Consider the following 247,005-nt stretch of genomic DNA (forward strand, 5'->3'; position numbering starts at 1 on the left):
CAGATGCTGGAAATAAGGATTCAGAGCTGCAAAACCAATGCATCATGCATCTGCCTGTAGTCCCAAATGACATTCCCCTAACTGCAAAACCCATCTCACTGATGGTGTTGCTCAGCAGATTTTTACATTGTTTTATGCAGTCTTGTTAAGATCATGAAAATTGTTACCATGGGAACAGAAAAACGGGAGCCCATTGTTGAGGTAAAAGCTCCACGGCGATGAGAAAATGTAGACAATTGGTGACATGTTTAAAATAGAAGTTTGTAACAACCAATGCTAATGTCTGCATTTGTTCAGCTTGACTGGGGAAATAGAAATTAAAAAAATAATTATATAATTATATGAATTGCCTACAAGTGTTTTTCATCTAAAAATATGTTTAATGAAATAGTTATAGTTACACACACACACAATCTTTTGGATCAGCCCTTTTCCACCTAGTGCTGATGCTTTTTTTTCTTTTTTTTTTACAGATGTCCTGCTTAAAGCTAAACCCGCACTTAACACTTATGCTTGAGTCTTGATTTCAGATACAGCTGGCCAATGTTAGCTACATGTAATTGGTTTCTATCAGAAGTACTTGATCAGAGACAATAGCTATGAAGGGTTGGCTGAAATCTCAATTGGAACAACCATTTCTCCAGAAAGAAGAATTTACTTTCATCTCTTTAAAATCCAAACAGTATCTGGATAACGCCTGCTGTTTACACCTTTCATATTGAACATGGTTATTTTTTGTATATTACACAAGTCAGCTGAATTTTTTTTTTTTTACTGCTGAGCTTTATTATAAACTAAAGGGTACCTGTAATCTGATTAAACCTGAGAGCTTAAAGAGGTTAAGCAACATCCAAAACTTTAAACATCTCACAAAATCAGGCTTAGTTCATCACTCCAAAAACGAAATAATTCGGGATAAATGGAAAACTACCTAAAAGTACAGAAAAAACTAGAAAAATGATTTGTAGACTAATGGAGCTCAACGCAGAAAAATCCTGAAAGGAAACCTGTGAAAAGCTGCAAAGAATTAAGAGTGGTGCTGAGGGGCCATCAGGACAGATTCATGCATTAAAGAGGTCCAATTCAGGTTTACACTGTAATTCAATTGAGAATATATCATAACATTTTTTTAAGTGTTATTAAACATTTATCCCATTTGACTCAGCATGAGGTCATCTGTAAAGAACACTGTAAATTAAAAATATGCTGTATATTGTACTTAAGAGTGAAATGTTTAAATTCAGTTTATTAATAGGGTTTAGACTAAACCTTTCTGGACAACATGTTGGGATACGTTTGGAGACTGAGTTACTTACAGTAATCCTTAAAGTGCATCAGCTGTTCACTTGTTTACTCGGCACAAGTGTTCAAAACAACAATTTAAAGCCACTGCTGGCTAACATTCTTGCTGTCTCAACTATAAATCTTAAATATCATAAAACCACACAAACTATAAAATGGGTGACTCTTGGTGGCAAAAGCATAGAAAAGTTACTATCTTGAAATGTTTCTTTACTGGCTTTGGTACATCAGTGCAACAGTCCAGACTGACTGCAGCAGCTTTGCCTGAGATCAGCAGTGAGAATGGGAGAAAACCTGATCAAACTGATGTGGTGATTAGAGAAAATAAATAGCAAAAACTGTAACCACATTATTTATTTTTTCTCTGCTCATTACAACAAACAACTGCTTCATTTAACATGTTCACTTTAACTGCTCCTTGTAGGTGAGGTTAGGGCAAAAAAAAAAAAAAATCCAGATTGTTCAGAGGAGTAAGTTGGAGAAGTAAGGCCTGTACTGCACATGATTTTGTAATACATAACATAATGGTGTGTATACCAATAAGGTACATGTAGCTGGGAAACTCTTACACATACAGATTTGTCTACAAACAGGCTGATAATAAACTTAATTCAAAGCATTTTCCCCCTTCACATTGTCAACAGCCAATCACATTTCTGATTCAGCTTAGCAAATCACAAAGCTCCTGATTTTTCAGATATTGTTCTCTTAGATTTTCACATTAATTGTTCTCTGTACTTTTTGAATTCTCTGTGTTTTAAGAACAGCAAAACATCAGTTTCATCTTAAGAAAAAAGAGGAGGTTACACTACGGCGTAGCATAAGCATTTATTGGCTAGCAGGACACTCTGCAGCAGTAGCCAAATGCAAATGAAATGTTAAAATGTTTACCATGAGCAAAACATAACTTCCTCTTGGTTCTGCTGAAAGAGGCAACACAAAGGATGATCATGTCTCCATTTATTCCTGCTCTGTAATGCCGTTTCAGCCTGCTGTGCTGGATGAAGGCTTACAGACTCAAGATTGTTCCTATGTGGACCGACGAGTGAGATGGGAGGAAAGCAGGAGTCGAGGCAACAGTCTTTATATCTCCATCATCCGGATGTCTTCTGTTTCTGTAGTGTCGTCCTTTGTCCATTTTCCTGTATTTGTCCACAGTCCAGCCTCTAAACAGTGCTTCCTCTTGAATTCAGGATCCTCCTAGAAGTCAAAGGCAAGCAAAAGAAATAAATTGCTGAAACAATAAATTCTGTAAGTATTGCATAGGCTGAAACCAACAAATATAGCTCTGAAGTATATTTTACACAACCAGAAACGGCTAAAAATAGTGCTATGTGAGACACGATAAAGAAATAAAAACATTGAAATCCAAAAGCAGGACCAGCTTCAACTTCAATAAGCTCAACCATCTTGAGAAACAGGATTTTCTATTACGGAGTTTATGTTTGGCTGCTAATTAAGCTGTGGGGCCGGCAGCGGGGGATGTGGCCCCCTTTCTCTACCTCGCTTACAAAAACCTTTTCAAAACAACAATGAAAAGGTTTGCTGAATAGAATGTGGAGAACTAGCTTATTATTGGTTCTCTGGAGATGTACCAAAGGAAACTGTCTAAATGTTAAAAATTCCACCACAAAGTAAGTTTTTTTATTTACACATTATTTAATATTTTCAACAAAAACTGAGAGCAGCTCCTCAATAACTGTGAGTTATTACACAACTGCTTTTCTTCAAAGTGATAGAGTTTGGAGAACTCCATCTATATTGCGGTGTTCTCGCAAAGTAGGTTTTTTATTAAGTAAACAAATGGGGAAGAATATTTGAATGACTCCCACCAATCAACATGAAGCCTTGGCAGCGTCAAAGAACTAGATTTTGTGAATCCCATAACCTTCCATAACTACACAGGGAGAAGTCAAAATTTTAAAGATTGTCATGAATCTCAAAGCTCTGTCTACCAAGAGCATTTAAGCTATATGAAGTATTATATAAAATACATTTCCATAATCAACCACAGACTTTAAAGTAGCAGACTAGTCTACTTTTAACCTAAAACGGAGGGGCAAGTAAAAAGACTTTCAGATTAATGGGGTTTTTTTTACCAATTGTTTGATGTGACACCTGACACTTATTAGAAGATTATTAAAGCTGTTTGCCTCAATAGCAAATGATCCACAGCACCAAAGCCATTGAATTGCTGAATCATAAATAAGTTTAAGACAACTAAAATCAACCGCCTGTTTAATAGAGACGAACCCCATCGGCTGTGAAGGACAGGATTATCTGACTGGACTCCAGAAGCACAGAGCCCATGAGAAGCTAATCGAAGAAGACAGGACTTTGCTAACAAAGTGACAGGAGAGCATTTAATCCATCACTGGATTACAAGAGTTTATGTTTCTATATTTTGAAAACCTATAATTTGCTTTTTAAAGTGTAAAAACTGGCTAAGGAGTGAATTCCAACTGAAAAGGACTTGTTCAATAAACCCATGATAACAATAAACAGATGTGTTTATTGTCAAGATAAATCATTTAAAAAACAAAGTAGGTGAAATACGTCCACTGAGATATTTAAGTGATAATAAAGACTACAGGAATATATAATAATATGTAAAGTATACATTTTTAAATACACCTTCATTTGTAGCACAAAGGAGAAAAAAAAAGCCTTCCTTCACTTACATTTTTTTCATTCAAGCTAAAAAATTATTAAAATTACACAGAAAAACAAATACACAGAAAAAAACAGACTCCGATGTGTACTTTTTTCATATCAAACACAGGAATATGCAAAACTAAGGTTGTGTAGAAAAACTAAACACAGTTGGAATCCCAGCATATTCAATTCCAGATCAGATTACCTATTATCCGAGAAATTAAACATCGTACCCACAACTATATCACAGATCTGAGTTCGCATGCTAAAGTGACCAAAATATGAAAAATGCTGAATGCTGTTTGGTTGGAAAAGATGGCAAGAGCATTATCTTTTTTTATGTCTAAAAATAATAATTTTAGACAAACTTTCAGCTCAAAAAAGCAGAAGGTTTCTAGGAAAGTCTCCTTTGCAAAGATGAAACCAAAGCTGAGATGCACTGCATTCTTCTTTGTTCAGTAAATAATGACACTGTGACTCCACTAAGGTTTGATTTCAGTCATTTTAAACCCAGTAAAGACCAGATCATCCTTAGAAGAGCCGAAACACAAAACTCTAGACATGAAAGAGGGTGTACTTTCTTTTTCCCCATGACAATGTGTTGTGTGTACATTGCCCAACACCTGCAGGAGTAAAAACAGCATTCATAAAAAAATATTAGTCAATACACTACAACTTAACAGAACGTATTTCCCCTTTTTATCATGAGTAATATAAAATATGAAACATGAAGTATTACATATTGCCTAGGATGAAGGTACCGGTACTGTTATTTTATCTTTCAGGTTTGTCTAAAATGTGCATTAATATATTTTTATTTTGCTTATATGTGCAGTATTTGTTGCTCAAAACATATTCCTTCCATTTATAGTTGTAAGTCTAATTTTAAATGACCTCATAATACAAAAATGTCTGATTTATTGAGGCTTAGACAGATAGGAGAAACTTTACTATGAAAAGTTTTTTCAGAAAGAAGTTGTTAAAAAGACAGACTGAATTTCTGCAAAGATCTGCAGCCAAATGCACTATACTGAACATATGCTGAGCATTTTTTGGCAATGTTATAACAAATATTCTAAAAATATATTTTTTAAATTGGCAATTTTTGGCAAGACTTGTACCGACTTTAAAACAACTGCTTTTTAGTGCCATCTATCAGTTGACCAGGGTAACCACAAGAAGTCACAAGATTTAGTGACGCCTGAGAACGCAGCAATGCTCACCTGTGATATAAAGTCTGTTGTTACTTTGGTGTTAGGTCTACAGTTTGTGTCGAAGCCCTGATGATCAACGTTCAAAGCGTCATTTCTACATTTCGCTGCATATTCTTCAACTCTTTGTTTGAAGGCGTCAAGTTCTGCTCGGAAGACTTCAAGGTAGATGTCCTGTCCCTCCTGCAAAGCAACATGTAAAATATTTGTTTATAAAGCCTCGGGTCATAGTTGCAGTATAAAGATAGCAGATATAGATACATTATACAATATATAAACTGTCTGTGGCTTACTTTCGCTTTGTGGAAGAATTGCCTGAAGCAGCCACGAGGGTCTTGTTGAGAATTTGAGGCCATTTCTAAGATAAACTGCATAACCACGGCTTGGTGCGCCACCTGCTCCATCAGTGCTTCTTTCTGCAAGGCCAAACACAGAATTAGCATTAAGAGGGCTATGTTTAATTCACGTTTGACCTCCTGAACTGTAAACAACGTCAAAAAATGTTTTTATTTCAGTATGCACTGCCTCTTGCTTGGAGACGACAATGATGAAAATCTCAGGGAAGTTTCAAATGGTTATAAGAGAGGACCTGAAGACCCTGTTGTGTAAAGCAAAGGATCCCCTTAGCATCTTTTTGCTTAGTCTCTTTATAACTGTTGAATCATGAACATCAGCCTAAATGAGTTCTGGAGGACTTTTGAAGTTTTCTGAGGTTTTTTTCTGTGATGTCAAAATAACACCTTCATCATATTACCCCTTCTTGCTGTAGTCGAATGCACCACAGGACTAAGAAATTTGCTGTTTCCTCACAGATGAGCTGCGGCATGTGTGAAAGGAATCGCTGGCTGTCGTCCCATCTCCGTAACATACCTGAGACAGGAAAGTCATGTTTTATCAAAACTTGAAGACAGAAAACACAAATTTGGAAAATTAGATAGTCTAGACATTTTTAATATGCAGAAAAGGAAAATAGCAAATTTAGAAAAAACTGGCTTTATCTGGAACTTTGATTAGCCTGAACAAGTAAAAAGAACAAGTAAAAAGAAAGGGATGTATCCTTTACTTCAAAACTAAAAGTTTAGTAGTGAGTGCCTCACTTACCAAAATGCCTGAGCTCTTGTTCATATTTCTGGAGAAATGTTTTGCAGGTGTCCTGATCCATTTCCACAGGTTGATGATGCAAATTAATAATACTCTAAAAGCAATAAAAAACAATGATTATACCAACACATTAAAAAAGCAGACAGGAGAAATTAATTATTTTTCCAGCAATATGACATTTTTTTTCTTTATGATACACCTTATCAAAAACGTCCCAACTTCCAGTGGCACCGAGGACGGGACTGCGACTGGGCTCTGGGCCTGCCAGCATGCTCTCCTTGCGACGCCACTCCTCCTCTGTGTTTGTGAGTTCAGTCGGGCAGACGAGGGTCCGCGCTCGCTCCTGTTCCATGGACTCAGAGCTGTGGACCCCCAAAGAGCACATCTGATCCTGCGCTTCAGCCAGCCGCCAGCTGGAAACGATGGAGGCTTTCACACAGCGCTGCTGGCTCTGGCAGAGTGACGCCATGGGGCAATCACAAAGGTGGGACGACGGTGACTAGAGAAATGTCAACATGGGAGAACTTACATTTTATTCTACTTCAAGAGAGTTCCTAAGCAGATGCAGCAACTTATCTTTCATAAAGTTCATAGAGAAAAGGTGCATATTAAGCCCTAACTTCTAATATTCTATATTGCTTTATTTCACTGAAAGTTAAAAAGCTAAATAAAGAAAGCTACACCTTTCTTTGCAATGGTCAGGATTTTTCTGGCTGAATTTTATTATAGTTCTGTGTTTTTTCGTGACGACTATCACAAATAACAGAATAAAAAAAGTGGTTCAGTTCAGGTTCTATGAGTGGTAGTAATTATCAATCCAAAATAAAGATTATTATACAGTTATCTCCATTTACGTATCAAAGTATAACTTCCCAAACTTTAACTGACATTAAATAAGTTCATCAACATATAAACTCTTAGTTAATGTGTTAGAAAACCCAAATTGGTGGTGGTTTTTTTTTTTTTTTTTTAGCTTTGATGCCTTTAACAAATAGCTGGGGAGAAAAATCAGAGTTTAACTAGCCGATCGCTGATCCAGATCTAATTCCAACCTTTGAGCGATTTGTTCGTGCATCTCTAATAACGGGCCCTCTATATGCAGAACAGAGAAAAGTGAGATGGATACAAATATAGAATAAAAGAGCAAAAAATAAATAAGACCTCTGTTGTGTCACTAATATTTAGCACTGAAGTAAGCCTTTGGATTGTTTTAATCATTTTTATGCCACCAAACATAACAGAGCTTTTTTTATTATTAGAGACTGCAGCTGTCATACCACAGAGGTGTGCTCATGATTTGGGATGTGGATGGATCAGAGCTGGAGAAGTTTGTGAAATTTGATTTCACTAATCATGTATTTAGTCCGCTTGTCACGTTTTCTATTGTCATGTGAACTTTTAGAGAAATATCAAAGTGAAGTACAGCACACGTTTTTTTAGACAACGCTGTCTTTGATTTAGTTTAGCTACTCCTATAGCACAGCAAATAAGCTATGTTAAGTGCTGTAAACTCTTTCTGAAATAATTCAGACCACTAAACGTCACAAAAACAGGCCTTACCCAAAAACCTACTTCTTCATGTAAAATTAGTGTTTAATTACTAATTACTCTGAAAGAATGTTAGCTTGTGGGAAATTAAGTTGAATGCTAACACATCAGCTAATAATTAGCATTAAAAGTTCATTACCTGGTGGCTGGGATGGACACCAGTTAAAGTCCTCGCTGGCGAATTTGGGTCGCCATTCTGCTTATCGTTTGTATGAAACGGAGCTCCGTGTCCCATCCACGCCATAACCGCAAAAGCAACTCTCAAGAGTACCGTGCCCGTTGGAAAGTGCTAGCCTATGCTAGCTATGTTTGAGGAATCTCACACAGTTTTGCCTCTTTATGCTCAGCTGTCAGCCACGGCTATATGAGATATAAATAGCGACCTGAAAAGCCAAGGGAGGAAAAGTGGAAATATGATTCGGGATAGCAGTATGTCGGCGCTACAAACAATAACAACAACCGTTGCTCTAACTAAAGCAGGCTGCAGCTGTTTTGGGACATGACGTATTGGGTACGTAGTGACTATGTCCCACGTGACTGTGTACCACGTGACATAGTCAGAGGTTTCTCCAGGATTCTATTTATTTCTAGCAAACTTTTCCTTAGGTCAAGGGCAATTTAAAATGTTGCTTCGTGGAATTTAGTGGTTCGTTCTTTCTTTCATTATGTGCAATTAGCAAAACTATGAAAAAAACCTGCATTGTTTCAGGTTAGTATTCACACTTTGTACTTGGTACTGTTAATCATGACGTTGCAAAATGTTGAAACCTTTCAAAAACTTTTAGACCAAAATAGGTTTGTTTTAGTTTTTTATTTTAGTTCTAAGTTTAGATTTTAACTTAATAAAATGTCTAGTCTCAATGTGTAGTAGTGTGGTTAAAGGGTAAAAAAGGTGAAAAACAACCCCCCATACCCCATTAAAAAAAAGAAAAGAAAGAAAAACAGCATCAGCCGCCAGTTCCAGATTCTCCTGATGAATTTATTCCAATTTTGGCTCTGACATCCATTCTGAGCTTCTGACATTTCACTGTTCTTATATTGTATTGGCAACACACGTGCACTTAACTGGACTAAACCACAATGAAACAGGTCAAACCGAACAGCAAACTCTAACAGAGAAACAAGAATAAGATTATTAATTTAATTTACAAACTCATCTACATAATTTAAAAGTCTGCAAAATAAACCATGTAATACAGGACAACTCAAAAAGTTACTTTAAAGAAAAAACAAACAATGTATTACACAAAAGAATACCCTAATACAGCTATGCAATCAGTGACATCATCCAGCCATTTAAGCAGGAGATACTTGGCTGGCCCCTCCCATGCATCTGCCCATGCTGCAGAATTTACAAGGGACAAACAATGGTGAGTATAAAGGAAAACAAATAATTTACCATAAATATGCCTGGGAACAAAAGAAACATATTCATCTAGTGGTCCAGACGTGTCAGCTTTAACTAAAACATTAGTTGTAAACTGCTACCACATACAAACCCAGGATAGCGGGTAAAGCAAAGTTGTAAAGTAATGTTGAAATTGAAGAATAATGACCATCAATAGAAAGATTAAGTGAATCAGAAATAAGAATAAGGGACACAAACTGGACCACTTTGTCCAGAATCTACTATCCAAATCTACTGATTTTCTATTTAAAAAATAACTAAAAACAATTAGATTTTACATATTCATTTGTATTGTAATTATTTTTCTCAGAGAACAAGTTTATTTTTGGCTTGTTAAGGATGAATATACAATATTACCCAGAATTGATTTTCGTTTGCCTGCATTTACAATGTTCCACCAGAAGTGGGAGGTAGAGTCACTGTAAACCTAGGGTAGCAAATTTTTTTACCCTTATTTAGACTCACAGGCATGTGTGTGAAAATGTTTCGGTAAAACTGTCGTTTTAAAGTATTAAAACATGCATGGGCTTGGACCATACTATTCTTTAAAAAAATTTTTTTAAAGTTAACAACATTCAAGGTCTGTTGGACTTGAAAAATCTCCAAAATGTGAATAATTGTGTAAGAGAAAAAGCTGCCTGCGAAACTAAACTCAGGGATAACCTGGAACCTTACAGACGCGAGTGAGCTAGAGAAACAGAACGGCTCACACTTTGCCAGTCTGCGTGACGATTTCTAATTAACTGAGCAAACTAGCCAGTGGTGAGTCTATTTAGCTTAATAATGACATTTCTAAACTGTTGGAATGAAACCATTTTGAGCCGGTTGACACTTTTAAAACAACTGAATGTTGAACTGAAAACATGTCAACCTAGCTATCGGGCTTTTGAGCTAGCTTATAACGACACAGGTGTGTTAACGAATTGAAAAACAACGGACTTTGTAAAGCTGTATGCCTTTGTTTCCGGAGAAGCTAGAAACCAATACGAAGAATCACAGTGTCTGACATACAGTACCTGTGACAGACAAGTTAATTCTTGCTTACAGAAAATAGTAGGACGATTTCCTCACCACGAGGTGGCGTTGCAGGCAAAAAAAGACTTGTCTTTATTCCCCATCAACAATTCCCCTTACCGTGCAGCAAAGACGGTGCGCTGCCAAAGGCCATCCAAAGCCTGCAGACAGTCAGACAGAGAGAAACAACCAGACTTAAGGCTTTTAAAACATCCCCAGCCTGAAATCAAACTTTAGAGCCAGCTGGCATCTTGCCCTTTCTCAGGCTTCTGTTCCCACAGTTGTTGTTTTTTCCATGTAGCTGCTTAAAATTGCAACACGCATTTTGATGCCTTTGTTGAGGCTTGATTTATACACACTCACATACACACGCGCACACACAAAAATACTGAACATGTGACAAGTCCCTCAAGATATTTTGGCATTGCTGGATAAACACTCCAGGTTCAGACTCACTGTTTCGTGCAGCTAGAGATTATATAAAAGTGACAGTTAAGGATAATATTAATGGGAGAAAACTGTTTATGTTCAAACTAGGTTTGAACAGAAACATTCAAACATAGTTTCCTTAAATTGTGTTGTCCAAGGAAAAGTATTGTACTAAATAAAATACGTTTTTGTTACTGTTTGAAATTTATTAATAGTTTTATAACTAATATAAGTGTATTAGTCTTGAAGTCTGTTGGTGTAATGACTGACAGCTGTTTAGCGCCAGTATACTGGTCAGTTCTGGGTCCTTTCCAGGCATTTAGCCCTACAAAATCACTGATGTATTTAAGTCTGTGCAATATTAGAAAAACATGCAGTTTTAATATTATTGTTGAATATTGCGATGATACATATCTGTATTGACTAACCCACATTTTCTCTCTTTAACTTGGTAACTTTAAATCTTACGTATATACTCACCAGTAAACATATTTCGATGTAATATGTATATACTGTGACAATTTGAAATAGTTATAGTGGAAACCTCACAATCTGATCTCTGTGCTTCCGTTCTACAGGGTGACAGCAGAACATCAACCTGAACACAGAAATGAGCCTTACTTCTCTAGAAGAAAAGGGTTAGTAACCCAGTTTCATTGCACATGGTAGTTTTGTAAGTCCAGACATGTTTTACACATTTGGGATAGAAATAGTTTTTAGAGTGGCTACAAACATAACTGAAAGCATAAGTGATACTTGCAGTAAACAAAGATTTAAAAAAAAAAAAAAAAAAAAGAAAAGTTGAGTTTATTTTAAACTGCAATAAGTTGTGGAGGAGCGGCACTAATATCTCTCACTGAAAAAGTATGCTAGTTATTTCTCTATCCCTTTTTAAGTTCCACAAAGGAAAAGCTACTGCCTAAAACAATCCACACTAAATAAAACCAGCATTGGTTGGTAATAACACATAAAAGGTTCAAGTCCCATATTCTAGTTTTTGAGCAGGAACGTCGCTTCTGGTAACAGGGCAACAGTGGACTGTGAAAAGTACATATGTGCATTCTCTAAGGTAATATTGTAGCATTTTATGCCAAGTCAATTGTGCGTTTCTTCTGTACCTTTATTATTAAACATAATTTCATTCAAATTGACACCCACAGGAACCGCCAGATACTAAATAAACTCCGCAAGTTTCCTAAATCCAAATCAAGGGAAATTAGTATTTTTATGTACCGTACATTTAAGTTTTAGATAAATTAATTTTGTGTTTGATATGTGGGCTATAGAGTACTATTTATTTCAGAGAGAATGGGGGAGTTTAAACATTTTTAGTTTTAATGTCAGTTTATCTTTTCTCAACAGTGACTTGTGTATCCCCCCCTCTTACAAGAAATATACTGTATAACATTGGAATGACTCAGCAGTGTTAGTAATGCTAACATGCGATAATCCTGATCTATAAAAAATAATAATGGTTGCTCAATGCAGTAGAGAAAAATTTACCTGTTCCATTCAAATCCAGCTTAGCCCTAATTGATACAGTTCAATCAAATGACAACCCTCTTTCAAATGGACATGTCATTGTAGATTTATAAGAGATTTAAATCCACTTGAGCTTCTAGTAGGTCAGCTTTAAGTGGACAACTGACATATCAACAATACTTTAATGGGCATGCTAATTTCCAAATGCTGCCATTCTATTCATTTGCTAGATTGCGTTCTAGCACCTTTGACAATACACAAAAGAAGAGAAGTACTTGTTGAAGAATGTTGTGGCATTCGTCCAGTGGATTTGAGCCATTTGCAAGACTTCCAAGTCACACTGAAGCCCTTCTAGTGGCTGTAGTAACATCAAATGCCTCAATTAGATACTTGATCTTGGTGTTTCTAAAACTTTGGCAGCTGGTTGACAACATTCAGCCAGAGCTGCCTGTTGATCTTACCTTGGTAGATATTTCTGCAGATGTTTCACAATAGTTGGAATAAATTAATGCTGAGTCTGATTACAGTGAACTAAACAAAAAAAAAGACTTCATCTTCCCAGAGGTGAATGAGTTCATGCACTTGATGGTTGTCGGTGTAATTCAATGTGGTGATAGGGTTATTATGTTGTAATGAATGAGGGTGCCTCCAGCTCTGTCATTCGCACTTCAGCCAAGACCGTAAAGAAGCTACATGCTCAACATTCCTCTTCTCATGCAAACAGTGGGGCTGAAGTGGGTTGTGCTGTTTGTGTTTGTGTGAGTCCCTGTGCACATTATAGTCTATGCATGTTTGTCAGAGGGATGAATGGGCTGGAGTGGGGTGTAGAACAGCAGGGAAGCACACAGCAGGGCAAAGGGAGCCTTGCAGCTATTCAGCCGTTTTAAATTGAACGACATTTGATGGAACCGTGATTGTGATGTTTCAAGATGCCCATCTTTGTGAACTTGATGCATAACTACTTTGCTTTGCAGCTTTCCATTGTGTGAAGTGATGTGGTGTGACGAGTCATGCTACTCTAAAAATCTGTTTCTTACACAAATACCTAGTTTTCCATTTATATACATTAAATGCAAAATGTACATATTTCTTGTACAGTTTTGGCTTAATTGCTACTCTGAATATGTTGTTTCTGCAAATGACCTTTTCTTTGAGTCTGTATACGCTAGTTAATAAATAATCGATTACTAAATTATTTGACAATTATTTTAACAATCGATTAATCACGATTAATCTGATTAATCGTTTCACCCCATGTCCATCCATCCATCCATCCATCCATCCATCCATCCATCCATCCATCCATCCATCCATCCATCCATCCATCCATCCATCCATCCATCCATCCATCCATCCATCCATCCATCCATCCATCCATCCATCCAATCTTCTAATTGTCAGTCTGTCCATCTGTATATTTGTACAGTCCATTTGTCCTCCTGTTTGTCCATCTGCCCATCCCATCCATCCTTGTAGACTGAACATTATGTAACTTGTCTAGAAATATCTGCAATAAATCCAGAGTGAATTTACTTATTCTTTATATTGACTGAGAGCCCTGAGCTCTGCTAGTTTGACTTTGGAAAGTGGAGTGGTACTGTAACCATTCAAAAGGATTAATTTGTGCTGGTCAAAAAATATTTAGTTATTGGACAAAAAAATAATTTACTTACAAAATGTTCAACAGGAGTGTGTTTTTGTTTCTTTATTTTATACTATATTTCTCCTTAAGCACAGAGTTTGTCTGGCTACGATGGATTAGAGGCCAACACAGAGAGGACTTTGGGCTTGCTTTCCCAGGCTGTGTTTCAGGAAGGCAGTATTTTTTACAGCATGACCAGCACATAGCCGTTTTCCTGGGGAAATCCGAGACAAAATCAAGAAAGGCTGGTGCAGGGAGGGAGAGAAGAACAGGAAAACTAGCCCTGGGAAGGAAGGGGGGAGAAGGTAGGCTGGAGGCCACACAGAACGAGAACACACAGAACAACCAAGAACGAAGCTGGAGCTTCTGGGAAGGATCAGTGAAATATATAGGCATCCTCACTTCTAATTCTGATCCCAAACTCCTCCATTGGAAGTAATTTAGCCTAAAATGTGCACAGTGTCTTCTGCCGGCAGTAGCAGATTCAACTGGAATGCAGAGCTAATGCTGGGTTCCTCTGCTGCCCAAGCTGCCTCAGCTGTTAATCCACAGTTATATCTGCTCTGTTATGCTTGTTCAAGAAATTATATCTGACGTCATTTGTACTTAGCTGTGCCTTCTTTAGCAGCAATGAAGAAACATTTTCTTTTCATATCGCATTACCGATAAAGTTTGATTAACAGCTTGGTGGAAGAAGGGAAATATTTGAAGAAAACCGCCAACAAATTAGAACATAAATCTACATGACTTGGAAATAAAAGTAAAGGTCAAACAAATCCTTGTTTACAAGCTTTGCCAAGCCTTAATCAAACAGTTATGTGGGGTATTATAGAGCAACTGCTAAAATTGTGCATTGATTAACACTTATGTTTACAGATAATTGAACAAATGTTGCATTTAATTTCTTCAATTTATAGCTTGTATTAGTTAATTTTATTTGTGAGAAATTAACACAACTTCAGTAGTCCCAAGATAATCAACAGTGACTGTATTTAGTGATGAACAATGGAAAAGATAATTACGTTTTTTACTTTAGTGCTAGATTCTTCTTCTTCTCTTCTGTACTTAAATATTACATATTGGGGTTTGTTTTATATGTTGTCTGTCTGAGATGGATGGAGGAATAACTTCACGTTGTCAATGAGCCTAAGAAACATCTGTCTCAGCCAGATCATTGCAACCTTTAAAAATGTCAAACTAAAATTATTATCCCTGACCAAAAAAAAAAAAAGTGGAAAAACATGTTATTCAAAATGATTCAAAATAATTGGTCAAAGCACAACGCCTCGTTTTAACCTCTGTATTATAATAATAAATGAGGAATCAACTTATTGCGTAATTGTTGACCTTTATTTACAAGGTAAAGTGTTTGGTGCTGCAAATAAGTGCAACTATTGCAGATTTTATTTGCAAATTTGCACTTTTTTTAAAAATTAGACAAACATTAGTGTTGAAATAAAGCTTTAATGAAAACCCCCCACCTTTGTGTGTTTTATCCCTTCAGGGCTTGACCCTTTAGTACTCAGTGACCAGTTCTTTGAGCTGTGGAACCAAAATAATCTGCAGATGGTAAGAGTCACCTTCACATTGTCACTTTCATGCATGAATGAATGTATGTGGGTTTAATAGGTCATGTGTGTTTGCATGAAGCACGGGAAGGAGCAAACTACTGAGAGATCCCAGTATCTTTAACTGAAGTGTGTGTGTGTGTGTGTTTTAATGAGGAAAGCAGAAGGAAGGAATTTGTGTTGCTCTGAATGAACTTGAGAGGAGGTTATTGAGTGGATGACATCTGTTTTGTAAATTAAGACACAGTTCAAGGTATTCTCACACAGATATCGTTTTCTCTTGTTGGAATTTCCTAATGCCAAGCTTTGGATTCTTATGCCAGCATCCCTTATATGTCCCAAACCTCTGTGTCTGCTTGGCTCAAAGAGCATATGTGTTTCTCGTATTCTGAAATAAAATTCACGAATCTGTGTTGCAAAACATTTTCTTATTAGAAACAAAATCTACAGAGGATAAAAGTCCGGAACTTCACTTAGGTATTTTCCAGGTCTGAAATCTGGAAAGAGGTGTGGACAAAGGAAAAAAAAAAAACGAGCAAGGAAAATAATTTTTATTGAAAGACTTTTTTTAGACGTCCTTCTATTTATCCATATGTTTGTGCTCTTATTGATCGAACAAAAGAACAAACAAAATCCTATCTACACTTTGCTCTAAATCCCTAGTTTGGTTTTCTATTTATACTCTAATTCAGCAATTCTTAAAAAATATATGAACTTTTGACATGCAAAAATGTTCTCACCAATGTGTATAAGTCAGTCTTAACTACTTTTGCATGCAGAAATAATAAAGAGCAACCAAGGAAAAACCAAGACTATTGCATAAAAATATGTTTTAATCAACTGTGCATCTGTCAGTTGATTTTGTCTTAGAGCCGTAGCAAACAGTAAGAGTGATCTGAAAGACGTGAGTTGTTGAATCTACAAGCTGTGGTGTTCCTATCATAAAACATATAGTTTTAACTTTCCGTCCTCTTCTTTCCACCCACAGCTACATTTGGCGGCTATCCAAGGATTTTCAAAGCTGTCTGAGCCTCTGGAGGCCTTACTAACAATCCTGGAGAGCTGTCCGGGGAAACAGAAGGGTCGGAGCCACACCCTGGGCTATCACATTCTCATGGAATTCCAGACGTGGATGAAGGAACGTCCTCAGGTAGTGGAGCCAAGTGTTCAGCCCCTTGGCTCTAGATAAGACTGTAGCTCCAGTGTGACTTACATTTAATATGTGAGCAGCAAGTATTGATTTTGAGCTGTTCACATACTGTTTGTATTTCCACTGTCTGTTAACTGTTACTGTGACAATGTAGACCAGTTGCATTCAAACCTTTTCCTACATGTTCCAAAATTGTCAAGCAGAAATTTCTTTTATTTTAAATTAAAAAACAAAATATAATTTTATTGTTTTTTTTGTCTTATTTACCCGCTTAACAAAAGACTAGACATGTTACATTCTAATGAAACAGACTAGTCAGATTTTTGTACAAGAGTTATCTGATATCACATTATAAGAAAAGCGTGCAATTTTCTAATTTTTTTGGTTCAATTATTTTCTATTTTCTTTGTTCTCAGCAATAAGAATAAGGTAGTGATCACTGTTTTTTCCAACAATGTATCATTTTGCCATCTTCAGGAAATGGTTGCACCCAAGTCTGCATGAGTAAATGCTATTTACTACAAAAGGAGTGGTTATTAAAAGACAAATACATGTGTTTTGCATTCTGTTTTGTTTCAGGATTAAAGAAGGTATAAAGTAGCAAAACCAAATTTGTATAATTCTGTTTTATAAAATTATAATTTGTATAATTACAGTCTGGGTCTGCACAATAACATTCAAAGGGCCATGAATGGCCTGTGGGTTGCACTTTGGGCAACCACAATTTAGATAGTGTTACAACCTCAAAAAATCCCTCTGTGTCAATGTATATTGCATCAGTTTTTTCCATCTTTCATTCGTGTTTACCTTTCCAGGTGAGCCTGAGCTCTTTGGCTGAGGACAAAGCAGTGGAGCTCCAGCGGCGGGCTCTTGGTCTGCTGACAGACACCCAGCCCAACTTTGTAGACACCCTAATCAACATCTACCAGCTTAAGACTTTGGATCCTTCCATACAATGTATGCAAATTTACAAGCTCCAAGCTTTGAACTGTTATAAAGAGGTGAGTGAGTGATTTGACTTTTGATATAATAAAAATTCCATTAGTCCATACAATTTAAAGAGGCAACTAAATTTTGGCACTTGTTTAGTTTTGTCTGTTTTCTTCCCACAGGCGGTAACTCTCAGCATAAAGCTCGGATTGCAGACTGAACTAAATATAGAGGAGGTAAGACTAAGATTTTTTTCTTAATGTAGAATTAATTTTCTGTCTACCCATGCACAATAAACTATAAAGAAAAGCTTTAAACAAGTTCAAAGTTAAATTCTCAGATGATCTTTTTTGTAATTCTTTCTTCAATTCTATCTATTTTCTATCCATTATTATTTTGCAGATGCTTATCCCTCTGATTTTACAAGACAAGCTGCCTTTGGCAGAGTCCTTTGTCAAAGGACACAGACAGCTTGAAAATCAGCTTGTTATGTTACTAGACTCTTGGTGTCACCCGGACTTCAATGTGGAAGACATAAGAAAGTACGCTATGTGAATTCGTAGGAACTGGCTATGAACTCTGCTTTTCATATTTATTGGTGTTGCTCCAACGCCTCCATAGGATGGTGATATCTTCTCTGATAACTGTTGATGAGTGTTGGTGGCATGGCTGAAATATTAATATATCTCATGTAAGTTTTAAGATCTGACTTTAAATGACGTCACATAAACAAAATTATTCATGTTTAATTTTAATTAAATTTCTTATTTAATGGAAACTCCATAGCTGTAAAATTGTGTTTTTCGAGCAGAATATCAAAAACATTTTGTGCACAATTGTAATGAAAATCATCCTTATAATTTCACTATATAAGTTTATATAACTGTATGTATTTGTCCTTCAACAGGAAGTTTCCTTGCCTGTCTCTGTCCAAACACTACATGGCACAGATTCAACCCAAAATGCTCACCAGACATGTTGTACGGCTCATGGAAAAATTCAAAATTGACCAAAGTGGGTGACTTAACACGTGTCACTTTGTTTTAATGTGTTTTGTTCCTTTTCCACATACTCACACTCCTACGTCTTCTTGTCAATATAGGCCTCTGTCCAAATGCTCTTCACAAGAGGAGACTGGACTCTCTGCGTTACCTTGTGTATAAGACATTTGGGGACGTAAGTGATGCAGCAGAGTCTTGCAGCCTGCAGACTTTTAAAGGCATTAAAGTCACTCTTAACATTGAGCTTAACTGTCAATTTCTGCACAGATTATAAAATATAATGACAATAGTAAACCTTAGGTTTCTTTTGTGGGCTTTTTTTTGGTAGAAAACCATGACAGAGGAGAATTGGACAGATCACATGCAAGTAGGTTTCAATCTGATTATGCTTATTAGATTCTTTTTTCTTGCACCACCACGTTTTTAAAGATGTTCAATGTTTAAGTTTGTTTCATATGTGTACAGTATGTGGTGGCAGATGACCTCGAGCTTCAAGTCCATTTGGTGGAGCTGTTGGTGAAGCACAGCAGTCTTCAGAAAGCCTCACAGTGGTCACTGAGATACAATATCCCTAAAAATCGACTTTCTCAGGGGGTATGGGAAATGCAGCAGAGTCTGCCACCTGACCTACAGTGAGTTAATCAAAAATATGCAAAGACACATCCTACAATAAAACTAAGTGACCTATCTTAGTTTTATTGTAGATCACTTGCAATAATTATTTTTTAGTTTTATGAAATAATTAAAAGAACTTCCAGTTCTTTTATTTCATACTTTCTATAGATAGTTTGTGCCCCCCTCCCCCTATTTTTCATATTCCTTTGCTGTATCTTAGTTGCACACGTTTTCTCTTTGTGCTCAGACAGAGATGTTTGAACGATCTCACACAAGAGGAGGAGTGGATCCCACCTCAGTCTCACTGCCAGAAGTTCTACCAGGCACCTCTCACCAAAAACAAAGTCCACTTTGTAGATACGCTGGAAACTCTGCAAAGATGTCAAAGCATTGTCCTAAAGGTACAGAGAGCTACCTGTTTTTAAAAAAAAATCTATATGTTTTTTTGTATATTGACACATTCTTTTTGTGTGTCCTTTTCCAGGAGAGTGGTGTAGTAGGAGTTGACATGGAGTGGCAGCCTACGTTCGGCTGTGTCGCTACTCAGAAAGTTGCTCTGATACAACTCGCTGTTCTTGACCAAGTTTTCTTATTAGACCTTTGCGCAAAAGGATTCTGTCACCAGCCTGATCTAGTTGGTTTCATCAGGGCCTTGTTTTCTGAACAAAATATTCTGAAACTGGGTAAGTAACAGCCAAATGAAATGGTAATCAGTTTTATACAGGGAATGAGTTTAAATACAAAGAACATCTCTTAATCTCTGTACAGGTTATGGTATGACCGGGGATCTCAAGTGTCTCTCTGCCACCTGGCCTGAGTTATCGGAGGAGCCACTGAAGATGGAGGGAATGCTCGATCTTCTTAGAGTACACCAAGAGGTGCCTTTATTCCATCAGTCACGTAATTTCTACAAACTCAACTAAATCAATCAGTTGGCCAAACAGAATATCCCTTTATTATTACAGGTTTAACATTTCTGATGTAATCTAATGGTGTTAGCAATTCTAAGGCTGTTAATGTCCAGTTATATCAAACTTTCAAAGTAGAAACTCTTCTTTTGAACAGATTCTACATCTTAACTTCAAAATAATTTCTAGGTTTCCAAAAATCTATTGCGGTGACTATTAGAGATAAAACAATCAGTGATTTATGGTTTATTTCCCATCTCCTGTTGTAAATTGTGCCTTTCATTTCTCTTTTAAAACTAGAATTGACTGTTTCTTTTTTTTCTTCTCGCATTTCTTTCTTGAGTTGTCATCATTTATTTTTATTAGCAGTAGAGGCAACTTTACACTGGGTGCACAAGAGAACATGCGCTATTTTTAGACAACAAAACAATGACAGAACTGAAATTTCAAACTGTATTTAGCACCTTATATTTGTTATTTTCACAATATTTGGAAGTAATATTATTACCTTAATACTGAGATTTCCAAAAAGCTGCAGTCATTTCTAAATCCAGCTTGTTCTTTTCACCAAAAAGTCAAGAAAGTCAAGCTAACAATGAAAAAGGAACCAGTTGAGGTGCTTAGGACGTGAACTTTATGGAGGTTTCATGTTTCATGTCTCTGGGGCTGACGTAGAACTGGACAGAGATTTAAATTTTAGCCTTTAAAACAGAAGGTAAATTGGCTTCAGAGCTTTTGATTTCAAAACAAATAAACAATTAGTAGTTCATTTAGACTTTTCTTAGCTCAGTAACATCATCTACACTGAAGAAGGTTAAATTTCTTTTTGGCTCTCTAGATCCAATACCTAAAAAGATTAAACAAAACTTTTTCATCTGTAGGTAATATTCAATCTTCCGACACTACTGGTATGTTTTGTGTTTTACCCATTCAGATTCAACGTGGAAAGGTGAATCGAGTTCAAAATGCCCCTAGAGAGGTCCTAGTTTGTGAGGACAGTTCAGAGAAAGGTCTCAGTTTGCTGGTGCAGCAGGTCCTGGGAAAGCCTCTGGACAAGACAGAGCAGATGTCTAACTGGGAGAAGCGTCCACTTCGCATCAGCCAAATTAGATATGCAGGTATGGCATTATGCATGCACAGTCAGACAATAACAGAGAGCCAGATGGTCGCTGCTCTCCTCTCCATAGAACATCAGAGATTATTTTGTTATCCCCTGACAAAATGCAAACTGATAATTCACCCCCATTGGCCCTGCCTCACTCTTTCTCCTTTTTTTTTTCCAAACTCTTCTCTAGTGGCAGATGCCTACTGCTTGCTAGATGTGTACTCGGCTCTCTCCAGCAACCCAGCGAGCTTTGGGCTGCCTGCTGACCTCCGCAGTATCACTTCAGGCCAATCAGAGATGAGCAAAGACAAGCAGAAGGAGAAAAGGGGCAAGAAGGCAGCACAGGATCCTAGGAAAGAGGTAATGCCTCAGCTGGGAGTTCTGTAACTACTACGTATTGCTTATATTTGGGAAAATATGTTTCTTTCTAGTCTATAACGTGAATGATTTTCACAAGAGCATGTCACCGAATATGTCTAAGAGCAGTTCATCAATACAGTTCTATTTCTAAATGTATAGTGCCACATTTTATGATGCCACTTTAATTGATGTTACCTTAAAACAGGTAAAAAGCGTAAACATTCCTCCTGCTTGCATTATCATAGATGGTCAGATTTTTTTTGGATATCGAATTAAAGTGTTTTATAGCTATGCTGTTGACAAAGTCATGTCAGGTTGCAAAAAGAATTGCCAGAATGTGAAGCTTAATGATTTTTTTTTTAAACCATGAAAAATGTACAATGTTGTGTTATGAAATAGCATAAATATATACAAATATAACTTCAATTTAAATTTAATTGATATAAAACAGTCTCAAATGTTGAACAGGAGTTAAAAAAGAATTTTTTTTAGCAACATTACATAATCTCCACGCAGATAATATCTTCCTTTAATAATATTTTATTGCATGAAAAATTTCATGCAATAATTTTAATGAAATATTTGATAACTCGGACACAAGCATCATAGATTATAAATTTAGCTTTCACTTATGACATGAATTTCAAACTTTGAAGGTTTTTTGTAGTATGTCCACAACTACTGGATTTGTAAACCAGTTCTGGGTGAATTCAGGTTTTTCTGAAGCCCCCAGGCCAGCAGGGGGCCCTAAGCAACAGCAAAGTATGCTTATAAACTCAGCAAAGACTGGAAATGGCAGACATTCCAGACATTATTCCTGCCATCCCATCTCCCTATAGGGAAGCAGAGTGTAAAGAACGAAGAGCAGACTTAAACCCTATGATTATCTTTAGGCTGTCTGTAGGATGTCTACTTAGTGACACTTTCCACTGAGTCTTACAAGACATATTTGATTTTTAAGTTGTTGTTAAGTTGTCATTGTTCTGAAATCAGAACCCTGATTAATTAAACCCAGAAAGACTGAATTAAGGATCTAAACCTGTCTGAGACGTTCCCTGATTGGGATAAATTCCAGGAATAATTAAGGATTTTTGATGTTGTCTATGCAAAAAGGTTAAGTGCAGTTAGCACATCTGTCCTGCAGTAGATACTCTCTTGGCATCTCATTTAGTCCTTTCTTATGAGCCTTTAGCCCGTCTTCATGTTTTCATATGAGGATTACTTACACAGAAACCAGTGATTATTTACATAAAAACTGAATGTAGGAGGCGGCGCACCACCAATGATCTTCTCATGTGAAACACGTTTTGAGAATGGAACATGTAAAGCATCTCCAGGATAAATAACAGATTAAGTTAGCTTTATTTTTTCCATTGTGCAATTCATTTGTAGTCCTACAGTGCACAAATGATGCCTAAATTGCAACCCCCAAATCAAAACCCAGCAATATGCCTAATAGGAACTGTTTAAAATCTTTATAAAGATCTTCAGATTCATACTTGGATATCATTGGAGGAAAGGCAAGGCATAGATTTTTATTAGTATTTTTAAATGCATATTAATGGGCTACTTAAGCACTTTAAAAATCGATATGAGAGTCCCTGCTAATTTAAAACTAGCAGTAGTTTTAAAAGGATGACAAAACACAATCAAATACAAATTTCATACAGATTAATGATGGATTAATGATATGATAGATTAATGATTCAAAAAAATCAAATAATATTGATAAAAATAGGTTAATAATAGTGGTTATCATCATGGCAACATTTTAGGAAAAGTGTCAGAATTTCATGTTATCCTGATGTTGTACTGCTCTAAATGCTGCCAGTGCAGAAAAGTGAGAAATTCTATTACTGTGTTTTGTATTTTGAATTGTGGAAATGGCTTTAGACCATTTATCCTCCTTAGAGTTGGTGTAGTGCAGTTATCTCAAATCCAGACTATAATCAGAAACCATAACCTGCTCTATTTAAAGAAGAGCAACTGTGCTAATTTGACAATTCTTAATTCTGTGATAACCTGTGACCTTTTGTGTGACTTTTGTGAAAGAATAAAGGCAACCTCCAGCTGAAGGCCCTGGGTTTGAGCATCCAGCCTGCAGGGAGAGACAATGAGCATTTGACAAAGGCCCTTCACTAGTTCCTATCAGCTCCAGGGGTGCAGTTGTATTACTCACCCTGTGCTTTGACCTCTCTGAGCTGAGGTGCAAGTGAAAAGAAAATCCCCCTACAGGGATCGGTTAAATATCACATTATTCTCTGTGTCCATTTAGGAATGTCAGGGGGCTCAGAGGGTCAGTCCCCCTCATTCTGACACACTGAAAGGCCTCCTGTGTGGCGAGCAGCCCTCAGAAGACACTCCACCCCTAAACCCCCAGCAGTTGCGGGTGGTGTGTGACAACATGCTGCAAGGACTGGGAAGATATCTGCGGTGTTTGGGAGTTGACGTGGTCATGCTGGAAAACACTGATGATCACAGAGTGGCAGCAAAGGTTGGTTAGAAAGCTATTAAGAGGAAGTGCATTTTCTTTTTTTCACAAAGAAGAAAAACTTACAAAAATATTTTTAAAATGACCAAAATACCACAAAAAATCTAAACAATACATCTGTAAAGTAAAACCTTTACCACAAAAGTATTTTTTTTTCTTAAATATAATCCAGGTTTTGGACAGACCAAAATCTACTGATCTTGTCCAAATGTTGTAATATGATCAACACCCAGTTTACACAAACAGCCACTGATACTTGCTTTTTAGCCACAATCCAGATTCTTAAGTGACACGTTTATAAATCTTTTGCGCTGCAGATACAGGTTGTTTGAATTTGTGATGTCATACTTAACCACAGAAAGTCTGAATGTCCTTTTTGGGCACTTCAGGAGCTTGAATGTTTCCACCTATTGTTGGAAAAATGTTGGTGACATCATCAGCTACACCATTTTATTGTGATTTTAGAGGTCTCTGCGATTGTGTGATTCAGCTGCTAAATGTAGCTACAGCAGATGTACGGCTTGTACTTTTTCCCATTAAGTTATCCATCCATCCATTCTTTCACTTTGTTGTGCGTCCATTTACTTATAAATTTGAAATATTTTTAAAATCATGGAATTTTAACATGAAATTGTACCTGGATCCAGGTAAATATCCAGCATTCAACACTTACAGTTACTTCAGACTAATAGAAATCCCAGCTACTGTGCAGTAAATTAACGGGAAGGTTTTTTGTGTGCTTTCAGTTGGCACAAGATGAAGGCCGTGTCATCCTCACATGTGGTCAACCGTTCCAAACTGTAAGTACATGCAAAGTCAAGTGCAATGTAAAATCCAAATGTGTTTCCGTGGATGCACTCCTGATTATTATCCCTATTTTTTGTTAACATGCTTCAACTGTCTTCCAGTTACGTTCCCAGGTGGGTGAAGGTCGCTGTCTGTCCTTAGACTGTTCAGAGAAGGCCAGAGACCAGACTATTCGAGTCCTAAGACACTTCAATGTCCAGCCTACTCCCAGTGACATATTCAGCCGCTGTCAGGTATGTTTCCTTGTAATTTTGTTCTCCTGTAGTCTAGTGCAGTGCAAACATTGTTTAATGGTTGACTTCTTGGTTTTTCTATTAATTGCATTTAAACTAATTTACCTCTACCCAGACACAAAGCCTTACTTATACATAAAAGTTGACATTTGGTCTCCTCTGACCACAGCAGAATACCTTTGCAATGAACAGTAAGTAGCACATCATTAGGGCTTCAATCATTAGAAAATGAACCAAATGATAAGCATTATGACAATCATATTAGTTGTGATAAAATACACATTTTCTTCACATCTGTCTTTTGTATCCATGCCAACCACTGTCTTCCCAATGTAAGGTTTTGCATAATCTGCATAATGATAATATGGGCAGATACTGCATTGAGACGACATCCAGCAATGTGAATATAAACAGTCCTTTTTGTTATTAATATTCCACAGATTGATTTTGCTGGGACAAGATATTTTTGATGCATTATGCAGTTCTACATGTCATAAGGATGACACAGGGAAAAACTACATTTTTTCATCCTAGTATAAAGATGCTACACAACTGCATGTATACAATACATTTATTTAATCCTACATTAAGTTGTAACTGTGTTGATATAACATTTTTGTTGTTGTTGAATCAAACCACACTATGAGAAAGAGGAAAAATATTTCTAAAAATGAATAATAAGGAAGTACTAATGTGGTTTTAAAACTTGTTCAGCAATCACTGAGTTCTCAATTTATATTAACAAAATCTGTGGTGGTCATTCTTGTTTCAAATGCAAAACAAAAGCAGAACAGATTAACTTGCAAGGATGGGAAAGCTATCAGAGGAGAAACTGTCATTTGTGCTGAGATGTTTGTGAATGGGGAACATGTTGGACTCTCCTGGAGATAAAAACCTAAAACTATGCAGAAACACATTGCTATGCAATGTTTTACTTTGTATACACTACTGGGTCTAAAACAAGCTGCTGCATAGCTGTTAAGTTGACAAAAGTTTGAGTAAGATGCGGAAAAGATGGAATGAGAAAGTGATTAGTGTCTTGTTGGCAGTAAATTGGACAGTACAGTGATGTTTAAAGGTCAAAAATAGCTCATTTTAAATGATTAACTAAAGGAACAGCTTTCGTGTGGAAAGCTATAGATTAACGTCTTGGTATATCTAATTAGTATACCTCCTGGTAACCTCCTTGTGGAGGTATTCCAGGCATGTCCAGATGGAGGGAGGCCCCTGAAGCAGACTCGGGAGACACAGAAAGGGATTGCATTTCCCATCTGGTCTGGGAATGCTTTGAGACCCACAGCGGTGACTGGAGGATGTGGTAGGGAGGACAGACGTCTGGATTACATCGTTTGGCTTGTGGTCACCAGAGCTTTGAATTGTACTGGTGCTTAACAGTGGAAGGAAATATTCTAAGCAGTTGTCAATGATTTGCTCAATATAATTTTAAGGACAGCATTTGAGAAAAATGGAAAGAAAGTAAGCAAAGAAAGCATGTATATTTCAGAAGATTTTTGAGAAACACGTATCTTTTTCACAAGTAATTTCATGTAAAAAAAAAAATCTGCTTTTTGTTGTTTAATTCTACAGAAATTATAACAGTTCAAACCTAGAGTACTCTAAAGAATCCTTATCCTATCTTAGTCAGTGATTTTAAACTATTAACACAGAGGCAGTGTTTTTAATAGTTTATTTTTTCACAGAGTTTTTACAGTTAAGTTGCAATCAAATAAAGAAATGTAATTTATAATGTTGCTGTTGATGCACATCATTGAACACTAATTCTTTTTAACTACCTGTATGTTTGCCATGTTTGTTGAGGCTGGAGAATAATTCAGATATCGTTATCAGTGTATTAGTGATTTATGCTACCTGACCTGCAGATGTCTCTGTGGGTGGCTGTTTAAGGAACTGTGTTTGCCGGTGACTGTGTTTGTGTGTGTGTTTGTTCTTGTGGTTTCAATGGGAATCTTTGCGAGAGGGTTCCTAAACCTGGGTGTTCTGGCCTGCTCCTGGAGGAGGAGACAAATGTATCAAGATACGCCACAAACTGTGTCTCTGTCAGGCTTGAAATGTTACAAATGTGGACCACCTTGATGCTTCCTTCTGTCCAAACTCAGCTAAACAACTATTTACAATAAGGTAGAATATGGTTCACTGCTGAAATAACATAAAGAGAGGCAAATTGTGTCTCTAAATGAATTAAATGCTTTATTACTCCAGTACAGATGCAAACAAAGCCAGAGAAAGAAAACGTTTAATGGTGGATCTCCTTCATCCTTAGCTCTGACATAACTTTCTTCATTTGCACATCTAGAATCTCTGTTAAGGAATTTATTCTTTCCTAGTTTGTCTTATACTATTCTCCTACCGTAAAATTAAATTTTGATTTTACTTTTTCTCCTTAATGTGACAACTCTAACACAATTTGGTACCCTGCTATTTGTCCTTATGTGTTACGCAGATCTAGAGAGGCTCACCCTTGTTCTGCACTGTGGCCCACCCAGGCAAACTTAACCCCTTTGTTGTCTGATTGTAAAGCTTTCTGATTAGCGTTGGACTGGTCAGTTTCCCTCCCTTGTCACTGTTTGTCTTCTTCTCATTCATATACACCACTGATGATTGTCACATGAAAAAAGAAAGTAAAAGAGAAGAAATACCAGATTAACCAATGACTTAATGACTTTATGATTTTAGAGGCATTAGGAAATGTGTTTTTGATGGACGTATTAGAACTCCCTGGAGTCCAAAAGTATTAAAGTAATGCTGTTTGTCTTCTTACTTCAACAATAAAAAATACTGCATTTCATTTATTTTTCCAGTAAAATACCTACTTGTGTTGGAATGTTTTGTGTTACATTTACTATGAACAATCTCACTTTGAATTTAATCTAAAATAAGAGGTCTTTTGAAACATTTACATAAGGAAAGTCATTTTAGTATTACCTGAAACATATGCCATTTATTAATTTAGAGACACTTTTATTTCTAATTTCTAAAAAAGAATCACAGCGCAATGATTAAGTAAGAAACTTTATTAAAGTTGCAGCTACATTGTGCAGTTTGTTTTGGTTTGTAGCAAGCTGTATTTTGAGGTAACTGGTTTGGGGTTTTGTTTAATTTTATCCACTTTGTTATTGCAGTCACACACTAACAGACAGGTCCTTTTGAAGCCCGGATTAGCCCAACCATTCCTGTTTGTTTTTCTGTTTTTCTGCACCTTTAATCAGATGCTGGTGTGTGTTTATATGAACTTAAACCAAAACAGAATTATTTCTGTGATCAGTAGATTTTTTTCTGTTGGTTACCAACAGACAAGTAATGAAGACAAATGAAGTTGAAGAATCTTAATATAAAGTAACTGGCAATATCCATGCAAGTGTGTGTTTGCACTTGTAAACTAAAGTGGAGGAAAAAGAAAACTTTGTTCTTGGACGTTAGCCAACAATAGAAGAAATACCTTGGCTTCTGAAAAGAATTTACAGCCCTGGTGAGAGCAGATCAGGTATCACTTTAGGCATCCAAAGTACCATTTAACTTAGTTATGACTTTTTATGATCGATTATAATCAATTAGTGAAGGAAAATCACTGTTTTTCCTTCAGTAATTGCATTCTCAACATGCAACAGAAAGCTACCGCTTGAAAATAGTAAAACACACAACTGTTTTTCCCTCAGAGATTTGAAAGCAAACAGAAAGCCAAATCAATAATGAAATAAATCTAATTTTAACCTCTGTTGTCTGTAGTGGAGTTGACAAAGTAGCTAAATATACAAGTATATGTAATATTTTCAATTGTTTTTTTCAGAAAATGACTGATAAAACTAAATTTGAACTTTTGAGCCACAATTTTAAAAGGTTTGCTTGGTGCAAAAATAACAGTGTGTGCCCCCAAACGAACAGCATACTGACAGTGAAACATGGTGGTGGCTGCCTCATGCTCTGGATTGAAAAGGTGGATGGATTTATGGACAAACATTTAGGTATCTGATTGAAAAGCTGAAGATAAAATGTAGGGTTTGCTTTTCAACTCTACAGGGTGTGAAACGTGTTCAAATCAACAAGTTGAGATTGTTATAGATTCCTAAAAATACTGAATGCTGAATATAAATAAAAATATAAATAAAAGCGTCATTCTACAAAAATTAAGTGTTTGCATAAGTATGAAACTAAGTTATTACAGCATATTTGTTTTTTACATATTGTCCTCATCACATTTTCTTGTTTTCCTGTTGACTTGGACAAGGTATGTCTCATATTAAAGGCTACAAAGGTTTAATATTTGCCTATCATGGTCACATTTATTTACATTATATGAAATGGCATTTTAAGAAAGGTGTGTAAACTTTTGAAACAATGTTAACATTGCACAGCCTATAGTTGCACAGTTGCTTTGTTTTCCCACCACTAATGCCTGCTGCACCTAAACTTTCCATGCATGTACACACTTGCACACACTTCCGTTGGGTTGTGCAGCTCCATGAAATGTGACCACTAGCCTTTTATAGACGCGTTGAGATCGACTGTGAGATAAATCCAACAGACACACAGCACAGTGATGCATCTGCGCAACTCAGATCTGACAAACATGCACAGATAACATCATACTGTACACAAGGCACCTCAGAACCTTCAAAGGCTCAAAAGGCTTGGTCGCACTTCTGTTCAGGCTCAGCTGTAGACGCTGTTGCAGTGAAAGCGCTGGTTCCCACGCACTGCACTACTGGGGAAGTGAAAACAAGAGCAACAGGAACCGCCAAACTGTGAGAGGGAGGGGCAGGAGAGACGGAGGGGGAGTGGGGGTATGGGGGTGAGAACAGAGGAGATGGCAAGGAGGTAAAAATGATGGGAACAAATTTAACCAATTGAGAAAGTTTGGAGGAAAAAGAGATGTAAAGGGAAAAAAGGCTGGAATGGATTGCTTTTTGGGCAAAGGAGATGAGAGTTAATTGAATGAAGGATAGCAGGACGAAGAGAGAGTGAAGGATAAGGAGGGGTGGAAGAGAGCAGGGCAGTAGAAAGGACTCGTCCGTCCTTTGATCTTCTTGGAGAGCCGCAAGCTGAGAAACCGGAGGAATGTAAGAGGCTGAGACACAGTTAATGCTAACCTTCACAAGCTGTTAATCAGTGTCAGGATGGATGGATATGTCAAAGACTGTCATAAACAACCTCACACCTTTAAATCAGAATTACTGTGATTAGATTCACATGGCTCTGGTTCACATCAACGCTTTTGTTTTTGGTTATATAAACTTTAAAGACTAGCATTTTCTCAAATCTGAACAAGTTTCTTGTTTTGTTCCATACATGTGCACTGCAGTGACAAAACTGAGGATCGTATCTGTGTATCCTCCACACACCCCTTTTCCTTCATAGATGGGAGGAAGAGACAGTGAGAAGGGGGTCGTGGTGGAGAGATGTTGGGGGGACGGGAGGCATTCCATACGCAGACCAAGACATTCCGAGAGAAACCATCCCAAATATTTCCCACTGTGTGTGGTGAGGGTTTCACATCTCCTGTTACACACACATAGAGTTTCACAAAGTGTTCAGAGTGAATCCACACACTGACTTTGCTCCTCTAGGAAGCACGTCAATCTTTCACTCATTGTGTTTGGCACCCACACACACACAGCCCTACACACACCCCCGCACGCACACCCCCACACGCCCACACGCCCCTACACATACAGTAATTAATTGAAAGAGCTTTGTCTAAAGTATGAAGCCCAGCATGCTTTTCGTATTGTGGGTGGCAAGTCAGCAAAAGTCATTGTGACTGTTTTGTCACTTTTGATGTACGAGTTTTAGAATTGAAAGAGGCATTACCACAAATTTAATGCAACTTTGCTGAGGTTTTGCTGGGAATCATGTTTGTTGTGGATATGACCTCTTCAGTTTAATGAGAAGTTGACTCATGGAGACAGATTATTCATCACACATCACAAAAGAACTTCACTGGAAGGGGAAGCGTTTGCCAACATTTTTTTTAATTTATGTGTCTGGAGTATTATTTTTTTCTTTAGCTTGTAAGCCTAAATCTGGCATATTTGCATGATGGATTGGCATCAATAATTCATCTGAATATTCTTCTTAAAGGGGCAGTATTATGTATTTTCCAGGCACATGCATAGTTACTTGATTAATACAATCAAGTATCTATGTTACCTTAGTTGTTATAAAAAATGCTGTTTAAATAACTTAAAAGAAATTTGACTTTGCAAATTGATTGTTTGAAATTGGGCTTCTGTATTTTTAAGAAGCTCCTTTGCTTTCTGATACTCCGCCTTTACCACATCATCACAACAGTGCTTCTCATTATGCCGTTTACAGCTGTTCTTAGGACCATTGGACTCAGAAGTAGTTTGTATGATAAGCTCAGCAGATGCACAGTACCACTATGTATTTGCTAATTGCTGCTGCTGCTAGTCTGGAGGAGCGGAGTGGGGAAAGCTTAGGGGAAAGGTGCTCTGTGAGGCTAGAGACTGTCTCTCTAAACTGGAGCTCTCTAATTATTGGCGGGGCTTTGTGGCGGCAACCATCTAGGCACTTTGAATTGCTGCCACGAAAGATTAAAGGATTTCTTGAACATATATGAAAGAATCAAAGCAACAATCCAGATATGGTTTTGATGAGGGGGATAACATTATGAGAAAAATGTATTTTATTTAACACCACCTCCCTTAAAACAAAACAAATGTGTTATCGTAAAATACTAAAAAGTACATAGGCAAAAGTCACATTCATTAAAATTGGCATAGATGGTCAGAGATGTTCAAGCTTACATTACCCATGTTCCTACATTACAATCAAATCAATCAGTAAAAATATTTTGTCATCATTTTCTTGCCACAAAATGAGACAAGATTGCTATAAAAATGTCTTTCAAGTAGTAAAGATTACCTGTGGAAAACTAGCAAAGTAAGTCTAAGCTTTCAACCAGAATTAATCTTTAGACCTACCTTGCTAGGGTTCAAAGCTTGAAGAGTCTGGCTGAAAACGAGATATCAGTGATTTGTTAGGGGAGTAGCTGGTTGCATCACAATAGCAACTTATGATAAAGCACAATAGCAACTAAGTGCATTTGGTGTTGCTTTCATGTCCTCCATCGTTGTGTTATTGTTGCATATTGATCACTTAGCGCTCCTTTTCAAACTCTATGACCGCCTAACTATACGATGACTCCACTACAGCTGTTACTCAGTTATAATGAAAAGCCATCCAAAAGATGAGGTGCTAGTGGAAAAGGGCCATAAAATACAGTGTAGGATTTTCACAGCTTGAGGCACAAAGCTGTGTAGCAGTCCGCTGGTTTTTCTTTTGATTTTCCAGTAATGTTTGCCTGAACGCAGTGCGAACAGCCTATGGAGAAGGTGTGAAAATTTTCTGATAATGTCCAGAGCCTTGTTCCTTAATCTGAAACAGATCATGGACGCATTCTGCGTTCGAGTTTTCTTGAAAGTCAGTGTTATTAAATTTAGTCACACTTGAGCTGTGAGTGTTATGGTTGAAAGTGAAATATGGTGGGATTTCCTATTTGTTTTGTGAGAACTACTGTGAGAACTTAAAAGTATTCACGGTAATGTTAAATGTAGCCATTTTGAAGACTGAACTTAGGGTAAGTTGACTGACTCCAACTATAAGTCAGAAGTCCAACTTCAGTGTTCTTATTTTGTTTTTTTCATGTCTGGGAACTCGGAAAATACCCCTCTTGAGTCCCACACAAATGTACAAAGAATGTTGAGATAATCCACTGACACTTCTAGCTTCCCTCACTAAACTTTGCTGAACTCTCTTGTCTGCAATGCTGCTGCTGGAGCACCAAGCAGAGAAGCACTATGTTAACAGTCTAAACAGCAATGATGTAATGATGCTGGTAAGGAGTAATGTTTTTCCAGTTTCCACTGAAAGTGCCCTTTCTTATAGACATTTATATTAATAGATGATTTGATTTCTGTTCATCATGTGATGAACAGATGATTTGTAAACTGTTCATTTCAGCATTTGGCAGTAATTGATTTTGGTCTTTCTGAAGTCAAAAGTAGAAATATTGATTTTAGCTGTGCGGTAATATTTGAAACCTGAAATTTCAGATGCTACCCCAGCATACTTGTCAGTGATGTAGATTAAGACCTCATTAAGACTTCTAAAATAATCTAGAATTGCACTTCCTGTTAGCTCCTGCTAAGTTTTTATCAGCTCAAACCAATCTGCCTATCTTTCTCTGACAACTAAGCCCTCATGTAAATGCAGCTGCTGTCTGGTAGATATTTTCTCCTTTTTGGGTCATCCTTTAAACCAGTGATATGACTGTATGTGAAAATCCTAGCAGCTTTACAGTTTCTGAAATACTCAGAGCTGTCCGTGTGTCATCAATGACCTTGCCACTTTCAAAGTCACTTTTATCTCCTTGGTTACACTTTCAGTCACTTGGTTTTATCTTAGCATGTGTAGATGTGATTGAATGATTTGCTGTTTTTGTTACCAACTATTTATACAGATTTACCTTATAACCTGTCCATTAACTGATTTATCATTTATTCATTCATTACTTGAGCATACATTAATTGTAATCTTTATAATTACCTTAAACTTTAGCAGAATTTCACTCTCTTAGTTTAACTAAAAATCTCTCAAAAGATAGTCCGCAACCATTTGAAAGTACAAAGCAGCAGACATTAGTGCAAGCTGTTGGATACGAAAGAAGATGAGCAATCACTCAGCAAGCATTTAACAAAGCAGATCTGCCTCTTTTTCCCACAGTCAAGTTGGCCCCAGGTTAGCATAGCTATGCAATGACACCTGTGTGTGCATGAGTGCGTGCATGATAGAAATCTATGTCTGTCTGTGTGCCTGTCTGAGACTATAGGTGCTCAAGCGTCACTTTTTTCACTATGGGAAACAGGTGGATGTCTGCTTTTTAGGATATTAAATGTATGGAAATAGGTGCTGGAATAAGAAATGATTTCTTGATTTATTTCTTGATTTATTTATTGACCGAACAGTTTGACTTTGACAAGTGGAGAGTTACATCTTTTGCAGTAATGCTCCACTTGAGATATGTCTTTGAGAGCATTTCTATACTTTATATTTTCCATATATACAGTATATACTGTGTATATATATATATATATATATATATATATATATATATCCACAGTTTGGACACACCTTTCTAATTCAATGGGTTTTCTTTATTTTCATGACTATTTATAAGGCAAGAAATCCCACTTATTAACCTGACAGGGCACACCTATGAAGTGAAAACTATTTCAGGTGACTACCTCTTGAAGCTCATCAAGAAAATGCAGAGTGTGTGCAAAGCAGCAATCACAGCAAAAGGTTGCTACTTTGAAGAAACTAGAATATAAGGGGTATTTTCAGTTGTTTTACACTTTTTTGTTTAGTGCATATTTCCACATGTGTTATTCACAGTTTTGATGCCTTCAGTGTGAATCTACAATGTCAATAGTCATGAAAATAAAGGAAACTCATTGAATTAAAAGGTGTGTCCAAACTTTTGGTCTGTACTGTATATATATATATATATATATATATATATATTATTTTGATCACATCATTATATAATGATACTGTGATCAATGTAACTTAACCTCAAGTTTTTATATATTTATATATAAATAAAGAACTTGCCTTCCCCAGTGGCACATGGGGGGTGGGATTATATTTGAACCCACAACTTTCAGTCATAGTCATATAATTGTAATACTGGCATCGCATGATTGTCAGAGTAGCCATCAAACGATCACCATGAGTAAGGATCGTATCTGTGACTCCAGCATCTCTCTGCCTGGCTTTCTGTCCACATGACGAGAGAGAGATTTTAAAAAAAGCTGCAAAAGCAAAGGATGAGCATTACCAGTGCTTGTCTACAACTGATGGTGTCATCCAGGACATGTTTCTGTGAAATGTTGTCACAGTATTGAGCTGTTAGCACGTCATGACACGTAAGACTGTCATGACACTATTGCAACAGGGGCTTCTTCAGATTCATTGCAAGACTGAATTCTTATCAGAAATCCTTTCTGCCCACAGCATCACTAGCCTGTTAGCTATTTGGAAGTGTGGCCAACATAGACTCATTGGCTTCCTCTGCTGCCATTGCCAAACTACCCATTATATCGGCAGACTACAATTCTTAAAACAGCACAGAAAATTGACAAACGTTCACAACTCCTCCTGTTCACTGATTGGCTCAATTAATGCCTGGTTAATTGAGCTCAACGGGAGAAATCCCAGATGGAGGACTGAAGGGAGATGAGAAACAAGTGGAATAGCATAGGAAGGCTATGGCCAGGGTAGGCATCTCCATTCACAAAGACTTTTTGAAAATGCTTGAATGATATGAGTTACTACAACATTTAGATTCCCTTTGGGATTAATTAAGTATTTTGAAATTATTTGAATTGAATGATAAAATAAGACAGCTTTTAAGGGAATCCTTCTCTAAGCGCCTTTCCTTTTTAAGATCTCAGTGCAAGTTCAACGCTTCTTTCACCTAACTGTATCAGTTTCTTCTCCTCTTCCTTTATTTGGCCTTCTCACTTTCCATCTTTGCCGCTCTCCCTCGCTCCCGGTTCTCACCCGGCCTCGCTGTTCCGCTCCGCTCCACTCCCTGTCTCACTCTCCGTTTCAGATTAGCCAAAGCGAGGAATCCGGTGCAGCCGGCAGCTGGAATGTCCTGTTTGTCTTGCTGTGTTTGCGTGTATGTGTGTGTGTGAAAAGTTGGTGAGGTTGGTGCTGTTTTTTGATTTTGATGTGTTCCATTGTCTAAGAACCAAGCTGCTTCCTGTCCCTGCTTTCCCCAATCGCCTTAGAGAATCAAGAGAGGACAAACAAAACGATAGGGGGAGAAACTGGGAAAAAGATGGTGAAGTGGGGAAGAAAAAGGTGGGATGCAAAGGGGCAAAGCTGCAAGGAAAGTGGGGCATAAAGCAGGAAGTGATGGAGGGATGTAGAAGGGATGAGAGTTTGGCAGAGGAAGAGAGGTGAAAAGGAAGTAGAGAGCTTCAATAGGGCTTTTCCTCCAAACACCAATACAATGAAGTAGTGCGTAATTTCCCATACACAGTACCACTACCGCCGCCTCCACCGCCACCACCACCCAAACACAGAAATACAGTATACAAAAAGTTTCTCATAGCAGATAAAGCTTTATTCTCTCGGTTTGAGCTCTTATTCTTATTCTAGTTCTCTCTCATACATTATCAGTGTTTGGGAGGTTTATGTGTGTGGTCTGACACTGTGAACTGCAGAGGCTGCACTGATATGAAAGGGTGAGAAGAGAATGAACAAGACAGAGTTCTAATGTTTGCAAAGGGAGATGCAGGGGAACAAAATCTGGGCAGAGAGAAATTAAAATGGCAAGACATTTCTTAAAGTGGTAAAAATAAATTTATTTGAGCCTGCATTGTTCACTCCGTTATGTGGAAAAATGTGGACGTGTATAAATCACTTAACATGTGTTAGAGAGTGTGTGTGTGCGGCAAGGGCTTTGACGTGGCAGAGCGCAGCATTCCTGCTTGGTGGTGATGTCATGAGAACTAGATCTCCACTTGCAGACAGAGAGCCCTGTTTATGTTCCCCTCCAGAGGAGAAACCACACTGTGTGTCTGAGAGCAAGTGTGTGTGGGGGTGTATGTGTGTGTGTGTCTCCCTCTGTCTGACTGGGATATTGGCTCATGGGGGAGGTGGGGAAGCCAAGAGGCACTCGAGAGGGTCTACTTTCCCCTGCCGCTCAGGGAGAGGGAACCACTTACTGATGCCTTCCTCTCAAACATACCAGAGAAAGAGGAAGTTTCTCATGTTTTGCCGAGCACGGTAGCTGCGCAGCCAGACTATTCTGCTGTGAGTGATTGCCCTATGCTTCAAACAGTCCCCTAAGGGAGGTTGAATTCTTTGCAGTATAATAACAAACCTTGGGTCAGCTAATGACTACAATACCACACAGAGACACAATCCTACAGTATTATTTTTGCATCATAAAAACTACTCATGTCGGTTTTTCTGAAGGTGAAAAAAGTAGGTCAGTGACTTCAGATTGAACGCACGTGTTTTGTGCATCCCTATCGATTTAAATTGAAATGAAAAAAGGTATCGCTTTAGAATTGTTGTGAGAACAAATCCACACCATCATGCTTTTCTCTCCCAGAAACTGCTGGTATGATTCTCATTGTGTCTGTGGTCATGGTTTAATGGTTTCCCTTGCGATAGTGAAATGTGATCTTTGGTCTTTTCAGCTTCGTGAATCGTAGATCATTCTCCCACACTCTGCACCCACCACACTATAAGCGAGACTTCCAAGCTCATTCTGCCCCATGCTGCACTCGCCTGAGGATGATGAAGAACTCATGTCAGCTGGGCTAATACCTGCCAGAGAGAAATAGCTGGGAGGTTTAGGGCTGTTATTATCACAACTCTGGCACACGAGCCCACTTTAGTAGATAAAGTAACTCCTACCATGCATTCATGTGCTTTAGGCAGCTCTTCTTGCTCAAATGTAATACATTTTTTTACTCAGATATTTTTATTAAAATGTTCCACAGATGAGGGATTTGGGGGAGGTAGGTAATTAAATGATTGCTTGACAAAGTCGCACATGGCCTTTTGCATTTACTTTTAAGAAAATTTTAACTTTTTCATGCCTGTGATTGAGCACTGTTGAGCTGATCCTATGTTGTTTATCATACCCAAACCTAAGCATGATTTACATGTATAAAAGCATAACACTACGGGAAAAGAGAATGTGAATAGGAGACAAGAAATAGAATTAAAGAAGTAGAGCTGCACAAATCAGACATCTGATTTCTGTACTCTTATTTATAAAGCTTAGACCAACAAATACCAGTTTTGACTACTGACTACTGAAAGTCTGGATAAAAAATCAAACTTGAATAAGTACAACATGATAAAGCAGCAAAGGAGATGACTGCTCATCTTTTGTCGATAAACACTGAATATACTTCCATAGAAAATAAGAGTAGTAAAATATGCATGCTCAATGTAAAAAAACAACTTGTAGACCAGCATTCACATTTAATTTGAAAGTTTGACATTTTTATGTTTTTGAAAGTCACATGACTTGATAGACTACTTTGGAGGACGTGTTCTGATTTGTACAATTTTATAGCCTTGCGTTGACATTTATTTGCCCCAAATTTACCAAACTTTAAAGAATTTGAGATGCAAAACCATATCTTGCAATAATTTTCACTATGCAAAATGAAAGAGTTGTGGTTTGTAATTGACACAACACAAGGAGAGACACTCTGTCCTTGACTTTGCTTATAGTAAAAACATCCCCCCTTGGTGTTAAGAAGCTGTTGGGGGTAAATTATCTCATCCTCCCCTACTCCTGCTGTGTTTTCCTAATGTTAGGTTACGAACTTCATAATTTCAGTTACAGTTGGGCTCATGATTGCTGTCTCCCTGCATGATGAATGTGTGTGGTCTATTGTCTGTGCTTATTGTCACGAAGGAGTTAGGATGTTTAAGTCCTGTGGTTGCATCTGTCTTCCGGAGTTGTGTTTCCAGTTTTGGACTGTTAGGAGGGTACCAGTGAAAGTTATGACAGCAAACAGATCTATGATAATGCATTTAATTAAATCATGACCTGATTCACACCTTCTGTATTATAGGCTGTCATGTTAAACCTGCTCCCACATGAACAGAAATTACTGACCTACATACCTTTGACACAGTAAACATAACTGTACTCAACATACAGTACATGCAGGCTCTATTAAAGTGCAAGCTTGATGTTTGTGAGAATGAGTTAACAAATCTAAACTTCATGTAGACAGATAATATATGGTAACCCCCCTCAGAGTTTGTGGCCTGTGAGCTGAACCACAGAATTCTGTGTGACTGGGTGTTGTTCAGAGCTGATGCTCCTGCAATGTTTTGCTCTTACTTGTTTCTCATGAGCAAAACTGTGACTATCTGCGTGTCTGGGTGTGCTTACAGCACTGAATGTAGATCCGTACACATTGTGTACATAGTTTTGCAAGTGTGATCTGTTTCTGTGTGGAGCTGAGGTTTTTGGAATGTGCACCTAGTTCATACCTAACATGCTAGGCTATGTCTTGCTTTGGTTCCCCTTCAAGCTCAGTTTGTGTGATGTGATGCAATCTAGGTTTGTTTTGCATGCTTCTGATCGCCCAATAAGCATTAATGCTTATTGGGCGCACGTTATCTTTTTTTGTACTCCGTTTCTCATTTCTTGCTCTCAAGTCAGATTAAAGTGAAAGTCCCTGTGGGGTGGGAATAGTCAGAGGCACAACCCCTCCTCCCCTCACCCCTGGGAGCAAAGGGGTACAAGGCTGAAGAGGTCATGGTGCTTGGCCCTGGGAAAGACCTTTTTTTTTTTAAAAAAAAAAAAAAAAAAAGAAACCATTTAGGGTGGCGGATCACTGATTAGATGTCTTGATAGAAATCAAACAAGAACAGAATAGATGCAACCGAGAAAAAACAGAGAAAAGTGATTCACAGCGAGCACAGCTGAACTCAAAGATTAAAGTGGAAACATAAAAAACTTTACAGGGATATGTCCATGACTTCATTTGCATGTCAAGCCAACTGAAGTCCAGAATATAAATAGAGTGGAAAATTTGACTGACTAGGTTTCTGAAAAAAAAAGAGGCAGATGATGCACTGCTTGCGTCTTTTCTCTATTTCTTCCTCCATCTCTTGGAAGTAAGAGTCTAATCTTTCTCATCGGAACTTTATCCCAGTGTTTTAACTGAAGCCGTGCAGTCTGAGGGGGTTTGCATGCATCCATTTGTGTGTGCGTACTCTCTGGAGACTGCAAGGATTATCTGTGGACCAAATAAAAGTAAATACCAAGTGCTGTACAAGCAATCTTGATGAATTGGGCTGCTGTGGCCCAGGAGGTAGAGGAGTCAAGCGGAAGGTCAGTTGATTGATCTTTTGCATCTTCCCATGTTCAAGTGTCCTTCAGTGAGACTTCATGTTCTTGGTAGCATGTATTTGATTAGGAAAAGTATTTGTAACAATAAAGATGTACAGAACCTTACAGAAGTATTCATACACCTGTAACATTATTTTGCATGTTGTCATGTGACACCCAAAAACTTAAGGGTATTTTAATGACATTTATGAGACAGGTCAAGTGGAAAAAAAGGGTACGTTTTATAAGCACATTTCCAATAATGGCTGCAAGCCTCTTGAAGTCTACATGCTTTACTCATCTAAAGAATGACATATTTTCGGTGAAATGGGTTGTTTTGGTGAAATGTTCCATGTTCAGTCAGATTAGATGGAGAGAATATGAACAGAAAGACAAAATCCATTCCATTCTAGCTCCGGCTGTATGTTAAGGATTACTTTGCTGTGTTCTTTGAGGATTCTCTTATATTTAGCTAGAGTCAGATCCTAAGTTCTGTACCTGAAGAAAAGCTTTCCTGCTGCATGATACTGCCACCACCAGTGTTTAAGGTGAGGTTCATTGTAGAGTTTCAATTAAGGCTAAAAAGTCAGACCCATCCCTACCTGAGGCTGTAGACTGGCCCCATCTGACTCGACTAAATTCACTTTGATCATAGACTCGAGTCCAAAGTGAACCCAAAATATCACTTTAACTAAAATTTTACTTTTTTGTTTTTTTTTAGCGTAATTTGAGAAAACAGTGTTTCTTCTCCCGTTTTTAAATTTTGCTTGTTTTTGGGCCATAAATCTAAACTCTACTTGCATTGTGTATGTTGGACATAAACTTCAATTTGTTCACTAGCAAATCTCTAATACCTTCATAGAAAAGTGGATTTATGCTGAGTGTAAATCAAACAGACACTCACTGTTTAATAAGTAATAGTTGGTTGTTCTGGATTTTATTTAGGGGTATCAGAGTAAAGATTGCTGAATACAAATGAGACATTCTCATCTAAAAGGAATATCCTATTCCTAAAAACAGCACCAAATAAAGTATTTTGTGATTGCTTCTATTAATAGTTTATTTGCTCAAGTGCTGACCAACCAGCAACAAGAAAAACATAATGAAAGAGAACTTGTGGTAGATGACATAACGCTGGTTGGAATCCAAATGTTTAGATGTTTACTCAATATTAGAAAGCAGTTTGTTGTGTTGAGGATGATCTCCACAGCATTTCTTTTCTTGACCAATCCAGTCATCATAGATTTCATGGGACTGAATCCTTTCATGTGCACATCTTTTCGAGGTTTATGGCTGTGGGTGTGTGGTGGTGTAATATTACTACGGTGTTTGGGTGTGCGTGTCTGTGGTAAGGGTGTAGCCCTTTTTCGCATGGGACAGTGCTATCTAGTAACTGTGGGATTTTTTTTAAGTGTTTGTATGTGAGTGAGAAGACAAGCTGCAAGCATGTCCCACCAGCAAGAATCAGGCCTGCATCACTGTTAATTACTCAATGTCACAGTTCAAGCCACCCGGCATCCCTCTTTGTTGCCGATGGAATCTAGAGGTGAGCAAAGCGCCTGAGTACCTGCCTGTCCCAGTGATCCCATAGACCTCCTACCCACACAAGCAGTCTCTCTCACAGGCCTCCTCAGACGCAGGAAGCCCTTTTCTTTCTTTATTTCTTTCCCTCCATTTTCCTGCTGTCTATTTTGGTCAACTGGTGGCCTGTTCCCACAGTGCTGCTGTTCCCATGGTTATCGCCACAGAGATAGCGATTGGGGTTGGGGAGGGGGTCGGGGTGATGGTGGTGGGGCTTGACAGAGCGGGAGAGACAGCATCGCTCTGTTCGAAGAGATAGGGGGCCTATGTGACTGTAGGGGTGGTGGGAGAGACGCTGAATGGGGGTAGAGGGGGGCAAGGGATGGAGTGTGTGTGAGAGTGTGTGATGTGCAGCTCCCATCAACGTCACAGGTGGCCAGTGAGGATTTAGCCAATATGGGGTTTAGGTCGATTTTTAATTGACTTTGGCAGCGATGCAATTCTTTATTTTAGATTGACAACATGCAGACATGATTGATGTGAAAATGCTATGAACCCCATGTGAAACATTTTGTAATGTTTGATGCCACTTCCTGAGATACAAAACTTAGGTGTGGTGCAAAAATTGAGGTGGCAGAGGAAGTGGAGGGGAGGGGGGGAAACCGCAAGTTGGTTAGGGGGTGGGCGAGGGCCAGCAAAAGGAGAGTGAAAACGAGCGAGGGTGAGAGGGAGGGAGGGAGTCCGGGGCTACGAACGAGGGATGGATTCAGTTCCCACACTTCTAATTACTGTGTCACTGGAGACTGAAAGGGGACTGCCCCTGGCCCTAGGGAATTCACTGGGGCCAGTCGCAGAAAGGGTGCAGAGATGGAAGAAGGGCAGGGGACGGCGGAGAGGAAGTAAAGGAAGGGTTGAGCGACATTCTCTCCTTCGTCCTCTCTCTTGGCTATACTTCACTGCACTCACACCACAGATGAACCCCTTCAGCGTGAGTCCCCTCCACCCTTGTCCCTGTACCCATACACCCCAACCTCTCATCCCCAGCCCACTCCTCCTTAACCCCTCAGTCTAGTCTCTCTTACGCCTTTGTTCTCTATCTTGTACCACTTCCTTTTGAACCCCCCACCTCCCTGCTTTTCTAATGCCATGAGCCTCTCCTGCATCTCCTGTTGACATGAACAAGGCTCCCAGAGACACTTTGATGTGAGTTTGAATTCACACAGCCACACACATGCTGGTGACTTATCCAGTATCATTATTACCACTTAACCCCATGCCCTTTTTCCTCTTTTGATGCTCTTGTCTAACTTTACAATAGGCGGTCTTCTGAGTTGTACACATCCTAATAAGGCTGTTGGATATGACTGTGAATAAATTATAGCTCTCCATTTGTCCAACCATGTTCTCATGCGGCATGAACATTTGTGTTTCACAGTCTCATTAAAAATTGACCATCCTGAACAAACTTAGTGTTTTGCATTAACATTCATCCCAAGTGATCTGATGATATCAAATCCCATTTACGGTCCCTATTTTACCGGTGCATCCAGATAAATGAGAGTATCAATTCAGAAACTGAAAGTTGTATTTCACACATTCATTACACATTTAATTTAATATTTGATGCATTTATTTCTGTCCATTTCAATGATTAGCTAATAAAATCTAAAAAAATCACTTTATCTGAATATTATAATATTGCATAAGACTAATACAATGTTTTTAATAAAGAAATGTCATGAAATGTAAGCCTCTATAGGTCATTGTTAAAGAAACTGGCTGTTCAGTGTGCTGCATGTCAATATAGCAACCAGTCATGTTAACAATTGCCACTTGTTTCTTGCAGCTTAAACTACTTCTGCAACTACTACTGTAACCATGACTAATTGGCTATTAATGGATATCTTGAGGTCTTTTTATGATGATTTCTCTTTAGCAGGATCCTGCTTTTGTAGATGCAAAGCCTCCCATTTTATCATGGAAAGCCATTCCCATTTGACTATGCATCTTTGCTATAGATTGCAACACAGTAAAAAAAACAGGTTAGAAGACACTGTGTATAACACTGTGAAATCACTTCAGAAATCATTGTAGTTATAATTGTTAAGTACAGTTCTATTTTTGCCTCTTTATTTCCAAGGATTTCATTCAAATCCAAATTATTTTACATTATATGTTGATCTCCTTTATGGTTAGTTTCAGTAATACTGCACTTTCAGCTGCTTTACTTGGCACTTCTCAAACTCTTATTTGGAAGTACAAACCTATGCTGGTACTAACTACTTAATCAGCGGACCGGCAGAGCAACTTTACAAACTGACTTGGTGGTATCGCTCTCTAACATTGACACTTTTTCTGTCAAAAAGCCATGTGGGAGAGTTGCTTCATCTCTGTTCTCTCGTTGCTCTTCCGGAGCGAACAGACCAGCAGCAGTGGCCACCCCTGTCAATATTTACAGTCCTGAATGAATCACTCTGAATTACAATAACATTCCCTGCATGCCTTCACATCAGCAAGAGATTTGAAAAAAGAAGTGAAAGGAGGGGGAAGGAGGAGACCTGGAAGGGTGAAGTATGCAGCAGCAGTGATAAAGGTTGATCGACAGAATCTGCCTGTGGCTCTCCCATGACGAGGCATGCGCCCGCAGAGTCGGCTTGAGCTGATTCGTTCGATGGGTGGAATTTCAGTTTGAGTGTGTGGGTGTTGTGACAGTTTGAGAAGTGTTAGCGCTTGTCCAAGAAAGTCGTGGATGTTGTAATGGTTGGTTGATTGGCTGCAGTGAAAGCATGGGAAAAATTGGTTTATTTAGGCTGTTCGTTGTGTAGGAACATGAGTAAGACTTATGTTGTTCAGGCAAGCAGGAAAGCCATTTAGATAAAGCAAATGTTAACTGACAGTTGAATGGACAGTCTGTATTTTAATTGTTCTTTTTACTACCACTGAGAAAGCACCTAATCAGAAAAGGAGACTGAAGCAATTTTCTCACTCAACACAATGCATTTTTTATGTTCAGTGTCTGTCACAGCATGACTACAAAAATTGTTGTAATTTACATGGTGCCAGCCTGCTGAACAGAAGCCAATAAACACTAACAAATTCTCGGTCCAGCCCTTTTGGTCTGATACACAGCCGTACCAGAAAATATATTTAATTTTATATTTTAAACAACCCTCTGATTTGATGTCAGTGAGTGAGAAAATAACTTTACCTGTCTTTCTGTGCAGTGTTTGTAAACATCTGGTTCCTATTTTCTTAGCTGTGCTATGTAGTATTATTGTACAGTATCAGGTCAACATGTTAGTGTGATACTATTGCTGATAGTATTGCGATAATGATTACAGTTAACTTTTTTTTTCTTTCCTTTTTCTTTATCACAATGCCGCCAGTCGTTTTGAGCTGTTGCATCTTGACTCCAAAAACATCAGGTGTGAACATGCAGGCATGGCACTAAAGATATGATATCCCAGGGAAAATTACATCCAAGTAGTCTGTTGCAGTTGTGATATTGTAAACACTGATATTGCATTCATAATTCCATATATTGTGCATGTCTAATATAGCCAGGATTCACAGGAGATAGCGATCACAAAAACAGCTGAAATTGCAAATTCTTGGGACGCCACTAATCATATCTGCCTTCATAGCTGGCCAAACAATAGCGTGGCAAAACATATGGCGTCTAGGTATTTTATCTTCCCAAATTGCCTTTTTTTTTAGTATTTTACACATGCACACATTTATTTTGTATTAAAGGAATAACAAGCAAAACCTAAATAAGATCTGCTAATATAAGATAATAATTTAATCGCATTTTTAGTTTTTTTTTTTTTTTTTTAATTAGTTGTTTTTGTGTTTTTAGAATAATTTTTGAGTGAGTTTAATTTTCAGCAGGTCACTTCAGCTCTGGTTTTGTGAAGTGTTTGTCTTAGAGGAGCCTCTTCTAACTGGTGTCTCATGAGTACTGAAAAAATAAGCACTTTTGTAAGGGAAAAAAGAGGTTAGAGGTGAGGGGACAGCCAGATAAAAGACACTGAAAAAAACACAGAGTGGGTAGATGGAGCTTAAAGAAAGAGAGAAGACAAAGGTTTAACTGGAGATTCAGGGAGCAATAGAGGTTAAGGTTGAAGGTTGAGTGTGTAAAAAACAGAATAAACCAAGCATGTCCAGCCAGGAGAGAGCATTGCTTCTATTTGTGTCATGGCTAGACTGTTATTTACCAAGGTTTGACTCTTATCCTCTTCATGACTGAGTCGGTAAGCACCAGAATTATGTACTGGGAGAGAAGAACAAACAAAAAAGTTGAGGCCAAAAGAGAGCAGGAAGTATGGTTGAGTAGTAAAGCAAAGAGCAAGAGGAGGTGAGATGAGCAGATAGTTTAAGAGGTGAAATGACTGTACAGAAAAAAACATGTGCAAGAAATGTGAAAAATGTTGAACATTTCTTTACCTGTTGTTAAAGGCCATTAGAGATGTTCTTTTTGTTTTGTTGTCTTTTTTGGAAGCTAATGATTAAGTACAAAACGAGTGTGTATGTTAGGATTTTAGTGCGTTCAGAAGTACAGCATTTTTTCTCATTTTTTATTTTTCCTGTATCATTTTTTAATTTATTGTTATTCAGTTATTTTTTTCACTTTAGACTGTCCAACTGATATTTATGGGTTTTGGTTAAATTAGTAGCACACATTTGATATGTACATAAAGAGATGGTTTATCTTTTGTAATGTCTGATCATGGCATTATATAGTAGACTGCATTGTTTTAGACGTAGGCTTCATGTTGCCATTGCTGAGAAATAGGGAATTTTATTTTTAATAAAAATAAGTGTTGGCGTATTTTTGTTTATTGCTTCTTAAAATATACTGTTATTGAGAAAATGGTGTCCTCATAAAGGACATAAGTGTAGTTTAATTAATAATTCAAAAAAAGAAAACATCTTCATTGAAGAACTATGTCTTAGCTGAAATGAAATTGTGCTCGTTAAATTTGTAGTGCCTTCTTTACACTTGAGAATAATTAGATAATTGTTGTAATAAAATGCATACTTAGTCCCTTAGGCTCTTCTTGGTGACTTGTTTCCCTGGGAGAAGCCGGAAAGAAATGACTGCTTCATACAGGTGAGATGACTGGGTGCATGAGTCAGACAGGGAAGGGTGTGCAACTTTCCTGTAAGAGCTACATGCTGATTTTTTTTTTTGCATCTTCCGAGTTACTGATAGGTATCTGAGTGTTTGTAAGTGTGTGAGTGAGGTGTGTCAGATGGAGGTGTGTGTGATGTCAAGCCCAGACAGGCTCCACTGTGGTCCAAGTTTAGGTTGCAATGAGGTCAGTTTGTAGTGATTAGTTAACAGAGTTAGTAATTACCTCAGACTGTCAGGCTGAGATACAGACCAGATACCACTAGGTGCTGTGGGAAAGTGCATTCAGGGGGTCATTTCACTATCTCTTTCAGTTTCCTGCTCTAATTAAAATTGACCTGTAGCTGTAAGGAAACTACACCTTCAGGAGGAATTTATATTGAAAAGATATTTATGGGGTATATTTCATGATCTAATCTCTCACTAAAGAGAAATCTTTTTCTCATTTTACTTTTTAAGGTTTCTTTATTTCTTCCAATGCTGTTTGTATGAATTATGGATAGTTGTAATTCTACAAACGTTTCTTTATGGGATCAGAAACCTGATCTGGCTTCGGGTCTCTAAATCCATCAAAAAGGCTTTGTGGTCGGTTATCCTGTCGCAAGTTCGCAGAGCTTCTATCTTTGAGTTACTTTTAGATCCTAAAAAAACTTAGAGAACATCCCATAGGAGCTGTAAAAACTAAAACAGGTTATCAACCAGAACACTATAGATACTAGATAACTATGGACATTTGTCTTTTATACTCTCATTGTTTAAAAAGGTTAAACAATGAGAGGGAGAAAAACAATACAAACACCATCTCATTAGTGGACATCCTTATGCAAACCATTTTTATGGCTGCTCATAAAATGCAATTTTTTGGGCAGTATTTAATTCAGTTTAACATTCAAAAACTGTATCTGTTGCACTTTGCAGAACAGTAAACGCAGCACAACATTTTCTCTGATATCATGCTGATGTGTCCTTTTAAAAACTGACAATCTATGTTTTTAAATATGTTATTGTACAAAAAGTACTAAAAAAATACAAGTAACAAAATATACATAAAAAACTTAATTGTCATCAGCAATGATAAGTTATTCTATCTTAAAATGATTCTCATAAATTCATACACTGAATTCCTCAATTTCTGTATTAGCTGGTAGCAGATCAATCTGTTCTTTATTTCCCAGTGAGGCAGACAACACCAAGAAGTAAATCCTGTACATCATGTGTTTCTAATTTGCATCTCTGTGTTTTAACTCAAATGAAATGATTCCACTTCGTATAGCTTGGTACCAGAAGCAGCCCATCCCTACTGTAACTAAAAGGAGGCACCTCAGTAGAAATACCAAAAGCTTTTGTCGCTGCTGACTCTGCAACACTACTGTGCTATTTTAAAATTTGAAGTGCTCTTCTGCCCAATATGAAGAAGCAACAGCTCCTTGCTGGACAATGAAGTGATGCCTGTCTCGGTAGGGCTTGTAAATCTCAATGATTTCACTGCATCAGCAGAATTTTCTGTCTCCTCAGCAGAATAAATCAGTGATGGCACAGTTTCCCAGACATGAGCTCATGGGAACAACCTTTAATTTTTTTTTTTTTTTTTACAATTTTGTCCTTTGCTTTCCTGGCAGCACAGTTGCAGTTTCTAGAAATTTTTTTTATGTTTTATACTGCAACGTAACCTTTTATGTTGTGTTGCGGTATGCATTTTTTAAACCTCTTTGTGCTTAAAATTTGCATACAAACAGAAGTTGAGGGAGATTTCCAAGGAAATAGAGGTGCATTTTTTTTCGCTCCCCTCTTTTTCCCACCGGTTCCCACGCTGCCCCTTACCTGACTAACCACAGTTTGAATCGGTTTTCCAGCTCCTGATTGGTTGGTTAAACCATGTGACCAATGGAGCACCGCCTTTGGAGATTGGTGGAGGATTTTCCCATGGGAGCTGCCTACAGTGCAGAGAGAGAGTGTGTGTGTCTGTCTGTTTGAGCACGTTAGGGGGGAAATAATCACCCACCCCCTACTTTTTCTGTCTCCTTTCATTTATCCCCCTTTTTTCCCTCTTTTTTTGATCAACTTCTATCTATTTAGACTCAGCATCACACATTAGTCACAGTATGACTATACTGTGACTTGCTGAAGAAGCAAAAAATGTGTAATATATTTTAAAGCAGAAATGGAACGACATTGAGTACTCCTTATGTTATACTAATAATACTAAATTAAAGCCATAAGTAATATAGCTTAGTTTCTATGAAATAAAGAGTGATTCAGGGGACACATGCCCTTGGAGAACATGGAGCCATCACTTCTATTAGTCGTGTCAGGACCGACAAACTAAAGCCACATGTTGGTTTCAGACATAATCTGAAGTATGTGAAGACATCCAAAGTTTGACTTTTTTTGTAAATAGGTCTGACAAATCTGTCCGCTCAGGTTATACTAAAGCTACATAGAAGAAAACAATGTGTGTTTTAATGTGCCATCTCATGGCAGCTGCATGTTTGGACCAGACCGAAACTCTGTAAGTAGTCCACCAGGGTTTTGTATTGGGTCTCAGGTTTAATGTTCCCAAGTCTGGGCCTTTAAAAGCCTCACATATGGGCAGATTTTCCAGACTCTTAAATTATATTCTATTACGGCTTACATGTATGCATTTGCTTATTCATTGCTTCTGTCCATTTCTACTGATAAAACTGTCTTATTGCATTTAAAATCTTTTTCATGTTATTGACTACCAGCTTCTTCATCATGAGAGAAACTATATTTGAAAAGGTTTGACCTGGATTTTCTAAAACAACTATGAAGTTAGGGCTGTAAAAGCAAGTCCCAGAGTCAACACATTTCAACTTAGTTTATTCTTAATTTAGTTTATTTAATATTAATGATAGCTTATTGTTTCCTGTTAAAGCTCCAGCATGTGCCTTTTTATAATTTTTTTTTCATGTTTCTTAAAACTATCACCGTGTTGTGATAGTATAACATGAGACAAATAATCTGTAAATAAAAAAGCAGAAAATTGAGCTCCTCTGCCTCTTCCCTATGGTCCTACTGGCATCCTACCATACCAGAGCCAGCAGGAAGGTCTTAATGTTGCTAATCAGCTACATGTATGTTTTGCTCAATGTGCTAATGGCAGAGAAACAACTAGAAACACATCAATAGCAGATGAACAGGGAACTGTTAATTCTCAATCACCAAAGGCCAGGCTTAATTAATAGCCTGTGCATTTGTGGCAGGCTTCATTGTGGGGAACTAGCTGTAGTGCAGCAGAGAGCAATGGAGAGGTTGTGAGCATTGTGTACTCGGGGTGATTGACAGCGCCAAGTCCTCCTGACTCTAATTAGTTGTTTCTGACAGAGCTGCGTATTTCTGCAGATTACAGATGGACCACAGGGAGAAGGCAGAGGAGCTTGATTTTTTTTTTCTTTTACAGATTATCTGTCTCATACTGTCAGGACCAACTGATGGTTTTAACAAATGCGTAAAAAAAAAAGAAAAAATCATACTGTTTATAAACATTACATACTGCAGGTTTGAGTAAGTTAAAATCTATTAAGTCACTCTAGTTTGTGTTCAGTTGAAAAATAATTTTTAAAAGTCCTAAATTTGACTAAAGCATGTAAAATGCTAAAGACCAACACCAGCTGTAACCACTCTTTATTTGAAGGTGTCTTTTAAAATGACTAAGATGACGTGATTAGTTCTAATTAAAATAATTTCTCTTCATACTGAACTTAATTGTGTATTAAATCACTCCAGGATTGTAATTTTCTTGGTTTTGAAGAGTTACAGAGTATGGGGGTTGCGTGTGTGAGATGATGTGTGTTTGTCTGCCAGTCTGTGGTTCAGCCTTCAGAGTTCAGAGCAGGTTCTGGCATGCTCCAAGCTGGGAAACTTTGAGCTGAACAAATAGCTCGCTCTGTCGTGCTGGTCGCTGCCATCATGTCCATATATTTGCGCATGTGATGCAACTTTTGAGCCCCTTCTCAGCTCTTCTGGTTGCGTTTTTGCTGGTTTGTGTGTGATGTGAGGCAGAGTAAATAGGATGCACCAAGGGAGAAGTAAATACAAAGCAGACACCTCTGCTGTTCCCACACCTCCACTGTCTCTTACAGCTTTCTCATGTCCTGACCTCAGTCACCACAGAGGCAAACACCGCTCCGCATGTGCACACAGAGGAGACGACCTGCTTTTGTGCTGAGTGGGCGTAGTCTCCGGGTTCGCTCCTGATTTTTTTTTCCCAGGTAAAGAGTGACAAGGATTAAGCTGGCCTGTTAAGGATCTCTCGTATGAGCCAGATTTGATTTACTGCCCACTCCTGACTGGAATGCTGTTTACAGGGTGGAGCTCAGGTGTTTTGACAAGGCTTTTAGCACTGAAGTGCTGTCAGAATGGCTCACAGACAAGTGTGTGTTCGTGTTAGGAGCCGGCAAGCAGGAGGTCACTAATGTCCCACCAAGTGAGACCTTTACCATGAAGAAGGACAGGCCAGAAGGAACGTGTGAAAATCACTCCGGCGTAAACGGTGTCTTTACTGACACACTAACACCCCGACTGGATCTTTGAGTAACACTTACACCCTTTCACACCGGAGCAACAACCTGGGAAAACGTCTGATTGCTATCAACGTGAAAGGGTCAACACTAGTGAGCGGGCCATGCAGTCTTGCTTCCAGATAGTTTAACATGCCTGACACTTTGCTTTGAAGCTAAGAAACATCGCTGAGCAGAGCCTTCCTGCTACTGCTGAATCTGCAGGAAGATTTATCTTTTACATCAGGCTGTGTAAAAAGTTTTACACAGATGCTTTCAGGTTCCACACAATGAAGATGAACCACTGGCTGGTGATATTTTTTTCTAGTTCTTGGCTCACATATCATTTTACCGTCTCCAGTCGATTAACATACATTATTTTCATTTTATTTTATTTTACCACAATTTGGTTGAAATTGATAAAGCTGTGATGATGATTTGCTTTTTTGATGTAGAATTATTGAGAATTCAATAAACTTGGATGTAATTTTATTTTCTTTCACATTTCTTAAGATTTTTTTTTTTTTTTACCTTATGCATCAATCAGTCAAACTTTATTTAAAATGCAGCATCAACAATTGTTTTGCAGTCAATGAAAACGAACTTTATCACCATAAAGTGGCCCATCAAATAAATAAAAAAACATAATGACAAAATATGAATTCAGGTGATAGATTTACATAATCATTTTTATGTATTTGTTACCAATGAACATTTAAATGTCCTGATTAAATACCAGCAGGAAACACTTTCTTTATTATCTGAGGAAATCCTAAATAAATACATTTCAGATTGTAGTAATGATCATTATTGTATAATTTTATGCATTGTTTGTATGCATCAAAAATAGTGAAGAATAAAATAATTCAACTAAAAATAAAGATGAATGTAATTTAATAAAAAAATAAAGCAAATTAAAATAGTGTGTGATAAAATGTGTGTGAGGGAAATATAGTTGTAGTCTTAAAACGTGGTCGATAAATTCATAAAGGGGGATTAAAATTAAATGAACTAAGCACACATATAATGATATTTCTAAAAATCATTAATTATTGTTAATTAATTAAACCTGTAAATAATTATTACAGGTTTTAATATGAGCCAAATTAAAACCTGAGTAAAGAGCCAATTTATCTAAAGAACTATTCTAAATGTGAAAGGAAAAATTTGTTTTCAGTTTATTTATAAAAACTACAACACACTCAAAAGTCCTCAGGTCAGCAGATTAAAAATCTGCTCCCGTATGATCTTCAGGTTCAGGACAGGTTCAGGTTAAATAATAACACTTCTGATAAATAAGATGGACTGGACCTTTTGAGAGCTTCATAAAATGTTGAACAGCAGCTATAGGAATTAACTATTTAATGACCACTTTGTATCCCACAAAACAATCAAAATACATTGAATTTGGAAAGATAAACAACAGGAATACGTGAAATACTGTATCCTTTTACACCAAGTTATCCCTGGTGCTGGAAGAACTAACTAAGGAAAACTCATAATATTCTGTCTATTGTGCTGATGTATTCTCTATTTCTTATGTTGTTTAAAAATATTGTCCCTTTATGTGTTTGATTTGTTCTTAAAAGCAGTTTGGATATTTTATGTCATTGAAGAAATAAAGCTTATTTAATGTTAATAAAATTGACCACATAACAGTATTAGGGTAGATCTTACCCTAATACTGAATTTTTCATGAGAAAAACTCAAGTACAAATAAATTTTTTACTTAAGACAAAATGTTAGCTTTTGTTTGTTTTTAGTTTAGAGATGAAAATTAGACCCCAGTTTTTAATTTTTATAAATATCTTACAAATAAACACATATATGTGTTCCTGTGGTTTTGATTAATTCTCTCCTATTTCATATCTGTTGCTCTGCTTTTTATCCAGGCTTGTAACAGCGATGAATATGTGTCCATTCCCAGAGCTGACATGGAAACAATGCTCAAAGAGAAAGGTATACTAAATGCAAATGGAAATTTATTAGTGTTTATATTAGGATTATCTGCATGGAATTTAAAATTTAATTGTTAATTCTGTTTTTCTTTTTCAGGATTTCTGCAGGATCACAACACCACTGACCACATGCTTGAGAAATCCTGTCAACAGGAAGAGTTGAGGCCCGATGACACCCTGACCCCCAGCGTGACCCCTGAGCCCCCCAGGTACGCCGCTCAGTGTCGCTGGGCCTCCCTTTCAGGACTGGACCGCGACACCATGACCTTTCCCGGGGGGTCGCCCATTCAGCTCCACACTGTGCCCCCCGCCTTGCTGCAGAGGATACCCCTGTTCTATGTCTGCACCAGATGTGGCAAGGTGTTCTGGGAAGGCTCTCACTTTGGCCGTGTCCTCTCTTTGTTCCAGGAAGTCCTACACATAACAGAAAAGGATCACATCTCAGTTGCCGGGCCATTCAATTGATGCAGAGCTACTCATTTTTATATTTTGTATTAAGTTTTTATTTATGTTATTTGTTGATAATTCAGTTCTCTGCTCAGGTCCATGTATTTATCTTTCATGCAGTCTGTGTCTGATGAAGGAATGCCAGCAGTTCCAAGCCTTTAAGTCACGTTGTTGAGTTTTGACGAGAAATTGTGCCAGGAGACTAATTCTGGCACGGTTTCTTTGTTTTTATTATTTTTATTATTATTATTAGTGCAACAAAGACTGATGTGTTTACAATCCTAGCTATTTCTTCTGTTGTTGTTTTTTTAAATCTTAATGTTTTTATTTTTGATTGTTTATAATCAGATGTGTAGAATTTTGCTTGAATTTGAAACTTTTTTTCACTTTAAAAGGTATAGAAAGCGTACTTTTCTATTGGGGCCTAAAGATTTAAATTAAATTAAAATATTGAAAAATTAAGCCTTTAATGGTTTCTATTCAGTTAAGCATCCCAAGTTCAGAACTATATACATAATTACATGAATCATGTGTGTGTCACAAGTATTTGACTCCCTTCTGTTGGAGAAGGTTAGAAAATACAAGGATGAATATTGCTTGGTGTTTCCTATTTTGGACAAGATCATGCACGGTCCTTAGAAACGCTTCTCTTTAGCTATAGGATTCTCTGTTGTATTAAAGTTAGGAAACTGAGATGACAATGAAAGAAAGCTAATTTTATGTTTCCAACATTGGCAGAGACTGAATTTTTATTTGAAACTATCTCTGTTTTTTTAAGAGTCCTTTATGACATGGCGTTTAGAAAAGAAACTGGGACACAGTATCACAGATCCTCCTTCATACTTCAAAGTGCTCTGCAGGTTATTAATAAATAACTTTTGTTTCACAGAAGATGCAACGCAAGTATTTGTTGCTGAAGATTCAAATCTTAGTCTCGGCTGACCAAAACAGTTCCAGTTAAAGTCCCACAAGAGTTTATAAAACTCCACCTTTAGGTTTTGTTGGTAGGACAGAAAAGGCTGTTTCTGGTTAACATGTAGATTGTGGTTAGTGGCCGTTACATGACCATACTGCTCACTGTGCGTGGTGGTAAAAAATAAAAGGAACTGTGGTAAAAAAGAAGAGAAATTAGTTCTTGTCCAGCCTCAAAGTTTATTTTGTCAAATTATTTTCGTTTTTTTCAATTTAATTAATTTGTAAATTATCTTGTTTTTTCCATTTTGAATGGCATTTGTGTTATGTCATACTTAAACCAGGTGAAGAGGGAGTAGTGGATTACTAAACAAAAAATGCCATATCAGGTTTTTAAGGAGTTGGTTCTTGAGCTGCGGAGAATAGAAGCTAAATATTGGCACATCTAGACATCTCAAGTCTAGATGTACCAGTGATTAATTAGCATTACATGATTTTTTTTCTTCCTCGCTGAAGAATTCTGCTTAGATTAAATGTTTTTTTTTACAAATTGTGTGTGATAAATAACTGCTGTTGGAATGCAACACTTTCAGTAAGTCTGGTAACTGGATGTTTTTTCACATTTTCCATGTTCTGAAAATAAGTCACATGGACTGATGGACTGAGAATGGGCAGACTGATGAGATCTTCTAAGGTTTGCTGATATGTTTCAGGCATAGCACCAACATGGGGGAGTTTCTGGCAATAGATGTGTCAGATCTCATGGAAGAAATCTCCCCATACCAGAAGAATCCACTCATATTTTCTGCCCTCTTTCCTAATCTCATTTTAAATTTGTGTGATTGCATGACATGAGCCTTTATCCAAAACGGCCCAAAGAGAGTGAGGTTCGTGCTGCTAGAGATTTTCTGATATTTTCTGTAAATGTATATGGTCTGCATTCTGTTAAAGCTACAACAAAAGGCATACACCCATAAAATGTAGGAATCTCTAACGATAGCCAGATGTGGGCTTTCTTCTATTGATCACAGGCATCAAAACGGCCGCAGTGGTTTTCAGACAGCTCATAGTCACTGAGGTAAATTAGTGTTCAGTTTCTGAATTTAAGCTGCAACAGCTGCAGGACAACATCTGGGGTTTGAGATGCTTATATTGCTACTTAAATTAGCAATATAAGTAGAGCTGTCATAATTACAGTTAAGCTCAGTTATAGAAATCCTCAGTGTCCTCGTGTGTCCAGATGTTTTTGAATCCTATTGATATATCTTTTAATAAGCATGAGTAAACTAAAATATTTTAATCGTGCCATAAACCAATTAACAAATCATTTAAATTTTATTATTATAAACGTATATGTATTGCTGTGTGGTCACTTCCTTTTGTGCTACACTGCAAGAAATTCTCTATAGAAATTATTACAGATATGATTGCTATCATGTTCCGCATAACAATTTTCCCATCTAATTGATTCAAATTATATTTTTAAGGAAATTTCAGCTACATTAGACATGCCATTTATTTTTGTTTGTTAATGTACTTCACCTGTTGAAGAGACTTCAGCTACAGAGATTTTAAAAAAGTAACTGTGTCTCTGAAGATGTCACAGAAAAATGCGGGAGACACGGATGTGAAAAATGTAAAGGGGAAACATTAAAAATGTCCTCCTAAATGCACAGGTTAATAAAAGTTAGTCCAAATTATAGTAACATATGCAAAGTTCAATTAATAAAAAGTCCATTGACTTTGTTGAAAAATTTGTTTTATAGTTTAGCAATGAGTTTCCTAAGAACGTTCAAGCAAACATTTAATTTTTTAATAGCATATCCACTTTTGAGTTTTGATTATTGCTCCCAATTAAGTCATTAGAAATTATCTTTAATGGTCTGGGAAAAGGTTGATGAGAAACTAATGTGCGCAGCGCTGTGTGAAAAGATCCCAAATCTGCAAATCATTGCTTTACAATAAAGATTTAGCTCATGCAAACTCATTCTGCTCTGTCGCACAGCCTGAACCACACACACACACACAAGCACACACACACATTCGCATCTCGGCTTACAGCCATAAGCTTTCATAAATAAGACTTTATAATTGCTGCAGTTGCATTAAGCTCCCCTGAAATATTTTATTGGTATGGATAAAACAGACATGATGCGGCTCCCGGACTGTCCTTGTCCGGGTGGTCGCAGCTCCTGTCTGCACAGAGCTCTGCGCTGCAGCGCCGTGTTATTTGATCCACGCTCTTTCTTCGCTGGGAAGAAAAGCTCGCCTCTTTCCCACGCTCTGAGGACACGTGGTGTCCGGAATGAATTGGATTCAGAGGACCCTCCCTCCTGGTTAAACGTCACCTCCTTCTCACTCTCTCTCCCTCACATTCACACACACACACGCATTCTTCTTTTTTTTCTATGTATGTGAAAGAAACTGGTTATAATAAAGAAAAAAGGATCATTTCCTTCATGGTTTAATTCTTCTCTGTGAATGAGAAGCCAACATTTCTGTGGGTTTTTCGTTTTCTTTTTTTTAAAACTTTTTAGCAACATGCATTCCGGGAGAACGGGGAGTCTCCTCCTGTCTTGTCTGGCCCGGGTCCCTTCGGCCCCTGGGCACCAGATCTCGAATCAGAGCTCCGAGTTGCCTCGATTTATCCGACGCCCCATTCACAATCTTGAACTTATGACTCTCTATAAACAAACATGCATTTTGCTAACAAAGAATGCATCTATATCTATAGCTACTCAGCTATAGAGGCCACCGGTTTACATTCGAAATATCCTCAGTGAGCTTTGGTTACTCTTATTACTGTGCGCATTTACGCACGCGTAACGCGCGCATTTTATATTAAAAAGTTTTATTTTCCGTCAAAGTATGTGTGATATTAACAGAAGGTGTGAAGTTTGGAAAAACAGAGTGGGGTGAAGCTGTATTTGGGGGAGAAATTCATCCAAAAGAGAAACTTTTGGCTCCTTCAGCTTGTGCACACGCTTTCCAAGTATTTAAACTGACTCCAACTAAAGCTGTGATGGCCGACAGATGTTCCTGGTTTTCTAGAAAGTGTTCTGCAAAGACCAAGGGAAAAAAGGAAACAAAACACAAACTGCACAAAGGTCTTACAAAAATCTTTGCGCTGAGAAATTAAAAAGTGTTAATGAATTCCCGATCTTACGTGAACTGTGTTTTTATTTTGGAACTGGCACAAACTTTTCAAAGTCCCTTTGCGCACATGTAATTTTAAAGCGATTCGTTTGATATTTTGATCCAGGAACCCTGGAGAGCACGCCACACTTCTTTCTCTGCCGTTTCTGTCCATTCATGTGATCCAAAAAGTGGGGGTGGGAGGTGTTGAGAGCCATCTGTTCTATGTTTGTGATGGTCATGCTGCTGCTGAGTCAGTTTGGAGACCAATCACAAGACTGCCCTAACTTAAAAAAAATGCACCACAGAAATGCTTATGATTATGTTTTCCAAAATCAGAAACTGCAGCACATTCTCCCTATGTTTATTATAGATTTAATTCAAGAAAAGTCAAGGCAAAGAGAGGGGCCCTTATAGACTATAGAGGCTATGCTGAATGTGAACTTATCTTCTTCAGCAAGCATCATTCTTTTGGGGTCCATATGGGATTTTCCACAGGTTACATAGACTCCCATGTTATATTTACTTGGTTGATGTGGAAAAAACAAACAAAGCAAACCCTTTGGATTAAAAGTAGGAAACATATGGGTCCCAGATGTTTTGGGAAATGAGCTTAAATGAATTTAAGCTCATTTTAGTTTGTGAGACATAGCAAATACATTCATAGGGTATTGTTAATGTTGCTGGTACTTGGTAAACCCAGTGAGCTGCAAACATGAAGCACATTGGCACAGATTCACTTGGGACCCATCCAGCTTGAGCAAAATCTGCGAGGGGAAAGTGGCTGAGAAATGGGTCCATAGGACCGTGGCCACAGGTTAACAATGACTCCTGTTAACTGCCTTCACATATAGCATGTAAAAAAAAAACTGAGCTTATGATTTACATGCTAACCAAATGTTCACAAAAACATTTGGTTATCAGATGACACACAAATAAATGACTGCGGTGCAAGTGAAGTGGTTAATCAAGCCTGTGTGACCACAAAAGGGAAGTAGGCGAGCATTACTGCACAATTAAAAGGAACTATGAATTCAAAAGTTAGCTTGTTATCTAAAATGTGGTAAAGTTTTAATTTTTGAAGGCGCAGAGTTTTAGTTATGGACAAAAATGAACCGATCGCGGTCAGCTTCCTCTCATTTTAATAGACACATGTCATGTTTGCAGTCATATAAAGAGTGCCGCCCCATATTGAAATCTGTACGCGCGGGGCTCCTTCATCCGTGGGATCTCCGCTGCAGTCGAACGACTCATACGCGCACATCACAAGTCAAAATGTGCGCCAAAAGGTACAGTGCAGGGTGTGGGAAAATTAGGACAGTGTGAAAGCATTCGAGCAGCGAGCTGCTCAGAAAGTGTTACACAGATGAGATAAATTCCGGAGCCGCCAAACGGAGCTTTCTGATTGAGGCAGAGATGTTCCTTCTCCGCGGTTTCTCTTACTGCTTGCTTCTCGGCGACTTTTAACACGTATTCTCTCCGTCTCACCGTGTTTGCGTCTGTCACCACCTCACTCCCCCTTCCTCCCCTCCTCGCCTCTCTCTCTTCTCACACACACACGCAGACACACACAGGCGCCCGGTTCCCACGGTGGCGGGGGCAGCTGAGCGGCGTGTCAATCTGCGCACAGCGTCACCTCTTTTCACTTGCAAAAAGGAAGTAGCGCAGGGCTTTTGTTATTTGAAGTCCCACAGTCTAGTCGCTTTAAAAACAACTGGACTATATCCGCCGTTTATGATTTAAACAGCCACCTATAATCTCCCCATCGGAGGTGTTTTTACACGGGGAGCCCGGGCCCGTTTGGGGCTCGTTTGACTGCTATTTATACCTTTTGGTTCCTGCCCATACACACTGATAAATCCAAACGTCTGTGCCGTTTGGACCCCCTGGAACCAAGCATGTGCCGAAATACGCACCGGTCATCCCCATATTTCTCGCATTACACTTACAAAAAAAAAAAAAAGCATTATTTTGAAGGGAAAAGAAAATGATACATTTTTGAAAATTATTTTTGCAGTTTTTATTCTTAACTCTCGTGTCCCTAAATAAAACGTTCATTCATAAATCTACTGCTGAATAAGTAGAGGCTTGTAACATTAAAAGACAGATTCATGATGATCAATGAATACAGCAAACAGCACAGAAGTCTAAAGCAGGTTTTGGTTCTGAAATAATATGCAAAATTACTAAAATCTTATTGAGCACTATAAACCATCTGAAAATGGAAATGATATAATACAATCGTCAAGAGAGCCACAGTTTAGGGGCGTACAGGTGCTGTACACTACACAAATCTGGTCATCTTGATAAAACAGCAAGAATAAAGCAATGTTCACAAGGAGGCGATAAGAAGTAACGTTTATACACTGCTCAAAAAAATAAAGGGAACACTTAAACAGGTGTTTAACACTTAAAGTGTTCCCTTTATTTTTTTGAGCAGTATATTTTGTCACAAGCCTTATTGTGTTGAATTTGAGCACACCATTCTCAGGATGCAACAGGGTGATGGCAGTATCAGGAACAGGAAATAATCATGATAGACACAGGAACCAAGTTTCACTTTGAAAACTGCTTTATTAAAGTGCGACCCAAAGTGACAGATTAAATGGGATGAAGCATAGTGGAGTTGTGTTGGGAACTTCCAGTCGCCTGGCTGAAAGTCTGCAGCAGCGCTTTTCCCTCGCTAACGATTTTGTGGCTGCGAAATGTTTTTGATAACAATAAGATGCAGATAGCTATGATCTGATAACTAAAAGAGCGGTATCCTGTCGATTTTAAAATGCACATTACACTACATTTTCTTTCAAGTATTTGAGAAAATTTTCTCCAGCTAATTTTTGAGTTTCTTTCCATAAAAAAAAGAAAGAAAAAAAATAGGAATAGGGGGAATTCGCAAAATACTAAACCACAAAAGGTTGGGATCCACTGAACTTCTAAATTTAGCAGGTGTTCTATATTTCTTGGTTCATATATATGTATTATTATCAAATAATAAATAGCTGTCATGTATTGGACTGATTTACGATCATAATCAATGTGCTGCCTTAGGAGTAGCGAAAAATAATCGTTGCTTTTCTGTTTTAAAAAAAAAAAAACACATCATGTTGTACATTTTTCCAGTAAATGTTTGTATAACACCAAGAAACCATAGTACTTTTACTTACGTTTATCATACAATGAGACATTCAAGTACGGATGATTAAAATGAGAAATAAGTTGAGCTGTGGTATCCAGTCTTAGGACCCCATATAATCTTTATCCGGCCCTGCATGTTGACCATAATACCTCATCGGTTGTTATTGAGACACTCAAGACAGAAACATTCTGTGGCAACATTATTTGGACCTCCAACCCCCCACCACCAGCAACACTCTCTCTCTCTCTCTCTCTCTCTCTCTCTCTCTCTCTCTCTCTCTCTCTCTCTCTCTCTCTCTCTCTCTCTCTCTCTCTCTCTCTCTCTCTCTCTCTCTCTCTCTCTCTCTCTCTCTCTCTCTCTCTCTCTCTCTCTCTCTGCTGAAAACCACGCCGCCCACCCCACAGACACACAGGCAAGGCTCTGATCCCTCCCTCTAACCCAGCCGGCAGCCTATAACCTCCGCGCTTCTCCGCCCATTCCTCCACAGTTGATTCTTCGGGAAGGCATTGTCATGCAAATAAAGGACGCGTAAAACTATTCCCCCGGAGCACGGCGCAGGGCAGAGACTCATAAGGACCGCGAGGAGGAGGAACACACGCATCCCGGGGCCCCGCAAAAGTGGTTTATCTGTAGCCACAACACGGACCCGTCCATCTGACGCAGGTAAGTCAACGGATTGCAGTTTGGCTGCGGGACGCAAGCCTGGGGAGATCCGTGCGTAAACCTGTGCGCACAGAGCTCTCCTCTACTCTGTCGCGCTGTCTCATTCTTGGATGTGGCGGAATGTGTGTAAGGAATTTGGATACATGCGGACATCTTTTGTGATTTTTCTTTTTCTTTTTTTTTTTTTTTGAAAATTATTTTTGTCTCTCTCAGACGTCTGCATGGCCACATGAGCAGCCACATATAGCCAGGAAGCTGGTTGGACCGTTGGAGGAAAGCCGACGGGGACCCAACAACGAGGAGGCTGCCCTTTGGTGATTGTGGTCATACTTCCAGTCTCCCCTGTGAAATCGGAGGTGTCTCTTCTTCATCTCACTGTCCAGGCTACCTGCTGCTGCTGCTGCTGCTACTAGAGAAGAAAAATTACATCCAGAGACCCCCGGAGCGCTCCTTGACACTTTGATGCTTTAGGGGATTTAGGATTTCTCAAATATTAACGTTTTTGCACACCAGGTGTGCCGTTTTCCCTCTTGTCCTTTTTTGGGATATATCCAGTGATCTTCCACCGTTAAAAGTGCCTTAAAACTGGGTGTAATCCAGCATAACTGTGGCACTGTTACCAGACCAGAGACGCTCGACACAGTCTTAGAGCCGAGGCAGGATTATTTCTCGTTCCCCCTCAAACTTCAGCGAGTTGCCACCATGAGCCAGGCGGATGTGTCGACTTGCTCCGCGCCGCAGAGGGTCTTCCAGGAGGCAGTGAAGAAGGGGAACACAAAGGAGCTGCACTCGCTGCTGCAGAACATGACAAACTGCGAGTTCAACGTCAACTCCTTCGGGCCGGAGGGACAGACAGCGCTCCACCAGTCCGTCATCGACGGCAACCTGGAGCTCGTGAAGCTGCTGGTGAAGTTCGGCGCAGACATCCGACTGGCTAACAGGGAAGGGTGGAGCGCTTTACATATTGCCGCCTTCGGGGGCCACCAGGACATTGTGCTATACCTCATCACCAAGGCCAAGTATTCCTCTGGGGCCCGGTGATCTGTCTCTGCTGTCAGGTAAAAGTAGAACATTAAAGAAAGAAAGAAAGAAAAGAGCAAAACACATCAGCAACAAATTCAATCTTAAAACTGCAACGCAATTAAAGAAAACATGTTCTTTTCAAAACATAGCTGCCATTATTTACGTATTTGTGCCAAAATATATGGAAAGGAAATAAAATTGCGCAAAAATCTCCCCTCTCTGTAAACCAAACAGGGCCATCTGTGCGCACCGCATGGTTCTCTCAGACCAGAGCCGGCCCGAGGTTTTAAGGGGCCTTTAGCAGAATTTGATGGGGGGGAATACTTTTTCAATTAATCACCAGCAACCATGGGCAGAGCTAAATCAGGTTTCTGTGAAGATGGGAAACATTTGACTGATTGCACTGGGATGTTTCTAGACCTAAAGCCAAACTGATGCAGACGATCTAAATGCAAGCATCCTGGAAGTACGATCTTCTTGTAATATTTAAGCTGGCTGTGTTTTTCAGCACTTTATGGTTTAATATTTGCAACTTTTTCCCAGCCCACAAAAGATAAATAAATTAGCCTTATTCAAATCCAGTTACAGTGTGCAAGAATTATAATTCAAGCCCAGAAATAACAAAAACAAAACATTTAACTGCACTGTAGTTATTTACTGTTAGTCCATTTGCTGTTCTTTTTTAAAAATAATTTCTAATCTTTTAAATTAACTTTCCTGAAAAAATCTAATCAACTATAAAACTAAACTAATTTCACTATATAAATCTGTAATTTTGAAATGTATATTCTTTCCAAAATTTGGGCCCCCTTCTGATTGTTTTGTGGCCCTCTTTTTCACTTATTCCTTGGGCCGGTTCTGTCTCACACACAGTCACGCAGCTTCATTATGAATCTCTCACAAAAAGCACCTCACTCCGGTGAGCTTGTTGGTACTTAAAGCTTTCGTCTTGAATGTTCATACAACATCGTGTCATTATAGAAGAAACTGTCACACCGTATCTGCGTGCGTGCGTGCGTGTGTGTGTGTGTGTGTGTGGATAGTGCAGTGCAGATGGCCCAGTTTTTTCATTCAAAGTGAATCGTTTCTTTGTGGGAGTGCAGATTTGACCTGTTGCTCCTCATTGTCCTGTAAAAATACCCACATTTTTTGTAAGTTATTTTTATGTGAAACACGGCACTTGATGCTGCTCGGCTGCATGCTGGAATATCTGAAAGGGAAGACACACGAACAAGAGGAGAAACCCTCTGTTGGTTTCCTGAGGTCTCTCTTTTTTCCTAAATTAATACATATTATAAACTCAAAATGAGGATCATACAGCTACAATTGTATTTTCTATGTATTCAGGGTTCCTGCTCATTTTTCTTTTCACAACTCCACATGTTTCTGGACTCACACCAACAGAGTTCTCATTTTGCAAAGTTCGCTCTCTACTTCCTTCAGACATTTTATTTTATTGAGGTCAAGCTTTGGAAAAGGAAACCTGCAAAAATCCCAGATTCCAAGCACGGATGGATGCAGCGTTTAGACAACGGGACAGTGAATAAAGTCTGGAGACAGAAACGTTTTTCCAGAGTTTATTTAATTTTTCCATACAGCGTAGGAACCCTGTGAGTGACTCCATCGTTGTTGTGAAGTACTGTACACAATAGCTTTACCTTTTTGACAGTAGCTGAATGGGCTCTGCAAACACACATTTTGCCATTGCTGGTGTCCCAACCTTTCAGGCCAGTGCGACCACTCTGCCCTGGTGGTCATCGTATTAAGAACCGCTGCTTTCGCTTTGTATGTCGTTAAAGAAAAAAAAAAAAAAAGGAAAATTTGGATTTCACTTTATAATCTCCTTTCAGTATTCTGTTAACATCCTAGTCATCACTGTGAAAGCAGGCTGATTTTATTGTTTTTTTTTTTCTTTTATATTTATGAAGGTACATTGAAAAGATGCATTTTTGAATATGTTGTGGTTCTACTTTTTAAAAGAAAAACACCTGTAGAGTCAGAGTTTGGTGGGTGACTCAAGCTGCTTCAGACTCTTCTTTTTAATTTTTAAATTTTTTTTTTTTGAGTGCAAACCTGCAACCCCCCTCCTCCTTAGATGACCCACACAGCTTTAGCCTGTTGACCCTCAAGAGGACTTTCAATTAAACTGACTTTTCTTTTCTTTTTTCGTTTGGTTGCCCTTTTTCCCAGCTACCTCGTCTGTAAAGTATTCTCAAGCTGTTTCGCCTTCTCCCAGCTTGCCCTGCCAATCATGCCAGTATCTGTCTGCTATGTAACCTTAACAGAGACGATGGACTTCGGTGCAGAAGATGCAATGCATTCCTCAGTCAGGACAGTTTATGTTACACTACAACCAAACCAGTGCTGACTACAGCATGAGCCCCCCCCTCCCTCTGAACTCCACTTTACTCTTTCTTCCTCTCTCTGTGTCCTCATCAGCCTGTTTTATTTTATTTTATTTTATTTTATTTTATTTTCGTTGTATAGCATGACTTATAAATGCAGGGAGTTTTATTGCACAAAAATACAGAGCCTTGCGCACCCCTAGTGTTCAAACGGGGTAACTTCAGAAGGCTTTGGAATATTTTCTACTACTGAGCAGGATTCTTCTTACTGATGGATGATGAAGACTTTATGAAAAAAAACTACGTATGACTATTGCAGGATGTCACACAATAAATAAAAAAAGGAAAATTGGATTTTGTAAGCTTGCCTGCTACATTTTGAGAGTCATGACACCCTAACTGTTTTTTTTTTTTTTTTTTTTAACAATGCTGCTTGTTTTGTGTCTTTTCTAATTGATGATCATTTTTTTAAAGCCTACTGCTTCACAGCAACACTGGTCTAACTCATGAGAAGCTTTTTTTTTTTTTTTAAAGTGTCTTTTATTTCTGCGTGAGCCTGACATGTGTTTGTGTTTGCTTCTCATGGGGGCCCGTGTGGCTTTTAAACAGTCATCAGCCAGACTGAGAAGCTTCCCTGGAATAATCATCCGGAATCCTACAATAAAGCTCCACTACGACAAGGTATAGATTCACATCAGGCAACAAATAAAATATGCATCGCTTGTGTTTAAACTTGATCTTTCTTTTTTATTTTTTGTTAAGAAAAAAAAATTGCACTGATGACTGTTGTTGAAAAGTTGGCTTTTATGTGTCAACATTTAATTTTTTTCTGAATAGAAAAAAAACAAACACAACAAAATACTATTGTATATGTATACGCTCCAGGTGATAATGTCATAATGTATGTTTTACTTTGTGGAAAAAAAACATGTTTTTCAACAAAGATGTGTGTATCTCTGTGATTGGGTGTATGTATATATACATATGGATATATATATAAATGCTGATGATGATGATGATATCTTGGGGCACTTTCTTTTCTGAAGTGCTGTCTTCCTGTTGTGTCGTTTTAAAAGGGGGAATAATACATTTGATGGTAAGATCATTGTAACGTGGTTAAAAATTGCACGCTTGTGTGGTTATACGGCTCACCGAGTCATAACATTTATGACGCGCAGAGCCAGCTGTCGGAATGGTGTACATGAGTGAGATGATATTTTTTTTTCTAGAAAAAATGGAGAAGAAAAAAAAAAAAGAAAGAAAGTGAGTAAGTGCAGATATTTTCTTTTGGGTCAGTCAGCATGTGTTTCTGGTCTTGCTTCATTTCAAGCAAAAGGAAACAGATGAATCTTTAATGAGTGATGCAGATGTTCCATCTTGTCTGTTTTATTATTTTTTTTGTATACTTTTCTTTTTGAACATTTGTAACACTGTGATGATGGTGACGTGACGTCACATTGAGATGAGTGCTGTATTATTTTTGTACGTTTGTGTACAAGCCAGTAAAGAAATCATTAAACTAAAAAAAAGAAGAAAAAAAACCAGATCTTGTGTATGGATGAGTTTCTTCCTCTTCGTCCTGCTGGATTTTGTTCATGGAAGGAATTGGTTTTGGAAAATGCACCTCCCCTCCCACCAACTCCCAGACTTCCAAGTCGGGCACAGCCCAGATCCCAGTTCTCCCCTTTTGTCATTCATCATGGCCTCATCCTTTCACTGCTGGGATAAAGGAGCCTGGTGCATTGTGGGTAGGCTCAGTTTTAAAGTAGGGTCCCCTCCCCTGTGTGTGTTGTGGGAGAGATGGTTTTATGTTACCCACGAAGACCCACACACACCCCCCCGCACGCCTACACACACGCACACCCACACAAACTTTCCAAAAAACTCTTCCCTTGTACAACTTTTGCACTTATTCAGCTGTTCTGACCTTTCTTTGGTCTTCAATGCGTTGCTTTTCAGATTATTTTTGTGTCAACAAAAGTCTAAACTTGTGATAAAAAACACAATACTCAATTTAGTCACATAATTTGTTTAAAACACATCACTGTTTTCACCTCATTTTGTTGTGGCTCTGCTTGCAACATATAGAATGTCTTGTTAAAATCTTGCAATAACTTTCAGTTCAAAAATTAGGGAAAAAAAGAGACTATCATTGTTGACTGCATTTGTTAGCCACAAATGTCAACGTATTTCATTGACCCTTTATGCTTTAGTCCTACACAGGTTAATGTATAATTTAAAAAGCAGAAGGAAAAGTAAACGTGACTTAAAATGTAAATAATTGAAACTCAGTCAGACTGGATAGTAACAGTGATACCACTGTCCTGCTGGAAGGTGATTCTCCACCCCAGACTTTTTATTTTATTTTTTTTGCAGTTTCTAACAGGTTTTCTTCTTACGCTGTTCTCTGGTTAAAACAAGCATCCTCATCAATGTGTTCAGAGTAATGTGGAGTGTTAGTTTTCCCACACAAAGTGTTTCACGTGTTGAGTAGAACGTTTATTTTTGATCTCATCTGAATAGAGCACATTTCTCCACATGTTTGCCCTGACCTTGCAGAGTGAACTTCTTGTTGCTTTGTTTTTGAAAACGTGACATGGATGACTAATGGTTGTCCTTTCAACTGATTTTCCCCACCTGAACTGTGAATCTTTTCCCCCTTCTCTAGAGTCAAGGCAGGCCTCTTGGCTGATACTCTCATGAAAAGCTCTCCTCTGTCATGTCTAAACCAACATTCATGTTTGGTTTAGACATGTGACATTTTTTTCTATCGCTGCATAATGAATTGAACTTAGTGAGATGTTCAGAGTTTGTTGTTTCGCACCTAATCCTGCTTTAAACGTCTGCACAGCTTTGTCTCGGATCTGCCTGGTGTGTTAGTTGGTCTTCATGACGTTGTTTATTCTGCAATGTTCTCCATTAACTCTCTGAACCCTTCGCAGAACAGCTGGATTCTGGCTAAGATAAAGTTACAACACGGTTGTACAGTTTGTGAGTGTAAGGATTAGGAAACACCAGCCGTCATGTTTTGTTAAGATTTCGGTCTTGGTTTCTAATGTACGTGCTGGGAATTTTAGGTTTCTGTTAGGTAATTACCGTAGCTATTTTTGTTCGCGAGCCTCATCAGTTGCATATTTTGAAATTCAATGCTTATTTGAGTCAGGTTTGACATCCTGTACTGTATGCGATATTGTGCTGCTACATAAATAGGTCGTGGGAAAAGCAGCAAAAGATTTCACATGATTGAGGTGTTTCTCTTGCGACACTTTCTGGGTGTTGGCTGCGTTGGTTTAAAAAAAAAAAAAAGAAAGAAGAAAAAACACGTTGCAACTGAGATGGAAAGGATGGTTGTGGTTTTTAGGGAGTTTTCAGTCAAGAAAGGAGTACCGTTTTTCTTTCTTCTGGTTTCTCTGACACGTAAAAAGCGTGTGGTATCGGTTGAAGCAGCTGTTGAACCCTCTTGTCTGAGCTGCAGCTGAACTGCTCTTAACCTCAACTCAAAGGTTTCCAGCGCATGAACTGCACTGACCTGATGCATTTTCTCTGTCAGATACAAACAGGAGGCAAGTTAGCTCCTTTAAAAACCAGCCCTTCTGTGTTTTGATACCGTTGCAGCCAAGTCGGGTTATCTGGCCTGCCTCTCCCTCCCTCCCTCACTTCTGCAGGATGTTTTTGTTGAGCTGGGTTCCCATTGTTCACACACTCAGTTGGCTGGCCTCCCAGAGTTGCTGCTGGCTGCTAGGCCCCCTAATAGGTTCTTCATGTGCCTTGGCTTTCCTCACACATCTTAGTCTTGGCTTTGCGTGGTGAGGCCTGTGTCATTGAGCCAGGCAACACAGAGCATGTTTTGAGAGGAAGGTGGCTGGGGAAAGAGAAAAAATAAGCTTGTAATTTGTTCAGGGAAATGCATCTGTTCCAGAAAATAAATAAATAAATAAGAGAGCAGCGACAAAATCAATTTCACGAGAGTAACCAATCCAATCTGGCAAATGCAGATGCCTGGTGTCTTCAACAGTAGCAGCACAGTGAAATGTTTTCAGTGGGTTTGTGTTGCGGCAGCTGCAATCAAGTGCATCTGTCCGATTATCTTCCAGCTCCATTCAAAAAGGCCATTGTTCAGAGGTTCATAAAATATTCATAACCTTGCTCACACCCCTAAATTTGAAAGGCCTGCAACACATGAGATTAACTGAACATATTGCGATACGTGTAAAGTGCAAGTTAAACTGGTTTTGCAACAAATTCCCCATTTCGTAACGGCACCCTGCTCGACATGTGTCCAGCGGTGTGAGCCTTGATTGTGCGATCAAGTTTATAACTTCCTCCTAAGTCCACTGGTTTTCACTTGATTGCAGTCTGATTGAGCCATGGTGAGCAACGGACGACTTCTTTGAAAGACGTGTGATAGGCACACAGAAGAGGAAGAATGTGGAGCAATGAAAACCACAAAAAGAGGAACACTGTCTCCATTTAAGCATGGATATGTTTACAACGTGTAGGCAGTGCTGTATTAAATCGTGCTCTTATTGGTAAAATTGTATATTTCCCCCCCCCCAAGTTGTCAAAATATATATTTTAACAACTTAACGTCAATTTAAAGGTTCAACAGGCTCCAAACCCGCAGCTGGCTAAAATTTTGCGACTTGAAGGATTAAGTCTCCTGCACACTGATGACTCACCTGCACAGGTGACATCACTTTCATTTCCTGAGTAACAGAGCGCGCACCTTCTCGGTTGATTTCCGTCCGTCACTCTCTGTTAGTTTTCATGCACATCCAAGGGTGAGACTGCTCACACTGTTGACATGATTTTAAATAAAGTTTGAGTTTCCAGTTCCCGTCATCCACCTGCCTTCTAACCGACCAGAAAACCTGTCACATAGATTGAGGGGCCCACAGGACCATAAATGTGTTGATCATTCATCATCCGTGCAGCTGCAGGAGAGAGATAAAAAGCTAAAATATGGACTTTTGACTCCAAGTCGTCCTTTTGCTTAGCCACACTATATTTATATAAATATTGAATCCCTGGCCTTTACACAAATGTGAATTTTAATGACATCCCATCCCAGGCTTTAATATGGCACTGGCCCAGCCTTTGTAGCTAAATCAGCTCCAACAAGTCTGTAGACTTTTTCAGTATTTGTGAGGTCAAACACTGATGTTGAATGAGAAAGGCTTTCTCAGAGTCTCCACTCTTAGTCTGACATGTGCTTGATCAGGTTGAAGTCAGAACTTTGTCAAGTTTCTTCACACCAAACTCACATGTCCATGCCCTTATGGACGTTGCTTTACTGGGAGGCCACTTCTAAACTGTTCCCACATAGACAGGAGCTAAAAAAAAAAGTCCAAAATATCGACATTGGTTGCAGTATTACGAGTTCCTTTCACTGGAACCAACAGGTCGAACACAATTCGTGAAACAGTCCCACACCATCATTTCTTTTCCAAGACTTTGAGGCTAGTGAGACCAAGATCAAACCACTCCTAAGGTCACAACCATAATCATAATAATGTTGTGTTGCTGGAAATGTTAAAATAACAACTGCCCCTGAACAGCCCAGTAACATGCTAACCAATAGCAGGACTCCAGACAAACTGGTGGAGTTGGTGTGCTCCACCAGTTACCACTAATTCAAATTACAAACTGTCTCTTAACTGTAAAAAAATACCTCTCTGACCTCTTTGTTTGCTATTCGACCACAACCCTTAGGGAGAATGAAACTTGCATGTAAGCAGACCCTCAACTAGGCCACTTGTCCAATAAATCTAAAAAATATGGTGACAAGTTAAACAGATAATTCAGATAATTCTGAATGAGTTCAGCTAAGATTTGGTTGATTTGCATTAGCCTCAGGCAGAGTGAGCATGTTCGCTACAGAGACGAGACAAAAACTGGCCTTAAGTAACACAACGACATCTCCCAGACACAGAGACATGACTGACTTCTAAAAGCAATTGGCTGGACTAGATTTTATTAAGTGGGTGTCAGAGTAAAGGGATCTGAATAAAACAAATTAACACCACTTTAGCAGATTTTATTAGTAAAAACAAAGGAAAAACAATGGATTTTTAAAATTCCTTTGAAATTATGATGTATTAATCAATTTTATAGCATTCTGTCAGGTTTACAGCAAAGCGATGTTCACAATAAGAGGTAGAGCGCTTCTCGCCTCAATTTGGCATTGTCAAAGGATTATTCTGAATCCAGCTGGAGGTGCTCAATGTGTTGGCAACTGACATCTTACCACGTAATTAACATGTGGCTCTGCTGCAAAAATTAAACAATCCCAACCCCCATTATTCTGATGCTGTACTGCATCTCTGAGCCAACCCTGGGAGTGCAACAGTTGGTTACCATGGAGAGTGAACACGGGCTAGAAGAGATGCATTGCTGGCCAAAGGGCACCAACAATAACAAACTTGTTACATTTAGGAGATCCACGTTATAGTGTGAAGCACATAAACTCACTCAGGTGAGCTTAAAATATTTATTTATATTTATATATTTATATAAAATTGATGGCAAATTTTATTTTTCTTTTTTTTCTGTTTAGCCAATGATAAAAGGCACAGATTGTTTCTTTTTTTTTTTTTTTACAGTTAGAGACAGTTTATAATTTGAAATAGTGGTAATTTTACAAAGCTCTAGGAAGCACAAAGCCACATCTGATCTTATGACATTTAATTTATTTGACATTACGCCAAACAGAATTATCTCAATGTTTTGCCCTGTGATTTTTGTTTCTTGTTTGTTTTAGTCAGGGTGCAACCAGTCACAGTCACACTGGCTAACCAAAGCACTCACCAACCCTTGTAAAGTCCAAAATTAAAGGATTAGCTTGTGAGAATTGTTGTATTCACTGAAACTGCCAGCAAGCAGAGTGATTCACTATAGACTTAAGTTTATTTATTCTCTCATAAAGTTTACAGAGCGAAGTGATTTTGCTTAGTTTTAGGGGTGCGTTTTATGCAACCTCATATTCCATGGTCCTATTTTCACTTTTTATGCATGCATTGTCAGAAGCAAGCTTACGCTACCCAGTCTTTTACTCATTTGAGTTTATTTGTTCATGACTCAGACGGTGAAGTCAAAGGCCTCCAGCCCGGGTCCAAACGCATTTAAACCTGCACAGACTGATGCAGGCAGATTGACAGTGGGCTTTAAATTCTGCTGATACCGCACTTTCTCCCTGAAAACAAAAACATGTCTGTCGCTAACCACAACCAGCACGCCACCGTCCCGCCCCCTCCCTGAAGTTTGCCTGAGTAAGAAGGGGAGTAAAAGAAATGGATAGAGAGAGAGGCAGAGAGACAGGTGGTCGGGCTGGTCTTTTCCTTGCCCTCAGCTCCCTTTTGAACTCTTCTTTCATTCTTCCAGTTCATTCTGTGCTTCTTTCCATTGCTCCAGTGACAAGGCGCTCCATTCACTGCCTTATTCTTCCACCCCTCCATCTCCCTCACACACACCCCGACCCCATCCCCTCCCCTCCTGGCTCTTTTGTCTATCTTCCAGGGGCCTGCTTTAGCTGCTATTCACCAGCCAGACGGACCGCCATTGACTGGACCACCCCCGCCTCTCTTATTCATCCCCCCCCCCCCTCCCTTCCCTCTGAAACATCCCTCCCCTCTGCAGAAAAACACTCTCACACACATATGCACACCCCAACCTGGCCATTCTCCACCCTACGCCCCGTATCAGGCAGCTGCTATGCTAATGGGGAGGAAAGGACGAGGAGGAGAGATGGAGCAGCCAGCCTATAGTCAAAGGACAGAGGGAGGGAAGAGCAGGGAGAGTGACCCCCGCTCCTCCATCTCCATAGCCATGCCAGGGCAGCAACAGACCTCCTGTTACACAAAAGGGAGTCCTCACCCCACCCTATTCCTCCCCTCTGTTCTTCTCACCCTCCTCCCTCTCTGTTCTCCTCTTTCTCATTCAAATCCATTTTATACCCCAGTGGTAAAGGGAGCTGTAAGTGCAGTATGTAAAGTAACCTTACTCCTGCCCTGCGGGCGTAACCATTCAGAGCTCAGAGATCTGCCTCTGTGTTTGTGTGCATGTGTGTGTGTCCATTTGCCTGCTTTGTTTATGACTGAAGCCCATACCTCCACACCCACACACAACAGAACAGACACCTGTCTCCGCTGCATCTCCCTTCAGAGACCCAGACGCATTAGAGGCATGCTTGCCGCCTTGCACACTCAGCAATCACTGTGCAATTTATAATCAAGTACAACCACTTTCCCTTTCATTCACCACAGTTAACTAAAACAAGCACAACAGCTCTGTGATGAACTTCGTCCTCAGTGAAACTGTTTTATGGAGGTGTTAATTGGGCTCGGTGCTCATTTCGGGTAGGCGGCAGTTTGGCGTTTTCAGCTGCAGTTGGACATTTTCAGGTGCGACTGGAAAATGTATTTTCTCACCCAGTTGGAAAAAAGTCTCATAAATGCCAGAAGTAATATATGAAAAATCTGAAACAATCTGAAATCAAAAATGAATAGAAAAACTAATATTTATATTTTCTTATCAAAATGATCAAACTTGACCGATGCAGCTCTAAATGAGGATATTTAGATTGCTCGTCCCTCGTGATTACATCAATAAGACAAGCTAACAGACAAACGTGATATATTTCCATCTCATGTAAAACAACAAAAATATAGTAAATTATAGTCTAAGATGACTCATAATTAGAAATTCTCTAAAGATAATTTAAGAGTGAGAGATGTTGCATACAAAGACAAATTTTATGCTGTAGAAAAAAATAGATTAATCTTTATATCTGTTTTGATTCTAATTTTATCTTTTCATATTGTCACATTTATATTATTAACTTAAGTGTATTTATTTTGCAGTTTAAGCTGTTATGTAACCATAATTTTTCTGTCCTATTACAATCGTTTGTAGCTTTTTCACAAGCTCCTGTGAATGCAATGCATATTTAACTATTAAATATGAAAAAATTAAGACTTGACAGTAATAATTGATAAATATGTAAGCATTTTTAAAAAAATCGAAATGTTTAAGAATATTTACTGATTCTAGATAATTATTTAGAGCCACATCAGCTGTATATTAAATATATTATATTATAGCTTGAAAAATAAGCTTTAATATGAGCACAGCTTGTTTTGCATCCCTCACATTTACATCAGTAAGAATGACAGCGTTAGAAACAAACACGTGGTTATTTACTTATAAAATGATAAAAAGAAGTTTCCACAATCAAATATTACTTCAATATTTTTTATTCTTTATTTTTTATTGTATCGCTTAAGAGAAACACCATCAGCTAGAGTTATGTTTATACTCTTTGACAATATTTTTTTCAGTTCCTCCATTGTCAGCAGAGGAGTTGAAATGTATTTTGTATTTAAAATGTATTCCTATTTTAGCTTTTTGAATTTATATTTTTGTTTTCTTTTTATTTCTTCATTTTGCATGTTTTTCTCAGCAATCAATTTGTTCTATTTTTTATTATTATTATTATTATTACTTGCCAGAATAATAAATGTAATGCTATGCAGAGAGCCTGTGTGTTGGCATGTTTTGCACCACCAGCTTTGTCTCTGGCACCATGTGTGTGCATCTTTTTTGGTGCATTTAGGAGGAGGGAGCATTTAGGGGGGGGCAAGAGGGTTTGTTGGCAGGAAGACATTTTCTCCTCTTTCTGTCTCCCCCTCCTGTTCTGTTATTTGCCCCTGTGCAGTGTGACCCTGTGCCCCATCAGGCAGGCACGTCCCATTTGACATCTGCCTGTTTTCGGGGGTGGGGAGGGTTGGGGGAGGGCGGTGCCCATATGGAGCTTCAACCCACCCACCCCCTCCAAACCTAGCATTCCCCTGTCCGTCACACGCATGCATGCGGCTTCAGCACATCTCCTGATGCCTGCACTCTTTGTTGCAACTAATATTTACTTGAAATTTTGAGAACATAAAATATAAGAATTCATATATTTGTATGAATTCTTAGTTTGACCATGATTTTTTGAAAAAGATTTTATTCTTGTTGCTGCCTGTGCAGATGCATAAGCTGAGATCTTCTGAGTTTCACTCTACTCGTCTATCCTAGTGTTGGAGTAGATGATCAACATGATTTGTTATTTATGGTTAATGGAAACGCGGCTGTTGTTGAAAAAAACATAATTTTTTTTTTATCACAATTTCATATTAAATCCTACAATCTTCCTGGTTAGGCGATTTTTAATGAGCAAAACTGTTGCTATTTGCTCAATTCCAGAATAACAAGAAATCAGTTATTTGAGTTTTTTGTTTCTTCTTTTTCTACACACACAAACATTTCTGTCTTTGAAGTCCTGCTGATGATGAGGTAGTTTTGCAAACTTGTGATATGTTGATCCAACAGTTGAGTTAAAATTGGATGGAGTTTACATCCACCTCAGACACATTATTGCCCTGAGTAACATCAAATTACATCCAATTACATATAAGTACAAACACAACAGTAATTTTCTGTCATCACACTAGCATTCTTTCTTTTTGGAAAAAAATGGGTTCCATTTCCCAAAGATGAATGTGTTTTGGTGCAAAATGTGTGTTGATCCCAGAACCACGTCAATGCTGGATGGTTTATATTACATCATCTCTTGGTAAAAATGTATTTAACAGACAGAGACAGTGCAAAATTTGGTATAACAGCAACATCTATTCAATTAGGTCATTTCTAACAAAAAATGAGGCATGAACACATAATGCCCTAAAATTTAGTAGATAAAGTATGTGCATACAAACATGAACTTGAAAAAAAGCTTGGGTTTCTAACTCATCCACTTTTAAAAACACTGACAAAATTTTTAAGAGAATTTAGATGTTTATAATTTGTACAACTTACATCACAGAAATGGATTTTATCTATGCCGAGAATAACCTATCTTTTGATGCGGTGTTTATAGTTAGAACCTATTTTGTTTAATTTGAGGTTTATTCTATTGACATGACAACTCAAATTTGGTGGAAAAAAAATAACAGTCTAAAATGTATCTGAAGTAGCGAAATTGGTGCATTAGAGGAAAACAGTACAGCAGTCACACAATTGAGCAACTAGAATCTTGTATCCAGGAGAAATTTGCATACTTTTCCAATTCCTCTTGCTGAACAAAAACAATTAGCGTCCTCAGTTCCTAATCTATTAAATTAATCTAATACTTTTGATCATCGCACAGATGAACGGTAACAAGAACTGAAGAGCTATCTAGATTCTAGATAGCTCTTGATTTCAGTTCTTGTTACCGTTCAGCTAGCTAGCTATCTAGCTAGATAGATAGATAGATAGATAGATAGATAGATAGATACTGTAGATAGATAACTGAACAGTGAGTGGTTTAACTAGACATGAAAAAACCCCTTTCATTAGACAGAAAAAGTCCCAGAGGTACCGGTGTTTTTTCCAGCTGTGAGTAGCAGATTCGTTCTGCTCTCCCCCTCCCACACCTGTTTCTGTAGACTGCCAGACTCTCCTACACATTTTACTTGCTTACAGGAGAGTCTGTCTGTGAAGTAATATTAATTTGAAGAGGAGGTCAGATAACAAAGACAGACGTGTGCTGTTCACTATCTATGTTGAAATCCTAGTGTCAAAATCATCATATATCATGTTATAGGTGAAATTTATGTATCTGAAATAATCACTTTATTGAACAACAATAGGGATAATATTTGCTTTCCAGTTTAGAATGAAGTTACATCAAATCTGTTTTTTCAGCATTATATTTAAGTGTAAATACAGTGAAGCTGTGCTATTTATGCTTATGGTGAGAATCTCATGCTAGGAGTGACTGTTGGGTTTAAATGCCCCTCTATATCTGCACCATTCAGCAGCACTTTCTCTGTCGAGGCCTGCTGCCTCTGTCTGACAGGTGGTTTCTGGTAATTCCTCTAGTTAAGGGGCTTACAGTGAATTAGGTTGTTAACACACAGTGTGACACAGATGTTGCAGCAATATTTATTTATTACAGCAGAGAAAATAAGGCTTAAATGGGGTTGGAGATTATAGTGATTAGACTGAATCTTTTCCCATCCTACTTTTAGGCTCCATGCAATTGTAGCTAAGGCGAGGTTTTAACATGCAGGCTGACGGGTTCAAGGCTAAAACATTGTCATATTGGCAGAAAAAAATAAGACTATTTGTATAACATATTTGTCTACATGTTTGTATGAAGCATATACATTATTAAAATTCATAAGTATAATTTTTAAATATAATCATTTTGTTTTGTTTTATTTTATTTCCATCCAGAAAGAATACATTTAGACAGAACTCCAAACTGTCTAAGTTAACACACATTGGTGTTTATAATGCAACATACATGTACACATCAAGGTACATAAGCAAACAAACAATATGCATTTGTATATATGTAAATGTGTGTGTGTGCCAAAGTGTGTGTACGTGTGTATCAGTGAGTAATTATGGAGAATAAAGGCCCGCTTGTACAGAGTGAAACTGTGGGGTTTGAAGTGAGATGGGAGATGATTTTCTGTTTGGCTGAGCAGGCTCAATAGTCCCATTCAGCTAGTCCCCTTACTGCCTATTGTCCTCCCACCACCAGTCCGCCACACACACACACAAGCATGGACATGCTGGATTTGAAGTGGAGGCCTAGGGGCGAAAGAGAGATGGGGAGTTGGCGGACAAGGGAACTAAACTTAAGAGAGCTGTCATAATGGTGAAGTGAGGAAAACGGGGGGCGTAGATATGACATCATCCAAACGTCATTTTTTTCAATCTTTCCATATAACCGTATTGATCTGTAAATGCACAAAATATGTATCAAAATACATTTTGATACTTAAAAATCTATAAATCGTTATTTAGAGCATATTTTTGCTGAAACATACGTCCCATTTTTTTCACTATAGGACACCTCTTGTATGGTGGTTAACCAGGTCCACATGACAGAAATACATCTCTCACCACACACAACCCCCCCCCCCCCCCCCCCCCCCCCCCCCCCCCCCCCCCCCCCCAGGCACACAGGTCATTCAATAGTCTGTCCTGGTAGAGGAGGACCTCACACCCATCAGGGGTTAATAATTGTCTGCCGCTGGTTTGCAGCCCATTAGGACATTGATCTGGCTGCTTCTTTTCTGCCACCTGGGGAAAGGAATGTCCCGACTCCTACGGTGGGGTGTGTGTGTGTATCTCATCTGGGAGTGTGCTGAGTGGTCAGCTACACTCTGTGTGTGTATGTCATGGAGAGGTCATTCAGAGCAGAGTGGGCCGGAGTGTCACACTGTGTAGAGAGACAGACGGTGGAGGGCAGAATATTCTATTCTTCAGGTCAGTCGGTCAAGGGTCACTGAACACAGAGGTGAACGCTGCATTACTAGAACCACATATGAGTCATCCCAAAAGAGAGCTCAGCATCTTTTCACAGCTGTTTGAATGGTAAAGTCCACAAGAAATCAGTAAAACAGACTCCTGAAAACCCCATTCAACATGAAGTCAGGCATAATTGTGAAATAAAAGGAAGCAATTTAACATTTTCCTAAATTTTGGTGAGCATTTGGCATGCATTTACACTAACCCGGACATCCTTCAAATTGATACTCCTGGATAAAATCGAGTGAAACTTTTAGAAGTCCTCTAATAAGTAAACAAAGCTCACCTTTGTAATCTCATTATAAATGCTTCTCTACATACAAAGCACATTTTGGACATTTGTGGCTCATTCTTTCTGTCATGATTGACATTGCACAATCTTTAAAAGGTGGAAAGTAGATTAAGAGCTTCATTTCTGTCTTCAACTCAAAAGTCCAGCATTAGATGCTTTACTGCACAAAAAAAAAAACATTCGTCCATCAATAATCACTAATGACAAGATGCAAAGGTACCTAAACTCTTCCACTTGAAATTAAGTGGAGGAATCACTCAACCCAGACCGTCACCCAACCCAGAGGGAGCAGTCTACTTTTCTCCAGTCAAGAAGCATGGTCCTTGAAAGTATCCTTCAAGACCCTGAAATATATAGCCAGCCTTGTAGATCAAAGCATGTTCATGTGTTGGTGTAGTCAAAGCAAAATCCAATCAAGAATCTGCTTGTGCTTCCACCATTGTGGAAAAAGGTCTATCTTTAGATGTGCATAGTTGGTAGAGATATCCTCTACCAAACTAGCAACTGTTGTTCCAGTAAATGTGGTTCTATTCATGGTTGAATGTAAATGCATGCCTCACTTTTCAGTGTGATTAAATAAGATGAATCTTGGAATTAATGTTTTTATTTTTCTGAATATGTGAGAACTTCTTCAGTGATGCTTACAGGATTGCATTGCATACCTGTTTAGTTTGTTGTGGCACTTGGAGAATTGTTTGTGTTCTTTCTTTGTACAGATGCTCATTTTTGCTTGCAGACACTGACTTCTGTAAATGGTGGATATTTTTTCTTCACTGTTTATTTAATGCATCTTTATTAACTCTTTTATTTCAGCAAAACTTTTGTCAACAATACCATAATTTATGAAAAGCAGCAAATGAGCATTAGGTTGAAACATGCATCCTCTGTTTTTCAGATTTCTCCTTTTTTCTTTTGTCTGGATCTTTGGCAACACAAATCCTTTCTACACACAGTTGTGTGTCTCATGCCATACTCATGTTTTTCGCATTTTGTTCCCAAAGCACCAGGCCCTCTGTCAGGTATTCACTGATGTCTTTTCTCCCTGTTACTTAGTCAGTGTTTTGAAATGCTATTTGTCTTTCACAGGGTACTTGTCCTCCACGTCGACATTTCTAATTTTATTAAGCATATTGCCCTAAATGGTTTCAAACAAATTAAAAAACAACTAAACTACAAACAAAATTTGCTAAATTTGTGCTATGTAAATGCACTGAATTAAAAATGTAATTTAAAAAGAGGGTCTTTGAAGCCAAAGTATATAAATGAAACAGTCTTTAAATAGTTTTGCACAGCAGATTGTAGTTTAGAGCGGAAAACTGACCTATGTGTCTTGCACGTGTGGTTTGAGTTTAGTACGTGTAACGACCGAAGCTTTCTTCAAATGCTGATAATATCTGCAGGGAATATGTCAGGCTTCAGTCTATGTGAAATATTTACCCAATTACTTCTGTTTCACTTTGTTTGGTCAAAACCACAGCTAGATTTTAAGAAAGATGTGCACAAAATGTGTTTTGATTAAAAATAAAATAAAATGAGTAAAGCCAGTGCTGAACAAGAATTGTCATACCTATGCAGTAAAAAAAGAGGGAAATGTACTAACAGAGAAACAGAAAACAGCATAGTTTGTGAGGATTGCAATAAAAAAATATGTGCCTTTAATGATACTTGTGTCACAGAATGGTGTAGCACAGGACCCAAATGCAGTGAGGAGGTACGGGCGAGGGGGAAATTACTAGCATTACCAGAGAAGGGTCATTTAACATTTCTACCTTTGGAGCCCAGAGAAGGGTCGACTGACCTGAAGGATTTTAGCTAGCTTTTGCTTACACTTTTTGCATGATTTTCCACTCCTACCTTCTGGCCTGACGGTCAATGGCCACATTTACAATTGAAGAAGGGATGCTAATTTGAGCCATCAGAGTCGTCAGTTTGGACTCAGGGTCTTTTGACCCTCTTTCGGACTTCAGGGGGGAGGTCGAAAACCCTGGTAATGCTAAAGAAAAGAACTACAGGAGCCCCAGAAGGAATGATGCAGGTAACAGTAGTTTCTGACAATTAACTTACTGAGTGTTGATCACTGGACAAGGAGCGATCAACAGGCTGATTAGAAACAGGGTGCAGCTGTGAGAGGAGAGGCAAAGAACTGAAGCCGAAATGAGGACATCAGAGAAATGCTTGAAGAATACACAAGGAACAAGGAAGCAACTATTTGAAATGTGAACAAACCAGAGGCACAACTTAAAATAAGAAATGATCAAGACTCAGACCAAAAAGGTGACAAAAGGACACAGAAGTAACAGGGAAACAATAAAGCAGAAAAGACAGGCTTTCAAAATAAAAGAACTAAGCTGTACAGAGACTCATATAGAGCAGAGGTGCTCAAGTCCAGTCCTCTAGAGCTACCATCCTGCAACTTTCAGAGGCTTCCCTGCTCCAACACACCTGAATCAAATGAATAGCTCGTTAGAAGGTCTGTTCAGAGCAGATTCTGGTCTGTTGGAGTAAGGATGCATCTAAAAGTTGCAGGACGGCAGCTCTTGAGGACTGGACTGGAGCACCCTTGATAGAGGCTCCCTCTAAGGGCTGAAAAGCGAATACATATGAAAAACAAAAAATAACAAGGAATCTTAAAACATTGGAAAATTTAAAACCAAAATTCTAAAAAATATGATAATTTGACCACAGTTAAGTGGCTAAATCTAAAATAATCAAAAAAATCAATTACTCTTAAAACATTAAGATACATTTTCTTTGTGGTGGACATCTTGAACAAGTAGTTAAAGAAATTTAAGATCCAATCAGGATGGAGGATTGACATATTCCTCAGCCTCTTATAGGCAGCTGAGGAAACATAAGGACCAGAAAGTAATGCGTTTGTGGACAAAATCCTCCTACCTACCAAATAAAATCTTTTTTTTTTTTTTTTGTGGAGTTTGGATGTTATCTTAAGCAGAAGGTCATGTTCTAAAATATAAGTGGAGCAGTAAATTCAGTGAGCCGAAGAAATTCAGAGCAATAAAAAGTTATTTCTGCTGTCTGTACAGCAGTAAAATTTAAAAATAATTGCTAAACAGATGAAAAGTTGAAGTATTCGCTGTAGTGAGAAGCAGCTGAAGCTGTGGTGGGAATTTTATTGTCAGATTTGTGGTGAGTTCAGTGTCGGAAAGTTTTCTGCAGAACTAATCGAGGTTATCGCTTCCTCTCTCTTCATGGGAACCTCAAGAGTCTCTCTTTCACTGCTTTCTTGGAAAACAAATTCAAAGTGTCAAAATGTGTCAGGAACACTGTTGAATATGCACTCTTCTATGTGTGAGTCTCAGAGAGTAAGACAAAGTAAATTCCTCTTGCTATCTTTGTGTGTTTGGTTGTTTGGCACCTCTCGTGCAGCGTGCACCAGGTGAACTGGCCTGGTACGGAAGGTCAGCTCTGTGATGTCACTTCCCCTTCCTTTCCGGATATTCCCAGCATTCTACTGCCAGCAGCCGGGAACTCTGGGAACCGAGAACAGGAAGCCTGGCTCGTTCACCGGAGAGAAAGCTTGCAGTGGTGACTTTTTCAGCTCTGAATGACTCATCATTTGCTGACTAAAGTCACTGCATGGGAACAGAAATCAGAGAGAGCTACTGAAAAACTCAGGAGGGTCGTGTTTAGTTTGAAGAATATCGCCACCTCCTGGTTTTGACCTTGAATAGGAAGTTGGCTTTAAAAGCTCCTTGATTTCGATTGAGAGCATCTTTTTTGCTCTTTGTTGATTCTCTCTTGGCAGGATAGATAAACACAAACACTCAAATTACACTTTTTTTTTCTTTTAAAAAAACCTGAAAATTAATTTTGTACATGTATATCTTTGCACATTTTCCCATTTTAAACAGCGATAATATACTTCTGCATCTTTACAGAACAGAACCAAAACTCATCGTATTATAAATTACAGTGTAAAGGACACATTTTGACTGCTTTGTACATTAAAACAGATGTTGAAAGGAAAAGGAGGCAGCTTAAACATGCAAGATGTGCCATTTTTGCAGATAGTTTAAACATGTTGATTTATAAATATATATAAACTGAGAGGATTTGACAAAATGCAGTTAATTTGGTGTCCTGCCAACTTTTTGTCACATTACATTCATACATCCATTAGCCTACAATCCTCATGTCAATGCAAGATTAATGGGGAGTTTCTCCAGCAGCCATTGGGCTAGAAGCAGGACACCCTGGACAGGTCACCAGTCCAACACAGGGCAACAGAAAGACAACCAACCATGAAACCAAACATTCATGCCTAAGGACAATTTAGAGAGAACAGTTAGCCAAACATGAGAGACCACTAGCAGCATCATGTGTCCCAGTTTCCCCACCTCACTTAGTTGTTTGGATGTCGAAGGTATGAAGACTTTTGCACAGTATTCTCTGTATAAAGATTAAATCCAAAATATATGAAGAAACAAAGTAAAATAAGAAAACTAAGAATATTTGCAGATATTGACCAATTTTAACCATGATCTTTCTTTTGAAAGACATCAGATTTTTATTATTGAAACTCCTGCTGTTAAAGAAGTCCTGTTCCATTTGTATCTGTACGGCACTAATGTAATGTAAACTTGAACCTTCTGTTACTTTGAATGCTGCACGGACAAACAGAAATGCAACAATAACCGACCCACAAAGTATTGACTTTTTATTGACAGCTTGACATGATTTGACATCAGAGCTGATTTGCTAAGATGTACTTTTGTTGTGCACCTTGTTTGATTCTGATTCATGATTCGTCTCTGTGAAAAGAGATCTGAAGAGCAGCAGCGCTTCCTTAGTTGCTCAGTTTGACATCAGCAGGCCATCTGCAAACAGAGAAATACATAAAATGTTCTGTATAAGGCTTTTACTTTATGACCCAAACTTTCATTGGGTTCCTGTTGTATTGTTCATGAATGAATGCAAATTCTACCAAATTGCACAAAGATTAACATCTTCAGCTTATTTACTGCAAAATGTGTATCTGGGATGATCTCCAAACTGCCTCACCGTCTTTCATCACCCCGCAGTACTCTTCACACTCTGCCTTAGTGTAGAACTTGTTAGCATTGGGCTGACAGAAGCCCTGTTTGTAGGGCACGCACAGTCCAGTGGATGGGTCGAAGACCCAGATAGCTGGTTGACCCGTGCAGGGCTGAGGAGCCATGGGAAGACGGCACACAGCTGGAGAATCAAGTAAGTTGAACCTCGATTAAATCCCTCTTATTGGTCAAATACCAATGACATATTCCAAGCAGAACGTTATATCTTCTCACCCTCTGTGCGGCATCTCTGCAGACACTCTCTCTCTGTCACAAAGTTGTTCTGATTGCCTAAACAGCCGCCATACTGGAAGAGCTCGCAACTCATTGAGGAAGAGTTGTAGAAGTAGCGATTAAACAACCCGAAACACGGTCCGGTGTCCGGAGAGGCGTTGCATGCCACTGTAAAGACAGACAGAGACGACGTGTGACTCCTTTAGATATTATAAAGGTACTAAAGTGATGTTTTAATGTAGCTCATCTCTCACTGGTTCCATTGAACAGTGGTGCTTCGATACCAGAGCCGATACCAGAGCCCTCTGTGTCGTCAAAAGTCAAAGAAGAGACAATATTTCTCCTCACCCGCTGCAACATGGAGAAACAAAACTTAGTCAGCATCAACAGAAAGGTTGCAAAGAAAACGGATTATGTATGTTTCTATCTATCTATAATCATCATATTATCTATTTACCATGCAACTGCATGTTTTTAGATTTCAAAAAGTAAGCCATTGCTAAGAGCACAGAGCATATATTCTTTCCCCCTAGAATACAATATATCAGGTATTGTGAAGACCTTTTCAGTCATACTTTTCCCTAACCTGGTGGTTAAAATTTTGTATTACATACACTTTACTAGTATTTTAAAGCTACTGAATACAAACAAATAATCAAAAACACATTATTTCTATATTTAGCAAATAGAAAATATTTTGGTTTTCCTAACTCTCATAAATATTTATATATATTATATTGAAGATTAAATGCTGTCCAGTTTAAAGTCAAACAGTGATGGAAAAACATGTTATATGTTTGTTACTACAGTGGATGTAAAGATCTGGTTTCAACCATCTGATTATTAGGGATGGGCATTTATCCTATAATTTATAGTTAATCATTTCTTATACAAAGATTTTGATTTGACGTTATCATGATAAATTCCAAGTAACGTTAAAAATCAAAAAACTGTCTGTATTGTCGGGATTATTTTTACAATTTTTCACCACCGTTTAACAAATTTGCTAATATGATTAAATGCAGTTACACACATTGTAGGGATTTACATCCTAAAAAACTTATTACAATTTTTTCAAGAGGAGTATGTGTGCTTGTTGGGCTATTGTTTCTCTGTTATGCAGTCACCTAAAAAAAGGAAATGAATAGTTCTTATTGTCACTTTAATCATTATTACAATAGTACCACAAAATAGAGTGGTAAAACTTTAACTCCATATTGCCCAATGGTTGTGGATGATTGGTTCTACCTTAGGCTCAGGCTGAGGCGTCGGCTCGGCCACCATCTCTCCAGGAACACAGTCGCCTGCACACAGAGAAAATGGAAACCTTTTTCATATATGACTGAATCACTTATAGACAATGTGTACTGATTTTAAAACAGTCTCTGTTGGGACAAGTAGTATATGACTCATAAAATATTGTTTTTGTTATTTAGCATATGTTTGCATGCAAATGTGTTTGCCTACCTTTGTCCTTTCTAATGTAAATGGCGTCGTCACCCATTCCTTGCTCTCTGGCCAGAGTTTTAAAGTCCTCCAGGATTGTTGGTCTCACAGACTTTGTCCGACCTACAGAGAACACATGACAAGTATTTATTCATTTTATTTATTTACTTTTTTTTTTTTTTACCAAAATCACCACCTGCACTGTTATAGCCCAGACGGATCGCAATCAGACTGAAAGCTAAATTTTGTCCTCATCTGAAGAATAAAATGTGGGATTTGTTTTCTTGCTGAACACTGACATTAAAGTTGATACTGTTATTAACAGAAATTTTGATTTTTTTTTAAAGCCTTTTAGATATCAAAAAATATTGTTTTGATTTTTGATATATTTTTAATTTTGGTTGTAATCTTGATATTATATTAAGGTGTTTGTGTGTGTGTGGTGAAATATGGTTCATAGTTGCAAGGAAACAAATAGAATAGGACATTTTTTTTTAACCCTTTTTACCCTTCAACTTGACTGCTGGGTCAAATTGACCCGAACAGTATCTATGTAAAATGTAGACGCAGAGTGGTGCAAATGTGTAAAATGAACCATTTTCAATTTATATGTAGAGGGCACCTATTAAGACAAATAGAAAAAGTTTCATGCAGAAAAAAATACTTCCAACTATTTTTTCTTTTTAAATTTTTTTTTAAACTTTAAAACGGATCAATTTGACCCGCAACATAACAGGAGGGTTAACCTCCATTTGACAAACACTTTTCTTAATTTTCAACATGTTATCTTTGAAGTATTGTTAAAAATGTGCCACAGGAAATCCACATCCTACGTCTGTTCATGTTTGCGCTTCATTAAAGAGTATTTGGTTAAGAATGTGTCAATAATTTCCGTCATCTGTTTTCCAAAGGTGACTCTACAGGAGGTGAAAACTCACTGTAAAGCTTGAGTGAGATGCTCTTGTCTCCTGTTGATTTCTGCTTGCTCATAATCACAATGGCGTACTCGTTGTAGTTGGTGTGAACAACATAAGCATCCACATCGGCTCCCCACTCTGCAGAGAGGGAGAAAAGGCCCAACAAGAGTTATTTCCTCGGGTGATCATCAGAGGACAGTCACCAAATTAATAGAGAGCAAAAGTGAGACAACATACTTGCAACATGGTAGAAAAATCGTCCTGGTGTGGAGGTCATCTCATAATCCCCAGTTTTCTCTAGACATGTTCCCCGTCTGCACAAAATACACTTTAATTCAAGTGATCAAATCAAATCAACTATTAGTAATCAAATTCCAGAAAAGTACCATTTGTAACGCTCGCTAATGTCCCAACACAGAAACCTCTGAGTGAGCCCAATTGCTGAATTTTGCTTAAATATTTTTGTTTTATTAAATTGTGTGATTCTAAGAGTGACCTGTGGTTATCAAATGCAGCATCTGTTTTTTTAAATCATTGTTTTCCTTGTTTTTATTGCAACTTTATTCTTGAAAGTTAAGAGAGGATTGACATGATAGTTTGTCTTGTCAAAAAATGTTTCCCATTTTTTTATCACTAAATCAAAGCAGTTTTTATCTGTATACTACTACATAGCATTAATGAGAAATGATGTTCAATATTATTTTATTTCAAGAAGTATTCATCGAATGCAGGGTCGGCCATGAATTCATATTTTTGCAATTTGTTAATGGATTTAATCAATATCTCCTTCCACAAAATTTTGAGGACATTCATGATTTTGATTTGGCCCAAATGAGTTTGACACCCCTGACAGAGAGCATCATTTCAAATGTAAAGCAATGGTAAATTCATACGTTCTGCTGTCACTTCAAACATAAATTTAATTTGTGTTTCATCAGAAATTTCCAAGAATATGTGTGTGTGGAGAAATATAAAATAACCAGAATATATATCGACATCCAACTTTTTATATTTCGACATCCAAAAAGTTGGATGTCGAAATAGTCGACTTGAGCCAAGATTGGTTTTTTTTGTTTTTGTTTTTTTTTATACATCGATTATACTTGACTGTGGCCCAGTTTGAACTTTTGAAAGCCTTGGTAAACATTGATTTTGGCCTTGATCATCAAGCAGATGAAATTCAAATGTTTTGCAATCTGTTAATTTGCATGTGTGTTTTTTCTGACTTCATGTGACTTTAAATACAAATTTCCAATTCATAGAAGACATTGAAAAGTGAACAAGTGATAAACATTTGCTGATTGATATTTTAGGAGTTTTCTCCTTTAAGTCTGAAATATGACAGTATTTGTAATCCAACCTGAGAACAGTTCGGGTCATTTTGAGCTTTTCATCTGTACTGCCTTTCCGCAGCACCAGCTTGCCAATGGCCCGTTCTCCGCTGTAGCGCTGCATGTATGGAGATCTACTCGCCTTTGCAACATCGTACCATGTTCCCAAAAACTGTCATGAAGAGTTAACAGGATTGTCATAAAAATAAAAAACATTGCACATACAGAAAGTATAAAATCACACACTTGAGATATTTTTGAAAGATTTTTAAAATGCAACCAAACTATAAAACATTGTTTTAGCCATTCAGCCTCTTCTCTATGCATACTTTGTACTTTAAAAAAGTTGACATTTTTGATTTTAATGCCTTTATGCTTTTATATACATATATAAAATATTCCTTAAGTATTATGTAGGACATGCAAGGCAAGAAACACTAAAACAAGAACTAATAGCTCTACATGTGCTCCCTTGCTTTTATCTTTAGTATTAAACAGTTTTATTTCTTGCTGTTATACTCGATGATTCAACTAATCTTGCGAAACTTAAAAGATTCTCCTCTCACCTTGCTCAGATCAAAGTTCTCCTGTGTGCTGTAAAGAGGATCTGGGAGAACAGGGAGTCCTTGGAGGGTCCCTATCCATCCCAACAACAGCAAAGAAACCAAAGCCACAGATTTTTGCATCTTGTCCGAACTTTGTGTCCACTTTTGTCGAACCTTGTCCTGTAGGTGTGCAGCACAATGACAGCCCTGCTCTACTGCTGAGAACGGGACCGCACATTGAACTGTAAAGGACTCAGGATATAATCACTCCCACAGCCCAGCTTCCAAAAAACGCAAACAAGTAAAGGAGCAAAGTTCTGTCACTCTGTTTATCTCTGTTTTAGTTTGATTTATCACAAGGGGCAGTGAACCACTCAAACATTGGACTTCAGAGATGCTGCAGTACTGGCAGATCAATATGTGCTGTAATATGAGCAAAAAAAGAAGCAAGTAAATTATGTTTACTTAACTGGGCATTGTATTAAATAAACAGGATCCAGGATTTTCGTGCACGGTCAGACTTTGGTTTTGGGATGCAGAGAAACTTTGTTTTTTATATGTATATTTGACAGTACTGTCACATCGGCACAAATCTGGAAATGTTCTTATGTAATAGTTCCTACGTTTGGAAAAATGTTTGCAGAATACAACTATGCCTGCTTTCATTGAATCATTTAGCATAATTGCAAACAGACAAAAGTGTGCAGATACATTTTTAAATAAATGACAATACTTTTTTTACAGATTTTTTTTACTGGTTTTAAAGTGATCAGGAGTTTGTTCATGAGTTGGTTTGTTGAGTTTTAACATATTGGGATTTCTACATAATGGAAATCCCATTATTTCCATTATGTAGAAATAATGGAAATAATGGGAACTTTTCTCGCTTTTAAGGCGAGAAAAGTTCATTTCCATTTGTCACAGCTCCTCCTACTGATCAGTAAGTGAACATACTGGTCATATCAGGTCAGTTGTGATCACTGCCTTTTGAAATCTTTACTTTGTCAAAGCTCCAATGTAACAACACAAACTTATCACAACCCCTAAACCGTTTTGCATTTTATTATTATGCAACACCAAACTGGTTTATTGGGATTTTATGTACGCTAAACAACACAAAGTAGTACATAAGTGTGAAGGGGAATGAAAAGGATTAAGAGTTTTCACAGGTGTTAAACTCTGAAAAGTGTGGCATGCATTTCCCTGTCCCTGCTGAAGAAAAACATATCTACAGCACCATGCTGCCACCATTTAGCGCTGCAACTATGTGATGAATTGTTTTCCCCCTCCCTTTGAGAAGTTGCAGCGCCCGGTGTAAGAGGGTTTCTAAAAGCAATAAAAAGCGAGGAGGGGACAAATGTGTTTCAGAGCGGTTGGAGATTTGTAACTGAAAGCACATCTCTGTCTGCTCTCCTCGCGAGAACAAAGAATCTAACTCTCTTGTCTTTCCTGTGTTTGTTTAAATTGTCTTTAATAGGTATTTAGACCTGACAGTGGAGGTAGTGTGTTAGGAGTGAAGTGAAAGTTAATTTTCCGCCAAACGTAATAATATGAGGATCCTAAAGCTCAAGTTTGGCCTGAAATGACCAGAACTACTTATTCCTCTATTCTGCTATGTTTCCTACATGGCTCGTGTCAATCTGTAAACACTTCTTACCATTTCCTTTTATCAGTGGCTTTTTTCTCACCACTCTTCCACCAAAGACAGGTTTGCAGAACGCATGATTATTGATAGATTCTGCAACCTGATCTTAAGATCTCTGCAGCTCCCATATAGCGTGTGCTTCATTGCATCTAGTCTGGAATATCGTTTTCCAATCTAACCCAGCTTCACTCTTTCTGCTGTGTTCCTTGGTCTTCATGATGCTGTTTGTTCCTTAACATGAGATTTATTCACTGAACAGCTGGATTTATACAGACATTAAATTACACTTTGGTGTCTCCCTGCAAACACCATCCATCTGCCTGCCAAAGTACGTTTAAAGCAGCACGACACTGGCTATACCCCAAAATGCTCAAACTCAGTAGCTCAACGTATGAAGTTGAACTTCTACTCAACCAGCTCCTCAGAACAATGTGGCATTGAGTTATATTACAGATATAAAAAGGATTTAGAGTTCAGCAGGCAGATATCATGCAAACAAGTAGTTCTTTATTTTTCGTCTTTTGACACATTAGGATCATTTATGCACACTATTACTACTACAAAAATAATACTAGTAATAACAACAAAATAAAATACAATACATTTTTTAAAATCATTGCGTAATTGTGTTATGTCCCAGACAAGGACTGCAAATTAATTTAGCTGCTTCAGCACAGTGGTATTGTTGACTGCTTTGGCTCTTTCTAAATTAAAATTGGGAGAAAATCTAAAGTAAACACAGTGGACATGTATATTAAAAGATGCAAAAACATAAAGTTGGAGAGACTGTGAGCTGCATCAGAAATCCAATCTATGACAAGGCTTTTACTGTGTGGGTTGACCATTGTCCTTTTCCCTCTACTCATTTTCTGTTACCGCTTGCTGTTTGAATGAAAGATTCACAACCAGAGTATAAAGATGGGCACCACCAAATAAATTTTCTAACAATGAGTTATTTGTCACCTGGTCAGACATCACTTTGCTTTTTCTCTGTAGTAATATTCTGTTTGGAGATCTGAGGAACAGAAGCCTGAAAACAAACACGTTACCTGTTGTTTATGATTATTTATATGTCAAATAGAGCCATCAGCTGGTTCAGCATAGTGGGATACAGCTACCTGATGGTCAGCAGTGTCCTTCATCATTTGTTTACCTGGAAAACAGTCACCTGGAAAGACAGAAAAAAACTAAATCTCTTTAAATGAAAACACTAATGTTTTTCTATCAGAAAAATAAAAACAGAAATAAAATAATAATAATACTTCTTTTTGAAAGTGCTTTAACAAATCTGAGACAATACTTCTAATCCAGTGAAAATGTAAAATCTTAAAATGGCCAGAATATAAAAACATAGCTTGATAATTAATAAATCATGCTAACATGATTAGAAAATAATAATAGTAATAATAAAAAAACATTTTCATGCTATTTTATGTTTGAAAATAACCAGATATCAGAAGTACCTTTGTGTTGGTTCATGATGGCAGCATCTTCACTCATTTCATGATGTCTGATGAGTGCTTTAAATTTATCAAGAACAGGAGAACTAACACTCATAGTTCGACCTGAGAAGGAGACATTTGTCGTTAAGTTACTCTTACATAGGAGATTATTTGAATGACAAATTCTCATGTTGCATCTTGTTTCTTTTTTAAGCCCAAGATGGCTGCTGTTCAGCTATCTCTCCTACTGATGAATCAGATGAGAGAAAAATGTTTGGATTTAGTTCCTTTCTGGCTATTTTTAAAAAATAAAATTAAAATGAAAAGGTAGGCATCATATTGAATACAGCAAAAACCAAACATATTCAACGTTGTGACGCTGACTGGGCGACTCAAAAACACTGATTTTACTTCAAGTCAAAAGAAACACGTTGATAAAAATGAAAAGTTTGTTTTAAACCTTAATCTCTGGATTTAACTAAAGTTGTGATTTGGTTATTGAATCCTGGTTTTTCTCCTGGTCACTCAGTCAGAGTCAGATTAGAAACCGCTGTTGACTTACCATAAAGCTTAACTGTGGTGGTTTTATTTCCCGATGGTTGCTCTGTGCTCAGCTGCAGCATCAGAGCATACTCATCATAGTTTGTGTGAATCACGAAGGAATCAACATCGGCTCCAAATCCTGCAGAGAGGAATTTTCATTTGATATCTGAGGAACCCTTTCATAGATTTTCACTGAAAAAAGAAAGTACGCCCTCTTTTAGGACGTTACATACTAGAAACAGCAAAACCTTGAGGTCTTTACCAGATTCTAAAATTGTTTAAATCATAAATGGACAAAGCATAAAACAGATTCTAAAGTGTTCTTATTTATTAAACAAAGAAGATTTAAAAGAAAGCCGTGTGTGAAAACTTAAGCACATTCACTATTTACAGTGTATTTAGGAGTGTAACTACTCTGTGAAACAGAGTTTTGGAGGTTTGCTAGTTTGGAGCATGAGCTGTGTGTTAACACAGTGACAGCAAAGATAGCCCATTACTTTAACACAGCTGTCCATCTCCCCAGGAGAGGAAACCCCTGCAAGTTTACCCCAAGGTCAGAAAATGCAAAAATCCCAATCTGTACCCTGTTGCATGCTCTCCAGACCCCAGTTCTCAAGCTGTTTTCTAAAATGAACAGAGCAATTCAAATCAGGTTTGCAAAGCTGCATCTGAATGAACCATAAGACTTCTGGACCAGTGTCCACAGGACAGGTAATACCAAAGGAAAGATTTGGCCATAAAGACCAATGTCATGCTCTCAGCGCAGATTTATCAGAAAAACTGCAAAACACAATGATGGTGGAGGGATAAATCAGGTCTGTTTTGCAGAGACAGGACCAAAGCACCTTGCAGCTGTTGAGTTGATCGAGATTTAATCAATATGTCAAAATGTTCCAGAGTCAAATGTGGTGAAACTGAGTCACCAACAGCACAAAGACCAGAGACACGGCAGTAAATCTGTAGAGAAAGGCTGACAAAGGAAACAATCAAGATGTTTGAAATGTACCAGTCAAAGTTCAGACCTAAGTCTGACTGAAATGCTACATTACAAACTTCAAACCATAAGAAATTGAAGCAAACCTGTAAAGGAAATTTAGTCAAAATTCTTCCATAGCAATGTAACTTATCTCATGTAACAGTCTCACAAAACTAACTACAGAGAGTTACTGCTACTGAATGTGGTAGTATGCTATGTAAAAACTAATTTATATGACAGATAGGATGTAGAGAAAGGTAGAAACATACTTGCAATATGGTGAAAGAAGCGCCCTGTAGTGCTGGTCAAGCTATAAACTGTCAAAGCCTCCATACATGTGCCATTCCTGAAAGAAGAAACATGTTGTAGATCACACAAAAACTTACATCTTTTGCAGTTTACAACACATGAGAAACTGACTTGAAAGAGGAGGAAGTCATTGTAAAGTTATGCTGAGTAGGAACATGTGTCAGGTCTAGCGCCACAATGACAGGGTTTCTCTTCTTGCGCTGCATGTAGTGAGGACAGGTGGACAGCACAGCCATTTCATACCATCGTCCTGTAAACTGTAGAAAAAAATACACAGTCAATCTACATCCAGCCATCTGCAGGTGAACGGATGAGATCAACATAAACATTTTCACAGAGGAGATTCTAAATGTTTTAGTTGGTGAGAAAAAAAACCTTTTGCATAAACTGATGGCTAAAATGGGGGAAAAGAAGAACTGTTGTCTTAAACACTCACCTGCTCAAAATCAAAGTTCTCCATTGGTGTTACTGGACTATTTTCCATCACTGGGTCCATCTGGTGGGTCCATATTGATCCAATAACCAGTAGAGGCACCAGAAACACAACTCTTTGCATTCTGAAAATCTGTTCCCAAAGTGAGAACTGGCCTTTTCGAAGCTAACCATCATGCTTTGCTTTTTGAATTCCCACCCCTTTGCTTTCAAAGATTGAGATCGAAGGTCCGAGATTCACTTTATCTCCTTCTCAGGTTCTGTACATTCAAGTGTTTGTTGTTCAAACTAATCAGAAATAAATCCCTGGACTTCAGAGTTTGAAACTACCTGTAAATATGCAACCAATCAATATCTGTTAGGTTTTAACCGCCGGTTAGTGGGGAAAAGGCTGGTTTGCTGCTTCGAAAGGGTCTCTAAAGGAGGCTGTGTGTTGGGTAGCAATGTTTGAGCATATTTGAATCATATTCGTCCATCCTCATAGAGTTTGTACAAAAGTGTTCTGTGATACAGCAGTGACACATTCAAAAAAATCAATAATAATAAATCTGCTTCCTATAACCTAAATGATCTACATACTAAATAATCTATTGGTGGATGGACATTCCTAAGAAATTTATCAAGATAAATTTTTTTGAAAGTTTATACAGTAATTAAACCTCAACATGCACTTCTCAAGTGGCTGTGATTTTGATCCTGCTTCAACATCACACTACAAGACAATAAATCTGGGTGTCTGGAATTAGAAATGAAGTATTTATTGTAATTCAATTTATTTATTTATTTAAGCCACAAATGCAAATTATCCTTCATAAGTAAGTACACATAAAATGATACATTTTTAATTTTTCCCCCCTTTAAATGTCAACTTTCGGATTTGTTCAAAACTACTTCAGTTGATTTAAGGATTTTAACCCTTTAATTTCCAATTTAATTACTTTGGTGTTTATTATTTTAAACTGAATAAATATGTGGGTGATGGGAGATTTGTTGGTAATTAAGATCTTGATTATTTTAAAGATGAGCTACAAAATGGACTTGATTGTTTTAGTATATGTATGTATTGCAAGATGCTTCAACTGACACCTTTGTGGATAAAAATGCTCCTTAGATTTCCTTTTTTTTTTTTTTGACATATCACTGCCGTTGGAGTGTAAAAACATGCATTACATAATGTTGACTTTTATTTTGAAGTAGTGGTATTTGACAATTTGACTGTATTGCATCAGATTCAAATGTTTTCTAATTCTAGTACATTCTATGAAAATCTTGTATTCCGCCCCACCTTACAACTATTTTTTTTTATAGAATATAACTAGCTTTTTATATTTCTTAAACAATGAATCTTTTAAATAATTAAGCTAATATTTAGGGGGGTTATTTCATAGCGCTGCAAAACAAAGGACAATCCAAAGTGCTTCACAGGGAGAGTAAAGAAACCCAGATAAAAAAACAAAACAAAACAAAAAACAAACTAAAACATGAAAAAGCACATAAAAGCTTAAAAACATTAGACAGAATGACATAAAAGAAAAAAAACTGTAAAAATAATAAAATTTGAGTAAATGAAGAGAAAACAGAGAAAATTTGTAAAACAAAATCAATCCTTTGACCTTTGTAGATAAGCTGCAGTAAACAATGTTTTCAGTCCTGATGTAAAGTTTCTGCACATCTCAGATTTTCAGGCAGTTGCTTCTGGAGCCGAAGAGCATAAAAAGTAGATACTGATGGATTCAAGTCCTGACACTGTTTGAAGGTTTTTAACAAATTTCAAGTAATTTCAAACATTTATAAAAAAGGGTTTGGGGGAATACAAGAAGATGTTATTGTTTTTTTATTTAAATTGGACAACAGTAATGAAAGAAACAGAGAAAATAGACTTATACTGTATGTATTGATTGCATCTCTATTGTTGATATTAAGCAAAACATCGGAATAAATTCTTTCGGCTTCCTCTGAGCTAAAACCTAGAAGAGAAGCAAAAATTAATTTAGTACAAAAATTTACAATATTTTATTTGTTTTTACTTGTTTTAGGTAACAAACAAACATCTTACCTATTATCCAGATCCTGATGCTGGACAGTTGTCTGTTGATGAGACAATACAAACAAAACAATAAAGTTAACAGGACATTTCCACCCGTTACTTAAGAAAAATTACTTATGTTATTGTACTTAAACTGGAGATATTTAGAGGATTTTTAATCAATAATTACCTGCTGGAGGAGGGGTCAGAATAGATGCTCTGGGGAAACCACGGGACAAAGCAAAGGCCTTAAACTTCTGCAGGACTTGTACTTTGGTTCTCGGTGAGCGACCTGTTCAAGCAGATGTAGGTGAGCCACATTTACTCAGCACAGGAGCCGAAAAAAACAAAAAGTTCAAATTAAATTGTCTCTTTGGGTCTCACCGTAAAGCGCCACCTGTGTGTATTCTCTGTCAAAATTCTTGTATTTGAGAACCACAGCATACTCAGTGTAGTTTGTGTCCACAACAGTGACGTCCTTCACCATGTTATGGCCTGAACAGAAAAACAACAATGAATTTCTTGAAAATGTCTTGGAAAAATAAAAGAAAAATTCCTTGTTTTTTGTTTTGTATGTGGTGGTATGACTTATTACATCTGAAAATATCATATGAATGTTTGCACTATGATATATGTGGTAGGAAAAGATAAAAAAAAACCCCAAATGAAATATAGGAAGAATGTAGACAAATTAAGCTATGTATTTGTAAACATTCAGTATTTTAAAAAATCCTAATTTAAATTGTGTTTCTATTTGAATTTTGAAATTATACCACATTACACTGCTTCATATTTTTTTTTTATTTTGTAGATTTTCATTGTGTGTTTGCTCACGTTCCTTAATCTGAGTCTGAGTCTTAAATGTTTCTCAGTCATATTGTAATATTTCTTTGAATGACCTCCTGTGGTGTTCAATGCATCTGAACAGCCTCCACAAAAACACACGCTGGTCACTGCGCTTTATGAATTTGTTTGCTTAATCTTTGTACACATCTCAGTCTTTCCACACACAACTCTGGATTGTTTACTCAATAAGCTCATTGATTTACATCACGTATGACATTACAGATTTTTTTTTTTGACTCATGCACCAGTTAGTGAAAGGAAATTTCTTGCCGATGTAACTATTAACGTATTGGCCAGAAAATCTGCTTTGGATTGTTTTGATTCCATCAATCCCTCAATTTATTTGTCTCAGAGTAAAATTAGAAACCACTTACGGGTGCTGAAGTAGATGAACTGTCCAGGCACGCTTGTCTTGTTATACTGGTAAAATTTACGAATGCAGGCCACAGACCTGAAGCACAGAACAAAACAGTGAGATGTTTGCGCTGAATCTCGAGCAAGTTGTGAATCCCGCTATAAGTAAAATGACACGAGTTGAACTGAGTTGTTTATCCACTTAACCAGTTATATATGTTTTCTATCAGTTCATATAATAATCTGTACTTGCTTGCAGTGGCTAACTTTATCTGCCCTTTATTATTTGGCATATTTGGACTCACAGAGCTTCCCACATTGTGAGGTTGACGCTGCCACTGGGCAGTATTGTGATGATGCCCATGGAGATCTTCACTTTGTCTCTTAAAGGGATAAAGCCTGGAGAGTCATAGGCGAGCCCCACTCGGTACCATTTACCTGCAAACTTAATGCATATGAAAACATAAAAATTTTATGTGAATGCAAAACCAAACAAAAACAATAAAGCTTATTTCAGGTAGAGATCTGGGAGGGAAAAAAAGGCAAACTATATTAATCTATTTGATCTGGAAACCTGGTTTGAATCAGGGGTTTTCCATTGAAATAATACATCTTTTGCATATGTAAGCTAACAAATTCACAAAAGTTTGCTTCAAAATCTGTAGAAAATCTAGAGGTGCTAGAATAAACATATGATTTAATATAAAATATTTGCAACTTTCTTACATTGTGAAATATCAGTTCCGAAATCTCACCTTCACCTAAAATCTTGGAGACTGTGGAAACCTTGGTCTTAAAGTGATTTATAGCTCATTCTTTCCAAATATAATGTCAATATTATATTTATTATATATTATATTTTTTCAAGAGATACATGCAAAATCTGAAAACCTTAATAAAACATTTCAGTCCATGTTAATACCTTTTCAATAATACTTTTTGTCTTCATTAGTTTTAAGTATGTACTTTATTGTTTGGTTCTATTTCACTTTTCACTTGGACACTGCTGGTGTAAAACAAATCAATCCAGGTTTTACTAATCTATATTTTGAGGCTTATCTTCATCAATGATTCATTTAAAATCCACTCTTTGTGCTTCCACAATTTTAACAATTTAAATATTTTTAATATAAAACTGTTTTACTGTGAAAAGTCCATGAAACATTTTGCAACTTGAAATGATCAAATGAAGTCAAGAGTCTATATGAAAAAAGTGTGAAATAAACATTTAGTTTGGAACTAAACAGACTTAAATATAAACTGATGTATTCCACTGCATAGTGCCCTTTACTGGACATCATAATAGGCAAATAAAAATTAAAGATAACATTAATATTTTTCTAAGCACTCATGACACCCCTTTATTGAATGGCACCCTGGGTAGCAAGCCATAGAAAACCATCTGTAGAGGCTAATGAACCATCATTTGATCCACTTGTGTGGAACCAGGGAAAGGACTAAAATGTGCCCTTGATGAGAGACTTTGGACACCCCTGATGTAGGATATAAAATTAACACTTCTAAGCATTATGTTTCATGTCTTGCTATACAGAAAGGTACTGATGGAAGTAGATTAATATTTACATTTACAGGTGAAGATTTAACCTCACACAACCTCACTGTCTCAGTTTGGTTCATGACCGTAGCGGATTACATGGAGCTAATGAATGATCTAAATATTTAAAAACAGACTACAAATGTTTACAAGATTATGAAAGTCTCAGTAGTTTGTAACTTGTCAAGTCACAAAGTAGCTCTCTGTCCTCAGGGGAGTGGAGAAGGTTTGGTGGGTAGACACTTGGAGCACTGTTAAGTATTTAAGGAAGGATGGTGGAACAGACTGACTAAAAATAATGTAGATGAGCGATGTTTATCATCGTGAAGAGACGCGTTCTCAGTATAACAAGGTGCCTCTGAGCAGAGCTCGTCATACACGCCATCTTTTTGTAGCTGTATTTTCTAAACAGATGGACAGACACCCCAAACCCATTAACATAGACAAAATGTTTTGTAACTTAATCTTGTGGGAAACTTGTTATTAAAGACATACTTGACAAATCTGAAATAACCTAATGAAGGCAAACAAATATTGACACTTTTAAAACAATTTCCCTTTCTGCCATGTGGAATATCATCCTGCATCGCTCCACACCTGTTGTCACACATTAATCCTTATTAATAATTGCAGTTTGTTTGTGTCACCCATCAGTAGCTGTTCTTAAATCTGACAACACTCACATACTATAGTAGATAACACAACCTCCTAAAGTACAAGTAAAACGTTAGTTTTACCTTTTCCAAGTTGAAATCCTTTAGTGGCTTCACTGAGTGCGCCATCGTCATACACATCATCACCATGGCGACAGAGAGCATGGTAGTCTTCATGGCTGTGGTGGGACACAAAGCTGCAAGATGAATATGCTGAAAACAAACAAAAAAGTTTGGAACAATTTATCAGGCCTAAGCCTACAGCAGAAGTCAACAGACAGACAGAGACTGGCAAAGGCTGGGTTGATATTTGCTTTGACTCCTGATCCGCCCACCTGGTCGTCAGCCAATGGAGGCAAAGGATCAGAGAACAGGAACAAAATTGTTGAAAATGTGTGGCTTCCTAACAGCCCCGACTTCTCAGAAACACACAGAGTCATGAATGTGGTTTATTTAGGTCAGCTGAGATTCAGGTGCTGTCCTCACAAGTCAGGACGGACGGCGTTTCGCAACATTTACAGATGATGTTCCAGGAGGAACAAACCACAAGCATCTGCACCTAAAACATTGCTGACTTAGTTCTTCTTTTAGGCAGACTGACAAATAGTTCAGACAAAACACATGTCCACATGGAAGGAGAATGCCCCTCTCTTTAGTATTGAATTTATTAGAAAGAGGATCTTTTTTATTTTATTTTAGGTAAATATGACATCTAGTGTTGAAGGGGAGAAATTGGTATTAAATCTCTAAAAAACAGAAACTGAAATCTGACATGAAGTGAAAGGTCACAATCAAACTACATAACAAAGAGACAAAAATATTATATCTTACAAAGAACTGAAAATAATATTTAAGATTGGGTTAGGATAAATATTTTATATTAATTAAGTCTTATTGGTTCCATTAGCTTTGTGAAAAAAAAGAAAATATGGCTTTGAATTGGACCTCAAATATATATATATAGTTTTGTTGTTTTTCAAAACAAATGGCTTGTTGTTCCTGTTTGGAACAACAAGCCACGAGTTCAATATGGTTTTAAAGGTTTACACAAACACACCTGTCATGACATGAATGTTGTGATCATTTCAAGTTTGGTATGTTTTTATTAAACTATTATGCAGCAGAAGACATTGTTTTTTAATTACGTTTCAAGAGAGAAGAATTTGAGGCAATAACATTTGCTGTCACCATCATTAGCACGATTCTGAATGACTGATCATTTTGCTCTTGTTGGCCAAATTGGTTGATTTCCTGTCTGACTTTTTTAATGGAAGATACAGTATATTACCAAGTTATAACGTTAGCCAGCCCCACCAGAGGATGCTTGAAAAAAAGTCGGAAGGTTCTTTGCTCTGAAAGCCTCATTTTAACTCAGCACAACTGACAGCAGAGTCTGAAGTTAAATTAATAAATTTGGACAAATAATACTTTAACTTCTGGTCGTAAAAATGTTTGTCAGAAAGGCCATTGAGCCCACAGTTAATTAATGACCAAATAAAAAAAAACAGAACCAGAGTCAAAGTGAACAATGTAAATAGTTTTATTAATAATTATCTTTCCATTTGCAGCACTGTATGTATCTCCCTTTCCTTTAATACAGTATGTGCACAACTAGCCTTGTGTGGGTAGGAGGGAAACTCTGTGTGTGTGTGTCTCACACACCTCTCAGACCTCGTCTACACACTCTGCACAGGTTGAGAACTCCTGCAGTGCAACAACACAGTAAAATAAAAGCAACAGAAACACAGGGAGGCAGATTTACTAACACCATAATGAACGCGGAAAAAAATGTGCAAAAAGCAGGGTGAGACATAGAGGACACAGATGCATCACAAAAACATGTTTCCTCAGCAAAGTTTAATTCAACTTTATTGCATCCAACTTAATAGTGAATCCACAGAGACTCTTGTAATCTTGATCAGTTAGTTTATATCGGAAATGATTTATTTTGATGCTTTCTAACATTTTATAACTTACAAAGTTAGGGTTTAATTGACTGAAGTTCCTATGTAGGACTGAAAGCTTAGAGTTAAATCTTGTTGCTGTGCTATATAAAACATGAAACTAATAGGAAAATAAAATGTAATCTTAGAAATGTGGATATAGTTGTCAAACCCAAAACTCTCTTAGGAAAATTTGAACAATAAAGTTTATTTTGTAAGATTTATTTTTACCAATTAAATTTATATTAATTCTAGTGTTAAGGAAACGCCACATCTCTAATTTCCATCAGTATTTTTCCAACATGGACATGTCAAATCAAATAGACTGTGAGTAATTATTTTCTTATCCTTCCTTGTGCATCTCAGAGGTGGGTTAAAATTTATACCGCTCACTCGATTGTCATCCAAGCATAAATCCCCTTTTAGACCACAATCACAGAGTCATGATTTCACACAAAAACATACAAAAAGCAGTGGATCAAAGAATAATGGACAGGCTTCCAAAAATAAAATAATTTAAGCTAATTTTAAAATATATATATATAAAAAAATGACAACATCTTCTTCAGAGTGCAGTGCTCTGGGGCTGTTTAATCACTCGCCCCCTGGTGGTATGAATTGACAAATGCAACCGCCACCAATCAGAAGCATCATAACAGCCAAACCGTAGACACACAAATTACACCTCACAACAACAAATCAGTCATTTGTTCATTTTTCCCGCCAAACACATTCATGTGAACATTTTACACTCATCATTAAAGAATAAATTCAGTAGCGAAAGAGACAAAGGAGGCTGGAACGAAGCTGGACCTCGTGAACGCCTCTGTTGGACTTTTCCCCCCTCAAATGATGAGGAAACAATGGGTGAAAAAAATGACTGAAGATTTCCTATGTCAGTAAATGCAATGCATGAACCAAGAAAACATGCTTCAAAGCATGCAGCATCCTGAAAACAATAACAATATTCTGCTTTGGTGTACTGCATGTGACTGCAGGATGCAATATAAGGTCAAGGGTTACAGAGCAACAGCAGAGAACTCAAATGAGCAAAAGAAAGTTTCTTGAAATTCATTTTTAGGTGAAGCTAAATGTCGCCAGAATTCATGAACAAGCCAATCATATCCGGGACGATTTTTAATCAACGTCTGAAACAACACGAGTTCAACTGGGACAGAGTAGACAGAAAACAAGGCATGGCTATTAGAAGGTTGGATGGCAAACGAACACGGCAAACACAAATTAAGTTCAAGGTAGGAATAAAATCTTAAAGGAGAGTATTAGGAGATAAATTCTTCCTGCTCCCACCCACTTGGTTTTTGCAGATTTTAAGGAAATCCCATGATCCTATGTAGTCAAGTTGTTATGATGGAGAACAGACTGAAGCTGAAATAAGAAAGAAATGCTGAAACGTCAGATTAAGATGAGGGCCAGGGGCTGTGTGTCTGGGACGTGAACTCGCAGTGTGGCACAGTGCTCTGCGCATGGTCCATGGTGCTCGTTCATTCATGAAAGCGATGGATATCAACATTAACTAGAAAGAGCAGCTCTGGTCAGAAGTTTACATACAATCGTCATGGGATCCAATTACATTGTTTTTCAGTTTTTATGTATTTTTATTTGAACTGTTCTGTTGTTGTTTAATTATTTTTAGAAACAAGAATTAGATTCAAATGTCACCAGTTCAAAATTTCACAGATTCAAATATATGCTTATTGCTGCCATCAACAAACTTCTGGTAGTTTGTTGACGGCACCTTTATACTCAATGGAGTCCAACTTTTAAACATCTACATTTGATAATCTGTGAGCCAGACCTTAATTTTCCTTTTCCAAGCATGATACTGCCACCACCATGCCTTCCCCTAGTCCAAACCTAAGCCTTCTAGAAAATGTATAAACAAAGCTTAAAAATTGGGTCCATTCCAGTAACCAAACAATTTAAATGAAATGTGGTCAAATATTCAGCCTGAATGATGCCAGAATCTTGTTGATGGTTACAGAAAGTGTGTGATTAAGCTGAAAATCGCAAAGGGATATGTAACCAAATATTAATGAGATTACATGAGTATGTATAGCTATATCTTTGACTCTGTGCTGATTAGACAATCTGCCATAAAGTCAACTATTTGCACACCCAATGCTTGTTCTTTCAAGTTATATGTTAAGATAACTTGATGTTAAGCTACTCATTTTCCATTCCAAACTGGAAAATGAGTAGCTTAAATAAATAATAAAAAGCCCCAAATTAAACAAAGTAAACTTCTGACTTCTCTACTCCTGTTTCAGCTCCTGTTCAATTCTTCCCTGTTGTTTTGAATTTTTTTTGGTCAATCAGCTCTCCTGGACGTTGTTGCAGAATCTCGCTCTGAAGCACTCATATCAGGAAATCCTTCTGTCAAGTCCTTTTTCATATGCTTTAGGTGAACACATACAAAACAAACCAACATACACACACACACACCCATCCCAAGATGAGCAAAGTCTACCTATTCAGACAAAACCTGCACAATTTGGCCACATAACCATGAGAGTTCAACATGCAAACCAGAAGATAAAATGTGTTATTTAGCCCAGGGTTGACTTTATGCTGTTGCTTTACTTTGTGTTCCAGCAGCCAATATGAAATGGGTTCAACAGCTTTGCTTTGATGGACTCCACATGCCACATCTTACATGCCAATGTAAGATGGATTTGGATGGACATGCAGCATAAAAAAAGGATAAAATACAAGTTCTATAATCTAAAATATGTAAACATCAACTTAAAATATTTGGTATGTTGCTGACATATTTTAATGAATAAATAAAAACAAAGTTCTGATGGCTTGCAGCTGATTATTGCACTGCAGATGCTGGAGAGTTATTGCACATTAAAGCTGCAACCACTGGTCTTATTTAACATGTGTCCTTTCCAGCTGCTCTTAAATTGTTCCCTTTTAGTAACAATGCATGGATGCTTTGGAGAGCAACAAGGTCGGAATGACTAATGTTTCAGGTAATCTGAACTTCTGGTGTGGGAGATTATGGTTCGTCACTTTCTGGCTAGTTGTGCAGGTTAAGTCAAAAGCAGAGGTGCCATCTTTCACAAGATAATCTCACTATAACATAACATAACATGATAACATGAACAGAGATAACTTAGGTGCACAAAGGTCCCTTCGTTGTTCCGCACACTTTATATGCAGGACTGGTTTCACAGTTCTCTTCAGTGTCCTTTTAAGTTTGTATTTGCAAGTTGTTGCATTCTGGATTCCAGGCAGCCTGTGTGCCTTATTTCTTGCTGGGAAAGCATGTTGGTAAGGGGTCTTCAAGGTCGGTGTTACAATGAAAGGATGTTTGAAGTTTCCAGAAAGAACCTGGTTTCTGTGGTTGGTGCCTCTCTTTTTGTCTGCTGAGGTAGCGAGAGGAGTTGCCGGGGAGATTTCAGCCGGGATGGATGGAGCAGAGTATATCCTTTTGAGCGTGCTGTCCATATATCTCTTTTTTGTTTGTTTTTTTAGAACTTTAATGAGCAAAGTAGGTTTGAGCGTATGTGTGTGTGCATTGGCCTTTGGAAGCTTATGGCTCTTACATTAGCATCCATGTACATGTTCTGCTAACCTGGGCAGGCAATGTTGTCCTCTTTTCTTTATTTATTGAAATATGTCTGCATGTCAGTGTGTGCACAAGTTGATGTAGTGGTCTGTCAGGCCGTCACAATTTGTGCTTCCCCGACACTATGGAGCGGTAAAGCTCTTCGTCCAGCTGCACATAGCGCCCTCTGCTGGAATCCAGGAAGAACAGTTTGTCTGACACAACAGTGGGATTAAAACCATCATGACGCAACTCTGTCTTCTGGAATTTAAACGTTCCTGGAAAAGAGAGACAAAGGAAAAGTGTGTGGTTGTTCAAATATAAATTCAGACATTTTTTGTTTAAATCAGTCTAGGCTGTCTTTTTTATTATTATTATTTTGTTTTTCTTTCATGGTTTATGCACATTATTCAAGCCCAAATTCAAAACTAAAATTTTCAGAATTTTGTGGAGCATGTACACTTCACCTACACAGCACATGGATCCTTTAGAAAATAAAATGAGCAAATAAATACCTGTCTTGTTAACTTCTGGAAGGAAGCGAAGAAACACAGGTCTGGCATACGGAGGGAGAACTTTCTCCATGTCCTTAAACAATTTCTCCAGGTCGGTGGATTGGGACGGATCAGCGATGGCTGCCATTCCAGCCTTTCCCTCTGCTCCTGTGCACACAGAATCAGACATACAAGATGATTAGCTACTAACAACTGTAGAGATTTAGGTTCAGAAGCAACCAAAACCTTTTTTTATATTTTCAAACAGTACCAAACTCTTGGTCAGACCTTAGTGGAGAATATACCTCTATTTTACATCCATCTGGACATTTTCTGTACCTGCATTGTCTATGTTGGAGCTGGACAGCTGGAGTCAATACTATTAATCCATTAAAATAATAGAGGAAAGAGCCAGCCATGCTCATCCTCCTTCTTCAAATCTGCTCATCCAATACTCATACTGAGCACATTCTTGATGTAAGGCAATGCAGAAAAATGTAACTAACCTTCCTGTTTAACACTACTGATATCCTGTGCTCATAACTTGTACATTTTGCAAAGAATGGATGAACATTTCACTTCCAGATTTGTAAAGCTGGTGGTGACATGACTCAAAAGTCTTTTATTATTAGTAACAAGTGGTTCCAAAAAGCATTCAGAGTGGCAGGCTGAAAAAATATGCCAGCTACACTTTTCAAATGTTATTTGTGGAAATATTTGAAAACAATAAAAAAACACCTTTTGTTTGTATTCTTCTACTTAATTTGTTTAGACCGAGCCCATACGATCTCAATAAAATACATTGAGGTTTGTGGGTCTTTGTACTGATTTCAGTTTGGCACAACTAACAAATTTAGAGACATGTTAGACATTTTCTTAAGACCTTACCATATAATGTTGACGGTATTCCTTGAACGGGAAACATACAGTATGAACAAAAGCCAAGTGAAAAGGTTTACCTGGGATTTCTACTCCATAAACAACCACATCTTTCATCTCAAGCAGCCTGCTTAAGGTTCCTTCCACCTCGGTTGTTGAGACGTTCTCTCCTTTCCACCGGAAAGTGTCTCCTGTTCGGTCCTTGAAGTACATATGGCCATACTTATCCATGATCAGAACGTCACCTGTTTGGAGGATTTAATAACCGTTTATTCAAATGAGGTACTTCAAACATTATAGTACAATAATATGTGCTGGAGGAGGATTCTAACCAGAAAGATAGGCGCTATCGCCCTTCTTGAAGACACTATTAGCGATCTTCTTGCTCGTTGCCGTTTCGTTAACGTAGCCATCAAACCTTCGAAGGGGATCGTTCTGGATGATCTTCCCTACTAGCTGGCCAGGCTCGCCTTGAACAAGAGAAGAACCAGATTATTTCATATTCGCTGGCATTTTTGGTAAATATTTGTTCATAATTTCAGGGTTTTGCTACATTACAGTTAGAAACTGTTCATGTGTGAAGAAGAAATGAACTTCCAAAACATTGTTATGGATAGGGCTGCAACTAACAATTATTGTGAAAATTGATTATGCTAACGATTAATCAGATAAAAAAAAAAAAACACACTGGCATATTCTGCAAATTTTTTATTTTACTCTTTTAATAAAATAGTAGAAAAACTTAAAAGTACAAAGCAAATAATTCAAATCCTTTTAATCCTGCTGAGTGTGTTATTCTTTCAGCAAATGACCTTTTTTAGGGTTTGTATACTCCAGTTAACAATAAAATCAATCATTAAATTAGTTGACAGTTATATTAACAATCAATTCATCTCACTAATTATTTAAGGTGCATTATTGAGTCGGTTCATATTTTCATCAATAATCCAGTTTTCATTATTAACTATTTTGTATGTGAATATACAAACTGCCACATCTCTGTCTACAGTTTCTTAAAACAACAACAAAACCCCAGCAATTTTTCATTTATGACTCGCAAAAGTAAAAACCCACCAGGTTTACAAGGAATGCAGACACCATCAGGTCCTCGTATGAGCTCCATGGTCTCTTCATCAACCCTCACCAGCCTGATGGGATAGATGAAGGGCAGAATCTGGCTGTTAAAGCCACATGCGCCAACCTAAATGGCAAACAAAGGTGTTATTACTAATAATACGTCCAGGGTGGGCCAAGAGATTAAAAAATACATATATACAGCGGAAGTTGCTATGTTAAACGTATGATGGCGGACACTAAAAGGCAAATTTACGGGAATTAAAAAAGGCCAGGCTGGTTCATTTTTGCAGTGTATGTGGATCTGGGAGGAAGGAATGTGGTGGCAGTGATAGCAGCGATTCCACTTCATGTGAATTCTCTAGTGTGCAGCTGTGCGGCTTAGTCATCTGAGAATCTGAAGATAGACTGGCCATACAGGACTCATGCCAAGGCTCCAAACTAATCATGCTGACACTGTTATTAAGCAGGTGCAATTAACAATCCATGCCCATCAAAGAGATAAATACCAAGTCACACTAAGGGCTTTGGCATCCAGTTGTAGTATGACTCCTAGCTTTAGAATAGCGTCAAGATCTTCACATTGTGCACAGACTCAGCAGTACTGTGTGCTGGGGGACTAAAGTGAGTTGGGAGTTTTTCAGGCTCCAGTTGAAATGCCAGGATTTCACATACCTTAGTGTCATATTTAGTTAAAAGGAGGAGGAACAACCAGGAGCGACAAAACAAAACAGGCAGTAGTTTACAGAGTCTATGTTTTTCTATTATAGAATAGTCGCAGAATAACTTATAAAAATCTTCAGGGTTTAGACATGATTGACTTTACATAATCAATAAAAGGCCCACATGTGGCTGCTAAGCTGATAAATATGCAGATTTTTGTTTCTCCACCACAACAAGGCTAAAACCTACGGTGCATGTAATGAAACCTCTGTATTATTAATACGACGACTCTGCATGTTGTGAGGAAACATGCTTGTGCAGACAGGATTCTGTGTGGTGGTAGCACTGGAGTTAAGACAGCATGGAAAGAAAAGGACTACAAAAAGCATAGCAGCCTTATCTTTGCCTTCACAGTGAAGTCAGGTTTGTCAAATTTGCTGTGATTCAGCAACGTTCAAAAGATTATAGAGGTCCCAGGGTGTTCTTTAACCTGGTGCAAAGGTATCCTGACAATACTGTCAGGGATCTGCAACAACTGATGGGCTGCTTTCTTAGAGGAGTATTTAATTACACTATTTTACAAATCAATTTTGGTTTTGCACATTTCATTCCTTTTGTATTTCAGAGTCCTTGCAGTCTTTATTTTATGTTATTTTCACTAAAGAATTCTCACTGCTTCTTAGCAGGTTGTGTTCCCACCTTGTTTCCAAAGTTGCCCAAGCTGCAGTTGCACTCTGTGGCTCCGTAAAACTCTGCAATCTGTGGGATATTGTAGCGCTTCATGAATTCCTCCCATATGGACTGGCGCAGGCCGTTCCCCAGCGCCATGCGCACCCGATGCTGACGTTCAGAGTCTCGAACTGGTTGGTTTAGTAGATATCGACAAATCTCTCCGATGTACTGCACAATCTAGATGTTGAATATGGAAATGGGAACAGAAATGATTCAAATGATTAATAGCAATTCAATTAGGTTCACAAAAGGCTGTTCAAATATTTTGAGGAATATTTTCAAGAGTGACTCATGGTAGGAACTTGTAAATGAAATTAGTCTTACAGTGCAGTTATATTTGACACAGTCATCCCAGAAACGGGATGCAGAGAACTTCTTTCTGATGACCACAGTCATTCCGTGTATTAGGCACTGTCCCACTCCCACAATGTTCCCTGAGTAAGAAAAATATGTAGAATCACACAGTCAGTCTTTTTGTACGAGGTCATCAAAAAATGGAAAAGCTGAAATTGAAGATGCAGCTTAAATGAACATTAAAATTAGTTTAATTCTGTTTTCCTTCTTGACATTTGAAACACACATTGTGTTGAAAACAACATGATGCCAAGGCTCTTCAAAGGAAGTGCTGTAGGTGGGTCAAACTAATTTGGCTTTGTTTGTACAAGGACTCAAACCAATATGGATGTGACGTTTCTACAACTGTAACCCAACCCACGGCCAACGACTGCAGCTCTCCCTCATGTAGTTTGATTTGCATTTGAGGCGGAGAGAAAATCTACTTGTAAATCCTTCTTCCTACTAGCCTCAATGTGAGAGACTGGCTCGACACATGTTTTTGTTTTCACCGTTTGTTTAAATTGTTTTTGTACAGTAGGAAATTGAGCCAAAAGAGAAGTAAAAGAAGTAAACTTACTCACGCACAGATGAAGTGCAAAGCCAAATCGATTTTAAACAAACATACCTGCAGAGTGGTAGAGCGGGAGACAATCATAGAGGACATCGTCTGGTGTCATCCTAAAGCCGTAATATACCAAAGCAGCCATGCGGTAGTATCTGAAAACAAGAATGAAGTTAGATATCAGTCAAGTCAGTGCACATTTGAAAATGCAGCAAGCTTTACTTTATCTCTGTCTCCTTCTGTGCTAAGATTATTTGAACTATACACATGGATCTAAAAAGAACAGCTGCAGTTCGTGTGTGTCTGTTTGTTGGCCAAACGCCTGCTTCCTACCTGCTGTGCACAACAATGGCAGCTTTAGGCATTCCTGTGGTTCCTGATGTGTAGATATAAAACAGCCGATCTAAAACAGAAAACACAGAAAAAGAAGATAATATCAGGTTGATATTGTGCAAATGTGATAAACATCTAAGAATTTTTCTTCAGCTAAATTTGAACGTCTGAATATATATATACATGCACGGTGTTACACCTTAGTGTAGAACCTTTTCTAAAAGGAGTTACTCACTTACTCTTGATCAGAGCAGAGATGGAATTGAGCAGTGTATCATAGTAAGCCCTATCATCATAGTCTGATCTTACAACCTGAAATCTTAAACTCACAAAGATTGAAAAAACAAAAAAACAAAGCAGAATAATTTCACAAAGGCTTTTATAGATCTGAAACAAAGTCAGAGTGAAGAAATGTTGTGGCTCCGTGTGAGTAAAGGTCAGGTGGAAACGTTACATCCTCTGAATTGTTTGGTAGATAGAAATTCTTTGTGTCAGGTACTTTGTGTGAGAACCAGACTAAGCAGTTAGAGAGCAGTTTCTATTTAAATGTAATGTTTATATAAAGCTTTGCAATATTATCCATTCCATTTGGTATGGATATACCATTTGTAAATGGTATATCCATTTACAAATGGATATACCATTTGTAAATGGTATATCCATTTACAATGGATATACCATTTAATATATACACATATATACAAATGGTATATTTGTAAATATACCATTTGTAAATGGTATATTTACAAATGGTAAATATACCATTTACCATTTGTAAATGGTATATTCATACCATTCAGTCATACCATTTGACTGAATAAATAGTTCACAAATGGACTATTTATTCATTTAGTGGATTTTGAAAGCAATTAGATTCACTACATTCAATATTTTTTGGTTTCAGAGTGCCAGGGGGATGGAAACAAAAGGTAACAATTTTTTATATTTTGTTACTTTCTCACTCAGCTCTAGTTTTGGAGGACCAATATAGGACCAAAATTGAACTTTTTGATGAACGCTACATGTACCAGAAATCTAACACTGCATTTCCCTCTGAGGGCGATACTATGTGTGCATGCATTTTGTGATATTTGCGGGTCCCACTCTGGACAACTTGTCTGTCATGCCACCTCAGGCTCCAAAAGTATATGTTTGCTGAAATAAAATCATTTACATCCAGTGCCTCTAACTCCTTGCAGTTTCACTGTTTTGTCTACCTCTCATTTGCACACAAGCAACAGTGCTACAATGTTTTCCAAAATTAAAAGTTTGTATGATAAATTTGTATCTTATCATACTGAAATCTTTGGAATCAGAAACATAAGATACATCTGAACAAAGTGAATTATCGAAACAACTCCCAACAATGCAACAAAAGGCAGATTGTATAAACTTTGTCGTAAGTGAAGTCAAATCCGGCTGACATTGCGTGTTCACCTGTGAAGCAGCGATCTGGCCGTTGAGGCAGGCGAGACGAGGCGCCAGTCAGCAGGGGCTCCAGGCACTCTGTTCCCTGCGGTACTCGTTTGGGGTCCCAGTCTCCACAGCAAAACATCAGAACCGCCTTCCTCATCAAACTGTGGACCTCTGACACCGCTGTAAAAGAAAGACAGAGAAAAAATGCCTTGGAGTATTGTGGGATAATTATCATAATTTAATCAATGATGCAGATAGAACACATGATATGAGGTCAAAGAAGATTAAAAAATAAGCCCAGAGCGACTCAACCAAAAAAAAACGTGTGACGAGTGTGAAACTGAAACGTCTCAATTGTTTTTTTCATACTGTATAAACAGAAACAGTGTGTAAGTGAAGCTTTATGTCCTTCTGGCTCAGTGCTGATGCTGTAAGCATGATGTTTGGCTGCACCATAAAAAAGCTGCAGTTCCAATTACTTAAAGGCATTTAGCACGTCACAGGCTGAAGAATTGATACAGAGAGAGCTTCATCAATCTCCGAATGTACACTTCCACTCTCTTTATAGATGTTGAGGTCAAGGTTTTTTTCCCTGTTGGAGCATAGATCCAGGAGTAAAACAGATCAAAAATGAATGTTACATTGCATGTTCATGTAACATGCAAAGAAGATCAGTCTATTAAGACATTGTTCATTAGTAGATAGCAGATAATTAATGCAATTTTAATTCCACGCACATGACCTTTTAATAACTCATCTAACGAGTGAGTCAGGCAATGCTTCAGCTGAGTGACTTTTACCTTTTAGCTGTTTTAAACTAGTAGAAAAAGTCACATTTAAATACATAATGTGCTGCATGTGTGCACATAAGCTTGGATTAAAAACATACTGATTTTGAAAAAAGTTGAATCATCAAAAAGGGAATGTTGAATATGTCTGACCTTTAGTAAAAATCTGTAAGAGTTGAACGTTGTTCTACACATTTCTGTCACTATCATCAGCTGCTGATTATCACTTATCAGGTGGTATTCTTGTCAGACCTTGAATGCCACACATTGGCTATAAAGACAGCTCCACTGACTGATACTGAGGAGACACCTACTCAAATAACCATGTATTTTTTATGACCTCAGCTGCTTTCTCCCTGGACTCATTACAAAGGAAGAAGAACAGCACCCATCAGCATAAGTCAGTACTGTGCACACAGGAGGCTTAAGGTGGCTGTAGAACATGAGCTCTTCCCTTTATCTTACCATCAGAAAGCTCTGAACCAAACACCACAGCCTTGGCATCGGAGATGGTAACACAGTGGACCAGAGCATCTAGTCTCAAGTTGAAGTTGATGAGAGCAGCTTCAACTCCGATTTTAGCCATTCCCAGCCAGAGGCCCACATACTGGGATCTGTTCTCCATGAACAGGGCCACCACATCTCCTTCCTTAAAGTGGGAACGACAAAAACAGACGTGCTGTCAACCTACAGTATACACACCACTTTCGTTTTTCACACTTTATCATGTTACAACCATTTTTCAATGTAGTTCTAAAAAAACAAAAAACACGGCGTGGCACACCTAAGACAGAAAGAAATTCTATATGGCTTTCAAATTTTTCCTACAAATAAGAATCTGAAAAGTCCAGCCTTTCCCTGCTGAAGAATAAATAGCACCCCCACAGCATGATACTGCCACCACCAGTTCAGAAAAGTGTGGCATGCACTTGTACTCATTCCTTCCACTTTGATGCTCCCAATTAAATTCCAGTGAAACAATTTCCCTCCAAAAGTTACCTTGTGAGGAAATAGAGTCAGTTTGTGTATTATTAAAAATTCAATTGTGATATTGATTGCGATGAACCAGTTTTTTTTCCCCCCCATCACTAGTCTCTCTTTCAGGCCCAGTTGTTTAGAATCAAAATGTACAAACAATTGGGCAATTATACTATTGGAAAGCTGATTTTACATGCAGAGCACCTAAAACAGAAGAACTAACTAAATAAATAGTGCATCCAGGCAGACCTTTGTGATTGTGAAAATGCTCTGGACAGAACTTTCCGGTCTAACGTATCACCCTAAAAAGATGTTGGCAGTATGATGCTGTGGGGATGCTTTTCTTTTGAAGAACAGGCAACTCTTCACAACTTTTTCATGACGAAAATTATGAACACCATGCCTCGGTTTCCTTCTGCCTCATGAATATGTATGACTTTGTGTTGACAGTACAATAAAAGAAATACACACTGTACATTGAGGTTTGTGGTTATAATGTGACAAAAAATGTATCCATTTTTAAAAATGAAAGATGAGAAAATGAGTTTTACAAATTATTTCTAATTCAATCTTTTTTTTCTTTTTTTTTTACCTTAAAACCACGATCCAGCAGCAGGTTGGCCACTCGGTTGGAGTATTCATCCAACTGTCGGAAAGTCCACCTCTCTCCGGTCCCCTCAAAGATGAGAGCAGTTTTGTCGCCATGGCGCCGCACAGTTTCTGCAAAGATCTTTGGAAGAGTGTTCTTCTCTCTGACATGTCGCTTGACGTTCAGCTTCACGCGCAGTAGCACGTAGGCCGCACTTTAGGAGAAAAATACAACACACCTTAGAGTTACAGCTTTAGAACTGATTTTATTATACTACAAAGATAAAAGTCCTTCTGCAAAAGAATCCTACCCTACACATAATATTTAACAAGAAATGTCAACTTGGCTGGCAGTTTCATGAAGCATGCCTCATTTGCTGGGAAACATTACAAAACATGCATGTATATTAGGTATACTTAGAAGGTACAAATATACCTTGAAGTTATTGTTCATATATAATTAGATCCATTATCGACACACATGCAATTCATAGCAGGAGAAGTAAAATATTTTAATAAGCATATCCAGGGGGCAAAGTCTGACTTAATAGTAACGCTCAGTACTCTGTATTTATTACACAGAGGTACAAGCAGAAGCCATGGCTGACTGAGGTAAATTATTACAAAAACCTCATAAAAACCAACAAGCCAAGCAATTTCATGGCTGTACTGTGATCTTGTTGGAAATGCTTATCATTGCATAAGGGATTAGTTTTATGCTTGTCGAGATAAATGCAGTTTACTGTAGTTCAGACATCTAATTTTCACTCACATAACTATTGGGATTCTCCCTGTTGCAAAAGAAGAAAACTAAGAATAGTAGTAAGCTGTTTAGTGTAGCCTTTTTAAGCTAATTTTCTACTGCTAATGCAAAGTTTAGGAGAACACATAAAGACACCACATACATTTTAGTCATACACTGTAGCATACCACTATCTGTCACAAGTGCACATGTGAACAAAATGCCAATGGCTTGTCAAACTACATCACACAATACCATCCAATGAGTCACAGTGGAAATGTTAGCCAGAGCCCAGGTGAAATTGTTGAATTCTTACCCTTGGTTCATAGAAATATTCAAGGTAATACTATGAGTAAAACTAAAAAGCTTACCGGTTTTATCAAAAGAAGATGCAGGTATGTGTATATGAAAATGAGGATATGTACCTCTAACTCACAAAGATGGAGTCCTTATTTTACACGTACTAATCAGAAATATGCACCACTACTAGTTGGACCACTTCGTGTGTTTGTTCGGAGGAGGTTTTTAAAGGGACAGGTTTTTGTTTACAGTTTCCCGTTTTACCAGTGGTGGGGGGAAAAAGGAAGTTAACCACAGCATATCACCATAGTAACCTTTAACTGTAAATATTAGCTCAAGGTTCACACATTAAATAATCACAGTCTAGCTGCATTCTTGGCATTTTTTCCATAGAAATATATGTCAAGCTAGCACCTTGGAAACTATCATGTGGCCCATCAACATTTCTGCAAATGAAATCTGATCTGAAGATATGTTTTAGGCTTGCTATTAAATAAGGACATGGGGCTTCTGTCACTTGCAAAACACAACTTTTGATTTTATGTAGTAGACCAAAACAATGTGGTAGCATCATGCTGTGAACAGACCCTTTTTTAAGCAGGAACAAGTAAAGCAGTCCAAGTTCATGTGAAGAGGTTTGGAAGTGCATGCAGAGTAATGGTTTAGGTCAAAGTTCATTTGTGGCTGAGAGTCAATCGCAAGATTTGCGAACTGATGTTTACAAGTGATTTTCATCCAATCTGGCAGAAGTTGAGATATTTTGCAAAGAAGAATGTACCATCAAATCACTTCCAGCTGTAAGTGCCCCCAAAAGATGGCGCTACAAAGTATTTAAGTAGGGGGGTTGAGGGAAATCTGAAATTGTCAGGTGACAATTTATAAGAAAACAAAATAAAATAAAGGACTGTGAATACTCTTGGAAGGGCCTGTGAAGGAATCAATTATCAAAACGGCACTTTGCAATTATGTCCTGACAGAGAGAAATGAGAAGTTTATGTTATCTGAATAATTAATGTGATATCTTGATATCTATAAATCACTACCGCTAGATTAAAATGTATAATTTTATGAGACAAATTTTCAAAAGAGAAACATTTCTAACTTGTAAAATATTTTTATTAAAGGACAATTGATATTACTTTATATCAGAGAATTTTCCTCTGGTTTAAACAAGCAAGCCCTAAATATAATTCTTGTTCTATTATTTTACATGTTTTAAAGCTGCAGTGAATGATTATTATCTATACAGGGGCTGTTAAAGGTCGGTAGCAGAAATTCCAATTCTGTGTTGTAAAATATCAAAACGTGGTATAATTGAATACATTTGACATATGAATATATATTTTATGCTTACTGTAGATCTCTGCCAATTGTTTTGACAACAATATCCAGAAAGCTCCATCCTCCACTTCCAAGGTAGAAGATCAGGATGGCTGGAAGAACCTGGTACCAAGGCAGGCCCACCAGCAGCCTCAACACAAACAGCAGGACTGTGCAACATGCCAGACGCATCATCCTGAGGGGAAACACACACACACCTATATATAACTACAAATCAGAATCTTTTCAAGCCAAGCATTAGACCACTTACACAAATACTGCTAGCAGAGTATGTACACAAGAAGGGTTTTTTGAGTATGCGCTGCCATAGCGCCAAAGAATGTTATCGACTGTGATTCTGTTTACACATCCTGTGCCAAGTTTGAACTACTAACTAAGGCTTGGTGTACACACTCCTTTACAAAAGTATTTTTATCTCTCAAATTTTTTCACATTTCTCACAAACTTCTATATATACAGTATAATACAGTACAGACCAAAAGTTTGGACACACCTTTTAATTCAATGAGTTTCCTTTATTTTCATGACTATTGACATTGTAGATTCACACTGAAGGCATAAAAACTATGAATAACACATGTGGAAATATGCACTAAACAAAAAAGTGTAAAACAACTGAAAATACCCCTTATATTCTAGTTTCTTCAAAGTAGCAACCTTTTGCTGTGATTACTTCTTTGCACACACTCTGCATTTTCTTGATGAGCTTCAAGAGGTAGTCACCTGAAATGGTTTTCACTTCATAGGTGTGCCCTGTCAGGTTAATAAGTGGGATTTCTTGCCTTATAAATAGTCATGAAAATAAAGAAAACCCATTGAATTAGAAAGGTGTGTCCAAACTTTTGGTCTGTAGGCTACTGTATATACTGTATATATACAGAGCAACACAGTACTGCTTAATAGAAGAAAAACCATGCATGACTTAAACATTTTGCACAAAACAAATCCTTAAGTGTGGCATGCAATACTGTTATTATTGGAGTTGTACTCTGTATCAATACTTTTAGAACCATCTACCAAGTAGGTTACTAAAAAGGTTAATACAAATGGATGGCAAAAGTCTTCAGTCTGGTGCTTTGATCTCAATTTGCCCTTTTTTGAAGAACTATTTTGTTCAGAGATTTTATAATCAATTTTATTTGTTGTTTCTGTTGTTTTGTTTATTTAATTTGAATATTTAAAATCTCTTCCAGTTCCAGTGTTAAATGTTTATTAGAATTTAAAGTTTATTGATCTTTGACAGTATGTTCTTGCATTATTATGCTATTAACATTATATTATTTGAAAACGGTCTCAAAACAGCAAAATTATCGTTTATCACATAACTCCTGGGATCATTTATCGTCCAGCAAAATCTTTTATTGTGACAGGCCTAAGAAACCATTCTTACAGAAGCGTCCAAACATTACAATGCCGCCACCACCATGTTTCAGCATGGTGCATTTGGATGATGTGAAACATTAGTTTTCTGATACATGAAAAGGTTTAATTTTTCTCTAATCTGACCAGAGAACCTTATTTCACATGTTTACTTGTACTTGTCAAGAACATGTACAAAAGTCCTTGATTTTTCACAAACTGAACACAGGACTTCTTAGAGTTTTTCTTTAACCCTCCTGTTATGTTCCGGGTCAAATTGACCCGTTTTAAAATTTACAAATTAAAAAAAAAAATAGAAGCATTTTTTTTGCATGAAACGTTTTCTATTTGTCTTAATAGGTGCACTCTAGACATAAGTTGAAAATTTATTCATTTTACACATTTGTACCAAACCCTAGGTCTACTTTTTACATCGATACTGTTCGGGTCAATTTGACCCGGCAGTCAGGTTAAAGTGCAAAAAAAGATTTTAAAATGTCCAATTCTATATGTTTCCTTGCAGTTATGAACCATATTTCACCACACACACACTCACACACACACACACGCAACCACACACACACAAGCCCACTTTCTCACTATTCTCTTTACTTCACTAGGAAACTGCGAGAAAGCAGGTGTTCACACAACCTTTGACGGGAATCTTTTCTGTTCCTGTGGACAAACTCCACCCACTCTGAGTGACACTCAGCAGAAGTGGAGAAAAACATAAATACTCTCTGCATGACTCATTTATCTTGATTTTAATCAGCGGGTCAATTTGACCCAGAACAGTATGTGTGTCTCAAGTTCAATTATAAAGATCACCCTTTGGTAAAAAAAAAAAGTATAATATAAAATAATTTACCAAAGGTCAACTTCAAGGAAATTATTGTTTTTTTGTGTCTAGGTTTTTTTCAGTGGACATTAAAAATCTAAATTCCATTTTTTATGTCCAAATGAGTAAATGAGCAGGTTGTCGTCATTGATCCTTAATTTCTGAGAAATAATAAAACATCATTGCACAAATATTGATTGAAATGGTTAGTATTGGAGTTAATAATCAGATACAAAAATGTTTTGGAGGAATTTTTTGGTTTCTGACACTATTGCATGATTAAACACTCCCTGGGTCAAATTGACCCACGAACATTTTTGCTGTACCCTAGAAACGAACATAACAGGAGGGTTAACAATGGTTTTTTAATCTTGCTCTTCCATAAAGGCCAGATTCTTAAATGCATGACTACAAGCTGACTTCTCGAGATTCTCCTTCTTAAGCTGTCAGTCACTGAACTCTTTGCTGTTCCCATTAATGATCCCATTGCCTGGTCAGTTCATTCAATTGTTAAGCAACAGATTCATTCTATTCACTGATTAGAAGACTTCTGAAGGCAAATAATTGCTCTTGATTTCATTTAGGCATGAGAAAAAGGGGGCATTTGTCCTATATTTAACTACATCCATCTTCCCTTAGACTTCATTATGCCACCACCATCAACAACATTCACAGTGGTGATGGTGTGTTCAGTATTATATGTAGTGTTGGTTTATCCGCGACATTTTGCATCATAATAAATTCTAGCAAGACATCATAATGAATGGTTAGTGAAATTTGCTTGTGTAGAAATAAAATAAACTATTAAACGAAATACACAGCTTCCTGAAAAAATCATTTACTTTTCTCTTGCAGCTGAGAAACATTTAAGACCTTGAGGAAACCCTATTTAAACACAAAGCATCTGAAGTGTTACTGATGTTAGTGGCTACGGCTACTTGGTAGCAAGGAAAGGAGATCTGTCTGTAAATATTACATCCCTGCTTATAAGAAATTTACCAGCCCTAGTCTCCTCTCTTAATCGCCCTTAAAAGAAGACCGTACATTCAGTGATAGCTTGCTTTCTTGCTTCAAAATTGTGATTGTGTTCTTTTCCAACATGTGGCTGCGATTGTGATTTTCATCGCTAAGCCGAAATATAAAACCTAAACAAGCTCCGTGTCATACCCTAATTTTACTTCGCTATTAATAACGGATGGGATTTGAAAGTGATTCAAAATCACAAATGACAGAAAGGCAGCAGCAGCCACATGACGGACAGAGACAAAAGCTTCATCATCCCCCGTCGCTGAACCCGGAAATTTAAAGGCGCGGAGCATCATATTGCGGTGGGGGCTCTGGTACGGAGAGGAAGGCTCAGCCCACTGCTGGTAACCTCTCTAACCAGATGCCATGTGCGCTTCAGATACGGCCTTCATTTCTGAGCCGGTTGGTTTGTGTTTATTGTATTGTAACAAGATGAGGCTCATCGTGGTGATGGGCTTTTCTACACTGGCAGGATGCGCTGCGTAACGTGTGCGCCTCTGCTTAAGGAAGCGGATGGACAGCACGACAGCAGCAGCTGTATCTTTCATGATGAACAGGCATGCGGTCTCTATATGCATAATTTACCTTTTAAGGATCTAAAGCTGCCTGAAATTACAGATCAGAGTGAACCCTTTGATTCATATAAGTGGGTCAATCGCTCATAATACCGAGAAAGTGTCAGGAATATCTTCCTTTCTTCCAGGGAATAAAAACCTGACCACCAATCCGCGTAGTTGGCGCACACCAAGCCCCTAGTTGTGGTACAGGGATGAGGATTTTTTTACGTACCTTGCCCCCTTCCTCTCACTGCTACGGCATGTAGGTGCTCAGCGATCCGAATGTGAAACTCGTTGTGGGAGATTCCACCTTGATCGGCTTACAGGCCAGCCTGGTCGCTCCCTCCGGCTGGATAGAGATTCAGACAAACGCACCCAGGCAGCCGCTCGCACTGGGCTCTCCTCCTGTGGTCAACCCCGCAACGACCTCCCGCTGCTGCTGCTGCTGCTGAGAAAATGCCCGAGCGATACGCGTCGACTTTGACCCTACGATCATCATCAGGATCACAATAATTTATAATATCCTTCGATTCATTGTAACCGGTGAGTTCACAAGCAGGCGTAATTCAAATGACCTTATAATTTTCTAAGAGGAGCCCGCCCACCTCAGTCAGCGTCAAATCAGTGAATCAGGAATAAACGCTGACAGACGGCTTGAGCGGACCAATAGAGAGAGAGAGAGATGGTATTACGTCTCGTCCGGGAGAGGTGGGGTTTGCTGCGGTGTGGGAGAGGAAATGCGGCTCTGCTTGTTGGCCCGGCAGGCTAGGGGTCTGCTCCTTTTTGGCTCGCCGGCGTGCGGGATGAGTTTATCACTGCCGTTTACAGGAAAAAAGTGGCAGGCGACAGGTTGACACTACAAAACCTGCTTTTACACACTCAAATTGCAACAGACTGAAGCTGGTGTATGTTCATTTTATTAAAATTTACATTTATTATTTATTTATTTTTTTACATTTTTGTTAAAACTGTCACTGTCATGACAGTATGATAGGAGACAGACAAAGAGCTAGTATCTACTACTAACAATATATACTATGTTTACTTTTTCTTTAATGTAAAACGTACTCTTGGAGTAGGGTTTCTATTCTTTCAAAACTCATAAGTCGAAAGTCATGTTAAATCCACAGGGATTATTCATAATAAAGAATCATGTTATGTCAGCATTTATCATGCAAGTCAAGTCAAAGTAGGTGTACTGGATGTTAAGCCAGTGGAGACCATCTGGAATACGCCCATACGCTCATTTCTCATGGTGTACACCATCTGTCCACCCAGTGCATCCGCTATATTCTCTGGCTTTCAAATGGTGAGGACCCAAACAGGCCAGCCCACACAGCCGTCTCCACCCGGTAATGACAAGACCGTAACAGTGTAAAATGAGTCCTGCTTCACCATGCTCTGCTCCACTCAATTACTACTGCACTGTCAACAAAAGAGGCCAACAGATTAGCAAGGAATGAGGCAGGGCAGGATGTTGAAATGTGCTAATTAGAAGAACCAGTTTCTCCCCCTTTATAGACCTTTAACCTGGAAATTTTCAAACTGGCAAAATGCTGATCTGATTGCAATCTCAGACGGTTATTGGAAAAGTGCTGTTATTTTTAAAGCTTGCCTCTACTGTTGTACTTTTATTATAAAATGTACACTTTAAATTAAACACAGCTAGGTAAGAAACTACCAATATTTACTATAGAACTGCATGAAATAAAAGGTTGGTAAAAAGAGCTTTGATGAAAAATGTAGCTAATTCTGCTTATTGTGCATTTGGGTCAATTACATCACAAGAGACAAGAACCAAGCTCATTTGTAAACGGAATGAGCAAGAGATATGAACAATTTTAACATGAGTTTTAAAGTGATGGGAAAGAAGAATTTAACTCTGATGACCGCCAAGCTATGCTTGATACTGCAGTGATGATAAAGCTAAACTGTGACAATGATCGTCTTCAGCTTCTTAACTGGTACAGATTTATTTAATTTGCTACTTGATTTTTTTGTGTGCTTATTACTTGCTCAATGAGTAATCAGTGACATGTTGGAATTTAAAAAAACATCCTAAATAAACACATTGATGGCACCGGGTGGTTTTGTTTGTGTTATAAATTGAGTATTTGGCCACTTACAAATTTCCTTTGTTTTTGCTTTTTTAATATATTTAAATGTTTAATGTTATTAAATACAATTTAGGGTTTAAAATCTGGATTAATTGTTTCATGACTAATTGGGTATTGAAATAATTGTCAGCTAATCAAATAATCGTTAACTGGAGAGACTCCAAACTATGCTATTTGCTGAAAAAAAACATATCCAGAGCAGTAATTAAGCCTAACTGTACAAAACTAACGACATTTTCCACTCAAGATAAAATAAAATAATCAACAGATCATTATAGATGTCATGTAAGCAGAAGGGGCTGAGCTTTTCACATGTTAATGCTAGAAGTATTTTTTTTTTTAACTGCAGATGAATAGATTGCTTTAAATGATCAATTGTACACTAAATAAATACCAACTGCATTTTGGAAATACAATGTTTGTTTTCTTATTTAAAAAATTTATTGATTTATTTATTTGCAATTATTAATGCATTTCCAACATTGTATAAAACAGGCTTAAGTGATTAAATTAAAAATCTGCAGAATGTGCCACTTTTTTATCCAATCAATCATCAAAATAATTGACGGTTTAGTTAATAGCAGCACTAATACATTTTAGTAGAAAACAGTAACCTATAAGGAGTAGCTATCAAGTGACTATTGTATTTAAGAGAAAAAAAAATCATGTAACGCTATTTTAAATTATGAATTAACTGTGATTAATCACATTTTTTGTCCAAAGGGTTATTTCATATAACTACAAACCGATTAAACCGAGATTTTCCAGATTTTCAAGCCTCGATTTGATTTTACAAAACCATTAGCGCAAGTTACCATGGCGATTTATTCTGTGCAGCTAGCCTGCTCCAGACCAGGCTTAGTTAATCCTGAAGCCTTATTTGTTCCATCAGCGATTACACCGGTCAGAAACCAATGTGTTTTGTCCGTGATTCCGTTTTCTTATCTGTCTGTTATGGTCTTTCTATCACCCTGCATTAAAACATCACTCAGCTTGGTATTCAGTCTAGTAACATCATCTGATGCTGTTAGAAATAAGAAAATAACTTCAGTTTTGGCATATACTAAACAATAGCCAGTTTAAATTACACAATATTTTAAACACGCACATAAACATACCTTTTGTTTTCATCAAGGGGATTGCCAATAAGAAAAATGTATAAACTCCGTTTTTTTGCGGGTAATTAAGCATTCAATCAATCGATCCATTATGTCGCGGCAGTTTCCTTTGCGTAACGCGCTTCAATTCCTCAAAATCCTTCATCAAACGATGATGTTTGTTTGGTGTGAGGTATGGCGTACGCAATTTAACCGACGTAGCATCAGTGAATCTGATCGATATCATGGTCAGCTGAAGAAATTGGTGGACGCACATTTACCTGAATGCCTGTCTTGATAAAGTCGCACCCCCTGCGCCTGGTTTGGCCTTCCTGAAACTGATAAAGCTAGAGCTGATGGTGCTATGTCAAACCTGGCTTTATCTTAAGTCCTAGATTCGCAATCCTACTTTTGAGAAACAGCCCTCAATATAACTAATTATATCACATAAACAGAACCTGTCTGACGAAGCAGGTGAAAAAAAAAACGTCTCAGAAAAAGACATTACAAGACTTAAATGATTTAGCAGATTGTAAAAAAAAAAAAAAGATTATCTAAAGTATCTCAGGCCCCACTTGTGTCAATCAACAATAGTGTTGATGACTCTATAAGAAAGAGAATTTGCACAAATAGGGTAGCATAAAGCCAAAAAAACTATTATCTGAAAAGAATAGAGGCCCATTTCATAGGACCAAGACCTTTAGAAAAATACTCTGGGGATCAAAACGTGGAATGTGCGAATGTCCAACTAGCAGCATTTCAGAAAAGAACATCATTTTGCCCATTTGACATGGTGGTGGTGGTGTGATGGTCAGGGTCTACTTCAAGCTTCAGCTCAAGTTATTTATTGTTTTTAAAATAAAAGTCTGGCCAAAGCAGACCTACAAATATAAAAATATAGGACTTATAGCTTTGTTGCAATGCAAAGCAACATGGTGGATCATTTTAACCATTTGCTTCATTGCTCTCAGCAAATTCCCAACATTGACAAGTGCTTAGTACAAGAAGGTTCACATTTTACATAACATAAAAGGAATGTGACATGTCTCCAAACACGTTGCCTAATCTAGCAAGATTGCAGAAGGTCTGTTGCAACAAAACTCTGGATCTGTACTACAACACTGTACACTCTTTAGCCATAATAAAAAAAGTAGGACACTACACAATCTTTACTTTTACGTTACCCATTTCAAATGGCTGGTTGTACTTGGCAACAAATCTAATCATTAATCATTAAACCATAAAAGTGAGCAGATCACACTGCATTTATCCCCGTCATTCAGCACAGGAACAAGCAGTATTACTCTGCAAAGAAATGATGCAGTGGTGCAATCATAAGAATATGACAAAAATAATATGAGTTTCACCTTCCAAATGATAGGTAATCTTTATTACTCACTTGAGGGACAAAATCCTGCCTGACATAAAAGACATAATAAAAGAGAAGATTAAGTTTGTGGAACTCCTCTGCTGATACCAGTTAGACAAGTTATCAATAGACAGATGAAACCACTCCCATAAGATTAAGCCTTTTCATTCAGCACATTTAGAACAACATACTTATTTTACTAGACAGCAACATGGGTTTTTTAACAGGATTGAGAATTTTGTTTATTTATTTGGGGTTACAAAAAATAACATCACTCAAACACCTAAAATAAATCTATTCAATCTTCATCTGAAGTGAGAATGCATAATAAATATCCCAAAATGACAATGCTTTGTATTGTTTATTGCACATTAGAGATTGCATCAAGAAAATTACACCAAGAACTAAAACTTTTTACAAAATCAACAAGTGACGTCACTGCAATCACGCTTCTCCAAACTTTATGCAATTCAAAGCATGAAACTAAAATTCCTTCAAGTTACAACACAACAGAACAGAACAGAACACAACAGAAATAAATTTACAATCTCACACTTTAGACCAGCTGGGGGTTGGGAAAAAAGTCTGCAATTATGCAGTAACTTGCGGTGAGCTAAACGACAGCAAGCATGTTTCCAACAACATGCATGCTGCATTCTGCCCAATTTCTCCATGCTATTACTCAGATCTCTTATTTTACATCTATTAAATTCAACTAACCCCCATCCCAAAAAACAAGAATAAAAATGATAAAGTGAAAAATTGCAAGTAATATCCCCTTTAAATAAACAGATTCTTCTTACTTTTATATTCTTTAACTGGTTTCATGAAGCATTTATGTAAGGAATTGAAAACTTTGTAAAGTTTCATTTTCAGTCATCCAGTTCAAGACCAAAGTGTGCATAGAGATCTCGCGTGGTGGTCCCCCTCAGAGCAGCTGCAAGACACACACACACCACACACAGGTTACAGGGTCAACTTGCTCCGCTCCACTTTTCAAACAATCCACTAAACACTGACCAGACCACAGCATGTGAAATCCACAGCCACTTTGAACATACGGCTTGACAAAACAAGCGTGTTAAAATGTTACCACAAGGACACGAGTTTTTCATTCTTAACCATTTAGGTACTTATTTTAATTCCTTTCAGGAGATTGCAACTGTTTGCTTTTTCGCAAATTATTTTAACACAACTTCAGCTTTAGCATTTGATAGTAAGTACAGTGACCTAACAGAGTGCACTAAAAGGATTGTAGAGGAGGATTGCTGTTATTGCTGGTTTATAATTAACCATAAATCAAGTGAAAAAAAATTAAAAGGACATCAGAAACTGAAAAAAATATTACTCAATAGTAAAACACAGTAAAAAAAAAATAATTTTCTCTATGTTCCTAAATATCCAAGATATACACTATATATATACTGTATATATGTACCCATGTACTATACATACTATATCTTAGATAGTAATGTTGATGCAACTTGCCTTCTCACACATTATTTTCCTCCAGTCTTCATTTCAACAAAAAAAAAAATGTTTGTACAGATAACAGCAAGTTTAATTGAAAACACAAACATAATCAAGCCAAAGATTAAATATAAACTTTTAAAGCAAAATAAACTAATAGAAAAGCGAGAATAGATAAAACATACTGACAGAAACTGTTTTGAGAAAATTTAGCTCTGTGAAAAACTTTGGTTAAACAAACATGGCCAAATCTCAGATAATTTTTTTTTTTTAAATAACATTGTTATTTGAGTTGCACTCCATACTTTTTTTTTTACAGAATAGGATGTTAGAAACCTCCCTCAGAGATTTTGGTCCATTTTGACATGATAGATCGCACAGTTGCTGGAAATTTTGTGGCAGTGCATCTTTGAAGCAAATCTCCCATTCTATCACACCCCAGAGGTGATCTATTAAATTTAGATCTGATGACCTTTGAAACCAAAGGAGTAAAGTAAGACCAATGTCATCTTCAAAAAGACAGTTTGAGATAATCTGAGCAATGTGACATGGTGCATTATCCTTTTTTGGTAAGCTATTAGTAAAGAAAATAAAAGTTACTTGAATTGACTTCATCCACACAACTGCTGGTCATTGGACATGTTGGACAATTTCTCTTCTTTGGACCCTTCACTAACAACCATGCCGCATTCATGCCAATTCTGATAGTCAGTTTGAATTCAGATCCAAATTCAAAGCACACCAAGTTCGTTTTTTCCCCAACAATTTTTATCTTATTCTCTTTTTGTGATCCAACTTCATGTGTACAAATGTAGCTGATACAAACTAATGAAAAAAATAATGTGTCAAAGAAAGTTTTGGTCATACCATTAAATTACCCATAAGACGCTGATAATGCCAGCATATTGAAAAATATAAATTAAAAATGTCTTGTTTAAATTATTAATGAAAAGAAACCAATAAGGACAATTGTCTTTAGAGGCTAAACAGGGCATCTTTTACTTTTCACCCTGCCCTCAAATCCCGTCCCTCTCAGTATAAGAACATACAGTACAACAGTACTCAGTGTTTAAGTGTAGACTCTTTGTGAAAGTGACAGATAGAAAGAGCAAGAAAAGGAGTGAGGGGTGAGAGAAGATAATCTGTGTTTGTATTTGTACTGCATGTGGATGTGTGACTGTATGAATATATCTATGGGGACAGAGACAGTACTTGTCTGTCAATGTGTGTGTGATGTGAAAGGCCGTCATTGTGTCAGAGGGGAAACACCACCTCCGTTGACTAAGAGGTCATTATCATCTCAACTCTTTATTGTACTTGGAATTTAAAGAGATAGGAAGCTTTTCTCTCATAAAACAGAGATAACTGGACTTTTACTACTTGTCATCAATGCAGAAGAAATTAATAAAAGGGGAATGAAAGGGAATACATTTTTATTTTCATATTAGTGGGTGAAATACAAAGATATAAACATATAGAGCAAGAGTCAAGCTGACATGTCTATGATTCACCATAGCTTCCTAATATTGTGAAAGGAGTAAACTTCACCCGCTTTGACCCTACTACATGACACTTATACACAGTATGAATACACTATTGTTTAAAAAATGGCTGTTTTAACTGTGGACTTAACATTACATAATGAAAGACTAAAGGCATAAACACATGAAAAAACTTAAGACTTAGCATTTGGAGAACCTGCCACAAGAAAACAAATGTGCATTTCTGCTGCCCTCTAATGGTTGGCTGTAGAACCGCAAAAATCAGTCCTAACTATTCACATGCGAGTAGGCAAAATTAAATGCTGATTTGCACTTTTTCTGTGACTTAGTTTCCTGTAAGGTCCCATGTGTATATTCCCATTTTTTCCAGACATCTACTTCATGGCTTGTTTTAATAGTAACAATATCACAGGATACAAAACTTGAGAATCAGGACAGCAGATAAATCTGTCCGCTTGAGAGCTCCAAAATGGAATAAATAACAGGACATTTTTGAGAAGGACTGACCCGGTGTGTGGGAGCAATGCGATCTACAAACCTGATTCACTTAATTCCATCAAACTAATATGTTTGTGCAAGGATGCATAAGAATGTTTGACCCAAGTAAATCAACTTAATATGCAATTTTACCAAATACTAAAGAAAACGTATAAACACTTAAGAAATAAATAAGAAACTTTTATCTCTTACCAATCTAGAATTTAACAGATAAAGATCAATTTGGTAAACCTAAATGACCTAGAACAGAAATAGTTAATTTAAATATTAGACAGTGAATGAAGAAAAGAAATGAATGAATCTTTCCATACAGCATAGGCAACATCTGGATTCTACTGTATATTTGATAAATGCAAACATATTTTACAGACATTTGACTTGCCCTCTTCTCTATACTTTTAATGTTTTAAAAACAAATGTGAAAATGTCTTACCGATGCGTCCCAGAAGCGACTGTCCAATATCTTTGATGTCATTGTATTCGTGCAGCTTATCTATATGCTGGTCCAACTCTTCAACTCTACAACCCCTGCAAAAACATTTAATGTTGGCCTCAAACAAAGAAATTGTTATCTGATTATTGCTACTAATGAATATTAAATTATTACAAGCGTAGAAAACACAACCTTGTGCTGAGGTATTTAATGATTAAATGTTTACATGGAAATCTATTAACTTCATGTGCTACCAAAATTTTACCAAACAATTATCATATGTCTTAGACATACCACTGAGGTTTGACCTGAGATTTATAAAATACAGAATGGAAAACACAGCTGTACTCACTCTTCCTCCAGCTGTGCGATCTCTGAATCCAGCTGCTCTTTCTTCTTCTGTAGTTCTGCAACCTCTTCTTCAGGACTCACTTTAGGGCTGTCTGGTACTTGAAGCTTTGAGGTTCAAACCCCCAAAAATAAAAACTGAATGTATGTGTGGCACAGGAAGCAAAACACTACTGAATAAGTGTTTAAAGGATGAAATGCTACTTACAGGAGATTTAAAGTGGAAATTGACCTTCTTAAACTTTGAGTATGGAGTTCTAGATTGAAAATGAATAAAAAAGTGATATATTTCACAAATAAATATTAAACGATTAAAATATATTTTTTAAACTTTTGCAACTCCCCCAACTTTAGCATTTGTGACTATTGTCAACAGGTTAAGAGATTTCATAACATTAACGTAGTCTTTTTATTTGCAACACAAAGGCTTTTAAGAACATTACTTTCTGGGTTTAATTAGACTTAGTTTTCAGCGAAACACATCAAAACAGGAACACTTTGCCTCGCTTGTGTAATTTATATATTTTTGAAACATCGTTATTCGATTGTTATTATTTAATGAGTGCTTCTTGGTGTGTTTGATTTGTTTATTGCTGCTCACAACAATAAACTCCCCAAAGACGAATAAAAATGCTACTTGTGCAACGCCTTCATAACAACAAAAATCAGAATAAAATTAATTAAGCTATGTCACACGGAACACTTAGCAACGTTAGCTCCTTTCAGAGCTAAGCTAGCTGTCAATTACCTCTTTTGTGCTTCTTTCTTGAGGTGCTTTTCCTCCCCCGTTGAGACACTGTCTGCACTGTCAACTCCTTGCTCCGTGCTCATTTTCTCTGAACTTCAAGAGAAACAATTTCATTACCGTTAATCTTTCATACAAAAACACTAACAAGAGTAACAGGTTTGCAGCTCGCGGCTAATGCTAAACAGAACCCATAGAGTTATTTGATTGGATAATGAAAGTAGAGGCGGGACTTGGAAAGCGGAAATACAGAACTCCAATCAAATTGTTTGGACATAGTTTCTTTCAAAGTCAAAATTCTAACTTTTTTTTTTTTTTTTTTAAGAAAAAAGTAAGAATATGACTTTTTTTTCTCACACCCATGAAAACCTGAGCCGTAGACCATACATTTATATATTATATTACATACTATTATATAATATAATACGCAAGATTTATATAATGTAATATTTTATGAGGTCTTTTCTGAAATGAGTGATAAAGAGTTGATTGATTTTTTTTAGTTGATCAAATTTCCAAGCAATTTCGGATCAGTAATTCATGATTTCCTAATTCTATTTGGTATTAATATGATGTGCTAGGGGAGTTCAATTAGCCTGCACAAAACAGGAAATGTGAAATAACTTTGTATTGCTACTATGCACGACGAGAAAGCTGAACGGGAAAACAATTAACTAATTGAGAACTGCAGCAAAAACTGAGAGCTTAGGGCCAGGATTTCATAGCTGAATTATTTCTTAACACACTACTGAGGGGAAAAAAATGTAAATCTAAGACAATGCTAGCACATTTCTTGATTAGTAGGACTAAAAGTTTAAACCACCAACTGTACATTTTTCTAAAAAAAAAAGAAAGTAAATTAAAAGAAATGCTATTTTTTATGTGTTTGTTTATTGCATTTGAGACTATATTACTGTTTTGTACTTTTATTTTCTTGCTTTCCATCAGATGGCGCCAAAGACCTCACTAACCTTTCTTTCACAGTGTTGAATTTTCTGACCCTTTGTCTGAGACAACAACACACTTTTCTATTAAAATTAAAGTGTAAACAAAGTCATGCCGTCAAATTTCATTATGAGCTAATCTGAACAGACCGTATTTCAGAATATCTAAGGTGTTAAGATTACTATAATGCTACAAGGGGTTATGGATTAACATAGCAAAATGTCATACTATGTAAACAAAAAAAACAAGACGCTTTGCTTTCTCCACACACCGGGGCCAAAGTCATTTTGATTCTATTCACTACCCAAGTGCAAAAGGTCAAGACGGACTGTAGAAGATTTAACCCTTAAAACATAAAAAAGAGAAGCAAAATCTAAAGTCAACAATAAGAGATTGGAGCAGGAAGAAGACCAGACATCAGGAGGAGCAGACTTGGCGCAGAGGGCATAAAATCCTGTCCATTCTATGTTATGTTCTGAATTCATTGCTTATTTATTAGTTGTTATACAGAAACAGAGAGTGCGGGGAATAAAAAATTCAGACAAGAAGCATGGCTTCTCCTCCTTTTGGAAAATGCACTACTACAGACACTGGAGGGTAATGGCTCCTGCATGCACTCGAGTATGTGTGTGTGGCGTGGAGATTTATGGAGGTGAGTTATTTCTCCCCCATCTCTGACACAGCAGTAAGAGGCATGAAGTCATAACATCACAAACCCAGAATGTCTGCCATATCCAACCTTTCTCAAACAAGAACAGAGTTGCCAAGGATTTGAATTTTGGAAAACATGAATACAACGAAAAAATATTGACTCCTTAATGTGAGTCATTAGAAACTGCAAATAAATATTAAAAGTTCTGGAGAAAAATCACAAACAATTTTGAATTGAAAGTACAAACCTTTTAGTTACAATGGCACAAGAAATCTATATCATATAAGATATGTAGTTCAGAAAATACTAGCTGGAAAAAGTGTGATGTGAAATAGATGATTAAAATATCTAGTAAAGCAACTCACACCCACTGGTAAATATGGTAGAGGAGCTGTGATGAGGTAGGCATGTTTCTCTTTCAATATATCTAAGAACCTCGGACTTTATGACATATGAAGATTTTAAATAAAAAATATTCTTGACAGTTTCAATAGGTTTTTTAAAAACATATTTGTGAGGGGGCACAATGAATATTTGGGGTCCTCCTGCTATTTCTCTCTGTCATTTCTGTTTCTTCTCACCCACCAACCTGTTGTGACATACAGCTGCAAATGCTGAGCTTCTAGAAGTGTGTTCTGGTTTAAAAGTGGTTCCTTTCCACCGTCACTGAATCCTTGTTTGCTATAAAACCCAGACTCAGTGCAATCTACTGCCTTCCTGAGACAGTTACACTTTTTACCACTTGCCATCAACAAAATCACTGAACTGTGTTATCAATTATTCAATTCAATTATTAGTCAAGATTCCTCCCTGTATTTCCTATAATTTTAGCCTTCTGACTTGTTTCTTCTGCGACAGACTGGCGACCTGTCCAGGGTGTACCCCGCCTCTCGCCTGGAACGTTAGCTGGAGATAGGCACCAGAACCCTCCCAACCCCACTATGGACAAGGGTGTTAGAAGATGGATGGACGGAGTTGTTTCTTGTGCAAGCTGGACAGTCTCTTACTGAACAGCATGCTTATAATTTATGAAAGCCCAACTACTCCTTTGTGCAGCACCCACACCACTGCTGACTAATCCAGTTAAGAAATAATAAAACAGCACAAATAAGCTGACATATTTAAGGACGAGAGACCAAAGGAGTACAAAACACCCACAGTAGGTGGACAGAAGGAGACGGAGTTAGTGTAGCTGGGTGAGATGGAGGTGAAGAGGATGATAACCAGCATGTTGTGAAATACTGATTAACATCTTAAAGGATGTCCATCCTGACTGTGTAAGTATTTCACCTCACGCCTACTTTATTTATATTCATATTATATAGACTAATATATAGAGACTAAACTTAACAATGAAAACTAAAATTAATACTCCAGCTTTTTTTGATGTACTGTTCAATAATACAAATATTCAATAAAAGCACCAGTTAAATTTAAGTGGTTGCAGGTCTTTAAACAATGGTGGCTCCATGTACTTCCTGACAGGCCACATGCATTGTTGATTTTACCTTTTACATTTTTATCACCATTTTCTGATTCATGATAAATATTGAAATTATTTATTGCCTGACGGTTGTGAAATGGGTTTTGGTATAATTTGTGAATCGACTGCCTAATTAGACAAGACCAGTCATAATGAAATGAGTATCTCCACAACCACTTACCTAATTAGATTTCACTCTCAACATATTGATCCAGCTTCACTTTTGACCTTAATTAGCTTCACTCCTTGAATCCAGGGCCATTATCAAGTGCTCACCAACAGGGGGCCAGATTTAGGAAAATGTAGGTCTCTGGGATACAGCCCAGTTTGGGTTGTCAGCATCAACAGCTTAAGTTTGCAAAATACAGCATGATGGTTAAGTACACATCAACTTGAGGGTTTTAAGGTTTTTCACTTGAAAATTTTGATTTTCTGAAGACATCAATTATGTTGTGCATTTGAAAAGCTTAAAAAACATGACACAGAAAAGTCTTCACTCATTAAAAAAAAACATCACACTAACTATGATAGATCTAAATGTTTCACATAAAGCATTCAATAAAATATATAAGGAATATTGCCTTATAATTTCACACAACAGCACAGATATATTTATTTGTTTTTTCATTGAACATCTGCTTTGTAACCATGTATTTCCTAATTTTTCTTTTTATCACAAAATAAAGCAAGAATCACAATGTTCTCTTTGTACTAAATGTCAGGTTGCTTGTCCAAAATACAAGAAGAAGCCCTCCTAAAAAGGCCTGAAGAACCTTCACAATCAGGTTCCCAGTTATCAATCTATTGCCATTTGAAATGATAAAAGTAATTTGTATGAGAAGAGCAACAAAAATGGTTTGTGTTTAGGGACCAAGATCCTCCTCCTGTATCCAAACCTGGCACACACTAAATTTGTTCAAAATGTAAAACTTGCATGAAATGCAAGTTTTACGAGGCATATATCTCAAAATAAAAGCATACAAAAACAAACAAACAAACAATAAATAGTCAAACTGCTCATTTGAGCATGTACACAAATGAATACATCTTTAAACCATATCTAAACTGGCGGCAAAAAAATCTGCTAATGAGCCAAAAACCTGAAGGAGAGGTTTGAGGAGGAATGTTAGCGGTAAATAATAGCTTGAAAATATCTGCATTAAAGGGGATTTATCATAATCAGAATGTTTTTCTATGAATGCATCTGCTCTGTCATATAAATGCCATCAGAAAATGGTTGATTATGTCTCTGACTGGCTGACCTGGGTTGGATTTTTTCTGCTTTCAGCATCCATCTGTTGTGCGCTCAATGCTATGTTCTATTTCTCATTCATGAGCTCTGACTCATCTTTCTAATAATTACATCCATTTCCGTTCTGAAATAGTTCCCCCTTTTTCTTTATATTGCATGATTACTCTCCCTCCTTCTCTGACTCATTTAGTTTATTGCCACAGTAAAGCATCCTGTTTGTATCTTTTCACTCACATTCTCTGAGTGACTATCATCTTCTCACCTCTGACAGATTTGTTTATCATCACCCTTAAGCCCCCCCAGTTCTTGGTTCTCATCCTTGACATTCAAACATGTTTAGTGTCATGACTGTCTTCTTGTTGCCTCTGGGCTGGCTGCGTTTGCATGCAGACCTCATTGCTGTTGTGGAGTTTAAAACTTGGCAGGTGCTCCTGTTTTCTCATGCCAATAATTTATGCCTTACCAAAATTAAAGAACCAGCCAAGAATGTTCCATTGGTCTTCTTCCAATAAATCTTTACCCAACATCCTTTGGAAAACACAGCAGTAGTTTTCTTGCAGTGAGCTGATAGTGTGAACAGATGTTGCTTTATTAGCTTCATGAAGAGAGATGATATTGATTTCTATTGTCTTTGGAGTTTTTTTTCTCACAAAGCTATGAAAATCAGTTAAAAACTATTGTTTTCTCTCACTGGCCCACAAGACAACAACCTTCTTTAGTCTTTATGCATTTAATATTTGTACAAGAAAATTGTGTAAGCTTTCCGCTAAACCTGCACACCTTCTTCTTGACCTTTTGTCAAGTTACAATCATAAACCTCTGCAAAATGGTGTAATCTTTCAACTTATATTTTTGAGAACCCAAGCACACTTGCACAAAATACAGAATTTTGGTCAAACTGTTTTATGATTTTGTTTCTGTCTCCAACATGTGGAATTTTGGCAGCATTATTCTGCTGTTCTGGGAATGCAAATTCACAAATACTAAATATCTAGCTACTGAAAACCAGTCAATATATACAGTAGAGACACTGTTAAGTATTTTGATTTCTTAAAATATACTGGATAGTGAAAAAGGAAGAAGTGGTCTTAAAAAAGGAATGTTATTGGTCAGTTTTGAACTTAGTCAGCTGTCTTTTCAACAAAATCAAAGAGATGCAAACTTATCAAATAAAGCAAGTGTTATGTGACAAAAGTAAAAATGTTTTTTTTTGCTTGAGATTCATGGGAAGCTCCTTTTCACAATTCCAATCAGTGAATTTAATCTGTATGTAGTGATTCAATTATTAATAAATACTGTTATTAATAAATAATATACCTGAAAACTGCTCTCCTGACCTTTCTGCCTTTCCTCAGTTTATTCCATGCACTTCCTTTTCATTTAGTATCTGTGGAAGCGAAAGTAAAAGCAAATATCTATATTAGAATTCTAACAACACACTCTGTGAATTAAAACAAGTCAAATACTTATAATTTTTGGACCACTATATGAACTGATCTAAGCACATATCATATTGATCTCATTTTTACACATTAATTCATGCAAGACATGTGGTTGTACTGGCATTCAGATAAATTTTTCCCTCTAAAACCTTGAATTGATGGCAGAATAGTTATAGTGTCATGTAAAATATTCTCCTGCACATCCTAGGAAAATCTAAACATTATGGCAGCTAATTAATGACTAAAAATGCTTTTTTATGAACCAATTATTTTGGACCCAATGTAATCTGGGAATTAAATAAATCTACTCCTCGTAAACATTGCTATTAGTTTAAGCCAACTGCCCTAATCTTTTCAGCACATAAAATCAACGGATTAAAAATGAACAGCACAGCAACAACACAAAAGAAGACAGAGCAATTTTAACACCATTTTATTAGCAACAATGTGTTTGTTAGTTATATATTAGAAACAGGGACAGAAACATGTCTGCTGCACTGTACTGAGTCTGAAAAAACAGCTGGATCATAAAATAATGCAACTAATGTAAATACCTGAACACAAATCACAATTCATTTTAATAAACACCTCTAATAATAGTAATCATAATAATAGTCCTCTTAATAATGTATTTCTCGCACACTTCTTTATGGCACTACATTAGCTGTGCATCTGGCAAAAATTCAGCTTCAAAGATATAAACAATGAGAACTTGTGAGTCTGCATGTGTTCTGTGTGAACATGTTTAGCTATAGCTGTCTCTGTGAGGACCAGGGTGGGTGTCAGGCCTTGGTAGCATTTCGCTGCTCCCAAGTTTCATACTTTTAAAGGGACATCAGAGGGTTTAAGATAAAAATTAAATTTCAACAAGTACAAATGTGTAGGCTTGGTGGTCAGCTGTGACAAATATGATCAAAATATAGAACAGGAGAGTGTGTTATGGCTGCGTTATGCCCTTGAACAGATTTATTTATGTGTTGTGACTTTTTGCAAAGTGCCTTACAAAAGTATTCATACTTCTTGAACTTTGTTCCATTTGTTATCTCACAACAATACATTTCAGATTATTTCAATGGGATTTTATATATGAAAGAAATACATCATTGTACAAATTTGTAAATTTCAACATTTACCCTGAATAAAAATATGAAGAGTGTGGCGTGTACTTGTATTCTTTGCCTCTGGAGCTATCTCTGTTACTGTGATAGCAGTAAGAGAGATAGCAATAACATAAATTAAGAGATTATGTTATTGCTAATCCCTGTGCAATTAAAGCTATAAGGATTTTGGGGGGGTAGTTTTCCTTGTGTAGAGACTGAAAATAGGTGTGGACTTTGAATGGTCCACTTTAACGTGAATCTAGTTTGATCTAAACTAATTCATTGTACCTCTGGCTATTTGTTCTGGTTTGTTGTCCTGGTAGAAGAAAACCTCAAATCTCAAGCTTGATAATCAGGACCCCCTTGTATTTAGCTCTAACCTGTCTTACCAGCTTCATGTTGACATGTTGAATGGTGTTTTATGATATATTCTGCTTTAAACTTCTAAACAACTTTATCTCTGACTTGTCTGGTATGTTCCTTGGTTTTCATGATATTTTTTTTCCATCATGAAAAATTTTGAAAAACACTAATGATTTCAAGCAGCAAAATTTATATTGAGATTCAAGTACTTACACATCATCTACATTTATTAAGAAGGTTGACATCTGCAGGCATCTGATTGCACTGGATTTTGTCTAGCGGTATCAGAATGAAGGAGGGTGAGTTCAAATGCAAGGACAAACTTTAGATTTTTGTTTGTAAAGCACATATATAATTTTTCTTCCACTTCACAATTATGCATTAGTTTGTGTTAGTCTATGCCATAAAATCCCAATAAAATACACAGATTTTTGTGGTAGTAGTATGACAAAATGTGGAAATGTGATGGGGTAATAATAATACTTTTGCAAGGCACTGTTTGATCATGTTAGAAAAGGAAAAATGAAATTATGGACTGTTTCACTTCCAGGTAAATAAACAACCATAATTGTTGGTAAATATTACAGAGAGACAAAAATGGAGGGCGAAACGTACACATGTGTCTACCATCTATTTAATAGAGAAAGGCTGTTGGGGATCCAAGAAGGACACTCTAGTCAGCTTCAAATCCATCACACAGATGACTCTTTTGAAATCAAGCAGTGAATAATTTTCAGCCGTATGTCCTTGGACCATAAATTGCTCTTCCAGTTGAAAAATCAGCCCTTCGGCCAGTCCGGTCAGCCTTGTGGAGAAAATAAAAACAATCCAGAGCAGGAACTCTCGGAGTACCTCAGAGCAAGAGCACATTTTCTTCAGTCCACTGACTCGAGAGAGAGGGAGGGGAAAGAAACTGAAGTGTGGCCTATTAAATATTTATGCATGTGCCTTTAAGGGTGAATCTTTAGCCAAAGCATTCGGATATCAGTGGTCACATACAATACAAGATGTACGCTGAAAAGTCCACAAGCTAAAACTTCAGTAAAGAACAGAGATTACACTGAAAGTTAAATACTGCTTGTCTAACTTCTGTCTTACACTTTCTATCAGTAAGATAAACAATATTGTTAGAGTTTGTAATAATCTGCTTGGATGTGTCTCTCTGTGGCTCATGGTGTTCTCCCTTTTCACAATGAAATATTATTGCAACATGCCTCAGCTCCTGGTTCATTAAACATTTGGGTGACAGGTTGTGTTTGATTATAATGAACTGAAAAATTCTGGCATAACAACAGAACACGATACACGCTTATAGCCACAATGCATGCCCGTAAACTCACATTTACTTTCTGGATACAATGCAATAACACAGCCCACTTCTCCCGGTTAGAACATGAAGGTTCTCCTCTCGTCTTCAAGCGGGATAAACACCCTGTGCTGTCTCAGAGAGACTATTAAAGTTGAGACGTGAAAGGATTTGAAAAATGAGAGGGAATTAAAATCTTCCGTGAGCCCTTAATGTCTTAAAATGTTACGTCCAAAGTTAAAACTATCAAAAACATCTGTGGGTGGTAGCTAAAAACATGAAAACACACTCCTTCTCCTCCTCCCCTCTAATCTTTGTGGATAATATTTAAAAATCTCTATAATCTGTTGATGGAGGAACAAATAGATCATCCTTTCTTAATGGAGGGCACCAGATTTCTCCCAGTCATTTTTCATTTGTAGCAGCTGTGTACAAGATAAAATCCCCCCTGAGCACATCATCATTTTGGTGTTGCAGTAATCTGCTACTGTTTCAGGCCAGGAAGTAGGGAAGTAGAGCAACACAAACTTTACCACTCAAAATAAAACAAAGCTTATTTCATTCATTGACATTTTAGAACACTTTTAAATACTTAGCACTGGACCATGAATAAGCTCATGGGCCTGAAAAGTGTAAAGGTGAGAGAGAAAAAAACTGTCCTGACTGTCTGACTGGCCATCAGAGTGGTCCAATCTGCAGGTGGCGACAGGTAAAATGAGACTTAGCAAAACTCAAGTCCTGTCCGGTTGTGGTCGCACCAACTCACAGCAATGAACGTCCACCTTTGCTCAGCTAAACATCAGTGCTGATGCTGCAGCTGCGCGTAAACATTTCCCTCATGGTGACTGAGCGGGCCAGGTTTGGCTTACGATAGTTTGAAATGTTAACAGGCACTGGCAGGTCCAGATCTTGCTGCTGGACACTGCGGTAGCTAACGCGTTCTCCACCATTCCTCAGTCCTTCTGGTTGGTGGTGGACCTGCTGCGGCGGAGGAGGCTGAAGGTAGAAAGGCAAATCATAGTGCGTGCACGATGGACAGAAGGTCTGCGAGCGTGTCAGTTTTCTAGCCAAAGGGGGGGTGGAGAAAATGGCGGGGCCATTGGGCATGGAGGAGGCGGCAGCCGTCGCCGCCACAATGTTGTGGTTCGAGTGAACCGGTGGGATGCGGGACGTGACAGCAAAGTCCGGCTCCTCCTCCTCCGACTCTGACTCCTCCTTCTTACAGCAATAATACTGGAGAGGGGAAAGAAAAGAAAGTTGAAGAGAGGAAGAGAAGGAAAAATGAGAGAAAATGTGAGGATGTTCAGGGGGTCTGAATATTTTTGAAAGAGTTAAATTATCTTTAAGGGCTTCTGTTTTATAGCTTCACATGTAATCTGAATAATGCAGCTTCCTTTGTGACAAACCCTTAAACAGAAAAGTTATTTGCACTTTTTCAGATTTTTGCTGCCAGTACCTGGACTATAAAACTAAATTTTTTAATTTCTCTTATTTTCTGGCCAAAACCAGTTTTAAGATGTGATTTGGATATTGTGTTTAGACATTACTGTTGCCTATTTGGTTTATTGGTCATTGAAATTTGCTGAAATTATAACAGTAATCAACTGTTGACAAAAGATGAATATTTGGATTAGAGGCTTTAATTAGTCTGTTTAGACAAAAACTGAGGTGTGATGTCATTCTTAAACCCTGTTTGTTTCTTGTCTATCAGAAAATAGAAGCATGAGTCAATTAATACTTTGTCCTAAATGTGCAATATCATGAAATTTCTTAAAACTCAAACATTTCAGAATAAAAATGACACTTGTTGCCACCTGGTTAAAATGGTCCAAGTGGTAGACTAAAGTTGACAAGGATACATGTACTTGGACTGGAGTATTATGTTGTTTAGGACCTGTTCAGCTTTTCACTTTGGAAAAACATATTTGTAGACCTGTAATACAGTCAGCATTTCCTTAGGCTACTTTCACAGACCCAGGAGGTTAAATTCTGAACCTTACAAAATACCTTTCTAAAATTTAGCAGCTACCTTTCTGGGAACTCAGAGGATACATTCCCAGAACTAACCAGGTCTGTTTTGACATATTGATCCATGACTTCATGTCTTCATGTCTACATTTACTAGTAAGAATAAAGATAGACTACAAGGCCTAAGTCATTCTGGAACCAGGTACCTTAGTGGATCATTCAGAGACCTTACCAGTTGTTTTCTAAGTTCTGGAAAAATAATCTTAAAGTATCAAATAAGTACCTGGTAAGTTTTGGTACATCATTTAAATTCTAGCTAAATAACCAACAAGTTGTAGGAAAGTTTCAGAAAAGTTATTGGAAAATTCTGAGAAACTTACAAAAACATTTTTGTTGACTGTATATAGAGTAGGTTTGAAGAAAGTAACTGAAAAATACATCTGAGACAGTTAATAGAAAAACATTCTGGAAATGTATTTAAGACATTTCCAGAAAAGTATTCAGCATAGTATCTGGTACTATACAGGAAGTTCCAAAACAATTGGAAAGCTCCATCAAAGTCCCAGCAAACTACCTTTTAAGTTCTGAAAAATAACCTCTAAATATGGGTAAAATACTTTTCAGGTTCTTTTAGAGTTCAATTTCTTCCAGGAGAGTAATTATTAAGTTCTGAAAAGTAAAGAACTGATCGTATTTTATAATACTACAACTAGGCATGATCATTTCACATGTTTATGAACAAATTGGTCAGTGCAGCCTCACCTGTAGCCTACAGTAGCACAATACTGCGATGATAAGGAGTAATATAACCGTAGCAAGAATTCCACCAGTGATGACCACTGTCCCGGCTGTCATTCGAATGGCTCTCCATCAACACCCTGCAAAGAGCAAGAAGAAGGAGGGAAATAAAGAGCAAAGAGGAAGAATGGTGAAGGGAGTGAAAGCAAAAACAGAGGTGGAAACAGCAAACACTTCATCAGTACAGTAGCTTCATTAAGTAGATTATAACTGTGTGTCAGCTCAGTGGTGCTTATTGAATTATCCAGCAGCTAGGAGGCATGTAATGGAATCATCCTGAAAGTGTGGTTCATAATATAGACAGGATCTCGGAGCGGAACACAGTCTGCAAGGGAGGGGAAAATCAGCAATCAACTCCAGGACAGCTGTAAAAAATGAGACGTAGGCATGACAGCAGAGCAAAGAGGTAAATGGCGTAAAGGATGGATGAAAATAAACGGGGGTAGATGGAACAAAAGCAGACGGTGCATGAAAATGAAGAAGAGTAGGTGGGAGAGAGTGGGAGAAAAGACGGGGGGTTGACAAAGAGGAGCGTTTCACGGCTGACAGTAAAATGCTGTGGCAACGCAAAAGTATAAAAATATAGAGGTAAAATGTATTCATGATCATCAAATCTTACGAAATGTGAGCATTTCTGTATCATTTATCATTTTACATATTCATGAGGTGTCGATGCTGCACTAACGCGTGAAGTTTTTTTGTTTTTTTTAATTACTGGTCTGTTTATTGTCCTGCACATCTATTTCTACTTTGGCAGAGCAAAACACAACAGTAGAAAATGAGTTTATAGGTTTGATTACTTTCAAATGTCACTGAGTTTTTAAAAAAAATGTTTGAACATGCTCCTTTATTTCTCTAACTTCACATCTACTAGGCATCATCCAAGTTATTCAGAATGTTGTGAATATTGGTGCAGAATGCCACTGTAAACATTAGAATTGCATCTAATTAATAATGTAGCTATGGTAACTGATTTTTTTTCTTGTCATTTTACCATCACTAGACCTGCTGATATTTTTGTTGCTTATTAGAGTGGGTTAGGTGGTCGTGTATTCATTAGTAAGTGGGTTTGTGAGGATGGAGTTTGGGGTTTAGACATTTTCACTTCAAGCTGTCCACTGAATCAGCCAAGACGCACGTCCCAAAAAAGTTTTGGACTGAACAGCATGCAATTATTAGCCTGAAGAAGAGAGATGACTGATGTCCTCTTTCACTTCTTTGAAGCAAATTGTTCATAATCTGTTGCTTTTATTATATTCAAATGGAAGATATGCTGTCCTGCATGAAAAATATGCTTCCGTTGAACCTACTAAATATAGATTTGGTGATGAACATTTCACTTTTTAATTAACTGTGTACTTTATCACAAAGGATTTTTTAATCTTTATTAAACCTTTATAGGAGACTCTTTGCACACACAGAAGTAATTAAAATTTGTGGCTTCAGTTCTCTTTCACATACTGCTCTCCCAGGATATTCTAACCTCTGGGGATGATCTGCAAAAAATAACTCTTTAAAATAAATTTACCTTTTATTGCAGTAGCATAATCTCAATTTTTTTACTCTGTAATAATTCTCCTCAGTGTGTGTGATGGCAAGATAAAATTGGATCCTCTGCCAAACTTGAATGTCACAGTTTCAGTTATTTAACATTTTCATTATTCAATAGACTCCCAGTTTGGACAAACTTAGAAGACATTCTTGGAATAAGTTCCAAATTAACAAGATCATCTATCTATCTACCTTACTTGAATGTTATGTGCTCTTGTCTCTTCCCATGTGACGAAGAGAAATGTGCTTCTGTGCCACATCACATTTATACCCCAGAAACACAAAACATTATTGATAACTAATTCAAAATTCCAGGTCAGTCAAGTAAAATATAAGGAGAAAAAAAAAATCAAGCGCAGCTTTATCTCAGGATAGCTAAGAGTACCAGTTATTAAGGCAGATGTGACTTTGTGCAAAAAATATAAATATTTACCGAGGTTGGATTTATTTTAACTGGAGAAATTCTCTCAAATTAAAGGTCATATATTTTTTAAATATTTTCAGTAGTATTGTATGAATAAAATACATATTTGTTATTTTAAAATATTCATACATTAGCTTTACTGGGGCTATAAATGTGGAAAGTGCTGAAATTTAATTTATTAATATAATTTTTCTTTATCATCAGATTTTGGTTCTCTCACTGTTGTGTTTGTGATTTTTATCTGTGAAAGATAAGGTTCACTTATTTATTTGTAAAACTTTCTATATTTTCTGTTTTTTTAAATTACATTCAAGTAACTGCAACAGATAATATTATGCAAACCAATGCAGCTAAAAACTGATTTGGTTTCTATCTTTGGGTCGTTTCCACAACATGTCAGCTAATGAGATGTGTCATTCCGTCTACAAGTTTGATAACATGCTATTATGTCTGAAACTTGACAAATGTGGGCAGAGACCTTTTCTCTTTGTTGTATCTGAAAGTGTCACAGGACCACACCAACACATGGCATTCTGGATAATTGCCTGAAACCAAAAATAGGCCAGCAGGCTTGTTGCTAAGTCATGACTCAATAGCAAAAGTCATTATGAGCAAGCGGGAACACAGCACTGAAGTATGGGCATATGATGAAAAGATGAAACTTCACTATGAGCAAGACAAATAAAAAAGGGAGAATTCTGTAAAAAAAAAAAAAATGTAGAGATAACTTTCCTCCAGCTGCTCCAAACACATCCCAGCATCTCACCTTGAATTTGCTGGAGTGACTTCAAGTGAAAAGCATTTGCTATTCAGAGAACTATTCAATACCCTTGAAGCAACGCTAACCTATACCGAATGCATCAGTCGGTAACGTTCTTGAATTCTAAAACCGTTCTGCAGCGTGTCTCCTCAGAGACAGCCTGTAAAGTTTTAGAGGAACACAAATCATATTGCTCATCTACAAACAAAACACCGCTGCTCTTCTCTCAAGCTGTGATACAGCTGGACTCTAATCCAGTCTGCAGGTCACTCAGCCAACCAAACAAGAAGGAACAGCTTGAGCAGTGTGTTTTGGCCTCAGAGGTTTGTAATTAAAAGATGTGTAGAACTTTGTGTCAGCGAAAGAAAGCAGAAGATAAAGTTTTATCTCATTTTTGGAGCAAGTAAAGCATTAGTAAGAGCACCACAGGCAGGAGTCAAAAACATTTATTTTGAGAAAATTAAAAAAATAAGGAGCCATATGTTTCTTCTTAGGTAATAAAAATAATTAGCTACAGTGTGCAATACTTGTAAACATTAACAGAAACACACACAGCAAGGCTAAATGTTTTTTATGTTAACAAAGATCTTGCTCGCTCTGATAAGATTGCCATAAAGCCTAAACAGGTGTTTCCATTGATACTTGAGGAGGGTAAGATCATTTTCAGCATGCCATTTGTAAAATAAATGTAAATACAAACAAATTATTTTATTTTAATGTCTACTTCTTTCTCATTGTTTTGTTATGCTTTGAGGAATGAAGGTATGAGTTATCATCAGACGCAAACGTCTTGGTTGTAGGACATTCTTATAAAATACATTCAGATATATTTTTTCTTCGTTTTGTGTTAAATACATCAAGCATTTTAAACACATACACTTAAGCCAAACTAAAATTACATAAGTGGGACACAAAGTGTGGCTTAAGGGGTTAAAAACTCCCTCAGAAAAACTAGAATATTAAATGAAAGCATCATCCCAGTATTAGAAATTGAATGTCACAAAGACTGATGCACTTCTAATTTGTATTTCTGCTCCACATTAGAAGATTTGGTCAGGATTAGGATCAAGCAAAATCAAATGCAAATCCTGAGTGGGGAGGACTTGTTCAGAAATCCAGATGAACATATATGAGAGGGATCAAATGACACACTCCTGGGTGTTGAGAGTGTGACTTTTATTTAGTTTTTATTTTCTTTTGCAGAGTTGAAGTCATTACCCTTATCCAAGCCAAACATTTTGATCAAAATCATTTTCCACTTTTTTCATGGTCTTAAAGTATCCATCCACTTTGGACATTTCAGAATTGAATCGGGATTTATAGGAGTTGAATAAAAAAATGCAAGTCACAATTTTTATGTATCTTTTTTCCTCAACTTCACAATCATGTTGTGCTTTCTGTTGGTCTACTAAATGAGATTCCATTTCTAGTAAATTACAACATAAACTTTATGGTTGTAATGTGACAAAATGTGGAAAGGTTTTTGGAGTAAGCTCTGTTAACTGGAATTGTCTAAATGAGAAAAGTGGAAGAACAAAAGGTATGAGCCTATATACAATTTGGTTAAATATGTAATTCTGTCTAAATAGACACGCTGCCTCTCATGCAGGCTATATACTGTACCTATAGTATCAAAAAGGTAAAAAAGAACTTTTAAAAAAACTAAGTAAAACAACTTTGCGATCCTTTGCAAACAGAGACACAGACATTGCTTTAGTCATTGTAGAGGCTAGGCAGAGCTAGGCAGACAATCCATTGGGACTCCATTAATCAGATCAGCGTGTGAGAGATGTGTTGTGAGAAGGTGACAAACAGTGCTAATTGTTTGACCACACACACCCTCACACACAAGTCCATCAGACTCCACTGTGAAATAGAGCCTTCGAAACCCGTCCACTCAGCTGCTTTTGCAGGGATTCGTCCACAGGAATGACAAGAGTTGGAAGCAGTAGAACGATAGCAGCGTGTAGACGCACACACAAAACACCCACAAACACCCACATGCTGTAATTTTAGTAGTAGCTAACATGCTCAGACAGTGAGCTTTGGAATAAATTTCCACACTTCGATGAAACATGGCAGGGATCACAGCAGAGGTCTTGCTCTGAATAATGGCTGTTGACAGGCTTTCAGTTCAGCGGTAGAGAAGTACACAGTAGGTGGTGGATTTGAGTCGCGCACAACAGACAGTAACATGTCTCTGGAACAATGGGAAGAACTCGGTTGCAATGGTGGATGTCAGAGAGCGAATTTGAACAACACAGATACACTAGAGTACACAATGATAAGAGTACACAATGCCACAGTGTATAGCCATAGAGTGCTCTTTAGGGAATTCAGGCTCTCTACCAGTTCTTTCCAGTAACTTTAACTAGTGAGCCTGGGTCAGCTTCACTGCCAATATGAGAATCATTGCAATGATGTTTGAATAATTGAATGATCTCATCGCAGACGGCACCTTTCCCTTTAATAAAAGGTGCAGTCAGTCCCACTACAAAGTAACTAAAACTAAAAATGGTCACATATTCTAGCTAGTGAACTTCTTCTAAGAGAGGGTGCATAGATTGATACAGATTTAAAAGTTTGTTTAGCAAAAAAAAAATTCAATCATCTCTTTTTGACATAACAATGCTTCTTGGAAATGGATCACATGTTACTGGAAAGTCTGTTTATTTCCATTTAAATGGTGCCACATCTGTACAGAAAAAAAACATTTGGGTTGAGCTCTTGATAAATTTGCCAAATCGTCCCCTCCAAAGACAAAATGGCTTAGTTTGCAAATGGGTCTATTTTATTTAACTGGATGACTGAAGTTTGAAGTATTGAAGTATTTGGAAATTAGCAATTTACTTGTTTAATAAACAAAAGTTTCAGCTCTGTAAGAGAACCGCAAACAACACTGACCGCCTGACTAGCCTGCCACCTCTCCCTCGTTTTGGTCACCATCTTGGTCACACACTGCTGTGGGATGCAATCCTAATCCTCAACAAACATTTATTGCAGTTCAGTCAATCAGGTTGAACTGGTTACTTTGACTTTAACAGCACTTCTATATCTATATGCAGTTTTATTGCAATGAGGCATTCAGAAAAAAAAAAATCAAAAACGTTTCTTTATTTTTTGTGCTATTTAAGTTACTTTCTAACCTACAACACGTTGGAACAGGCTGGTATTGACCATGATGTGAGAAACACTTAATACATGTTTGTGTAGATTTCAACTCTTCCTTTTGTGACACACTTTTAATATCTATCAGCAGTTGAAAGAGTGATGTCTGAATCAACAATATATTTATTTCTAAATACCAGCAGCAATTTTACTCTGGATGTTTTCAGTTCAGTAGTGGGAAATTCTTACACCGTTTTTTTTTTTTTTTTGCGGAGTTCATTGACCAAACATTCCAGGAAATCAGGAAATGGTTACCTCTGTCAGAGAGGAAGACAAGGACAGAAGAAGGACAAACTTTCAGGGTAAGCTAGTTTGACCTGGAAAGCCTTGCAACATCCCTATATAAAACCAAATGTTTGGCCTGTGATTTGTGTGCAGTATGATATTTTACATGCACACGTCTGTCCTTACATTGATACATTTTTGATAATAAATGCCTTCACTCTCTCTTAGTAAAAACTGCAGGCTCATGCACTAAACGGATTATGCTAAGATATTTCTGCAACCAGATTCTTTTGGTAGCTCACTGGAGCCTGAGACCACCTGTGGGTTTGCAGGTGCAGCAAAGATGAACAAAGGAAAGAACCTGCAGCTTAATGCCTCCTGTCACTTTTAACTTCTCTCTGACCATCATACTGGATTTCACGCTGAAATCCAGGAGTAAAAATCCATCAAGTAGCATTTGCCTAAAGTATTGTTAGGTTTTGCATCAGATGACATCTAGTGTTTTCTGCTTTGAATTAGATATGTTATTTCACATGCAATACTGACCCATGACTGCCTGCAATATTAACAATTATTTAAAGCAAAAGTGTTTATAAAATGACAAGGAAATTTTGGAACTGGAGTTGTTGTAAGAAGTTGGAATTTGTAAACTGGAACCTTTTGCTTTCTGACTTACCATAAAGCTGCTGAACATAAAGGCTTTCATCCGATTCTTCTGGCTCTGACTTAACGGGCCCTCTATGGCCTGTTGACCACCGGAGTCACAATTTGTCCTGGGAATCCTATCAGGATAAACATAAGTCGGTCTGAAAGTAAGCTCAAAGCCGCTGTTGCTGCACTCTTTCATTTCTTTTCTATCATAGATGTGTATACTGTTTTCTTTCTGTTGCTAGTAATAGATTTTAATCAGATTTTTTCCCCAAAGCAAATGTGTTTCACATGGTACTTCTGAACCACAGTTCAGAATACATCGTAAATGAGGAAAAGCAATTTTATTGCTCTTTAAACACATGGGATTTTTACTAATCATTTTAGATAAGCAAATTAGTATATGAACCATTTTTCCAAAAGCAGTCGCTCCTGTTTCTACTATAAACTACCCAATAGCCCAAGATCAAAAGGTGCTTACTTGTAACATACATCTTCTGCAATCAGGCAACACATCATGATGAAGTGTCTGCTCATGGGTAACTCAAAAAAAAAGAACTTATTGGAAATTATATGGAATTTAGGTTAAGTATTTCAAAAAATAAAAACCTTCTAAAACTCTCCACAATTTCATCTTCTTTCTTACAGACTAAAGTAAAGATTAATTTAAGAGGCTGAAAAAGTCATCCTTTAGCCTTCACATATTGCTTTTCTCTACATCACGATGTCTGGCTGCACCAACCATGACTGTATAACTTGACTCTCACTTTCTGACTCACTCTGTCCTTGCATATTATTCCACCATCTTTCTGTGTCCCTGAACCCATCTCCAAGAATAATGACAACTCAGATGAAGACTGCCTGGGGGTAAGTCCCTTCTAGCCCATCCCTCTGCTAAAACCAGCTTAACTCACTCCTCTTGCTGACCTTGAATCAGGTACAAGTGAGAAACGGACGAAAAGAGAATAATTTGGGGTTGTAGCTGAAGAACAAGACGGTAGCTATAAATGTGTTTTTATCCTCCACATGTGTCCCATTATTGCCCAGGAAACATTTCTGTAATTAGTGCTCCTCTGCAAATGATATATCATAAAAATGGCTCTTGGCTTGCATGAATATAGCACTGAAAGGAGACCTGAGGGTCTCTTCATTTAATTATACAGCTCACTAAATGTCCCTCATCCATCTGAATGACCTTACTGCTCTTCTTTACAAATTGCAGGCTGATTTAAGTCCAGTCTGCTGCTTTAACCTCAAATGTGCTGTGCATGGACTGAAGCAACAAACCATGACTGCCCTTTTTGGTGTCCGAAACATCCTTTAGTATGTGATAAATATCTGTTCTCTCTTTTCAGTTTAGTCCCAATTTACTTTCAGGACCACAAAGTATGGAAATCACATAAAGCTCACCAGAAAAACAACAAAATAACTTATTTTTAAAGTTTTAGGATCAACTATAAAATTTCAGAAAAATGTTTCAAATTTCTTGACAAAAAATATTGATTTTTTAAAGAGTCTCATTAAAATATGTTTAAATTTAAATGTGAATACATTTTCAAAAACTTGATGTGTTATGATTTATGTAGTCAATCCACATTAAAATTTTAACAGTATATATGGACTTTAACTGGGACACACTTGATTTTGAACTTCCATTGTTGCTCTGGCTGTACGTTTAGCATTGTAAATGGTTTGATCCAGGATGTGTGGGGTCTGCAGAGATCTTAGCTGACCTTTTCCTGACCCTAGTGCCAGGTGATATTTTTCATGATGCCTGTTTTCACTAATGTTCTCTAACAATCCTCTGATACCTTTACAGAAGTGCAAATAGTATATTAAATATATTTACTATTGTGCTGACGTCTCAAGGAAATTGCCTGGATCTTAATTAGGGGCACAAGAGTAATTGGGGCTAAATACAATTGCATGTCTCAGATTTTAATATGAAAAACCTTTGAAAAATATACATCCCTTACTTTCTACTTCACAATTGTGAGCCACAATACTCTGACTTTGTGATTATAATATGATAAAATGTGAAAATGTTCAAGGTGTATGAATAGCTTTAAAATGGCCCTGTACAGTATCCTCTGCAAAAATCTCCTATATTCACCAAATACTGTGGATGTCTAAGCCAACTTTGCCATGTTTAACAGGACATTGAAACAAGAGGTTTAAATTTAGGATATTTTATGAGTCACTCAACTCTTGCCATGTCTGTGTAGATCTAGCACAGTTAAAGCATATTCGCTCAATGTTAGGACATCTATGTGGCTCAAAACACTTTTAAAAATCTCCAGTTTCCTTTTTACATTTTACATCAAACATATTGACTTTATAAACATTGACTGTCAGTCATGTTCTGTTATTCCAAATAATTAAAGGAAGAAAAAAAAAAGCTTTCAGTTTTGTAATCATCTCAAAATAATTCCATGTAATCACATTTTGTCAGTCTGATGCTGCACTTCCTGTTCCTCCCCCTCAGCTTCACAAAGCTCTACCCTCTGCTGTGCAAATAACACCATTGGTCTGAGGATGACAGGCTATAATCTTGGCACCACCAGGGGCTGCAGTGGGGTCTGAGATATTTCAGTTCTTTCAGTATCACAGAGAATTGAGGGTAGTCGCTGTTCTGCTGACTGACAGCATGCTTGTACTTTTGATTCATGAAGACAAAGTTCAGGATTTTTAGTCTCACATTTTTGCCCACAAGCTCAAAGGGACTGACTTTAAACCTATTTAGGGAAACGGCACAAAAACCAAAGCCTCTCAGTCAAGAATCCATCCATCCATTGTTTAAAACCGCTTATCCTTGCACGGTTGAGGTAAAGCAGGATCTGTAGCAGTGATTAGGACAGAGGTGGGGTAAACTCAAAAAGGTTTCCTGAAAAACTGTTGGAGTTTTTGTCTCCCTTAACGTCCTCCTCATAGTCTATGCTGGCTAAATGAACCTGGATCCTGAATCAGCCTTACTTCTCTCTGTTCTAAAAGCCAACATGTCCCAGTTTACATTCTTTTAGCTATTTTAAACTTATGAATTAACAAACTTACTTCAATTTTATGTTTTCTTGTCTTTCCCATTCGAAAGACTGGCAGCTGTCAGATCATTCATAAAAATCCAATGATGGAATAACTTGAGGCTCAATAAAGATTAAAGGGATGCTTCAGTTACATGTTATATAAATTTTTTGGGGGGGGTGTGATGAACATGATTTTCTAAAAGAAATAAACAACAGAAAATACTTTGGATTAGGATTCTTACCAGTCGATATAATCCACTTAAAATAAACTGCTCTGAAATGTGTTGGTTATTGTCACAATTGTTTTGCATCTACATCTTCCAGATCAATGTTATGATTCTAAGTGCTCCTACATGTGCAGTGACTGTGCAGCCCTGTACAGCTCACACCATGTGGACAACTTGGCTTCCTTTCTTAATCAAAAAGCAGGACAATCCTGCTAGCGATAGATTCAAGCTGCAAATGTCACTTTGAAGGACATCAATTAGACAGATTTCTCCAGTTAACAATGTAAATCTAAATTGGTTATCACTAAATAGTAGGATACAAAATGTATGATCTCTAAAACAATAAAATCCAATTAAAAAATTATAGCCAGTGCTGTTCTCTGATTTCTTACAGACCTCCTCCTGGTTTACAAGCCAAATCTGCTCCTTATGAGAGAATCAGAGAATGAACTACTAGCTGTATCATTTATAGATTAGTACATCACTATCTATATCTATATATCTATATACAACTGTTATCTACATACAACAATTGTATATAGATACCGTCTTTCACTCGCACTGCTCAAGCTAAATCACTGCCTTCCACTAAATGCAACTCTTTGCTGTTCTTTTGTAAGGCAACATGCTGCTAAATTCAATTTGAGTCAATGTCAACAAAGCACTTGCTCTTTTCAGGAGAGAATTTTTGCATTTTACGCCCCACAGGTCATTTCAAATTTGGTCACATACTGTAAACCGTTTGCTATGGTCTACGAAAATATGCATATGAAAAGATGTCAACGTTTCAAACAAAAGTTTGTAGTGAACAGTAAGAATACACCCACATCTGTCAGTGCTGGCTTTGTCTTGTGAGTGTAGATGAAACAAGTACTATGATATGAAAATCTAATTTTTCTAGCATTCGTCAGACTTGTGAGCTGATGTGAAGCTGAAATAATGTGCAGTCCAATATTTTTGCAAGACTCTTGGAAAACTGAAATAAGTTTCCTGAACTGCCCAAATGGCATTTTCATGACAATTTCAACTAAATAGAACAAATTATTTTCAATCTTTTAATAAGAAAGGGACATATCTGCTTAGCTAGTTGTTTCTAATTGGGGAGAAGGCTGAAAATGAGGCAGGATGATTTTGCAGTTTCACACACTGGTTCTCTTTACCTCAAGGACATGCAACCTGATCACAATGCCCTCATAATGGATGTGTCGTTTGATATTTCATCTAAATGTATGTATGTACCAAAATGACAGCATGTAAGGGAAATCTGCATGAACATACCTTTACATCCGGAAAAAAAAATGCAGTGAAACTAGAAGTAGTGTACTGTAGGCCAAGACACATGACTATTAAATCATGTGGATGAAAAGATGTACAGTGTGAATAAAAAAAAAGAAAATATCTATTAAAATGATCAGTTTTAATATTTTATTTTAGCTCAGATTGCGTCACAAATCCTCTGTAGCATTGCTTTGGGCTGGCTTTTCTTTTCTGTAGTCTAACATTACAAAACTCCAGCTCCCACTTGATATTCTGACTAAAGGTAAAGATGCTGCTAAACAAACTATTTCTTATGTTGTCACCTGCTTGTCAAAAAGTGTGTAGAAAAGAGGCTTGAAACATGAAGAAATTATGCAGCTCCTGGTAAAACATTCAGTGATATCACATATAAGCATGTGTATCTTTTGGAATTGTGTAAAATTGGAGGCATATTGGAATGAAAGATGTGGAATCTACAGAATACGATGTAAGGATGAAGTAAGGTAATTTTGTGTCGAAGTAAATTTGTATTATTATTTATTATTTGAACATTTATAAAACTTTAGTGCCCCCTAGTTGTCAAATATTTAGGGGAATTAATTAATAAAAACAGGTAAAATGATAAATGGTCTTTATTTGTGTAGCTCTTTATCAAGTCCAAGGCCTCCAAAGCTCTTCACACAACACACACTGATTGTAGCAAGCTACATTGTAGCCACAGCTGCCCTGGTGCAGTCTGACAAAAGCAAGGCTGCCATGCACCTGTGCCACCAGGGCCTCTGACCAACAACAGAAGGCAAGACGGGTGAAGTGTCTTGCTCAAAGACACAACAACTGAGACAAATGGAACAAAAGGTTTCAAACGGCAACCTACTGATATCTGTGCTGATAAAGTTTCAACTCAATTCTGGGTGCTGAAAAGTCAGAACAGCTCCTTAGTAGCACTGACATACAGTACATTCTAATTAATTCAGTAAATAAATATTTGGCCACTTGGGGACGCTCATGGAACTAAGTTCAGATCATAAGGAAAAATACACAAAAGGAGATGCTATATAAAACAGGGAAATATCAAAAGCAGCACTTTAGAAACATGACCATACTTTCTTTCCACAAAATGGATGCCATTCCTTCACATTTAGACACATGTACAATGTTTCTCTTTGTGCAAACGTATACAAAATTGAATAAGATGTGAAAAATTAGTTTCTAAAAACTTGCTTAATTCTACACAGTTTGTTAGATTTAAATTGAATTTAAAATGTTGTTTCAAGGCATCATCCAGTCATAGGGAGTTAATTTGCCTTTTAGTTTAATGATTAAAGCCACATTTCACATAAAGCCAGAATGTCACTTGGTCAGAATATGCATTTGACATTGTCTATGCATGCAAAAAGCAGACATAGTTTCCTATTAACCTGTGCATGCATGCAGCTGCATGCTCCAATCCTGAGATAAAACTGGATGCATGTTTGTCTGTGATTAACAATAGCTGATGCACTATCCATATTACAAAACATGAAACCAACAAAAACAAAAGTAAGAAACCTTTAAAAAAGGATAAATTAACAGAACGGATATGGAACATGGTGAAAAAAAAATTGAATCAGAAGACAAAAATGGATGGAGAAAATTTAAAAATAGAAATGTTTTGGGAGTGTTTTCAAAATCTGTTGATTGCTTGGCTGTTACAACTAATGGTCAGCGCTCCAGAGGCGGCATGAGCAACAGTATGAGCTGATCTTCAGTTTCTATGACTACAGTTCTATTACCGACTGACATTTTGCCATTACAGTTTCAGGTTTTGAGTGGGTGGTTTATGCTTTTAAAGTAGTTTTATTTGCACCAACTTTCCCCAGCTTGCTCTAAGCTGATAAATAAAAAGATTCATGTGCAAACGGCGAAGAGGGACAAAAATGAATCATGAGCTAAACAGAGAAGTTTATGAATTACTGGTTTTTTTTTATTTTTATGAAGACCACCTGGGCATCTGGGTATTTTGTTTTGTATTTTATTTTAATTACATCTCTCTCCAAAAAGGGACCATGCTGACATTTGCAACTTTTATGTTTCAGATTTAAAGCTATAAACTGTGGGCTCTGTTGATAAGCCTTGGAAAAAATGATTTGGACCATGAAATTAATAATGAGAATACCCTTGGGCTTTTTCAAAATGAATGTGGTGTTATTCAATTAAAAGTGTAAACTTAGCCTGAGTAATATATTATCTCACTTTAGTATTTATTATGTAATATGCACGTATGTGCCCAAAAAACAGTATAAAGATAAACCATGTACATTAGTCTTGTGATTTCAGTTAATATTCGTTGTCAGATTTCAGAGGGTTAAGGGATGTTTTCAAAACAAAGAAGCTCTGGTTTCAGTCGATTTCAGTTTCACATCATAATGTAATATAGCTACAATTTGGATTATGTATTTATAATATAATAGCCTACGCAAAATTGATGGAAACATATTTTGTTATTTTTTGATTATGTGAAATTCTGCATGCTGCAAATGTTGAAATGTGTAAAAAAGGTTTTGATGAATTATTAAGGCTTTAAGATTTCATCCTGACAACATTTAATAAGACTAGATCATTTAAAGCAAATGGTTATTTTTTAAATCAAAATTGTATTTTTACTCAAATTTAACAAAGAACAAATATAACTAAATAAATTACAGCAGACGAGCACAGCACAGAGGCAATGGAAGAAACTCAAGAGGGATGAAGGGAAACAGCCTGTTTTTCCACGCCCTCTGACCAAATGCTCTCCATCCCCACCTCCCTTTGGAGTAAACATCAGATTTTTTTCCTTTTTTTTTTAACAATCACTCAGTGGGATGAGGTCAGGCGACCAATAGATTCTCTGCACAGACATGCTCGTGTGCTGGTCACTTCTGGGGGTCTGAGCACATCCGTCTGTGCACAACTGATGAGTGAGCACGTCAGGGTGTAGCTGCGAGGGGGGAAAGCGTGGTGCTGAGGGGGTGGAGTGAAGAGATGGGTGGTGGTGAAGGGGAAGAGGAGGGGGAGGAGGAGCGGGTGGTGACTGTTTAACATGATCAGTGAGCAGACATGTTCCCTTCCCCCCAGTTTCAATCTATCCTCTCCACTCTCCCAACAAGGAGTACCAAGAGTGCGTTTTTAACCCAGTTAGGTTAAAATAATTACAAAAATCTGAATGTTACCCACTAATTAAATTTTTTTTAGCACTTTTAAAACCTTCCTTATTCTCCTCCACATCCCTTCCTGATGTTTTCTCATCACCCATCTGTCTTGGAAATGTGTTTTTCCTCCTTCTGTTTGTCCTTCAGCTTCCCTCTCTCCCTCTTCTCATTTTTTCTGTCCTGGTAAACAGACCGGAAGCTGGTAGAACAGCAGGTAGACTGCACCACATCTTCAAGTCAGGCTCCAAGGAAAAATCAAGACTGTCTATAACAGAAATATGTTATAGACATAACATAACAGGCCTCTTGGGAGATTTATCTCCCAAGAGGCCTGGGGTGACCTGAGAATCATTGAGAGAGTCACCATGGGAACACAAACCCCTCCTTGCCTTTTATAGTTCTTTGGTCATCTAATCCAGCCATACATACATACTGTAGTAGAGCAGTAGAATTTCACCATTATTAATGAGAAACATGTTATGATTCATTGACCTTTCATTCTACAAAAAAACTTCAAATGATGCATCATCAAATTAAAGATTGTAAAGCCAAAAGCGCATCAACTAGGTAGTGGTGAGTCATTGCATTTGACAACCACTTTCATTACCACAGATCGAAAGTATTTTTCTAAAGTGATTTGAGTTCTGAGAACGTAAATCATGGTTAATATTTTCTCAGACAGTGATAATTGAAAACAGACTGTGGGGTCAAGGCTGGCTACCATATGCCTCTACTATAGGTTAAACATAAATAGAGGTGGATTTCCTTGAGGCAATGGATATATTTTGCCCCTGCTTTGTTCTATTATTTGTTGGTTAGTCACAACATGCAAGATGACAATGTTTTTAGGAGTGTGGGTGTCATTAATACATTTTCAGTCTACGAAAAAATGTAATTACAATGAATGTAAGCCTGGCATCGTGACATGGTTGTCGGTTTTACTTTCAAGTATAATCTTAAAATACCTTAAAAAGTTAAAATAGTTGACAATGTCATAACACATAGTCAGAGCAAACATTTACAATAATTATGCTCCCCTATGGATATACATCTTCAATCAACTGTTTGTTCATGCTGATAAATTCAAAGTAAAAATGCTGTGATATTCATGCTGCACCAGTAATCGGTGGCATTAACATCAACGCATGAACGTTTCTCGTCAAACCCCCAGCTGGTTGCAGCAGACAGCTGCTCTTACTGAGCCAAGTTCTGCAGGAGATTTCTTCCTCTGAAGGGAGAGTTCTCCTCTCCACTTACACTACATGCACGCTCAGTGACGGACGGCTGCAAAGTCAAAACGCAATGGAATTGACTGTGTCCTGTCACTGCATGCTGGTTCTGGGAGAGATTGCTCCAAAGTCAGTGACTTGATGCAACCATCTGGGCTTCCTTTGACAGAAAACTTTTCACCAGTGGAAATAATTATCTAAACTCGAATGCTGTTGGAACATATGTAACTTATTTTGAGCTTAAATTGGTGCTATATAAATACATTCGATTGGATTGAAAATTCAGACAAGGAAGATATGGAGCCTTCCTAAAGCAATGCTTAAAGATATTTTAAAACGATTCTCTCAAAACAGCTGCAGCTCATGTCTGATTTGACTCTGTTGATCCTTTTCTTTCGGTCTATTATTTTTTCAGCTTGAAAACAGTCAGGACAAACAAACAAAAACAGCTGCATCATTGTTGTGGTTTCTATCACTGAAAGTGATCATGTGTCTGAGCAAACCGGGCTACTATCTTATCTTTAACCTCTGGATTTCTTTCCTTTTTACTAGTTTTTTAAAATATCAGCAATGACTCTGTTTGCATGTAGATGTGAGGTGCATATGAAGCACAAATTAGTTTTGGAAAATATTGCTAAGGATACAGATTATATCAATGCCCTCAGTAAAATTAATATTTAAAATACCATATTACAATGATTGTAATATTTTTTTAATGGCTGTCACATGGATCATAAACTATCACATAAGGCATAAGAAGAACACATGTTACTAGTGCCACTGTGCATCACTTCAGTTGAAGGCCATCACACACTTCAGCGCATTCTGCTGACGGGTGCTGAGGCTGAACAGCTTACTGAACCTCAGCAGCAGCTTATTTCTGCATAACACCGCACACGGTCCCTGTTGTTTAAATGTTATTGATAAAAAAGTGGCCTATTTTACTTAATTATAATTTTAAAGCATAGATGTTATATAATTTGACTTTTGTAACTTCCTCTAACAGGAAGCTGTACTGCAACACAAATGCTAGCCTATAATTATAAACAGAATCAAAGGATTTTATTTCAGTTCTGTTTTGCTTTCTGTTGATTTTGTTGGCTTAGATTGTGAAAAGTAGATTTGTTTCTGCTTTACTTTTTAAGTGTGAAGTTTAGATTGAGCGGCTATATCCCGCCATCATCACAAGAGGAGATAGAGCCAAAGAAAATATTTGTTTGAATTTCAGAAATATCTTAGTGTAAACTGCATCTCAGCCTTAGAAATTTGCTTGTTGGCTGACATATCATCTGGTCAGTCACTGCGCTATGTATCAAAATGTTTCCAATACACTCAGTAGGTGATGGATTGCATCCTGTACTAACCCCCTCCCTCTAAACCTATGTTGTGATTTTACCAACATTTACAGAACTGTTTCTCTCTCTTTTTTTTTATTTGAGCGACATTAATGCTTCTTGATATGCATTCTTGCCCTGTCTGACTAAAAATACCTTCAGCTGAACAACTTGGATTGCAACCGTTCCTAACAGTTGGTGACAGAAGTTCTGGCTCACAAGCCATGAGGTTTTGTCAGCGTGTGGCGTGCCTGGCCAGGCAGCAAGTGCTTCATGGAGAGTGCAGAAACCTGTCCCTTGCCTTTATGCTCACTCTCCCATCTGTTTATATCTTTGGTTTGGGCCTATATATTCACTGACATTGCTCATGGTTTCAGTAGACCGTTTGAAAACACTCAAAAAGACAAGTAAGTGGTTCTATCCATGGTGCTGAACTCTCTACCTATCTATGCATGCATGGTTACCTTCAGAGATAAGATGAATTCTTTGGGTCACATCCAGGGCAGTTTTCGCTCCTAGTTGACTTCAGTTATTCAAACAAAAAATCTGAGCAATGGCCAAAAAAAAAAAAAATAATAAAATCAATTGGAAGAATAGAGAGAGAATACAAAATCTTTGTTTTGCTTTTGAAAGAGTTTCAACTCTGAACTGGAAGCAAACATAACCCTCAACAGGGCCCAATCCTCTCTGACTGTCATTCATTAATAAAAAATAAAATCCAGACAAAAGATGCAAAGGTCCAGGCTTATTTCCTTAATCGTTTCCAGTAGACCAGCTTCCTTCACACTCTCTTGAGATGAAAATTATTTTTTTCTTTTATTTGGCTCAATTCCAGACAGGAGTATACGAAAAAAAAAGATAGGAGCAAAATCAAAAAGGTTTCAAATGTAAAATAAAAAAAAAAAAAGCGAACCGGTTTCCGGTGATAACGACGTTTTATCTGACAGATGTGCTCAGCAGCGCACGAGTCCATCAACCGCTCGGCTAGAGTTGTTGAAACAGTGCAGACTGATCTGCAGAAAAATATAACACTCCTACGCAAACATCCTCCTGATCAGCAGCACCAGTAGCCTGGGCAACATGTGCGCTGGAGAAACAGCATGGGAGAAGGGGAGGAATTTCGCCATTTCTTCCCCAACGACCACTTTCGAGCAGCGTCCTAGAAGGTCGAGGTCAGATTTTTGTAGTAGCGTCGCTCCAGGTTGCGCCTCTAGCCCCGCTTAGATCCCGCTCTCTTTTTTTGTTCTTCTCTGGATCTCCTCCGGCTTCCTTCTCAGTGTTTTATCCTCTTACCGCATGTGCGCTGTCCGGCTTTTTTTTAAATTATTATTATTTTAAAAAAAGCTTTCGTTGTGGAAAAGCAAACGTCTGCAACTGGATAGTTCTCCGAGAATAACGGCGTCTGTTTATGCACGGTTGATGTTATTTCCGCGTTGGCCAATTAATTGCCGATTCTTGCAGAGTGACGTCTGATTCTGCGTAGAGACGAAAAAAAGCTGCGCTTTAAATCCAGGGGAGGTTGGCCACAGTGCCTGAACGGAAAGTCAGTGTAGTAAATGCAGCCAGTAGTGCTTACGGTCTGGGCTGAGGCTACAGTGACGTGGGGGAAAAAAAATACATTCATACCTCTTGAACTTTTTTACTATTGCAAACAGACACTTTAATGTATTTTATTGCGATTTTATGTGATAGACCAACTGGAAATGAAAGGAAATTGAAACCTATTTTTTTGTTTTATTCATAGGGATAAATGAAATGTCACGTGTATTTTTCTGATTCCTTTAAAATCGCCTCGTTGGAAACAGCGAAAAGCGTTATTAAATGTCATGCTGATTTTGAATTTATGTAAACGTTTGTGCAGCATTGCATACCTGCAATTATTGAATAGGAACCATAAAACTCCAAATCTTTGTCCTCCAAACAGGATTATTATTTTTTCTTTGTGACCATAATCAATTATTTTAGAACAGCCAAATCCATATTAATAATTTAAAGAATTACGCTTGACCACAGAGCGTTCAGCCAAGTCACAATGACAAACTGGCCTTTTCATCAGGAACAAAACCTTAATCAAGCTCCATTAGGAAGATGGACACATTGTCCCTTGAAGGATCATTTTTCTCCCTGTACCTTCTTCTGTCACTTGTCCTTTTGCTCCCTTTGCTTCCTGAGTATAAGGTCCAGTTTCAGTTATCTCACTGCTGAAATCTGTTCCACCCCTTTTTTTCCCAGCCACTCTTTCCTAAAACCTCTTTACTCATCTTTTTTTCTAATTATCCAATCCAACTTACAACTGCTTGGGTCTCATATCCAGATCAGGCTCGGGGCAGTTTGAGGCACTGCTGAGGGCAGTGGTATGAGTTTTTATTGCATTCATTATTCAGACTGAAAGAAGTGGAGATTAGAGCACTTTGAGAGTGTGCGGTGTTGAAATATTTATATTAGCAGAGAATGAGATGGTTGAATTGGCTGTGTGTGTGTGTGGGCATGTGTGTGGGGGTGTGTGTGGGTGTGTGTGTGTGTGTGAGGGGAGGGTGAATTCTGCTTTTATGTGTTTTTATGCTTTTCATAGACTTCCACAAATGCAACGAGGAAACAGGGTGATGTGAACTAGAGAGAAGATCTGATCACTATAAAGACCACACTTTATTGCCATTTTTGTTGAAAAAAATAGCTTGGGTTGTTTTACATTGTCCTGTCTGCAAAAGGTGCTTCCAATTTTAGTAAAATACATAAATAAATCACATAATAAAACCAAAACTGGACCATGACAGTGTGGCAAAAATGGGTCACTGCTATCAGAGAGGCATCAGCAGAGGGAGTCAGGGACGCTGGCCACAGATCTGATCATTTCAAACCATTCCTACTTTCCTTCATATCCTCTTCCATCATACTGGATACTTTGTACAGTTTTAATATAACCTCTGTCAACAACATCATCAACAATATGGACTAACAAGAGCACAGTCAAATGATATTTGATGTTATCCTGACAAACCATGACTTATGCACATATATTGATCAATTTATTCTTCAGGATTCAAAATACACATATAGTTCAGACAAAACTTTACATATGCTCATTACCAATATGAGTTTTACATTATTTTAGGGGTTTTAAATATTTATTTTAAGTGATCTTTCAACTGAGTTTTCTTTTCTTCCCTCACAATGCCAACAAGTACTTTTGAAGTGAAGCTTTCTAACCAAGAGCTGGTGCATGGTGGTGGCAGTATCATGCTGTGGGGCTGTCTATGAGTCTGTTTCAGGAAAGCAAATAATTTAGATAAGCTCTAATTCTGTTCAGAAGATTGATGGCCAAGACAAGCATGGGTGGAGGCGCAAGTTAAGGCGAAGCTACTAAAGCTAACACCATTGAAACTTAAATTGAAATCAGCACAGTCTGACAGTTAAACTTCACTTTCTCTGTTTAGAGTTTAAAATGTTCTGCCAGAATTATGCAAGAAGTTGGCAAGAGGGGACAAGCATGTGGTCAAGGCGCAACTTCCTAAGCAGACATTTAACAAAATACGAGAGGGGGTGCATGTACATATTAAAGTGAAAATATAGATTTGGAGTTGAGTCATATGGGATGTGATGATACATCATCATTTGGACACTAGCTGTTGGAGGACTGAGAGGAGGAGCGTCAGCATGTGGGCAACTTAAGACCAGATGGAGCTTAGAAAAAGAAGGAACGTGAATATAAGTGAAGAATGAAGGAGGGAAGTAGAGGGAGATAGCTGAGCGTAGAAGAGGACTGGAAGAAGACTACTGATGAAATGCCCTGCAGGGAGAAAAAGAGGGCAGGGTCAAATGAACATGATAAATTGAGATTGATTGGTGAACTGGGTGTGAGTAGAATATTGGATAATTAGAGCCGTGGTTGGGATGTGGCCCTGCTCCCCAGCCTACACCATCATGTTAATTTAATTTAAAATCTAGACCCTGTGTGGATTAAAGAAAATGTTCAGCATATTCAACTTTATGCATCCAATTCTTCAGTGAAGTTATAACAACAAGCCCACTCAAACAGAAGAACGGCTCAGATGAATCATTAAAATCCTAAGAGTAATAACTCGTTTCATCCGATGTCCCTACCCCCACACCTCTTCTCCTCAATTCACAGCTGACTTTACAGCGTCTCAGCTCTGTTTGCTGACGCATCAGTAGTGGCACCGGAAAGACAAGTGTGCCTGTAAGAGAAGAAGAGAAGGCAGACAGTGAAAGAAAGACGCCCCAGCAGAGAAACGTGTGATGGGAGAGAAGCAGAGCAGGCCAAGCATCAGAAGTGTGACTGAATGAAGGAGAAGAACGAAATCATTACTGTCAAGCAAGTAGAGACAAAGAGAAGGTCACTGAGCCTCATATGAGAGCTGTTCTCTGAATATACAGAGCTCTGTTTGCGCCCAAGGGGACTTGACGTTTTTATTACATTAACCACCACAATGGCAGGATTTCTCTTATCCTGTCTGTTTTTTTGTTCTGATCCAAAGCTTTTCCCGTATGATTCCCTTCTGGATAAAAAGCAAAAACTCAATAGTCTGACATCCTATAAGAGCTTTTTCTTTTCCATTTCATTCAGAGTTGGCAGTCACCCTGCCGCAGAGTTGTACCGGAGCTTCACCTGCAATTGAAGGAATTTTGAGATCTATTGAATCCTCTCCAATGAAAAAGAGTGGTTTGAAATCATCACTACGTTTTTCTATTGTTTTCTGGAGTATGAATATACAAGTAATCAATACATTTCTGACTTAATGTTTGAATTTGGGATTTGTAGCAATAAGCTGCGATTTGTTATATGTGGTAAAAAATGGTTTTGAGGTAAACACTTATGCTATTGCTATAGGGTGAGTCCATTGGGAACAAAAAGGATTCTGTTTATTAAAATCATTACAATTCTCCTTAAGCTAATGGTGTCCGAAGTTTTGATTTTGTGTTGAATCCAAATGTAATTGGAGATTGTTGTAAATTTGACAAATTTGATTGATAATTTTCAAGAGTTTTAGTTCAAGATTTTCACTGATTCATCTTAACTTGGAAAACATTGGAAACAGCAAAAACATTCATTATGTACTGGCGATATCAACTTCTTCCTTCTATTTAAAATTAATAGTAAGTGGGATTGAAAACATCTAGTGACTTTTTGCTTTGGACACCAACCATATAATAAAACTGTTATTTTTTTAAAAGAAATAATTACCCCATATTCTATTCTTGTTGCTGAAAAAAAATGTTTGCATATCAACAAAATATAAATACATTAATACCAAAAATTTGGAAACCTCCATGACTTTCTTTTAAGAAGCCAAACATGATGGAGTCAGATCCCTGTTATGCTTCAGATCTGCAATGATTTACAGATCCGGTTTCTAAAAAAAATCATGCTACTTTTTTTCATCAAAATATATGTTTAATAATTATAAATCCTTACATGTTTAGTTGTTGAAAATGTAATGAATAAGTAAAATCACAATTTCCACAATTTGCAAAGGTTATTTTAAGTGAGAAATAAATATTTTTCTGCTGAAGACCACACATGATGTAAAAACAAATAATGAAAACAATAGCCAAGCAAGTAAATAAATAAATCCTTATTTTAATTCATGCAGTCTCTGTAATGTGTTTTTCTACTGTAGTAAACTTTTTTCACTAAACACCCTTTTCACAGTGACTTTACTAACCTATTAGATCACATCGCTTCTCCTCTTGAAAACCTGTATTGACAGTTAGATTAGGTCTTCTGTAGCCTAAGGTATAGGTTAAGGAGGACCGAATGCCTTAATGCCTTGTTTACACATCACCCAAGCTCCCACTGCCCCTGAAATGTTGTTTGAATCAATGGGGGGACAGCCTCTAGTGTAGGGAGAATATATAGAAAACATTCACATGTAGAAAAAAATCATTTTGGTGATTTGCTTACCAAAGCAGAACAGAAAGAACAATAAACTTAAGTTAGTCCAAAATGATGATCATTGATAATGCCCCTGGCTGAATTTGGATCAATTAGGGTCTGGCAGACGTGCAGAATCATGACCGACCCCCAGGGCTTAAAGAACACAATTCAATTTTCCTCAACAAATGTAATACCATTAGGCTGGATAAAAACAGGCAACTCACAAGGGAGGAGTCTTTTAAAAAGCAAAGAGGTGGACGAGGTCGGAAGAGACGTAACGGTTGTTCAGAGGAAAGAGGACACCAATAGAGGATCTCACCAGATAAATAGAAAATAAGAAGTACAGATGCTCCACAGAAGGTCAAACTTTGTCTAACATTACAGACGGAGAGGACAGAACACAGGAAGAAATAGTGTCTCCTCTCTGTCATATGAGGCCTGAAATCAAACAAGACAAATTCGAGTGTATTAGTCTGGAGAATCACATCTTTTTTTACAGCAAGACTGGAGAAAAAGTTCCCTCGCAGTTTGTTTTTCAACTTAAACTTCAGTTCAACTTTGGCAAGAGAAGTAAGGAAAAGAAAAACATCTTGAAGAAAAAACTTGAAAGGATCTGTCCACCAGCATGAGGATCTTCAGCAAAGACGTCCGCCTTCAGGACATCACCATCATGTATTTCACTGGCCTGGCTGCCCTCATGGTCATCCTAGTGGCTTCGTATCAGGCGCCCTCCAACGCCATCGACGTGTCCAGCCTAAAGCCGAGCCCTTCCAGTTCTCTGCCACCTCTCCCCATGCCTTTCCGTATGCCTTTGGACCCACTTGGAAACCTGCAGCTGGCCTGGAACATCAGCTATGCCACCCAGGAGATCTACATACAGCTGAGGGTTGCAGAGCTCAGACACGGGGTGGTCCTGGGGATGTCGGACCGCGGTGAACTCACCAACGCAGACCTGGTGGTGCTGTGGGACAATGGAACAAGGAGCTACTTTGGGGTAAAATTGATGCTAGTCTATGGTGTATGTTTTGAATTAATTATTATTTTTTTGTTTTTGCAGGGATTTTATAAAGAATCTTAAGGAGTAGGGATTTCCTACATTTCCTTGTCTCTCCATGGTTGTAGGGGTGTGGGAAAGGCATTTTTGCACAAGCAGCCTGGGGAAGAGTTTTGCTGCATGATCACAGAGTCGCTAAAGATGTTATCAAGCCTTCCTAATTGGAAATCAGTCAAACTGCACTAATAGCTGCAGCTCTACTGGGAATCATTAGCAGATATTTGCATATCAAAGCCAAATCACATGTTAATTAAGATGTGCGAAATGCCTTTTTTTTCCCCATTATGCCTCACACAGTTCTTAAGAAATTTTAACTGGAAATTTGTTGGTATTATTTTGTCTCTGATTAGGTCTCTCACTACCTAATCAGTGTCTGCAAGGAAACATCAACAGAGCAAAAGAAAAAAAATAATCAGTGCGGACATCTGATTAATGAGAAAAAAAATAATATTTGTCACATATAAGAACAAAGACAGCAGCAACAGCTAAATTTTAAAATAATTTTATGACATGATGCTATCACTAAAATTCTACAGTGAGTAATGTTTTAAGGTTTATATCTTAAGGAGATATATTGGGCCCAGCCACCCGATATATCTCAGTTTTTTTCTCCGCAAACTTCTAACTCACACTGGACAAGGTGTACTATGGTGTGCTTTATTAGATTTCTACAAAATGCACACTTTCTAAACTGATGTCTTCAAAATCCATGGAGTTTGTGTGGGACAGTTACACAAGAGTAACAGTGAGGAGATGAAAATGAGAGATCTTAGGTGTTATTTTGGACAGGTAGGAATGTGAGAAACTCAGACGAGGCTACAAAGCCTTCTGGCAGAGAAGAAGAACATCTTGTTTGCCAGGTTGGAGAAGGTTTCACAACACCAAATGCCACTCTTTTTCTAGCTAGTTCTTTTTATGAATTATATCATAATTCGCCATCAAACAACTGACTACAACTGCTGCCATTTGTCACAATTATTACTCAGTAACCAACTTTGAGTTTCTTTTTTATTTATTGGGATTACAGAAGTAGTATCTGTGTCTTAATAATCTATTATTACTTACCTTTGCCCTTTCTTGAAATACATACAGAAAGTATATTTCTTGACAGAAACATACTTTCTGTATATTTCTGTCATTTACAGAGTAAATACAGCTACAGTATTTACTCTGTAGCTGTCTTAATTGTCACAGTGATTATAATAATTTCTTTTTCACTTCAAAATGCTTTTTTTTTCAAACTGCTGTATAGGGTACCTTACCAACAAACTAGCTCATCTGTTCATCAGATCATTTGCTATGGCGGAGGATTTACATTGCTTTACGAAAGTATTCCAACCCTATTAATTTCTTTCACATTTTTTCATGTTACAGCTCCAATCTTCAACATATTTTATTGATATTTCAAATGGCCAACGTGAAGTAGCGCTTAACTAAAGAGGTAACGGAAAAACTATGCCTGGTTTTGAATTTTGTTTTAAAAATCTAAGATTTTCTTCCAGTATTGCCCTGCATTTAGCTTCATACATCGTCCCAATCACTCTGGACAGTTTTCCTCTTCCTGCTGGAGAACAGCATTAAGCAGCATAATGCTGCCACCACCATGTTTCACCAGTGCCAGGATGTCCTATAGTGTTAGATTTGCACTATTACAGTTTTGCATGTAACTCAAAAAGTTCAGTTTTGGTAACATCTTACCAGAGCACTGTCTTCTACATTTTTATAGCAAACTGAACACATGACTTTTTAGGGATTTCTTTCTGCAATGGCTTTCTTCTTGCTACAGAGACTAGATTCATGAAAATCATGAAAAATAATTGCCATAACAGATTCTCTATTCTCAGATGTTGTCTAGCAGACATCTCAGGCCTTCACACCACAGCTGTATTTACTCTGATTAAAATACACGCAGTTGGACTTCATTTACTAATTAGCTGATTTCTAAGGACAGTTGGCTGCACTGGATTTAATTTACTGTAGGCATGGCAAAGTATAGGAGGATGAATACAAATCCAAAATGTATTGTATATATTTCCTTTTTCCTTCCTGTAAATGATGGTGTTCCAAAGTACTGTAATTAAAGATTGAGGTCTCCAGGTGGTCCTGTTTCACCTCATTATCTCCTCCAGGACGCATGGAGTGACAGCAAAGGCCATGTATCACTGGATAGCCATCAAGACTACGAGCTGATTGAAGCTAAACAAAAAGCTGATGGATTCTACTTGCTCTTCAAAAGACCATTTAGTACCTGTGATCCCAGAGATTACGTCATAGAGGTAAGAAAAGACATTATTATTGAGTTGTTCTTTTATTTCCTGTGTGTGTGTGCGTCTGTGTGCATCAGCCTCCCATATTTAACTTTGTAGTTGTTTAAAACCTTTCTCCTCTGACTCATCAGGAAGGAACCGTGCACATCATCTATGGCTTGTTGGATCAACCACTTGCCTCTCTTGGAGATCTGAACCTGTCCAGAATCCACATGGGGGTGCAGAGAGTGTTGATGCTTCGCCCTGACATGCCATCACCCACTCTGCCTCCAGATGTGAAGACGATGGATGTTCTTGCTCCAAATGTCATCATACCAAACCAAGAAACTACCTACTGGTGCTTCATCCAGAAGTTGCCTGATGATATGCCCAAGAACCACATTGTCATGGTATAAGGATATTTAAAATAATAAATACTTCGCATTTTTATCAATACTTGAAAGAATTAATATAAAAAACCTGTTTGCTTTTTTACTATTTCCTCTAGTATGAGTCTGTGATAACTCCAGGTAACGAAGCCATCGTGCATCATATCGAAGTGTTTGAGTGTGCACCAGATCTGCGAGAGGTACCACAGTACAGCGGCTCCTGTGACGACAAGATGAAACCCAAAAAGCTCAACTTCTGCCGCCATGTGCTGGCTGCCTGGGCAATGGGGGCTGAGGTATGATGGGAAGTCATTTCCATAACATGAATGGGGCCTTTCCACAATAACATCCATGACAAATAATCCAAGTGTCCATACTCAAATTAAAGATGTGACAATTAGGTTAAATGTCATCAGTTTATAAAAAAAATATTTAAATATGCAAAGACCAAAATATAGAGCAAAAATAACTGTATATAGTTCCCTGGTTTAATGTAAATACAGAACATCTAATTGAAACAGAGCATTGGGACGAACTTGGTTAAGTGCAGACCTTGCACCTATTTTAAGAGACAAACAAAAGCTCCCACACTAGTAATATTAAAGCCTGGAGCTGCAGTCTTTAAAATTCTGTAAAGATGTTCCCACACACATCTCTTCTATAAAGAGACAGTCTGTATGTGGGAAGCACACAAATATTTATAAACTTGCAGACATGAAAAGAGAAAAATACACCCACAAAAACAGCAAATGAAAACCCTTCATGAACGCATCTAATGAAACGTTTTAGAGGTGATACAAAAATAAATAAATCATAATGGGTCCTTAAGATTAGATTTGTGTTTTTTCAACTAGTTTTAAAGCATTTTTTGTGCCACTGGCAATCTCTTCATTGTAGAAATAGCAGACTAAAACTTGCAGAAGCGCATGTTACATTTGAATAATTAGCTGGAAAGAATAAAGCCATTCTTTTTTCTGTGCCCCAATAAAATCTCGCATATTTTTTTATATCTATTGTGGGATTAGTCAGTAATTACAATGGCTGTGGTGAAAAATATGGAGATAATTCCTAAGTTTCTTGTGACAGAGAAGATGCCCTGGCCAGAGTAAACTTTGTCTTGTACAACTTGAATAAACAAACAAAATGTTTATTTACAACCTTCTCAATAATCCATGAATTTTAATTATTTAATTTTGGTGATGAGCTCCGAGTCTTTCAGGTTTAAAAGTTTCCTTGGCATCACCCTACTTTTTAGCTTCCTCCACAGATTCTCTATAAGATTTAAACTCCAAAATATTAATATGATTTCCTGTCAGAGAAAACATGTTGCTCAGATTAAATATTGGCCTTAAAATCAATAATCTTCAGTATGGAAAAAATATGGATTAACTGCAGATTTTGTCCAAATGACAAACTTTCAACTCCACAGAAGAAGAGCACAAGGCCATACGGTAACAAAGCAGCGGCTGAGTAAGTAAAGCAGCCTGCTCTCCACATAAAGCAAAGAGGACAGGGAACAGCGAGGCTGTCACCATATTTCTCTGTACCGCTTCCCACTGTATCACAAGCAAGCCTGGCCCCTCTCCGATTGGATTATCTGCCAGCTAAACAAAAACAAGCAGGATGCCTTCTGTGAGCTGTGAAGACAAGATTAGGTTGGAAATATTCAGGCCTCTTTCATCACCTTCTTATAGTGTTGTTTTATTCTCCTAGGCAGTGCACTGAAAGAAGTGGGTATTGAAGCCTTGTAAAGCAGCTGAAAAAAGAGGGAGAAATAAATTATGGAGAACTGTCCTTTTGAAACAGTGGAGGAGCAAGTTTAAAATGTTTTTTTTAGAAAAATACACTTTACATGCCAGCATAGAATTTAAAATTATTTGATAGGTTCAAAAACAAAAGTCAAATTATCTGATGCGCAACTTTTCTTTGTAAAGAAACAAATTCTAATATTTCTACTACCTTTCAGGTACTAGAGACTAATTTATTCATATAAAACATTTTTAAAGTATTTTATTTTCAAGGGAAAATCTTGATTACTATAAAACATGAGTCTAGTTGTAACACAATTATTAAATGAACTCTAAATTGTAAGTCGTCCAATTAGCCACTGCACTACACAAACTCCTGCTGTGGTTTTTCTCATGAATCTTATATTTCACGTGTGCATGGATATGTGTGCTTGCAGGCTTTTTACTATCCCCCTGATGCAGGCCTGGCCATAGGTGGACCTGGTTCCTCAAGATTTCTCCGCTTGGAAGTCCATTACCACAATCCTCTCCTTATATCTGGTACACACAGTACACACATCAATACTTAACTGAAGGATGTACTGCCAATGGCAGACATATTCTTTTAAGAAAAATAAAAACAGACGGAGCTTTGTTTTGTCTATTTCGCTGAGTTTTAGCCTCTTCTAATTAGATTAGCTGATTTGATTTTTGCAAATATGTATCTGGATGTGAAATATTTGTGTATTTCACATTAATATTCTCATGTTCCTTCCTTGATATGAATAATTTGAAACATGTTTCTGCATTTATGAGAAATCTAGAGGTTTTAACCAGAAGATATGTGGCTAAATTTAATATTACAGGTTGTAGGTGTGCCAATGAGAAAATGTTTTCTGTTAGGTCCTGATTTATCATTAAGAATCATAGCAAGAGAAGACATATGAGATGTGTGCACAGCTTCTCTGTTCTTTCATTAATTCAAAACACCTTACTCTGATACTGAAAATAGCTAACTTCCGATCTTCTTTCACCACAAACTGACTTTCTGACCACCTTAAAAGGGCTGATCAAGTGGAACAGGCAATTCCAGTGCATCTCAATTAAAATTCATGACTTGCAAAATTCGCAGTAAGTTAAAAATGTTAAGTTACTATAACATCACACTTCTTTTAACTTTTCTTATGTTTGTTAAAAAAAACACAGTTAGCATTTCCTTGTCTTGTCCAAACCATAAGTCCTTCCAAACACATCTCAGGACAAGACCAGATAAAGTGTCTATTTGACACTTTCAATGATCACAGACAACTTAAATTGCAGAAGGCTGCTACAGAAAACAAAAAGAAAAAAAACATATTCATTTTTACATCTTTCAAAGACTGGGAAGGTGTACAAATACCCTACCTGTGGAATATTTTTCAAGTATCACAGTTATCGTACATCAAACATTAATGAGTCTGTATTTTTAATGCAGGCAGGCATGACTCATCTGGGATACGACTGCATTACACTCCCAACCTGAGGCGGTACGATGCAGGGATCATGGAGCTGGGCCTCGTTTACACTCCTGTCATGGCGATCCCTCCAAAGCAGCATACCTTCTATCTCACTGGGTATTGCACATCTAAGTGCACCCGGACTGTACGTACATAAAAGCTTCATCACTTAATGGTTCAAAAGTTGAGAAGCTCAGCTTTGAGATTTTTTGGTAATCTAAAAACTCTTCTTATTTGTCTGCCGGCTGTCTCTCTAGGCTTTGCCTCCAGGAGGTATCTATGTATTTGCCTCCCAGCTGCACACCCACCTGGCTGGCCGTGGGGTCAGAACAGTTTTGGTGAGGGGAGGGAAAGAGCTGGAAGTGGTACAGGAAGACCAACACTTCAGTACAGAGTACCAGGTGAAAGAAAGGACATCTCTATCCATGTCAATGCTGTAATGATACACTTTTGCTATTTGTATTCTAATACAAAAAGATTGGAAAATTCATTTTAAAAAAATCATACTTTAAATGATTTCAGAAATATAGTTTAAAAATTTCAGGAGGAAAATCAAGCTCTTTTCCCTATGTGAAAACTTTTCGTCTTGTTTCATAAGTATGATAATCCATAACTTACAACTAAACAGTAAAAAGTTTATCAGAAGAAAGAAGTGTCCACGTTCCAAACAGAAAGTGTTATGTGGGCAAACGAGGTGCCACATCACAGCTTTTCTCCAATATTATTCTAACAAATAGGAAAAGCTTAAAGATTTCTTCATGTTGTCATTTAACCACTTCATCTTCCGGGAAACTGAAACAAAACAGAGTGCAGTCTATTACTCATTTTCTAATAAACTCTTGCCATGATGACTTGTTTAGTAAAAAAATTACAATATAAATAAAATAGTTTAAGAAATAAAATTAATACAATATATATTTTACTATACCAGCTTTGAAAAGCATTTTTAAGGAATTATTCATGGGGGTTACAAACTGCTACTGTGCTAACTTCCTGCAGCAGCTGGCTGTGCTAGAGTGCTAATGTGATTGTGTGCAAAAATCTGCTTTAGAGGAGACAGTTGCTATTTTAAAATTCCTGATCAAGAATAACAATAATAATAAAATGCTTCTTTTCTTGAACAAAACCATTAATTTATCAACCAACAGCTTGAGGTAGTTTCCTGTCACATGAAGGTTGGCAGCTAATGACAAAACTAATGACATCTTGTTTATAAACATAAATACCAATAAGGCAGAGGTGGCACTTTTTTTATTTCTGTGTTAGATAGCATTTCCACATTTTGACTTTTTTTGGTGGGTTTGATGTGGCTTGTTTTCCATTTCTTCATCCACCAAAAGGGGGAGCTACAGTCACAACAGCCTCCTACTTCCAGCGGTAACGACAATATAACTCATGTCATGGTTTAAGGCCTCATCAGGCACAAAACACTGTAATTTCAAAGATGCAACGACCTTATCTGTCAGCTCTAAACTGAGAAACAGCGGCATTGATATGTTGAGTTACAGCCCAGACGCATGCTTTTTGCATGCTACATATGTATACGCTCGTCACCCGTTATGTGATAAAATCTCAATATGATCTAATGTGAGACTCATCTAAATGTATGTTGAGTGGTTTTAATTCAGAACCTGAGGCCTCGTTAGACATATGAGGGCCTTTGTTACAACTTTCTCCGCCAAGCTAACACATTTTCTAAAATTTGTCAGTATAAAAAGTCCTGGGGAGGGAAACGGCTGCTGTTCCTCTTCTCTGTAATTAAAGTATTTGTACAGAATGATGCAAAAATACTATGCTGAAATGAATGGTTAACTCTGGAGAACAATAAAAGCATCCTGTTTTAATTGTTAATCATATCTAAGCTGATTTTTAATGTGAAGCACAATTGATATTTGACTCATGAATCCTTTTGTTCAGCTGAATTTGCTCTCTTCTTACATGTAGACAATCCGAGTTCTGAAGAAAATGATCAATATTTTACCAGTAAGTATAACACTTTGTGGATTTTTGAATAAAAAATGTATGTATATATTTCATATGTGAAAAACAATCTATCTATCTATCTATCTATCTATCTATCTATCTATCTATCTATCTATCTATCTATCTATCTATCTATCTATCTATCTATCTATCTATTTATTCGTAATGCATTCAACTGCTTTCTTTTTTTATTTCATTCTTAAGAATCTGGTTCAAGTTTATTTATATTTTCTTCCCCTTTGCTTGCACAGCAGTGCATTAGATTCTTACCACTGTGTGAAGCATTTAAATTGAATGTAAATAGAAGGAGGCTGTAAAATCTGAGATGTGATGGGAAATTCCCAGAAGACTGACCAAACAGTATCTCTGATCCACAAAACACATTTCTGTTTGACGCCAAACTGGCTGCTGATATTTCTTGTGTAATTATTGTTCTATCCTGCAGAGCGACGTCCTTATAACAAAGTGCACTTACAACACAGAGGACAGGAGCAAGCCTACAGTGGTGCGAAGTTTCAGTCTTTAAACGAAAACTTGTTTTAACACTGTAACCCTTAGTTCCCCCTCTGATGCTCCTCACACTCATTATTTTGTTCTGCTCTTATCTCCACAGGGAGGTTTTGGCATCATGGAAGAAATGTGCGTCAATTATATTCATTACTACCCTCGGACTCAACTGGAGCTCTGCAAGAGCCACGTTGACCCAGGGTACCTGCAGAAATATTTTAGCTTCATTAACAGGTACTGCAGAAAGATCTTTAAATCATTACTAATGTCTTAAACCTGTCTGTTTTTTATGCCGATTTCAGTCAGAAATATTCAAATCAATCAGGAATTATATATTTGCTTTTTTAGAATGCTGTTAATGCTGGTATGTTTAGCAAACTCCACATTTTTTTTCAGTAGAAAAGCAAAACTAATATATTTTTATATGAAATGCATTCCAAGGAGTATTTTTCTCGTACGTATGAGGCTCAGACTGTTTGCATAGCTCTGCTGTTTTTAATGAGAAACATAAAAATACTACAATAATTTTGACCAAATACATTTCAAGGAATGCTTAATTATTAATATAAAAAAAACTGAGATGGGTGAATGATTAGCAGTAACAATGAAAACGAGGAGACCCGGGGTCAAAACAATTTCAGCTTTCTAAAATCTACTGTAAAATATTTTTCCACTTTACGTCAATATTTTACAATTATTCTTTCCTTCTACATATTAAATATGAATTATATTTTTGGAATTTTATACCTTTAAAAGGTAAGGAGATGCATTTTTCCATTGTTTGAATCTGAAAAAAAAAAAAACAATCTAAAATGCATCACACACACAAGGACCAAAACACACAATCAAAAGGAAGGGCAAAAAAAAAAAAAAAAATTAAATGTAAAATTTTGCAGTAGTTCTTGTTAACATTGGATAAAACATGGACTTTGTTGGTTTGATAGTTAATCTGGCAAACCTGAGCTATTTTCATTCAACCCAACCTAAATGGGAGGAAACTTAAGCCACAATAGCACAAAATGTTCCTGAGATCTGTGAAGAATTAGAGAAACAAATTGGGATTTTATTGCCCTTCAAACCCAATACACCGTTATCCTCTAAAAGCAACGATAAGTGTTTTAAAATACCTCGTCTCCTTCTTTTGTGAACTTTTTTCCATCTCTCCCACTCTTCCCATCAAGGTTCCATGGAAATGACCAGTGTGTGTGTGGCGATTTTGGTGTGACAGATCAGTATGCTCAGCTGCACTGGGATGATTTTGCCGGAGAAGTGCTGGACTCTCTTTATAACACAGCTCCCATCTCCATGCACTGCAATCAGTCCACTGCACGCCTCTTTCCTGTGAGTCCCTCACTCATCAAATACACACATATTTACAAGCTACAATGGACTGGCAAGCTACCAATTTAACCAAATCAAGATGGATATCATTTCAGAAGAGTGAGACTCAGACTGTTTTAGTAAAATAAACCCACACAAACTTCCAAGATGTTGGGATGAGAGTGAGTAAATTGATTTCAAATGTAATGATGACCTTAATCAAGATTTATGCACAGAAATGTTCTTTCCTCACAACACTAGAGTTGGGAATTCTGGTTCTTAGAAACAGAAGACAAATTTAAAACCAATTTATTTAAATAATTTTTAATGTCACTCTACAGCTTAGTGACATGGAGCTAAGACAGCTTTATCAAAATATGTGGTTAGAAGAGAAATGTTACGGAAGGGAATATGTCAGGTAAAATACAATAACTAAAGCACCATGCCTGGTGGAAAATCTACTAAAGCAGGACCTTATCACTTTAAAAGACCTTTAATGTCAAGCCCAGCATGTGGTCTTTTTTCACACTGACATGTCTATGAACTAATGGAAGGCAAAACAGCTCAAGATAAAAATATATAAGAAAAAAAAACTAAATAAGTCAGCATTTATACTTGCGGTCATTCTCATTGTTCCTCAGTGATTTCTTTTATAATACGTTTGTTCATGCTTACAAAACTTTGTAAGTTGATACAGCAAGTACAGGCTAGAATTATTCTAACAAACAACCAGAGGCTGAATGGCTCAGCCTCAGAGCAGCCTCAAAGCATTGTACACAACAATGTGCTGCTTCAACATGTTGGCATGAATCCTTACAGATTTTTCACTTAAAATGTTTCTGATTATCAAGCAAACTTTAAATTTAGACAAAGATAACCGCTGTCAAATTAAAAGTGACTAGAGTAAAGTGTCTCAAACGTATTAATGAGTAAGTGCTTGATTTAAATAACCTGAAAAAGAAAATCAAGTTTTACTAACAGTGATGTAATAGTAGAGGTAGTTTTTATGGTAATTGGTTTAGCCTAAATTCTATTTCCTGAATTGCATTATTCTGTGACCATTTAATTTTGTGCCTTTCCTTGTCAGTTTTACCCATCAAGTCTTCTTTTGAAGACATTTACACATTTATTGTACTTAGCAAATTATGTTTACTATAAATGTTTGTGCTAAAATGAGATCAAGACTGCAAAGTTGTGTGTATTACATAAAGAAGCCTAACAAAAAACCAAGGAAGACATATGGAGTATCTGGACATTTGTTGAAAAGAAACAGAAGAAAATGCCTTTAAATAAAACAATTACTTGTAACATAAAATTTTTCTTCCAGGGTGAATGGGAAAAACAGCCCCTACCAGAAGTGACCGCCATCCTACCAAAACATCGCTACCCCTGTGAAGGAGGTGCAGAGTCATACAGCTGAGCAGAAACATCTGGAGTAGTTTGAGGACAGGGAGCGGTCAGCGGACCAACAGGAGATTAAAGAGGATTATTAAATGTGACTTAGTTTGAATTTAGTTTGATCTCTACATTAGCTGATAAATAGAATCCACTGCTTACTGTAATTATATGCCTGTGCAAACACCCACCAGCTGTGTTTATTATTAGTGCATACTAATTAAGCTAATAGCAGTGTTATTCATGTGTTACATTTAATGAAAATGACAGTGAGATATTTTACATCACAAGTCTGTCAATATAAAAACAAAAAACATAAAAGTTATCCAAAAATTAAGAGAAAAAGTTTGTTCCATTTCTCGCGATTCTGTTAAATTACACTAAAGCATTGTATTTGTCATATAGTTTAATGTAATGCAGTTAAATAAATATTCTATATTACAGTAAAATGTTGGATTACCTTCCGGACTTTGCCGTATTTGTTTGTTCCTATGAAGGTTTTATTTTTGAAAAGAAAAATACACAAAGTGCTTTAGGTTGAATCACATTTTATTAATAAAGAAATTCTCTTCAACATAAGTAACAAGTCTAGATCAACATGAATAATTTACTCCAACTATTTCTCTTTGCATGTTATTTAACAACTTTTTGTTGTTAAATAACAAAAAGTCATTGCTGATCTTTTGTTATTTAAAGCCAGCAATGACTTTAAATAACAATTAATTAGTAAACATTTTGTGCTTGATGTGCAGCGGCAAGCATCACTGAGATATACTAGAGTGATGATAAACAACTTATAAACCCATCCGGTGATTAAAGAACACCTTATGTTTCAAAGGCTCAGTTACAGGGTAAAGAATTTATTACATCAATAGCATTACTACTACAACTTTTACTCCATACTCAGTAACTTCATATTAACGATGTGGCTATTTGCTACTTCCTGTAGATTCTTGTCTGGCAAAAATAATCTTAATTATGAGGTAATCAAAATGATAGATCTAATTTTACTAACCTAACAACAATTGACCTTCTAAAAGTAAGGAAATAGAAGGATTATTAAGCAAGCCTATGGTAATAAAAATAACTGGAAGAACTGAGATTGAAGGCGACGATGACAAATGTTGCTAGAGTGAATGGCAGCAATTGGGAAAGGAAACCAAATGGAGTTACTGCAATAACCAACTGCAATCTTGCAAAACTTTTGCAGCTTCAGTGTCACTGATGCTGTGTTTTTATTATGCTAACCAGAAACTTCAGCCCTAGAATTTAATGACCCTGAACCCTCAACCAGAGAAGCTTCAATCACGATTAAAACTTGGTATTCTGCAGCCATGAATATTAGTCTCCAATTCTCTTACTCTTTTAAATTGAATTAGCATCTAAATTGTAGCAATTACCGGTAGTTTAACAAACTAAGCTGACACCTCTCACAGAGCAGCAGCCTCCATTCTTATAAGCTTAAAAACTCTTAATGATTCACTTTCCTTAAGAGTTATGGTTGTTTTTGTTTCTGTCTTGGAACATGAAAACATAACAGAAATAGATTAAAACCTTGAAATATTCTCTCTTAAGCCGTTTCACAAAGCTCCATTTCAAAGGATCAGAGTAATATCAAAACCTGAAAGCTTCCATATCGCAGCCATTTTCTTAGGAAAATTTCTACTTTGCTCATCTGTTTGTAATTTGACGCAGACTATATAGATGCAGGATGCTAAGTCCGGTTCTCAGACATACCAGAGAAAAGTTCTTACAGCAAACATGCAACTTAAGATACAGTGAAACTTTGATTTTAGGAGATTTGATGTTTAACAATGCTTGGAAAAGTTTTTTTAAAAGTGAACTATTTTATTTCATTTTTTTACCTCTGTGGAGATTTTTACTTGTAGAAAAAGAGCAGAGCTCATAGCCTGTAAGTACTTTTTAAAAAGCCAAATGGAGCAAAAAGAGCCTTTGTGGAATATTGTGACCCCTGTCGCATCATTATTAAAAAATATTCATAATAAATAGTTAACCTCATAAAAAATATAACTCAGCCTTTGGTGGGCATGAAGCACCCAAGGCACAGTTATAAAACTTTGAAGCAAGAAGCAGGAGGTCACACACAGTCAGTTTGCTAGATTACTGAATATTTTACCTTCAGGACGAAGCCTTGATCTCTAGTTGTTGGTGATAAGAAATATGAAAGAAAAAAACAGTTTTACTCTTAATTTAAGCCAAATTACATTAAATACTCAATTACCTGGGAAGCTGCAGCATTTGATTTGCTTTGTGTAAAAACACACACATGTATAATCTCTTTTCCAAGCCCTTTTAAGACTTCTTTGGTTAAGGACACTCTCAGTGCTTCACATAAAACTTTACAACACAGACACACATCTATGGTCATGATAATGAATTCTGTTCAACAACTCAGTGCAAAATGAGCTGCTACAGGAAGTAAGACTTTCAACGTTAAAAAGGGAGTCTTTAAAGTAATAAATGCAAATATCTGCACTAATATCCCCTAATGAATTGCTAGTTTGGCAAAAAAAAAAAAAAAAGAATTATTCGAGTAAGTTATGTTTGCTTCCTGAAAGGATAGTGAAGTTTATTTAGTTACAAAAACATTTTGTCTTGATAAAGTCTTGAACTGGTGGAAATTTTATGGTAATAAATGTATAAGAGCACACGTCGAGGAACAGTGGACCTGCTTTGATTTTGAACATTTAAATCATTTAAGAAACAGCAAATATTGTTAAACTCAATCTCCGTAAATGTCACTTTATCACTTCACATTTATGAAACACCATCAATGGCAGAGGTATACAATTGTAGTGGCAACTGAATGTGGAAAAGCAGCAGGTTGCATATTATTCTCTAACCACGGTGTTTTCACATTGGCGGTCACTCGTAGATTCCTTTAACCCGTTTATTTTCAGGGTCAAACGGCGATTTGAGGTGTGCCTTGGCCTTGTATGCCACTCCCATCCTTTCGAGCGTGAATTTGCCGGTTTTAATGAAATCGGCACTGACCTAGTGAAGGAAATAAAAAGATTTTGTTGGTAAGAAAAGAAAAGACATGTAAAGGGCTTGAGGAAAGCAGGAATGAAAGAGGGATTTCAAAGGATTCACAACAAACAGAAACGAGCAGCTTGGAAGTTCTGAACGCAGAAAGCAATTAAGCCCTTTGTGACTCGGCTGTCAGTTCCCTTGAAACACAGAAAGCTAATTTTCACTGACCAGCTCACATTTCCCTCTCAGCAGCCCTCCCTACTGATCTTCCACTCTGTCTCTCAGTCATTTACACAGTGAAACTAACACAGATGGCTGCCTATTACTTGAAAACTCAGAGTAGCACCAGGTTTTTATATAGAAACCTTAAATATCACTTGCCTGCAGCAAAGAAAATACCAACGCTTCATTGAAACAAAGATTTAACGTGTAGCAAATGCATTGTAGCCCTTTGGAGAATATTTTTTTACTTATCAGTTGGGTCAGATATATGGTTATCCAGCAAGATCTATTTAGGAAAATACTTAAGATAATAAATATTTAACATAACAATTTAGATTTCAATAAACATTCTTGTATAAAACAGTGATAAAAGGCTTTCTACAAGGTTTCCACATTCATGGTTTATCAATAATTACAACCTTGCTGAGATATTCAGCTTTATTCACTTCTCATTTAGTTCAGTTGAACTGAATGTTGTCCCACATAAACATTAAATATTTTAAGTTTTTCTTTCAATCAATCTGCTTTGGTCCAAGAGGGATAAAAGAAGTAATATGAAACTATGGAAGCAAGAGCAATCCCAGAAACCAAGGCTGGATAAGTCCAGCAGACCTAAATAAACAGGGAATACAATGTGTAACAAACTCACCACTCCTCCATCAGGGTTGTGGATGTATCCATAACCAAGAGTTTTGTCTATGAAAAAGCCATAGTCGGCTCGCCGGAGGTGACCAACAGGGACGCCGTTACGGAATATGGCCTCTAGACCGAACATTGGTATTTTTCTGGTGTAAAAGATTTAAAAAAACAAAAAAACAATGGTGTTGGAACATACTTGTTTCAGATTTTTGAAAAAAACATATAAAATACTTTCAAATTACTTTCAAACCAAAGATACTAAGGAAAAGTTGAAAATCTGTGTAAAGGAGTAATAACTTAATTTTTGGCTCATGCTTTCCTAACTGAGATTTCCAAATTTCTCTGTGCTTCTTTTCTTTTTAAAAAATATGATACAAAAAAAATCATTATCAATCTAAGGAAGATATTTCTACAGATTCAAGCTCCAACTTCGGATGGATCATCAAATAAAGTACGGCAATAAAAATAATTTTTTATGCCCGGCATAAAATACTAAAATGAAATTTGTAGAATGAATTTTCCATCATTTTCATGTCTGCATACTAATTTTAAGCAAAGATAAAAAATTAAAAAAAACAACTTTTCTTCCCATTGTGCTGAAGGCTTAATTCCTGCCTTCAGACAGAGGATCTACTGACTCATCGATGGTGAAACAGACGATACGCCTCCTCAGCCCCGCTTCCTTCTGTTTCTCCAGCGTTTCCCGGCCCTGGAACGGGATGGAGCTCTTCAGTTTGCAGGTGAAGGCAAGCCCCGCCTCCAAAGGTGTGTCATCAGGCCGAAGGTCAGCGTGCCAGTGTCTGTACCCTGAAGAAAGTTAAATTATGAGCATCAACACCTCCCCTCCTAAAACCGACTTTGTAGCGAAACAAATGGTGAGAGAAAATCATTATTTCAGCTGAATAGGTTAAATTGTTTACGTTACCCTTCTCTATGCTGAGAGAGTCGATTGCTCTGTAGCCTGAATTGATGATGCCATGCTTTGCACCGGCGGCCATGACAGCTCGGTAGACGGGAACACAGGAGTCTTTGGGAATGTGGAGCTCCCAGCCGAGCTCTCCGACAAATGACAGACGCATTGCTCGCACCTGGATGACAGGCCGCATAGAAAAGAGGGTTACAGATGAGCAGAGGAGGTATTTGTGTGGGGAATCAAGCTGCCACAACGAGGAATCATTTGTGCTCATTCGCATATCTAGTTGAAAAAAAAGAAATGAATGAGAGTCAGGGAAGAGGGTAAGAAAAATTTTGCAAAAATATTGACAGGAAAAGACAGCACACTCCACATGAACAGGAAAGGAAATGTGGAAGGGGACAAAAAAATGAGGAAAGGAAACTTCTCCAACAGTTCTCGCAGTTGGTGCAATGACAGAAAGTCCATCTGTCCAGTCAGGGATCACTGCAGGCTCCATATGCACATCTCCAAGATCAGCGTAGGTTAGTACATTGAGCACATGACCCTAACACACACCAGAGGCATGCATGCCTCACACACCACCACACTCATGTACCAAGCAGCAAAAAACAAACATACAGACAGAAGCACAACATGAAATTAGACGGATAAATGTGTATGCTTGCGCACCCGCTGCCGATGACAAGTTAGAAAAACAGAAACAGACAGAGAGAGAGTCTAATGAGCAGTGAGGGGGTGCAGAGGGGCAGGAAGAGCTCTGCTCACACAAACAGCACTGCAACCATTAAACTGTCACTGAGACAAGGCCAACAACCAGCTGGAAAACAACACAAGCGCCTCGCTTGGCACACATCCACACACACTCCTGCAGCGACGTATGAAGATGCAGATCGCAATCACCAGGACCTTGCATAATTTATGCAAGAGAAGGTAAGACAGACTGAGGATGAGTGAACATATGTGCCGCTGCATGAGTCTGTAATGAGTGCAATGCTCTCTCCTTTTAATCAGGAGGTCAGAAATCACAGGTCAAATCACAAATACCTTACAGAATTATTACACATGTATGCAATAGACTGGACTGTAACAGTTCAATTTAAAAAAGAAAGCACCAATCATCCCTGCTAAAATAGTGCAACATAGCAATTACTAACACATATTATATTATCTATAATAATTTGTCTTTTTTATTTTGATGCAGACCTAACCAAAATCATAAGAGTACATTTTTAAAAACACATTAAGCCTTAGCAGTAACTTACCAATGCCTCGTATACCGCTATGTGCAGGTATAAAACTTTAACAATTCGATTATAAACTACTGCAAATGTCCCATTTAATTAAACTAGGGTTTCCAGTTCACATGTGGACTGATTTGACATGTTAGTAAGAAATATCATTTATTCTTCCTCAACACAATTAATAAAGAATCTCTACTTAGAAAATCTCAAAAGTAAACTTTTACTCAAAGGTATGGGATTGGTATCTATGACTGAGTGTGATTCTTAGTGTTTTCACCTGATATCCTGCTGCGTTCACAAGCTTATGGGTAGAGAAGGGAAACGCTTCGTTGCTGAGATCTGCATCCAAAACATCTTGCAATACTTCTCGGCTGTTAAGGCAGAAAAAAACAAACAGTCACAAACTATGTTAGTCATTCAACCAATTTTTGACCAAATTAGATATGCTAAGTGTACGCAAACCATGGATGGTGTTTCTTTTTCATTCTGAAGCTAGATGTAAAGTCAGATACCAAAAATTGCTGGTCTGAGTAAACAAAAGAGAAATACATTGAAATCAGCTTGTATGATGAACTGGTGTCCATTTGGTCAACCCCCTGACTGATGACTAGTCAGTTAGAAACAAAAAAATTCAATCTATTTGATTGTTTCACACACAATTTCAAAGCACTGTCATTTCGCAATCATTGCTGATGGCTGAAGTTCGTTATTTCCACTTTTAGTTCAGTGTTTAAAGACAAAAGCAAGAGAAGAACCATGACATAAGAATCTATATTAAAGGAACCCTCATTTCCATAACACATCTGTGGTTCATTCAGGCTGCAAGAAAGAGGAGAGTGATATTTTCAGCAGATAACAGAAAAGCTAAATAAAGTACAGCAGAGTTACACCATTCAAATCCTTAAACTTTTCAAACTCAGTTAGTTATGGCACATGCACCTTGTTAGGTCTAGATGGAGCCAAGTTATGAAATATTTTTCTTCTTCCACTCTTCTTTGTGTTCTTTATCACTTCTGCCCCTCACTGTTTGTGACTGATAAAAAAAACAACAACAAAAAAAAACAATTGCAATCTGATATAACAATAGGCACAAATTGGTTCACATCTGCATATATTCTGTGCTATTGGAGTTACAAAGTTGGTGTAAAATTAAAAACAGGATATGCAAAACAATTATTAAAAAAAATTGCACAAAGTTGTAAATTCTAAGCTGTAAGTTTATTATTAAAGAAAAAGTTATTTGATTTCTAGGTTACTAAAATGTCTCTCAAACAGAAAACACTGGAATTATGAGAAAATACGCAATCTTTCCTCCTGAAAACTACACTGCAATCAATATTACATAATGATGAGTCAACACAAAATAATAAATATTTTATTTTGCACTGTTCGCCTCATATGCTTATGAGTGGGAAGACGGAGAAAGCAGCTTTTTAAGGATATTTTTCGCCATGGTGTTGCAGGAAGCCAGGCGTGTGGATATTTGTGGAATGACTGAGGTTATGCTTCTGCAGCTTTGTGCAAGTCCCTTGTTCTAGAAAGCAAGTGATGTAACAGATATAGAAAGATGTGGGCACGGACAAATATAAATTTTTATTCTTAAGCTAATGTAGGCTGATGTTTACCTCAAACTGTGCTCTAGTTTGCTCAAACTTTCTCAAGAGAATTAAAGAGCCTGGAAGCAAAGGAGGCTCTTGTTGTCGTTTATTTCTTTGTTTTGCCATTTAACATTGACTTGTCAGCTGTGCATGCACACGAGATGTTTCATAATTTTATCAATTACGCATACTGTTAATAATTACCTAAACAAGCAGCTGAGTATTAGTTTCACACTTTGAAACATGGTGCCAAGCTGCGAGAAGGAAAATCAAAGACTCCTCTCACTGGAGTGAGACATCATCGAGAGAGAAAACCCCAACACATCTCTGTAAACACTAAACACATCTTCTTGCTGCTCTAGCTTTACTGGGATCAATTTGCTTCATCAGGGAGCAAAACCATGACAGAGGAAGAGTAATTTTCTGAACAGGCAAAACATAAATATGGTACTGTGGAGAGGCAGAGAGAGAGACAAAACAAACTGCAATCTTGTAGACACAGTAAAAAATAAAAAAAAATCCACAAACAAATGAACTTGTCGTTGCTAGACTACAGTCGGGATTGAAGTAATTATTCCTGGCTTGACGTAAGCAGATCAGTGAGGAAAACCATGAAAGCAGGGGCAAGGTGACTCAGAATAGGCCAACCAAGCAGGAAGCAAGGAACAGTGAGAGAAGACAAACGAGGAGAACTATTCGATCACAGCAGAGGGAGAATAAAAAGGAACTGAGGAGAACAGATGGTAAAAAAAAAAGGCCTCCAGGAAAAGATATCGACAAATCCCACACAGAGAACAGGGGTGGACGGACCCTGCAGCTTCGTGAACGGGAAGAAGAAAGGCAGAGGGCAGAAAAGTGGGGAGGAGAGGAGGTCAGGGAGAAGGAAAAGATAGACTGAGGTGAGCACAGAGTGGAATGAAGAAGAAGTAAAGTTGGCCTGGCTTGCTCTGTGAGTAAAAGAACAAAGAAATGCTGGAGGAAGTCAGCACACACCTGGGCAACTGTTTATTCACAGCATTTTTTTTTTTTTTTACTTGAGCGAGTCACTAACCGAAGGTTATGGCTCCGGTAAACCACAGAGACAGTTCTACACGTAAAACACTGTTCAATCTGATGAAAACACATTTACAATGGAGGAGATGTTCACAATGAGTGAAAAATACAACAAAGACAGTAAGAAGGAAGAGAGTAACAAAAAATAGAAAACAAGCCTTTAAGAACACCTGCCACTTGGTTTTATCAGTCTTTGACATGAAAACTGATCAGTTTCTGGACATTCATCATGATGAATGGTAAATATAAGGACATTTTTTAAAAATAAATTAAGCTTTTATTAAATCTTTAATTTAATTATGTATTTCTACATTAAATATTTACAAAAATTCTCCTCTGCAATTTTGTATATATTTATGTTATAAAAGTAACTGGTGCCAGAGTTATTGGTACTGTGAATAATTCATAGAAAATAAATTTAACTGAGGTGCTTTTGCCCTGTGATGGACTGGCAGCCTGCCTGGAGATGGGCACCAGACCCCCCCACCCTGTCGTTTCACAAAATTACCCTGATGAGAACGTTTTGTTGGCATGTAGATCAGTGGATTAGTTCCTCCTTCGCACTACATTACTAAATGCTGAAGCATTTCCTCCTGTGCTGTAGCTTTTTGAGATTGAGATCAAGCAACTGATTCTAGCCTCACTACAGACGTTTTTTGTTGTTGTTTTAGATTACTGTCCATCTGTACTCTAAAATCCTGGTCCAATAGTCTTTTCTGCATCTTACCTACTCTGACATGCTCTTAATAAAAAAATAGTGTCTCTGTGATGTTTAGCCATCTTTACTGTTTAATGACTAAATCATAAATTTGACCTACATTATGATTTTCCCATTCTCTTAAGTAGGGATATACTACAGCCATTCCACCTTCTTTCGTCGTCCCACCTCTTAGGTCCCTGGATGCTGATCATCCCCATGTCTTCAGAGTGGTCCGTCAGCTGGCAGTGGAAGCCTTGGTCCTGAATAACTGTCCTAATGTGGTTCCAGTTGTGTTCGGCGACACCGCCTCCAATGGCAAGGTAGTATGCATCACCTGGAGCAAGAGAGGCCAGTAATTTGAGAAAATTAGGCATAGTTACCCAGCAGAAAAATACAACATGACTCTTTAGCTTCTCATTATATGTCGTATAAGGATACCAATTAACATCTTAAATAATATAACAATGCAGATGTAATCACATCAAACTGTTTAACTTCACTTTTTTCATTCCTTTATCTTCATGCTGTATGGTTACCCTAACCCTAACCCTCCTGCATTAATGCTGGCATCTGTGTGAAGATATTCACCTATGATTCTAATAAATAATAATTCTACCCACGTTCTCTCTTCCCTCACAACTCTTCACATTTTGACCAAGTTTTGTTTCAGACTCAGTTCTTTGTTTTGTGTTTTCAGGTGAAGTTTATTAAAACGAGGATGGCAGTCTGTTTCTCACCATCTGATCGTGGTGCCAGTGGCAGCTTGGCAGCGCCCGGCTCCAGCCTGCTCACCGTCAGGTCGGCCTCCGCCCCTCCTCTTTTATTCAACATACACGTATATACAGTGGAACCTGAAACACGCAAACACCTGTCAGTGAATACGTATTTACAGTGCTTTGCAACAGCATTCATGCCTATTGATGTTATCTTCACTTAAAGCTACAGTACATACCTTTCACAAAAATATGTTTTTTTATGTATTTGTTAAGCGGTGTATTTCTGCAGCTAGTACTGGAAGCACTGGGAGAAGACAAAAGTGCTCAATTTTTTCACAGATTATCTGACTTATACTTTACTATCTTGACAAAGTGGCAGTTTTAACAAATATGCAAGAAAAAAACATATTTTTAAATTAAAGTTATGTAGTGTGGCTTTAAGTTGGCAGGTCAGGAAAGGAAAGCATTAACCACAGAAATAGTCAAAAGATTACAGTAACTCTAGAGGAGCTGGAGAGATTCACAGCTCAGGTGGGAAAACTATTAGTGAGGCACTTCATAAATCTAGTTTTTTTATGTAAAAGAGGCAAAAAGAAAGTCATTATTGAAAGAAAGACTCAAGAAGTCCCATTTGCAGTTTGGCAAAAGCAATGTGGGAACAGCAACCATAAGAGCTCTGGTCACATCAGGGCAAAGCCCAACTTTTTGGCTAAAGCATCAAACTAACAGTCCACATGAGCTTCAACAAGCCGTACTAATGGTAAAACTTTGTGGAGCATTGTGCGATAGAGTTGCTTTCCTTTAGTAGGACCACAGAAGAAGTTGGTCAAAGTCAGTGAGAAAATGGATGGAGCGAAACACAGGTCAGTCCTGGAAGAAAGCCTGTTGGGTGGCAAAAAACTAAATCCTCTCCTATTGCTATTGCAAGAATTCATACATCAAAATTTGTGGCAAAATGTGAAAACCATTCAATGAGTATGAAGAATTATGTAATGCACTATATACAGTATATGTGCAGCCTTGAATATGTGCAGCTCAGAGTTGAAATATTTACTTCCCCTCAAAATCACCCCAAATCCATGGTTTATTTTCTCTCCTAGGAGCAACACACCATAAATAACTCAACTGGATGTTCTCTCTTGAATCTATGTATGACCAAAATTATTTTTTAAAATTATTATAGCACACCACTTCACAGGAAACAAGCTCAGTAACAGCCAGATGACTCTAAATATGTACCAAAGCATAAGTGGCATATTTTTTTGCGAAGACATTTGTCATAAAGACATCATCAAGAAAACCTCCAAAATCAAATAAATCTGTAACTAATTACAAGTGACACACATTTATGATGCGTCATCCATTTGCCAAAAGAATTAATATTTGCAGTCACGCTTAAATACATGTTGATGATGCCTTCATCAGCTGTAATTTAAAAGAGTGATTATCTGTGTCAGTGTTGTTAACAAATACAAATGTGTTCAAGAAGGATTTGTTTAACAAGGCTTGGGGGTATGAAATATTGGATTTAAAGGAAACATGCAGGTTAGTCTTGCATAGACAGATGCAGCTCTACAGTGCTTTGTTAACGGTGGAGAACTGTTTGTCCACACTGTCTGCAACCACGTACAAGCTAACCAAGTTGAAAAAAACCCCCATAATTTTTTGCATAATTTGCATCTTTAATCCATGTGCAAACTTCATTTTAAGTTAGAAAAACCAAGAGTTGTACAAATACAAACAGTTCATCTATAACTCAAGCTCTAGCCTTAAAGGGCCGGTGTCTTACATGTTTTAGTTGTGTCCCAGAACCAACACACCTGAATGAAAGGGCTGAATCACTCCCTAAGTATGTCCTCAAATTCTGCTGAGGCCTCGTCATGAATCATTCATTTCATTCAGGTATGCAGTGTGGGTGTGTGCACGTGTGTGCAGACAGGCATGTGTGCTTCTTCAAACAGTTGCCCGACTAACCTGGCTTCTTGTTGACATCAGCTGAGAAGAGCCAATCGGCTGCTTTCTTGGCATCTGGTCCGGTGAGATAGAACTTCCCAAAGTAGGACATGTTAAACACAGCGGCGTCGTGTCGGCATGAGAGACACTCACTCTTAATCTGCATTGAAAGCAGCAAAACTCAGCACACGTGTTCAACACACTCGCTGAAGGAAAATAATAAAAACACGTTGCCATCTTCTTATTTTGAAGAAGGCTTAATCGTGGTTGCATCATAAAGAGCAGAATTCATCAGGGGAGTGTAGTTAAAGGCAAAAACCACAGATTTCACTCCCAGACTGTCTATCAAGTTGCTAAATTAGCTTGGAGGTTTAAAGCTCTTTCTACATCATTAAACCCACCGCTGATACCCACCACCATTACTTGTTTATGACAGAAATTCATTCAGACTTTCGATTTTTCCACTCTGTAGACTGAAAAGCAAACATTCACACTCATCAGACTAACTTGTGTTTTGACAGAGAAAACAAGCCCTTGAACTTTTTCTGACTCCACACAAACACTTCTGCTCTCTGTAGCTTACCACATCGTGATGCGGAGGGAAGTCGAAGGTGTACTCTTTGCCCAGGAGTTCTTTGTATATGTAGTTCTCATTATTCCTAATGTTGTAAGCGCCGTAGTAATCGTAGTTTTTAGGCTTTTAACAAGACAAGCAAACACAGTGTTAAAGCATGGCAACTACAAGTTTGTGGTAGTGTGTGTTTGTTGCAGGAGCCTCACAGGGGCCGGTCCCTCTTTGTTGAACCAGCCAGGTCTCTCCCAACCATGCCTCTCTTGAAACATGCAACCTTGCTCTGTCAGCACCTGGAGTGATGAAATAAATACAAAAACAAATCAAATCGCTACAAAATATACAGAGGGCACACGAAGCTGAGAATATTGTCAATCTACTTGTCAGTATTTACTGAAAATACAAGGCAGTGGTTAAAAAAACTAAATATTGTTTATTTTGAAATAGTGAATTTTATGGGATATGTCAACACAAAGCAGAGAATAATTTCAAAGTGAATTGAAAATACATGCATCTCCATTTAACCCTCTTTAATCTGTTGCACAAAGTAAAATCCAACTAAATACTCAGTCAGACTGGGTTGCTGAACAGCAATTTTTATTCTCACACATTTCCAATTATATTTAGATCAGGACTTTGACTGGGCCACTAACCCTGCTACAAACCTCTCCACAACATTCACCTTGGCCTTTCTGCTGTGCTCCTTGGTCTTCATGCTCACTTACAGTATACTCTCTAGTAAACTTCAGAGGCCCTCACAAAACAGCTAACTGGTCTCCATTTACTTTTTATACGACTTCTGAAGGAAATTATTTGCACAAAATTGATCAAGCTATCTCTTGCAATAGTATGATTACTGATCAGGACCAACTTTAGTAACTTAGAGCTGCAGTAACAACATGTTATTCCTTGAGTCTATTGATCTGTCTGCATCAACAAGCTAATGAAACAAAAGGCCAGTTCATCCACTTGATCCAACACAAATGTAGACATAATGATTACTCCAGACAGTTGCTGACATTTGTTGCATTAAGAAAAGATAATGAAGTTTCTCCACTAATGGAGGAATTGATAAAAACATGTTGCACCACGTTTGTTTACATCAAGTGGCTGCAGAAACAGAGGAAAACTCTTCCTAATTCTTGAACACTGTTCAGATAAGATATTTTGAGGCTCTCCATCCTCCTTGCTAAAACTGACAGTCGCCCACAGTTGGTAGGTATGTTGTGCTATGCTCTCCCCCGAGCAGGCATCAAGCTGTCTGTCTTTTGCCAAAACGTCCCACACTAAGCTATATTTACCATCTGTGCTACCGAGGTGGAGAAAGCGTGCGAGCAGCAGTGTCAGAGATGACTTGCTGATGGTCTGAAATAACCACATATTGCCTCCTAAAAGTAGAAAGTCTCATTATTTGCACAGAGACAGCTTGCCTGCCTGGTCATACCTGAAAGGACACCTTCTAGCTATCGCGCATTACAACACTGTGTCATTTCAGATTTGAAAAATGGATACAAGTGTTCCCATTAAGGCAGGTTAAGCCGTCTTCAAAATCGAAGTTGTCAAGTATAGAATATAAGGGTTAGAATTTCAAACTATTTTTTTTTACATAGCTACAGTTTTAATTCTTTATGTAGTCAAAAGACTAAATTAAATAATTCCTCCATCACCCCTTTAGTTCTCATTTTTTGTTTTCATTTTGCTCAATTGTTTAATGAATCTCTGCAGAAAGCTTTATGTATGCCTGTAAAGTATTACAGAGGCTAAATAAATCAAACTTGGGACACAAATGAAACTTATGGAACCATAGCTTGTTCTAGAAAATTCATGCGTGCAAGTACAAGGTTAATAGTCCAACAATGAAAGTTAAATAGGCTCTTGCACTCAAAAAAAGTATGTCTCTAAGTAATTCTTTAGAGACATACTCTAAAGAATTAGAGTATGTCTCTAATTTAGTGTGTGAAACACGGCGGTGAAATCCATTAAGAGTTTGTGCAAGGAGAGAAACAAAGCTGAAAAACATCCACGGCTTAGCCACCAAAGCTGAGTGGATCATTTATAGTCATGCATTAGCAAATGCAGTCACTGCAGACCTAAGTTGCACCGCTTATGCCATCACTTTGAATCAGCCATGAGATCAAGAGGACGCAAAGAGAAGACTGAAGAAATGTGAGAGACAAACCCACTGAGAGAAACAGTGTCGGTGCTTGACAAGCCAAAATTACAGACAAAAAAAGAGAAAGACAGTTATGCAATCTATGAAAATAGTGGAAGTAATCAAACTTGACAGGAGATGCCCTGATGACTTGAAAGGGGTGAAATGATTGCTAACTGCAATATGACATTCCAGATAAGAAGTTTCACTAAACCAGGGAGGTGATAAGCTGAGCCAGCTTTTCATCACTGTCAGTCTCGGGCAAACTGGCAGTAAAGGAAATGGCCTGCAAAACTATTTGTCAATGCTTACTTTGAATCCAACCCAGATGGCCAACTTCTTAGTTAACTTTTTGTTCATTTTCTTTCTCATAAGGAGCATAATATGGAGCAAAAACCCAGCATAACTTTGAAGCAAGCAAGGCATCCTAACAGGAGTAGGACTGCTCATTAAAGTTATTTGTCAGTCGGTAAATGCTGATGAAACATGATGAATAACTGCCGTACCTCATGGAAAGGGTCCTTCCTCATGTTACGGCTGGCCAGTGGCTCATCAAAGGGAAACACTACAGAATAGTTTTTTGCATATGACTCATGGCTCCTCTCCCTGATCCAGCGTGTGTTGTCTGTCAGTGAACTGTGAAAACGTCTGAGAAAGGAGGGAGAGGAATTTAATGCTCAGTAAAGAAGTCGCTCAGACTTCAATACAAGCTGTGGCTCCCGGTGCCATTTGATAAAATGCCATTGAAGAGTCTTTTTAATGCATGCCTATATACCTGATGTCATATCCATACATGTCCTTTTCTGGCCGGCCATGTACGATCCACTTGGCGAGCTCTCTGCCACATCCACCTCCCAGCATCATACCTGACAGAAAAAGATAAAGAGGAAATGTTGGGAACATTGAAATTTTATTTAAGATCAGCTCAACTTTGCTGATTTGATCTAACCTAACAGTCTTTAGGTGAAACTTGAGCTGAAACCTGTTTGATTTTTAGTGCACTGGAGTATTCAATAAAATGGGGGGGGAAAAAACAGCAAAAACCATCTACACGTTTTGCTCTAAAGTACACCAACAACTATTAGTTCAGAAGTTGCGCTATCCACTTCATGAAGCTAGAAACAGATTAATTTTAAACTCATATAAAGTATTTATTAAAACATATATAGTATTTTAAGTGTAACCACAAACATCAATGTATTTTACTGAGGTTTCATGTGATAGATAATATAATACGCAAGTCAAATACATAATCTTGCAGCATAAAATCAGCAGAAATATGTTAAGATAAGTGGTTCAAGGTGAATGGAGACTTTTGTGAGGCATTCAATGTGCACACAAAACCCAAAAATTGTCTTCCACAAACTCAAATTCTCACCTTAGGCTTCAGGACATAATGCTTAGTTTGTTTTCTGTTGGCAACCTTTCATAAACTAGATATATGGATACAAAAATTTCCAGATTAAAGAAACCTTTTGTTTCCAAATGCAGCTTCTGTTGCTTGTGGCCTTTGAAGGCAAAACAAGAGAAAACCTTAACAAGCAGCCGAAGCTCTGTTCCCCTTTTCACCTGTCTGATGGTCCAACTTGTCAGAAAGACAGAAAGTCTCATTAATTTGAAAAAGAAAGAAAGCTATATTTTCCTTTGCCGCAGCTGCTGTGTGACATACGACTGAGCCACAGAAGACTGCATTAACCTTTATTCCAACGCTTGACCCCTGCTCAAAGCATCCCCTGAGCAATCTGACCTCATCATCTATCCAACAGCTGCAGTGTTCTGTTTGTTTCCAACCATTCACCAAACAAACGATGGCAGCCCAACGCTGTAATCCACCGAGTCCCAGAACTGCTGGGTTAATGAGCTGGGTCCCTTTAGCAGCCCCCTGCTTGTGCTGTGTTGCCTATAATTTGCATACGTTGCGAATACTGCACAATGTGCTGCATGCACAACATTAACATGCAGCAGCATTGGCAACAGAATCCCTCCATCATTTCCCCGCATGTCCTCTTCCTCCATCTCTCATCACTTCACTCATCTGCAGCCAGGAACTGTCAACTCTGAGTCTGGGAGGAAATCTGAACGGCTGGCAGGCCAGCTGGATGGAGGGATAGATGGATGGATTGAGAGATAAAAGGGAGGAGGGCGAGAGGAGAATGATGGAGTTCACCCCAGACAAAGTGGTGAGAACCAGGGAGGCGAGGTGTCACAGATAAATGTCACCTGAGATAACCACACCGACGTGCGAGTGTCTGCTTGTAAGCTCTCATGATTCTGGTTCCACTCATCCTGTCACACCAGAACTCTTTTTTTTCTTCCCTTTTCTTTCCAGGGTACCTCTGTAAAATTACTTCTTTTTCTGTAAGAATTTGTGATATTAGATTAGCAAATAAAAAAAAATGCTTTTGGCTTCATAAATCCCATAAAAGACTGACTTTGTAATTTAAAACCATTTTCCCTTTATTGTGTTTCATATTGTGTTTCAGTTTACTGGTGGAGTTGGATTCATTTTAAGATTTTTTTGTCCATGTTTACCACAGGTCCCAGTACATGTGGATGACTTTTACATGTTTTCTCATAACGGAAAACCGATTACAGCTACAGCAGTACCTAAAGATTTAAAGGAGGGAAAAACATCTCCAAATAAATCTCAACTTCAAACCATTTCTAGATTTTAAACAAAACAATTTCAAGAGCTATAAAATGATTTTCTCTCTCCCAAATGAGAATACTACTTGACAAAGCCTTACCCAGACTTAAGGTTCAGGTTAATGGACAGAACCTGATATTAATGTGCCAAAAGGTCACAGTATTATGTAATATGTGACAACAATTTACTGGGGCCCACTCAGAACTCAACTTTATTCCAACCCCCAGTCTTTTGTCAGAACATCTCGTGTGCGTGACCCTACAGCTCTCTGCAGAGAAAAAGCTTTCTTTCAATTGCCTATTAAAGCTCTTGCTGATTACTTCAGCCTTTACGCCTCCTCTCTCTGTCACACACTTCTTAGATACTGATATTTTTCCAGGGCGAATGTCAGAGGCTCAGTGCAGTAATGGAGTGACTTGTGCATGAACAAGACTGTGTATGTGTTCTATGAAGTGCTCTCTAATATTTATTTGTGGCTTGGCCATGTACGCAGAGATATAAGTCCAGGTCAAAGATTGTTAAAAGCATCCAAACATTTCACCTTGTTTTTCCTGCTTACCCATTTATGTTCTTAAAAAGTTTATTCAGCCTTTCATGCATTATTTCAAATTTCTCAAGGTAAAGCTCCGCATCAAGTATTTCAACAGTTAACTTTAAGATAAAGTTTAGAAAAATATCTTTTCTTTTTGTTTCTTTAAATTGATGCAGCACATACCAGCACTGTTGAAGCCACAGCCCAGGAAGTAACCTCGAACTTCTGGTGCTTCTCCCATCAGTGGCTTATGGTCAGCAGTGAAAGATTCTGATAAAAATCACAAAGTTGACTTTAAATACTGTCTTTTTACATAATTAAAATTCTGTGCTTTTTCACAACCAGAGTTTTCTGTCTATTGTAGCCTGCTTTATTAAGCATAAATTTAAAAGTGGACTATGAATTCACAGTAGATATTTCTCCAGTAGACTGGCTTAAATCATGCAATTATGGATGGACTGATGGACGGTTAGTTAAGTTGTTGACAGACATGGGGCAGTATGTATGGATGCAATGTTTGCACATAAAATAAAATACGTAGGTATTTCACTGTATTACAGCTACAGCAGTACCTAAAGATTTAAAAGAGGGCGAAACATCTCCATATAAATTTTTCCATTTTCCAAAGTTTATAGAAATCCTCTAAACCAGTGGCATCCAAAACCAGAGCAAGGGCCGATGTGCTGCATATTTTAGATGTTTCCCTCAGTCAACACACCGGAGCTATAAGAATGGTTCATTAACAAAACTCTGCAGACCAAGGTGATATGCTGAGGAAGTAATTCAGCCATTTTAATAATGTGCATCTCAGCAAGGACACATCTACAATCTGCAGCACATTGGCCCTTCAGGACTAGTGCTGGTAATCATTTTTTAAATAAATCATTTTGTGCATGCCTTTGTTTAATTCTAATGTTACTACCGTAATGTGTAGTTTCCTACTCTCCTTTTTTTTGTCAGATTATCAGGCCTCTCTGCTTAGAAGCTTAAAAAGGACAAATCAGGAACTTAACACCAATTAACCCTAATCTGTAATGAAAAGAATCCAACAGCTGCTAAAGGTACACTTTATTACTTGCCTAGACAAATTCATTGTGGACCCTATAATGAGTCCATAATAAATCATTATGTGCTAGAGTGTGTGAGTTTGTACCTGGTCCACAGACAGTGGACTTGATACCAGTCTGCTCCAGAACAGGAACTCTATTTATAGCTCCCTCGATATGTTGCATAAATACGTCCCAGTCCAGGTCAAACAGGCTGAAGGCAAACTTATCTGACACCTGGGAAATAAAGAAACATTGGGAATAAATCCAAACTCCATAACAGCAAGCAAGTCAAAGATGAAAAATGGAAACAGAAAATTAGTTTTTTGGGGATCCATTTTGTATTTTTCTTGTACCAAATATGAACTCAAATAAATTTTAGCGAGCAAAGAAATGTGAAACCTCTCCATTTTTATATCCCCCAAACAATACTTTTGATTCTCCCTACTGCCTTAGACATCACCCAAACAGCACAGTGAAAAAAGTTTCTCCTCAAGATGAATAACAATTCAATTTGATGCAGAGTTTAAATTTCCCTCAACCTAGGCATGGATCTGTAACCTAAGTGAATGTACAACATGTTTTCAAAAGGTTACAGTTTTAAAATGTCTAAAATTCCAAGTTGTACTGTTCCTATAATTCAAAGTCCTTTTAACGAGATGCCACAAATAAACCACAGCCTGGCTACCCAAGAAGAAAGTCCAGCTGATTAAGCAGCAATGATTAGCAGGTTAGAATCCCTGTCTTACTCAATAAAGAGCAGTTGAGCTTCATCTTTTTGCTTCTTTCCAACTCACTCACTATAAACTAAACCAGCGCTAAACCTTTAGTGTCTATTGTGTATGCATAGAAGCAGTAATCACCTCGCCTCCAACATAGATCATGTCAACTTAGATCATCTAAAAGGAATTTTGTAAGCCTGCATTTTTTCTGTGCACCAGTTTTATCAAACATACTTGAACTCCATTGGAGCATCAGGGGAGCAGCACAGCTTTCCAAGTCCCTCCCGACCCATCGGTCCTGCTTATCATCACGCTCTGCATCAATTCTCACTGTTTTCCCACTAATTCTCCTTTCTGTATTGCCTCTTTTTTTTCTCTCCATCCGTCTTAGACATCAAAGGAACCCTCAGCTACCAAACGAGAACAAAAGAAGCTGCCACCGCACAAAGAAATCCTCTCACACATAAAACCACAGAGGAATATGCAGACTGGCAGGCTGCAAAAATGGAAGAAACTGAGGAGGTCGAGCAAGAAGCAAGAAGATATCATCAAGGCCCTGAAAAAGAGACATCTTTTAATGTCTTTTATGTAATTGTGAATGTTACTGTTACAGGATTAAGTTGCTTTGAAAAACCAGAGATTTGTAGGGAGTGAGGGGCTAAATCCAACATAAATGTACAAAAGACACACAACAACCCTTCTAACACTGCTTTGTTCCCTCTGATGTTCCAGAACATATCCAATAAAGCAAACACATTTCATAGGTAAAACAAAAGCTAAACCCCTTTACATCCTCTAGAATCGGTGTTTAGATTTCTCAACTGGCTTTATTGAAATTTGAATTTTTAGAAGAAATACTTTGAAATAAATAATCCAATGAGGGCCACCTCTGATGCAAAAAGGTGAAGAGAGTAAACTTTTCTGGGTGAATCAGAGAAAAATCATTAAAATCACACGAGTTTATTGATCTTTGGAAAATATGTTGTGCTCTTGTTAAAGAGAATTCTTGTGGACAACAACCAAGTCCTATTTTACTTCCCACAATGGGTTGGCTTTTATTACAAGGGAATAAAGAGAAACTTTGAAAATCTAATTTTGTCACTTTGGTACCAAAAATGGAAACTAATTAGAATTGGTTCCATGTTAAAACACTTACAAACAAGTTCCTACAGACACCTGAGCCTTTAGTTTGTGTTGCTATGGAAACAGTTGTCTTATTTGGTAAAAAAAATATTAAATAAACTGAAATTAGAGCTTGCTTCAGTTGTTCATATAAAATGTCAAAAAAAATTAGAGTTATCAGTCTTTTTTGACCATTTCAAAATATAGAGACTATAATTCACTATTAGTTTAAAATAGGGCAAAACAATCCCTATACATAACATACAAATCGCAATAAACTTCCAGGACTGTATCACAAATTAGCTAATCATTTAGTAGTCACATGTTGCGGCTCTCTCTGACTGCAATTATGTGGTAACACTTGCTACTTAATGCAACAGAAATAGTTTTGGGATATTGTCAAGTCATTAATTAAGAAGCGACAACTAAGTTGTTTCATAGTTTAAAAAAGCAGACTTCAGCCAAAAGCAAGTTTTTCAATAAAGCCTTGCTAAAATAGAAATAATGCGTTTTTCTCCAGTAGCTGAATAGAGCACACATTATGTCTGTATTGGCTGCGAACCCAAAGTATGAAGATATAATTTTTTTTTTTTAAATATTACTTTGATGGAAATCATATATTTATTGCAACATTCACCATCATTATTGCATATCGCAGGTTTTTCCATTTGTGAAGAACTATTTGATGAGAGATCTTTCCAGACAGAATTCAGAACAACACATAATATTCAGGGTTACCTCCTCCCAGAAGATAGGATTTTGTTCATAACCACCCACAGACAGAGCGTCACCTTGGAGGCGCAGGTACACCGATGCGTCATGGTCCCTGACATTTGGCATGTTCTGCAAGAAGTGAAAAGAAAAGTTAAAGGATTCAGTAATTAGAGCTGAAATTAGTCTGAAGAACTCTCAGATGCAAGTCAAGGGCATCTGAGGTAAACTGTTTTCACTTGCAATTCCCATTTAATTGTTTAGTTTTTAAAGTTATTGTGAGCTTTCCTCATTAAAATACATTCTAGTAGGTAATACTGAAAATGTTTAAACTTAATAAAGGAGACGAAAGCATCTAAAGCTGTACCAGTCAATATCCAATACAGAAAATAAACAGAGAAAGGAAAAAATCTTTATGTAATTTTCCTCCTTTATTATCAAGTGACTTAAAGTCTCAACAGCAGTCCAGTTGCAGTGAACAGTTTTACCAAATGCAAGCAATTATAAAAAAGTCACTCAGAAAATGTGTAATATACCCAATATGAACAAAATAACACACTTGTAAAAGTATTCAAACTAAACTCCTGATACTTGGTGCAGTTGTAGTGTCTATAATGTTATGCTAGTTGCAAGCATTTCAACAGAATTTTGCTCAATAAAAATCTCAAATAATACTTGAACTATGACCCCAAGCTCAAGAGGAGTTAAAAAAGAGGCCTTATGGATGCAGAGCAGGACCAAAGAGCAGAAAGAGGAGGAGGAAAATACAACTCTCTCTAATGGGTAAGGATCAAATTCTCAACTCAAACTCTGCCCGATTTTAAAATCATACAGAAAAAGATTTGAAGAGGAGCTGCAAAAACAAATGAGGTGGATCATTAATGGTGTCATCCAGTACTATGTTACTATGACATATTGTCTTTGCTCAACTGAAATGAATTGAATTAGCCGAGCACTTTAATACCCAGCTCATTTGAATTTGGCTCCGATGTTTCAGGTTGAAATCAATCAATATGAACTAGTTCAGATTGTTTTTGTGGGAGCTGATCTCAGAACTATTTCTTGCTCAGGCTAAGCATGTGCAACACTGGAAACATATATCAAATCAACCTTCAAATTGTTTTACATTTTGACTCAAAGCTCCTGACATTACATTCTAAAACTGGACAGATGTATTGAACTCTCGTGTGCCAGAGCATCTTTCTGCAAAATCGTTTTTCATGTCAAAACCGTCTGGTCTGTATTCATTCTTCCCAGACTCCATCGACTTTTTGGGTACAAAACCAAAATACCAGCAGGCCAGCTGACATTTCAAAAGCTGCTCACGACAAATAACGAAAGCCAAACTGCTCCTTTGTCCTCTCCCTCCTCTGCACTCAGCTCAGTGTGGCAGCTCCATGTGATCAATACTGAACACTGTATCACTCACATAGATAAAAACATGCACAGACCTCCACAGCAGCCTCACAATGACAAATACAGACACACGGACAGCATGAAGCACTTGACCTGACAAGTTGCACACACTAGGGACAGATTCCCTGACGACATCTGTTTAGTGGGTGGGCTGACGTCTGTGTGCATGATGGAGAGGTAATGCTTGTTAAGCTTCTCTTAAACTATACAACACAAGAAAGCGCTGACAGCCCACTCTAAAACCACCAGCCTCTCAGGGAAGAGGATATATGAACACAAACTGCATTAAACAAGCAGAAGATGGACGGAAACTGCAGCGATACATTGAAGCATTTTACATTCCATGTCTCACGGGTGCTATATAGCGTAAACAAGCATAGCCAAAGCAAGCACAAATAATAATAGATACAAATTAACCTCTTTTTTTTCTCTCCTCCAAACACACCAACAACAGCCTGGAAAATTAGGAGCAGCAATTTGTTTGGTCACAGTGACCCCTGCTGGTCATATTAACCTGATACATGGGAAAGCTTCTACTTCCACACTTAGTGTCACATTGGCCCGGTGTTTGTAACATTTAATATGTCTGGTGAACTAAAGGAAATAATAATTAATAGAAATCTTACCTGTATGCCCTCTATCCTCTCTGTCACCACATAAGCATGATGCATGGCAATAAGAGGAACATTGACTCCAGCCATTTCACCAAGCTTGGTGGCCCACACACCTGTAAGTAACAAGGTTTACCAAAATGCTATAATCTTTTGTAAATGTGAATATTTGCAAAATTTTCCAATGTTGCTTTCTTTTACCTCGCCCAAATGTGTTGACATTTTTCTAAGCAACATAAAAACGTGCCACATTGTCAAAAGGATAGGTAAAGTTTCTCTGAGTCTTACCTGCACAGTTCACCACACACGGTGTTTCAATGGTTCCATGAGGTGTCTCCACCGCCTTGACCTTCTTGACCCCAAGGTCATCCGTTCGCACTTGGATACCGGTCACTGGGCAGTTCTCGATCACCTGATTCAGACAGGACAGTGTAGTAAAGTAATACCTCAAGACACATGACATCCAGAACTGTTTAAAGTTGGTCAGTCATTGTCCTCATTTAGTTTATAAGATTTTTGTAGGATTTTTGAGAAAGGGCTTCATGAATCCGTGAGTGGTGATTCATGAAGCCCTTTCTCCAGCTGCAGTCCAGATTTTGTGAACCTCCACCAAACTCTTGAAAGGGCTTTATTATACAATTCTATTAAGGATGCAGAATAATATAATAAAGCAAGCAGCATGTTCCTTGTGTGTTGTTTTCATTTTGTCTTTCCACTAAACTTTCCTTTAGTGTTCTTCAATCAAGAATTCTAAGTGTAGTCATCTTCTGCGGCTTTGTGAAAGGTGCCAGCATCTGTCTGCTGAACAATTGAAATTCAGCAGTGTTTGCATGATTCTGTAAATTGACATTTTTGTACAAAAAAAAAAATCCCTTTTTTAAAAAACAGCAAAACAGAGTCAGTAGATTAGCACAAATTACCGTGGCTCCTCTGGCTGTAGCAGCTCTGCTCAGGGTGGTACAGGTGCCTGCAGGGTCCATGGTGCCATCTTTGGGAACATACAGTGTTCCATACAGATCATCAATATTCATGAGGGGATAAAGGTCCTTAGTCTCCGCAGGTGACAGAACATAAGACTCGATGCCATAAACTTTACCCAGCTGAAACACAAATGAGAACTGACTTATTTTCTATGATTTTGAATTCATATTTTATGTGTTTTCGAACTTCCAAGATAGTTTTCTGGTAAATAAAATGCGATGGAAAGCTTGGGAAAACACAGATTGTGCACTCTTCCAAAAAAAAAAAAATCAGTTATACGAATAGTAAACCAATTATTGAGACATATAGTCTTGGGCATTTAACACCTTTATAGAAACTGATTATTCTGCATAAAAAGGTTCAGATTAGGTTTTGTACTACAAATGTCTAAATATAATTAAACTATACAAAGCTATTTCAAATTACTAAGGATCTCTTAACGACCACATGAGATAAACTCGCTTTTCTCATCTCTGTTTCAGCATCTTTTATCGGAAGTTCTTGAGAAAGACATTTACTCACCCCTAATTTCTGGTGAACCGTTCCCATTACGGTGAAAACCTTTAAGCCTGTCACTTCAATGTGTTTAAAAATTCTGTTTCTATAAGACATCTATCTGTACTGCTGTTGGGAAGCAGTGTAGATGAAAATTTCTGTCTGGATTTTGTTTAAATGTTTCTATTTAATCCTATGAAATCAAATATTTTATATTAATAAAACACTTATTACAAGGGTCCAGCAGTGCATGGCACTTTATATTACAGGAAATCAAGAACCAAGCAATCGCTGTCCATACCGACATGAGGCGCTTGTATTCATCCAGTCTTTGCTTGTTGGAAGCAATGAAGAGTCCTCCATTCTGGATCCAGCCAGTGTGGAGACCCGTTTCCTCTTCCAGGTCTTTGCTGATCACGTTCCTGGTGTGGGCCAGGAGCTCCACCTCCACATCACTGGGACGTAGTTGCCACAGAAGCCCTGAGAAAACACTCTGATGTGAGTTGTGTGATTGAATGCGCATTGATTTGAACATGGACAATTATCTTCTAGACAAAACCCTAATCTGGGACTGTTTTGGCGTTAACAATGAGGCAATCTAAATTCAGGCAGAAACTCTTACTTACACAACCTAAGACTTTAGATCAACTTGTTTTTATTAATTCTGTGGTAGTTACCGGCCGTATGCCAGGTGGTGCCAGCAGTCAGTCTGTCTCTCTCCAGCAAAACTACGTTGGTCATCCCCATTTTGGCCAGATGATAGACGGTCTGACAGCCGAGACTACCTCCTCCAATCACCACCACATCAGCTGACCTGACAGAACAGGAAGTAACTTTTAAAGCTGGGTTGAAACAATGCTAAATCTATAGTTTGTGTATTTTAAGAAAAAAAAAAAAATCAGCCTTGATATTTATTTGTATTAAGACAGAATATAAAGAGCTGAAGCAGATTAATGAAAATCTGCTAAACATAAGCACGAAACTAACTTTTCAACTGCAAAATTTACTGGCTGAAACATCATCTTAATATGTTAAACTCTCTGTCTGTCCATTCAGACTAACCTTGGTAAAGGCTTAGTGGGTCCTGTGGAAGCTCCTTCCTCCTGTTTGAGTGTCTTCTCATAGGGGACGCTCTTTTCACTGGTGTGTTCAGTGCCGTAAGACCGAGAACTTGTCCGGCACAGTGGGGTTACAGAGGGACGCACTGCTGATACGAGGCGCTGGACTGCACGCCCAATGAAGGCCATCACCTCTGTGACCAGGTTGACAAACCCAATAAGACATTTTCTTCCAAAATAAAATCTTTACGAATAATTTTATCAGTTCTGTCAACTTTTATTAGTTCTATCAATTCACCATGGGTTGGTTTCTGGTGTGAAGGTAAAACAGGGATAAACAGTCTGAAAACCAGAAACTGTTTTTGTTATGTTATGATTTAAGTTCTTACTTTTAAGAAGATACCAGAAAAAAATTTCTCGTGCTGAATACTGCTGACAGGCAGTGTGCAGCACATGTGGTGTTGCACACTGCCTGTCAGCTGGCTGAAAGAAGGTTGTAAACACCATTCCCTGCCATTTGGCTTCTTGGAAAAATATCTGATAAAAACAAAAACACCCAAATGACAATAGCATAGTCTGCCTGAATTATTAATTAGCTAATATTAGACTGTTAGTTTTGTGTTGCTATATAGAGAGAAGACAGCAGAATAATACAGCAACATAAAAAATAAATCAAAAGTAAATACATTTAGCAAGTGTGTGCTCCAGATATTTACATAAGACTTTGTGTCAAAATAACGGTAAATGTAAAAAAAACATTATTAGAACAGTATTAAATATATTGCTAACAATATTATGGTATTTTTCTCATCAGATTCTCATGCTGGTCTATGCTGCCTAGAAAACAGAGAAAGGTCTTCCTAGAGTTAGATCTAGTTTTTATATATTTATGCCTCAATTTAATATTTTTCTTAAATTAAATCATCTTATTATAAAAAATTTTAATTAACATGCGTGATTGGAAAATATTGTGGATTAACTTACATATAGCATTTTGTTTGGTAAAAACATTGAGGAAAGACCAACTTATCAGGCGTGTTTTAACAGCCCAACACATGTCAGCAAATACCTTGACTGACAGCCTGAAGCTGCTATCTGAGCTGAAATCCTCTATAGAGAGATTGAAACTAAAAGTGTGGTCCATTATCACAGCCAGTGATTAAAAGGTGACATACTAACACACGCCGGGTCGGTAATTATCATACAAGATAAATATGAGGTGGCAGATATTAGCAGAGTTCAAATTAATGCAGGACCAGGTGCCTGGAACTGGGCTGCTCCAGTATAAACCCAGCCAACCATCATTAAGGGCACAGCAAGCTAAGAAATATAACAGCAATATCACAGAAAAAAATAAAAATGTCAGGACACACACAAGAAAATCTGATTTAAGGAAGCTTATTTGCAAGCTCAATTTAAAGGAGTTTAAAAGAACTTTTGCAACAAAGTTTGACCTATATATTCTTTCACTTTACACTTTCAAATTAAGTGCAAGTTAATGTGTAAGCAAGCGATAAAGCATGAAACAACACAGTAGAAGCACCGTGCAGGTAAAGAAGGCTGTGAAACGGGAACGGCATGTTACTAAACTGCAGTAATTGGAGAAACGTGGCAAACAGACCATGGAGTCCAAACACAACAGCAGCGAGATGCACTGCACTCTAACTTTTTGTTGCAGTCCGGGTTTCCACGTGGAAAACTTACAATCGAGTCCGAAGGACCGCCCCGGAAAAGAAAACAAAAGCAGTCGATGCGAGGAGAAAAATTGGTTTAAAAGAATGTGCTGTGTGCAAAAAGGAGGGAGGCTGGTGGGTAAAAATGGCCGAATAGTTCCCAAAAAAGCGAAGCGATACAGAGGGGGTGCAGCGTGGGTTGGAGAGCAAAGCTGTCAGATAGCTCGATCTGTAGCGGGACAGCAGCTCTGAGTCCCTGCCTTCAGCAATCCCTCCTTCTTCCTTTCACCCTCTTAGATGAGCTCAGCCCACTGTGCCGAGCTGACTTCTACTGTTCTGTAGGGAGAGAACAGGACTGGCACCCTGCAGGCTGCATGCGAACTGGAATCTAACAGAAGCAAACCAGCATAGACTTTAACATTATTGATTAATTTCATCGATTGAAATTTATGCAATTCTGTGGTTATTTGTCATCTTGGAATTACTAATTTTGTTACCTATAGAAACATGAAAATACATTATGTGGAAATGTAAAAAAGCAATCATTAATAAAGATCTCAGGAGCTAGCAGGGGAATTTTTAAAACCTTGCCACTTTTTAAAACCCTACTAATGGTTTTGTTATTGCGTTAATGGACATTAATTTCCAGCTGTTAGGTTTCCACGTTTTATGTGACACACTAACATAATAGTGCATTAATTTAAAACAGAATGAAAAGGTTTGGTTTTGGTATTAAGCCTCTTTTACTCTGATACCCCATAAAAACTGCTGTGACCATTTTCCTTTAGAAGTCTGGTTATTCTTAAGGGTACACACATCTGTAATTTAATCTCGTTATAAATGCAGTCGCTCTTTGAGGCCTCAGAGGTATGTCAGATAACATCTGAGAACAAACAAAAAGACCAAGGAACGCAGCAGACAGATCAGGAATAGATTTGTGGCAAAGTTTTTAGCAGGTTTATTTTATAAAACATTCAAAGATGTGAACATTTTACAGATCAGATAATCAAATTAGAGAATGGCACACCTCTGAAAACCTAGGTGTCCTCTTAAACTTTGGCACAGTATGTGCTATATTTTAGGTAAAGGCCATACAGACTGTACAAATATTTAAAACACAAAAATGTCGTCTACCTTTCCATCCTGTCTAATTTCTATATAAGTGTTTTAGTTAGATGCAGGGGGAGCAGCTGTTTATCAAATCCCTTCAGGCGCAAAGACCTAATGAAGCAAAAGTAGACTACAGTAAACCCCATTACACACAAAGATACAAAGTTATGATCTTAGTCTCCAGTATACATCCACTCTACAATCCCTGTTTTGAAATGGAAAACCTCTGTAGATACACATCTCTGTATTACTTCACTCATTTTCTGTCCATTTCTGACATTAAAGTACAAACATTCACTGTTAAGTGATTACAAATATGGATTTTCCTTCAGAGTTTATGGTCTTAATCACATAAATCTAAACTCCTTGATTCAAATTAAGAAGAACTCGAGGTTAATTAGTAAAACTATGTTTCCATTACAGGTAAAACAGATGAAGCTGTGTATATATATGTATATGCTGGGGCTGAAATAACTTGACTGATACGTTTTTCTATCAAGCACTTAAAACAAATTCTACATGTTTCTACATGCGTATGAACACTGAAAATAATTTAGGAAGACAAGAAATACTGGTTACTTTAGTACGTCCACATTATGAAACCTTATTCCCTGTTGCTGCGGTCTGCCTGTTTTGGCCTCCTGAGTCCACACCTCCTAACCAGCAGCCAATAGGTTGCTGAGTTTAGATTCCCTCCTATGACGGGAGGTTCTGTCTAGTTTGTACAGCTTTGAACAGGACAGAAGCTGAGTGTAAGGGCTACTGCTGCCTGTAACATTATTTTCTCTATAGGTGTGTGAGCTCTGCTTTAAATCCAAACTTAAGAAAGGAAGGAAGCTTCAGCAACCTTTGGGTTCCTCATGAATAATATTTTTCTTTTTAACAAAAGTTACAGATCGATAAGCTTGTGTACTATGGCCATGTAAACAAGTCCAGGAGTAAAGTTTGTACACTGTGAACCACTCTTCAGTTTGGCTTCTTTCATTCTGATTTGAGATAAATCAAGTCACAAGAACCAGAGAGCTTAACATGTGTAGAGATCTGATCAGATTATGTGTTTACTAAGACTCTATTCACTCTTTAGGAGTATCACACTGATTTTAAATGTAAGAAAATAGAGGGTTTTTTTCTTTTTAAGTAAAATAGATTAGTTGATTTTCATGTTAACATGATGACACTTAAAAAGAAATCAGTAATTTAAATATAAGTTTTACTTAAAACTACTAGAAATGGCCAAGTCAGTCACCTGACTTCCACCTACTAAAACCTCCATAATAACAACCAAATATCTGCATACAAAGGACTCTCACAATCTTTGGCATTTGAAAATGGCTTGTGAAGAAGAACGGGTCAAAATTCCAGCTGAGCAATGCATGTGACTGGTTTCTCCACACAGGAGACATTCTGAAGTTTTCACTATTAAAAAAGGCTTTTCCACAAGGTATTTAATACACTTCTGTACGTGTGTCCAAGACTAATTCGTTTTGTTTTCTTTGTATGTGTGGATTACTTGAATTGTTGCTGTTGTCTGATATGAATTTTATTTTAGTGGACCCCTTGAAATTATTTAAAGTGAGACATACCTATTATCACTTGTTTTACCACAGCGCATGTACACATAAGTAGTTCTAGAAATTGAAGACATTTCTAGTAGTTTGGTAATCAACTGGAGCAGCGATGTTGAGGAAATAATTATGTATACTGTATAGAACTATTTTTACCTCATAAACTCATCACTATAAAAGATTATTTTAAACTTTATGACCCGATTGACAGAATACTCTTTTCAAATTCATGCATTTTCCTTAAAACAATAGCCACAGACAGACTGTAGTTGCAACAATTCACAAACCAAGTTACAAAGTTACAAACCCGGTACTTTCTCATGAACTCCATCCACTGCTACGACTATCTGATACTTGAGAAATGATGCCCTCTTGTGGTAAATCCTGGCCTGTACAGCATGGGAAACTGAATGAAAACTTCATCAACTACATTATTGTTGAAGTCTTCTTTTATTATAATTTTTATTTGACTGGTTTGTCACTTTAAAATGACAAATGTTCCATACACCCCACATTAAAACATGAATAAGGGAGAGAAAAAAAAAAACAGCCAGAAGAATAAGTCTTGATTCATCAGTAAGACACATCATTAAAGACTCAATAAATTAAACTAATAATAATTTCTGCTAATTATTGATTATCAGAAATAATTGAAACAGAAAAAAGGTCCCTACACATGTTTATGTTTAGAAAATAAATGTGGAAGTTTAGTCAAACCTCATTTATGTAATTCAAATGGCTCATAAATGCTACTGTAAATGTTTTATGTAGTTCCTAAACCCATATCAAGTCCATTTAACATAAAAAATAAACACTTCTAACCCCAGCAGAAGTGTTAAGAAACATGTATCGATGTTTGTTATCAATTTTTAAAAAATAAATATTTAGAAAATCTTGGCTGCCTTAAATTATTCTGATGTTTTATTTAATTTAAAATAATAACCACTATCAGTCCAGATCACAATAAAATTGAATAATTTTTAAGAATAAAATATTTTTTCTTTTTTTGTAAATATTAAAAATTATGGTAACCCATGATTTGTTAAGTTTAAATGACCAATTTGACTCTGTAAATAACAAAACTTTACCTTTTTAAGAAACACTTCCTAAAAATTCTCTGTAGCATTCAGAATGTGAGTAACAACACAATATTTGATGAATCCAATCTTGAATCACTCATAAGAGTTCTGAACCATCACATGTCGAAGCTTTGACTGTGGAAACTGTTACCATGTAGAGCTTAGTAGTAGGTGCAGTTCTCTCTGTCAACAGTTCCACTGGAATAAAAAAAAATACCTAAAAAATTACAATACAAATTGTTTACACTAAAAAGGAAATGGCATCCTCCAACCTTTTGACAGACTTAGGGACAAACGCTGTGAGATCCGTTTTCTGGATATACAGTCACCACAGGCACACATGAAACACACAATTTCTTTCACACCCATCAAAGAAGAAGTAACAATAAAAACTTTAAAAACTCTGAATTGATTGAGGAAATTTGTTGTGCAAGTTTCTGCATAACATTTAAAGCATGCTGCTACAGAGTGAGTCAATAAATAACCCCAAAGATCATCCATGGAGTACCACACACCCTCTACAACAATAAAAATGGAAAAAGTCCAGCTCTTAGGACAATGGGCATGTCTGCCTCATCAAACCGACTGATATTAAGTCTGACATCATGTTGTCCCCTCAGCGTCCGTCTTTCTGACCTCCCAGCGTCCCGGCACTAAAGTTCGTCCCTGTAGGAGGCAGACAGCATCTCAGGCGGTGGCGCAGCCCCCTTCAGTGTTTTATGGGAGCCTCTCCAATCAGTCCTTACTGAGTCATCATCCCACAGCGTGGAGGTCTCTGTGTCACTCACCCACTCAGGATCGCCGGCGTATTGACATGGCTGTACCAGAAGGGGGCGTGTGCTGAAGGCTTGCAGGTTTCTGTTGGGGAAATGGGACTTGTAGTCCTCACTGTAAATAGAAAAGGAAGTATAGATATTTAAACAGTTTTTTTGTGTGATTTCAGTCGTTTGTTTTTTACCACAAATATTTACTCTCATATTAATCACAAAAAAAAAAAGAGAAAGAGAAAAAAAAAGAGATGCTGTGATTCACTCTGATTTTAAATGTCGTTTAGTTACACTGAAGGTCAGACAGAAGGACCAAACCTGGGATGCAGACGCTGTGTAATCTTAGCAGGGCAGTCAAGCATATCAAATGAGCCTCTCAGAGGTTAGAGACAGAGAACAGAGAAAGTGGGCTGGCTGGTTGCCAGCTTTCCACACAGTATGGCGTGCATGCATGCTTCCCACCTCCCATCTGGTTTACACATTCTGCAGCATGAAACATGTTATTTCTGCAGTCTGATGATAAAGGGTGTTTTTTTTCAGTGAACGTGTGGGTTTATCTGGAGCTCTGAGTTTTGTAATAAGAGAAGCTAACATGCTAATGTAAAAATAAGATCGAGATTGGGGTGCAGCCAACAAACATGCACAACGTAAAAAGAAAAATGTCCTTTAAGTCTAAAGTTAAACATTACTGCAATTATTTTTAAACTAGAGCACACTGAAGGATAGCCACAGTTTTTACTCTGGCTCTTTAATCTGGAAGGCCCACACCAAACAAAGCTAAATATGAAACTCAGGCATGTAAATTAAAGAATGTGTTGAGCAATTATGAGGCCTGTTTTTAGATTTTTAAGACTTGGGTAGAGTCTTAAAAATCTCTTACATTACATTCCAGTATACAACACTGGAATGTATTGAAGGCAATGAATGTGTGCACAGTTAAATTTTTTTTCTTTACATTTTACCACATTCCAAGCACAAACATCAAGTTATTTTATCTGGATTTCAAGTGATAAACCAACAAATTGTAGAGCATTATTATGAAATTAGGGGAAAATCATACCCCTAATTTTTTCTGCAAATAAAATTTTAAAAAGTGTGGCATGTATTTGAATTCAGCCCTCTTATACCGCTAAATCAAATCTAGTGCAACTGCCTTTGGAAAATTAGTTAATAGGTTTTCAGTGTGTAATTTAAACTTAGTTCATATATTGATGCTCTGCAAAGGTCTCAGGTTGGTTGGAGAACATTAGTGAATAAACAGCATCAGGAAGTCCCAGGAACACCACAGATAGGTCATTGATAAAGTTATGAAGATAGGTGTGAAGTTATAAACAAATCACACAAATCAACACCACACTTTATATTTGTAAAACAACCATGCAGAATTTTCCCTTCACATACCAATTATGTGCTACTTTGTGTTGGTCTGTTACATAAAATCCCAATCAAACATGTTGAAATGATATTTATTTTTATTATTTTTTTTATTTTTCACGTTTCTGTAGAACTGCTGTATTAAAAATAGTTTCTCCTAAGAGAACATCTAGAATTAAAACAATGCTAAATACTTACTTGGGATGTTTGTCATACATGATGGGGAGGAATTCATCGACAGGGAGCATCTTAGAGAGCGGCTCAGCATTGAGCAGTTTCTGGGCTCCCTGCTGAGAGATGGCGTAGGACAGAGTCCAGTACGAATAGTCGGCCACCACCAGGTTCCGAACGTTCTCCACCGCCGCCTCCTTTCCAGGATTCACTTGCTTCCTGCCAAGATATCTGTGGAAAAAGAAAGGGAGCGAATTTAGAAAGACCAAGAAAAATGTCAAAATGTGTTTTCTAAAACACATTTGACTTAGTTTCTTCTGTTCCTCTTCATTTTTTTCCTTGCATATGTTTTACACATGTCTAACCAACACAATATGCACAAAAGAGTTAGTAATGGTTCCTCCTCCCGCTAACAGATGCTTTCAAAGTGCTTTGATTCCATGTCTGACGTTTGGTCCGACACACTCAGTATGATTTAAATTGAAGCAAGCTGATTTTGGGTTGCATGAGACAAAGAAATCCAGCACCAGTAAGACGCACAATAAGGAATTTACACTGAGAACATTCAGCTTACTTTGAATAGTCAGATAGCTATCTACGAAGTATTTTTTATCCCCTTTTCCCACTCTTTAGCACATTCAGACAGCTGAATTTGTTGTGTTACCTTAACTCCTCCCATCCCTTACCAAAACCAAGGGAGAAAAAAAAACTTCTCACATTAAGTCCCAGTCCAGCTCCACCTGCTCCACCTCCTCCATTAACCTGAGCACTCGTCGCTTGAAGTTTGCCTCGAAGCGAACGTCATCCTCAAAGATCAGGGCTTTGTCCATTTGCATGTCCACAACCTAGAGAAAATATATATATACTGTATATGCTATATATATTATTATGAAAATATCTATAAATAGCTGAATTTTCCACAAATAATTTGGAGTCATTCCACAGAAAAATCCACGGATACTGAATCATAGATAGGTAGAGATCTGCTGTAACATCAAAAAGAAAGGTAATATGATTTGCATCTCAAAATAACAAGCCACTACTTAAAGCTCAAACGTCTAGGTGAAACATTAATTTAATCAAACTCTGTTTTTGCATTTTTGCTTTCTTTTTCCATTTTTTTTTTATTGATGAAAGGCTAAAAATGTAGTTCACACACCAAAAATTGAAAAAAGAAATACAGCTTTGGAAGCTGGAATACATCAGTGCAATGTTAGCTGACATACTATTGACTGGCACTTGCAAAGCAGCCAATCATGCAGCACCATTCATCTTCCTTGGAGATGATTGACAGAACCCCCAGCACAAAGGAAGACTGCCCACACAGTTTTCACTGTGTGTATTAATGCATATTAAGGTATATTTGCTGTGTGAACTATTAAAATAGGCAGTTTTAGGTGTTTTGAAGGGGCCTCAAGTATCTGCAAATTTCAAATATTCGTGGGCCCCATAAGCCCTAACTCGTGGGTTCCCCTGTAAACTCTCTAGCGCCCCTCCAGGTTGGGAGTGACTACACCAGATCTTTGTGTAGCCTAGTTCTCTCACCTCTTTCCAGATGTAATAGTGGCTGAGGAAGCAGCCCACCTCTCCTTTGGTCAGTGTGCGTCCAGAGAACGGGTCATAGTAACCCGGCAGCAAGTCGACACCCAGGAACTTAATGTCGCTGCTGTTCAGTGCACTGGAGGAACACACAGTGAGAAACAAATATATATTGGCTTTAAAACAAACAAAAAAAGATCATATTTATCAAAGTTTGTCGTATTTTCTATTAATGCAGCACCAAAATCCGCAACTGGATGGTTTTACTACCAATCATTCAAATGCTGACATTCTCTAATTCTTACTTTTTGCATTTAGGATATTTTTTTATTTGATGATAAAGACACTTAAGCAACTGTATTGATGAATATCTGTCTGGAGACTTTGAGTGTGTGCTTACTTTCCATCTATAGCATCTACCACTTTGACGTCAACCTCCAGCTCGTTTAGGGAGTACAGCATCCTGTCTCTGCGGTCAGGCCGGCGTCGCAGGTTAATCAGATAGATCTGCAGACAGACCAAAGCTTACACACACGCTGCGGAATAACTAAAAGCTTTCAAACTTTGTGAATCTAAAGACATCTTCTCAGGAACTGCAGGATTAAATTAGGTTAGAATTCACTTTCCTTCATGCTCTTATCATTGTGTCATTATTTTCTTTTGGCAGTAAAAGCCACAAATAAATTAGGTTTACAAATGTTTTTCTCTGAACAGAAAAAAAACTCAAACCATAAAAGTCTCACCTCATCAAACCCTACCAGGTCTCTCTGCTTTGGGAACATGTGAACGTATCGAGAAGGATACATGGCGGGCCCATCAACTTCCAAACAGAGACCAGATTTGAGTTTGAAGAGGAAATGCAAGAAAACAGCAGAAATCATGCAAATGTGGCTGATAAGACAAAGGTTTCAGTGATGTAAAGCACTTGTCAGATAACAGTCTGATGCTCGGTTTCTTACTCAGTGACTCCAGATGGACATGGACAAAGTTGAGACGATCGTCCTCCAGCGTAAAATGAGGTTTGCCGGGAACGTTTAGGTAGCCATAGCGCTCCTTGTTGCACACGTACATCTGGACCTCTACACAAGCAAAAATGAACACTCTAAGTTTTTTTTATCGGCTTATAATCTTTCATCTTCTGTGGAAGAGTATTTACATTATATGTGGGGAAAGTGTTTAGCAACTGGAGCTTGTTTGATAAGAATTATCTTTTCCCCTAAGCCCTGATTTCCTCCTGAGGTGTTTGTTGGGAATTTGTTTCAACCACAGCATGGAGGTGCAGGAATGTTGCTGCATTTTACAGAAATAGCCCAGAATAACAGCCCAGTCTTCATCCAATCATTTCATCTTTTGTCATGGAAACATCGGATCCCCACATAAGCATGGAAATGTTGGTTTTGCCGCTTCCTTTTCTTTGGAACATTTAAACATAAACAGCAGCATCTTCTGGAAAGTTTACCCCATGGGAAACTTCTCCAACTAAATTTGTCTTTTGAAACTTGGTGGCAAAAAGTTGTAATTCTTTAACTGAACTTCTAAACATCTAGAGCAGTCTCTGCATTCACCACTTCCAGAATATAAATGTCTTTATAAGAAGCCAAGACAAACATTTTGTCGGTATTGAGGTGACAAACCTGCAGCCCGGCAGGAAAATGCAAAAACGATGATGTCGTCATAGGGCCATGAGTAGTCTTCATGAGGAGGGTAGAAAGCTAGTTTCTTCATGCCTTCCTTCCTCAGATCCAGCAGCAGGGTGCTGTGGACCATCGGCACGGGGTAGCAGCCGTGTCTGTGGCGGTAACGTGTCGGGAAGTATTCCGCTGTTCGTCGATAATAACCCTAAAAGAAACAAATAACTACAATGAAAATGAGCATCAAACATGACTGTTTCCAGATTATGCATCCACTATGAGAAATGTCTTAATTTTTTCTTAGCGTTTCCGTACCTGCGGTGTGATACCGCACCAAAAGTTGGAATACGCTCCCGGGGAGTCTAACATGGGAGCAATGACTGACTTGTTCTCTGCAATCATCAGGTTGAGGGTTTCTGCGTTGGTGAGGATGTTGTCTGTGTCAGCATACTGACCAATAGGAAACACAGAAAACAAAGACAACAGTGGTGAATTAAATTAACTCTAAATGCGTTAAGAATCAGCTGCAAAGAAACATAAATGCAGCAAAGCAAATGGAGAGAAGTCAATATTGTAAACAGATATGGTTAAATAAAATACCAATATGTAGTCAGCCCAGCGTTTTCTGGCAAAGTTGAGAGCTGCCTGCTTCAGTTTCATCACATACTCATATCTGCTGTTGGGCCAGTGCTTTGGACCAAACTCCCCCGCATAAGACCTAGAAAAGAGACAGATGTCATCCCTGGAGATATTTCTGTTTTGGAATTTTATGGAACTGTTAGCATAGTGATCCACAAACTGGAAACCATTACATTTTATAGCAGAATTGGTTCCTCCTTCTTAAAAGAAATGTGGGTCTCAGAAGACGATGTGCTCTCTGAGAGCCCTTCCGGTCTATAACTGAGTTAAACTGAATGATCCTGATAGCTCTTAAGCATATTCCATAAGCATTCAAAAACATTTCATTCAGGCTCATTCCAAAGTTTAATTTTAACCTTTATCCCAAAACCGCTTTGGAGTGTTTTGAAGATCCTTATCCGGTTGGAACTTCCAAGTGTGTCTGACATTTTAACCATCAGACCCAAATTGTCACCTTCAGATGAAGGAAAGTTGGTCAGGATGTTCAGGAACAATCCAACTCTTAAGGTAATTATAAATTGGAACACCAGTGTCACTATCCAAAGTGAAACAAAGTTTATAACCATAACCATGGGTGCTGACTATGAAAGAAGCCTCCAAGCACAAATTTCACTTAAAGGTGTCCACACAAGCCATGTGTCTTCTGGAGAAACGTTTGATGATAACATGAGCCAAAATTGACTTTTGGTCACAATGAGAAGTAGTATGTTTGGGAGTCAACGTGAGGCTTTCGAACCTAAGAACATTTTAGGAAAGCTCAGGCACTGGTGGTGCTGGTGCGCCTCAATAATAATGTAGGCTGACAAAGAACTCTGATACAAATATTGCAGCAATTATCCAAAAATAGTTCAGCTCATGTTTCACTCACTTCATGATGCAAGAAACACACAGTAACAGAGATGGTATGGTCTTATTTCTGATTGATTTGGCTATTAATTATTTCACCACATGAGGGCACTCCCAGATGGCAAATTATTCCTTAAATATTAGAAAATTAACATGTTATTGTGGAGCCACAGTAGAAGTAACATACCCAGTCCTCACCAAGTTGAACACTGTGAATCCTAAGCGACTGAGCTCAACACACAGGTGCCATTTAGAACAGATGTTTCATTATTTACATGCTGTTCCACAAAATCCCTTTGCTTCTTCATGAATGCACTTTTGTTTTTCATTATCCAAGAATGGACGCCAAGACAATAAAAACAACAAAAATAGTGTGTAGCAAGGCCATTTCCACCTGTTAAATGAACAATGCAAATGAATCTTAAAGTTGTTTTTTTTTTTTAAATGACCATGACATCCATACTCAGGATGAGTGTATGTAAACATCTGAACTGGCGTGTGAAGGGAATTTCAAGAGGGTGAAAACCACATGAGGGACTTTGCCTTATGTTATGTGTTGAGAATGAAAAAATCAAGACAAAGTTTTATCCCTGAGTAAGCCATAAGCCATCCTCCAGGCCAGTTTTATGACCGGAACATCTCAGTATAGGGTTTAGTCAGAATGAGTAACTGAATACAAATCTTGCCATCACTCATTTCCCTACAGTTTGCCTCCAAATAACCAGACTTTCTAGATATTGCTTTAAAGTGATTCTGAACAGATATTAATATATTATTCAGAGGATATTTGTTTCAAGAACTGGGCTGAAAATGATTAGAAAAAGCAGATAGATCAAAGTACATTTTTTGAAAAGACCTTTAACAAGCTTGAGTGAAACTTTCCTGGAGCCAAGACAAAACAAAACACAGAAGAACATTTGGTTTCTTGGAAGCTAAACTACTACATTCAAAGTTGCTGCTCCTTATTATAGAGTTATCTGCATAACAGCAGATGAGCAGAAACACGCAAAAAGAAAATATATATTTTTTTATTTCAGATTACAGTGCGACATATAATTCAATCTCGGTGAGAGTGAAAACTTAAGAGGCAGTTTTGAGATGTAAACAACATCTGGTTATAAATGTTCTCTCCTGTTCTTTTATATACTCACACTAAACTGTGATCTGTGGCTCTCGTAGACCACAGCCCTGCAGGAAGTTTAACACAAAGATAAATGTGGACTTACGTCGGCTGGTCCATTGGCCTCCACTCAACGTAATGGTAAAATCTCTGCATGACAGTGAGCCACTCTCTCAGAATGGCTGTGGTGTTGTCTGAGTTGTGATCTGTCGCGGCCCTGAGAGGAGCAAGGAGAAATCAGAAAGGATCTGGACAGGACTTTAAGAATGTATGAAGATCAGATCAGCAGTCACATCTGTTATAAGCTATAAAAATAATTTACTCCACTCCACCACCTCTGGGCGGAGGAGTGAAAGAAACCATTAATATCGAGAATCTTTTTTCAGCAGTGTCCCTTAATGAGGGAAATTAATTTAGAGCAAAAACCCACCACTATAAATGATTCGCCTAATTGATTTAATTTGGAGAACGTCTCTGCTCCGATATAACATTTGTGTGACACTTTCCTATAAATTAGAATTTCTAATGCTTTGTTTTATTGCCAGAAAAATTATTCTCCTGTCTGGTTATTTTATTTATGAACAGTTTTTACCTTGCTTTCAAAAATGTTAGCTTCAAAATATTTATGAAATTTCAAAATACGGGGCTAATATCCTTGGCATGTCAGTGTTTTATTTGAAGGCTATCTATATTATGCAAAATATGAACATGAAAACTAAAACTAAACACAGTATATTTTAACTCATGTCTATAAAAGTCAAGATAAGCATAAAAATGTTAGATATATGCATATTATAACTGTAATTATCAATATTTCATATAATTTTAGCAGCAGCTGGAAAGAAGTTACTTCTTTGAATAAAAGAAATGAAATAATGTTTTACATTTGTATACTGTCTGAATGGATTGGTTGGTTGGATTTCTGTCTAAACTTTGACTAGGCCATTCAGACATAGAAGTATAGCTTCTATCCTAAACTATCCAATTGTTATGGTGACCGTGCGTTTAGGGTTGTTGTCCTGCTGGAAAGTGAAAGTTTCAAGTCCTTTGCAGCCTCTTAAAAAGTGTTCTTCCAGGATTGTCCGGACTTTAGCATAATCCCATCAAGTCTGATAAGCTTCCGTGTTCTTACTGAAGAAAAACCTTGGCACGGCATGACGCTGACACTTATTTTATTGAGAAAAATGTGTTATATGTAATATTAAGTTTTCCACTGCACTTTTGCATGTGATCTTTCTTCTCATTGTTCCCTAGAAGCTGTGGAGTGCTTGGTGGAGTTGTTTATTTAAGAGTGTCAGAGTAAAGTGGGCTGAGTACAAATGATGCATGCAACACTTTCTAAATGTTTTTCTTTTTCTTCCTGTAAGAAATTTTGAAAAACATGCTTTCTATTTCTTCCATTTCAGAATCACGCACTACTTTGAGTTGGTCTGTACATAAAGTCCTAATAAAATCCATTAACATTTGTTGGTGTAACGTGACAAAACGTCTGCAAGCACTTTACTTGTTACTTTTACAGAAGGCAAAATTCAGTTTTCTGTAAATAAAACACACCCAAGTTTAGTTAGTGATGGTAGTTATAGATTTTAAAAACAGCAACTGAGTCATGCCCAATTATTATTTTAGCCTGCCGAAACAAATCAGAGCAGAGCATTTAAAACTGTCTCCAAACAGCAGGAGCTGACTGCAGCCCTGCGCTGGGAGAAAGGCTCAGAGGGGGAACAGGACTGCTCCTTTCCTCAACTCATCTAAATGCTTTTGACCTTTTGAAGGAGTATAAGAAGCTGATCCCTGACTAAGGAGTCGAGAGCAAAGCATGCAGGACACCCACCACACAGAGATGCGGTCTTTGGGGTAGTTGAGTCTCTCCAGAGCTCCGAGGTAGTACGGCAGGGAATGCGCTGCATTCCTGGCTATGATCGCGATCACCACGGTGGGAGGCTGCATCCCGGACTCCTCCGGAAACTTTTCTTCAACAAAGTAACACTCAGCCCGGGAAGTTAAGGCTGCTAAGACTAAAACATGAAGTAACATGGTGGAATGTGGTGAAGATGAAAATGCTGCTTCGCTTCTGGGCAGCCCGTAGACTCTTGTACGCGTCAGCAGTCCAAGAAAAAGAGGGCTTTCCCAAATGATCAACCACCTACTTCTTCCCATTGCTGGGTGAAGTCATGCAAGCTCAGACTGGGAGAGGACTCGCAACTTCCGCTGTAAGGAAAAATCTAGCAATGCAGTAAAGGCATCACGTTTTGGCCAGATTCATTTCTTACTCCCGAAAAAACGTTTTTATACAGATATTAAGAGACATATGCTCTCTATTTTCTGTAATTTAACTATTTCAATTTATAAATAAATAAAAATCTTTTCCTTTTCATCAGTTAATATAGTGTTTTTATTTTTATTTTTTAATTTTTAATTTTTTGCAACAAACTGCAGTGTAGTTGTTAGCTAAAATAGCCCGAATAACCCATGTGTACTTTATATATAAGCTTCCTAATAATTAAAACAGATTGACGTGCAACCAATTTTGGAAACAATTTAACAAAATCACCAGCAGGGGGCGGCTTTGATCCAAAAGAAGCACCTAGTGACGTTAGAGGTCATAGTGAGGGCTTGTATCTTCAGGTTATTGTTTTCTAATATCATTTTTGTTCTACTTCTTTACATCCGCGTAGTTAATTATTTCTGCAAAAGCAGTTAAAGCCAGCCATAAACCTACAATAGCATAACTATGTATAACAACGATCATGCACAAAGATGTTTTAAACAAATGTCCTGCTCTATCCAAAGCAAAAACAGGAATTTTATGCAAAAAAGTTGAGTGTGCGCCACCAAGGCCGCGTGGCCCTTTGTGTTAAAGGTGTAATTATGAGGTTAAAGTTGTAGACACTTGAGGTTTTGACATGACCAACCTAGCCATTGCGTAAATTATAGTTATTTTTGTTTAGATAAAGGTTTATTCACAAATAGAGATGTAAAACATAGAGTTTGTAGGAAGTTTTATTTAATAAAACATGGAGAGTTTATGGTCATCGCAAATTAAATCACAGGTGCGTCAGGAAAGTCAAAGACAAATGTTGAATATGGCAGGGTGTCATTTATGACAGGTCAGTAAGAGAGGTAATAATTCAGTATGAAACAGGTTTATGAAATTCTGATGTGGTGAACAAATATAATCTCAACGCTTTTTACAATATAAACATGTCCATGTCAAACAATTCAGTTCTGCTTAAATCCAATCGTGCTTGCAGTCAGAGCTGTTAGACAGAACCAGTTCGATCCATATTACAAAAAAAGTGCAATCCAAGATGGAAAAAACTCTCCAAGACAGGACTACTTTTTGGAAAATTAAAATAGACAGAGTTACTGACAGTAATTGGTCATAATGCATACCTTGAAAGTAGTAGGAGCAATCTTGCAACAGTCCAACACAACAACAGACACAGGTCATGATAACATAAGCCACAATAACTTATCTTTATCAGAAAGGAAAGTTTTAAGTCTGTTCTTCAAGGTGGGCAGGATTTGAAACTGGGAGCAGGTTCTACAGGAGGGAAGTCTCCCACTGTCTCTACTTTCAGGAACTGTAAGAGGAGATAGGCATACTGAGGAATTGTGGCCAAATGTTGAAAATGATTCATACTAAAGGTAATAAACACCAGGAAAATGGCAATCTATGTCAAGTAGTCCAGAGTATTTAACCAGTGCATTTTGTAGAAGTCTACAAACTGTGTTTAGTTTTTTTCTATCTGTTTTAATTTTCCATTTCCTAAATAGCTTGAATGAAACTCATTTAGTTGCTGTCTTACAAGACACTGACTAAAACTTTAGCACAGCTTTATTCAGCGATAAGAGGAACACTCAAGGTGTGGTAAAGTGTTACTTGTGCTTAGTCTGTACAAAAGTGAATATTTAGGATCATAAGTCTAAGTGGACAGAGGGGAAGCTTTTAGAAAGGAAAGTGTTGGGAACATAAATGATGGAAAGAGTGGAGAATAAAGACCCCAGGAGAAAAAAAAGGGTTGTTGAACAATAATAAGCAAAGTGATCCATAATGAATTTTGAGGGTTTTTTTCCAGTGTTCTGTGAATAAACGAAGGCAGTCGGTGGTGACAATGGTGGACTTGGGTTAAAGGCGCTCGTTTGTTTGGACAGGTCACAAGGGTAGGGGGTCAAATCTCCCCTATTGACACCCCAAGTGTTGCCACACTCACACACACACCCGCACGCACTGACACGGATCCCAAGTGTGTGCGTCCAGCACAATTTTCCCAGCGTTTGTGGATGCAGCTGATCTGGGAGAGTTCAACCTCGGGTGCGCTAACTTTTCACTGTGAGGTCAAGGGTGGAGGCGGCATTTGTATGAGGGAGTGTGTGAACGAGGGACAGAGGGGCAAGGATAGGCAGGGAAGGACAAAAAGAAAATCTTCATTGTCTTGAGCAGATTGCAAAAGAGAATCAGTGAGGGGGAAAGGGCACAAACTCCACTATATAGAGGAGTTTCACTTAAATCTGTTTTTTTAACAACTTAAAAACATATTGTTAAGTTAACCTTTAATAGTCCTGCATCCTTAAACACAAAGCTTTCATTTCTTTTGTTTCCAAGCACCAAATTATGTTTTGTAATCTTTTAAAATGTGTTTGACCAAGAGAAAGTTGGCCTTCTTGCATTTTGTCAGAGTTTATCTGGACTGTATTTGGTATTTCTCTTCAATTGAGTCTTTTTGATTACACGCCGGCAATTTATTCTGGTAAGAGGAACAAAGTGGACAAATGGAGAACAAAGTATGTGTCTTTTGCATGGATAGGATGGAACAGGAGACAGACAGACTGGGGACTCGTTTGCAGAACAAATGGTGCTGCTTCTGCGGCTGGGCACAGTGAAGAAAGAGCTGAGTGTAAACGTAAAACTCACATCGTGTACTGGTCCATCAACCAAGGGAAATTTTAAAATAAAGCCACCACTCTATCACACCGAAAGGAGCCACTAAAAGTGGTTCGGGCATTAAATGAGTTGACCTCCTCGGGTTCTCTATTTAGGGTTTTCTTGGTGAAAAATTCAGGGAAGACCAAAAACTGGCTGAAGAGATAATAAATGTACTTGCAGTAAGTGAGTGTTTTGACAATATTATTATTTTTAATACATTTTCAAATGAATTTTTTAAATGTATTTAAACATGCCCATCATCTGAATTTATTTAATGCAAGAAGTTGAGGTCTGAGGCAATCAAGAATCTATATCACAGTGTTTTGTTTAGTCAAAGTCTTTATTTCTGTCTAGTGCATAAATAACGGTGCCAAGGAAAATAAATGGCATTCTTGGATTGTCTGGTTTGCAAAGGCTAGCCTAAACCTTGTCAAAAAGAACGGCGCTAAGGTTTTTCAAGCTGCATTTTCTTTTGACTACTTTACATTTCTACAATTTTGTACAAAAAGATTAGTGGAAAATCAAACATAAAGCTATTAGGAACTCATTATTCTGTAGTTTCGGCATAGAACTGCATCCTCCCTGCAACCATTCAAAGTACAAGGTGCTTAGTGCTCAAAGACATGGCCAAGGAAAGGAATGCTGAAACCCAACCACCATAGAACACATAACACACACATAGTAAGGAATTGGCCAAGAACTATCTGGAAACAAATCTTTTCTGCAGCTCAGATGAGCTTCCTTCTTAGAATGGCTAAACTCAGGCTTAGAGATAAAGCACAGATCTCTGTCATCCAGAGGAAGCTTGGAATGGAGTCACTGCTTCTCCACAGTGAATGATGTAGCGGAGGTAGTGTAGGTTTGGATACCTCTTGGAAGTCTGTCTTTGAAGGAATGTCACACTCAGAGGGGGATTCTGAGGCTGATCCAAATGTCACTGGAGAGATTTTAAGTATATCCCTCCTGACCTGGGAATGTCTTGAGACCTCTCAGAGTCGACAGGGCACGGGATGTCAGGGTTTCCCTGCCAGAAGACAAAGAATGGATAGATGAAGAAAACCTTGCTATCTTTAGTATTGTTCATGGAGTAAATAAAGAATCCATTCAAAATTGTTTTTCTGCTTAGGCGTCTTTTATACTGGATGAAGCCCATTTTATGCTCTCCTTGATTTACACACATGATCACAGCACACTAGCTACTGCCACAGACATTGGCATAAGTCCAGTACCATTGGTTCTGCTTCTTTTTCTCAATGACAAAGTCATACTGGTGCTGGTGGCCCCAACCAACCCCCCCATGGTAGGGTAACCAACTTACCCTACCCTTGGATTCTGATATGTTGCACACTCCTAACCCCATCACACTCTACCATGCGCATAAAAGGAAGGTCACTGCTGAGCTTCCACTGTATTGTGGGTTTAAATCTTTTTAGATATCTTTAAAATGTCTGCCTTGATTCAAGTAGAATAGATGGGATTATTGTTAGATAATACACCACCAATTCCATCTTAATTTTTCTAATTAAGAACCTGTTTGCCTGCATTAAAGAATGAGTAGGTTAGGATGTCATGTAGTAAGAGTGCTTCTGTCATTGCATTGCTGCGTTGGGCCTGTGTCTCATGTCCAGAGACGAGTTGTGACATTCTCACAGGCTTTCAGGACCTTTATTGCAGTGGCAATAATCAATAGCGCTCCCAAAGAGACGTCTTTTGGCTGGCCAGGTCAATACCTGCCAATCACGGTCTGAATGGAAGCTCACACCCTCTTACTCAGCAGCTACAACAGCCTGCTGCTCCCAGCCTTCCTTGTCATTGGGGGTGTGTAACCGAAGATAGTCACGTTTTTACAATTTATAGATAATTCCATCTGAGCTTTACTATTATTATTATTTTTTAACAAATAAATTTTTTTCAGCATTATGTCAAACTAGTTGTAATATTTATTTTCTAAACATTGTTCACAAGGCAATATGCAATAATGCAGATGCGGCATTAGAACAGACAAATCTTACTCCATTAAATCAACATTTGGTTTTGGTGTTTTGGCTAGTGGTCACTGAGAAGAAGGGGGAAGTTGTTGTTTTTAATCAGCAAAGAAAATCATCACAGGTGGGTGCTAAAGGAAAGATGCTGTGGCTAACTTGCATGTTAAGGGAGAATACTTTAATACTAAACAATATGTTTTTAAAGGAACATAATTTCAGTCAGCATGTCTTCATATTGAGCTTGGATGTCATTTTGGGCACTGAACTGGCACCAACAAAGCCCTCACAACATGATGGAACCGCATGTTGAACATTCATGCATGTATTTGTGTGAATGGTGTGATGGTAGCAATGTTAGTAGGAGTTTGCCCTGTGACCAGTGGATTCAAACTCCCACTTTGTCTCCCTCATTCGTTCACCAGCCTTTCCTGCTGGTGGTGGCCAAAGGGCTCAGTGGTCCCTGCGCTGGTGCATGCCAGCTCTGGCTACAATGGCTTCAGTTCACCGCCATTAGCTTGCATCAATGTTGGTCCAAAAACACATCCAAATAAACATCAAGTTACATTTTTGGTTCCAAGTGAAGAGGGTTTTGGACAAGAGATGATTTTGCAATCTGAGAGATTTCAAGACATTTTCCAAGCCTGCATGAACAAATCCTGCTGAGTCAGGAAGAGGCCTGCTGTTAGATTCTTACCAAACAAATTAATAAAGTAAAAAAGGTTCTTCAAAAACATGAGATCATATTATCTTATGCAACCAAATCATTGTAAATGTCTTTCCTTTCATTTTTCCTATAATAAAATAGTTTTCCACTATTATTGTATATTTGTCACATTAAAGGTGGAAAACACATGAAAAAATAAAAATTGCCCATCTTTTGGATGACAAATCTGGGATCCTACGAGGGGTGTGAGAGATCATTTTATGTCTAATTACGTCAACAGGTCTACACATTTTTCTCTGAAAATTTGAGTAACAGGTGTGCTTGCAATAAAAGAACCACAAGTCATGTTTAAATCAGTCCTGCATTCCTTCACAGATGTCATGTTTGTGTTTTTAATTGACAGTTTGAAGGGGAAGTTCTGTGCTGCTGGCAGCAGTATAGATAAATTGACTTGCCATGTCAGTGGGTTGGGTGTTTCTTTTTCCTCCTCTTCTTCTTTAATTCCCAGGTGGCCAATATTGTTGTTTTGACTCAAGCACTTTAAAAGAATCGCTTCAGTACAAAATGACCCAAGTACATTAAGTCTGGTCTATACACAACACAATCTTGTCAGCACATTGAAACTAAGGCTTTGAAATAATTCTTTGACGTTCAAGAGAATAATATATTTTTTATGTTTTGATGAATTTAAAAGAGAGTAAATTTACCTTCAAGATTAATCTGGACAAATAAAAACATCATTCATGTTGGTCTTGCAAAACTAAATTTAGAAAGGCAAAATGTTGTCTATTTTGACCACCTTTGTGGCCTGATCTGTGCATGGTAATGGTGAGATAACTGAGGTCTTCTCCTCTCCCCTTCTCTGCTACCCCCCTGTATGACGCTGCTCATCTCCTCGTTGCCAAGAAACAGCGCAGCCGCTGTCAAAGAATTCAGGGGATGTTTGGGCAGCGGTGTGCTCGGGGGTGGGGTGCAGCAGCAGGTGCATGTATGTGTGTGTGTTAGGCATGTAGGGGTGTGCTTATAATGGTGGTAGAAATGCAGCAAAAGGGTGAAAGGAGTGTGTTCACCTGAGCGGAGAGAAACCACGAGGAGTTGTCCATTTCAGTTTTATTTTTGGTCTTAAAACAGGAAATGTATTTTTTTATTTTTGAAATAATTCTGATTTTCATGAGTGCAACACAATGCTATCCTTTTATGCATTATATTTTGTCAGCTTTTTAAGTATTTGCTAAAAACAACACCCATAAAGTTCAAATACATTTTTATGCATGTATTTGAATGTAGCTAAGCAATATCCTGTCTCTTTCTGTAGCTGAACTCGTGGGATTTGCTGCATTCAGAGCCCTATTGCTAATTATTTTGCAAAAAAAAAAGCTCTTACACCAATATTAATGAGAAAAGCACATATGACATTGTGGACACAGAAGCAATGAGGAAAATGCATCTTAATGATGGAAAAACTCTGAGCTCCAAGTAAGCCACTTTTGGTCTATCAGCTTAAAACAAACTTAATGAATAGAAACTCTGCAAACTGAATTTTAAACAATTGGATTGGTCTTTACAAAATTCGATTTGGCATTTTTTTTTATTATTGGACGTGGCTGTCTGTCAGAACAAAATGGTTTTTTTTAGCTCTATCAAACCTCATGATGAAAGGCATTTTCCCAACTCTTGATCAGAGTGTTGGAGACGTGCAAGGCAGATTTCTGAAGACCTACAACGCCAAACACTGCCTGTTGTATCCTGATCCCTCTAACCCATCTGTTCTAAATGTTTGCTGCACTAAATAATGCAAGCATCCAGCAAATTTCAACATGACAACTAACATAATTGACACTGGACATGATGCATTCAAGCTGTTGACATAAAAAAACGATTATGATAATGAAAAACAGATTATGGTTGGGGATTAAGCACTTTTTTTGATCACGTTTCATGGAGAGAAGTGTCAAAAAGCATTGGAAGTTGTTTTAAACTTAATGGGTGTCACAATGAGAAGATCTAGGGTTGGAAAAGAGAACTCTAACAGAGTAAAATGATACAATTTCATATTTTTAGATACTACTGATATGTTGATGTTTCTCAGTCCATTTTTGTGTCACTACAACGAAAATTAATCTGAGGTCTGTGAAAGTCAGAAGTTCCCAGTCAAATCTCAGTCAGTTGTCCAATATTGAACAAATTTAATAAAAGACAGACATGATGAAAAAGGGCTATTCAAGTCAGCCTATTTGATTAGGAATCCTGCTCCTTGTTAAATCCTGAATTGGTTGAACATTTTTGGTTCAATTTCATTCTTGGATACTGGCTGGTCGGTTGAATCAAGAAACGTAATAGAACCTGTTTGACAACACCAAGCAGAATGAAACATGTCATAACTTTTTGAAAAGTGTAAATCTCATTACATCTGGCATGAAACTAATGCAACTTCTCAGGAAGAGAACGTGATACTGACAGGCAAACTGAACTGGAGCTGAATAAAAATACTAACAACTCCAAACACCAACACATTTATAACATGTCATATTTTGTGGTCCTTTTGTTTTCATTCAGAGTTCCTTAATGCCATATTTTTGTTAATTAGTAGCATGTGTTGTTATTCAGTGGAAGATTTCGTATTTAATTTCTATATTTTGGTAATTTTGTCTATTCTCCTGGTCAATTTCTATGTCACGTTATGTAGTTGTTGATGTTATTATGCTTCATAAAAAAAGGATGTCTGGTTAATTCCCATGGCCCTGAGCATGCCTTGCTCAGTAATCCGTCTATGTTGCGAGGTGAAATTAGTTTCTCCTTCATAATGATCCTTTAACAACATCACAGCAGGTAGATTTATAGATCATGAGTTTGTGTCTGTCCACTGACCCTTTTCAGGGACTCTCCTCCTAATTTACTTCTTTGTAGATTTGACTCTGTGTGCTGGCTTGCCTAAACAGCCGTCCCACTATAAATTTCAATGACACCGCCTGGCACGGTGTCGCCTAACTCTCCCCTTCATCCTCAGTAGCAGCAGGGAGGAGATGCCTTCACCAAAGGAGGTTTATTTTAAGGATTCCCCTGTTTGCTCTGACTTTTCTCTCCCTCCTTCATCTCTCAACAGGACTGCTTCACAGCCCACCGCAGTCTCTGTGCCTCCCTCTCCCCCAGTAAGGCCTTTTAGCCAGCAGGTTAAACATTGATTTGTGAATGGGAAGGGAAGCACAGCAGCAACAGAGTGCAGCAGCCTCCTACTGTCTCTGTGTGTGTGTGCACACACATCGTGACAATACACCACCAAGACGAACATCCAGCATGAAAGGCAATGAGGCAACGGTCACTGTCTGTGTGTCTGCCTGTCTGTCTGTCTGTCTAAAGCAAAAAGAACACTATGTATTGAACTTTTTAATATTGGGTCGCGATAAAATCACAGAGTTTAATGTATTTTTGGAACATTTTTTGATAGAATGACACAAAGTAGACCATAACTGAGTAGATAAAGCTGGTAAAAATATAATCTCAGTATCAGAGAGATGTTTGGCAATTTTTTAGAGACTGTGAGAAGAATGTATTTTTAGCCCTCTTTACTCTGATAGTCACAAATAAAATTCAGCTCAAATTGATAACTAAATGGGGTCCACCATGTCATCAGGCAGGACATAACAGCCAAATAGTGTCATTCTCAGCTACCTGCACGTCTGAAGTAAATATTCAGACATGCTAAGTCACAAATTCAAGCACTGAAACCCCTCTTCCACCAACAACTGAAAGCAATGCATTCTGGGATTAATAGTTTTTATGCCAGCCCCCCTCTTCCCATTATGTTGTCCAGTCCCTTGTGGCTGGACTACATAACATTCCCCTCACTCTGAGACCCCAGTGAAACCAAATTACTTCAGAATCTATCTAATTGGTAAAGAAAGCACAATTTTACATTCAAATTAACAACCAAACAAATACTAGCCATGGACCAGGTCACAGTGTACCAAAACACGGACTGTTTAATCTCTCCAAATGTCCGCAGAAAACGTGTAAGCGTTTGTGCGCTCAGAGGTGAGAGTGAAAGCTCACCCTCTTGACTCCTTCCCGCCTCTGAAGAAGTCAAGAAAAAAGCAGAAGAGGGGGGGATCGGAGATGGAGGAGTTTGCTTTTCAGGGCTCAAAAAGGGGAAAAAAAGAGCAATGAATGAGTGACTGGCTGGATGAATGAGAGGCGGGCTGGAGCTGAGAGGAGCCCTGGCTGCGCGGAGCTTCAGAGGTTAACTCGGCTTCTTCAAGAGGGGATGAAAAGAGAAAGGGGGGGAAACGGATTGAGCTTTTTAAAGAGGAGGACCCCCTGCGCCTGCGGGGCGGGATCAGTCAGGATGATTTATTAGACAGAAGGGAGAGAAGGAGAGAGAGACGAGAGATGCAGGAGGGGAAGGTGCCGTTTGCAAGCATCAAAAACCTGCAGCGCAGACGCAGCACTCAAAAAGTGCTGATATGCACGACATGCGGATGGGTCTGGTGGTTCAAATTTCTGCTTCCCGTGAAGTGGGCACACTTAAGTTAACCGTTTAAAAAACAATTTAGACGAGCTTATTGTATTTTACGTTGAAGACGTGGTGAAAAGAACTATTTTTTTTCTAGATTTTGCTTCATAATTATTTTATTTTCACTCTTTTAAAAATATTAAATATTTAGTTTTCCTTTATATTTGAATTTAACTTTGGTGCAAAGTATGACTTTTGTTTTGTATTTACCAGACCAACTAAGAAAATGCAAAATAACAGGAGTTAAGTATTAAAAATATGGGGTGGTTATCGTAATCAGGAAAGAATTTCATTATGAATCACATCAATGTCAACCAATCACTTAAATAAGTAAAGAAAAACACACAAATAAAAGCACTAGTGTTAATTCTAAAGATCTGAATAATTAGATGAGTGCTTAAACAAATCAAAAATCAAACTAGTGTCATAAGTTTTCTCTTTGAGATTTAAAGAAGATTCTGAAAGCAGAAAGCAGGGAGGGTAAAATAAAAAAAGAAGAGCGGCACTAAGTTTGATCTTCCATCTTGTGGTATGGAAAGAACCAGAAAAATGCTTTACTCTGGTCAATTAGTGTATTTAGGTTCTCAAAACTGTCATGTGTTTTCAGAACCACGAGGTCATTCAAATGTTACTGACTGGCTGACATAAAAATTTGATGAACATTAAAAAAAAAGAAAAACAACAGAAATAAATCATGAACAAATCCAAACAGGATGATCGGTGCTCCCTTCAGCCATGTTGATGAAGGTTTTTTGCTTTCTCCTTCTCCATTTAAGTCAGAACTCAGCAGCTCAGGTGGAGACAGATTTTCCGGTTTCGGAGTCATCATGACGTGTTAATCAACCAATAAAATGTGTAGTTTGGATAATGGCAGGAAATACATAACTTTGGACAGTCAGTAATAAAAATAGATTTTTTTAAATCACATTCTTCTTAACAGAAAAGAAGAGAGACCAAAAATCTCAACTTTTCTCATATTCAGAATCAGCAAAATAAGATTGTTTATATAAAAGATAATTTCACATATAATGAGAAGCATTCAGCCAAACTTATTTTGAACATAATATGCTTCTGTTGAGGTGGTAAAAACATTAATATTTTGATCATTAATGGACGGGATAAGAGAAGGCGATTAGATCTAAAAGATTATCAAGGAAGTTTTTAGGTGACATGTTGACAAGTTAAATTGAGGTCAAAGTCAAATTTGTGTGCATCAATAGCAGCAAAATAATTTTAATAATGAGAATAGAATATAAACTACTTCTAGCTTGCCAACTGTACTTTTAAAACTACACTGTTTTGAAAGTGTTCTTTCTCACGCTTATTATTTTAGTTAGGTGTTTTGTGCATCTTAAATATATTTATGTGGTATGTTCTTGCAAGATACTAAAGGAAAATAAATACATTTTATATACATTTGATTGATAATAAAGTAAGCTATATCATCTTATCTTTACAGTCTGTTGTGTGGATAAAAACAAGGTCCAAACAAAAATTTGTCTTTGTTACACATTATGTAAAACTGTGGTAAATCCCACTTTCAGCCAGCTGACCAGCATAGGCAGGGCAGAGGCCACTCATTCCAGCACTAACTCTGACATCTTATTAAAATGACCTCAAACAGTGGGAATGGACCCAAAGTACTCATATCATAACTTTTAAAACGTCTGCACACCTTGATATCAGTAACCAGCAGATAATTACATTCTAAGAAATTGTAGGGATTTTGCTAATTTATTTAAGTATATTGTAGCTGTTAAAACTACATCCTTTCAACTTAAAAATGTAGATTAAAATCTACCCAAATATGATGGATTTTTTTTACATTAATCCTAATTATCAGTTGATATGGGATTTGTTTGATTTGTCTGTCAAACATTAATTCTTAGATTTAAATAATCAGACAAACATATTTCTAAAACATTTAACTTAAGGCATGACTTTCGGAACCGTGAGGCAAACAGCAAGCCTCTTGTGTTCAAGCAGTTAGTTTCCTCAGACACATCCAAAAGCATGTCATCAACACAAATCTGAGAAGTTAAATGAAGAAACAAAAATGGCAAGTTTTTTATAACAAAAGGAGACTTAAAGCTAAGCCTTGGGGTGCAACTACATTAACTTTATTAAAATTCCTTCTCACTTATTATATATATATATATATGGTTAATCAGTGAATAAGTACCCTCAATGTGGCCCTATCACTCGTTTGTCACATGAGTATGTTATAATCCCCTCGTTTTGTGTCACTTTCCTCAGAGGCCTGCAGTAAACTGCCCTTTGAGGAGCAGAATGGTTGCGCATGGCGCTGAAGGCACCGCTTTATCTCCAAGTGCCTGGTTACGGCGTTGCACTAGTTTGGTCACACAAGTGAGCGGGGGCCAAAAGAGAAACATTCAACACGTCATGCAGCGCGGCCAGAGAGTAAACAGTGTCCGGATTGTAATCTCTTTTTAGGGAAGGAAAATGGGGCTGTTGTGTCTTTAAGAGGGGTTGCTGGTCCCTCATCGCAGCTGCCGGCGTGTGTGCGTGCGTCTGTGCGTGCGCGTTTGTGTGTGTGTGTGTGTGACACAGAGGACAGCGGAGATTCATTACTTAAGCAGTACAATGGACATTTATCACCCCGTGGTGTTATTCAAATTCAGTACCAAGCGAAGACCTTCTCCAGTCCTCTCTCCGCCTTCGCATCGCAGCCGCAGCATTTAATGTTGGAGCAGGAGGTGCAGAGGGACGCGCATCCGCACAGTGTGTCAGTCAGCCAGAGCCCGTAAAGGATGGGTGGAGAGGAGGCAGGAGCGTCTGTCCGGAGAGTATGAAGCCTGCTGGCTCCGCAGCTTCTGACGAGAGGGGGGTGAGCGTTTGGACGGAGCACAGACATCCGAGGGGGAACGCACGATGTGGGAACAGAACCAAGGACGTGCCAGCAGGAACTAGAGCGCTTTCCATCTCTATTTTTCCCCCTTTTGGTTTCAACAGCGGAGGAAAGGACCACAGCCGCCCGACGTCCCTCTATTCAAACAGGAGGGGGATTTTTTTTCAGTAATTTAACAGCCGTGGAAAACCATTGTGTTGCACCTTGAGGCACCAGAATTGAGGAGTTTTCCTCTTTTCTGCACACACGGATGCAGGAATTGCGTTTACTCTCTCCCTGCCGCTCTCTTGTTGGACAGATATTTTTACTCCTTTTTTTAAAGCAATTTCTTACGAGACTATAAAAAATCCCATAAAAAATATGTCATTTTGGTTAAAACTGCAGTGTCCATTCACCCATTTTAAAGGACTGCTAAGATAACTTTAAAACTAAACCGAAGCAGATATGACGCTTAGAAACACAGTTAAAAGGCTGAAATGACTCTTTACGGTGTTTTAAAAGTGATTTATTTCTTTTTGGGGGTTTTAAATGTTTGATGTGTTCAGAAAGAGAGTGGAAGTTGTACTACAGGTTGTCTCAGTGCTGTCACTGCAAATGCATCCTGCTGCAACAGCTCGGAGATGGAAATGACAAAATAATGAGCTTTTCTGAAGAAATTGCTCGTCTAGGAGGCAAAGCTGAGCAGAATTATAATAACAGCAATAATTTAGAAATAGAAAACAGCTTTCTGCGTCACACTGTTAGGGGGCATGAGGGCAGCGGCAGCAGGTGCACCCAGGGGCCCCAAAACGGCCCCACACGCATGCACTGTTGGTGTGAGTTTTTTTTAAATTTTATTATTATTATTATTATTGTTATTATTATTTTATTTTCTCCCACACCTTTTATCCTGTGGATAGAGAACATGCATAAAGAGTCTTTCGCGACTGATTGTCCAAACGCAATTCTTGAGTAAAAATCCCATTCAGCCCCAAGAATTGTGTATGGACATCTGTTGCTGCAGGCTCACATTCATCAACCGCTGCCTTCCAGGCCTCCAACATCACCGAGACAGCCAGCAGAAAGGCCTTTGAGTCTCTGTTTGTTTTGTAACTGTAGCTTTTGCAGGTAAGACACATATCTAAATCTGCATGTTATTCACTCAGAGGATATGAACGCGAGTCTGGGCCAATAAAGTGACGGAAAACCTTTTTCTGCCTCAGACTGTGTTTTCGGCGTGTTTGCCCGATTAGTATTTACACTCTGTCGAATATCTAATCAAGACTGTTTGTTTTAAAAGGTAAATATCGACTGGATGCATTGATGTATCGACTGTATTTGGCAAATATGGTTGCAGGCTCACGGTGAGGCCTGCATATTGCACGGAGGCGCACGCTGTTGGTGACATGAGCCAATCATCGGACACGAGCAAAGAATGAGGGAAACAGTGACAAACCATCTGATAAAAAATTAAACTTAGTTATTGATAAGTGTCATTTTACTTTTAAAAAAAATGCACCTTTGGGTATTTTCAAAAAACGTGGATGTACCAACAGAATTGTATGATACGAATAAACACTATGGGTCTTTAAATCGCATTTAGCAGCAGGGACCCTAAAGCTATTTTCTATGAAATGTGACGCATCTTATTAAATGTAAAGGTGTAATACTTTCTGTAAAAAAAAATAAGGCTTAAATATAAACAATCCTGAACTGATGTCTTATAATGTTAAACATAATTGATAAATCACGTGGGACACTTTTTGGCCCAATTTATGACAGATTACATGTGCACCTTTATATTTGTATTTGAGGCTACAATACTTTCTATTAAAAATAAGGAAAACATATAAACAATCCTGAACTGATGTCTTATGATATTACATATAATTAATAATTCACGTGGGACTTTTTTATGTCAATTTTTGACAGATGCTTCATTCTGAGGAGAAAAAGCAACTGAAAAACGTAATAACTGCAAATAGTCAAAAACAATGCTAAAATTTCGAGAACTTATTATTATTGTTGTTGAAAATAAAACATTTGCTAATTCTTTCAGAATAACTATAAGGAATTATAAAATGTCCTTTTTCAATATATGTTAATTTTTTGCTGTTACTTATAGACTAATTAATATACACAGACACACCAACTGTCGACTCTCTCTCTCTCTCTCTCTTACAGACACACACACACACACACACACACACACGGACAAATGCCTAGGCAATGTGTGTATTGTAGTAGGACATTAAACGCTAACCTCTTTTAATACCAGAGGATTAATGCACAATGTTTGATCTTATAGCAGTGCGCAAAATGCAGCGCAAGTTTGACAGTATATCTGAAGGACTTAGCCTCGTTTATCAAAAATAAAGATGCTTTCGAAGATATAAGACTCGAAGACTTTCACTTCGTTTTTTAAAAGTAAATGAATGACTTCATTTAAACCACAATTCAGTAGATCTGTATTTTTCAATTCGCAATTCGTTTTTAAATGCCTGTGCACCAAACCCAGTTTTCAAAAGTATTTGCACCTGGACATGAGAAATTCTCGCGATAGTTTGCTTAAGGGGAAATATTTTGGTTAGGATAAAAAAATAAATAAAAAAAAAAACAGAGGCAGGTGAAAAAGTGGACAGGTGACATTCTCTTAAACAGTACTACTCAAAGTCTCTCCAGCAGGAATGAAAAATTAAAATTTTTTAATTTCTAACAATTTTGATTTCAATGTTACTATAGAAAAGGTTTCACGGCTTTTCTTATGCCTGCAAAGATTTCTTTTCGCAGAAGAGGTTTTCATCATCTTTTCAGCCTAATCTTTAAATATGAAGCCTCACACTTATTCGTCCTTGTTGTTTACTGTCTGTCTATTTACCTCAGACTGAGCTGTTTATTCTGCTGGTGTGAACTGGGCATGTCTTTATGATGCTGAGGGCAGGAAGGTCGACCATCATGTCTCCCGCTGAGCAGCCGGTGCGCAAGCTGTGACCTTAAATAATAATCCACTACTTCTGAATTTGCAAAACACAATTTTAAAAAAAAAAAAAGGATAAAAAGTTGACGGAATAATCTGAATCAACCACAGAAAATGCAAGTATGTTAAATTCCTAAATATATATGTATTTTTTTTCATAAACTAAACATTTATTTTAAACATCCTTTAGCCAACAGACTCTGCGCACAGCTGCAGATACATGTGTGGGATCATTTCCCTCCACTTTGTAAGCGTGTCTCTCGCAGACAGCCTCGGTATATCCTGCAGCAGCTGACACAGTGCAACACTTTCTCCTCTCTAACCCCCTCACAGCCTCATTAGCATTTCCTTTCTGCTGCCCATTATAGGCCGGTTTCCCGTTGCAAATCGGACTCCACCACCGAGAAAAGGATTTTTAGGTCGCCTCGGGCGTTCAAGAGAGGGCAGCCCGGAGGCTAGACCTCGACCTCCCGCAGTGGTCCTGTAGTTCACACCACCTCACACACACCCACACACCCTGTATGTCCATCCTCCACCTCTTCGCATGAATGGGCCATCCGAGTGTGGCTTTAGCTAGGTAACAATCAGCCCCAAGTTGAGTCTAATCATCATAAAAGTGCGGCGGGATCACAGAGCTGCGCTTTAATCGATTTTATAAGCTATCAAATATGGAAAGGTGCTGTTGGATCTTAATTAGGAAAAACGTTTGGAGAGGCCTCTGTGAGCGGTGTGTTAATGAATTTAGAAAATAATGGGATGTGTCTAGAAAAAAAAATGCATCAATTGAAATAATAGCAACTAGCACTTAATACTTTGAAACAACTATAAAAAAGTATTTTTTTAATACAGAGAATCGAGACAAAATTACCTTTTGTGAACCTAATTTTTGAAATACATTACATAATAATCTATTGCAATTTATGTACGAAAATACCATTAATAGCAATAATGGTATTATAAACTAATATCAAAAATTAGAAATATTTATGCTAAAATTTGATTAAAATATTTGTTTCATTTTGTAATTTATCATAGGTTGAAAAAATCTATTTTGAAATATACAATAAAATTAATTATTTAGCTGCAAACAGTACAAATGGATCACTACTAGAATTGTTTTTTCAATCTTATTCACTTTTTTGTTGTATTGTCAGATATTCCTGCTTTGAAATAAAAACTATTATTATTATTAATAATAATACAATAGAAGTACTTTATTCATCCCAGCAGGGAAATTACTTCGCAGTTACAGCATAGTAAGTAATAATAATAATAATACAGGCAGTGTAACAGTCATCTTGCAATCCAAAAGTTGTGGGTGTGAATCTAGTCTCCTGCCACCTGTCAATGTGCCCTGGGCAAGGCACTACCCTCAACTTGCCTAGAGCAATCTGTGTATCAGTTTATGAAGGTGTGTATATTTGTGGTTCTGGTGTGAAGTGTTTTGAGAAGTCAGTGTGACTGGAAAAATGCCACATAAATTCAGTCTATCAACCATTTATTTTCAGTTTATTGGAAAACAATACATACATTTAAATGAAAAAAAATTACATAAATTTCAATGAAAGTAAGAAAAGAAAATTAAGAAAATGTGGGAACTTGCATGATGAATAACATACTGTAAGGCATAGCTGTAAAGAGGAAAACAGTTAACTAACATATCAACCAAATCTGTAATTATCTTAATTTTTTTTTCTCATGAGTTAAAAAAAAATTAGATTATGTTTCCACATACTTAGGAGTTTCAGTGTCCAAGATTTTAGTGATATATCTTTTTCAATTCTGGTCTTTATTGAAAACTCTGGGCTGGATTTTTACCTGCCTTGTTTGATCAAAGACTTCCACACAATTCTAGGTTTTCAGAAGCCAACTCTGAAATTCCCCTCATTCCTGCTGCACAGTATCAGCTGTACAGTTCATGATGGCGTTGACGCGTCATCAGCGTCCAATAGGGAGAGTTGTTGTTTGCATGTGAGAACAGAAAGGGGAGTGAAGGGTGTAGAGGTCTGGAACTGTTATATATGTATTATACACATCATGATGTCTGTCCTTTTAGTTATTTATCCTCCGTGAAGCGTAGAAATAAATACAATGTTGTCTTGGTCTAAGAGTTGATAGTCCAGCTCCCCCTGATGTTTAAACACACAAAATATTCAATACTTATTGCAAGCAGAAAATGAGGGAGAAATAACTGTGCTTATTAATATGAATATATCTATTCCACCAGTGCTCCCAGTGGGGTTCAATCAATGACAAACTTCTCAATTTATTTACACCCTGAGCCGAGTGTTGTAATCAGATCAATTCATTTAAAACTGGGCCGTTCAGGCCACATGTGCATCTAAATATGTGTTCAGCTATGAGACCCCAAGGACAAGCTGCTTCCACATTTTATGAAGCCATAACTGACTGGGAGAAAACGAGCAAACTCAATTCTCTGCATCAGCAAATATGCAGGTTATCCCTCCCCCTCAAATTAAAAAGTCATAATTTTCCTCTGTTTTGAATGTACAGTTTAAGTTACATGATCTGAGATCACTTGATAATCAACAGACAATATGTTACACATGTCATGCATCCCCCCCCACCCCCCTCCCTCACACAAACACGCACACACCTAAATTCCCCCCACATCATTTGACAGTGAACGTGACTCCAAGGACTCACCATTAGCTCCCAGTCTGCATCATTGATAAGCACCAGGATCCCAGGCCTCCTGTGGGAAAACGCACCGCTTTAAGTCAAACGCTTGTCCCAAAAGTAACACACAGAAACGCAAAAAATACCTATAGTTACCCAAAACAACCGCCTCCAACCCCTGAGCAGGACCTCACATCAAAAATAGCTCCCTGGAAATTGCTTCTGAAATTCACTCCGAGAATCTACTAAAAAAAATATTAAACTAGATTGATTTCTGTGTCGGAAATATTTACCATTAAGTCCTTTCAATTTAAGCCTCGCCAGTTTCACTTAGAAATAAAACAAAACCAATGGATATCCCTGAAACAATATCATGTCTAAAATATTTTCTGCCTTTTTTTTAATTGCAGTGCAATATATAATAAGTGCAGGACAAGTCTTTGCTCTTTTAAGGTCACATTAGAGCTGTGTGAATTAAGAAACATGAACTCTTTTGTTTGTTTTTCTGATATTAATTCAATGAATATTTAAGAAGTCTCCTGTTTTTCTTAATCATTTTGTTGATTTCCATACAGTCAAATGCAAAACAAAGTGCTTTCCAGGGGTTCAAAACAACAAAACAGGCAGGCAAAATGTTATTACAACAGAAAATACTAAGCTAAATAATAAATAGACAACTATCTTAATATCATATGAAATGTAGAACAGTGGAATCAAAATAGCAATAAAGAGTGCAACAACAAAAAAAAAAAAATAGTGTAATTTACATAGAAAATGCATGCAAATCACTAAATAATAGACACAGAAATGTATGATGTATACAGACAGTTTTCTGGAAATCGTCCTTTATATTTATCTGGATTCTTTGTATTTAATTAAACTGTAAATAGATATAATTAATTTTTCATACAGCATAACTTTGACCCAGCAGGCTGACGTAAAACGCTGGCTGATTCTGACATCGAAGAGGAGCAAATCATACAAATATGCTTTTTAAGAATTTTGTAAAAAAAAATAAATAAATAAAAGTGTGACTGGAAATCTGTAGTTTCATATAAATAAGTTGTAGAGGATTATATCTTATGACAGAGGTAAAAGCAAGCTCTTCCAAACAGATGTTTTCAAAAGAGTTAAAGTCATGTGCATGCTGAGATAATGCCAGAGGCATATACTGATGATGGCTCTCATAGTGTTCCTACCCACCACACAGATCGTCTCTGACGTCAGCAAGAAAGGGCAATGCAAGAGGAAAACAAACACACACACACACTCACGCATATAAAAAACAAAACATGCAAAACAATCAAGGACAAAGCAAGAATTGCTAGTGTCCAACAAGACTTAAAATAGATCTAAATGATAGGGTTTTGGGTAAAAAAAAAGAAGGAAAATGTATGCGGCCAACATGTCCAGCTTTAATCTAATCGGTGAGGTTTGTAGGTAGGCCAGCTTTTTCTCCATTCATTGGTTAGACGGTGCTATAAATAGTAGCGAACAAAGGCAGCTGTAAAAGTCAGCCAGTCCTATAGGACTGCAGAGAGCCCCACACACACCAGCACAACATGAGTGTGACGTTATCACGCCACACACTGAGGCCTCCAACTTGAAACCAAATCACGCAGGAAAAAATGGTCTTAAACAAAAACTCCTGCAACAAAATATGTGTTTTTAACACAAGATTCCAGAAATTATGTTTTAGTGGAGAGTATTTAGGCTTCCAATGTCCGCAGATCAAGTGTATGTCAAGTGCACTCACACTGTGTCTCCCTGAACAAAGAGCTCAGGCCGTTCCTTCAGCAGGTTCCGTTGGATCCAAACCAGCAGCTGCTTCATGTCCCCTGAAAACCAGACACATATTTCCATCACACTCCCTCCAAAACATTTACCTTTAGCTGGTGTCTTCTAAAACTTCAACATTTCCTTTATCCCTAAGAACAAAAGCAAGATCCCAGCAGTGTGGCTGCAGAGAACAGATTTATGTCACACACACACACAAACGCAACCCAAACACATGCAGACAACGCAGGTCGCAGGTCAGGGGTTGGAGGTCAAGGTGCATGGTTCCAGCCTCCCGGTCGATGTGACGCGACGGAGGCACCAGGTGGGGCAGGGGGTGCACGAATATCTGCGCCCATGTATGTATATTTATGAGTGTAAGTAGAGGAGGGGGGGAAAAAAGGGGATGCTAGTTGAAAGGGGGAAGGTTGTCTAGAATAAACTGTCAACAGCAGCACAAATATCATTTATTTTAAATGCAGAAGTCAAACCAATGATGGATGTAAATACTTAGAGGCTTAATGTTGAATTTAATGGGTTAAAATTCATAAAAATTATACTTAAAAAAAAATCTGGAATTAATTTTTTAATTGACTATTTTTAAATAATTTCATGTTTCTTTCTTTGGAATTAAAAAAGAAATAACATTTTCTCTTTGCTGAATTTTTGCTACATATTAAATGCAAGGCTTCTCCATTTAGCTTAATTATAAGCCACGCCTGCATTTTCTATTAGTCTGACCTCGTCAACAATCAGACTGACCTTGTCTCAACAATAGGCTGAACCTCACTCAGACTGAGCAATGGAAGAAGGGCTTAAAGGACAAATCCCCACTAAAAGAGCAACTGTGAATCCATGACGGTTACAGCAACCATTCCCTTTAACATTTAATGTGGTGTAGGAGTATTCAGATGTATTTTATAAGAGGAGGAGGACAGATACTCAGACAAGCAAAGAAAACAACAACAATTTCCACAATCCTCAGATGGGTTTTGCCTGATAACTGTGTATTACTCTGCGACTCAAGTATCGCTCGTCCACAGGTCTACAGTTGCAGGTAGCCGCACACACACACAGATTAAATTCAATTCAATCGCTGAACTTGACCGCTTCACGCAAAAGAACAGAGGAGACGAGGGGTTCAAACATGGAGAGAGGGAGCATAAATGAGGAGGAGGGGAATACAGCAGTAGGAGGAGGAGGACAGGGATTCAGGTGTGAGGAGCAGGTTGAAGCTGCAGCAGGAAGCTGTTAGTGAGGAGATGGAGAACAAGCAGAGATTACTTCATATTTAGACATTTTTTCATTAAATCATTTTAGGAAAATGCAAAAAAAAAAACTCATATAAATATACTGTATATATATATATATTTGTGTGAAACAAGGTTGAATCTACAAACAATCCTATGTTTAAAGATTTGTGTTATTCTAACGCAGATTTTACCCCAGACTCAGTGGGATTTGGGTTTTGTGTTTCTATATTTTTGTTGATTCAAAATAAAATATTGAACATATCAAATAAATCTTTGCTCTAAAAACCTACCTCTGTCTGTTCTCTGCAGCTTTAAGGACGACACACACGGCAGATTATTTGGGTTTCTAACCTCAGACTCAGATTAACTAAAGTGCCGTCTGACCAGTCAGAACTGCATGATAGTTTATAATGACTTCCATATAAATAAAAGAGACAATGTTTTGCAACCAATGCACACTCACACTTTCTCTCACACACATACACACACTCACAGTAACGGGTGGTTACTGACCTGCAGTTCTACGGGGCTAAAAACAGAAGCAATCACTGTACCCATCATAACTCCTTCTTTGTGCCCTCTGCCTTTGACTATTAGGATTTCTCTCCACCATTACCTCTTATTCACTCTCTCCCATTTACCTTTTTATTTCATCTCTCACACACACACTACCCCTCCAGACATTAAAGTTCCCCTCTTATCTCGTTATCATTTGCCCTCTTTTTTTGCATTCTCTTTAAGGAAACACAGACAAACATATTATACTTGCACAATAAAAACAAAGTGTCTACAATCCGGTTAGCTTTTTTAGTAAAAGAACTATAAATTCCTCTAAAATGTCACATAGGTTTAATAACAGGCAGCTAAATGAAATAAAATAACAGCAAGAGTCTCAGCTTTGAACAATTTCAAATACACTTTGCAGTGCAGGTAGAGGAGAAGAGACGCAGATGATAGAGGAGAACATGCGTCACAAGATCCCAGTGCACCCTGGGATACAGCTGTGTAGAAGGGGAGGGGAGCGAAAAGGCGCCATTTTGATGTTTATTTAATACTAAAGCCTTTTCTTTTGCGAACGCGCTTTATTCAACTCCATTTTTCGCTTTTCTGTTTTAATGCGATTACGACCGTCATGTGAAGTGTGTGCAAGGGGGAAGGAGAGGAACGGGGTTCCATCTATCTGCTGATGTAATGGGCAAAACTTTAAAAAAAATTGGGGGGATCCTCTGGCTATAGGGGTTTTGTTGTGTGTGTGCAAACAAGAGGGGGGACGGGTCTTTCAGTTGAGGGTCATCAATCATTGGTCGGGGTCAAAAAAGAAATACGAAGGATTCAGAACCAATTATATCAACCTTCACTGCATCCCCCCTCTGTGCTCATATACACACACACACACATACACACCCTCATATATATAGGTTACGGATATTTTCAGAGATCAGAGAGCCAACTCAGCCAGGTTGGATGTCTGCTCAAAACCACCAAGCTCAGGCAAAAAAAAGTCAAAATGTTTAGAATGCCTGCCAGAAAATGTAGGATTTGAGATACTATTATGGAAAAGAAACAAAGCTCCTGACAAACACACACAGAGACCTACAGGTCATCTGGTGGAGCAAGGTCAGACATTCCCTGTTCTGGTCAACTTTTGTCTCTGTGCTGTCGTGGTAACATCAGCACCCTGCATGAACAGCCATTGTTTAGCCAAAAAGCAGAGGCGTGTATTCCTCCTATTTGTCCTGAACACAGACAAAAATCGCTCAGTAGAAATTTTTATTATTGTTTTTTTGCCCCTTCTATGTCTTGTGAAAATTACAACATATATGTGTGAACTTGAGAGTTCATGTGAAAATAAAATCTTATTTTGATGTTTCAAACAAAAAGGTTTTTGCTTAACTGAGAACTAAATAATATTATTTGGTCTTTTGACAACATACACTGTCTCTCAGTACTCGTATCACATGAATGTGTTTACATTTTTTCATGATATAAGAACAATCTTCAATGGGTTTTAATGGGATTTTATGATTGACTCACATTAAGTATTCTAAGATAGTAAAATGGATTGAAAAAGATGAATTATTTTTCAATTTGCTTATTTTATTTTATTTTTTTGCAACTAAAATATGAAAATTGTGGTATGCAACGTAAAGGATCAGTCCCTTTACATCTGATCCCTAAATGAAATACCTAGTAACCATGTATGTTCAATAGCTTTTTTATAAGCAAGAGTAAAATTTATTTTATTTTTTAAGTTTCTCTGGTCAAGTTAGATTGACCTTTTTAGCTCTGATGCAAAACACTAGGTTTGGTGGAAAACATAACACTGCAAATCACCCTGAATGCACCACTCCCATAGTAAAACATGACAGGAGCATCATGCTGTGGAGATATCGAAGCTGGTTAGAGCTGATGGGAAGCTCATACATACTAGCTAAAAATCCTGTAAAAGACAGCTTTGAGACTGAGATGAAGGTTCTCCTTCAAGCAGGAAAATGAATCTAAACATACAGATACTATCGAATGATTCAACTCAAAGCTCACTATTTGAGCTTTGAGTTGTATTATAAAGCTATTTAGGAAAACAGTGTAGCAATTACAACCCTGAAAAGTATCAACGGGCAACAAATCTCTAGCAGATGTGGAAGCAATATAGCTGCTTATTGCGACATAGAAAACAATTAATCACCACTGATTTGTTCTGATACACATGAAGTTGCATCGTAACCCTAAGCAGGTGTACAGGAGGCCAGGTCAAAGCTAGGTTTGTATATAAACTGGATGACTTATTTTTAGTTTTAACTGCTGAATTTTAAGGTGACACGTGGTACTCACATGGTTCAGACTGGCTCGGTAGAGTCACATGATGTTCCTTGACACCATCAAAAAGTAGCTCTGCTCCTCCTCTAAATAAAAGAACCAGGAGTTAAATATTGAAAATAAAACTGAAATACACCAAAAACCTAATGACAAATTTCTCTGGAAGCTTAAATAACAAATAAGGACTAAACCAGGATTTTAATTAGAGAAATGTTGTATAATGACAGACGATTATGGGGATTTCTCACTAGACAGTTATTCAGCAGAAAGTCACCCTCTCTAAATCGGGTAAGCCACGAAAGTTAATTGCAAAAGAAGCTCCTGGTTTACAGACTATTGGAAAGTTGAGTGGAAGAAAAATGTGTGATAAATAGGTGTAAGGAGCAAGAATGACTACAGCCTTGAGAGAAAGCCCATTCAAGTATTTTGGATTGGATTGCCAGTTACATAATCTTTTTTGGTTGTTGTTTCATTAATTGCAATCCGTAAAAGAAGTTTGTTGCTCTGTTCCTGGCTGCCATGAATAATCAGACAAAACTTAATTCTTGTTAAGCATCCAGCCAAAGTGAAACAGTGTTTTTCCAGTAATCAGTTGATAATCTTTGTTAGCTCCTGTCACTGTTCCGACAAGAAAGACCCTTAATTCTTACCTTGCTCCAATGGAGACTCAGTGAATGATTGAAAAGTTTAAAAGCACTTGGAAGAGGAGACATCTCTGAATAATTTTATATAGAAAGTTACCCTCTATAAGGAGGACATTGATGTGATTCATGAAACTGAGTCCTTTCTAAAAAGTGCTAACATTCATTACAAGGGTAAGTGGCTCAATGAAAACTTTTGTAATCATTGCTAGATGACCAACATAATAAAGTGAGCAACTATTGTACCATCTGCTGCCATTTATTCATATATTTTGTAATTTGATTCTGATGTTATAGATCAGCAAGCAATGCAGCTTCATAAGAGATATTCCATACATTTTTAAATAAACATATTAGTAAAACATTTAAATATTTAATACGGTTTTTATGCCATTATAAATTTATATTGTCAATAAAACTCACATCTGCAGTTTAAAAGAAATAAAGTATCAAAATATGTCAAAAGTCATCATTTTAAATCTTTTAAAACATATCCAAACAGTTTTCAAAGAAGAAATTGTTGCAACTTTATTATCTTCATATGACCTCATATTAAGTTAAGACTGTTATTTTCTTTAACTAATTCAGTCGTAAAATTCCAGACTGAGTCAATTTTCTTCGAATTAAACAGACTTTTGACAGGTTGGTACTAACTTATGTTTTGTATTAAGGTTCTTTCCAGAATATAAATTCAACAACCTGAATGAATGGAGTTAAAACATAGTTAAAATCTCACAACTTTCGTTTAAATGAGGGTTTGTTTTGTGGTGCTTTTTAGCAGCCTCTCAGTGCTGATGCTTCTCGCCAGGGCTCATTAAGCACAGTTATCAGCTCTGTTAACAGCTGAGAGACCGTATGTGCAGACTGGACGGATTCGACTGAAATGCGGAGATCAGCTAACTTGCAAAATGTCCATGTAGGCAATAAAGTACATGTTCTGTTATGTTGTTGCTCTGAGAAAATGTGTCTGCAAGGTGTCCGAACTGTTTTCTGCTCCGTTGGCGCAATAAACAGCCAAAGGCAGTCAAGGTTTACGAGAATAATATATTCCGAGTGAACATATAAGTGTGTCAGTTTCAGAAAGCTAAACACATACAATCGAGGAAAGTTTAAAATGTACCTACCCAAACTCCAGATGAACAGCAACGGGGGCTGCCATGTTGTCCGCACATGCAGGAAGTGACGGAAGGCTAAGGCGGAAGTAACGTATTCAGTCGCTGTTCTGTAACCATGGCTACTCTCAATTCGAAGGACATTTCATTTTCATTTTCTTTTCGAGTGAAATAAGGTATGGCTTTTTATTTTACCTGTTGAATATTAGATTAATGATATTCATTGTTATTCATCAAACACTTTATTCCCCTTTTCATTGAATCGTTTTACAAAAAAAAAGCGTTATGTATTTATAAAGATAATATAGAGCACAATCATTCCAATAATCTGTTCAGAATGTAGATGGGAGCTTCCGTTTTGTGTTTGTTTGCATGTTTTTGTCTTTATTGCATTGAGATAAAGCTAAACAATAATCCTTACTGAAAATTACACAGGTGGCAGCATCATGTTGTGTGGCATTATGCTTTAGAAGGACTGATGATCTTACAAAATAGATGCCATCATGACAAAAAGAACATTACTTTGAAATACTGAGCACACAGCTAAATAAATTGCAAAGTGACTCAAGTACAACAAAGTCAATGTTTCTTAATGGCTATCAGAAAATCCCAATTTCAAGCCCATTAAACATTTATGGACAGGGCAGAGCTATAAAGGTGTGTCTAAGCAAAACTGCCTCTAAACCTGATTCAGTAACACCAGGTCTGTCAGGACAAATGGGCCAAAATTAAAAGCAAAAGCTTGTGGAGTAAACAGTAGGTGTTGCATTATAAAATGTGAAATTCTCCAGAGGATTGCTGATATATCATCACTTGTTACAATTTCATCAGTGGTTTGAAACCTGTGTTCCACTATGGAAGTAATTTGCATGGTTAGGAAATTTGGATGATTTAATGTCTAGTCCAGATTTTACTCACAAAAGTTGTTTTTTTTTCAGCTTTGAGTTATCACCTTGGCAGAGCTTTCTAATTCCTGTCATGTCACACCCAAATGTCACAGCTCATGAGGTTCTTGTAGACTCATTTTAATGGGTCCATTTTCTTTTCTTTAATATGAAAAAAATATTAATAATTACAACAACTTAAGTCCATTGCTCCAATGACAAAATCTTCTGATTTTATAAAGTGAGCAGAAGTATGACGTGAAACAGTGAAACCACATCTGTCCGCTCAGTTCGTCTTGCCCTTCTTACGCACATTATCAATCATCCTGCAGACAGTTTGAACCTCCGAGTATCCCAGGGATGAAGCGGGAGTTGAGACGGGTGGGGGTGTTGATGGTCAGCAGTTTGAATTGCAAATCTGCTGCCTTCTGTTGGCGTCCACGCCATAGCAGGCCCCTTCCTCGTCTGTATTCATGTGTTAATGAGGAGCAAGCGCAGACAGATCAAGCTAGGCCTGGGGGGGTGAGAGAAGGGTGAGGAAGGCCCACTGACAGATGAGGCTGCAACGAAAGTTTTGGAAAATAATAAAGACATAATCATTTTATTTTTGTTTCTGCTTGAACTGAGCTGAAATGAAAGTAAAGGGATACAACGCGGGATATTTATGGCTGTAGGTTTCATGGATGTGGAGTGAATTACCCCTGAATGAGCACACCATTGCTGCATGTCATGTCGCATTGGCTAAGCTGCTCTGAGGCTCATGCACAGCTGTAACGGTAGACGCTTTACATTTCCATTTACTTTCTTTCATTTAAGTGATTCTTAAACCAAATTAGGAGACAAAACTTTAGTCTGTTGTTCCAAATTTATTTACCTGTTTTATTTCATGAAGTAGTTCAACCTTAAACTAAAAACAAGATGCTGTCATTTCACCAATTAAATCTCATCTTATTATCGGACAACACTTTTGGTAAAACCTGATAACCACAAAAACTAAAACTTAACAGCCTGGTAATGTACGTTTGCTGCTACGCTGCCTGCACCAGCTAAGGAGCAGCCAAGGTCACACATGATCAGATGACAATGACCAACATGGCAGATTAGCTATAGAAGGAGGTTTGAGGGGGGGATTATGGGTGAATTGATTATAATTGGCTGGCATGCTCGGGAGATCTCTGGTCTGTTTCCATATGAAAAATAAAGAGCTGAAATTAACATGTACCATGATACCAAGCAGAGAGAATCCTCTTAGAGATTACATCCATAACATGTTACGCCTATGGAACTGTATAAAAAAGGGGAACAAAAGAAAAGGACAATATCTTATTGTCTGAGGAGTCCCATCATGCTTGATACTCTATTGTTGGTGAAACTTCTTTTCATCTTTCTTCTTTCTTCTTTCTTCTTAAATCTTTCATCTTTCTTCTTAAATCCCTTAGTGCCGTTTTACAATGAGTTACACTGAATAAAATGTTGTCATGTTGCAGCCACAAACATTATTGGGATTTTACATGATAGAGCAACACAAAGTATTACAATGCTTTGTAAAATGAAGGAAGTGATGCCTTTAAATTTTCTTTAGTAGAAATAGAGGAGAACTTCCAATCCAGTCTGCAGCTCCTTATAAGTTTCCTTGCAGTACTATTGTCATGGTTTTAGCTTCATCCATTTTTCCATCAACTGATCAACTTTCTTCTCCCTAATGGCAGTGGTATAATGCTGCCACTGCCATGTTTCACTTTGGGTATGGTGTTTTCAAAATGAGTAAAAGTTTTAGGTTTCTTCCTTTGATGAAAATTTATTGAAACCTCAGAGATTACAAATAGAGACCAAGACTATTTAATTAAGCGTGCATTGAACAAATAGCCAAATAGTCAATGCACTAAGTCCTTAAGTCTTAAGGACTTAAGGACTTAAGACTTAGGAACACAGGAAAGAAACAAAATGATTACACCTATGGCTTTGTGCATACAGGCCAAAAAGTTGTGTTTTGATCTGATCAAACAAAAGCAACTTCTTATTTGATGTGTCCTCGACATGCCTTTCTCTCTAAACCATGGCAATATTCTTGCCACTGTTGCATAGATGTCAGATTTGTGGAAGTTGTAAGTAATAACTGAGTTTTCCACAGATATCCCCGCCTGAGCTTTGGATCTCTTGGCGGCTTCTCTGATTTCTGCTCCCTTTGCCAAGCTGACAGTTGAACCATACTCTTTTCATTTGGGATGATGAATTACAGAGTACGCTGTCAGATGTTTAAATTATAGGACATTGGTTTTGAAGTTACCCTTGTTTTAACTTCTCCACAACCTTGTCCCTGACCTATCTGCTCCATGCCTTGATCTTCACAATTCTGATTGATTGTTAGCTAATAAAACTGTGACAACCACATAACACAGCTGTGCTTATCCTGAAAACAACTTATATAAAATGTGAGAAATTTAAAAGGTATGAACAGTTTTGCTCTGCACCCTAGCAGATGGTGTAAAGAAATTCAGCAGAAATTCTGCAATGACCATGATATAACACACCTCTGAACTCAAGTTAACAAATGCACACATTTATGCACAAATGCACAAGAGTACTCAGGGGCACACATGCATCTATATGCACTCAACACACACACTCCATCTGTCTATTCTCCCTCCCACTGCGTTGGCCATGGCTCTATCTGCAAAGCAATGTGAGGCTTCACAGAGCATGCATGCTCTCAATTCATTATTGCTTTCTTTGATACGTTTGTTTCATACACTTTGACCTTTCAAAACATGGACAGAGGATTAAGTCAAGTCCACATTTGGGCATAAACCAACTACAAAGCTAAAAGTCTGATTAGCAGCAAATAGTGCATCTACATCCACCTCAGAGGTGGATGTAGATCCTGAGAGGAGACATCAGCAAAGACTATTGCTGGTTACATGAAGGCTGTGAGGCTCGTTTTGAAAAGGGAATGTCGCCATCTTCTGGCCTGTATTGTGCATTGCACAAGACCGGGGCAAAAATAATTTCATTAACTTTTCTGTTTCCCTAGTGTCACAAAACATAAAGAAATGTGTGCTAAAAATATGTAGGAATGGATGACAAAAATAATAAGAAAAAGCTTTTTGCAACCCAATCGAACAGGAACCTAATATGTTTTTTTTTTCTTTCAACAAAACATTCTGTTGTATCCTGAGGCAACCACGTTTTATTGTTTAAATAGTTGATTTTATTCGTTTTCTTTTCATTTTTATTATTTTACACCAACAAGACTGAATGTTTCATTTGTACAAAAAACAATGAAAATAAATATTTATTGTA

General features: G+C 37.6%; 12 protein-coding genes across 19 annotated transcripts; 3 read left to right on the top strand and 9 right to left on the bottom strand.

The window, feature by feature from the left end:
- Nucleotides 1-1,638: 1,638 nt before the first annotated feature.
- cdc37l1 (cell division cycle 37-like 1) lies at nt 1,639-8,341 on the bottom strand. The gene is made up of 7 exons (XM_032569303.1): nt 7,957-8,341; nt 6,469-6,768; nt 6,270-6,363; nt 5,923-6,038; nt 5,462-5,584; nt 5,181-5,351; nt 1,639-2,502 (listed from the first exon to the last, which is right to left on the bottom strand). The coding sequence occupies exons 1-7, from the start codon at nt 8,059-8,061 to the stop codon at nt 2,386-2,388; spliced, it is 1,026 nt and encodes a 341-aa protein (XP_032425194.1). The 5' UTR covers nt 8,062-8,341; the 3' UTR covers nt 1,639-2,385.
- Nucleotides 8,342-9,869: 1,528 nt separating this feature from the next.
- On the top strand, nt 9,870-57,538 carry exd3 (exonuclease 3'-5' domain containing 3). 4 transcript variants are annotated; one of them, XM_032570557.1, is made up of 23 exons: nt 9,870-9,987; nt 11,247-11,306; nt 15,297-15,361; nt 16,349-16,510; nt 17,326-17,511; nt 17,623-17,676; nt 17,843-17,982; nt 18,348-18,454; nt 18,543-18,616; nt 18,770-18,808; nt 18,907-19,073; nt 19,304-19,457; nt 19,541-19,739; nt 19,825-19,934; nt 20,899-21,082; nt 21,260-21,429; nt 23,705-23,923; nt 24,667-24,720; nt 24,829-24,960; nt 30,334-30,456; nt 52,954-53,020; nt 53,117-53,228; nt 53,428-57,538. In XM_032570557.1, exons 2-23 carry the CDS (start codon nt 11,279-11,281, stop codon nt 53,441-53,443), a joined length of 2,562 nt encoding a protein of 853 aa, XP_032426448.1. In that variant the 5' UTR covers nt 9,870-9,987; nt 11,247-11,278; the 3' UTR covers nt 53,444-57,538. The 4 variants fall into 4 exon arrangements, with proteins under 4 accessions (XP_032426448.1, XP_032426449.1, XP_032426446.1 ...); XM_032570558.1 differs by lacking the exon at nt 30,334-30,456 and adding an exon at nt 46,453-46,520; XM_032570555.1 differs by having other exon boundaries at nt 53,117-57,538.
- A 3,502-nt stretch (nt 57,539-61,040) lies between these two features.
- Nucleotides 61,041-66,224, top strand: nrarpa (NOTCH regulated ankyrin repeat protein a). 2 transcript variants are annotated; one of them, XM_032570399.1, is made up of 2 exons: nt 61,041-61,312; nt 61,526-66,224. In XM_032570399.1, the coding sequence occupies exon 2, from the start codon at nt 62,015-62,017 to the stop codon at nt 62,351-62,353; it is 339 nt and encodes a 112-aa protein (XP_032426290.1). In that variant the 5' UTR covers nt 61,041-61,312; nt 61,526-62,014; the 3' UTR covers nt 62,354-66,224. The 2 variants fall into 2 exon arrangements, with proteins under 2 accessions (XP_032426290.1, XP_032426291.1); XM_032570400.1 differs by lacking the exon at nt 61,041-61,312 and adding an exon at nt 61,319-61,438.
- A 16,755-nt stretch (nt 66,225-82,979) lies between these two features.
- On the bottom strand, nt 82,980-88,118 carry LOC116725029 (protein AMBP-like). The gene is made up of 10 exons (XM_032570892.1): nt 87,865-88,118; nt 87,328-87,470; nt 86,205-86,281; nt 85,989-86,105; nt 85,072-85,173; nt 84,853-84,908; nt 83,859-83,955; nt 83,605-83,772; nt 83,339-83,512; nt 82,980-83,154 (listed from the first exon to the last, which is right to left on the bottom strand). Exons 1-10 carry the CDS (start codon nt 87,982-87,984, stop codon nt 83,132-83,134), a joined length of 1,077 nt encoding a protein of 358 aa, XP_032426783.1. The 5' UTR covers nt 87,985-88,118; the 3' UTR covers nt 82,980-83,131.
- Nucleotides 88,119-89,975: 1,857 nt separating this feature from the next.
- LOC116725030 (protein AMBP-like) lies at nt 89,976-93,851 on the bottom strand. The gene is made up of 7 exons (XM_032570893.1): nt 93,195-93,851; nt 92,870-93,015; nt 92,719-92,795; nt 91,493-91,612; nt 90,952-91,053; nt 90,607-90,656; nt 89,976-90,518 (listed from the first exon to the last, which is right to left on the bottom strand). The coding sequence occupies exons 1-7, from the start codon at nt 93,312-93,314 to the stop codon at nt 90,456-90,458; spliced, it is 678 nt and encodes a 225-aa protein (XP_032426784.1). The 5' UTR covers nt 93,315-93,851; the 3' UTR covers nt 89,976-90,455.
- A 1,150-nt stretch (nt 93,852-95,001) lies between these two features.
- On the bottom strand, nt 95,002-98,926 carry ptgdsa (prostaglandin D2 synthase a). Its single transcript, XM_032570894.1, has 7 exons — nt 98,709-98,926; nt 96,722-96,861; nt 96,437-96,513; nt 95,601-95,711; nt 95,407-95,508; nt 95,247-95,278; nt 95,002-95,157 (listed from the first exon to the last, which is right to left on the bottom strand). Exons 1-6 carry the CDS (start codon nt 98,799-98,801, stop codon nt 95,250-95,252), a joined length of 552 nt encoding a protein of 183 aa, XP_032426785.1. The 5' UTR covers nt 98,802-98,926; the 3' UTR covers nt 95,002-95,157; nt 95,247-95,249.
- Nucleotides 98,927-100,140: 1,214 nt separating this feature from the next.
- Nucleotides 100,141-128,937, bottom strand: slc27a4 (solute carrier family 27 member 4). 2 transcript variants are annotated; one of them, XM_032569685.1, is made up of 14 exons: nt 128,730-128,937; nt 115,381-115,542; nt 112,989-113,199; nt 111,884-112,067; nt 110,652-110,810; nt 109,215-109,284; nt 108,945-109,036; nt 108,308-108,417; nt 107,951-108,160; nt 106,589-106,715; nt 105,847-105,984; nt 105,595-105,759; nt 104,657-104,803; nt 100,141-104,419 (listed from the first exon to the last, which is right to left on the bottom strand). In XM_032569685.1, the coding sequence occupies exons 1-14, from the start codon at nt 128,810-128,812 to the stop codon at nt 104,262-104,264; spliced, it is 2,016 nt and encodes a 671-aa protein (XP_032425576.1). In that variant the 5' UTR covers nt 128,813-128,937; the 3' UTR covers nt 100,141-104,261. The 2 variants fall into 2 exon arrangements, with proteins under 2 accessions (XP_032425576.1, XP_032425574.1); XM_032569683.1 differs by lacking the exon at nt 128,730-128,937 and adding an exon at nt 119,380-119,758.
- A 5,980-nt stretch (nt 128,938-134,917) lies between these two features.
- On the bottom strand, nt 134,918-158,480 carry LOC116724092 (protein FAM163B-like). Its single transcript, XM_032569431.1, has 3 exons — nt 157,513-158,480; nt 140,000-140,115; nt 134,918-138,502 (listed from the first exon to the last, which is right to left on the bottom strand). The coding sequence occupies exons 2-3, from the start codon at nt 140,090-140,092 to the stop codon at nt 138,062-138,064; spliced, it is 534 nt and encodes a 177-aa protein (XP_032425322.1). The 5' UTR covers nt 140,093-140,115; nt 157,513-158,480; the 3' UTR covers nt 134,918-138,061.
- A 326-nt stretch (nt 158,481-158,806) lies between these two features.
- On the top strand, nt 158,807-175,515 carry dbh (dopamine beta-hydroxylase (dopamine beta-monooxygenase)). The gene is made up of 12 exons (XM_032569430.1): nt 158,807-163,938; nt 166,128-166,274; nt 166,397-166,654; nt 166,753-166,929; nt 168,819-168,921; nt 169,835-170,001; nt 170,114-170,257; nt 171,801-171,839; nt 172,285-172,344; nt 172,453-172,580; nt 173,528-173,687; nt 174,994-175,515. Exons 1-12 carry the CDS (start codon nt 163,570-163,572, stop codon nt 175,084-175,086), a joined length of 1,845 nt encoding a protein of 614 aa, XP_032425321.1. The 5' UTR covers nt 158,807-163,569; the 3' UTR covers nt 175,087-175,515.
- An 80-nt stretch (nt 175,516-175,595) lies between these two features.
- sardh (sarcosine dehydrogenase) lies at nt 175,596-203,159 on the bottom strand. 2 transcript variants are annotated; one of them, XM_032569428.1, is made up of 22 exons: nt 202,862-203,157; nt 201,162-201,351; nt 200,777-200,913; nt 200,401-200,579; nt 199,544-199,723; nt 198,912-199,035; nt 198,639-198,739; nt 196,624-196,728; nt 194,149-194,278; nt 193,179-193,265; nt 190,592-190,682; nt 190,323-190,464; nt 187,874-187,957; nt 187,677-187,790; nt 187,115-187,253; nt 185,162-185,275; nt 184,611-184,758; nt 181,351-181,444; nt 179,842-180,004; nt 179,555-179,723; nt 178,927-179,062; nt 175,596-178,076 (listed from the first exon to the last, which is right to left on the bottom strand). In XM_032569428.1, the coding sequence occupies exons 2-22, from the start codon at nt 201,344-201,346 to the stop codon at nt 177,948-177,950; spliced, it is 2,751 nt and encodes a 916-aa protein (XP_032425319.1). In that variant the 5' UTR covers nt 201,347-201,351; nt 202,862-203,157; the 3' UTR covers nt 175,596-177,947. The 2 variants fall into 2 exon arrangements, with proteins under 2 accessions (XP_032425319.1, XP_032425320.1); XM_032569429.1 differs by lacking the exon at nt 175,596-178,076 and having other exon boundaries at nt 179,551-179,723; nt 202,862-203,159.
- Nucleotides 203,160-206,573: 3,414 nt separating this feature from the next.
- cercam (cerebral endothelial cell adhesion molecule) lies at nt 206,574-216,869 on the bottom strand. Its single transcript, XM_032570735.1, has 12 exons — nt 216,503-216,869; nt 214,778-214,888; nt 212,667-212,784; nt 212,382-212,516; nt 212,070-212,274; nt 211,395-211,514; nt 211,179-211,255; nt 210,836-210,942; nt 210,442-210,574; nt 209,614-209,741; nt 208,924-209,127; nt 206,574-207,472 (listed from the first exon to the last, which is right to left on the bottom strand). The coding sequence occupies exons 1-12, from the start codon at nt 216,826-216,828 to the stop codon at nt 207,238-207,240; spliced, it is 1,899 nt and encodes a 632-aa protein (XP_032426626.1). The 5' UTR covers nt 216,829-216,869; the 3' UTR covers nt 206,574-207,237.
- Nucleotides 216,870-217,748: 879 nt separating this feature from the next.
- On the bottom strand, nt 217,749-242,935 carry urm1 (ubiquitin related modifier 1). 2 transcript variants are annotated; one of them, XM_032570839.1, is made up of 5 exons: nt 242,834-242,935; nt 241,084-241,154; nt 236,979-237,060; nt 235,250-235,298; nt 217,749-220,622 (listed from the first exon to the last, which is right to left on the bottom strand). In XM_032570839.1, the coding sequence occupies exons 1-5, from the start codon at nt 242,866-242,868 to the stop codon at nt 220,533-220,535; spliced, it is 327 nt and encodes a 108-aa protein (XP_032426730.1). In that variant the 5' UTR covers nt 242,869-242,935; the 3' UTR covers nt 217,749-220,532. The 2 variants fall into 2 exon arrangements, with proteins under 2 accessions (XP_032426730.1, XP_032426731.1); XM_032570840.1 differs by lacking the exon at nt 217,749-220,622 and adding an exon at nt 234,276-234,711.
- Nucleotides 242,936-247,005: the final 4,070 nt, after the last annotated feature.

Source organism: Xiphophorus hellerii, chromosome 8, assembly GCF_003331165.1.
Source record: "Xiphophorus hellerii strain 12219 chromosome 8, Xiphophorus_hellerii-4.1, whole genome shotgun sequence".
Lineage (NCBI taxonomy): Eukaryota > Metazoa > Chordata > Actinopteri > Cyprinodontiformes > Poeciliidae > Xiphophorus > Xiphophorus hellerii.

Coding starts and splice junctions, on each gene's coding strand:
- cdc37l1 (XM_032569303.1), bottom strand. CDS start 8,061: ATGGCGTGGATGGGACACGGAGCTCCGTTTCATACAAACGATAAGCAG. Junction 6,039..6,269: donor ACAAGAGCTCAGGCATTTTG/GTAAGTGAGGCA, acceptor TTCCTGTCTCAG/GTATGTTACGGAGATGGGAC. Junction 2,503..5,180: donor CAACAGACTTTATATCACAG/GTGAGCATTGCT, acceptor TTTGACTTCTAG/GAGGATCCTGAATTCAAGAG.
- exd3 (XM_032570555.1), top strand. CDS start 11,279: ATGAGCCTTACTTCTCTAGAAGAAAAGG. Junction 17,983..18,347: donor AATGTGGAAGACATAAGAAA/GTACGCTATGTG, acceptor GTCCTTCAACAG/GAAGTTTCCTTGCCTGTCTC. Junction 24,721..24,828: donor GTGGTCAACCGTTCCAAACT/GTAAGTACATGC, acceptor ACTGTCTTCCAG/TTACGTTCCCAGGTGGGTGA.
- nrarpa (XM_032570399.1), top strand. CDS start 62,015: ATGAGCCAGGCGGATGTGTCGACTTGCTCCGCGCCGCAGAGGGTCTTC.
- LOC116725029 (XM_032570892.1), bottom strand. CDS start 87,984: ATGCAAAAATCTGTGGCTTTGGTTTCTTTGCTGTTGTTGGGATGGATA. Junction 83,956..84,852: donor CGCCTCAGCCTGAGCCTAAG/GTAGAACCAATC, acceptor TCCATGTTGCAG/CGGGTGAGGAGAAATATTGT. Junction 83,155..83,338: donor CTGCGGGGTGATGAAAGACG/GTGAGGCAGTTT, acceptor CTCTGTTTGCAG/ATGGCCTGCTGATGTCAAAC.
- LOC116725030 (XM_032570893.1), bottom strand. CDS start 93,314: ATGCAAAGAGTTGTGTTTCTGGTGCCTCTACTGGTTATTGGATCAATA. Junction 93,016..93,194: donor AGAACTTTGATTTTGAGCAG/GTGAGTGTTTAA, acceptor TTTTTTCTACAG/TTTACAGGACGATGGTATGA. Junction 91,054..91,492: donor CACCACAGTTAAGCTTTATG/GTAAGTCAACAG, acceptor TCTCCTTCTCAG/GTCGAACTATGAGTGTTAGT.
- ptgdsa (XM_032570894.1), bottom strand. CDS start 98,801: ATGAAGACTACCATGCTCTCTGTCGCCATGGTGATGATGTGTATGACG. Junction 95,712..96,436: donor GTTCATCTACTTCAGCACCC/GTAAGTGGTTTC, acceptor TTTTCTGTTCAG/GCCATAACATGGTGAAGGAC. Junction 95,279..95,406: donor TCTGACCCCTCCTCCAGCAG/GTAATTATTGAT, acceptor TCTCATCAACAG/ACAACTGTCCAGCATCAGGA.
- slc27a4 (XM_032569685.1), bottom strand. CDS start 128,812: ATGAGCACGGAGCAAGGAGTTGACAGTGCAGACAGTGTCTCAACGGGG. Junction 108,161..108,307: donor GTGTCAAATATAACTGCACT/GTAAGACTAATT, acceptor TTCAACATCTAG/ATTGTGCAGTACATCGGAGA. Junction 105,760..105,846: donor CGATAGCGCCTATCTTTCTG/GTTAGAATCCTC, acceptor TCCTCCAAACAG/GTGACGTTCTGATCATGGAT.
- LOC116724092 (XM_032569431.1), bottom strand. CDS start 140,092: ATGACAGCCGGGACAGTGGTCATCACTGGTGGAATTCTTGCTACGGTT. Junction 138,503..139,999: donor TGTGCTACTGTAGGCTACAG/GTGAGGCTGCAC, acceptor TCCCCTCTCCAG/TATTATTGCTGTAAGAAGGA.
- dbh (XM_032569430.1), top strand. CDS start 163,570: ATGAGGATCTTCAGCAAAGACGTCCGCCTTCAGGACATCACCATCATG. Junction 170,002..170,113: donor CATCTAAGTGCACCCGGACT/GTACGTACATAA, acceptor CTGTCTCTCTAG/GCTTTGCCTCCAGGAGGTAT. Junction 170,258..171,800: donor ACTTCAGTACAGAGTACCAG/GTGAAAGAAAGG, acceptor TCTTACATGTAG/ACAATCCGAGTTCTGAAGAA.
- sardh (XM_032569428.1), bottom strand. CDS start 201,346: ATGGCCTTCATTGGGCGTGCAGTCCAGCGCCTCGTATCAGCAGTGCGT. Junction 180,005..181,350: donor TGAACGCAGCAGGATATCAG/GTGAAAACACTA, acceptor CCTGTCATCCAG/GTGCGAGCAATGCGTCTGTC. Junction 178,077..178,926: donor ACAACCCTGATGGAGGAGTG/GTGAGTTTGTTA, acceptor TTCCTTCACTAG/GTCAGTGCCGATTTCATTAA.
- cercam (XM_032570735.1), bottom strand. CDS start 216,828: ATGGGAAGAAGTAGGTGGTTGATCATTTGGGAAAGCCCTCTTTTTCTT. Junction 210,575..210,835: donor GTAGATGCTATAGATGGAAA/GTAAGCACACAC, acceptor GTGTTCCTCCAG/TGCACTGAACAGCAGCGACA. Junction 209,742..210,441: donor ACTATTACATCTGGAAAGAG/GTGAGAGAACTA, acceptor TATTTTCTCTAG/GTTGTGGACATGCAAATGGA.
- urm1 (XM_032570839.1), bottom strand. CDS start 242,868: ATGGCAGCCCCCGTTGCTGTTCATCTGGAGTTTGG. Junction 241,155..242,833: donor GCTGTTCATCTGGAGTTTGG/GTAGGTACATTT, acceptor TCTTTTATTTAG/AGGAGGAGCAGAGCTACTTT. Junction 237,061..241,083: donor ACCGAGCCAGTCTGAACCAT/GTGAGTACCACG, acceptor TCTGGTTTTCAG/GGGACATGAAGCAGCTGCTG.